Here is a 227225-nt window from a genome sequence, read left to right on the forward strand (position 1 = left end):
TTTGACTCACCAGTATAGATCTCTGGGTATTCATATCTCAGAAAAAATATTGCATGACTGTTGCCTCAGATACTGTGACTATTCCGCTTGCCTCTCTCTACCACCTCCCCACACCTTTTAGTCTGAGCCAACTGTGAATTTATTCAAGCAACTTGCTAATATATTGACATAGAGCACTCTGACGCACAGAGGCAGTTGCCTCAGCCTCACTTCATAATTAAATCGATGTCTGCATCTTAGTCCATAGGGCAGGATACCTCAGGGAGGACTCATAAATAATGTTAAGGGTGCCAAGACCAGTTTTTAAACGCAAGCTAGGTGGTTTTATGAATTTTATCAGCTATGCCAAACATCAAGCTATTTCCCGGTCTGGATCTTGAATAGCTTGAGACCAGTCATTCAAACTGCAATGCAATAAAATACAACAGAGGACACAGAAGAAAAAACACAATTAACACCAACACGAGCGGTTAATGTAATGGATGTGCCGTCTCTCATCTTCACAAACATGTCACCAGCTGAATGCAGACCATGGAGGTTATGGGCTCGTACTTCACTCTTCCGAATGTGGCTTGCCCTGTTTTAACGTTGCTTCTGATTGGCTATGGCAAATGCCACAATAACTGAACGCTACATATAGATGCAGGGAAAGAAGTTCCCCTAAAGATTAGGGTGGCCACATAGCGGTCACCTCCAGGCTTGATTATTGTAACTCGCTCTACGCGGGGCTGCCCTTGAGGCTGACCCAGATACTCCAGTGGGTGCAGAATGCCGCAGCAAGGCTCCTTAACGGGGTCCTTGCCATGGGATCACATTCATCCAGTGCTTTACCAACTGCACTGGCTCCCGGTGGAGTACAGGGTCAGATTTAAGGTGCTGGTTTTGACCTTTAAAGCCCTATGCGGCCTAGGACCCACGTACCTACGGGACCGCCTCTCCTAGTATGCCCCGCGGAGGATCTTAAGGTCCACAAATGACAACACTTTGGAGGTCCCAAGTTGCAAGGTGGTTAGATTGGTCTCAACTAGGGCCAGGGCCTTTTCAGTACTGGCCCCGACTTGGTGGAACGCTCTGTCACAAGAGACTAGGGCCCTGCGGGACTTGACATCTTTCCACAGGGCCTGCAAGACAGAGCTGTTCCACCTGGCCTTTGGCTTGGACTCAGTCTGACCCTTATGTTTCCCTCCCCTTATGGTTTTGATCTATGGGCCACTTTTGAAGTGAGGCTGCATTTTAAATTGTATTTTAACCTATATTTTAAATTGATGGTTCCCCCCCCCATTATGTTTTTATTGTACTTTTACTGGTGTTAGCCGCCCTGAGCCCGGCTCTGGCCAGGGAGGGTGGGGTATGAATATATATTTTTAAATTATTACTACTATTATTATTATTAGTATTATTATTATTATTACCCCCCCCAAAAAAAAGGAAATATGTCACTAAAAAAAAATAACACAACAGGACGCAGATTTGCATAGCATTTGCATATGATAATTCACGTGAAGTCTGGACGGTGGTAGCATGAGATAGGGCCTTTTTCGTAGTGGCTCCCTGTTTGTGGAATGCTCTCCCCAGGGATGTTTGCCAGGCGCCTTTATTATATAATTTTAGGTGCCAGGCGAAAACGTTCCTCTTCAACCATGGCTAATTAATAACCTACAACATTTTAATTACATCTGTGGGAAGGGGGTGTTTGTTGTTTTAGTTTAATTATTTACTATGTTTTATCTTGTATTTTATTCTTTGAACTGCCCTGAGATCTTTGAAAGGGCAGTATATGAATAAAATACACACACACACGCCACACACACACACATGTATTGTTGCAGATTCTGAAATTATTTTTACGATCTAACTAAAAATACGCACCTCACCATAGCGGGTGAGGTTGTGACCTTTGTGTGGCTGGCTCCAGTTGATGGGCAATGCCAAAACTCCTTCTATCCTCTTTTCTTATGGTTCTTCATTTCTAAAAGGACTCTGCTGCCCTTTAAAACAGAATACTGTACACTTTCAAACAGAGGACTGTCAGTTCTCTAAACAGAGGACTGATCTTTGTAAATTAGGACATGATCTACAATTAGATTAAATCATCTTTCTTGATAGTTGGTTTGCACCCCAGTAACATGTATCCCCTGTAGAAAGGTGCGCTTCCATATTGTTCTGTGTTCAGAAGAAGCCTGGAGCATGAGAACAAGATTAATAGGCATCAGATTTGGTTTCTAATACTCCCCCCCTTTTTAAGCCATGCAGAAGTTAAAACCATTTTATCCTTTAATATTTCCACTAGTATCACAGTTTGTAGTTGATGGCTTTACTCAGCTGGCAGTTACTCCTACATTGTAAATATTTCCAAACATATTTCTAATCTTATATATAGCCCTCATGCTAGTTCTTATATTAAACTTTGAGATCCAATAGTGTTAAATTGCTGTTCTAATTTCAGAGCAGCTTTCCTCTGTGGTGCAATGTGGGTTTTAACATCGTTCGCCTTGTTTTATGAATCTACTCTGAGCGCCTCATTGTTTCATCCATTTGCGTTGTCTAATCTAATCTAATAGTATGTTCTTGCCAAAACATTTTTTGTGTGATCTGCGTAACGTGAAAAGATGCCAGAATGCTACTTCTTTCCATTTAGCATGTGTGCATCTTTTTATAATAAATTAATCAATATTAAATTGTTATCCAACACATATTTGATATGTAGCCTCCCTAGAAATACATGTGGGCTGAGGTACAGGTATAAAAAAGGGAAAAGAAAAACAAAACCAAATAATAATACAGTGGTACCTCGGGTTAAGAACTTAATTCGTTCCGGAGGTCCGTTCTTAACCTGAAACTGTTCTTCACCTGAAGCACCACTTTAGCTAATGGGGCCTCCCGCTGCCCCAGCGCCGCCACTGCGCAATTTCCATTCTCATCCTGAAGCAAAGTTCTTAACCCGGGGTACTATTTCTGGGTTAGCAGAGTCTGTAACCTGAAGCGTCTGTAACCCAAGGTACCACTGTACAAATATACATAATACAAATCATAATACAACAGGCATATCCATGAAGCAACAGAAAAGGGGTGGAGCAACAGAATTGTTCTGGGACCAGGCCTTGGGTAGATGTAGCCAACTTTGTGGCGAAATTTAATAATAATCATAATACCCCACGCATCTGACTGGGTTTCCCCTGCCACTCTGGGTGGCTTCCAGCACATATAAAAAGATAATAAAATGTCAAAAATTAAAAACTTCCCAATACAGGGCTGCCTTCTTCTAAAAGTCAGTTAGTTGTTTATCTCCTTGACATCTGATAGGAGGGCGTTCCACAGTGAGGGTGCCACTACCGAGAAGGCCCTCTGCTTGGCTCCCTGTGAGGGAACTGCCAGAAGACCCTCAGAGGTGGACCTCAGTGTCTGGGCTGGAGACGCTCCTTCAGGTATACTGGGCTGAGGCCTAGATGGTATGGCTCCTCTAGGAGGGTCTCAGTGTGCTGTATGGTGCTAGAGGTCGTTAAAGGTAACCTAGCCATCTTTATTTTTCATGGATGCTGTCCAAGACTAGCAATATTTCCACCTAAATGTGAAGAGGAAACGATGAGGATGTCACATCTTTCCTCAGATTAGGGTTCCACATGAGCGAGGAGTCAAACAGAGCTCCTCCGGCACTGAAAATGTGTGAGGGAACGGCAGACTTACACAGTCCAGCAAGGAGCTTTATCAGAGTTCAAGCAAGACAGCATCACCCAAGAAAAAGCTAGAGATAAGTCTGGCCTGGGAAGAGTCCCAACTGGAGGACCAGATAGAGAGAACTAGAAGCCACATTCAGTTACCCCATCCCTGCCTGGCACAATTTTGTCTCTTATTTTGCTTCTCTCTCTCTCTCTTACCATCATCCTTCTGTGGCAAGCCAGAATGCCCGGTGTGTGTTGAGTCCAATTTAGTTGCAGATGGCGAGCTATTATTTATTATTTTTTAAAAATGGCAAATTGAACTGGATTCTCGTAGATTCGGATCTCCGTGTTACTTAACAATTTATTTCGACTCCCAAATGTTGAAGTCTGTACATGGAATGTTTATGCTCAAAGTAAGGTCCAAGGTGTTGCAGAAGTTTCTGGGGATTTTTTATTTTTTATTAAAGGAAAACTTTTTAATCTGGCTATTATTTCCTTTGATTGCTAATACGTTGACCCTTCGTGACACCTGCTGCTTGTTCCTGCTGAACTTTAATGCTGATCAGAGTAAAGAACACTATGGTTATTTGAAAAGGCAGGGTGTAATGCATTTCAGATTAACAGCGAAAGAAAAGCTATTCAAGAAGGCAGAGGTTCACTATGCCATAGCACACTCTGTGCTGCTTTTCTTATTACGAGTAGGGGGGAAAAAACCCGAAATGAGAATAGCACATCTTTTAATTTCCTTCCACTATTACCTCTTGATTTGCATTCAGGTCTCCCAGAAGAAATACCTCTGAATTCAGAAGAAGGCTATTTAAGCTGCATGGTGTTTAAAAAATTGCTGGAAGAGGTTAAGGTACCGTATATTATGCAGTTGACCTTACTAAGAAGCTATGTTAACAATTTAGAGTTATAATTTTCTCCAGTTACATTTTGTTAAAATATTTCTTTTTTTTCTCCTCATTTTATTTTTTCATAGCAAAACTCATTATCCCTTCTAGGTACCCCTGCAGGTTAAACCCTTCGATTTTTATCTTAACTTGTTTTGTTAGCTTTTTAAATGGCATTAAAAATTATATGAAAAGTTATTTGACTCGCAGAGAATTATCTGGTCCTTTTCCCTTTCAGCGGAGTGAATTATTTTGTTTTGTCTTTTCATCTCCTTTCATTGCAAGGACCTAGCAGCAGACAGCCTCCTCTAATACAGTAACGCAGTGTTTCCAGGGTTATTATTTTTTCTTCCTTTTTTTTTACTCTTAGGGACTGAGTAAAAGTGATTTTTGCCTCTCAGTTAAAAATAAAATAAAATGGGATACTATTAGAATGAACAAAAGGTGGGAGACTTAAACATCCGCCCGTTGCTACTGTCCCCTTCCTGAGCTAAGTGCTCAGGGGTATTGTGGCAATTCTTGCTCTGGTGTTTACAGTGGTACCTGCCTCGGTTTTTGAATGTAATCTGTTCTGGAAGACTGTTCGACTTCTGGGTTACTTCTGGGTTTTTGGTGTTCAAAAACTGAAATGTTCGACTTCCAAGATGTTCAGAAACCAAGGTACCACCATATAGTTACTTTCTCCTGGAATCATGCATTGAGGCTCAACAGTGCAGGAGTTGAAACTTGGTATGTTGTTAAAGCAGTTCCATGAACTTCAGAGCTTCAGACTCTTGATGCATGTCTTTCTGTTCCAGACAGATATACTGTCTGCTTTTGAACAAAGAGGAACAACGTTTGCAACCAGATCTTCCTCACTGCCCACAGCGGAAACCCAAAATTCAGCTTTCCCATTCTGCAGATTGCAATTGAAAGCCAAGGAATGCATGGGGGTCTGGATCCCAGCTATGGGCTAGTATCCTGTTTTCCACTTCAAATGTTTCCAAAAAAAACCACATCACTGAATGCAACTGATTCTTTCCAGATATGCAATGGATCTCTACGAGCTTCACTGTACCCTTGGTTGGCTCCGGGGGCTACACCACAACAAGGGGGGCTGCTGTGATGAGCCCTGAAGGGCATGGGAAGTGGGTGGAGCAACTGCGGGTGCAGATCTTGGTGGTGGTAGCAAACATTCAAATGAGAACTGAAGAAGGCTTCCATGTGAACATCGGTAGAATGTGGGTCAGTCAGTCCTAAGAGATAGGAAAATGCCGTTCTGAAGGGATGGGTGATTGCCTCTATTGCCGTTGGCCAATCAAAAGGGAGTTGGGTTCAGATCCCCGAATCCAGAGTGACAAAGACGGGCACCACCAGGAGGGTAAGACCCGAACCAATGTCTCAAGTTGTCAGAAAGGAGGTTCTGATTAAACATCAGAAAGAACTTACTGGCAGCAAGAACTGTTCGACCGTAGAATGGACTCCCTTGGTAATGATGATTATGAGTTTACGCTGTACAAATATAATTATGAACAATAAAGCATTAAAAAGAAAGAAAGGACTCCCTCGGAAGGTTGTGGATTCTCCTTCGTTGGACGTTTTTAAGCAGAGGGACACGGGTGGCGCTGTGGTCTAAACCACAGAGCCTAGGGCTTGCCGATCAGAAGGTTGATGGTTCGAATCCCTGCGATGGGGTGAGCTCCCATTGTTCAGTCCCAGCTCCTGCCACCTCGCAGTTCGAAAGCACGTCAAAGTGCAAGTAGATAAATAGGCACTGCTCCGGCAGGAATGTAAACGGTGTTTCCGTGCGCTCTGGTTTCCCTCACGGTGTCCCGTTGCGCCAGAAGCGGCTTAGTCATGCTCACCACATGACCCAGAAGCTGTCTGCGGACAAACGCCGGCTCCCTTGGCCTGAAAGCGAGATGAGCGCGCAACCCCAGAGTCATCTGCGACTGGACCCTAATGGTCAGGGGTACCTTTACCTTGGATGACCATCTGTCATGGATGCTTTCGCTAAGATTCCCGTATTGTAGGGGTGTGGACTAGATGTCCCTGTCTGTGCTACAAAAAGGATGTGGGGAGACAGTGAGGCACCAAGAATGTGGATACAAAACCCATGCTTAGATATTGAATGAAAAGCATGGCATCCATTTACCACAAGACGACCAGGCAACTGATTACAGCAAGATCGCTGTACCCTACAAAGGAGAAACACTTTGAATGCTCAAAAGGGCTTCAGTCTTCACTGTATCTTTCCTCTTTCTCTTGATATTCTTTCTCAAGCTCTGACTTCTAGCAACAACTCTCTCTCTCTCTCTCTCTCTCTCTCTCTCGTGTTAAAGGCATACTTAAAATTTGCTTTAAAAGATGCAAATTGTCTCATCTTTGATAGTGGATGTTGACATGAAATCTAATGAGGGAAGATATCAATTGTCATAAGCGTTAATTTAAGCTGTTTATTTTATCATCAACATGTAGCTCCTTTGAGACCATGGGGGGTGGCTTGAGTAGCACAAAGGAGAAGACTGTTGTTTTCAAAAGCAGCATTAGTTTGATCATTTATAAATTCCTGCACGCCAGCTGCGTGCCTAGATTATTCATGCTACTACAATTAATACCATTAAGGAGGAAACACAGGCGTCCTTGGGAGACTACTGCGGAAAGGTGTCAGATCTTAAACCAGGTTCTGTTGCTCCGCGTAATAAAATATAACCAGAAGTTGCTTCTGCGATGGCACTTTGCGATTGTATTTTAAACAGCTGTGATCCACCCTGGGCCCTTCACGTGAGGGGCAGAAAAAAGCCTAATTTAAAAGCAACAGCCACTGAAGCTCTGTCTCCACTAATGAAAAGCTAAGCGAAGCACCCATTTATGGGACAAGTATAAAGGAAGAATATGGTAAGGCTCATTTTAAAAGGGTGAAATGAGGAGGTTTATAAATGTGTCTTTACTCTTTCCAGGTTTGAAGAAGACTCTTCTTCACCCAAACCCAGCCCTACCACTCAGCAGAGTGAGGCAGCCACCTCAGGCAGGAAGCCGATTTGGGGTGTTGTGAAAAAGTACCAAAATGGTTAGTTATTTCAATTTTCCTTGTTTTTGGACTTTGGGGGAGGGGATGTATTTTATGTGGGATTTTCTGCCTCACGTGACAAAATAATTTGGATACTATGTAGAGAGGCATGAATATATATGAATATATTATATATACATATTTCAGCTTCTCATTTTTCCAACCGTAAGTTCAGTTCTCCACATCGCTACATCGGTTTGCAATTTTATTTTTTTTTAAGCCCTCACCAGAATTCACGAGCATTTTAGTGCGGATTTCTCAAAACACACTCATTTTTTTGATGTGATTTGTCCTTATATACAGACCTTTGTTGTTATTGTTGTTTAGTCGTGTCTGACTCTTCGTGACCCCATGGACCAGAGCACGCCAGGCACTCCTGTCTTCCACTGCCTCCCGCAGTTTGGTCAAACTCATGCTGGCGGCTTCGAGAACACTGTCCAACCATCTCAACCTCTGTCGTCCCCTTCTCCTTGTGCCCTCCATCTTTCCCAACATCAGGGTCTTTTCCAGGGAGTCTTCTCTTCTCATGAGGTGGCCAAAGTATTGGAGCCTCAGCTTCAGGATCTGTCCTTACAGTGAGCACTCAGGGCTGATTTCCTTCAGAATGGATAGGTTTGATCTTCTTGCAGTCCATGGGACTCTAAAGAGTCTCCTCCATACACACCTTTACTAAACAATTTTCACGAATATTTGCATTTATATGCACACTTTACCCTCGTGTATGCGTTTTTGAATACGCCAGTTGGAAAACTGCACTGCAAAATTTGGAGAAAGTCTGTTCCGGTTCTCATCTCGTTTCAGAAAATGTAAGTTAGGTAAGTTTACCTTAAAATGCAAACTGAATCAAATGCCCCTTCCCTGCCCCCTACGTACCTTGACTTGGGCTATGGGAAGGGTAGCAAAGTGTCTTGGGCCAGCCCTGAGACTGAGGAACACCACCCTTTGCACTAGCTCAGTGAAAATGTTGGTTTCTAAAAATCTGGAGGGAGCTTCCTTTCACAATCAAGAAACCTCAGCCTGTCAATTGTACACCCACCTTCCAATTTTATGCCAAGCTGATGACTAAATTCCAGAATTATTTCCTGGTATGTTAACGTGATTTTTAAAGGGTGGGGACATGCCCCAATCTGTCGTTTGAAGAGAGACAATCCCTGCCTGAGTTTAGGAGGCTTTTGAGAGCATTGTTTTCCTCTCTTGCCTATCCCAGCATGCTGCATTAAACCCTTTGGACTCACGTAACACATATGAGTAAGTTGCCCTTCACCGGGTTGCCTCTACTTGTCTCTGTTTGCTGGAGTTGAGAAAGCCATTTCTATGCAATGGTCCTTGAATTCTTCTCTGGGTCCTTTTCACCTTCAAAAAGGCAGACTGCTTGTTCGTCGAGCATTCATCCTGATCTGCTCGCACAAAGTGTACGCTGAGGTTGGATTATATCTGGTTCTTGTTGCGCATTCATCCCAATTTGCTTGCAGAGTGTTCAGATGCCTTCCTTTCGGCTGCTTGTTCATCCTACACCTTTCTGTGCATTTGCTGCAGACCACAAAGCACCCAATTCTTTTATGAAGTGGATTTGTCTTGCTAGGGCAACAGGGCCCTTGAACCCCACCTTTAACTGTGCAAACCTAAAGTTCCAATGTGCTTGAACGCCTTCAGTCTAGTGAAGCCCAAACTCATAGGAAGGCAAGCCAGACCAATGGTCCACCTAGCTCAGAAGTAGCTATGCTCATGGGCAGAAGCTTTCCAGTCCAACCTAGAGATACTACGGATTGAATCTGAAGCCTTCTGGCATGCAAAGTCTGCTCTACCATTTGCGCTATAGTCCAGCTATTTCAGTGTCAAATAGGAGGTTTGCTGAAAGGGAGAGAGGAGGGAAGTACTTACTGAATGCATAATAGCAAAGTTCAACTACTGTCTACGTTGGGCAAAGATAGTGTCTATAGTAATAGATCAAGGTGCAAATAACAGGCGCTACCATTTTTAATAAAGGATGGCAAACATGCTTTCATCGGCAGTTACGTTTAATGAAGACAGTGCATTTTATTTACATAAAACATACGACACACTCCTCGTAGCCATGAAATGTAGAGCGTGTACAGTACAAAGACCAAATTGTACTTCAATTACATGCTGAATAAAAGAAGATTAAAGTAATTTGTTGTGGCGCAACAACGAACACGTAAAGAAATAAATAATCCTCACAAAGATTTGACGTTTCTGTATACTGCCTACTTAAAAGTGCAAAACAGTTCCTGAAAATCGGAGGATATTTTGTAAAGTTTAAAATCCAGAAAAGACAAACCTAATCAGCCCAAAGGTGTAGCTGATTGTCGAAGGTTTCAGTGCCCAGGAAAAAAGAAACATTATTATTTTGAAAATATGTTGTGCATATTGTGCTCTTTCTGAAGAAGTTTTGTGGGTTGTTGTTTTTTGCAAGTTTTTAATGCTCCCCCCCTCCTCCAAACTATCATTACTTTTTTCCTGGCATTTTGTAAAATCCTGATTGGCAGTTTAAAGAAAAATCCCAAAGGAAATGAAATGTAAACAAATATGTACCTAAGTATTAGAGGCCCAGTCAATGCTCAGGTTAACTTAAGTGGCCACAATGCTCTACTGTAGTAAGGCAAATGTGGTTAAGAGCTGACTTAAAAAATATAATTCTCTTACAGGGAAAGGCTTTTTTTTTACTATTCTCTGAATACTAAAGCCATGGCAATTCGTAACTGTACCTTGTTTTCTGCCATTAGGTATTTTATTTTTAATTTTTCTTTTGCTACTGAAGCTCTTGAGAGCCAAACATGCAAAACGAAGGGCAGAAGTTAGCCTTCAATTTGATAATGTATTAGAAAATACTGCTACTGTATTTCTTTTATTAGATAAGAGAACCCACCTATACATTCACTGGAAACGGCAGAAGTTATAGGTTCAACTTTTCACCAGCTGTTATACCATTTTGTTTTTGGTGTCCTCTTTTTCTCTCCTCCTTTTTAATTTCTTAAATAAAGATTTATTTTATATACAAGACGTTTCGTGTGTTTCAAAACGAACCAGAAGTATATATAACACCAGTAATCTCCCAGCTACAGCTCACGACCTCTTCAAACAGCCTCTGTTATTTCTCAGGGAAGGCAGGTACCATTGTGCGTTAATTACCTAAGATGTTAGAATCTGTTGTTGCTTATATTTGCTGTGGCAGTGCAGTAGCACAGAAAGTCGAACAAATGACCTTGTACCGGAGGGAAAGGGGAAGGTGTAATCACTTGAAAGGTTTTAAGCACGTCGTGGTTCTAGCCGGTGTGACATCTGTGATAAAGTCCTCTGGTTGTCAATCACACTTAATTGCCGAACGTAACTCCGGACATCCTGATGGTTCTTATTCACCAGAGATGCGTCGGGATCTGATGAAACAGAAGTGATGTGCTATTGGTACGCTTAGTCAAATGCAAATCTGAGCAGAACAAGACAAGCCACACAGCCTTCCACCAGCAGAATAATATATAAACATGCAAAGCCAGAACGCCACATTCACAAAGCCCCGTCCTTCCGTCCCTTTCAAATTAACCTTGCTGCATTCATCTGTAATCCTCGTCCCACAAATTGGTGCTTCCTTTAGTTCTCCTTGGTTATTTTTCACAAAAACTGGAGGAACGGTGTGCATTATTTTATCGGCATAGGTAACCTGATTAAAACCCCAAAACCTTGATATCTCTAGTAAAATGACTCAGGAGGCACACCCTGATTTCAGTAGAATTAGATTGTGCCTTTAACATAGGCTGTAATTCCAGATTGTGTTCGCAGCCTATAAGCTTGTGACATGGAGGGAACAACTGTATCAGTAACAACACACATATTTTGATACTTACTGAAAGGCTGGCTGCGGCAGAATTTCACTGTCCTAACGGTTTTTGAAATCATACGCTGAAAGGAAAAAATAATAGCCAACCATATTAAAACCATCATCCTGTATGTGGCAAGCAAGCCTGTCAGAATTAAAAAGGGTTTAGTCTAGACTTCCTCCCCATTCCAGGAGCCCTGCTTTTCTATAGGCATGCCTCTTTTAACATGGGGGTGCATTTATAGATGGACTGCTCCACCTATGTTCAGAAATGATAAAATGCCCCACACGTGCTTTTCTGCAGTATCTGAACAAGCTCTCTGAGGCTTTTCCAGCAACAATGACAAAAAAAGTATATGTTTGTATGCAACCTAAGCAAATCACCATGTGGGATCAAACCAAGGCTCTATTTATAATTCAGCCTGGCGTCTTCCAGAAGCTTTGAAACAAAAAGACCATCAGCCCCAGCTAGTATAGCTAATTGTCAAGGATGATGGGAGTTGTAGTAAAAAAAAAACCCAAAACACCTGGAGGATACCAGCTTGAAGAAGGCTGATAGGACATGGAGACAATTTGCTTTCTTTTTTTTTCGCCCCCAGGTATCTGCTATTCAGAAACACACTGCTTGTGAACAAGGAGGCAAGATTCTGCTGTCCTATCTGTTGAATGAATTTGTTTAATCCTTCTTCTGTGCCGGTAAAATCTTTTCAGTGACCTCCTCCATGCTGAACAGGTGTTTATTTATGTTTCATTCTTACATTTACCTGGGAGTGTTTTAAAAAAACATGCAGTACCAAACATTTGGAAACAGCAGTGAACACAAACACAACATTCCCGTAGCCACATCTACCGAAAGGTACTATACCAAAGAGGAATGATTGCCAATGACTCTTTCGGACCAATACGACTCAGGAAAACATATAACTGTACAATGCATGGGCCCTTTGCATTTTTTTTTTTTAGTTTATGGTTATAAATCTGGTTCTTTTTATTATTTTTCATTTAGGAATCTGGCTTTGGAACTGGTTGTAAAGCTGGCCTTAGTAATGTTTCATAAGGGAAACAGTAGATCAGGGTTTCCCCAAATGTGGCTCTCCAGATGTTTTGGGACTACAAATCCCATCATCCCTGACCACTGGTCCTGCTAGCTAGGGATGATGGGAGTTGTAGTCCAAAAACAGCGGAGACCCACGTTTGGGAAACCCAGCAGCAGATTGTTGACTCTACTTACAAATTCAAACGTCTAAGGGATAACAAAGAGTTCAAAGTTCTGCAAAAAAAATACAGTCGTACCTCGGAAAAGTCGAATGGAATCCATTCCGGAAGTCCGCTCGACTTCCAAAACGTTCGGAAACCAAGGTGCAGCTTCCGATTGGCTGCAGGAAACTCCTGCAGCCAATTGGAACCCATAGAACCCGCATTGGACAAAGAACGTTTGCAAACCGGTTCAGGAGCCGCAACGTTCAACTCACAAGGTGTTCAGGATCCAAGGTGCGGCTGTAATAATAATAATCCCAACAACACTCACACACATGCAACCCCCACAATAAAACTGTTTGCTAACTTTGTATCCCCCACCCCCACCCCCAGAAAATAGTTTTAAGTTTTCCCAGTGTGGTTTGGAACTCCATTGCTGGAAGGTTATGCAGCACTAAATCTGGATCCCTCCAAAACAGAGCCAACCATACATTACAGTGAATTCTCCAGGCTCACCCCGTCATCTCGACACCCTCACCCTGCAGTTCCAATTCAGCTTGCAGGCAGCCTAGAATAGTGGCAGCAAGCCAGGACATTTTCTGCTAATCCATTCCTAGACCCAGGCTCCAATGTTGTTATAAATATTCATACCACACCACACAAAAACCACTAAGGGTTTAAGTCACATACTTCACTTTTTTTTGCATAATCTTTATGTTCCAAAAACGAAAGAATGCTTGCCCTCTCTTCCCCCGCCCCCCATAAGGATCAGTGCGTGGATTCCTTTTGTTCAGCTCCATAAAACCTGAAAACCAATATGCACAAATTCGCTAATCCTCATTTCACACCTCAAGGGTGAAGAGTCTCAGTAAAAAGAAGAACCAGTGGTTGGTGGCACTATTTTTGTACGGCCATGGATGGAGAAGCTTGTGTTGCAGAGGCGTCTTGCAATGCCCCTATGGGCTGCTTTTCAGCAAGTACCATGATAGCGATATTCTCGTGAAGCACATTAGATAAATGCCACCAGAAGCTCTTTTCCTGATGCAAGGAATTTGGGGAGGGGGGAGAGAGACAGGGACAACAGTGGAATCTGTTCTTGTGCATCTTGCTTTTCCATCAGGAAGGCATGTTCCTCTCATGGCCAACTCCAGGCATAAAGGCAAAACTCTCTAGCTAGGCCCCCAGCTATGCACCTGCAGTTCTTTGCATAGCTGTCAACTTACAGATTTGAAAATAAGGGACCAGCAGCCTCGAAAATAAGGGATCAGCAGCCAAAATAAGGGATTTTCCCAGCACAGGTATGTTCAACTTCTGAGCCCCTCCGAGCCAAAGGCAGAAAGCCCAGCCAGCAGCCAAACGAAGCCTCAAGCAGTGGTTCCCACAGCACAGCAACTCAGCAAATGGGATGCAGCAAGGAAAACCACTGTCACCTCTCCGCTGGGCAAAGGCGAGTCCCCAGGCAATGCAGCCGATTTGATCGGCACAAGGCATGCAAGCTCCACCCCCCAGTCATTCTTAGACTCCTTATTGGGTGAGCAACGCAGCCAAGCAACACAGTTGGAGCCTCCCTCTGCCCTGGCCGGCAGGGAGGGAGGGAAGGAGAGGAGCTGCTTCCTTTGAAACCCGGGAAATTTAAGGGACATCATCAATAAGGGACAGCAGCAGGAAATGGCGCTGGGATAAGGGACTGTCCCGCCAAATAAGGGGCGCTTGACAGCTATGGTTCTTCGTCTACCTTTACCTACAACAGAAGCCTTGATTTTTTTTCTTGGTCAGGTTAGGAGCCACAATTTTGCAGCTGCATTTTATCCCCATTGCCTGGATCAGGCAAAACAGGACTGGGAGAAGATGCTGTGTCGGTAAGTGACAGGTAGGTTAGTGAAGACTGGATTTAAAAAAAAACAAAAACCCTGACCAGGACTCCTGAGCCTTTCAGGAGTTGTGCAAAAAGGCAAATTTCAGCAGCTTTTGTCATTCCTGCATGAAAAGTGGCACCTGCCAGGACGCTTTCTTTAGCGCAGCTATTAAAGAGGCCTGTCCTTCTAGGCCTCTAGTCGTCCCCCCCCCCCCGACAGCACCGGTGCCAAATATTTGACTGCATAATTCGTCCTGGAGAACTCACTAGCCTGACAGGTGAATGGCAGCCTCACAGAATCAGGCAATTTGCAAAACTGGCTTCTTTTTTTTTTTTTTTTTTTTGGTGGTGGTGGTGGGGAATTAAAGCCACGCTGGGCTTGATTTTTGGCACAGATTAAGTCACAACTCTCCCAAACAGCAGACGAAGAGGCAAACCTTCATCTCTGGGATGTACTGAATGGTCTTTCGGGCAAAAACCAATGTTCCCTGCATGTAGAAAATGGGCATGTGAGGGGAAATCTAAGGCATTTATCTTCCTGACCTTTTTTTTTTAAAAAAATATTATTTACCTCATAAATAATTTCTCCAGACAACTACACTTTACTAATATTCAAAATATTTTGTTGCTATGGTTATTATTTTATTATTTGCACAGAAAACCATCCGTTCACAAGAGCTCCATTGGCATGCTTAAAGTTAGAGACCTGCAACATTAAAAAAACCCAGGCCTTTGTCGTACTATGGGGTGCTAACTCAAACAAAAAGGCCTCTGAATTTGTGGTCTAATGCAGGCAGTCTTTACGGGCTCCAGGGATGCCACTGCCTGCTCAACATGCTGTACCAAATCCATTAGGAAAATCGAAATAGTTGTAAAATAGGTAGGTTTTTTTAAATAATAATAAAAAATAGTACAGTGTTATTAACATGCCATTACACAATCCATTGACTTGGTATGTGAGAGGCTGCCCTCTAGAGGCTGATTTGGAGAACAGGTAGTCTGAGCGAGAAGTGAATGAAAAAAGAGAGAAAGAAAGGAAGCAGCAGAATTCTTTTAACTGATGTGTGTCAAGGAAGTCCGTTTCCTAAGGAAGTAGGAAATTCCAGGTAGATCAGAATATGCCTAACCAATGGCATCTGCCAGCAAAATTAGCTACTGAGAGAAATTAGGCAGATAAATAATGATTTTGGTAAGAGAACTTGCTGTGGCTTCTTTGGCAGTCTATAGATGAGCAACACTAACCTGCAAGGGGCAAGTAACTTTAAAATATGTTTTTTATGCTAGATCCATGGAATTAAATCCATGGTTCATTTATTTGCCAATCACTTTAAAGCATTTCCAAACTGCTTGGGATTTCAAAATCTCCAAGTGGTATACATAAAAGCAACAAAACAGTATACAGTCGTACCTTGGAAGTCAAACGGAATCCGTTCAACTTCCAAAATGTTTGGAAACCAAAGTGCGGCTTCTGATTGGCTGCAGGAAACTCCTGCAGCCAGTCGGAAGCCATGGAAGCCCCTTCAGATGTTCGGCTTCCAAAAATACTTTACAAACCGGAACAGTCACTTCCGGGTTTGCGGAAAATCTTGCTTTAGTAATATGCCCTACTTACCATTTTTTCGAAGTTCACTAGATTGTCGATGAAGGTCTTGTTCCCTTCATGGATAAATGTCATGTCTGCAATACAAATAAAGGCACCACCTGTGTAACTGGCAATAGTTAATCCGACATAGATAGATATCCAGACACTGAGAAGATAGACCAGATTTCTCACTCCCTACATGCTATTGCCCATTCAAAGCAATTACTGGTATTTGTAAAAAGGAAAAGAAAAAGAAAAAGAAAAAAGTAACATTTAGACAATAACGCTTAGATTTATGAAAGAACCTTTTTCTTTATTAGGACTTCTGCAAAATTGAGATCATCATCATCATCATCATCATTATTAATATTGCGTGCTCTTCACCCCCTTCAGATTGTTACCTTTTATGAGTAAAGGCATGAATGGAATAACGGGAGGTTGCAGTTTAGCTACCGTCAGTCTGTAGGCCCTGTGATTTCTTGATGGGTCCTGGGGGGGAAAGACACAGTCAGACCTGTGCAAGTATTTAGCAAAATACAAATACTTGTTAGTTAACAGTTTTTTTTTTTTTTAAATGTAACAATTTCATAACCTAATTTATGCTTCATTCATAATAAGGATAGTCTTCTTTCAACGCTTCTTTGGAAAGATAGCAATCATCCATTTCATTAGCTGCCTGTTCCTTATAAGTTACGTGCTGTCTGACGAGAGTGTAATTACTTAACAAAAGAGGTGTTTATTATCAAAAGGGAAAATACAGCTAGAGGTGTGGTTATTAAACAGTGTGCTTATCTGAAGAAGAGAACTGTTGCATGCTTCTCCTGTATGCATTTGCTGAGCCATCTCTATAAAGCTCTAAAACCATAAATCTGTAACAATAATGCAAGCTGGTTGGAATATAGAATCTAGCAGAAATATCAAGGGATGATAAAGTTTTCTAAATTTCCCAGGCCGACTTTAAGTAGGGCATACATTTTCTCATAATAGGCTCCCTGAGAGTATAATTTATTAGTCATACATGCTTGTTTTATCAGTGCTGTGGCGGGCTCATAAATTCCTTAAAGTCACACAAGGACACATAAAACGTTGGGAAATAGACAAATTCAGATCAGGTGTTCAGAAACCAGGGTGAATCCAGGTAGCACTTAAGCATTAAGCCAGTTACCATTAAGCTTTCAAACTCTGCATAGATCTTCTTGAACTTGCTCGGGAGTTTCTGTCAATGAAAGAGACAAGCACACATGTGGGAAGCCTGTAATCGAATCAAGATGGACGGAACTGTGTGTGCGGCGGACTCAATTTCCCCAACGCACAGTTCCTACAACACAGCCCCGAGATGGAAAAAGACTTGCTCTTTTGCCACAGGTTTACAACAATGCAGCTGCGGGGGGGGGGGAATACAGTAAGTCTCCTAGCAACCAGATTATAAATAGAGAGCCACGAAGCTTTTAGCCGTTTGGGATCCAAAATACACCCCACCCCACCCCCAATACCCTGGGAAATGCAAGAGAGATTTTCTCTTGGTTCGCAGAGGTTATGGAGCAGCAAAGCAGTCCACATGCCAGTGTGGATTTCCCAGCGTTCATCTGCAGGGTTTGTTTGGGGGTTTTTTTGTGGGGGGGATGAAGAAGACACATCTGTTTCAAGTTTCACGTTGGCCTCATCTTTAGTGCAGCGCATGTAAGAAATAAAAAATGACGTCCTTGGGAGCAGTGATCTGGCGAAATTATTTACATTAAAGGACAACAGACGTCTGAAATGTGTACACAGGCCAATCGTTCCTCAAGTGCGCACTTCCGGAAGGCGCTGTATAATATGAACTACCACATATAATCTGAGCTAGCTCTGGAACCAAAGGTCTCTCTCTCTCTCTCTCTCTCTCTCTCTCCTTTGTTATCATTACTGGAACACGTATGACTAAGGTCAGAATCCAACAAATGTATACACTAGTTCTCTGAGCTACAGGGGACTTTCAACTTCTTGTTTTTAAATGACCATCAGCTCCCTCACAGGAACATGGGAAGCTGCCTTATGCTGAGTTCATTGCCATTAGGTCCATTGAGCTCATTGGCATTCCCGTTGACTAGCCATGGCTATCCTGGGTTTCAGGCAGAGAATCTGGGCGGCTTCCAACCAAATATTAAAATACAGTAATACATCAAACATTAAAAGCTTCCCTAAACAGAGCTGCCTTTAGATGTCTTCTAAAAGTTTGGTAGTTGTTCTCTTTGACATCTGGTGGGAGGGTGTTCCACAGGGCGGGTGCCACTACCGAGAAGGCCCTCTGCCTCTGCCTGGTTCCCTGTAACTTGGCTTCTCACAGCAAGGGAACCGCCAGAAGGTCCTCGGCGCTGGACCTCAGTGTCTGGGTAGAACAATGGGGGTGGAGACGCTTCTTCAGATATACTGGACTGAGGCCATTTAGGGCTTCTCAACTAGTTGGGTCACTGGCCTGATCCAGCACAGCCCTTCTTATGTTTGGTTCCACTGAAACTGTAAACTATGGTAAATGGTTTACAGTGAATGCAGAGATCACTACTGCTTCACTCCTCCATTAGCACAAGCAATGGCACAGAACCACAATCCCAGGGCTTAGTGTGATGAAATCACTAGGAACCGTAACTTGTTTTGCTCTGAACAAACCATGAATGGTAAGAGAAAAGGAAATCTTAACTTCATCTTGTGGTCTGTGGTGCCTGGTTCAGACATAATGCTCAGCTAGGAATTGCGGTTCATTCTTCCCGATAGGGGAGGAGCAAATTGGGAGAAGTCTCTGCATTCGTGGTAAACTGTCAATGATGATTTACCACGATGTGCAAAAGCAGAAAAATCAAAGGAAGAAATGAAAGGCTTGGATTTACTCTGTACTCACCTCCCATGTCATTGTGAGGCGGCTTACCGCAACGTTGCTCAGTCCCATGATCAAAGCAAAAAAGGAATTCAAGTTTTTGTATTCCTTGCAACTAGAAAAGAAGAAGTTCACAGTTTGATTGGGCAGGGGGTGGGGGGTGGTGGGAACAAACTGAGAATCAGAAAGCCTGGCTTCTAGAGTGCTTCTATATTTTGGAAGTATTCATCCAGACAAGTCTTATTATCATGCTTGGAAGCATATCCTACTGTATTTATTTTAGACTAACTCCTTTGGTTGCAATTCTGAGCATATTTTCTCACAAGCAAACCATCTGAAGCACCCAGACTGACTTCCAAGTTAACCTCTTGAGGATTACATCAAATCACAAGCAATTGTGAAACGAGAAAGGTTTAATAATACACCCACAATGTCACCACTTAACGTCTTATTCTGATACTCCTTAAAAGTCCTCTTCATACCATTTTATTTTTGTTCTACGTATTTCTTAATTCTCTTCCACTCAATAAACACCATCCTCTGGGCATTTCCAAAAACAATGCTCACTTAGCTAGGTTTTGGGAGCCCCATTCAGCACAAATTCAGCTTCCAATTTACAGAAACAAAAGTAACATAACCTGCTAAGAGACAAAGGCCGAATTCAAACGTTGCTTCTGTTGGTGCAAGGGGACATTTCCCCATAAGATCCTATAGTGTTCTGGTAACCTACATGGTAATTTTTATCTCTGCTGTTGTTAGTTTTTAATGTTGTATTTGCATTTATGTTTTGATGTATGCCACCCAGAAAATTAACTATGGGGGAGCAAAAAACTATAGGGAAAAAAATAAGTTTTATACATCTGAATCATGCTCGGATGGGGGAAATCACATATGTATTCTCCGTGCCAAACTTTCCCCTTATCTGTGATGAAATTGTCACGGGTAATACCCCCAGAATGCTCAGCACCCCAGCACAGGACTAGTCAATGTTTAGAAGTTCTCGGACACCAAATCCCATCATGTCACTTGTCAGGCACGATGGGAGCTGCAGTTCAGTAAATATCTGGAGGTGGTTTGTGGGGAAGAGATATCTGGGCTAAACTGTTAGGTTCTCCGCTACTGGTTTAGGACAAGTCTAAGGAACCTTCCCCCCCCCCCCCATGAGGGTCCTTTAACTCATGGGGAAAGGCAAAAGTGGACCACATTTCATGGTGTAACAAGCAAGAAGCAAAAGTGGGTGGAGCAAATAAAATAAGGAGGAGCCATTCCGTATCTCTCCCTTTCTTTGGAAACCCAGACCACTATGGGCCACATGGTGCTTCCAGAGTTTTCTGGATCACAGCAAGTTCACATGGGTACAGCTTGAGGCAAGTCGTTCACAAACAATATCCACTCACATCCTTGAAATTCTCCTATTTTGAGCAAAACTACATTTGATCGACCTCATGATCCCATTACATTTTCCTGTTTCACTGTATAGTTAACACACACACACAAAAACATGTTGCCATAGTAGCGATTTTTTTTTACTGCGAAGAACAGCTCCACGAAACTGAAATAACAGAAATAAGATGTCATCGTTTTATATTAGGAATATCAAATCTGCCCAACTATTTGCATTCGATAAATAAAAAAGATCCCGAGAACTTTAGCTATTTCCAATTTACAGAGACGGGGGGGGGGGAGAGAGATATTGACATAAACAGGAGGTTGTCAAACGGGAATTAACATGAGGTTAATCCTGTAAGTAGTGATTCTGGGATATTAGTTATCTGCTTGCCTCAGGCAATGCTGATGTTTTCCCTGATATATTTTTTTCCATACTGAAAGTAAATGTTCATCAGTGTTTGTGCGCTTGGGGGGCGGGGGCTGTGTGTGTTTTAAAAATAGTGTATATAAGGAAATTGTTCAAATTATTTAGCTTAATGAAATTTATTCCTGTTTTCTGCTAATGAGTAGGAAAAGGAACCACATTTTGTTCTTATCTATATGTGCTACTGCCCTCTGCTGGACAGAATGCAGAACAGCTCTGTGCAAAAATGGCTAAAAATGGGGATTCGATTCTCTTTACACCGTTAACGCACTGCGAGTCTTTGAATGTGGCCTGCCACATTCTGTACCAGTATCATTGCATAGGATAATAATGGAAGCATAACCTATGCTACCTGCAGTGGTGATGCTGGGTGTCCTATGGAGAATTTGGACTTTACAAAATGGGGAAAACCCAGATTCTGGCAGACTGGCGCCATCACTAGCTGGTGTTAAGTAAAGGTAAAGGGACCCCTGACGATTAGGTCCAGTCGTGACCGACTCTGGGGTTGCGGTGCTCATCTTGCTTTATTGGCCGAGGGAGGTGGTGTACATCTTCCGGGTCACGTGGCCAGCATGACTAAGCCGCTTCTGGCAAACCAGAGCAGCGCACGGAAACGCCGTTTACCTTCCCACCGGAGCGTTACCTATTTATCTACTTGCACTTTGACGTGCTTTTGAACTGCTAGGTTGGCAGGAGCAGGGACCGAGCAAAAGGAGCTCACCCTGTCACGAGGATTCGAACCGCCGACCTTCTGATCAGCAAGTCCTAGGCTCTGTGGTTTAACCCACAGCGCCACCCGCATCCAACAGGCAGAAACACTCTCATTCACCCAAGCCTTTGGATCTTTATTTTAGTGGGGTGGAGTGGCATTAGATCTGATATATATATATATATATATATATATATATGTGTGTGTGTGTGTGTGTGTGTGTGTGTGTTTTAGGCTGTTTAATTATATGTTTTACGTTTGCTTTTAATGTTCTTTTTTTTTTTTTGGTAAGTTGCTTTGTGTCTCATTTTGGCGGTCGGGAAGCAACAAATAAGTATAATAAATAAGAATATAAAATCATGCAATGGACAGGCCGCTCCTGGACAATTCCTTTCTCACAGGCAGTCTGAGAGGCAATAAGAAATAACCATCTCTGATGCAGAACAAAATCTTCATACAAAAGAATTCTTACTCACCCCTCATCCTGCCAGAGACAGAAAACCGACCATGTGAAGTCTACAGCAGTGTGCCGTGGCTTCCAGCCCATGGCAGGTGTAATAGCCCAAATTAAGGACATATTTTACACCTCTCTTGCCATAGTGCAATCCTGTACCTTGGTTCTCAAACGCCTTGGTTCCCGGACACCAAAAACCCGGAAGTAAGTGTTCTGGTTTTCGAATGTTTTTCAGAAGCCAAAGGTCCGATGTGGCTATCGGCTACTGTTTCCGGGTTGCCTGCACCAATCAGAAGCTATGCCTTGGTTTTCGAACATTTCGGAAGTCAAACTGATTTCCGGAACAGATTAAGTTTGGTGCTTTTGTTTTTGCTATTTAATTTGCGTTTTTGCATTTGAGGCTTTTTCGGTTAATTTGTTTTTGTGACTGTGTGGAACCCAGTTCAGCTATTGATTGATTGATTGATTGATTGTGTGACTGTGGAAATGGATAAAAGCCCCCCATCCAAACAATGACTATCATCAGTGCAGGTAAGAAAAAATAATAATTTTAATTTGTATCATCTACAATACTGCCTTATTTATTTTATAGTACAGTACACTGATTATTGTTTTAATTTTATGGACCAATGATCTCATTAGATAGCCAAATTTATGTTCAATTGCTGTTTTAGAGGTTGTCTTAAAAAGTCTGGAACAGATTGATCCATTTTGCATTACTTTCTATGGGAAAGCGCACCTTGGTTTTGGAACGCTTTCCTTTGGAAAGGACGGATTAAGTTTGAGAACCAAGGAACCACTGTACATGCCTACTGAAAAGTAAGCCCCATTCAGTTCAATGGACTTCCTCTCGTTCCCAGGGAACTTTACAGGACTTGCAACGTTAAAGTCGTTGAGCTATACTTACTGGGCTGCAATCTTGATGAACTTCTTTAAGAGCTGGACACGTTTGCTGAGTTGGGAACAAAGACAAATCTCTGTGACTACCCAGAACTGGAGTTCATTGAACCTTCGCAAAAACAAATCCAGATTCGCTGTGGTCTTCTTAAAATTGTGTCTCCCAAATGTGTAGTAGACCAGTTCCAACTAGGGGAGGGGGAAAAGGAGGAGGGGAAGAATATCAGGGTTAGACAAATGATTTGTGCTTTTTTAAAAAGAAAAAAAAAGAACCGCCCTGGAACAAATCTCTAGTTACGTTTCCAAATAGTCTGAGGGTTGGATCTTGCTATGTAGCAAGTGTTCTCTGATCACATTTCTGTTCCTCCTCTCTTCCCAAAAGCTGACTAAATTCTCCTTCTAGTTGTTTGTACTAGACAAGAGTCTTGTCAACTTACGAATAAGTGCACTGGCCACACCTTTGCATAAGTTTGTAAACCAACCATTAACTTCCATTAACTACAGTTTCCCATTTTATTGTTACTTGGAAAATACGGCTGAAAGCTTTGGAATATGAAAGATATATGAAAGAGCCCAACATTACGTGCTGTTAACTAAGGTTGCATTCACAAAGCAGTTTATTCCATTTTCATGACTTTCCCTGTTAAGTTCCATATTATATTGGAACTATAGTGGAAAATGCTGCAAGTTTGCTACTCATTTCCATGTTAGTTGCTACAAAAGAAGCAGAGAGAGCTCTGTCTGCAAATAGTATGAAAATGAGTGCTAAACTTGCATTAACCTGTATTTCTGGACGCGGCTTTTAAATCATGTGAAGGGCCAAATATAAATAAAAAGTAAATAAAAGCAGAATAAACTGCCGTGTGAATGAAGCCTAAGTTAAAATTTTATAAGCAACAATGTAAGATTAGGTTTGATAAGAAAGTATTTGAACGTATTTCAATTTTTCCCAAATTGTGTAATATTTCTAGAAACAGAAACGTTTTCCTTCCACTTAAGAATTGGCAGAAATGTTGGAGCTCCCTGGTGTGCCAAATGGCATTCTGCACTTGCAGTCTGAAGTGATAAAACTCATTCTACCGCCTCTGGATTTAACCACCGAATTTTGCAGCCCAGAAGCACTCTATCCAGGGAGGTCAGAGCTGCAAGACTAAGTTCCTGGCAAATGCACTACTGCTGCTTACTGGGAGAGAGAGACGGGTGTGGGGGCAAAGGAATGAGAAGGCCAACATGGTGTAGATGCACTGGGAAGAGACCTAGTTCTGTCGCAACTCTGCCCCGCCATGTTACCAACTTCTGTCTCAGCCTACGATGGGACAAGCCCAAGAATTCTCCTCACCTCATGCACGCAGTTGAAAAGCTCCCACTCATAAATGGTCATTTGATACGCTAAGTCTTTGGAGCTCATGAGTTCAAACATTCCCACAGTCCCAGTCGATGGGCCTTCTTGTTCCTGCAGTGGAACCTGGGAAAAATAACAATGAAGCTCTCTGTAAACGTTCTTATCCACCTGATCTCTCACTCTGTTTTAACAGCTCTTTTTCTGTTTTGCTTCTTTGCACGCAGTGGCACTGGTACAGTGGTACCTCGGGTTAAGTAATTAATTCGTTCCGGAGCTCTGCTCTTAACCTGAAACTGCTCTTAACCTGAAGCACCACTTTAGCTAATGGGGCCTCCTGCTGCCGCCGCGCTGCTGGAGCACGATTTCTGTTCTCACCCTGAAGCAAAGTTCTTGACCTGAAGCACTATTTCTGGGTTAGCAGAGTCTATAACCTGAAGCGTATGTAACCTGAAGTACCACTGTATAAAACTGACTGTGTGAATATTGGTCACAGCACAAAACAAGAGTAATGGCTTCGAAGTTAAATGCACAACACGCACATTACTGCATAAATGCGTGCAGGGATGATTGTCGCTGTGAGCTAGGTAAGGGCAGGCGGGACTCATCAACCTGCAAAGGTAGCCCATCTAGGAGAAGGGAAACTATCATCCTAAACCTCTCCTGCCTTGTGAGATATCTTCCAGAGAAGAGAAGGCTAAGGAGTAAACCTTACACAAATCTGGAGTGCAGTCCCTAAGATAGTTGGATGGTGGTTTGCATGCCTCCTTCTGGTAACTCCTGCAGCCAAGCTGGTGCCAAACCTATTGCTCTGCTTTCCTTTCGACCACATCAGCGAGGCTGAGAGGGGAGGCTTGTTCTCTGGGTAGCTCAGGACCTCTATACACACTGCCCAGGCTTGCGCTCAGGGGAGGTCACTTTGATGCTGCCACACAGCAATTTGACTTCACCCCTGGAGGCTCTGTCCATTGTCTCTTGAGACAGGTGGATGCCAACAACGTGAGCTAAGTTTCACCTTTTTCCTCGCTGCAGGAAACAAATAATAATAATAATAATAATTTTTATTTATACCCCGCCCTCCCTAGCCAAGGCCGGGCTCAGGGCGGCTAACAAGCAATAATAAAAGCAAGTTGAATGAATACAACTTAAAATTAAAATACAACATTAAAATATTGAAACATTAAAATATTAAAAATGTAGCCTCATCGCAGGAGGAGAAAGGAAAAGAAAAAAGAAAGAGGGAGAGGGAATCAAATTGGCTCCAAGCCAAAGGCCAGGTGGAACAACTCTGTCTTACGGGCCCTGCGGAAAGAAATCAGATCCTGCAGGGCCCTGGTCTCATGAGGCAGAGCGTTCCACCAGACCGGAGCCAGAGTTGAAAAGGCCCTGGCTCTGGTTGAAGCCAATCTAACTTCCTTAGGGCCCGGGACCACTAGGGTGTTGCTATTTATGGACCTTGAGGCTCTCTGTGGGGCATACCGGGAGAGGCGGCCCCGTAGGTACGAGGGTCCTAGGCTGTGAAGGGCTTTAAAGGTCAAAACCAGCACCTTAAATCTGACCCTGAACTCCACCGGGAGGCAGTGCAGCTGGAAAAGCACTGGGTGAATATGCTCCCGTGGCAGAGACCCCGTGAGGAGCCTCGCTGCAGCATTCTGCACCTGCTGGAGTTTCTGGCACAGCTTCAAGGGCAGCCCCGCGTAGAGCGAATTACAGTAGTCAAGCCTGGAGGTGACCGTCGCATGGATCACTGTGGCCAGGTCGGGTCGAATAACTGAAATAAAGCAGCCTTAAAATACAATAACATAAATCTCTTTTTCTCTCATGTTTCATTCCTGCTGACTTGGAGGGGGGAAACATACAGGAGAAAGCTACCAGGAAAGTGAGGCCGGTGGTCTATCTAGCCCAGTATGCACTGACTGGAAGTGGCTTTCCATGCTTCCTAATAGAGGACACCCATTCCTTCCTGGAGTTGCGAGGGACTGAGCCAGTGTGGTGTAGTGGTTAAGAGCGGGAGACTCGTAATCTGGTGAACCAAGTTCGCTTCCCCGCTCCTCCACATGCAGCTGCTGGGTGACCTTGGGCCAGTCACACTTCTCTGAAGTCTCTCAACCCCACTCACCTCACAGAGTATTTGTTGTGGGGGAGGAAGGAAAAGGAGATTGTTAGCCGCTTTGAGACTCTTTAGGGTAGTGATAAAGCGGGATATCAAATCCAAACTCTTCTTCTTCTACTACTTTTGCACCCACTGTGTGTTTTCCCCAGTACAGCAAATATCACTTTGGGAAACAGGCCGGGGAGAAATCCTTGTGTGTTTACAAGCCATTTACAGCACATATCTCCAGACCTAGGAATCATCTGGAGAATCTTCTTTTGTTTACTTGACACCAGGGGCTTCTGACATAGGAAGAGTACACTCATGAATAAATATACCATTCATTATCTGCCATTTGTTTCCACATGACCTTCACTCACAATTATATTAATTACAGCTATATGCACATACAAAGTGTGGGCTAAATTAATCTTAATTGTTCCCATCTTTCATTAAAACAAACAAGAAACATCAAAACAGCGTTTTCCCGTGCCACATAACGCAAGGAATGAAGATGCCGCCTGGTGCGCGAATGGAAAGTTTGTATGTTGGATAGATGACCTAAAGAGAACTAATGCTGTGTTGTGATGAAGTTGTGAGCTGAAAATATTGGGTTGAAATTCTGCGCAGCCTTAGGTATGCTGCTGTTATGCTGGCCTCACCCTAACTCAGTAAGCAGAACGGGGACGATGTTAACCACTTAAAGCTACTGCGATAATCCATGCAAAATACTTCGGACTCTAAAGCACTCTATAAATGCCAAGTAATGTTAACACTGCATTAATCTATAGCCAACTGTTCCATCTGCTGAGAAATGGCATTTCTATCTCTCTCAGCTTGTGAGTGATGCAACGGCGAGTGGATTGTACGGGGCTCCTATGAGGATTCTTTTGACCTTGGGGAAACAGGGTTTAGAGACTAGACAGCATTTTGGTTGCCATTCATAGCTTGAATTGTAGCTGCAAAGGCAGAATCATGCAAGGTATGAGATGTTCCATTTTGAAGGATTTTAATTGATCAGAATCGGCTCCCCACTTGAATTTGTAAGCGGAGCTGATATCTACAGTCCTGCATTAAGAAGAATTAACTTAACACCGTTTGCATTCTAGTTACCAGTAATTTGAGCTGGCAGCCGCCCAACGATAGGTGAAGCTATTCTTCCTAGTTGCTTTTTACTCCACTAGAGGGCAGTGCAGTTCATTGACAACATTTCCCTTTCCAAATTGTTTCCATATTGCAACATGTTCCCTAAACATTAACATAAAACTGGAAGCTTTTGCCTGGCACTTTTAAGGCTATCCTAAACGCGAGCTTTCCTAAGGAGTAGAAGGAATAATGGTCGAAAGCACCAAAAAACGCAGGCACAGCCCAAGCCAAGTTAAGCACTTTTAAATTTTACTGATTCAGTAGAAGGCACTGATTTTTGTTGTTGTTGTTAAAATTAATGAGACAGTGCCTTTTACTATGATTACGAACCAGGACTTAGGGAGTTCTTTGGCTATCCTTCAACTACATTTGTATCTACTCTGAAGATCTCCCAATCTTTTAAACACAAAGGACTGCAAAGGAAGGCTCCCCACCCCTTCCCCCAAAGCGCTGCTGCTTAGTGCCAGGCAAATGCCAAAACTCCTGCCTACAGCTCTTTGCAACCTGCCTGCTGTGCCCAAAATACAGAAGGCTCTTTAAAATGATAAATGAAGGCTGCAAGCGTCGGCATGCCAGAAGCACACTACCGCCTAATCAAAATTTATATTCGCATTTAAATTTAGTTGCTTCCTTTATATTTTAAACAGTCGCGATCCAAAACAATCTTTGTATCTGAAGCGACGTCAAAGCTTCCATTTCACAGTTCCTATGAAATGGATTGAATCCTACAAAGTGTCTCATAGGGAGGGGACAAGAGCCAGGATCAAGGCTTGGAGCGAGGGACTTAATTCATGCTGGCCTGCCAACGAAAACTGCTCTGAATGAAAGGAGCAAAAAGCACTTTATAATAATAATCCAGGTCTCTAGAAGTGGACCCCTTGGGAGCATGGCGGGATTACTCTGCTGTTAGTACTCGCAAACATTTCGAATGTTTTAAGGAAAGCCAGACTTTCTAATGAGAACAGTGGTTTTAATTATAGAGCCCTGAGGAACGACTTGAAAGAGTTTATTCTGTGCCTCCATAATATGCCAGCCTATATATAATGCTTTTTTAAAAAATTACATGTACAGTGGTACCTCGGGTTACATATGCTTCAGGTTACATACGCTTCAGGTTACAGACTCCGCTAACCCAGAAATATTACCTTGGATTAAGAACTTTGCTTCAGAATGAGAACAGAAATTGTGCTCCGGCGGTGTGGCAGCTAAAGTGGTGCTTCAAGTTAAGAACAGTTTCAGGTTAAGAACAGACCTCCAGAACGAATTAAGTACTTAACCTGAGGTACCACTGTACACTTCTTTTTACTGCACTTAAAAAAAGGACAGAAATATGCTCTCACGCCACAAGTATAGGGAGTTTTATTCTCCTGTCCCTACAGGTTCACTGAAAATACCTGGCTCATCATTTGGGTAAGCAGGCGACTGCTCTTGGCACTTCCAGGACTAGGGGTCTTTAGCCAGATCTGCCATGGGTAATAAGCTGCCTGCCAGCAGGGCAACCCCACACATGGCAACACCAAAGGATATCATTGGGGTCACCCCAAGGCCATCACCACCTCAATACAGTCGTACCTTGGATCTCAAACGTCTTGTCTCCCAAACGAATCGGCTCCCGGATGATCGAAACCCAGAAGTGAGTGTTCCGGTTTCCGAACCTTCTTTTGGAAGCTGAACTTCCGACAGGGCTTCCGATTGGCTGCAGGAGCTTCCTGCAGCCAATCAGAAGCCGCGCTTTGGTTTCCGAATGTTCTGGAAGCCGAACGGACTTCAGGAACGGATTCCGTTCGACTTCCAAGGTACGGCTGTTCTGTATTTTTGCTGGTTCCTGCCATTGTTTTCCGTGAGGCCCCACTGCTATGTGGTTGATTTCTAGACCTCTCTAGGATGAGGGTGTGACACTAGGGTAGCTCTTGAGTGAAAGATGAGAGAAGCGGCTGGTACTCATATTGAAAATACGCACAGTATATAAATTTGTCTAAATAAATACATTTTAAAAACCTGGTCTGAATCAGGGAATGTCCTACTTAGAGAATGCTATCCAGTCCCATAGTATGGATCTTCCCCACACAACTCTTTGCAGCCCACTTGCCAAGCTTTGAAAATCTCCAGTGATAATAATAATAATAATAATAATAATAATAATAATTTGTACCCCACCCATCTGACTGGGTTGCCCAACATATATAAAAACATAACAAAACAGTAAACATTAAAACGTTTCCTTGTACTGGGCTGCCTTCAGGTGTCTTGTGGATAGTTATGTAGAAAGGCCGAGGATAAATTTTCAGGATGAGAAATGCGTATGTTATATAGCGTTCAAGTAAGGAGTACAAAGCACAGCCTCTGACCCGAAAGGCGTTCAGAGGCTTAGCATACTTACATACCAGTGAGTCAAACTGGTCTCGAGGGCAAGCAAAGAGGCGTCCGTTAACACTGAGCGTTGTAAACACCGAAACATCGTTTGGTTTTAGCACCACCTTTTCTGTGAACGTGAAAAGCAAGGGATATACTATAGAAAACGTACACCCATTCTCACAAGAAAAGTAAGTTGTCAAGACTTCTCATTGGAACAAAACAGAATGGATGCCTACGGTGGAATTTGAGAGAATCTCTTCCATTTGGAAGGGCAGCTTTTATAATTTGAGAGCCCACTCGACTGGATGACACATTCAAATATTTGTGTGTGGCACTCAAAGGTTAGATAAGTATTAGTAGCGGCTCAGTCGGCGGCATTACTTGTGATTTGGATATATAAAATTTGTTTTTTATTTGTTTGTGTTTTTACGCCAAACAATTTTTACGTACACAGTACAGAGACCACTGAGGCAGACATTCATTGTTTGTTTTCAATTGTCATTACACTCCGTAACACTCTTTCATATACCAAATTTATGAGTGTTAATTTTTTGATCCCAATGTTTTTCTAATCACGTCCGTAGTAGAACCACGTGACTCTTTTCTCCATTGCAATCAATCTATACTGCTCCTAGAAAAGCTGGCATCTTTAAGAAAAACAACAGGAAGTTAACAATAATTTAAAAAACAACAACAACAACAACAAAAACCAGCAACAACATTTTACTTGTATTCATAGTTCCAGGTCAGCTATGGGATTTGATCTTTGTCTTGTAAAGATCTTCAGGTGCCTGGACTGCAGTTATGATGCTCTCAGTTATGATGAGACCCTCTTCTGAAGCAGACCAGTGTCTACCATTAAACGGCGATGTCATTCTACTGGGACTCAAATCTCTAGCGACCTTACTTTTTAAACTGTCCCTGGCATGAAGTGTAAAGGAGATGGGTGAATTCTTCCCCGCTTTCCTCAGACTAACTTGGAGTCATCAAGAGTTCTTCAACAAAAAATTAGGAGGAACTTGGATCATTTCTCAAGCTCTTCTTGGCAGCAGCCTATGGAGAAATGCTTCCATTGCCCTTCCTTTTTTTTTGGGGGGGGGTGTTCTTTGAAGGATTGCATCTGGGAAAGCTGGGGATGGGGAAGCCCAATTCTTGGGCTAGCAGAGCACCCCTTGCCCTGTCAATCCTAAAGGCTGCCTTTAGGGTAAGATGGTGTAACGTTAACATATGAGAGTGCTGGAGGTGAAATAGTTAAACAGGTTACCCAATCAGAACCTGGGGGGTGGAGTCAGAGGGACTATAAAACCAGCTCTGGGAGGGGCGAAGGGAGGAGTTCATTGGGAGTTGGGTGGTTGGTTGGAGTGGGAGTGAATTGGGATAGAGTCTGTGGGTAGGTTGAGTTAGTGTAGAGAAATAAGCTGAGTCAGGAACAGTTAGGAACTAGGAAGACAAGTAAAAATCTGTGAGGTGGTTTAATGAGTGAGAGCAGGGAGCGGAAGTTATAGGTATGAATAGGCACCCCATGACTGTAATTGACTGAGACTGCAATAAATAAACAGAAGTTTATGTTCCAATTTAACCCTGACTGGACTCAGTATTGTACCAGGTAGGGCCTGGGTGGTGGCAGCGAGAAATAAAGTGGTGGCACAGGGATCAATAGACGGTGAAACGTCCGGGGACCCTGTGTGATCGCCACAGAAAAGTTCTCTATGAGAATTGACTTTTGGCTCCCAACCCCAGATTGTCTGGGGGACAACGTCTCTCGCACAACATCTCCCTTGCTAGAACTGCCCATAGGAAAAGTGATTTGAGAAAACCCACTCTGTGCTATTTGTCCTTGGTGTGATGGCAACTCTGCCAGCTGTCCTAGAGGAAGCTCTTCAAATCCTTCCAGCAAAGCAAGAGATTTCTCCACTGTGTTGCATGGGGCCTGCTTAGACCCTGGGGAAATCAGTGTGCGCGTGGTGGTAGGGAACTCTTCAAAGGATGTATCTGAGGCCTTCCTGTGTTCACCTGAGGTGAGCATTCCCAAGTACCTGAAGCTTGTTTCTGAGTCTGAGTTGGAAAGACTTCACTGGCGTCCTCTATAAATGGAAGAAGGTAAAGGTAAAGGGACCCCTGACCATCAGAGGTCCAATCGAGGACGACTCTGGGGTTGCTGCTCTCATCTCGCTTTATTGGCCGAGGGAGCAGGCGTCCAGCTTCCAGGTCATGTGGCCAACATGACTAAGCCACTTCTGGCGAACCAGAGCAGCACACGGAAACGCCATTTACCTTCCCGCTGGAGCGGTACCTATTTATCTACTTGCACTTTGATGCGCTTTTGAACTGCTAGGTTGGCAGGAGCAGGGACCAAGCAATGGGAGCTCATCCCGTCGTGGGGATTCAAACTGCTGACCTTCTGATCGGGAAGCCCTAGGCTCTGTGGTTTAATCCACAGCGCTGGAAGAAGGCTGATGACAAAAACACTGATGTTCCTGTTCAGGAAAATGGGTCTAAAGAGCTGTCAATGAGATTTATCACATTCAGATGAAGGTGGGGAAAGTTTTAACACAGCAACCTTAACATATAACATAATAATTCATTTCGGAATGTAATAGCAATGGTTGGGCTGGCTTTTTGGAAGAGATGCGTAAGATTGTGCTGTCAGTTATATTTAGCTCTCGCAATCCCATCAACAAAAGATACCTGCACGTCACGGATTGGTTCAGAAGGGCTAATTAACTGCCTTATAAATCTTTTTGTCCCAGCGTAGGTCCACCAGAATGCCTCCCACTCTGGTGAAAGAAATCCTATTGAAATTGCAGAATAGGGACACCCCTGGTATCAGTTCATTTGCGGAAAAAGAATTGTCCCCGACAACAGTTTCTATTTGCGTTCCAATGTAGCTTTAATTAACTCTGTCAGAATTCACAGCGCCGCACAAAATTGGAAGCAGCAGTCGTACCTCAACGCAGTGCTACCTTTCTTAAAGACTTCCCTTCAACTAATGGTCGGCCTTAAAGGTCAAATATTTAATCTTCCATCAAAACAAAGCTTTCGCCGTAGGACCCTCCCTCCCCTCTCCCAAAAACCCCACCCACCCTATATTTTACCAAATGAAAACATATAGGGCATGATCTCGTCCATCTTGAGCACACCACCCATGCAAGGAGGATTCCCATAGGATTTATAGAACGCTGTTCCCCCCACCTCAAGCCTTACCCACACATAAATACTAAGGAAAGAAGGTGGGTTGAATGGGGACATGAAATACATTCATAGGCCACCCAAAGGCAGCATGGCAGCTAGCATGGTGTAGTGGTTCAAATTTTGGACTTGAAGACTAAGGATCAAATCCCCACTCAGCCATGAGGCGCACTGGGTGACCTTGGGCCAATCACTTTTTTTTAGCCTAACCTACCTCACAGGGTAGGACGCGGGTGGCGTTGTGGGTTAAACCACAGAGCCTAGGGCTTGCCAATCAGAAGGTCAGCAGTTCGAATCCCCACAACGGGGTGAGCTCCCGTTGCTTGGTCCCTGCTCCTGCCAACCTAGCAGTTCGAAAGCACGTCAAAGTGCAAGTAGATAAATAGGTACCGCTCCAGCGGGAAGGTAAACGGCGTTTCCGTGCGCTGCTCTGGTTCGCCAGAAGTGGCTTAGTCATGCTGGCCATATGACCCAGAAGCTGTACGCCGGCTCCCTCAGCCAATAAAGCGAGATGAGCACCACAACCCCAGAGTCAGTCACGACTGGACCTAATGGTCAGGGGTCCCTTTACCTTTTTACCTCACAGGGTTGTTGTGAGGAGAAAACGGAAAGCAGGAGGACCATGTCAGCTAAGTGTAAATAGGGCTGCATCCTTATTTGTTAAATTTGTATCCTGTCTTTCCGCCAGACAGAGCTCATTTATTACCACAAAGCTGTTGTGCTATTATTATTATTATTTCAGTTTATATACCACCCTGTAACTACAGATCTCAGGGCAGTTCACCGATCCTAACACAGATATACTACTAAAAAAGCCTTTTTATTTAAAAATACCAGGGAAGATATACCTCAGCCAAATTACTGAATCAAGTTTAATGTCTGCCGACCAACTAGATAATTTTCAGCTGATTCATCGCCTGGCTTTTAAACCAATGAATCAATTAAGTTTAAACATACTTGCTTATTTCCGAAAACGTACAGGGTACATATGTGCCTTTTTTTTAATCTATTAAACGAACCGTGAGGTGATTTCCAGTTTAATGATTTTCATCATGGTGAGATGGAAAGAATATCTTTAATATTCTCTTCATCATTCTACACAACAGTGGAAAACCAGACACATGGGGCAGCCTTAAAAATAAACAGGTGAGCCGTTAATGCGCAGCCTCCCAAGTAATCAACTAAAGCTTTAGCTGATTAACGTACAACTAAACCAATCCATTGGATTAATCTATAATTAAAGGCTGAAAGCTTACATTCACACTCTGGCCATGGATCTAATTTGTGTAATGTGCTGCGGCTTCAGACTGAGGTTTCTGGCTGCAGATTTTGGGGTGGGACTGTGGGGAGGTTGATGACAGCCAAGGCGCAGAAATTTAGATTCCATTGCCCACAGCGAAAGGTGCAGTCCGGTTTGCCAGGTATTAAAAATGAAACACGAAAAGTATTTAAAGAAATCAGTGCGAGCTTTCCCCATTCCTTCATGGTCTGCTGCCCAAAAGGTAAATGAGGAGTGTTAAAGATTATGCAAATGCCCTTACCTCCTCCCGAGCTCATCTTTACTAATATCAAGCCATCTCCAGAGCCCAGCTTGTCAGCTACGGCACTGATAACTTCTTTTACGGAAGACAACACTGGAATGCGGATTGTAGTGTAGGTTTGGTCAATGCAGTACACCTTGAACAAAACTTCAGAAACAAGGCACATCATGAATAAGGGCTGTAAGAAGATGAAACAAGGTAGGATGCAGAATATGATGATGATGATGATGATGATGATGATGATAATAATAATAATGATAATTTATACCCCACCCATCTGGCTGGGTTTCCCTAGCCACTCTGGGCGGCTTCCAACAAAATATTAAAATACAATATATGAATTCAGTTATTATTATTATTATTATTATTATTATTATTATTATTATTATTATTGAATTTATATACTGACCTATACCCTGGGGTCTCAGGGCAGTTCACAGAATAAAATCAAGATATAAAACCACAAAATACCTAATAAAAATAAAAACAACAACCCAATAGCCCCTCCCCTCCCCACACAAAGAATACATTTTAAAAGGGCATAGGATGTAAATCGGATCAACCAAAGGCCTGGTTAAAAAGGAATGTTTTTGCCTGGCACCTAAAGGTGTATAATGAAGGTGCCAGGTGAACTTCCCTGGAAAGAGCATTCCACAGATGGGGAGCCACTACAGAGAAGGCCCTGTTCTCATGTTGCCACCCTCCGAACCTCTCGAGGAGGAGGCACACGAGTAGGTTCATATGGAAAGAGGTGGTCCTTGAGGTATTGCATTACAACTGTATGCAACTTAGCACTGCCCTATTTTATTTTATTTTGTTAAAGGGGAGGGTATTCTCAGTGGGCCCCATAGTTTCTTGCTTCTCCTAGGCCCAATCCTAAAGCAGAGATGGGGAAGTTGATGTTGCTCCCATCACCCCCGACCATTGTGGCTGGGGCGAAGGAGAGCTGGAGTCCAAGAACATCTGGAAAACCACAGGATCCCCATCTTTGTCCGAGAGGGAGGAGGCAAGAGCTGTGGAGGCTTGCTTCTGCTTCTCCTTGCTCCTCACACCTCTCACATGCTGTTGAGAGAGCAGGGCACCAACAGCAAGGAGGAGTAGGAGCTGAACCAGAAAGTCCCAGAGATTGGCAGTAGGCATGCATCTTTATCCTTGTTGATAATAATAATAATAATAATAATAATAATAATAATAATAAATATTTAGCTATACCCCGCCCTCCCCGGTTCAAAACCCAGGCTCAGAGCGGCTAACCACAAATTTAAAACACTTAATTGTAAAAGCAGCATAAAATACAGTATAAAAACATGAATAACAATAAAATTCAAAGTTCAGAAATCAATTTGGGGGAAATCCATCTAATAAGCATTAGACAGTCACCAGGGCTAGCTGGCGGAATTAGTCCAGGAGGAGGCCAGGGGAGAATTAGCTGTGGGGTCTCAGAGTGGGTAATCTTCATAAAAGGGGAGGGGGAGGGAAGAGAAGGGAAATAAAAGATCAGGCTGAATTCAAATTAAAGGCCAGGCAGAATAGCTCTGTCTTACAGGCCTGATGGAAGGAGGTTAAATCCTGAAGGGCCCTAGTCTCATGGGACAGAACATTCCACCAGGTCATCACTGAAAAGGCCCTGGCCCTGGTGGAGGATATTCTGACTTCCTTAGGGCCCAGGACCTCTAAACTATGGTTATTCATGGACCTTAAGGTCCACTGTGAGGCAGACCAGGAGAGGCGGTCGAGTAAATACCAGTCCTTGATGCTTGGCAGACTAAGAAAGGGCGGTGAGTTGCTAGGGGGGAGAAGATGGTTTAATCCTGACCACTCCTAACCCAGCTCAGGGGCCGTCTCAACATTAGAAGAAACCCTGGACAAAATTCCTGGTGGTCCTTTTCTTCTATCACCCAAGTCCTGTGATCATACTCAATGACTTACGTTCATCGCTTCCCCTTATGGGCTGCCGTTTTTGCGTTCTTTCGTCACTCGTGTTGAAGTGCTGCAAGAGAACTTTGTGCTGGGGAAACAAACCCGGCAAAATGCCATGACTGTAAATGCAAGCAGAAAACTTTTCCAGAAAGCTACTGCATATTACGTAAGAGTTGTCATGCCGGATCAGGCCCAAGACTCACCTAGTCCAGCTATCTGTTCTCACAATGACCAACCAGGTGCCCGTGACAGGGCATGAGCGCAACAGCACTCTCCTCGCTCTATTTTAATATATATATATATATATATATATATATATATATATATATACACACACACACACACACACACACACATACATATATATATATATATATATAATTTTTATTAGTTTTTTTAACATATCATTTTCAACACTAATTAAACATACTTTTACATCTTATTCAAATTTCTGACTTCCATCAATCCTCTCTGAAAATTTTCCAATCTAATCTCTCAGTATGCATTTCTTATCTTCCCTATTTCATTTCAAACTCATAACCAATATCTCTTTTTCTACTTTGTAACACTTCGTATATTTCTCCTTACAAAACTTCTTGTAGTCCTACTAGTGTAATTTGTTGATCACAGTTGCTCTTCAAATAATTCATATACTTCTTCCAATCTTCTGTAAATCTCTGGTCCCACAGGTTTCGAATCCTTCCTGTCATTTTGTCCAATTCTGCATAGTCCATTCATTTCGTCTGCCATTCTTCTTTCGTCGGAATTTCTTCTTGTTTCCATTTCTGGGCTAACAATACTCTTGCCACAGTTGTTGCATGTAAAAACAATTTAACATCTTGCCTATTAAGCACTCTCCTCGCTCTAGAGCACGAGACTCTTAATCTCAGGGTTGTGGGTTCGAGTCCTACGATGGGCAAAAGATTCCTGCATTGAATGGGGGTTGGACTAGATGACCCCTGTGGTCCCTTTCAACGGTTCTACGATTCTATGCCCTCCCCAGCAACTGGCATTCAGAGCAGAGGTGGCTGGTGCTCAATGGGACTAGTGGGGCAGAAGGCAGAAAGACCAACACTAGGTGGAGCCAGAGCCCCTATCAGAATCCTTTTGTCCCCATCCTCTTTCCTGCTGAGTTCTACAAGGTCTGAGGAAGCTGAGAAGACAGCGCCACCACCTGGACAGTTTATTGAGAAGGCAGGTGGGTGGGGGCTGGCCGAGAGCAACCTGAGGTTGGTGGGACAGTGGACCATTTGCCCTAAGGGAGCTGACCTCAGTGATTTGGAGACATACTGCCTTTGATACTGGAGGCTGTCTACACAAAGCCTTTGTGTGGCTAGCGGCTATTGGTCATGAGTTTGCCTAATCCCTTTCTGAAGCCATCCAAGTTGGCAGCCACCACTGTATGCTGTGGTGGTGAATCCCATCATTTAACTTTGTGATGTGTTATACAGCTGATGGTGTGCGTGGGAGAAAGAATAACAGAATACCCATAGATCTGATCGAATTTCATTGCGTGGACTTGCTTATTCTTTGGAGACTAAATTCTCAGGGCACCTTCACATCTTCTGTTTTAACCGCATGCATGTAACATTATGCGTACACACAAAACTATAGCACATCTGCACAACCAATGTGCTTTCCAAAGTATAAACGATACCGATGCGCCGGACAGGATACAATAGTAAAGATGTACTTGCCAATCCACAGGTGTGCACTTGCCTTTAGCGGTTGGGAAAATAACAGTTTAACATTTTATGTGGGCCGAGCAGTCAAAATAGTTACCTTTTTCTGTGGTGCTTTAGCATCCTCTGATCTGCAAAAAGAAAAATACAGCATATTTTTGGAGGGTGAAATTTGGAAGATTTTAGCAACAGTGGTTTGGTTCACACGTAACACTAAACCATGGTTTGGCACTATGTGCACAAGCAAAACGCAAGTGAAGCCTCAGGCTTGTGCATGCCACTCTCCTTCTCCCCATGAGGCTAGGAAAAGAACTCTTCTAGCATTTAATTAATCATTCAAAGAATCCTTGCTTTGCATTATGTATGAAAAAAGAGATCAAGTTGGTTTGTTTTTTGAAGCAAAGCTGTTTCAAGAGGAGGAACACAGTAACATAGGTTGCTGCATTTCCAGTGAGTCCATTAGTGGATTGTAGATTCCATTAATCTCAGTGTTCATCTTCTACACTGTCGGGCAACAGCTCTGTGGGGTTTCAGGCAGGGATTCTACCTGGAAAAGACAGGTATTGGCTTCTACGTGTAAAGCAGATCCTTTGCCACTGAGCTGTGGCCCTTCCCCAAAAATCTAGAGCAAAGAAGCAGTGGCAGGTGGAAGCTCCTTCACCCAAGAGTCTAATAATAATAATAATAATAATAATAATAATAATAATAATTTGTTATTTATACCCCGCCCATCTGGCTGGGCTTTCCCAGCCACTCTGGGCGGCTTCCCAAAAAATATTAAAATACTGTAATACATCAAACATTAAAAGCTTCCCTAAACAGGGCTGCCTTCAGATGTCTTCTAAAAGTCTGGTAGTTGTTGTTCTCTTTGACATCTAGTGGGAGGGCGTTCCACAGGGCGGGTGCCACTACCGAGAAGGCCCTCTGCCTGGTTCCCTGTAACTTGGCTTCTCGCAGTGAGGGAACCGCCAGAAGGCCCTCGGCGCTGGACCTCAGTGTCCAGGTAGAATGATGGGGGTGGAGATGCTCCTTCAGATATACTGGACCAAGGCCGTTTAGGGCTTTAAAGGTCAGCACCAACACTTTGAATTGTGCTCAGAAACGTACTGAATTCCTTTGCAGGATTCAAAATGCATGTTTGCAAACCGCAGTCCTCCTCTTCCTCTCTCATGTAACATCTAGAAACACAGATGTATGGTAGGATGCCATAGCACTTCAAGTTTCCCTACTCCACTTCGTTGGCCTGGCTTGGACATCATGCTAAACCGTGGTTGATTGCTCAATAGCACAATGACATTTCATAATACTATATGTCTTCCTACTCTTTTTGGTATACAAACTCTAAAAAAAGTTCTAGCTAAATTCTTTGCTGATGGGGAGATGGAATACAGTGAAGCTTTCTCTCTGGTTTCACACATTTGCAAAAGCTAGTATAGAGATGAACAAATTCAAGGTTATGCTTACATTTGTTTCATAGTCTTCTCTAGCTCTGGTAGTTGCTCTTTGAGGGCTGTAATCATCCTCGTATCATCTGATACACATACATAAAACTCCTATTAAATGAAAAAGAACACCCTTCAAACAATAATACAAAGAGACAGTCAACTTGTCAAGATATGTATTGCAGGTGGGCTGACTACAAAGAAAAACGGTTCAATAGGGGTTCCTGAAAAATACTGGAGAAACAAATGTCCGCATTGGAAAAGTTCAAAAGGATGGAAGATGCCCTCTGAATCTTACTCCACCTCTAATCCAATATTATCTCAAGAGATGGAGTTGGCAGAGTGAGATGGTCACCTCTAGCAACAGATCTTCCATGTCATTAAAGAGAGAGACAGTGTCAGTTATTTAAAAGGTAAAGGTAAAGGACCCCTGGGTGGTCAAGTCCAACTTAACTATTGGGTGCGGCTCAAATCATGCTTCAGGCCGAGGGAGCTGCCATTTGTCCACCGACAGCTTTCCGGGTCACGTGGCCAGCAGCCACTTCTGACACCACGACAAATGCCAGAGAGCACGGAAACACCGTTTACCTTCCTGCCACAGCGGTACCTATTTATCTACTCGTGTTGGTCAAACCTAGCCAGTTATTTATTATTATTTTATTTATTTATTATCATCATGTTTAAACATGGCAGTAAGATCTGCTCTTTTGATTTTCCATCTCATGGACTGAAACATTTGGGGAGAGCAGGGTAAACTCAAGCCCTACTTAGGATTGCAGGTAGAGGCTTACGTGAACGCATGGGTACACTGGCTCCACTCCTGCCACCTTCCACGAGTTCAAAGGGGGCTGTTTGCAGGGAGAAATCTCCTGTATTCACACGGGCTCCCGTGAAAAATCTGGGCTCCAAATTGCACCCCCCCCCAAGTACAGGAGTTTTCCATGCTGCAGGCAATCACTTTTGAACTTGCACCCAGCGCCATGAGGGCAGCAGAGATAGTGTGCTCACGAAAATTCCCTCTTCCTTGCAAGTTCATTTAAGCCTTGATATGGACACCTGAAAAGGGATTAGTCAAACAGTGATAGCGGCTATGGGGTCATTTGCGGTACTTGGCTTGCATTTGCATCGATGATGCCAAGGAGCTTTGCTTGACTACAGCTTATAGTTAGGGATTTTTAATAATAATAATAATAATTTATTATTTGTACCCCGCCCATCTGGCTGGGTTTCCCCAGCCACTCTGGGCGGCTTCCAACAAAGATGAAAAATACACTAAAATGTCACATTAAAAACTTCCCTGAACAGGGCTGCCTTCAGATGTCTTCTGAATGTCAGGTAGTTGTTTATCGCTTTGACATCTGATGGGAGGGCGTTCCACAGAGGGGGGCGCCACTACCGAGAAGGCCCTCTGCCTGGTTCCCTGTAACCTGGCCTCTCGCAGTGAGGGAACCGCCAGAAGGCCCTCGGAGCTGGACCTCAGTGTCCGGGCAGAACGATGGGGGAGGAGACGCTCCTTCAGATATACTGGACCGAGGCCATTTAGGGCTTTAAAGGTCAGCACCAACACTTTGAATTGTGCTCGGAAATGTACTGGGAGCCAATGTAGGTCTTTCAAGACTGGTGTTATATGGTCTCGGTGGCCGCTCCCAGTCACCAGTCTAGCTGCCACATTCTGGATTAGTTGTAGTTTCCGGGTCACCTTCAAAGGTAGCCCCACGTAGAGCGCATTGCAGTAGTCCAAGCGGGAGATAACCAGAGCATGCACCACTCTGGCGAGACAGCCTGCAGGCAGATAGGGTATCAGCCTACGTACCAGATGGAGCTGGTAAACAGTTGCCCTGGATACAGATTTGACCTGTGCCTCCATGGACAGCTGTGAGTCCAAAATGACTCCCAGGCTGCACACCTGGTCCTTCAGGGGCACAGTTACCCCATTCAGGGAATCCTCCACACCTGCCCGCCTCCTGTCCCCCCAAAACAGTACTTCTGTCTTGTCAGGATTCAACCTCAATCTGTTAGCCGCCATCCATCCTCCAACCACCTCCAGACACTCACACAGGACCTTCACCGCCTTCACTGGTTCTGATTTAAAAGAGAGGTAGAGCTGGGTATCATCCACATACTGATGAACACCCAGCCCAAACCTCCTGATGATCTCTCCCAGTGGCTGCATCTAAATGTTGAAAAGCATGGGGGAGAGGACAGAACCCTGAGGCACCCCACAAATGAGAGCCCAGGGGTCTGAACACTCATCCCCCCCCCACCACTTTCTGAACACGGCCCAGGAGGAAGGAGCAGAACCACTGTATGACAGTGCCCCCAGCTCCCAGCCCCTCAAGACGGTCCAGAAGGATGTTATGGTCGATGGTATCAAACGCCGCTGAGAGATCCAGCAGAACTAGGAAACAGCTCTCACCTTTGTCCCTAGCCCACCGGAGATCATCAACCAGTGCGACCAAGGCAGTTTCAGTCCCATGATGAGGCCTGAATCCCGACTGGAAGGGATCCAAATGGTCCGCTTCTTCCAGGCGTGCCTGGAGTTGTTCAGCAACCACTCGCTCAATCACCTTGCCCAAGAATGGAAGATTTGAGACTGGGCGATAATTGGCCATCGTGGTCGCATCTAAAGATGGTTTTTTAAGAAGCGGTTTAATAACCGCCTCTTTCAGTGGTCTGGGAAGGCTCCCTCACGGAGGGAAGCATTCACCACCCCACGAAGCCCATCGCCCAGTCCTTCCCGGCTAGCTTTTATAAGCCAGGATGGGCAAGGATCCAGGAGACAGGTGGTTAGTTTCACTCGTCTAAGCAGCCTGTCCACATCCTCGGAGGTAACAGATTGGAATCGATCCCACTCAACTTGACTAGACAGAACTCTAGCACTCTCCCGCCCCGGCACTGCTCCCACGGTGGAGTCTACTTCTTCCCGAATCTGAGCGATTTTATCTGCAAAAAACTTTGCAAAATCATTGCAGGAGAACATGTGGCCCGTACTGGGCCCCGATGTTGCAGGTGGTTCCGCTAAATTGTGAACCACCTGAAAAAGTCTCCTGCTGCTGTTTTCTGCAGATGCAATAGAGGCGGCGAAGAAAGTCTTCTTCGTCGTCGCTATCGCCACTTGGTAGGCTCGTTGTTGAGCTCTAACCTGTGTCCGGTCAGATTCGGAATGAGTTATCCGCCACCGGCGCTCTAGCCGTCTCAACGATTGTTTCATTGCCCTCAGATCCGTGGAAAACCACGGGGCTGTCCGGGCTCCATGCAATCGGAGAGGGCGCTTCGGAGCCAAACAGTCAATAGCCCTGGTTAACTCCACATTCCAACGGGCCACCAGGGAATCGGCTGAAAGGCCATCAACATGGGATAAAGCATCCCCTACCACTCTCTGGAAACCATTTGGAGCCATTAAGTGTATTTAAAAAATACACTGTACACATTTAATATTTTATTATTTCTGAAATAGCTTGGTTGGTGTTCCCAGGTAACGGCCATGGTTTTCCCGTGAAAAACGGAGGGGGGCAGTATGCTAATCAGAACATCATTTTGACTGCAATTCTATACAGAGTAAAAAAAGGTAAAGGACCCCTGGACAGTTAAGTCCAGTCAAAGGCGACTATGGGGTTGCGGCGCTCATCTTGCTCTCAGGCCAAGGGAGCTGGCGTTTGTCCACAGACAGCTTTCCGGGTCATGTGGCCAGCAGGACTAAACTGCTTCTGGCGCAATGCAACACCATGACAGAAACCAGAGCGCACAGAAACGCTGTTTACCTTCCTGCTGCAGCGGTACCTATTTATCTACTTGCACTGGCATGCTTTTGTCCTGCTAGGTTGGCATGAGCTGAGACAGAGCAATGGAAGCTCACTCCGTCACGGGGATTCGAACCGCCAACCGGATTCGCAAGCCCAAGAGGCTCAGTGGTTTAGACCACAGCGCCACCTAACACAGTACTGTTTACTGCCAAGTAGTATTACATGCATGGGATTGCACTGGAAACGTCTAGTTTCCATATTCTCACAATGTCCATTTCTTTCAATGTGATTGTTTCTGTATTAGAAAACAGACTGGTATCTCCACCCCCACTTTCCTCCCTGAAATTGCAGCCAGTGGCAACAAGGCATGATATTGTTTGCAGCAGCAATGCAAAAACCCCAAGAAGGACATCTATAGTTGATTGTGCTTGAATGTAACGTCCTTAGGAAGGAGAATTCTAAAGCTTGGGAAACAGTCTTGGCTCAGCTCTCCTGCCTCAGTAACTAGTTAATATTGATTCCAACAAAACAGCAGTACTAAGCAATTGCGCCCTACCTCCAGAAAGGCCATTGCCGCTTCGTCCTCTTGCAGGACATCTCCATACAAAGCAGCCCATTGCAGCACTAAACGAATGACTCGCCGTTTGTTGTTTAGGGCATAATCCATTTTTTCTTGCTCCGTACCCTGCGAAGGCTGAGCGTGGTAAGTGCCAAGATGTCAAGGAAAACGTTCACTCTGCTACTTCATCCACCCCCCTCAGAATTTCCCATCGCTTCCTCATAACAAAGCGCACTTTGTTATGGCGCCCACCCTGTGGAATGCCCTCCCATCAGATGTCAAAGCGATAAACAACTACCTGACATTCAGAAGACATCTGAAGGCAGCCCTGTTCAGGGAAGTTTTTAATATGTGACATTTTAGTGTATTTTTCATCTTTGTTGGAAGCCGCCCAGAGTGGCTGGGGAAACCCAGCCAGATGGGCGGGGTACAAATAATAAATTATTATTATTATTATTATTATTATTATTGATGCACACACAACTGCCCAGCAGGATTTTCTAGATCAATCACATTTTGTGCATTCTCCAGTTTATATACTTTCATGGCTTTTGATGTCTTAGCATGGCGGTGGTGGGCAGATGAACCCAATGGGCCTTGCCTTGTAAAGTACAATTGGCAAATGGTTCAAGGGACATGGACCCAATTTGTTACTTTCCCTGGACTGTGGATGCTCGTTGGTGGTGGAAGAGTGGGATCAAGGCAAGCCCTCTGGCCTTAAGGGAGATGCAGAAAGATGCACGATAGCCACTGTAGTAATAAACTGAACACAGTGTAGGTAGATATATTATTTCTATGGTTTTGTATTTGTGTAGGAGGCAGGTAGCAAAGCACATTTCTATAGTCCTGTTTTAGCTGATGTCGTTGTGCTCTTCAACTTTAACTTGTGGTTTTTGTCTCTGCAGAGAAATAATAATAATAATAATTTATTATTTATACCCCGCCCATCTGGCTGGGTTTCCCCAGCCACTCTGAGCGGCTCCCAACAGAATATTAAAAACACGCTAAAACATCAAACATCAAAAACTTCCCTAAACAGGGCTGTCTTCAGAAGTCTTCTAAAAGTCAGATAGTTGTTAATTTCTTTGACATCTGATGGGAGGGCGTTCCACAGGGCAGGTGCAAAAAACCGAGAAGGCCCTCTGCCTGGTTTCCTGTAACATCACTTCTCGCAGGGAGGGAACCACCAGAAGGCCCTCGGAGGAGGACCTCAGTGATTCTATTTGCAGGAGATGTACATGCTACAATTGTTGATTCTTCTTGCTGTGATTTGTTCACAAGTTCATTGCTTGTCAGCATGGGGCATATGAAAGTGTGTGTGTGTGTTTGTGTTTGTGTTTGTGTTTGTGTTTGTGTTTGTGTTTGTGTTTGTGTGTGTGTATGCACTGGGGGGAAAGCAAGGACCACTGGTTTTCCAGGCCACTGCTACAGATCAGGGGGGAGGGCATAGGGCTGCTTCTAGTTTCTATTGCCACTTCTAGCTTGCACTGTGGTGACATTAGCCTGGGACTCTGTGATGTGGTGGTACATTGCCTTCCTGTCAGTGGAGGTGAGGCATTTGCCTTCCCTAACATAATTCAGCCTGTCCTTTCATTAGGGAAGTAAGAAAGCAGCTATTTCTGTTCCAACCTATCTTTGTCACAACCAGCGCTGTTTCTCTTCTGCTGCAGTCCAGTTTCTGCCAAATATTATATTTCTCACTTTCCACTATTTAATGTAATATATGTAATTAGTTCGACAACATAATTAATGGCACAATTATTTCCACACCACTCGTTCTGATTTACAGGACACGTCAAACCAATGTTTTTAATAAAAATAAAAATAAAAAGGTCATTCATGATGTATCAGTTGCAGCCTTAAAAAACCAACCAACCCAAGAACCTTATGAGTGAGTACTAATCATATTCACTGGACTGATTTCCATTCCAGGTCTGGGATGAAACAATGAACATCAGCAATTGCTGCTTCCATTTATGATGGAATTTTCTGAAGCCCCAGCCTTTCACAGCCATCGCCCTTTGAAAATAAGACAAGCAGAGCATCTTTGCACATAGATACATTGCCTCATCAACCTTCTGCTCACACAGACCTTTGATATGTGTGCATTTGCAACCCAGAGTCCAGCATGACCAAGGGAAAGAGCACATTTTAAAAAAAATGTATATATGGTTATGTTAGCAATAATATAAATCTGTATCGTTAAACAAGTCAATGGAATCCATTAAAATTTCATTGTGATTCTTACTGTTTGCAAGCCAGCAATGAAGATGCAATGGAATGCTACCGTCACCAATGTCAGAAGCAGTTTTCTCTGCATCCTGGTTCCTTCCCATGCAGAACAGGTGCAGCAAACAGTATTTTGAAATGTACGCCTATGTTAGATTTTTGTTATTACAGGGCAACTCAGGTGTAAACTTCTCCCTTTTGGAAAGGGCAAGTTTTGACATTAAGATCAGAAATGGCGACTGCCCAGCACAACCTTGGTTTGAGGGACGTGCTTGTTCACAATGCATCTCTTATCAGTCCAGGGTCAGCAGAGATGAGTCTACAAGCACTACTGAAATTCTACTTAGTCCAGGCTGACTTGGGATCCAGTGACAGACAGATCTGACAGACAGCCGTATATAGCCAGATCCTCACGAAACAGGGAGGAAATTGAATATAATAGTATTTTGTGCATTCCATGTGGAATTAATGGCCCAGAATATTTTCTGCATATGACAGTTCTGACAAGCACAGGGCCGTTGTGAATGTAAGTCTTAAAATAAACTGTTTCTTTCAAATCAAAGCACGGGGGCTTTGACATGCAATCTCTGGGATGTCTCAAGAGACTGTGAGCTGATCAGAAGGGAAAACAAATGCATCAATAGAGCCTCTTGCACAATATATGCACAATATGACTAAAGCAGTAATTTAAGGGGGGGGGGATAGAAACTGGGTTTATTAAGCCATTTTTTTGTTTCCCTTAGACACTGCTACAGCTACTTAACAGCCTAGGACATGGGACATCCTACTGAAATCTAGGGTCATGGGGAAAAGAAAGTACACCCTCTTTGAATTCTGCGGTTTTACATATGAGGACAAAATAACAATCACCTGTTCCTTAGCATGTCTACGGAACATGGTGCAATATGTCATGACTGAAGGTTTTAACTGAACTTATAAAAATATATATATTTGGTTGAGATCAAAAAAGTCAGGCTACCTGGTGGAGGTGAGAGTAGACATTGCATTGCCTAGTTTGGTCCCTTTAACTGTTTGTAGGGACAGTTATAACATTTCATAAATCAAGTAGCATTTCACTGAGCTGTTCTCTCCCTGCAGCTTCTACCATGCAAGCCCTGTATTTATTTAATATCCTTCTATCTGCTTATTAAGTGACTCACCACAGGCACTAGTAATTTTTGCCGTTATTTTTCATTGCTCATCTACTTATTTTTAATTCTGCTAATAATTTCTCCCATGCAAATGTGATCGTGGGATGTGCGGGAGGGGGAGGGGGAAGCCTCCCTCCCCAAATGTTCACGCTGCATATCTATTAGAATAATAGCGTTATGTATAAATAAATGACAGAGAGGCTGTAATTTTGAAAGGTATTAATCAACAACGATGTTGTGACTGAATACCGATCTCAACAAGTTTCGTTGCTTTAAAATTGCAATAATTTTTTTATAGCCCGTTCCTCCCTCAATGCAAGCAGGGATCTAGTTCCTTTTCACGTGCATTGGAACCGGATGTTCGGTATTTATCACCATGAGAGAGTAGATGAATGGGATCAGATCATGTGTGTGTAACATGCTAACCTTTCTCTTAAAACAATACAGAAATAATAATATAATAATAATACAATAAGTGGTATTCAACTGTGTACCTCCACCACCCACAAATCTGGTCTGGAGGCTTGGTGGAAAACACAGAAGAGGTTTGGAGTGGGTGTTGGTGGAGAATCGTGCATTAAACTAGTAAGAGACTGACACCAAAGGCCAGAGGCAGGAGGCAGAAAAGGACTGAGAACAGGGCTGTGCACACACTTCTGAATCCAGTACGCTCCCAACATTGGTTTGGGAAGTGGTGCACACACGACGTTCGCCACACAACCCATATCTATCCTGTCGTTCCTTGGGAAATGCTGAGGTTTGAACCGTTTCCCCCAAAACGAACTTCATTTCGAACACAGAAAAACAACAACAACATCCCTGCCCGTCTGGACCTAGTTCTGTTTTAAGCCAGTAATGTGTACACAGTCTTAAGTCAACCCCTGGAGACCACGCAAGGCTACATTTAGGGAACAATAAGGAAGCTGAAATCCAAGAAAGGCCAGGTCCCAAGAAAAAAAAAAGGCAGGAGAATGTGAATTAAATCTAAGCTAGGTTCTGTGCTACGAAAACGGACTACATCCTGCACAACGTGACTGAAGCCAGGCAGGATTTCTGTACTTCCAACGTTTAGTTCATCTGTTTCTTTGGTGGGGAAAAAAAGATTTTGCTCCTGTCACACAAACACACACACACACACACACACACACACACACACAAATACCGTCAGCTGAGCTGTATTTATGTGGCTTTTGTTGCTTTCCTCAACACATGTCACAGGTTTTTAATTACTTTTGCTATTTGTGGCACCACAATAGCACTCAAACAGATCTGGTTTCCAGGGTGATTATGCAAGCCGATTTAGAAATTTGAAAATAGGTGGCCTCCAAAGAGCTTATTATTTTAAATGATATAGTATAACCTGCCGGTGGGTAAAGCCAGCACTTGGGAATGGAGGTGGAGGAGAAACAAGCAAGGGAAACAATAGGAGGCAGAGGTGCCGGGGGTCACAAGCGCTGTTGCACTCATGCCCTGGTTGCGGGATTCCCATAGGCATCTCGATGGCCACCTTGAGAACAGGGTTCAGGACTATATAAACCTTGGCTTGATCCAACAGGGCTTTCCTTAGGTTCTTATGAGCATGGGGAAAATGGCTTGCAAAATACTCGCAGTCATTCATAGCATTAGGCTTAAGGCAGATGTTCCATCCATACTGGTTAATCTTGCTCTAGGAATGAGACGGCTTGAGAGTTTAGTTCCACCATGAATGATGTGGCTGGGGAAACTCAGCCAGATGGGCGGGGTATAAATAATAAATTATTATTATTATTATTATTATTATTATTATTATTATTATTATTATTATTATTGTTATTGTTATTGTTATTGTTATTGTTATTATTCTGGAATGATTAATACAGGCTCCCATTTTATGTACTATGACCTGGGAGTAAGGGAAAGGACCCCTGGACAGTTAAGTCCAGTCAAATGCGACTAAGGGGTTGCGGCGCTCATCTCGCTTTCAGGTCAAGAGAGCCGGCATTTGTCCACAGACAGTTTTCTGGGTCATGTGGCCAGCATGACTAAACCACTTCTGGCACAACGAGACACCCTGGTAGAAACCAGAGCACATGGAAACGCCGGTTACCTTCCCGCTGCAGCGGTACCTATTTATTTACTTGCACTGCCATGCTTTCGAATTGCTAGGTTGGCAGGAGCAGGGACCGAGCAACGGGAGCTCACCCCGTCGTGGGGATTCGAACCACCGACCTTCCAATCAGCAAGCCCAAGAGGCTCAGGTGTTTAGACCACAGTGCCACCCGCATTCCTGACTTGGGAGTAAATCCTATTGAACACAGTGGGACTTAATCCTAAGAAACGCAGCACAGCATTGTAACAAAACGAATAAAGTGAGAAAGACCTAAAGCTCCCAAGAGTTGATTCTCCCTTCTTGACTTTCTTGCTTAACTTCCAGGGGTTTCTTGTCAGAGAGGGTTCACTGATGGATGTGGTACTTCAGCAGCTTCCAGACCACGCCAAGCATTGATGCCAGCCTTGCTTACCACCAAGTTAGGTGTCTAATATGTTTTCGTTGTTTTTTAAAAAATAATAATCAAAAAGGATATTGAGCCATCAAAGCCGGACAAAGCTGATTATTTGGCATGAATATGCAATGCATCATAACAAAATCAAGTACACCAGCATCTGTGAAAATCAAAAGTAACAGAACGTTATACTCCTGCATGCCAATATAATTTCCCACCGTTGCAAAATATATTGTTCCCTCCTCTGTTGTAAACAGCACAAAAAGAGTTAAACCAGATGTGTTTTGCACATTAAAAGCAATTAATTAACAGTGCGATCCTAGACAAGTCTTGTCAGAAGCAAGTCTCTTTGAGTTCAGTAGGACTTGCTCCCAGGTCCAATACGCAATGTACTTAAATCCCACTGAATATCGTGGGACTTATATCTGAATAGACATACAAAATTGCACTGTAAATTACAGTAATTTGTCTTGGATCCTAAGAACTGCAAGGATCATTCTGCTTGCAAAATGGGGCTTTCCTGTCTGCTCCCTTTTATCTGCACACAACAATTGTTTCCAAAAACCTTTCTTCCCTTTGCCTTTTTAAAGGCAACACAGGCCACAAGAAGATGCCAGGCAATTTTTTGAAATATTTATCCACCGGCTTTGCTGTTGCTATGCCATGGGTTGCTTGTAAGTATTTTACAGAGCTCTAGCTAAAGATGTCTCTGACTAGGAGCTGGGAGAAGAGGGCACAGGAATTAGGGGAATTAAACACAGACACAAGGTCCAGGGAGTGGATTGTGGAAGCAGAGGCTCATGAGACAGATGGATGGAGGAAGCAGAAGCAAATTAAGGGTGGCAGGGAAGAAAGTGGCAAGGAAATGAGGAACTTAGGAATAGGAGAAAGAGCTAAATGTATTAAGCAAGGAGGCTTGTATGTTGTTAGCAGGAAGTTGGGGAACAAGCAAAAGAACCTGGGATGATTGGATGTATGGGCTAGATATATGAAGGAGCAATATATAGTTCCAGTGTTTGGGAGTGACTTTCATATGTTTTTAACCAATCAGTCAAATCTTTCATGGAAAAAATTGACTCATTTTAATCCTGGATATTTTCCCTGAAATCAACTGGCTCAGATCAAATTTATGTGGTCCCCCAATGCCCTCTAACACAAAAGGAAATGTATTTCAGTGGAAAGCGTACAAAAAATGATGGCTGTTTGCCAGGGCATTGTTTTCACTGCTACTATGCAAACAAACTGATTAAACAAAACAAAAACAAATTCAAAGTAATGCAAAAGGTGGGGGGGGATCAGTGATTGCAGATGTTTGTGATCTGACAAGCAAAGAAAGAAACGTTGTGGTTCAAATTTCTAGTTGCCTGCTAACAAATGGAATACTGCCCCAAGATATTTTGGAAAAGGGCTGTTTCAAAATACTTTTCAAAAGTGAAGTTGTACTGGAAGATTTTGGAAAATAAAACAAAATGTCCCTAAGAGAAGCTGCAAACTTGATGCTAGCCCTCCCTTACTTTTTAGGGCACTACCGAAAGGTTGTTTCAAGGTTGTAGATCTTTCTAACACACACTGAATGCAACAGCGACACTCAGTACAAAAGCAAGACCGAGCTGCACTCTCGGCCAAAGAATCTGGGTGCTTAAGCCCCAGTTTAAACTGAATGACTGCAGTTTGGAAATGTCGGATTGCAACATTCACTTCTTACGTTGATCTACACCTGCACCAACATCTTTATTTCAACATTCTACCTGTTCCTTCGCTTAACGCTGATTCAAGACGCATTGTTTCGAGGAAGTGTTCTAGAATTTTCTCGGGCGTTCCTGACATCACGATATACCTGAGTAAAGGAAGAAAAGAAACAGTGACCTAAAAAACCACTCTGAGCTTGTTGGAAAGAGAAGGTAAATACGAGTGTAACAAAGCACACACGCACACATACACACATGTGTGCGTGTGTGTATGTGTATGTGTGTGTGTGTGTGTGTGTGTGTGTGTATAAAGCCTTAGCATAGGAAAGATACCCAGTGTAGAATATCTTTATTTAGTAGCTTCAATTTGAGAAAAAGGGGCAAAAAAAAAAAAAAGGCAAGTGAGTTGTTTCTACAGGAGATGGGAACAGAACAGCCAGCAGAGCAGTGGAAATATGGGACGCAATAGTGACACCCAAAAGCAAGCACCTGCCACTAGACAATTTGAGTGGCGGGCGTTCCCCGCTGGGGCTAGTAGGGTGGAAAGCAAGGAGCCCCACATTAGACGGAGGTGGAGCCAATGACAGACAGAGCTAACTCATTCTAGCTCTGTCCTCATCTTCCTCTTTCTACAAGAGGCAACAATGAGACTGAGGAGGAGGAGGAGGAGGAGGAGGAGGAAGCTGGCAGTCTGTGCTGTACCTTGGATGGGCAGCATGTTAAGGCAGGTAGTTGGATGAGGAGCAGATTGAGGCTGGTGGGCTGGTGACCCATTTGTTCTCAATAAGCCAGTCTCCCTCCACATGACAGTCTACAACAGTCAAGAAGAGAGCCAAAGCATGGTCAATATGGCCGCTGGGTCAGTTGGGGTGGGAAGCAGGCCCATTTAGGAACAGGGCCAGCTCCTTTGCTCTCTGGACTTAAAGGCAAGATGGCACACAAACGCGCGCGCACACACACACACACACACACACACACCAAGCACCATTCTACATACAGAAGCAGACCAGGCTGGCCACTGAATCTTACTGCGACACTGGCAACGGGACAGTGTCCTCCACCACTGTCAAGGGCTGCAGACAAACCTAGGGGTTGCAGAACTGGCCACACAGCACAGTTGTGTCCTCCAGCAGAAGTGCACAACTGGGGGTGGGATGGGGGAATCTCAGGAGGAATGACTGGGGGTGGGGGAGGCTCCCACAACTCATTCACGAACGGACACCCAGTATCCGACACCTGAGGCCGCCATCTCACTTTGCCTTATAGTCAAGCTAGCCTTGATCAGAACGAAGTTCCTGGTGATGTGCTGCTTTGGGATCCAAGCCATGACGTTTGCTTGAGATGCTTCATGTGTGGCCATCATCCTACGTTACGCATTTGTAAGCGTGTTTGATTTCTTTCTCTCTCTTTTCACCCCAATGCTCTGCGATGGCCAATGGCAACAGCTAAGATGCGATCCCAAAAGGGAGGAGGGGTGGGTCATGTATGGAGTTGCCTCTTGCCTCTTGTAGCGTTTGAATTATGAGGGGGAAGGTCCTTAACGAAATCTGTACCTTCTCCCCAAATTGAGCCAGCTGGCTCGTATCCCCAAGTAGCCCTCGAAAAACGGCAGCCATCAGGAAAGAAGCTAACAGGCCCCATTTGTCACTTCTCCGAGCATCAAACTATTGAGGTTCACTGAAAAATAGGAACTTACCTATTAAGCTTTCCTATTTCCTTCCGCAGTAAATGGGTTTCTTTTAGTGAACCTCTTGGTTCTTCTTACGACTATGCATCATTTTACCGCGCTCAAGTATAGGGGGAAATCTAGGAAACTTCCCCCCTAAAAAAAAAAGAAAAAAGCTCCTGCTGAGAAATAAGTAGTGGAGCTGAGCTCCTGGGAGCTTCTCCACACTTTGAGGACTGGCCATCATACGGTTCTTTTACCTGCCAGCCCTTTGGGAAGAGCTGCATTGATGTCCCAAGAATGCAAACCCCTTGTTAAGCCAAGTGCACAGAGAGATACTTGCAGAGATACTAACTGTGTGTCTTGGGGAGTGAAGCAGAGAAAGAGAGAGAGAGAGCTTGCTGTACTTTCAATATGAAAGTGGAAACGAAATTGTGGAAGTGGCTTGCGGTGCCTGGAGACTAGTTGGCAGCAGAACTCTGCAAGAGATCAGTCGGCAAAGAGAAGATGTGTTTGCCCGTAAAGGGAGAGGGGCATAGGGAGTGCTTCACAGTGGGCTCTGCTAGCAACATCCCTTTGAACACTGCAAGAGAGATGTAGCATTGAGGAACATGGAACAGACCCAAATTGCATCTCAGGTCATTTGTTCCCAATTCTTAAGCCTTTTTCAGCCTTTGCCATTTCCCAAATGAAAGAAGCCAGTTCTGGACACTGGTGCCTTGTGTACTGGGAACAATTATCCCAGAGACATGAAAACTGCTTATGATTACTCATAGGCACTTATAGGGTCTACTATATGCCAGGCATTGTATAGGGAACTGTAGTGATGTGCCCCAAAATGAGAGCCAGTGTGGTGTAGGGGTTAAGAGTGGTGGACTCGTAATCTGGTGAACTGGGTTCGCTTCCCTGCTCCTCCACATGCAGCTGCTGGGTGACCTTGGGCTAGTCACATTTCTCTGAAGTCTCTCAGCCCCACTCACCTCACAGAGTGTTTGTTGTGGGGGAGGAAGGGAAAGGAGAATGTTAGCCGCTTTGAGACTCCTTAAGGGGCGTGAAAGGCGGGATATTAAGTCCAAACTCCTCCTCCTCCTTCTTCCCTATTTTCCAGGGACAGTCCCAGATTTACAGAAGCTGTCCTGGTTTCTGATTTGATCCTGGAATGTCCCGCTTTTCCTTAGGACATTCCTATTTTCATTGGAGAAATGTTGGAGGGTATGGAGTTATGCAACCCCTAAGCCAAGGGGAGATAAGTACCTATGCAACCTTTAGAAGACCTCTGAAGGCAGTCCTTCAGTACATCCTCAATTCCTACCCTGCAGGAGTTGGGCCAAACAACTTGATGCAAGGGGACTAACGAGATAGATGTGCACTTTAGGAATTGGAAATAAAAATAATAAATTATGTTTTCTTAATAGCAAAACGAATGCGGTTTTAAAAGCTTTTTTATCAGTAATTGCTCTGCTCAGTAATAACATTCCTTATGGTCTGTGAACAGATTTTGCACGTGGGGACTATTTACAGCGAGACCTGCCTAGAGTTGATTTTTGACAGCTAAAGGGCCACAGCTAATGCGTTTGCAAGTTGATATATGTTGTGCGCGGCAGGGCATGTGAGCAGCTGGTGATATCTTTTCAAATGCGACATAATGCACTCTTTTCAAAGGCAGGAAGAAAAGACTATTGGCTAAATAAAACCATTTGGAAGCGTTAATCATAGTCTTGCATCAACACCGTGGAATTAAATCATACTTGGGCTGAGGAGGCTGCGAGTTTCCTTGATTAGGAGCCCTGTTTCCTGCTGGGATCTTCTCGAGTACCAAGACATCTTGGTCATGTTCCTTAAGTCTGACTGTGTTTGCTTCGACATCCTGAAAGATGATTTTTAATCATTAACACGCCAAATAGAAACAACTTGGTAAAAAGCCGTGCTGCAAATGAAAATTCAAAGGCCGTTGATATATGGTTTTATACTCCTAGAAAAAGTATGGGACCCCATCCTGGGAAAGACAGCTGTCCTTTAGTGTTATTGGCATCTGTGGGGCAAGTTGTATGAAACTTGCAACTAACTTAAGGTCTATGTATTTCCAGCACGGCTGAAGTCAGTGTGGTGTAATGGTTCAGAGTGTTGGACTATGACCAGGGTTCAAATCCCCACTCAGCCATCAAGCTCATTGGGTGACATTGGGCCAGTCACAATCTCTCAGCCTAACCTCCCTCACAAGGTTGTTGTGAGGCTTAAATGAGATGGGGGGAAACCATGTGTGCCACCTTGAGCTCTCTGGAGAAAAAGGCGGGATATAAATTCAATAAACAAACAAACTTCTCTTGGGTCATCAGGACTGTAGATCACAACATTGTGTTCAGTTAGGTCGAGATTTTGTCGGAAATCAAGCCCATATCAGGAGAAACTGGCAACAATCCCAGGCACCCGGCTTGATTCCCTGTTGACCTCCCTGGCTGCATTCCCCAGCAAGATCCAGGCTAGGTCGCGATAGGCGATTTTTCTCAAACGTGGGAAAAACACCCCCCCCTTTCCTGCCCCCCCTGGCAGGGGAAAGAGATAGCCAGAAACATATTTACATGCCTTTATTTCTGTCTTTGCAGCATTACAAAAACATGACTGCTCTCTTCAAGCTCCAGCAGTCTAGTGGCAAAAACTTCCTGCACTTCCTGTACAGCTCATATTACACTCTGAGTTAATTCCGGTGCTTCGCACTGTGAATTGACTGTCCCTCTGTTTTCCACGGGCAGTCCCAATATTCCCATCATGTTTTGTTTTCAAGCTAGCACTTTGCAGCTGCATTGCTTCTATATCGTAACAGATTTAACCAACCTAAGCTGCTTTCTCTACTTCCTTTATCTATCCATGAATCTTCCTGCATTACAGCTGAAGTGCTAAACACATTCTTTTCATCCAGACTCCATAGAAAATTCATTTCCCCAGATCTCTTTTCTCGTGGTTCAAAGGGAAGGCTTTGCCTTAGGTTCCTTACAATACTTCAGCTAAATCCTTCCCCCCCCCCCAGTACAAAACTGGATTCAGATACCTTACTAATGCTTAACCAATTATGAGTAGTACTATTAGCACTATACTCAGCGCCTAGGGCTTGCCGATCAAAAGGTCGGCGGTTCGAATCCCTGCGGCGGGGTGCGCTCCCGCTGCTCGGTCCCAGCGCCTGCCAACCTAGCAGTTCGAAAGCACCTCCGGGTGCAAGTAGATAAATAGGGACCGCTTACCAGCGGGAAGGTAAACGGCGTTTCCGTGTGCGGCTCTGGCTCGCCAGAGCAGCGATGTCACGCTGGCCACGTGACCCGGAAGTGTCTCCGGACAGCGCTGGCCCCTGGCCTCTTAAGTGAGATGGGCGCACAACCCCAGAGTCTGTCAAGACTGGCCCGTACGGGCAGGGGTACCTTTACCTTTACCTTACTATCACTACCACTACTACTACTAGTAGTAAGACTGACAGCCTATTTCAGTCATAATCATTCTCTTCACAGCCAAGTGTAAGCACAATGGTTTTTGCAAAGTTCAGCAGTGTGCTCCACAGCATACAACACCCTCTGTCACCACTGTTTTTACACCAGCAGTGGTGCAACAGCTGCCAACGATCGCTTATGTCTGTGCACAGATGAGCGAAGGGACCTCGGGCGTGCGGAGACCTGAAGGGAGAGTTGCGAAACGTTCACAAGAGCTCTACAGCAAGCTCTTAAAAGTTGGGCAAACTCTTAACTTACCCGAAGTATCCTATTAAAGTCTTCCTTGTCGACTCTCAAGAAGTGGCAGTTATCTTCTCGCAGAACAATGGAAGCAGCTCTAGGAGCATCGTTCACTAATGCTAGCTTGCCAAAATCATCGCCTTCGTGTAGGGTACATACCACGCCCTAAAAACAACAACAAGAAGAAGAAAAACACATTTACACAGAGAAACCGTAATTGGGGGGTTTGTCCCATTGACGCTCCATGTGCAAACACAGGATTTCTAAGCCAAATACTATAACAAATGTATCTGGCAGGAAATTTAACAGCCAAAATAGCAATGAGAAGACAATACATGGCAGCTGGTTATTACTAATGCTACAGAAAGGCAAGGGCAAAGAAAGAATGGGGTTTGTTCTCTGAAATTTGTTTCAGAGACAGACAGACTTCTGGCTCTGCTAATGGTGGCAACTTTCTTTTTATTTATTTTTTTATAAAGTCAAAATTTTTAAATCAAGTTTGTTGAACAATAGACTGCCAGTTTCTGATGTGTATTCTTGCCTGCTATCAGACTGCACTGTTAAGTCCCATTTGTTATAATGACAAGAAGAGTTTTTAATTGTATCTAGTTTTTCCTTAACACCAAAGAAAATATTGGGCTTATTTTATTAAAAAATCTCTTATGCCATTTTTTCCCTTAAATATGTCATCAGAGTGGCTTACAGCATGCAAATGGTAACATAAATTGCAGCATAACTTCAGGTTTAAAAGGAATGACAGTTGTTTGGGTTGGACGGATGAAGCTGCATTATGCTGACAAGAGACATGGATCTAAACCCAGATCCATCTATTCTGGCTACTAGGAATGGGGAATTCACTCACAGGCTTTTCTAGCTGTTGCGTACGTCCCCTAAATCCATTCTTGGGGTTCCCACAGAATAAGGGAGGGCGCAGAGATGCACAGGGAAAGAACAGGGAGGAGAAGTTATACTGGCTAAGCTGACATCCTTGTGCTAGTGGATATACCGTATTTTTCCATGTATAAGAAGCCCCCGTGTCCCTCTTTTTCGGGACTCCTAATTGAGAAAATGGGGGGGGGGAGATTGCCCAGACTTGTTGAGCTTTTTTTTTGGGGGGGGGGAGCCAAAAATCGCTCACCTGCAGGACCGCCACAACCAATCACATGCGCATTGACGAAGCCACCAATCATCCGCACACTCAACAAAAGCAACCACCAATCACCCGCAAAAGCACTGCTGACAATCTCCTGCTTGCGGCAGCCACCAATTGCCCATCCCAACTCTCCACTATCCATGTATGAGACGGCCCTCAATTTTTAGCATATTTTAAAAATAAAATAACCTCGTCTCATATACAGAAAAATACGGTATTTGGCTGGATACTGCCCATTGCTTCCACAGTAGAAAACAAACATTTTCACAACACACATATGACTGCATGCGCACATTCTCTTACACATACAAGCTGTGATTAATTTTAGGCACATCCAAATGACAACCATTTTATGCCGGCGTTCCATTCTGGGCATCACCTGTACATGAAATATGAGAAATACTAAGAAACTTAAAACAGTACCTTGCCATAAATGACTACATTTACTGATCCTTTCAGAATAATGTACCAAGAAGTTCCTTCTTCTCCCTGATTAAATACTGCAGAAGAGAGAGAGAGAATAATGTAAAGTGGCCAGGGAGGAGAGGCAGTAATGAGATTTCCCATTCAACACCTTAAAAGCGCAACAGGGGGTGGAATCCACAGAAGATTGAAGTACTGGGGTTCTGAGGTGGTAGAATGCAAAGCACAAACAAGATACAGTCATACCTCGGGTTACAGCCTCTTCAGGTTGTGTTTTTTTGGGTTACACACCCGCCAAAACCCGCAAGTACCAGAAGGGGTTACTTCCGGGTTTCGACGGTCGCGCATGTGCAGAAGCACTAAATCACGCTTTGTGCATGCACAGAAGCGCTGAATCGCAACCCGCGCGTGCGCAGATATGCCGCTGCGGGTTGCAAACATGCATCCCGCATGGATCCCGTTCGCAACCCAAGCGTCCACTGTACTTCTTCTGACAACAGCTGAGTATTCAATGTTCCAGTATGTAAAAGCTCTCTGGGAGAAGAAAACTATCTAATGTTTGATGTTTTCTTGTGTTCTTAATATTTTGTTGGGAGCTGCCCAGAGTGGCTGGGGCAACCCAGTCAGATGGGTGGCATATAAATATCATCATCATCATCTTCATCATCATCATCACACCAGGAAGTAGGTTCAGCTAGAACCTCTCTACCTGATTTTCCAAGACTTCTTCCTTGAAAGGACTTTTCTTTTTTGCATGGGGGAGCATTCAAAATCACCCCCCCATTTGAAGTCTGAAATGGTACGATCCATTCTGCTGCATGTGCAGTCCCAGCTTAACAATGCTATTTCCAAGCAAAATTATTTGGAAGTATGCACTATGAAGATCCCTATGACATACTACCAAATAAATATGGATGGAATAAGCATCCTGTTTTGAAAAGTGGGCATTTCCAATTCACTCTCACAGAGAACAAAAAGGGACTATTGACTCCTTCCCTGTGATTAACAAAGACCTGAGTCCTGTATAAATAAATTCATCCCATACATAATGGGATTTATCCTGGGCTTTTTTTTCAGGGGAACTCAAGAGAAACTCCATTCCAGCACCACTCTGGTGGATGCCATTGTCCTTTGTAAGAGAATGAGGGAAGCGTTCATGGTGAGTTCTGGCACCTCTTTTTCTAGGAAAAAAAACCAGCACTGGATTTTGTCCAAGGTTGAGCATGCAGAAGACAGCTCATGCAACAGATCTTTCCTTACCCTCTTCCCTACAGCCCCTCGTAACCCACCTCCAAACTCTATTCTGAGGGTTTTGAGGAGATCTGCCAAAGATTGTGGGCTGTGTTAAACAGAACTGCAATGGAAGTGGGGGGCAGGGGGTGGAATTGTCCAGAATCAGGTAAAAGACTCTTGTGCTCAGCCAATCAGGTTAACATGGGATACACAACCCCAGTACAAATGGCCCAGCAAATCCCTTAAGGTTTTGTGCTTCTTCTTCTTTTGCCCTTGGGTCCTGAGTTTTCAACTGCAGTGCCAAAAGCAATTAGGTCAATACAGTTAGCTCAGGTGTAAACCTGTGGTAAAATTAATTTCACTTACGGACGGTTCCTGCTTTGGGATGTGACTCAAACACTAGAACACCTGCTAGCTCCCGCTTTACCTTGAAGCAAGACAAACAACAAGCATTATAGTTTTGTTTTTACATCCTTGACTTGTGTAGTTATATATCAACTCATAGGAAGGGTGGGGGAGGGTTCGGAAGGGAACGGGTGCCAAAACAGTCACAGAAAGCAGCGTTGAGCATCCTCGTCAGTGTAGGGTCACTATTGCATCTGTTGTGGAATGCAAAGAGAGTATGAGAAGTCATGCAGAAAGTACATGACTCTCTAAATAATTTGATAGGATTTAGCAGAAAGTAGCAGACAGCAGTCTGACATAGTGCTATGGGATCAACATAATCAAACCCAAGAGCATACAAATTCCTTGTATAAATGCAATTATATGGAGGACACCACATGCCCACCCAGTCACTCTTATATATGGCTGGGTTTTGCTTTGTTTTTGAAGTATATTCTGCAACGTGTCATTGCAACAACAAGACAGTAATGGTGGATATTTACTAGCCTGTTCGCACCTAATTCCGCTTTATAAATTGTTCTGCAATCCTTCCCCAAGGGTTATTGCTGTTGGGACACTCTGGCACTATAATGCAACAAAACTCATACAACCCCAGAATATTTGTGATATATAAAAAGGGCTGGGGTTTCAACAGGTAGTAACGGGACATGAAACAATGGGAAATGATGTGGCAAGTCTGCCCTGAAACTTATTTTTCAGCTGCAAATAGTATTTAAAGTGTGATTGTGTGTAACTGCCCAGATACCATCATGAGCACAAATCATCATGAATGTGTAACAAAATGATTGGCTGGGACAGCGCTTGTCCTCACAATCCAATACTATGCCCCTTTTGTACCCATATAGAGGGAGGCAACGGTCAGCTACAATTCCATTTATTTATTTATTTGCCATTAAGGGTCACAAAATATAAAATGCTCACTGTTGTTGAAAGATGAGACAAAGCTTTAATGTGCAGAAGTTCTTCATATATAATTTCTAGGTCATCAGCAGTTCTCTGGCCAGGCCTATGATAAAGCATACACAAATATGACAAACTGAATAACAACAGAATATCATAAACTAAATTTAAGTGAACTGTTTGGCCATATGAGATCAAGGAGTTTGTTTGTGGTCTTATATTTATATTCTACCTTTATTTCGTCAAAGAACCCAAGGTGACATGCATGTGGCTGCAGGAAGTCAGCTGTCCAGACACTGATCAGATTTCGCCCTAATCAACTTCTGCAAGATGGCAGCTTTCTGGGCTTTCAGATCATACTACCTGACCATAGTTAACTGATTTAAAAACTAATTGCTTCCATACAAGAGCATTTTGCAGTCTTGCATATTCTTCAAACAGATTAATTGTACTGACACATTGTATTCACCAAAGCAAGGCAAAGGGTAAAGGGACGCGGGTGGCGCTGTGGTCTAAACCCAAGCCTCTTGGGCTTGCTGATCGGAAGGTCGATGGTTCGAATCCACATGACGGGGTGAGCTCCTGTTGCTCTGTCCCAGCTCCTGCCAACCTAGCAGTTCGAAAGCACACCAGTGCAAGTAGATAAATAGGTACTGCTGTGGCGGGAACGGAAACAGCATTTCTGTGTGCTCTGTTTCCGTCACAGTGTTCCGTTGTGCCAGAAGCAGTTTCATCATGCTGGCCACATGACCCGGAAAACTGTCTGTGGACAAACGCCGGCTCCCTTGGCCTGAAAGCGAAATGAGCGCCGCAACCCCATAGTCGCCTTTGACTGGACTGAACTGTCCAGGGGTCCTTTACCTGACCTCACCAAAGCATCCCCCAAAATGATCTCTACCTGGAATCAGATAGCTCCCACCTCTCCATAGCTAGGGTAAGGAATTTTGGGCTTGCTGCCTTGATGCGGAGAATACCTGTTGCTAAGGAACCACAGCAGGAGAGGACCATTGTGTTATGTCCTGGTTAAGGGCTTCACAGAGGCATCCGATTGGTCACTGTGGAGAAACAGGGTCCTGGACTAGATAGGTCTTTGGTCTGCTCTAGCGAGGTTCCTTTTACATTCTTACAGGGCGCTTTTCTCTCCATCTCTCTCTCTATTAACAAAAACTCTGCAAAATGGCTGACTTTGCTTTGAAATGCTTCAAAACTCAAAAGAAATTTTCTCATCGTCCTGGCCAGAAGAGTCACACTAAATAGAGGTGTATTTGCTGCCTGTGTGAAGTTCCCTTCTTTGCAACCGACCGTATAAATAATGTATGAGGGAGGAAGAGAGAGAGGGGGAGAGAGAAAGGTTTGTGTCACTACCCGGCAATCTTTTCACTCAGCAGTTACGGTATTTCATCTTTGCCAAAAAAGAAGTGGGCTGGAATTTCTCATTTAAATAGATGTAGCCCCGGAAAAGGTCATTTGGAATCTAAAGTGACTTTACCTCACAGATCTGTCAAGGAAGCTATTTTTCATCAAGTATGCCTATAACAGAGTTGCTAAACTTTTCTGGAGCCAGAATCTCAAAGCAGGTTTTTTTGGGGTGGCGGTTTCTAATTGGAATGTATTGAATGAAGAGTCGCTTTTAATTTCTGGCCGATGAATACCTTTTCGTGGTAGAAAAGTCTGCAAAAAAGTCAAGATCTCTCGGCTGAACTGCCGTGTTTGAAAAGCCCAGTTGACAATGATATCATGACACACAGGAAACTGCATTTTGTGTGTGAATGTGCGAGAGAGAAAGCATTACATTATGAGTGTCTTATGTTAGTCGATATAAAGCAAAAGCTGCTTTAGTACAGCTACAGGGAGATTTTGGTGGGGACGCGGGTGGCGCTGTGGTCTAAACCACTGAGCCTCTTGGGCTTGCCGATCAGAAGGTCGGCAGTCCGAATCCCTGTGACCGGGTGAGCTCCCATTGCTCTGTCCCAGCTCCTGCCAACCTAGCAATTAGAAAGCACACCAGTGCAAGTAAATAGATAGGTACTGCTGTGTTGGGAAAGTAAACAGCGTTTCCATGCGCTCTGGTTTCTGTCATGGTGTCCTGTCGCACCAGAAGTGGTTTAGTCCTGCTGGCCACATGACCCAAAAAGCTGTCTGTGGACAAATGCTGGCTTCCTCAGACTGAAGCGAAATGAGCACAGCAACCCCATAGTCGCCTTTGACTGGACTTGATTCTACACTATTCTGCCAAATAACTTGAATTCTATGCACACAGACTTGGAAGTATATACTATAGAAATCAGTGGAATTTTCTTCCAACTAAACATGGCGAGATTGGGTCTGCAAAATGTTTAAAATGCAGGCAAAACATTTACTAACTTGCAGTGGGACATGTTTGAAAAGTAGCACAGAATAACAGCAAAATGAAAAGACATATAAAACTGTACCTCTAGTTGAAACATCTTTTTTTGTTGTTATAATTTTCATCGGCAAAACAGACTATGGTTAGATTTTTCCATTAAAGGCATGTTTTATTATTCATTCATTTATTACGTTTGCAGTATAACATTAATAAATTCCACCATTAAAAATAAACAATCTACATAAAAGTCATAAAACTGTATAAAAAGCAGATCAGATGGCAGCCAGTTTAAAAACATAGTTAAATTTTAAAACAGAGATTAAACACAACGAAACAGGCAAAAGGAAAAATAGCCCTGTTTAAATAAAAAGGTTTTTTGCCACCTGCCAGAAACCGAGCAACAAGGAGGCTAAATGAACATCTTTGAAAATGAATTTTCAAAATCTGGATATAGCCACTAAAAAGGCCCTTTCTTGATTTCCCACCAAATCCACATCAGTTGTTGGTTGGACTGAGAAAAGGGCTGCTCTGGAAAGTCATATCTGGTGATAATTGCAAATGTGACTGCTACTTGGGCATATTTGAAGATTGGCAGGCTCAAGATCAAAACGCTGACTCTGTTTTCCCCCTTTCCATGTCATCATTACCTTTTAAAAGCAGCACCTCATTAGAAGTTTTTAATCGTATGGATATCATCTTTTTATTATTTGCTGGCAGTATTTCAACAGTGCAGTTGCAAATGTGCTTTTTATTTTATGTGTGAGCACGCTTGCATTTCTTTGGGGGTTTTTTTTATTGGTTTTGGTAAGCAGCCACGCAGGTATAAGCCCCTAAATTCCCACTGCATTAACGACCTGCTTTTTATCTGGTAGACATGCCGTTCTGATTCATATATACATTAAGCTTTCCTTTAACACGAGTGAAAATGTCACACGGTCTGTTGCAGAGGCACCTCAGACTTCTGCTTGTCCAGGTATGGGAAGATATTAAGCGGTGTGGTGCACCAATGATGTAGATTTCTTGGATCCTGCTGTGTGAAGACCTACTTTCTGCAGGAAACCCGTTGGGTGAGCTATGTCTTAGTTATACCCAAGATAAAGTAAATGGGAGGTTCTGGGAGAAGCAAACTACACATTAGTGGAAGGGAGAGCCTGGTTGAAATTACATGATCAATAAACACCGTTGGCTGCTTCAGTAGTCTATCAAGGTCACAGACACTGAATTTCTCTGTTGCTGCCGTGTAGACAAGAATGAAAATTGTATCTCGGTATATAAGCACTGCTGTGCCTCACAGTGCCTGCTTATCCCTGTTCTTACTGCAAACTTGAATAAACCTCTGTCCAAGAAGAAAAAAGATCAGGGTGAAGAGGACAAAGATGGCAGTCAATATAATTTTATTTAGGGTCTACCATATGCCAGGCATTGTATAGGGAATTGTAGTGATGTGATAAAACGCATCCATTCTTAAGGAAATTAGCCCTGAGTGCTCACTGGAAGGACAGACCGTGAAGCTGAGGCTCCAATACTTTGGCCACCTCATGAGAAGAGAAGACTCCCTGGAAAAGACCCTGATGTTGGGAAAGATTGAGGGCACAAGGAGAAAGGGACGACAGAGGACGAGATGGTTGGATAGTGTTCTCGAAGCTACCAACATGAGTCTGACTAAACTGCAGGAGACAGTGGAAGACAGAAGTGCCTTGCGTGCTCTGGTCCATGGGGTCACGAAGAGTCGGACACGACTAAACAACAACAACAACAGTGATGTGTCCCAAAATGAGAGCCAGTGTGGTGTAGTGGTTAAGAGCGGTAGACTCGTAATCTGGTGAACCAAGTCCGTGTCTCTGCTCCTCCACATGCAGCTGCTGGGTGACCTTGGGCTAGTCACACTTCTCTGAAGTCTCTCAGCCCCACTCACCTCACAGAGTGTTTGTTGTGGAGGAGGAAGGGAAAAGGAGATTGTTAGCCGCTTTGACACTCCTTAGGGTAGTGATAAAGCGGGATATCAAATCCAAACTCTTCTTTTAAAAAAAATATATAATTTTTTTATTACATTTTCATTACTTTAACTACAGTGGTACCTCGGGTTAAGTATTTAATTCGTTCCGGAGGTCTGTTCTTAACCTGAAACTGTTCTTAACTGGAAGCACCACTTTAGCTAATGTGGCCTCCTGCTGCTGCCGCACCACCGAAGCACGATTTCTGTTCTCAACCTGAAGCAAAGTTCTTAACCCGAGGTAATATTTCTGGGTTAGCGGAGTCTGTAACCTGAAGCGTATGTAACCCGAGGTGTTGTTGTTGTTTAGTCGTGTCCGACTCTTTGTGACCCCATGGACCAGAGCATGCGAGGCACTCCTGTCTTCCACAACCCGAGGTACCACTGTAATTAATTTCAAACTTCAAATATGTTATACATTTCTCTTATAACTTGACTTCCCACCTTCCTTTCCACACTGTTTTTATATGAACAGAACAGTGGTGACCCGGCTCCCTCATAACCAATTCCTGTGCCACCACTGGGTATGTCAGCCAACCAGCTAGATCAGGGGAGGTGTTTGGTGAGTGCAAAAGCACTGTGGCTTCCGCCATCCCTGATGGGCCGTGTTTGTGTGCAATATTCTGGGGGGTGAGCCAGCGGTAGAGCAAGCCAACCGGGCACCTGGGGTCGCGCATGTGGCCTGCGCCCAGGGGTGGGGCCAGCCGCCTGTGGATGCGGGGCCAGCCAGGGCAGGATGCTCCGAGGGGTCTGCCTGCCTCCTCCCACTCAGCTGCCCTACAGCTGAGGGGGAGGCAGCGGGCAGACCGTTTGGGGCAGCGCAGAGCCTGTGGGCATCCAAGCCACCACGTCACTCCCAGGAGAGACACGTGGCTTGGGCGTGCTGCGGGCCCTGCGGTGACTGCTTCCCGGCATTTTGTCACTCCCCTCAGTGGTGACACCCGGGTCAGACCGCCCCCACCGCACCCCCTTCCACTGGGCTGAGCAGGCAAGGGGATGCAGTGGGTCACAGCACTTGCCAATATGTATTGGGTGCTGATACTGGCCTGCTGTATGTCTTGACCTTAAGGGCTGATAGTAGGAAGGAGGGGAGGGATTTTAATGAGAAAAACAGTGCTGGAAAAAGAGTAAATCTGCTCCCCCCAGTGATCAAAATCGGGCTTTCCCATAACTGTTATTAGCATTTTTTAAGACTGCAAGAGATCTTGTAACATGCCCAGTACGGCATTTGGAAAACTGGGAAAAGTAGCAAGAAAGGATCCATAGCCTCGTCACACAGCAACTGCATATTAAAGTTAGCAATTTCCTTGTTAAATACTGGATTAGATTCATTGTTTTTAACTGCTTGAATTTGTGCAACCAGCTAGATACAGATTAGTAAATAAAAATTCAATGTCATTCCTGAATTGCAAAATAAAATTTTAAAAACATTAAGTCACAGCTTTCAAAAAATAAATTCCAGGCGCATAAACTATGGATTTCTACTCGCAGCTTTGTTGCTTGCACTGAAAAAGAAGCTAATTTTACATTTCTAGCAATGCATGTTTTTAACAAGGAATGTGGCGGGTGGCAGGGAGTGAAACAACCTTACCAATAGCAACAAGAGTCTGCCAGTTTCCCCCCCTTACAGCTTTCTTTTCTCCCTTCTTTTTTTTAAAAAACAACAACACTACAGGCTTTCTTTCATCAATTGACAGTTAAAACGTAGCAGTTAATGTAATAAATAGAGAATTTTTAAAGTTGCCTGTCAAAACAAGTGACACATTCTGCAAGTGAGTTTCAAATTGGAAACAATAGAAAGCACCTTTTAAAGCAACAGCGTCATTATACAATCAAATGCTCAAAGTGATCTTTTCAGCATGTTTTTTCTTTCTTTTTGAAATTGCATTATTTCTTTCACGGTAATTATGCGAGTTTTTTGCATCCTCTTGGAGAGTTGCATGTCAAAGGCAGCAGCTGTGCTGATATGCAAATGGGAAGTATTTTTTCAAGCCAATACAGAGCCAATATTCTATACCTCTTGTAAACTTTAATCGTACAGTATGGCCAAGATAACTTGTCAAAACTAGGGCAAGTTCCCACAGATTAGACAGTAAATCTGTGTCTGGACTGTACCACGGACTACAGATCAGGACTAACATTATAGGGACCATACTCATAGTGACTTCCCATGATAGGGACCATACTCAAACTTGGAGGAGGAGGAGGAGATTAGAACTTTTTCCCCTCATATATAGATTTACATATGTGGGGAACAGTGGAGTACAGTCGTACCTCGGAAGTCGAACGGAATCCTCGGAAGTCGAACGGAAGCTCCTACAGCCAATCGGAAGCTGCGGAACCTGTGTTGGACATTTGGGTTCCAAAATAACGTTTGCAAACCATAACACTCACTTCCGGGTTTGCGACGTTCGGGAGCCAAAACGTTCGACTTGCAAGGCGTTTTGACTTCCAAGGTATGACTTTATTCTCACGTGGACCCCCAGTGGCAGATGGAAGTGGTACAGTCCAGCCAATGGCTTATGCCCTTACTTGCTTCTTTCTAAGAACAAGGCCCATTAAGGTAACTCAAATCCTCTGCTGGGTCAGAGGTCTTGCCATACTCCAGCGAAAAAGAAAATGGACACCTGAGACCCAGGCTTTTTTTGGGGGGGGGGTACACAGGTAGATTATCCAATGCAGTGGTCGGCAATTTGGCTTGCGTCGCTTGCGATTGTTAGGGTTTGCCAGTTGGATGAGTGATATTTGGTTTGGCATTCCATCCCCCCCAAAAAAACCTGCTCCACAACCGTGGGCTCCCCCCCTAAAAAAGTTCAACAACTCTGGGTAATCCTCTGCAAGAAAAGCTCAACAACTTTGTGCCATCTCCCCCCATTTTCTTAAATTTGAGAGCGTCTTATACATGGGGGCATCTTATAGATGGAAAAGTACGGTAGTTTTATGTTAGGTAAAGGGACCCCCGTCCCATTTTGCTTTATTGGCCGAGGGAGCCGGCGTACAGCTTCCGGGTCATGTGGCCAGCATGACTAAGCCGCTTCTGGCGAACCAGAGCAGCGCACGGTAAACGCCGTTTACCTTCCCTACCTTACCTTATCTATCTATCTACTTGCACTTTGACGTGCTTTCGAACTGCTAGGTTGGCAGGGGCAGGGACTGAGCAACGGGAGCTCACCCTGTTGCGGGGATTTGAACCGCCGACCTTCTGATCAGCAAGTCCTAGGCTCTGTGGTTTAACCCACAGCGCCACCCGCGTCCCTGTTTTATGTTTCATGTTACCTGCATGCAAATACAAAAAGTCACATGAGGTAAATAGAAAGGAAAAGTTGGAGGTGGAAATTCTGTGGAACTTTTGGAATAATTTTTGGCTACCATTTTAGGTGTGCATTATTATTATTATTATTATTATTATTATTATTATTACCTTACTCTGGGCAGCTTCCAACAAAAGATTTAAAATACATTAGCTTATACTGAAGCAACCTATAGGATCAATTCTGAAGTGGCTAAAACAAACAGTGGTATACAGGTAATATTTGGAGATATTAGATCTATGGAGCTGATTATGAATGCAGTGGGACATAATCCCGTCCCCCCAAATATAATCAAACTATAGAGAGCTACAGTTCCTCTCAGATATTACTGTAACTACTCTGAAGAAAAGGAAGACATTCGACTCTGTTGTAGATATATTAAAGGGAAAGGATATCCCTATTTCATCTATTAATATAGCTCTACGTCCCACACATTGGCTTTCACAAACAGAGGGTGTAAGTGTGAAAACAATAGTGTACCCTCTTTTCTCTTCACACCACATACAAATAGCATAAATCTATTTGTATACATCAATGGAAGAAAGAGAATTAACAGAATGAATGTCTTCAAGGAGTTTCACAATTCTGGTGCCAAGATGGAAAGGCCTTGCCTCTTTGAGGCCTTCCAACATCCTGCAGACTGTGGAGAAAGGCAGAACTGGTCCTTTGAGAAAGATCTTAAGGTATTCATATACAACAGGGATACTGGAATAGATGCCTGCAACTTAAAATACAAAGGCTACATGACAGCATGACTCATACCCAGGATGATGAGGTGAGAAGGGAAGCCAAGGGGTATGGACAAGAAGGACCCAGAAAGCTGAAGGAATCTTTGTAAGCAACTTTCCTCAAGAGACTGCTGGAAGAAATCAACAAACTTATCCAAAACAGCTTCATACAGTGGTACCTCGGGTTTAGTACTTAATTCGTTCCAGAGGTCCGTTCTTAACCTGAAACTGTTTTTAACCTGAAGCACCACTTTAACTAATGGGGCCGCCGGAGCACAATTTCTGTTCTTATCCAGAAGCAAAATTCTTAACCTGAAGCACTATTTCTGGGTTAGTAGAGTGTGTAAACTGAAGCGTATGTAACCCGAGGTACCACTGTACTCTCTCTTACACTGACAGCCAAGCTCCAAGCTGCCTGCACCTCTCTTTTATTTTACCTTTGGCTTTTTAAATACAAAGAAAGGAAGAAACTAAAAAGCAACCTCAAATTATCCTATCCTTTCAAATCATCCTATCCTAAGTAGGTTTCTCACAGGAGAAAGGTGTCAGGCAAATGTTAGACTGTGGCCATAGAGTTCTTGAAGGGCAAGTGGCAACCTAGTTATCTAGCAATGGGAATAAGGCTCCAGGTTTGAAATGTATCAACCTGCTGTCAGAGACAAGTCAGTAATTGTTGATTATCTTACGGCTTTCTGAGGATCATCCTCATATGGGCGTCTGGTCCAATCTGCGAGAGGAGAAGCATGGTGTCTTGCAGTTCTTCATCGCATTCTTTCTTCTCTTCCTCAGTTGGCATCGGGGCATCTTCATGCTCGTCGTCCAAAAACCGATAAAACAAGTATTTGTCCTGGAAGTTTTGTTCCTGATCCACTGAAAACATCATCAATACGAATGTAACAATTAGGACAGGAAGGCATTATAGCTTAAACAAGGTCTCATGGCCCGGAAGCCTAGGTCTCCAATGGGAGAACTTCAAAGTCACTGTCTTCTGATCACTGCATCAGGGCAAGCATTTTGGCTTGCCAGAGAGAAAGATCCCCACCGCTCCATAGCTGTCAAGTGTCCCTTATTTGAAGGGACAGTCCCTTTTCCAGTGTCATGTCCCGCTGCTGTCCCTTATTGATGGCTGTCCCTTAAATGTCCCTTTAATGATGTCCCTTAAATTTCAAAGGAAGCAGCTCCTCTCCCTCCCTCCCTGCCGGCCAGGGAGGAGGGAGGCTCCAACTGTGTTGCTTGGCTGTGTTGCTCACCCAATAAGAAGTCTAAGAACGACTAGGGGGTGGAGCTTGCATGCCTTGTGTGCGGCTAGTTAATGCAAGCTGAGGGTTTTTTTTGAATGCTGGACACCATTTTGTTGCACGTGCTGCTGCAAAATTTGCAGTGCAAAGCCAGGCCGGGGAGCCATCTTAAGTTGAGGCTGCATAGGCCTTGTGGTGCATGTGATTCAGATTCTGTTCAGTTAAACCTCTGGTTACAAAGTTGGTTGGACAGTGTTCTCGAAGCTACCAGCATGAGTTTGACCAGACTGCAGGAGGACAGGAAGACTGGAGTGCCTGGAACAGGTGAGACTGCAGGTCCCTTATTTTGGCCGCTGGTCCCTTATTTTCAAGGCTGCTGGTCCCTTATTTTCAAATCTGTAAGTTGACAGCTATGCACCCCTCTCCTCCCCTCAAGCACTGTACTGGTGGTTTTCCCAACTCCCTGAAGCCAACTGGGTGTGTGGGCAGAGGTGGGCAGGGGGAAATCCCCATTATGCTAGCATAAATCCTTCTCATGTAGTACCTGCATATTTAAGACACACTTGCCTCTTCATGCATTCCGTCTGACCACAAAATGGGTGTACATGCTTATGAGCCTCCTTGCAATTGGCAATGCAAGCCCCTTCAGAGATAAGCACGCAATTTGGCAGTGGAGGAGTAGGGCTGGTACACAAAGGAATGTTGGGGGTTGGCGTGCTCTTTCTGCCCTTGCATAGTCAAGAGGAACATCTCCACCTCCATCGTTCAGTCCGGGACACTGAGGTCCAGCACCAAGGGCTTTCTGGCAGTTCCCTCATTGCAAGAAGTGAGGTTACAGGGAACCAGGCAGAGGGCCTTCTCAGTAGTGGCGCCTGCCCTGTGGAACACCCTCCCATCAGACTTTTAGAAGACATCTGAAGGCAGCCCGGTTTAGGTAAGTTTTTAATGTTTGATGTTTTATCATGTTTTTAATATTCTGATGGGAGCCGCCCAGAGTGGCTGGGGAAACCCAGCCAGATGGGCGGGGTATAAATAATAAATTACTATTATTATAAAAGGGCCATTATCTCACCAAACATTTCTATCTATCTATAAGCAAGTTCCTGAGTGCCATGACACTGTTAGCATTGCACAATCCTGAAGCATCACATAATCTAGAGTTACACAGATGTAAGTATGGGGCTATTTAATAAAAACCCTCCTTACTGCTATAAAACTCAATGGATGGTAGCCAACTGTTCAACAAAATCCCACCAGTTTACAAAAGAAATGGACATTAACCACCCTGAGATATTTTGATGAAAGGCGGTATAGAAAATAAATAAATAATTCTTTAAAATCAATTAATTAAGTTGAGGCAAAAGCATGCCAATCCCCTTCCCCACCATTTGAATTGCACAATCCAAATTTCCCAATATGTACTCAAATCCCTCCCGCAAAATACTGACATTCCAAAGACACTCCATAATATTATGTATTTTCAGAGGTGGTTATGCTCCTAAAAGAACTGTGATCCCTTTTGGGATTGCTAAGGAATCTATGCCATGGATCTAGTAAAGTGTTTTCCAAACTTGAGTCTCCAGCTGTTTTCAGGCTACAATTCCCATCATCCCTGACCACTGGGTCTTGTTGGCTAGGGATGATGGGAGTTGTAGTCCACACAAAAAAACAGCTGGAGACCCACGTTTGGGAAACACTGATCCGAGTGGGAGGAATTTCCTATAAAGCAAAAGAGCTTCTCTTACCATGATTGAGAACACCTTCCTCCAACAATACTTGCCACATGCCCACAGCCTGCGTCCGTAAATGAACGCACGAACTCTGCTGCATTATCCAGTCTACCAGTTCTGTTCCTACACAGCACTGTCTGAGGGAAGAAATAAATATTTTTTTTATTTAAAAAAATGTTTTACATCATCTGCTGGTTTTAAACATTTGATATATAATAACTATTTAGAAGTAAATGGAACCAGGTCAAGAAAGGGACTTTGAAAAAAATGGCAAGACACTAGATACAGGATTATGCATCACAGGTTTCCCCTTTAAGCCAGGCATAGGCAAACTTGGCCCTCCAGCTGTTTTGGGACTACAACTCCCATCAGCCCTAGCTAACAGGACCAGTTGTCAGAGATGACGGGAACTGTAGTCCCAAAACATCTGGAGGGCCAAGTATGCCTATGCCTGCTTTAAGGAATGAGGAAAACGGCCTGGAAAACATTTCCCCCCAATCCTGGGAAAACACGAGAGGCCTCCTTTATCCTTCCTGCCTCTCCCAAATTCTCCACACACCACAGAGAATTCAGAGGGAAGGCTCTCTCACTGAATGCCAGGTGGGAAAAACAGACTCTCCCTTGGTTCTCTCATTTTATACTGGGCTTTGCAGAGATTTGCAAACAATGGCACTCTCTCTTTTGTATCACAGCCTCTGGTGTCCGACTTCAAAGAGCGAAGTGGGGACAGTTCACTCATTTTGTTGTATGCTTTGAAGGCACTCGCTTTGCATCCTTCCCTCCAGCAGACTCGGAAGAAAGGCAACTAGTCTGCCCTCCCCAAGTCTCCTGGAACTTGATGAAGAGAGAGGGCCATTCAGTCTGTGTACTGTAAAGGCACAAGGGTAAAGTGAGTGTGTTTCAGAGCATGGAACCGAGTGATAAATAAGTCTCCCCGTGCCATCTTCTAAAGGCCCTCAGAAGCAGCAGAAGGGATTTTCACTGCTTTCAAGTACAGTGGTACCTTGGTTTATGAACAACTTGGATTAAGAACGCTGCAAACCCAGACATAGGTGTTTTGGTTTGTGAACTTTGCCTTGGAAGCAGAACATGTTTCGCTTCCTGTTGAGTGTGTTCCATTTGTAGACTGAGTTCCCCACTGCTATGGGAAAACACGTCTTGGTTTAAGAATGCTTTGGTTTAAGAATGGACTTCCGGAATGGATTAAGTTTGTAAACCAAGGTACCACTGTACAGTGGTACCTCTGGATACGGATGGGATCCGTTCCGGAGCCCTGTTCGCATCCTGAAGCGAACGCAACCCGTGTCTGCGCGTGTTGTGATTTGCCGCTTTCGTGCATGACGTCATTTTGACCTTCTGCACTTGCGCGAGTGGCGAAACCCGAAAGCGCTCAACCTGAAGCAACTTCAACCCGAGGTATGACTGTATCTGGAAAGCCTGGGACAAAATGAGAGGCTGGTCTCTCATCTTCCTCGAGTCTTCTGCATGTGCCAGGGAATTTAGGAGGAGGAGAGAGTTTGGATCAGACTACAGATAGTGGCCGGCTACCAAGGCCCATTGAAATCTGTGGACCACTGATTCAATAATAAAGGGTCAATTCCAACGGAGCTATATTCTGATAGGCTAGAGCAGGCATAGGCAAACTCAACTCTCCAAATGTTTTGGGACTACAATTCCCATCATTCCTGACCACTGGTCCTGTTAGCTAGGGATCATGGGAGTTGTAGTCCCAAAAACAGCTGGAGGGCTGAGTTTGCCTATGACTGGGCTAGAGCTATCGTTTCTTGAGTTTCACTGTGATGAAAACAAAAAAAGAAAACCTCATCTGTTCCTAGATGAAGGTTTGTTTTCCATTCTGATGAGGAGTTCTGTGTAATTCAAATGATTGCAAGTTGCATAAAATAAATCTTTGTAACCTATTTTGTTCCTAATATAGAAAAAACAATAAATCCCCAGCTCCTAACTTCCCACACATTTATACTATTAGCAAGAGAAAAGCTAAGCCCTCAAGAGTATTTAATTAAATTATTCAGTCCTCTTGAGAAGGTGCACCACATTACTATTACTATTAGTAGGGGGAAAGAAAGAAAGGTGGGTTAACTATCCTTAGTTTTAAATTTCTATTCAGGCAGAACTACACAGATAATTTAGTTTACCCAAGGCAGTGCTGCCACCAGCAGGATACACAGAAGCATGAGCGATAATAAACATAAACCTATATCTACTATAACAGAGGGAGGGAGAAAGAATTACAAGTACACTGAAGCCAAATCTAAGGGGGCAGGCCCAATTTAAGCATGCAATTGGACATTTAAAGAATGTTATTGTTCACGTGGCATTTTGGGCTGCAGGAGAAATTCAATTTGCCTATTAAAGGGCAAATCTACCTAATTTGCACTTCCTGAAACAGTATATGAAGAGGAACACAGGCATCCTTCAAAATCTGCACTTTCCCAAATTCTGCACTGCTATTCTCCAACCACTAATGCATTTACTATGTAAAGTGTGCAGATTAGGCAAAAGCAACATACAAAAATCTGCACATTAGGAGACATTCGCTCCGAAATGCTGACAAAATTTCACGAGGACTTTAAAAAACTGATCATCAAACTGATGTTGAAATGTAGAGACCTGAACTTAACAGTGAAAATGAGAAATTGACAGATTTGCCTAATGGTACCCCACCATATGGCTTTTGCCATCATCATCATAATTATTATTATTATTTATATACCACCATTCTCATCCAAGGAGCTCAAGGTGGTATGTACATGGTTCTCATTCTCCCCCAATTTCACCTTCACAATGACCCTGTGAGGTAGGTTAGGCTAAGAGATGGCAACTGGCCCAATGAGCTTAATGACTGAGTGGGAATTTGAACCTTGGTCTCCAAGATCATGGTCCAGCACACTATAATCATTACACCACACTGGCTCTTTGTCTGAACCCAATTGCCTAGCCTATGCATGCATCATTTCTTATATTTAACAGACTAGAATGAGACACACTTAGGGCTATCGTTTTCAATCTGTACTTGGTGGGTTGCCATCGTATCACAAGGTACAGTCATACCTTGGGTCCCAAAAGCCCTGGGACTTGAACGTTTTCACCCAAACATCACAAACCCAGAAATGAGTGTTCCGGTTTGCGAATGTTCTTTGGAAGACAAACATCCAAGAGGGCTTCCGTGGTCTCTGATTGCGTGCAGGAAGCTCCTGCAGCCAATCGGAAGCTGCGACTTAGTTGTCGAACGTTTTTGGAAATCGTACAGACTTCTGGAACGGATTCCGTTTGTCTGGAGGTGGTTGGAGGATGGATGGCGGCTAACAGATTGAGGTTCAATCCTGACAAGACAAGTTTTTTGGGACAGGAGACGGGTGGATGTGGAGGACTCCCTGGTCCTGAATGGGGCAACTGTGCCCCTGAAGGACCAGGTGCGCAGCCTGGGAGTCATTCTGGACTCACAGCTGTCCATAGAGGCGCAGGTCAATTCCGTGTCCAGGGCAGCTGTTTACCAACTCCATCTGGTACGCAGGCTGAGACCCTACCTGCCCGCAGACTGTCTCGCTAGAGTGGTGCATGCTCTGGTTATCTCTCGCTTGGACTACTGCAATGTGCTCTACGTGGGGCTACCTTTGAAGGTGACTCGGAAACTACAACTAATCCAGAATGCGGCAGCTAGACTGGTGACTGGGAGCGGCCGCTGAGACCATATAACACCGGTCTTGAAAGACCTACACTGGCTCCCAGTACGTTTCCGAGCACAATTCAAAGTGTTGGTGCTGACCTTTAAAGCGCTAAATCCAGTATACCTGAAGGAACGTCTCCACCTCTATCGTTCTGCCCGGACACTGAGGTCCAGCGCAGAGGGCCTTCTAGCGGTTCCCTCATTGCGAGAAGCCAAGTTACAGGGAACCAGGCAGAGGGCCTTCTCGGTAGTGGCACCCGCCCTGTGGAACGCCCTCCCACCAGATGTCAAAGAGGAAAATAACTACCAAACTTTTAGAAGACATTTGAAGGCAGCCCTGTTTAGGGAAGCTTTTAATGTTTAATTGGTTATTGTATTTTAGTGCTTTGTTGGAAGCCGCCCGGAGTGGCTGGGGAAACCCAGCCAGGTGGGAGGGGTATAAATAATAAATTATTATTATTATTATTATTATTATTATTATTATTATTATTACCAAGGTACGACTGTTTTTGAGAACCTCAAAAAGCAGCAAGCTACAATTAAAAGTCACTAGATGGTGCTTGCAATATGTAAGGGCCCCCAAACCATTATGCAATCAGCTGCTCACAAATACCTGTACGTCTTCAGGTGATATTTACGGTCTCTTATCATGTGAGGGGCTCGGGAGAGGATGGCGTTCCGTAATACTTTCCCAGCTTGAAGGATTCTTTCTGATGGAACCTGGAGGAGGAGGAGGAGGAGGAGGAGGAGGAGGAGGAGGAGGAGGAAGAAGAAGAAGAAGAAGAAGCAGGCAAGAAATATTTTAAGCTTTTCTGTTTTCCTGAAAAGACTTTTATGTAACAGTGGTATTTACAAATATGGGTTTTTTTTGACAATGCAATGAAGCTTATTAATCTAGGCTTTAATATCATAATGGGATGTGTACATTTGCCCCCATGTTTGTAGATCTTCTTGGATCTGCAGGATATAACCAATCCAGGGATCTATGCACCTCAGCTGCACACGGTGTGCACTTCCTAGTTTCTGCCAAGGAATTTGCACATGCAAGGACACTGAAATGAATCCGTCCTTTCGAGGTGTGTGTAATAGCAGGTCTATGTGTAATAATAATAATAATAATACATTTTTATTTATACCCCTCCCTCCCCAGCCGGGGCCGGGCCCAGGGCAACTAACACCAGTAAAATTACAATAAAAACATAATAGGAAAAAAAAAATACAGTTTAAAATGCAATTTAAAATGCAGCCTCATTTTAAAAGTAGCCCATAGATCAAAACCGTAAGGGGAGGGAAAAAATAAGGGACAGACTAAGTCCAAGCCAAAGGCCAGGCAGAACAGCTCTGTCTTGCAGGCCCTGCGGAAAGATGTCAAGTCCCGCAGGGCCCTAGTCTCTTGTGACAAAGCATTCCACCAAGTCGGGGCCAGTACTGAAAAGGCCCTGGCCCTAGTTGAGACCAATCTAACCACCTTAAGACTTGGGACCTCCAAAGTGTTGTCATTTGTGGACCTTAAGGTCCTTCGTGGGGCATACCAGGAGAGGCGGTCCCGTAGGTACGTGGGTCCTAGGCCGCATAGGGCTTTAAAGGTCAAAACCAGCACCTTAAACCTGACCCTGTACTCCACCTGGAGCCAGTGCAGTTGGTAAAGCACTGGATGAATGTGATCCCGCGGCAAGGACCCCGTTAAGGAGCCTCGCCGTGGCATTCTGCCCCCCCCCCCCTGGAGTTTCTGGGTCAGCTGCAAGGGCAGCCCCACGTAGAGCGAGTTACAATAATCAAGACTGGAGGTGACCGTCGCATGGATCACTGTGGCCAGATCAGGGCGAGAAAGGTAAGGGACCAACTGTTTAATACGGTGGAGATGGGAAAATGCTACCTTTGTTGTGTGTGTCTATCAGAGCACCTACACCTAAAGCAAACACAACAAAATTGTAGATCGGCTTGGTGCACTTTCTCACTTTTTTCTGTGTTCATTTCCAGTACAATTTCATCAAGTCTGATTTTTATGTTGTGATTTTATGTTGTGAACTGCCCTGAGATGAGGGAGCAGCCAGGAAAGCCAATTGCCTTAGCAGAAAGGAGTTCCCCCTGATATTTTATTGATCCAGCCAACTATGTTCTATCTGCAACCCCTAGTAATTCAGAGCAACCTATCAGTTATGTTGCATTGCAAGTAGCACGGCAACAACACTAACAGTGAGGTATTTATTAGATAGCACAGGTGAAAGGGACGTGGGTGGCACTGTGGGTTAAACCACAGAGCCTAGGACTCGCCGATCAGAAGGTCAGCGGTTCGAATCCCTGCGACGGGGTGAGTTCCTGTTGCTCAGTCCCTGCTCCTGCCAACCTAGCAGTTTGAAAGCACATCAAGTGCAAGTAGATAAATAGGTACTGCTCCGGTGGGAAGGTAAACGGCGTTTCTGTGTGCTGCTCTGGTTCGCCAGAAGCGGCTTAGTCATGCTGGCCACATGACCCGGAAGCCATATGCCGGCTTCCTCGGCCAGTAAAGCGAGATGAGTGCCGCAACCCCAGAGTAGTCTGTGACTGGACCTAATGGTCAGGGTCCCTTTACCTTTACAGGTTAAAAAGTAAGTTACATATACTGACAACTTCCCACTTACGAAGGGGTTATATTCTGGGCACTGACCTGTTGCAAAGTCCTCAGGCAAACACTTTACTCTAGAGTATTCACACTTAATGCAGTGAGACAGCATGAAGCTAATTTACTCAGATATATTACAGTCAAAGCATCATTGCAATGGCAGGGTGGGTAATTGGATAACCCCAAAGCACTTCAGTTTCTACAGCAACCCAGGACAGCTGTACATCTAACCTCTTTACCTCTACATTGGCTGTAGCTGGACGGATTGGGATGTGATGATCAATGAAAGGAGTCTGAAAAATAAAATTTAAGTGAAAGAAACAAAGGGGGCAGTGATAAAAGTAAACAAACATGGAAGTGGATTTTTCAAAAGAAAAATAAATAAATAAATGAACATACGAAAACTGAAAATGTTGGAAGTCTGAGAAGACGTGAAATATGCAATTTTCCACAGTATCATTTGTCGCAATCAAGAATAACTAGGTTCTACATTTAGATGAAAACAGAAAGATGCATAAACAGCTACTGAGTTAAAACATGGCGATGAGATGCAGATATCAGTAGCAAAAAAAGGGGGGGGAGGGAAGCCCTGTGTAATTGAAAATTCATATGCCGGTTTTATTGAATAGAAGTTCTGAGTCGCCTTTTCTCAGCCAACTTTGCGCATACACTAAAACTATTCACTAAAACTATCCTGTAACTGTTCAAAAGATTCAAATCTTCCCTCTACGCTTCATACTATGCGAGTGATCCATCTTTGTACAATTAAATCCCTAAATCGGTTTCTCCCTCCAGAGCAGATTTCACACCTTCAGGATGCAAAGCATGTGAGCTATGGGTGAAGTGGGCAAGGCAAGCTGCTTAACCCTTTCCCGTGCTATTTTTTCAGAACAAAACCACAACCCTCCCCAAAGCCCATCTTTTCACCCTTGGGAGGAAAGTTACCTTTTGTAAAATCTAATTTGACCCCTGCTTGACAGCTGAAATTGAAGAAATGCCTCATCTGAAGAGGAGTAATTCGAACAAAGCTTCTGCTTATCTCTAAAACTGCTAAAATGTGGACTTTTAAAATATTTTTGTGCAATCAGAGCAACCAACGTACGTTAGAATGATACACCAGGCATGCATTATTTAGCATTACATAGTGTGCTGCAACTATAAATGCCCTCCACTTTAAGACACATAAAATGGCCCAACCATTACCCAAAATGACACATCGCGGCCAGTGTCAAAAGGAAAGGAACGCTTAGGCGGAATACGGTCTGTGCACAAACACATGCATAAAGATTGGAACACAACTAATGATGTCTTATTTTCCTGTCATTTCCATGCTTCTCTGCTACAGCGTTAACAGCTGCTAAAACAGTTTTGCATGAATTGAACAAAGTGCTCCAAAGATGAAACTCCAGCATATGCTTAGTCCACAGACTGAGGCCCTATTTTTCATAGCCATTCTCAGTGGGAAGATGGAAATGGTTTGCTGAAAGTGTTTTAATTTAGGCAAGAATAATGGATCATCTTCCCTGTACACCAAATACAGCATGGGTACTTAAATGATTTGACTGCAGAAATCTGCCGAAGATAGGAAGTGGCCGCCTACCACAAAAAGTGTGATATTTGCCTTTTCCCTTTGAGGAGAGCTTTTTCTGTTTGTGCCCTTCAACCAAGGGAACTCCTTCCCTTAGTCAAAAGCCTGTCTTCCCTCAGCTTTTTATAATGGTACAACAGAGGTCTGACCCAAGACATCTTTCTACATGAGGCAAATACAGTCATACCTCATGTTACGTTCTTTCAGGTTACATCCCACGGCGACCCAGAAGTACCGGAAAGGATTACTTCTGGGTTTCACCACTTGTGCATGCGCAGAAGCACAAAATAACATCACATGTATGCGCAGAAGCGGCGAATCGCAACCCGCGCATGCGCAGACACGCCGCTGTAGGTTGCGCTCTTTTCATGTTGCGAACGGGCCTCCGGAACGGATCCCATTTGCAACCTGAGGTACCACTGTACAAGACAGTGCCCCTGCCATTCTACATACAGAAGCTGACCACTCTGGTACAGTAGAACCTCGGTTGTCGAACGTAATCCGTTCCAGAAGACTGTTCAACTTCCAAAACGTTCAACAACCAAGGCGCAATTGCCAGTCGGCAAATTCCTTTTAAAAAATTGAGAAACACACCTCGGAAGCCGTTCAACTTCTGGGGCGCATTTGAAAACGGAAGCATTTGCTTCCAGGTTGTCGGCGTTCGGGTTCCGAATTGTTCGGCTTCCAAAGTGTTCGACGACCGAGGTTCCACTGGACCTTGGAAGCAGGCTGGTTTATGGCTGCGCAGAACACACTGCTCTGTCCTCAGTGCTACTCATTCACTACTACATCACTTACAATCTGTGTAAGCAAATGGTGCCAGCATTCATCACACATACACAACGCCTGCTGGAATGCATGCCCTGGGATTCCCGCCTCTTTGCTTGGTCACACAATTGGCAGCTTCTCTCACAAATGTCCTGCGACACACTGGGAGAACGTGACCAGGCAAGGCAATCCCAGGCAGAAACAAATAAGCACCGCCGCTGTCAGGGCATGAGGAATGGCATGGCAGGATGTCAATGTTTTCCAAAATGTCTGTTGCCTAGTAGGGTCCATCCTCCTGGGACAAAAAAGACCTTTGTATTCTTCAGGGTTAAAGGGGGTGTTGGCGTCCTGTTGCTTGTATGTTGCTATTTAGCTTTTTTTATTTAAAAAGCTGCTTTGTCGTCTTTATTGATTTAATTGCAGAGTTGTTAAAAATACCCTACTTATTGTGTGTTTGTGTTGGAAACTGCCTTTGGAACGCTCTCAAGGACCATAAAGTGGTATATGCATTTTTTTAAAAAAAGAAATACATACACTTTTTTCCTCTTGTGGTTTTGATCCATGTCCCTGACCTATTCAGTAGAAAGGGGGTGTTAAGGAGAAGGTGGTTTGCACAGAATGTTCTGTGCTCCTAATTCCTCCTGGCTGTTACAAGAGGGTGTGTCTGTTTTCTGTGTTTTCTGCTTTCTTCCCAAAGCCTCCCTCCTCCTTTTATATAAATAATGAATAATGTAGAGTTGCAAAAGCTGTAAATCTCCACATGCTTGTGTGGCATTTTTGCATCAGTGTTGAAATAATGGGATAATAGCCTGCACACGCCTTGGAAATGCAATAGTTCCCACTCAGGAGCTACAATCCTCAAGTGTACTTACCTGGAAAGCGATACCTGCTAAAATCACTAGGGTTTGCTTCTTGAGCAAACATGATTAGGATCACGTTAAGAATCTGCTCCAAACAAATGTCAGGCAGACAATAAATCATTTTCTCGTTCCTTATTAATCACTGAAATCTTTGCCACCAATCTCCCTTTTCACACATCAAGAATGGCTGCCACAAATGCTGCATGCATTTATTGATTCTTTCAGTGGCTTCCTATCTTATTTTCACTCTGTAATTCCCAGTTTCCAGAATTACTTGTAGGACGGGTGCTCACAGCGCACATTTGTAAGATTCTGCGAGATCTTCCAAGTTTTTAAAATTTCCTTTTTTCAATTTTCCTGCTGAAGTTGAAAGAATAATTGCAAGATTTCGGGGTGGGGTGGGGAGGTGTTCATTTGACTGTTTCAAGCATAAGTGCAAAATGTGCTGCTCATATGCGCTCGACTTGTCAGAAGAACTGACCCTTGAAAAGGACGACCCTGTTTCTCATCGTAATTACTTTTTTTCCCGACTGCCCAACTGCAAAAACTAATGGAGCGTGTGTGCGTGTCTTTATAGACTGTGATGGAATCACACCGAACATGTGCAAAGGAGCTAGGGCACAAAGCGTATTTCAGACTGTATTTCATCTCATGCTGCAATCCTGTGCCCCGAAGTGATGCGGTCATTTCCTGTGTTCCTGTACTACTACTACTACTAATAATAATTTATTATTTATACCCCGCCCATCTGGCTGGGTTTCCCAAGCCACTCTGGGCGGCTTCCAACAAGAGATTAAAAATACATTAAAACATCAGCCATTAAAAACTTTCCTAAACAGGGCTGCCTTCAGATGTCTTCTAAATGTCAGATAGTTGTTAATTTCTTTGACACCTGGTGGGAGGGCGTTCCACAGGGCAGGCGCCACTACCGAGAAGGCCCTCTGCCTGGTTCCCTGTAACCTCACCTCGCAGTGAGGGAACCGCCAGAAGCCCCTCGGCGCTGGACCTCAGTGTCTGGGCTGAACGATGGGGGTGGAGATTAAATTATATCCATAATTTAGGCACGAAGTACCTGGTGCTTTGACGCAACCATCCTACGGAATGCCATATAGATCCAACAAACCAGAAGTCTGCCCACTCCTAGCTCTATGAGATAAATTTAGTAGATTTACACCTTGAAACCAGGAGCTGATCATTACAGAAATGCTGTATACTCCCACAAGATCTTCGGAGGTTTTACAGTCCTGTATCTTCCTTCCAACATCTTTTCCCCCATGGAAGCCTCTTTGCAATATCAGTAACTCTGAACTACTTGTGCTCGGAGAAGGGAGAGTTTGAAACAATATCGTCGCTGCTTACAGACTGGGCTTTCCAACCCCTCAACTTATATAAGAGCAGCTTATGCAAACCTCAATGTGCTTTTGTACTTTATCTTATGTAACTAGTGAACCGATGACAAGTGAAGACCTGCACACATGTCAAGACGGATTTATCATGAATGCATTTGTCACAGACTCCTCCGCACTTTTGTGCCTTGCGAGTTTCACTTTTGTTTTACTTTTCTTTCCTTGCATGTGACGCAACTTCAGACGTTCAGGATCATCTGCAACACTTTGGGCTATTTATTAATTGCTCCAAAAGGGGCAGAGATGGGAAAACAATCCGCTGGTAGTGATTTGGATAAATCATGAGACACCCTTCTAAATTCCTATCCGCGTGAGATTTGTGTGCTTGAGATAGATGCCTTTCAAGCCTTTGTAACCTAGAGGAGTGACTCCACAGCAAAGGCACTCCATGGAGCTGCATTTGAAGAATGCATGGAGGACAGCAGGCAGCATCTCACCTGTTGAGAGAGTGTTTGGATGTAGCCAAGATGCTGGGGGCACTTTAGGAAACAAAAGTGTCTTATCCTTCCTGTCAACATGCTTCTCTATTAGGACTAGGGACAGGCAAATCAAGTTCTCCTTTTTCTAGTCTTAATCTCCATTTTCCACATTCCTAAATTGGTTTGTGAATTTATATTTTAAATGCCCTCATCAGCATTCTAGCGCAAATTTCTCCTCATCTACCCTTTTTAAAAAATGCAATTTTGCCTAATATACTTTGCAAACCAACTTCACCTAATATAATGGAGTTTTTGTATGTCGTTTTCCACCACAAAACTATTCCCTTTATCCCGAGCGGCTGCCCTTTTCTCTCCATTCCTTCTTTAACTGATATACTAAATTATAATCTCAGGTGGTATTATATAAAAAAGTATACTTATAACACAATCCTAAATGCCCAGAGGCTCAGTGGAGTTTACTTTCGAGTAAGCTCACGTAGTAACCCCATCTTTTAGAGTGATAATTTTTATTGTTACTCGCCACAGTGAAAATTGCTATTGGTATGGCACATCTTATTATAAACTTCACCCAAACTGGTTTGTTTTCAAGCAGGGTAAGGATGGGACAGGAAATACCATGTAATAAGACAGGAGGAAAAGCAAATATACGCAGCAATGTCTCTAACATTATTAAAGGTTAAAAAGATGTGTTAAAAGATCAGTCTCTCTAAGGAAACAGGGCAGACGGACAGGCAGACAGGAAGTAGCGAACCTCAATAAAGAAAAAACAAAGTGTGGCTGTTTATGGAGCTGGTGAGTAAAGAGTGCCAAAAGTATTATTTCTTCTGATCAGATCAGACTACGTATTTATTTTAAGAATATGGATTATTTAACCTACAAGAAACAGGCAATAAATTCAACCATGCAGAAAAAAGCCTAGTCAACAAAAGGGAGAATGTAATAAAATAAAAATCCAAGCAACACAGATTAACTTGGTTGTTGTTCTATCCCTAGCTGGTAGGTTATACAGAAAAAGGCATTATCAATGTATTTGTGGCTATTTTATGGTGTTGGCTGAATGACTTCAGACTTTTGTCAATCCAAAATAAAAAAATGGGGCTTTATTCACAGGACATATGTTTCCCAGAGTGGGTGGGGTATAAATGTTGTTGTTGCTGCTGCTGTTGTAGCTGTACCACAACCACTTGATGTACTGAGCACTTTGCTAATGTCATGTTTTGCCATGCTTTACATCATTAATCACTTAGATACTGTGTAAATGTAACATTAAGTAAAGTTGAAGACTTTCCCCTGCAACATCCTGACTATTAAACAATGTTTGTGTGTGTGCGTGTGTGCGTGGTTAATTTGATTTCGATGATAGCTCATTGTTTTAGTTCCAATATATTTTGTATTCTATGTTGCAAACTACTCTGATACTTTTTACAAATGAAAAGTGGCACGTAAGTTTTTATTTTATAAGTTTTTATAAAATACAAATACATGGAACAGTGTAATGCTCGTGTGTTCTCATCCTCTGTCCCCACTCCACTCCAGACAACATCTGAAATTTCTTCTCACATACTTAGGCCAGATTATGTGGTAACATACAATCATGTGTCGCTTGCCATAGTAGGAGATGCATCAATAGTATGATACATAACCTGACAATATGCCATTTGGGCGGTCATTACAGCTATCACTGGGAGTGGTGTAGGAACCATTGTGGCATGGAAACAGCCGGGTTGCTCCATAAAGCTAAATGGAGCTTTATGCTTTTTCGGCAAAGAAGGGGATTTTGCATTGCTTATTTCTGTAGAATTTCATTTACTAGTTTCTGAACTTCCGAATAAAATAAATCTTATATTAATTCAATTTGTTTTTTTTCCACTTGCAAAATCTAAATGTCTTGGGGTGATATACTATTAGTGCCAAGTGTATAAGCAAATTGCCTGTCTTTCACAACCGTTTTCTTTGCTATCTTACTTTTTTCCTAACTTGTGGTGTATAAACTCAACAGAACTTTGCTAACAGAAATGGCCCAATGAACAATACTGGCAAACCGCTTCATTTTTAATATCAGTTGCAGTGACACTTTCTGCTGTGATTAGCCATCAGAGAAGCAATATAGAACCCAGTCTTAGTAAAGTATATTCAGTTTCATAAGCACCTACATTTTTTTTGACAACTGAAGCACCTGCGTTTTATTAATGTTTCCACACACAAAAGTTAATTTACACTTATTGTAAGGCCAGCTGAGGGGACTTATGCATCTAGCTTTTCCACCTGTGGTCGGGAGAATCCAAGCGTGTCAGTGGTGCGGTATTGGGGCAGGACTGATACAAAGCCTCTTTGTTCCACCAGCAAACCCAACAAAAATAGCTCAAGCCGTGTTATTTTCCTCTATTGCACCCAATGGAAGGGAAGAAGAAAAGACCCACCTTGGCCACTGAGAAACAGCTGGGCACAAAATGTGGCGGCCGTTCCCCCCCCCCAGCCTTGCTTGTGAAGAATTGCTTTGCCCATGTACCAATATGTTGGCATTTACAGGCAAAATGAAGAAGAAAAATTGTTTACCTTATTGCAGTTTTTAGAGATTGAGCACAGACTACTACTTGACATGTTATCCTTGTCAGGCATTCCTGTAAGAAAACAGTAGACACATCAGAACAATATGTCTGAGGATTAAATGTTGCTCTTCAAATGGGATGGTTCTTTACGCTTACATCAGTCACAGCAGACTTTGGTCTTTCAAATTTCAGCAGTGCTTGAGGGCAAAATCTGGCACACACACACCCCCACCTCCTATTCTGCTTGGCGCCAAGGCAGCGGAACCAGCCACGCTGCCCTAAAATTCACCTCTGACACCAGGGATCGCCTGACATAAAGACTGCCATTGTTCCCATTTTACAGATACTTTTGCTGAGGTACTTACTGTCATTGTTGGAGCCAGTTTCCATAACACCATAAGGAGGAGCCAGAAGTCCTGACATGTACTGTCGGTATTTCTGAGGGGAGGGGAAACGGTTGAAACGTCACTTTGCTAAAAGTTATCCATACCCAATTTTTAAAAATGAGATAAAGCCTAAAAATAAAATTCCTGGGGCTACACATGGAATGTAATTGTGCTTTAAAATCCTTCGGCAATATTATAGGATTCTTTCTCCCCCTGTATTTTCTTATGTTGTACACTGCCCTAAGCTCTATTTTGGGTGAGTAAAGTTCCACTCCCAGCCAGAACAGATTTTTTTCCATTTCTCTCCCAGAGCAAACAGCAAAAATCAGCGCATTGTGTCCTGAGGTGGATGTATGCTGGTGTACAGTGGTACCTTGGGTTACGAACTTAATTCATCTAGAGGTCCGTTCTTAACCGGAAACTGTTTTTAACCTGAGGTACCACTTTAGCTAATGGGGCCTCCTGCCCCCGCCGCATCCTGAAGCAAAGTTCTTAACCTGAGGTACTATTTCTGGATTAATGGAGTCTGTAATCTGAAGCGCCTGTAACCTGAAGCGCCTGTAACCCGAGGTACCACTGTATAACACTGGATATTCCTATGACACTGTTTATGTTACTTTAACCTGTTTGTGTGGCTGTCTGTGGCTGCGGGTGCCTGTTCTAAGTCTATCTGTACTTACTTGCAAGTGCTGGCTTCCATGTGTGTGTCCCTGGTATTTTATGTGCCTGGAAGTGTGTGTGTTTGTGTCTGCCTGTACGTGTGCCTGCAGTAGTGTATGAGAGAGTCTGCCCACATTCAACAACCTGTCATAACACCTGCTGGATTGCTGTTGCTGTTTAATCTTTCATGCTTGCAAAAAATGTTATGAAAACTCCATTCTATTTGTTTGTTCCTTTGCTTGGCCCTATTTTCGGCATCACAACCCACTTTTCTCTTCCTCCCTTTGCTTAGAACCTATGAAAACATCATGACATTCACATCCCAAGCAAATTGGAGCGGCACATACAGGTGTCACTTGTGGAATGCCTGCTTAAAATTAAACTGGTCATAACCTTAGGACTACAGGATGTGGGTAGTGCTGTGGGTTAAACCACAGAGCCTAGGACTTGCCGATTAGAAGATCGGCGGTTCGAATCCCTGCAACGGGGTGAGCTCCCGTTGCTCGGTCCCTGCTCCTGCCAACCTAGCAGTTCGAAAGCACGTCAAAGTGCAAATAGATAAATAGGTACCACTCCGGCGGGAAGGTAAACTGTGTTTTCGTCCGCTGCTCTGGTTCGCCAGAAGCGGCTTAGTCATGCTGGCCACATGACCCGGAAGCTGTACGCCAGCTCCCTCGGCCAATAAAGCGAGATGAGCGCCCCAACCCCAGAGTTGGCCACAACTGGACCTAATGGTCAGGGGTCCCTTTACCTTTACTTTAACCTTAGCAGAAGTCTGGTCATAGTGAACTCGTGCAAATGTGCAAAAGGATTGTCTAGACTGTGTAGGGTAGTCCCACCTCCGACATGATGCACTGTCGACTCCCCTGTGTTGTGGGATTAGCACAAATCGAAGGGCTCCCAACATGGGGGTGAGAACTCTAAGTAATCCAGATGCTGTTACCCAGAGTACTGGTTGAAATACATCGCATTTCCATTTGTTCATGTTTCCAAACAAAACGTACAGTCGTACCTTGGAAGTTGAACGGAATCCGTTCCAGAAGTCCGTTTGACTTCCAAAACGTTCAGAAACCAAAGCACGGCATCTGATTGGCTGCAGGAAGGTCCTGCAGCCAATCGGAAGCCCTGTCGGACGTTTGGGTTCCAAAGACCATTCACAAAGCGGAACAATCACTTCCGCCTTTGCTGTGTCTGGGAGCCAAAACGTCTGAGTACCAAGGCATTTGGGATCCAAGGTACGACTGTATTTGCTCAAGTTTGGGACATGATTTTCAACTCTTCCCGCTTCCCCACGGCTCATGATATAAACAGACAACTCAGTTAGCATCAGTATTTAGTGACACAGGCAGCTCATAGAAAAGCTTCTCAGAACTCAGTATTGATGTGATGTACAGTAAATCACAATCATTTGTAACTGGTATTCTCTCATTGATGCCCCATGCCACTGAAGGCAAATACAGTGTAGACATGATCAATAAACCATCAGGCTTATGTAACTTTCTGTCTAACATTTTAAGTGATATCCCAGTAACATGGGAAACAAAAAGCAGTGTGCAACAAAACCAACCAAGGTTCTATTTTAACATAAATCCATAGGCACTTACACCAAAGCATTGTGAGTCATATCTCCTTGTGGTAATATTGATGAGCTCACAATCTAATCCCGTTAGAATGGGTCCACAAGACATCTCTGTTAAAGAAGGATCTAGGAATCATTCTGTATTATTCTTTCCCCACACTCTACAAAGCGTTTTGCACTACATAGAGTTGTTTCTGGACCATTGGCTAATTGATATTCATGTCAACTTCAACATGCATGTTTCAGAATATCTCATTCATAACACCATTCTAATGAAAAACCATCATCCTCTGAACCTAATAGTTAATAATAATAATAATAATAATAATAATAATAATAATAATATTTTATTTATATGCCACCCATCTGACTGGGTTGCCCAAGCCACTCTGGGCGGCTCCCAACAAAATATTAAAAACACAGTAAAATATCAGCCATTAAAAACAGTTGTGTGTCTGTTTGACATCTGATGGGAGGGCGTTCCATAGGGCGGGTGCCACTACCGAGAAGGCCCTCTGCCTGGTTCCCTGTAGCTTCACATCTTGTAGTGAGGGAACCGCCAGAAGGCCCTCATTGTCCGGACTGAACAATGGGGGTGGAGACGCTCCTTCAGGTATACAGGGCTGAGGCCATTTAAGGCTTTAAAGGTCAACACCAACACTTTGAATTGTGCTCAGAAACATATAGTGGTACCTCGGGTTCAGTACTTAATTCATTCCGGAGGTCCGTTCTTAACCTGAAAATGTTCTTAACCTGAAGCACCACTTTACTTAATGGGGCCTCCTGCTGCTACTGCGCTGCCAGAGCACAATTTCTGTTCTCATCCTGAAGCAAAGTTCTTAACCTGAAGCACTATTTCTGGGTTAGCGAAGTCTGTAACCTGAAGCATATGTAACCTGAAGCGTATATAACCTGAGGTACCACTGTACTGGGAGCCCGTGTAAATCCTTTAGGATGCATGCAAACAAGCCACAATTGAGTGTCCCATGTGTGTGATGTCTTCAGTGCTAGAGTGAAAACCCCAGACATTTAACAACCCAGCTTGCAGAGATGATCCTGGCCCTGGTTTCAGAGATGGGAAAGCTCAGCAGCTGACTGCATATAATGTGCCCACCACTCGACTCTTGGAGCTCCCACATCTTCCATATTGGGGAGGACCACTTACTGTCAACTTTGCCTTCACTAGAAGAAGTGGTCAGGACTATTACTGGTCTCATTGTACATTATAGCATATGTATCCATGTTTGTTAATTGATGTGGTTAAACTTTTTTTTTAAAAAAAGTAAACTTAGACTGAGTTTTAGCACACAAGAAATACTTAAAACAAATGCTTATTTCTTGATGAATAGCCTTTGGACTATAGTGGTACCTCGGGTTAGGAACTTAATTCGTTCTGGAGGTCCATTCTTAACCTGAAACTGTTCTTAACCTGAGGTACCACTTTAGCTAATGGGGCCTCCCGCTGCCGTCGCGTGATTTCTGTTCTGATCCTGAGGTAAAGTTCTTAATCTGAAGTACTATTTCTGGGTTAGCCTGAGTCTGTAACCTGAAGCGTCTGTAACCTGAAGCATCTGTAACCCGAGTACCACTGTATAATGTAACTTAAACAGAAAGCTATCTTTAGAAAGATTTTTCCTCCAAAAGCATTTTATTTTTAAAAAAACTGATTTAAATTTTAGAAATCCGTTTTTTTAATTTAAAAAAATCATTGATTTTTATCCACCCTGGTTTTAGGCTTACTTGCTGATGCTCTCCCCAGCATAACATAGAATCATAGAGATGGAAGGGACCCTGAGGATCATTTAGTCCAAGCCCAGGAATATGCACCTGTCGCATGTGGCGATCAAACCTGCAACCTTGACATTATCAGCACCACACTCTAAGCAACTGACCTATCCAGGCTGTGATGTGACGCAATCTCTTTCCAAGTCAAACGCTGAACTGTACAGTGAAGCACTGCTTCTGTTTGCTGTTTGAACTTCTGCAGGAAGTTCATTTGGTCTCCTTGCTCTTCCCCCAACGCATCAGCAAAGTACATGAAGACTGAAGCACTTTCTGCCACTTTTCTAATAAACTTTTGCCTAACAGCAAAAGGAGGAGGAGGAGTGAGAGTATTCAAGGTTCGCTTTATTGATGCTATTTTTCCAAACTAAGACAGCTTACGCTGTTCCTATCACTGTAAATATCTTTTTAATGTTTTGACTGGGTTATAATTGATTTTACCTTATTGATCCAAACTGGAGTTCTGTAAAAACACCTAAATATTTTACAAGCTTACTATTCCATTTAACCCTCCAAAGTCCCGTTATAGCTTCTTTTTCATGATTAATCAAAATATATAAACTCTGCTTTGCCAGCATTAATTTCAAAGCTGAATGTCTGTCCAAACTCAGGCATAAACGCCTTTGGGTGAGGACCATGTTGGGGGGTGCAAACAATTAAAGTCCCTTCCCCTCATAATCCAGCTCCCCATCCCTAACCACTGGTTTAAGCAAAAAAACAAAGTATGCATTGACAAGCGTATCCCTCAGTAGCCCAGCTTGAATATGATATCCTCTGCATGAGGGGCAATTTTGACTCTTCCTCTGTCTTACAAAATGCCTAGGGACGAGCAACCTGTCAATTTTGGGTTCTCTTGCTTGCGCTTCAAGACCCCCAAGCCAGCCCCAGGTGAATAAGGACACAAGGACACAGAATTTTGGCTAATGTTAATGGGCAAAATTTAGGCCACAACTTTATTGGTTACAGAATGTGAGCGGTATTGGCTTAGGCATTGGCATCAAGACTGTATCTGACCCCTGCCTGCTTTGCAGGAAATCTGGAAGGGTCGGGGGAGCCCCGCCAATGCAGATCGACTCAAGCCCCCCTGGGTTCCCGCTGGGATCGTGGCATGGCCCTAGCCCCTCCGCGGGCTTCGGATGAGATCCACACCGCTGGATTCCTTTAACGGAATACCCTTACGCATGGAGGGACAGGGGATGGCCATCCCTCGCCCTCCCCCCACATCGCTATTCCAATGCCTAACCGCCACACGAGCACAAAGCTTGCCGCCAATACCCTCACACTTGCAACCCTCCTCTTATGCATTCGATATTATCGGGCAACCAAATATCATTTCCGTCGTCAGAAAGATGAACGCCATCTGCATGGTAGATGACAACACCTTGCGTGTCACAGCCCGATCCAAGAGTTTCCTGGCTTTGTTAGTGGCAGCTAACAAAGTTCTTAAACCGAGGTACCACTGTATGTGAAACTGCAAAGCTCTATGCACCGATGATGTTAAAGAAACTCACCCCAATGCTTTTTAAAGGATCTATCAATCACAGGGCTCTGTTACTTATCTGCTGATCTGAAATCCTATTCAGCATAACTATATTTCCTTCTACCACAGTAATGCAATTTCCAAAGACCGTTATATAACAGCTTTTAAAAGGAAGGCTGCCTATTTTTAGTGAAAAATAACCAGTCTCTCTCAATACAGCTACCTTCCAGCCTCCTGGATGCTGCAAGTATTCTTTTAACCAGATTCCAAAAGGACTTTGAGGCTTTTCATCCCACTTTGGCCATATAAAATAAATTAATATTTCAATACCTTCTTGTCAATACTGTGTCTCAGTTCAGATGCAATGGGAAACTGTGGTTTTGCACTACAAGCCTTATGCTTGTATGCTTCCTCCTCCTCTTTTGCATGCCAGTAAAGGAACAGCAGGAGCAACAGCTTACAGTTTCAATTAAAAAAACACAGCCTTATCATGGAGGGTTCTCACTAACCACAGTTTAAACAAACCACAGTTCCATGTTCAGATGTCACAAAGAACTGTGGCTTACTTAAAACCAGAAGCAGAAGTTTCTGAATTGCTTCTCATGGGCACAAAAGAGAAGAAGTGGGAAAAGTGAAGCATTAGTGTGCTGGGCAAATGTGTTCACTATGACTTAATGCAGTCATAACTGTTCACTATCCTACCTGTTGTTAGGCAGTTGGGAACATCCCAAAGGCTTTATTGCTTTTCCCTTATCTCCAGCATCAGAAAAAAAAATATGGGTAGCCACAAAAGGGGGAAAGTATATTTCTAGGTGGGCAAGAAAGAAAAACAACAACATATATTAATGAAAGGAGTTCAGCGATGGGGGGGGGGGGGTAAGTAGGGGGTGAGGTACTTGTTGGGGGTACTCCCCCCCCATGCTGCCTATGCTTGCCTTCTCCTGTGTGAAAATTCTTGTCATTCTCATTTTCTGAAATAATTATAATTACTCCCACATCTGTACTGCTGCTTTAACAAACCACGGATGGTTCCAAAGCTAAGTCTGCAATGGTTAGAAGGTCGTTAGCATTCACAAAACCAGCCCACCCCCCTCAAATGAAGAAAAAAAGGAATATCTGGACATGAGAGGGGAAATGGAAAGAACCAAAAAAGCTTACAGGATGCTCTGAACATCCTATCTATTTTTAGACTGGGGCTGTGTACACACTTTAGCCTTTGAAGTGCTCTGGTTTGGGGTGTTCTAAAAGCACAATGCTTTGCAAGTGCCCATACCTGCAAGCTATGCAGATGGAATGAGCAGCTGTTAAAGTATTGCCACTGGTACACATGGATGGCATGTACTCAGTGGCTAGCAGCCATTCATTTCTTTGTGAGCATTCTCCTTTCAACATCTACCCAGCAAGTTTACTGATATACAAGAAGTCCGGTACTAGAGGCTGTACAGGCACAGTAAGTTGAATTACACTCTGTATGCTCAGAAGCTGCCTGTTCTTGTGCCACGGATGGCTGTTTTATTGCAAGGCGGTGGGAAAAGTTTGTAGTGAGTCCAATGTTAATCAGGATTTTGATTAAGTGAAGGGATTACTTTTTTAAAAAAAGAAAAAAGCCATGCCCCTTTCCAATTGTCAATGAGTACAAAGAAACAGTTAATGGTAACCGTTTAAGAAGAAGAAGAAGAAGAAGAAGAAGAAGAAGAAGAAGAAGAAGAAGAAGTTCGGCTTCCAAAAAATGTTCGCAAACTGGAACACTCACTTCCGGGTTTGCGGCGTTCGGGAGCCAAAAAGTTCGATTCACAAGGCGTTTGTGAACCATGGTAAGACTGTATACAGTGGAACCTCAGGTTACATACGCTTCAGGTTACACATCCGCTAGCCCAGAAATAGTGCTTCAGGTTAAGAACTTTGCTTCAGGATGAGAACAGAAATCGTGCTCTGGCGGCGCGGCGGCAGAGGGAGGCCCCCATTAGCTAAAGTGGTGCTTCAGGTTAAGAACAGTTTCAGGTTAAGAACAGACCTCTAGAACGAATTAAGTACTTAACCAGAGGTATCACTGTACTGAAACCCATGGGAAGAATTATGTAAAACAACAATGCAGTCAAGAACAACAAATGGCTCAGGTATTTATCAGGTGAATCTCCACCAAAGATGGGCTGGCTACATAAATGTGGCTGGACAACATTGTAAGACTCTCCCCAGGCAGGCTCTCTCTGGTTTCCACAAAAGGCAAGAGGAGCTGCAGAACGCATTGTATATGTAAACTGGCTTATCACTGTTCCGTCAAAAAGCTCTTTCAGACTATCAAAATGAATGAAATACTAACAAAATGAAGATGACAATGTATGCACACTCAGCCAAAATGAAATGCATTTTGGGGAGGTAGCAAATGCACTTTCTAGCTGTGTGTACACATAGGGCAGCTTTTAAAAAATTGATTTAAACAATTTACATTCTGTTTAACTACACTTGTCTCTGAGCACTTTACAAGGATACAATACAAAAAAAAAAGGTAAAAAAATCAGGTAAATGGAATAAACGAAATCTCCAGTAGGTGTTAATGGTTCAGCAGGGAATAGGCCTCTCATACCTCAACTGGAAGCGCGTTCCATAAAATTGCTACTGGCCATATAAATGTCTTGCATATTTGTTTTATTAGTTATTAGTCATGTTATATCAAAAGAGCTGGACAGAATCTTGGCTCCCAGATTGTTTACTGCATCCACTTTCTGATATTTTGCAGCATCACTTGCAAATATTTTTGCACAGATCCACCAGAAATCTGCTGAAGGGCTCCTAATGCAGTTTCAGGAGTAAAACCAGCCAATGTATTTGCATTAATAAAATATTATGTTCCGAGATCTGCTGAGGAGTCGCTGGCATGGTTCTAATTTAAGATATTGCCTGCTCAGTGTATTAGAGTAATTAGTAAGCATTTCTCCAAGGCAAGTTCAAATAGTATGGGAGTGGTGAGGGGAAACACGCATGGCAGATCAATGCCACTTAACTGAATGTCATAAAAAGGACCTGCCTTGTGGCTATTTGTTATTGGATAGTAAATCCTAAACTAGACTTGCAGTTACAATGTTGTAGATACTATTGCAGTAACTGCATCAAATCTGAATGGGGCTATGCAAGTAATACTATAAACAACAAAGGCAAACTTGCTTAAAATGTTGCAGATTTGGTTTCTGAACTGTCCATATCAGGGTATCAGTAATTTTTTTATTTAAGTTACCTGACAATAGTGTTCTGAAACAAAATTAATTCCAGATCCTAATTCCTGGGTATTTAATGTGGGAATAAAGAGGCCTGCAAACAGGAACAAAACAGTAAAGGTAAAGGTAAAGGTACCCCTGCCCGTTTGGGCCAGTCTTGCCAGACTCTAGGGTTGTGCGCTCATCTCACTCTATAGGCCGGGAGCCAGCGCTGTCCGCAGACACTTCCGGGTCACGTGGCCAGCGTGACAAGCTGCATCTGGTGAGCCAGCGCAGCACACGGAACGCCGTTTACCTTCCCGCTGGTAAGCGGTCCCTATTTATCTACTTGCACCTGGAGGTGCTTTCGAACTGCTAGGTTGGCAGGCGCTGGGACCGAACGACGGGAGCGCACCCCGCCGCGGGGATTCGAACCTCCGACCATGCGATCGGCAAGTCCTAGGCACTGAGGTTTTACCCACAGCGCCACCCGCGTCCCATTAACAAAACAGTACCGGCTACTTAAACTATGATACTTAAAAAAAATTAAAACAGCTTACAGATGAATTTTGTCCTAAAATGTGTTCTACGTTTTTCATATATTTGTATACATCTGTTTATTTGCTTCTTATGCAAATTCAATAAAGAAGAAAAAGGGAAGAAAGCTGCAGATTTGTGGGAGGAATTGTTAGCCAATCACGCCAAATACAGTAGCCTGGATTGTAATGTGCTCTACAGCTAGGGGAAAAAACATTTTCTGCTCAAGGAAGGATTGTTGATGAAAAGCGTTGCATGAGCTATTTATTTTAAAGCCAAGTAATGAATCAGTGCTCTTTCAGAGGATCAATAAATACAGCAGCCGAATGCATGTAACGCTAAACTATGGGTTAGTGTTATATCTGAACCAGGTTAATGAGTATATAATTTTACGTTTCATTTATCATAGAATCAAATAATTTTAGAGTTGGAAGGAACCCTGAGGATCATCTAGTCCTACCCCCTGTAATGCAGGAATATGAAGCTGTCCCATACGGGAATCGAACCTTCAACCTTGGCATTACCAGCACCATGCTCTAACCCACTGGGCTCAGTTGTATGCAGTTACAGATGTCTTCAAAATTCTACCACTTTAGGAGGCACACTTCTGTGACAGCCATGGGGCATGGGAAATCCCAAGAGACAGTGCCATAACAATGGCTGTACCAACATCAGGGAACATCTTGCCTCATGACACTCATGTGGCCCCCTATCTGGCTCTTTTTCACATCTTTATTCTGGCAGAAATTTGCATGCTAAATACCTGTTGTTTTATCTATCGGAATTTTATCCGCGGTTTCCGCCTTGGTTGTATTTATGTTGCATTTTAATTCAACAACTTGCTTTTACAGTCGTACCTTGATTCTCGAACAATGCGTTCCGGGAGTCTGTTTGACTCCCAGAACTGTTTGAAAACCAAGGCGCAGCTTCCGATTGGCTGCAGGAGTGTCCTGCAGCCAATCGGAAGCCGCGCCGGACATTTGGCTTCCGAAAATCGTTTGAAAACCAGAGCACTCACTTCCGGTTTCCGATCGTTCGGGAGCCAAAACGTACAAGTTCCAAGGCGTTTGGCAACCAAGGTACAACTGTATATGATATAATATGCATTTTTATTTATTTTTAAAATATATGATACACTTTTAAATTGTTGTACGTCACCCAGGGTGGTGGCACACAAGGACGAGAAGGGCAGAAACTAGAAATGCAGGAAGAGACCAAAGTCAATGCAACTACTAGTATTCAACTTGCGTGATATTTCTCCCCTGCCCCCTGCTTTTGCCAAGGCCTGCCTTTCCTTTATAATACTTACTTCAATTAATCTTGTATGCTTGAAAAAACTTTGTGCACACAGCACACAATCTCCTTGGGCTTAAATCAGGAGGTGAAAATGTGCTCTGCTCAAATGATATTGTGCCAAGTTAAGAGATGGGTTTTTCTAGCGGATGTGTATGCTAAGGTAAGAGTGCATGGTCTGCAAACTCATCTCCAAGGAAACAAAATGCAGCAACAATGACCCAAACAACAGATTGCTTAGTACTATTCTGCTTCAGTTAATTTATGGACTGAAATCCCATACTGTAGTCTTCCAGTTCAAAATTCAGAAAGAGTGTAACTCAGTTTCCCAGACGAACCCACTCAGTAAATGCACTTAATGGCTGAGCGCTATTTATGTCCCAGAAGAGGACAGAAAAACATATAAATGGTTGGGGGGGGCCCATCTAGTCCCATTTATCTGTTTTCACGACAATGTTGGAAAATCATAGCTCAAGTCACTCACAAGACTCCAGATCAGCTCACCACCAGTCCTAGGATCTTTACACGCGGGTAAAGTCAGGAGAAAAAGTGACTATAAAAATAACATTAGGAAGATGCTGCCTTTTTGTTTTTCCTGAATGAGCTGCTGACTAAAAACACTCACTTTATAAATCAAATGATGAATTATCTAAGTGCCTAGGCCTGAAAACAGAACCTGAGAAGTCAAGCTGCGTCCTTTCTGCCTCTTCCATTATCTCTGTAGTAGAGATTCTGCAATCAGAACATAGCGGGAAATTGTAGGGATGATGTAAGCAGCATGAGAATATCCCTCTTCAAGCTCTAACAATTGCAAATCATCCTTCGCAGTGATGAAGTCAACAACATGGCTTGAAAACACACAGAAAGCCAAACTACTGAATCAGGCAGCGTCCCATTTTGCATAATCTCTGTGTGTTGAGAGTGCTTATAACCACACTTTAAGTTGTTTGGACATCACTTTCACAGCAGAACATATATTTCCATCTTCCAAACAATGAAAACATTAGCTGAGGCGATGTTTTTCACAAGAGGAGTTAGTTCCGGAAGATTTTTTTGTTCAACATACTTCACTCAAAACCCATTTCCCCTTTCCCAAAACACATATCATCTTCCAAAGTAACTCGTGATTGAGAAAATACCTTGTATTCTTATGTCATTACGTTTTCACTAGTAGTATAATTTTAAATGTGTTATGTTGTCTCTGGAAAGCCCATGCAACCCAAGGCCCCAGCCATAACTCTTAACGAGGCTCTAATTATTTCTATCTAATTAACACAGTCTGCTTCAGCTGCTTCTCATTTGTTCTAAAGAGCATCAAACTTAATCAGGCTTTTCTACTTTTTATGGACACAGGCTCCAAAAATACAGCTAATCCACCAACATTGCAAACGAGTAATGACTCAAGTTGGCCCAATAGAACGGTGTTATTGCATTTGCTTTATGTTTTCCATTTTGTGGGGCCAACTGGTCCAGCAGTTAGACATAGAGTGGTGGACTGGAAGTGCTACACAAAGGCTCCAATCAGCCGTGAAGCCTATTCTCCAATTATCCAAGACCCAATCCGAAGATTCAGTAAAACTTTGGAAACTGAACACATGGGGACAATTTGGGGGTCCCCATACTTAAAAAGACCTGGTAGATACAACTAAATGTGGGGATATGTGTGAAGACAAGGCTAGTTTTTGCCCAGTGGTCTGCCCCAGCCTCCATTCCTTGATGGGCTCTTCTCCCCAGAGCCTAAACATGGGTAACAGTCCCTTTGTGCATCTAGCTTATACTCACGTGGGCTTTGTGGATGACAGCTGATCCGCACATTGATTACCCCCCACATTTAGCTGCCTGCACAGGGCTTTAATCTGCTTTCCTCCCTAGCCTTTTGAACACTAAGATGGGAAGGTATAGCGTTGCAGGAGCAGCCAATTGTGGCGGTGATAATGCGGAAGACAATCTCCATATTTGTATGTGAGAGATGTGTATACATCTTTCAAAATTTAACTCAGGTATTCCAAACTTCCTGAAAGGGTATACAAGCAAACGATCCAGAGAAAAACAAAAACAAAAGGAATTATTAAATGTGACATATCTTATGCACTTAATTCCCTCATTTTCAGCCCTAAATCAATAAAAAACTATACAGTATATTGAGATATGTTGCTCTACTTCTGCTATATGCAATAAAAGCACACCTGGTTTTCATTATACAGTGGTACCTCGGGTTACATACGCTTCAGGTTACATACGCTTCAGGTTACACACTCCGCTAACCCAGAAATAGTGCTTCAGGTTAAGAACTTTGCTTCAGGATAAGACCAGAAATCGGGCTCCGGTGGCGCGGTGGCAGCAGGAGGCACCATTAGCTAAAGTGGTGCTTCAGGTTAAGAACAGTTTCAGGTTAAGAACAGACCTCCGGAACGAATTAAGTACTTAACCCGAGGTACCACTGTATTTAGCCTGTTTGTTAATATTGCCATATGAGTGCATTCTCATCATCTGTCTATCCAGTCCTTTTTTGCATAATGTACTCCAGCTACTATGATCATGTATGAAACTAGCTTTTTATGTACAGTCATACCTTGGGTTGAAGTTGAGCGTTTTTGGGTTGCGCTCCGCGGCGACCCAGAAGTAATGGAACGCGTTACTTCCGGGTTCCGCCACTCGTGCATGCGCAGACACTCAAAATGACGTCACGCGCATGCGCAGAAGCGCCAAACCGCAAACCGCGCATGCACAGACATGGGTTGCATTTGCTTCAGGATGCAAATGGGGCTCCAGAACAGATCCCGTTCGCATCCAGAGGTACCACTGTACTTGCTTAACAAACCCATTTATATAATTTAAGTTTTAAAAAGATTATGCATCCCTATTAATTGAGTTGTTATTATTATTAACAGTTTCCCTGTAATTTTCACTTTGCGGGACCGCCACCAATTATGTTAAAGGTCTCCTGCTGTTTCTGTTTCTAGCAGAATCTTAGGTAGGTCTTCTTTTTTTTTATTATTATTTTTTAAAGAAAATTTTTCTTTTACAAATTATTTAAACACAATCAAATTCCGTATGTTACAGGTTTTTGACTTCCCCCCGCTCCCCCCGCAATCCTCATACTTTTGTATTTATTCCGCATTTCCTTTATAATTATATTGCCAGTTTATAAATCTTTACAGCTCTTTTCCCTTTTACAACACCCTTTCTCATTCACAAAGCCTCTTTAAATCCAACTAGTGTTGTCTGCTCATCACAAATATTTTCCAGATAAATCGTAAACTTTCTCCAGTCCTGAGTGAACTTGTGGTCTTTCTGGTATCTAATTTTCCCTGTCAATTTGTCTAGTTCAGCAAAGTCCATCAGTTTCCGCCTCCATTCTTCCAGTGTCGGTAGGTCTTCTTTTATGTATCGGGGACACGGGTGGCATTGTGGTTTAAACCACTGAGCCCCTTGGGCTTGCCAACTGGAAGGTTGGCGGTTCTAATCCCGGCGATGGGGTGAGCTCCCATTGTTCTGTCCCAGCTCCTGCCAACCTAGCAGTTTGAAAGCACACCAGTGCAAGTAGATAAATAGGTACCGCTGCGGCAGGAAGGTAGACGGCATTTCCATGCGCTCTGGCACTCATCACGGTCCTCCGTGTGCCAGAAGTGGCTTAGTCATGCTGGCCACATGACATGGAAAACTGTCTGTGGACAAACGCCAGCTCCCTCGGCCTGAAAACGAGATGAGCGCCGCAACCCCATAGTCGCCTTTGACTGGACTTAACCATCCAGGGGCCCTTTACCTTTTACCTTCTTTTATGTATTATGACAGGGGGATATACTAACCCAGAATAACCTTACAGCAATTCTGCCCGATTGTTACACCTCATGAAAAAATATTATTTTTGTTTCAGAGACTCTCTCATATTGAATACATAGTGATCACACACATACCCTGAATATTTAGTAAAGGTAAAGGGACCCCTGACCATTAGGTCCAGTTGTGGACAACTCTGGGGTTCCGGCACTCATCTCGCTTTATTGGCCGAGGGAGCTGGTGTACAGCATGTGGCCAGCATGACTAAGCTGCTTCTGGCGAACCAGAGCAGCGCACAGAAACGCCGTTTACCCTCCCGCCGGAGCGGTACCTATTTATCTACTTGCACTTTGATGTGCTTTTGAACTGCTAGGTTGGCAGGAGCAGGGACCGAACAACAGGAGCTCACCCCATCGAGGGGATTCGAACCGCCGACCTTCTGATCGGCAAGTCCTAGGCTCTGTGGTTTAACCCACAGCGCCACCTTGCATCTGATGCTAGTCCTTCTCAGTGCCTTCAATCCTTCACTGTTATCGTTTCAAATTCCATACTTGCTTGCTTTTCCCATGATGTTCAGTTAAGTTTTCTAATGGAAAAATATTCACACTAAGGAGGGTTTCCTTTTCCCCTTTATTTACCTTGATTCCTCAAATGTTGGGGTGAAATTATTTTCTAGGAAGTATTAAAGGTTGAAATTTTATATATGACTATTGTAATCTTGAGTACACAAGTTTTTTGTTTTTTGTTTAAAAAAAACCTGTTTAGCCTTTTAAAGCCATCATGATCAGGAAGGAAATGAGGTATCTAACCAATTCTCTTTGAAACCGAGGGCAAATCCTGTGTTCATCAGGCCCAGGGCTGACCTTAGATGATACTTCTCAAAACAGCCTTTGCTGAAGAAACCCTGGATGCCTTTTTAATATTCAATCAGTCTTTTTGATTGCTAATCCCACAAAGGGAAGCCTGTTTCCATTATGATTAAATACAAGAGAAAGCCCTTTCTTTGGTTAATTTTGTATCAAAGAAGGCCTTTAATCCGTATATATTGCACTGGAAGCATGCTTTCTGGCCTTGTTTCAAAATTTATTTGATTATGTCATAAGCAACTGTCAGTGTGCATTTTGGTAGATATACATAGAGATCACAAATTCAGGAACTGGTAAACAGTCGGTCAGATTCTCCCAAATATTAAACACACTCAAGTTCTAATCATTTCAATGTAGTCTTGAACTCAGCTTAGCGTGCTGCTTTCCTAAGGCTCGTTCAAATCTATACGTTCATCATGCAGTGACTGAAACCAAGTGGTAGCTGGCTTTCATGTGTGAAACCCCCATCACAGATTGAACCACCACAGATGGAACCCCTACCGTATTTTTCGCTCTATAGGACACACCGGACCATAGGACGCACCTTGTTTTAGAGGGGGAGAACAGGGGAAAAAAATTCTCCCCCTCTCTGCTCAGTGCCCCTTCAGCGAAGCAGCAGGAGAAACCAAGCCCCTTCCATTTCTCCTCCCGCTTCGCTGAAGGGGTGCTGCGCAGAGAGGGAAAACTGTGCAGCGCCTCTCCAGAGAAGCGAAGCCTGGAGAGCAAGAGAGATCGATGTGCACTGACCCCTCTCGCTCTCCAGGCTTCAGGCGGCTATCCGCAAGCCTTTGGAGCACAGTGGGAACTCCTGCTGCGCTCTGAAGGCTTGCGGATAGCTGCCTGAAGCCTCCGGAGCGCAGCGGGAGTTCCCACTGCGCTCCAGGGGCTTCAGGCGGCTTCAGCGAAAGCAACGCGAAGCCTCCAAAGCGCAGAGGGAGCGCTTCGGAGGCTTCGCTTTGCTATCGCTGAAGCCAAGGAGCCTGCATTCGCTCCATAGGACGCACACACACTTCCCCTTAATTTTTGGAGGGGGAAAAGTGTGTCCTATAGAGCGAAAAATACGGTATATTCCCCTTACAGTATCTCAAGCACAATGAACCTAGTTAACATATCAAAAGTTTGGGGTTCTTGGGTGTATGTGCTGCAGAAGCTCAGTCAAGCAGTTAAGCTCACCACAAAAAACAGCCATTTTGCAGAGTTGTCTATACTTGGCCAACACCAACATAGACACTATTTACAGATGCTGCAAGCAAGTCTTCTCTCTCTGAGCCCAGAGAGGGTTCTTTGCTTCAAAGTCTTTGCTGTGTTAGAGTCCACAGCCAGTTCGGTTGCTTGCAAAGTCCTACAACTAATAGTGTTCTCCGAGTCTTGGTGCCTGGCAATTTTTCCAACTCCTTTCTCAGATGATCTCCTTTTAAAAAAAAGCGTTCACTCAAATCTGCACTTCCAACAGATTGCAGGAATTGTTGAAAGCTATCTCCTACCCACCCAGTTTGTTGCAACCTGAGCCCTTTTACACACAAGAGTTACTTGCCAAATCTACACAAGTAACAGAGATAAGAGAGTGACAAGGTGCCTGCAGGTGCATTGTGGGAAATGAGTAATTTCTGCTCATGCCCATTAACTGCATTTCTTAACAGACTACACATTACACCCCCTACAGAAATTGCCCAGGAATCGCACAAAAACTAGCAGTCCTGTAGTCATTTCTTCCCGTTCTTTCTAAAATGTTTGGAAGCACTAATGACTTAATGCTGCATCAGTATAAACAGTAGCAAATAACTAACTATATCTTAAGGGTGCAGGACAGAGTGCATTAAAAGTACTTACAAATGGTGCTGAAATGAACCAAGAATGGGTACCAAGCAAATGTCTCCAGAAAGGTTATTCCACACTCTGGGGGACCAACACCAAGAAGGCCCTGTTCCTGTAACCATTGTCTAACATCAGAAGGAAAAAGGTGACAAAAGCTTGGCATCTGATAATAATCTCAGTATATGGGCAGACTCATAATAGGATAAGGCGATCCTTTAGACTTCTTCCCTAAACCACTTGGGGTTTTATATGTCAACAAAGGACTAGACCAAACTAGAGCAAAAGCAAAGTAACTTAATAAAATACATGGATACAAGTAGAAAAGTTTATAATAATATACAGTGGTACCTTGGTCTGCAATCGTTTTGGATTACAACCGTTTTGGATGACAACCACGTCAAACCCGGAAGTGCGTGTCCCTTTTTTTGGATTACAACCCATTTTTTTTGGGAGGCCCCATTGGCGAAAGTGCGCCTTGGGTTACAACCTGTTTTGCTTTACAACCGGACTGCGGGAACATATTATGGTTGTAAATCAAGGTATCACTGTATATGACAGTAGACAAGATACAATGCTGGTTAACCCTGACACAATGGACAATTGTAACTAACCCCTCTTCATAATTGGTTTTAATGCTTCTTGTTCCTACACTTTGACACACTGTTGTGTAAAAGGTGACAAATAAATAAATAAGATTTATTTGTTTGTTTACTTCATAAAGTTTATATACTGCTTGACTATGAAAAAAAACCCCAAACAAACCCCACCTTCAAAGCAGTTTGTAAAAAAAGAAGAAGTAGAGATCTTGGGAAAATCAATGGTGGAACAGTATAGATCAATTAGCAGTGTCAAAAGCAACTAAAACTATGACCGATACTAAAAATCAGTGCACCTTAATTGTGTCCTAAAGAAGTAACCATAGGATTGCCTATTATCCTAAACAAACTGGTCTCAGAGTACAGATCTCAGTTCTAAATGAATTTTGTCACACAAAAGATGGTCTCCCCCATCACTTCTGCCAGCTGGTACTCAAAGGCTGGTGCTTCCCATTGCTGCAAAGCAGCTGGAAACTGCCTGTGTCACTCCTGGCTTCCTCTCTCCCTTTTTGTTTCAAACACTTTGTTCTCTGTGTGTAGAGGCAGAAGACAGTTCTCCTGTCCTTCTCTTCTCAGAAGAATATTTCCTTGTGGGAGGCTGCATGAGAGAATGGACAAATCATCTACACCAGGCATAGGCAAACTCGGCTCTCCAGATGTTTTGGGACTACATACCTGACCACTGGTCCTGTTAGCTAGGGGTGATGGGAGTTGCAGTCCCAAAACATCTGGAGGGCCGAGTTTCCCTATGCCTGGTCTAGACTCCCCCCCCCACAAAAAAAAAAAAAAATAGGAGGAGAGAGGAGCCTTTGGCAAGACACAAATGAAAGGAACGGAACTATCAAATGTAATTCCTTAGGGAACCATTGAGCCACGAGTCTGAGCACTGTGTATCTGAGAGTGGGTGCCAGGACACCTATTTCCATGAAGAAGAAGAGGAGGAGGAGAAGGAGGAGGAGGAGGAGCTTGGATTTGATATCCCGCTTTATTACTACCCTAAGGAGTCTCAAAGCGGCTAACAATCTCCTTTCCCTTCCTCCCCCACAACAAACACTCTGTGAGGTGACTGGGGCTGAGAGACTTCAGAGAAGTGTGACTAGCCCAAGGTCACCCAGCAGCTGCATGTGGAGGAGCGGGGAAGCGAACCCCGTTCACCAGATTACGAGTCTACCGCTCTTAACCACTACACCACCACTGGCTCTCACGAAAGAAGGAAGCGGACGGGATGCTTTTAGGAAGGGGAAAGTCACGGGAACATGGTCTGCACTGGCCTTGGGCCACTTGTTAGCGCCCTGCAGAAAGTGTTTCTAAAGTGGATCCGTTATTACAGTGATGGGGGAATGGAGCAAAGTTCCATACTTTTCTGTGTATAAGACTATTTTTCTTTCTTTTAAAATCATGCTAAAAAGTGGGGGTCGTCTTATACATGGGTAGTGCATAGGGTGGACGTTTGATTGGTTGCTGCCGAGGCTGACAGCGGCTGTTGTGTCTGTTATTGGTTGCTGCATCAATAGGTGGTGTTGATTGGCTGATGCTCCGGCAATTGGGTGGGCGATTGGCAGCTTCTGCCACCGATGGGACAGACGAGAGGCGGATTTAGCAACCCCCCCCCCCAAAAAAAGCTCAGCAACCCTGTGCCATCTCCCCTCATTTTCTTAAATTTAAGTCCCCAAAAATAGAGGGTGTCTTATACATGGGGGGCGTCTTATAGACGGAAAAGTACAGTATACAGTGGTGCCCCGCAAGACGAACGCCTCGCAAGACGGAAAACCCGCTAGACAAAAGGGTTTTCCGTTTTGGAGGCGCTTTGCAAAACGAATTTCCCTATGGGCTTGCTTCGCAAGACGAAAATGTCTTGTGAGTTCCTGAGGGTTTCCCCCCTTTTTCCCCCCTTTCCTAAGCCGTTAAGCCGCTTACCAGCTGATCCGCTGATAAGCCGCTTAACAGCTGATCGCTAAAAGCTGCTAAACCGCTAATAGCGCTAATCCGCTAAGCTGTCAATGGGCTTGCTTCGCAAGATGAAAAAAACGCTATACGAAGAGCCTCACGGAACGGATTAATTTTGTCTTGTGAGGCACCACTGTATTGGCTTTCTCTCGTGCTGTATTATATAATCCTCTAAACAAAATCCTTTCCCCTTGCTGCCTTACAGTGAGGGATTTTTTTTTGCTTCTCCCTGCAATCTGTCGGATTTGAAGCTATGGTGGTATAGTTAAGAGAAGCTGTGAAATGCATTAAGGAAAACCCCCCAAAAAAGTGCTTTTAAAACAGAGGAATCATAGAACAGCTGAAAACAGCAATTACGACGCAATTGTCTGTGGGAGAGAGAGCTAAACAACAGTTTATAGATTTGACCTACTGTATCTTACCTTTAAGAACACAAAGAGGAAAACATTGCTACACAGAGCAGTGTAGTGAGTTTGGCAGAACAGCAGTGGGGGCAATGCTGCCTCTGACTAGGACAGGGATGGGGCAGGGCAAGGTGAGGTGAGGTGGTGGCCATGTTCAAATGAAGATCATTGGGGGACCTTGGGCCAGTCACTGCCTCTTAGCCTAACCTACCTCACAGAGTTGTTGTTAGGATAAAATGGGCAGGAACCATGTGCACCACCTTGAGTTCCCTGGAGAGCAGGTGGGATATAGATCAAGTAAATCAGTATTAACTACAGTGGTACCTCGGGTTACATAAGCTTCAGGTTACAGACTCCGCTAACCCAGTAATAGTACCTCGGGTTAAGAACTTTGCTTCAGGATGAGAACAGAAATTGTGCTCCGGCGGCGCGGTGGCAGCGGGAGGCCCCATTAGCTAAAGTGGTGCTTCAGGTTAAGAACAGTTTCAGGTTAAGAATGGACCTCCAGAACAAATTAAGTACTTAACCCGAGGTACTACTGTAATGGGTTTTGATGCATCGTGTCTAAATATTGTTTAAAGGTTTTTTTAAAGGAACTCATGAAGCAAAACATGCTGAGTCATACGGAAAGAGTACTGGCTTTGTGTCTGCACACACGGGGAATCAAATGATCTACATGTGAGAAGTCGCATCAGCCTCTAAAGCTGAATCTCAATTATACAATGGCGTTTCTAAAGAAGCCTTAAGTTTAACTGTGGTTTTATTTAATGAAGCACATTTCCACATGCAAAAATATTGTGAAATTACATTGTTTTGATGGAGCGCTGACATTTGCTCAATTTTTTTTTATATTAAAGTACCGTACTGAAGAGAATATGTCCCTCTTGCCACTTGTGTGAATGATGCTTTTAGAACAGCATGGGTTGACTTAGGTGAAGCCGCTTTGATTCCATTTGATAAGAAGCAAGAGAGTGAGGAAAGAAATTATAGGACGATGCAAATGATAGCAAGCTTTCCTAGCTCATCGTGGAATAACCTGAGGTACCACTTTAGCTAATGGGGCCTCCTGCTGCCACCACGCCGCCACCACACAATTTCTGTTCTCATCCTGAAGCAAAGTTCTTAACCCGAGGTACTATTTCTGAGTTAGTGGAGTCTGTTACCTGAAGCGTCTGTAACCTGAAGAGTCTGTAACCCGAGGTACCACTGTAGATGATCTTCCGCGAACCTTCCGCTGTACAACTCCTTAAGCAGACAAAAGTCCTTCATTCTGTAAAACTTTGCATAGGTACATTCTAGAGCTTCCTAAAAACACCAGACAGCGCTTTCCGCCCGAGGAGTGCTGTTTTCTATGCAATGTGGCAAAAAAAACACCCCAACTATTTATTTAATAGCTTGTACACTCCTTTGCAGGGACGCAGGTGGCGCTGTGGGTTAAAACACAGAGCCTGGGACTTGCCTATCAGAAGGTCGGCGGTTCGAATCCCCGCGACGGGGTGAGCTCCCGTTGCTCGGTCCCTGCTCCTGCCAACCTAGCAGTTCAAAAGCACGTCAAAGTGCAAGTAGATAAATAGGTACCGCTCCAGCGGGAAGGTAAACGGTGTTTCCATGCGCTGCTCTGGTTCGCCAGAAGTGGCTTAGTCATGCTGGCCATATGACCCGGAAGCTGTACGCCGGCTCCCTCGGCCAGTAAAGCGAGATAAGCACCGCAACCCCAGAGTCGGCCACGACTGGACCTAATGGTCAGGGGTCCCTTTACCTTTACCCTCCTTTGCAAAATCAACATGGTGATATATAACATGGATGCGAAACCTGTCTCTTCCCCCCGCCACCCCCAATATTGTTGAACTCCAAGTTCCATCAGACTCAGCAAGCATGCCCAATAGTCAGGGATAAGGGAAACTGCAGTCCACCAACATTTGGAGGGCCACAGGTTCTCCATCCCTGGGCCATCCCTTGGGTTTTACATCATAAATAAGAGTATAGCCAAAAGTTCAGTTTCAAAAAACAATTACTCCTGTACAGTGGTGCCCCGCAAGACGAACGCCTCGCAAGATGGAAAACCCGCTAGGCGAAAGAGTTTTCCGTTTTGGAGGCGCTTCGCAAAACGAATTTCCCTATGGGCTTGCTTCGCAAGACGAAAATGTCTTGCGAGTTCCTGCGGGTTTTTTCCCCTTTTCCCCCCCTTTTCCTAAGCCGCTAAGCCGCTTATCAGCTGATCCGCTGATAAGCCGCTTAACAGCTGATCGCTAAAAGCCGCTAAGCCGCTAATAGCGCTAATCCGCTAAGCTGTCAATGGGCTTGCTTCGCAAGACGAAAAAACCGCTATACGAAGAGCCTCACGGAACGGATTAATTTCGTCTTGCGAGGCACCACTGTACTTCAAGAGAAGAAGATAAGGTGAAAAACAACAGGTCCTCAAGAATGTTGCAGACAGACCAAGAATGAAGAGGCACAAACCTCAAGATTTTGGAATTGACAGGATCACAACTAGATAAAGAGAAGATCTGTGAAGGGGTCCATGCGTCTCCACCCTCAGCGCTTAAGCCCAGACACTGAGGTCCTCCTCCGAGGGTCTTCTGCTTGTTCCCTCACTGTGAGAAGTGAAGTTACAGGGAACCAGGCAGAGGGCGTTCTCGGTAGTGGTGCCCTCCCTGTGGAACACCCTCCCGTCAGATGTCAAGGAGATAAAGAATTACACAACCTTTAGAAGACATCTGAAGGCAGCCCTGTATCGGGACGTTTTTAATGCTTGATGTTTTTATTATGTGTTTAGATATGCTGTAATCCGCCCAGAGTGGCTGGGGAAACCCAGCCAGATGGACAGGGTATAATTATAATCATTATTATTAGCCACACAAAATATTGGTGCACTACCTTACCTGCATCTGCAGAGCAGTTAGGTGGGCTCTTGTACTTTGCTTGGCTGCTTAGCCTAAACTGAGAAAACACCTTTGTTCAAATACACCTTTGAACATACCAAAAGTGAGGTATTCCATAAGAGCAGCAGAAATGTACACTGTGCATGTGAATTCACTGGAAAGAGCTATTCAGCGAACCATCTTAAATGTGTTTGAGCAGAACCACAGATCACCATGCAGTGCGTGCTCCATATTGCTACCATGCCTCCATTTTCACAGATGACTTCATACTCAGTCTCACATTCAGGAATTCTTTGTCAGTGTGGCTAATACCCCTCTGAAGGACCTGTCTAGCACATCTCTTGACACCTTGCCTCAAGGCAAGATTTGAATACCATACAGAACAACTGGGAGGGGATTTCATACGCTCTTCAACTTTCTTCCTTAAGGCTTTTCTACGCAATAAATTGCTCACCCTCTGGTTCAGAGCAAACTTAAAATTCTATCTATTTTGGATTTTTAAAAGTGCTCTATGGCGCTGACCACAGATTCTCTATTGGACATCCTGTAAAAGGCTAACACGTTTAACAAGGGAATTATATGACCATTTAAAATATATGATTCCTGTGCAGCTATAATGCCCATAATCAGCAATTCCATAAGACTGATCTGATGAACCTCACTTTCTTCTTCTTTGCAGTTTAAGCAAAGCTCCGGGGAGGGTGGTGTTATAGGAGCGAAGCCTGGCAAAAATGTCATTCCTTCATAATAGAAAGTGTCTGACAGCAGAAACCAGCATTTACTAAGACAACAGACTTCTGCATAAAATAAAGATCCATTTAAACCTGAGGAAAAAATATAAATCCCTGCCTGGAGAAGACTCCAATACACAATTCACTATGGGGTTAGCAACAGAGGGAGGAGAGGAAGATGTTGGAGGAGGTAACAGGGGAATAATATGTTTTCAGTTGAGCTGCACATACTTAGGCTTTGTTTCAGAAGATATAGCTGGCCAACGAACACAAAGTCAATTTTTGGCGTCTTATATAAATATCTGAACAGGAGGTGGGATGATTGGTTCCTTCAGCTGTTCCAAAATGCAGCACCCAGATTTCTGGATCGGTTTCCATTTAAGAACTCATATAACCCCCTTTTAAAACAGCTGCGGTGGTTCAATAGTTCGTTTTCAGGCCCATTTCAGTCAGTGTGTAGTAATGGTTAGAGTGTTGGACTAAGACTTGGGATCCCAGGGTTTAAATCCACACTCGGCCATGAAGCTCACTGGGTGAACTTGGGCCAGTCTCCTTTATATAATAATAATAATAATAATACCCCACCCATCTGGCTGGGTTTCCCCAGCCACTCTGGGCGGCTTCCAACAAAATATTAAAATACAATAGTCTGCTAAACATTAAAAGCTTCCCTAAACAGGGCTGCCTTCAGATGTCTTCTAAAAGTCTGGTAGTTGTTGTTCTCTTTGACATCTGGTGGGAGGGTGTTCCACAGGGCGGGTGCCACTACCGAGAAGGCCCTCTGCCTGGTTCCCTGTAACTTGGCTTCTCGCAGCAAGGGAACCGCCAGAAGGCCCTCGGCGCTGGACCTCAGTGTCTGGGCAGAACAATGGAGCTACTTGGAAGATGAAGTTGCTATATAAACGTAATATAACCAACCAAACAAACAAAGCCCTAAAGAACTGAAGCCCAAATACCAGAGAGCCTCTTAGGCATTAAGATCAAGAAAGGGTAGTTCCAATGCCCTCAGAAGTTTGGGGCGGTTGGCAGCCCAGGGGAGTACATTCACTGAGGGACATTCACTAAGTTGTGGAATTCCCTCCCCATAGTTTGATGAGGTGCTCCAAATTCTGTGAGAGAATCTTTGCTCTCTTCAGAGACCAATAGCTCCCATGATGCCCTGGGAGGGGGGTAAGGAATGACTACAAAGTCTGGCTGTCTTCAGGCATTCTGTTAACTATGCATAATAAACATACAATGGAGGGGAGCAAGGATGAGCACACCAGAACCACCCCCTCATTGTTGTTCTCGTTGCCCTCCACAAGTTGGGGTGGGGCTCTATGAAGCGGGGAGCCTCTTGTTCACTTAAGGGGATCTTATGTATTACAGGGGTCAGCAAACTTTTTCTTTTTTTCTTTCTTTTCTTTTTTCTAAATCATTTTTATTGAATGGTTTTATTTTACAAAAAACATTACAACCATACTACCACAAAATGTAATTGAGAAATAAAAATTACATACATCAATATTTTGTTTGTTATTTGTTATTTACCATCTTATTTCCTCCCAAACATTCCATACAAAACACACACCCCCACAAACACAAAAAAGGAAAAAAGAAAGAAAATGATAATAATAATAATAATAATAATATGGGTTAGCAAACTTTTTCAGCAGGGGGTCGGTTCACTGTCCCTCAGACCTTGTGGGGGCCAGACTATTTTTTTTGGGGGGGGGTGAACAAACTCCTGTGCGACACAAATAACCCAGAGATGCATTTTAAATAAAAGCACACATTCTACTCATGTAAAAACACACTGATTCCCGGACCATCCGCGGGCCGGATTTAGAAGGCGATTGGGCCAGATCCGGCCCCCGGGCCTTAGTTTGCCTACCCATGTTTCAGAACAAGAACAGGATCTCCCTGCTTCAGAAATCTGGCCCCCTCCCCAACTCATGGAAGATGACAAGAATGATGAGGACATCAGCGCTAGCACTAATTCCCACTGCCCGCTCTATTTACTATAGACAGTTGTTGAATACCAGCACGGGTTTAGTGATGCAGATAAGCCCATGACATCATTAAAAAAGCACATGACTAAGCCCTTCAAAATGGCTAGGAAGGCTTCCCATTTCTAACCCACCAGAAATGAGAAAGTTGCGAGAGATTTTTTTTTTTTTTTTTTGTCTAAACCAAATTTATGATGTGTGAACATTTCAAAAACAGATCAATGCTTCTGTACCCTTATAAATTTATTTATTTTTTCCCCTTTGGATCACTTAACAGTTACATCAATTTAACTTCGATATCATACTGTTTTGCCCAGCATATTTTATTATTTGTTTCAAGTTTGAATAACAACAACATCAATAATAATGCTGCAACAGGTATATGTTTCCTACCCAACATGTTACTTATATTGTTTATATTTAAAGTAGTTTATCATGCTTAAATATGTAAGAGGAACATTGAAAGCAGCTAATACAGAAGTATCTTCCAACAGATCACAGTATGAGAGAGAATCACATGTCATGCTAAGCGAAACCATGGCTGAGTTTGAATGTGTGGGCTTCTGGAGCGGAGTTCACAGCCTGTTTGCTCCTCCATGATCCTTTTCCCTGCTGTGCTGAACTCAGGGGTGTGCCTAGGGATTGGCTAAGTTGGCCCCCGCCAGGGCGCAGAACCAGGGGGGCTCAAAAATCACGTAGGAAGACAGCCAGATGGACCAACAGAGGAAGAGGAAGATGAGGAGGAGAGCCAGAGGGGAGCAGACACAACCCCAATGGCTGTGTCACTGGTGGAGCACACAAGGTGACGAAAAGCAAACTTTTTGAGTTTTTGATCCATGATCTCTCTCGGCACCAATTCAGCTCCTTGCCAAGGAGCCTAGTTATGCCTCTGGCTGAGCTAAGATTTGCCTGAGCATGATGTGCAAACCAGGTCATATGCACTATGGCTACACACAACAATATCTAGAACCAGTGACCACTTGGCAACAGTACAGAACCTACAAACAGAAACAAGATTTCATAGTTACAAGTGCTACAGGGTTTTTTCCTGCCAACTCAAACGGAAGAGGGGTGCGAGGTAGCTAACAACTCAAAAATGTTGCTCTATGTTTGACAAATCCTGCAGATACTCATTAGGAGACCTGAGAGGCCGTGATCTGGTTCCTTGCCTTAGGTGAAATGCCAGTCTCTGTTACATTTCAGGGACGCTGGCAAAAAAAAAAAAAAAAATGTAAGACTCCACTGCAACAGTCAGCCACCTGCTTCTGAAAAGCTAATTAAGGCAGTGACTCAGCAGCTATAGGATATTTGTGCCTTGTTGAAAAGCAGCTGTTGGCCAAGGTGGAAAAATGGGGGGAGAGATGATAAATGCTTTCAGTAGCTAGATGCTTTTCTTGTCCCACTGCCCTGCAACATTTCATCAAACATTGCAAAATTAAGTTCAGTGGGGAGATAAATAATAATAAGCACTGCATTCAGGAAGGAAAAACCAGATGCACCAATATAGGGTGGGTGGCACACAGGCAGAGAGTAGTACATGTGGGGGGGGGGAACTAAGGTTCTTAGTAGACCACTCACTTAAAATGAGTCAGCAGCATGATATCGTCAGTGTAAGACAGTTGGTGTAGTATAACTCTTCAAATGTTGGACTAGGCTCTCTGGCTTAAATAGGCAAGTCATTCTCTCTCTCCCTCTGCACAGGTTTGTTATTAGCAGTGCTTTTTTTGGGGGGGGGAACATACAGTGGTGCCTCACAAGACAAAATTAATCCGTTCCGCGAGTCTCTTCGTCTAGCGGTTTTTTCGTCTTGCGAAGCAAGCCCATTGACGGTTTAGCGGATTAGCGCTATTAGCGGTTTAGCGGCTTATCGGCTTAGCGGATAAGCAGATAAGCGGCTTAGCGGCTTAGAAAAAGGGGGGAAAGGAAAAAAAAACCTGCAGGAACTCACAAGACATTTTCGTCTTGCGAAGCAAGCCCATAGGATATTCGTTTTGCGAAGCACCTCCAAAACGGAAAACCCTTTTGTCTAGAGGGTTTTCCGTCTTGCGAGGCATTCGTCTTGCGGGGCACCACTGTACCCCTAAACATTTTGTGAATCTTAGTTTGGCCTCATTGAGGGGCACTATTTCAATAGGAGTAGAAAAATGAGAGTACCCCTAAACACTTTTTAAAGAAAAAAAAGCACTGGTTTTGAGGATAAAATGAGGCCACCTTGAGCTCTTTAGAAGACACTGAGGTATAAATGGAGTAATAGTAGTAATGCTGAAACAGCAAACACAGTTCTGGACAGCAACAATGGACATTTATAGAGACCAAATCATGAGAAATAATAGTGCCACCTTATTCTGCTTTAGTTGAATCTCACCCAGAGCGCTGTGTCCAATTGCTTTTTAATATGCACACATCATCTATATAAGATAATATTTTAGAGCAAAGCACATCAATGGAGACAAATCAATCACCTCACTTTCAGAGGAGAGATTTTTATTTGGTACATATAGCTTTGGCACCAAATATCTGCACAACACCCTATTTTAATAACCAAGCTGTGATGTTTACTCCCAAATCAAGGGCAATTCTGCTTTCGTAGATTTCTACCAACACCATAGACAGTCATTCCTCCTTTAATGCAGTAATGTATTACCTGCAATTCTGAAATCTGTGATGGAGTAGAAGTGAAAGTAAAGGTTAAGGAAACGTTGACTTCCTTGTCCATTTTTACTTTTCCATTAATTCTCCCCATCCACCCCAGTTCTCCACACACAGATATGAAGACATTCTGAACAAAATGTATATTTACATGAACAAGGTTTAGATCAATGTACACATGGAATCAGAGGCATGATTTTCTTGTGAAACCACAAAAAAGTAAAAACAAATCCAGCTACATAGATTTGCGATATATTTTGGCAGTTTTAGTTGATAAACGTGCCCCAATCAAAGGGACTCCAGTATTGCAAACACTTCTGCTGTGCAACTAAGATATGAAAGCATAAACTAATGCATCATTTCCCTATGTTCTGTTTCCACTATACTTTATAACTATTCCTGAATATTTTGGGTACAATACTATTATGTGTTTGCATTTTTAAGGATTACTTGTTTCTTCCACTTTCCAAGTGTTAGACCAATATTTGGGATGATGAGCAATATTAAGAATGCCTTGTTGATTTCACAGGGGAAAGGGGGGAGGGGAGGAAAAGAAGCGGAATGACAGGAGATATCATGGACTTATCGTGAAAGTTTCGCCATTCATTTAAAATGATGTGTGGGTTGTAGCTTTTGGTTGTGACTGTGATTGCACAGCAAATGACTGGATCATTAATCTCTCATTTTGAAAGCAAGGCTTCTAAAATGTTTCCAGAATGAAACTGTATAAATCCAGGAAAATATAATAGCAAGTTTCCCCACCCCTTGAACTCTACTACTCATGTTAAATATTGGGCCTGTGAGTTCACTGGAACCATCAATTCATATAAATACACAAATTACATTTTAATGTTGCTGCCATTTTTAATCACACACAGACTGACTCTCAAAGTGAAGGCGATTCAACTTTGACAATATCTGTAACAACTTTAACTTGGCATGCTGACATACTGAGTAACAAACATCACGGAGCAGTTGGTTTCAGTGGTTTCTTAAGTAAACGATACGCACAAGCGTCACAATTTACAAAACAGTACAATTTGCAGCAGCGGCGGCAGCAGAAGAAGCCAAAAGCACAACACAGTCAAATTTAAGGGGCAACAGCACAGAAAAACATAGGCCCATCCACCGGCAAAATCTCCTTCAGGCTATAGTGGCAGCAAAAGTTCAATGCCTCCTTGCACCAAGAGTCCCATGAGGAAATTTGCCTTGTTCTAATTTTGGAATCTGGAAAAAAACACACACCAGGAAGGATTTTTATATATATATTTAAAAATAATAATGATATGTATATATCTGAAAAAGAAAAATCTCTTCAAAGAAAAATATTTTCCCTCAGTGTGAAGCAAGAGAATTGCTAGTGACATATCAAAAGTACTGAAGCAAAGGTGTGGCTTTTAACATCAATATGAAGATTAAGGCTAGTTACCCTGTCCCTGTGATGTTTAGGCCATGTCATCACACTGCGACACACCGTGACACTTGCGTGCCCACATCATTTGCTGTCACTGGTGGAAAAAAGCACATAGCGAAGGCCTGACTAAACATGACAGGAAATTTCAAAAGCCTCCCCACCCCTCATTTTCTAAAACGGCAAACAGAGTTGGTTCAGCCCTAAAATCAATTCTGCGCTATGCCTGCAAATCTAGGAAAGCCTCATAAATAAATGCTGTGACTATTTCAAACTGACTGCTGGGATTCTCTTCCCTCAGGGCAATTCACATGACCAAACTGATATTGTTGAGAATGTGGGTTAAGTGGATCGATGTAGAATTTGGCACAGGATGAAGCAGGCAAAATGGTAGCATCATGTGGACTAGGCACATGATGAAGCAATCACAAGACCAAATCCCCCACAAACCTACTCTATATCTCCAAACTCGCCAACACAGTAATTTTAATTGGTCCTTATTCACGGAGAGAACTGCAACTATCAGCTAAGCAGAGTTGAAGGAAGCGAATAAAAAATTTAAATGTTATTCCGTCTGGCTGGGTCTTTGGGGAGATGGCCTAGGCAGGAAGCTGTCACGACAAATGAGCATGTACTGGCATACATCTTAGTAAATCAAACCACAGACACACAAAAAGAGTTAGCTGGAAGGCTGGTGGAAAACGCTGTTCAAAGCTGCACAATTTTAGATAACCTTGGCTTTTGAAACAGCCAAAGCACTGTTTTGCTGCTGAACAAGGCTGCAATGCTAGCATGTCTACTCAGAAGTAAGTCCCACTGAATTCAGGTAAGCAAGGCTAGGATTTGCAAGGGATTAGGACTTCGCTAATATCTTATACTAAGAAATAGCTCTAAGCAAACAACAAAGAGTCACTCTGAACTGGAGGCTCTCTATTTCATATTTCAGTAACATAAGCTGGAGTAATGCCAGGTGCTTTTGGCAAATCCTGCCCCACAAAATAAATCTCTTCTCTGCTTGCCTATCAAGGATACTCAAGTGAAAAATTACTGTACTGCTAGAACAACGCTTCTTGATGCTTAACAGCAACAAGGAAACCAGTTACTAATGGGGCCCAAAACTGGGAAGAAGTAGGGTGGCCTGCTTGCGGATGGGTGAATTGGTCGACTTGGGTTTCTTTCAGTTTTTCTGCTTTACAATTTTAAATTCAGTTCTCCAGATTCCTGCATTCTTTGTGCATACAGTGGTACCTCGGGTTAAGTACTTAATTCGTTCCAGAGGTCCGTACTTAACCTGAAACTGTTCTTAACCTGAAGCACCACTTTAGCTAATGGGGCCTCCTGCTGCCGCCGTGCCGCTGGAGCATGATTTCTGTTCTTATCCTGAAGCAAAGTTCTTAACCTGAAGCACTATTTTTAGGTTAGTGGAGTGTGTAACCTGAAGCATACGTAATCTGAAGCATATGTAACCCGAGGTACCACTGTATTATTTGGTTGCAGAACTGCACCACAAAATTAGAAGAGTGAATGTCAAAAAACAATGCAGGTTGCGTAGTGGTTTGCAAAATGTCAATTAGATCATCTCTCATTTAAACTTCATGAGACCCATTCTAATTCATTGTTTCTCTATCACATTTTAAAACATTTCTCTGCATACATGAAGGGTGGAAAAATGAACCTTGAGATTCTCAGGAGTCCAGTGGCAACCTAATAAGGTTTTTGCAACTGTGTGCTGCATGTAGGGCTTTGTGGCCCACCTTCAGTTCATTATTTGCTGAAACGTGACCACCACTAAAAAGCCTCTGCCACGTTTCAGAAATGTGCCATTTTGTTTCTACATGAAAATTTTTATCTGTCTTTCTGTACAGTGCAGAAATTCAGAAGTACTAGAGTGGTGTTGCTCTGTACAGGAGAAGGCATGCATGCCGGGTGTAGAATTAAAGCAAGCAGCAGATATCAAGGCACCCTACTGCTACAGCCAGGTGCAAAGTCAGCAGAGATGCTGGTGGCAATTCCAGATTATGTTTTGCCACGTTTGAAAGATTCCAAAAACCTGAATCTATACAGGCATCCCCAAAAGCATCTCACTCAGACAAGCAAAAAAAATCAGAGCATCCCCAGCTCTTATAGTCCCAGTACGGCATTAATACTGACATCGCTTAATGGCGACTGCACAGAGATAAGGAGGAAAGGTTAGGATGTGTCTGGCTGTAGATGTGTAATCTCAGCCCTCCTGAGGGAATGGTCCAAAACCTTTGACCTCCCCAGATGCAAGAGTAGTGCTGTTATCTTAGCTCTTCTGCAAAGGTCCCCCTTGCATTACATTTGCCTGTACAGACACCTGATATTCATGGATATCTGTTGCCCTATACTGGGCACAGCTGTGAAAATGCACAACCATAAAAGAAGCTATCAAGCATCATATGCAAGTACAATGATTTCATCAAATGGGCCAAAAGCCCCACAACCAGTATTAGGCACCAAATATTCCTTCCCTATCCCTACGAACCCAGCAAACTCAGTACACCAGCAGTTTCGTTCATGTATGCGGTTGCCAATAGCCCAGAAACGAAGCCCTGGTCTGCTGTTTCTCGTCTTCCTTTAAGAGAGATTTGATATGCAGGAACCCAAAGGGAAGGTTTTCAGGGATGGAACAAAACGTGGAGATTTGTTCATTGCTGCAGTTGAGGTTCTAGTTCAGAAGCTGGTAAGCCCATTAGAAATCCTATCACAGTGGCGGCTGCTTCTTCCAGGAGAGCCTAGAAATGTATTATCTGCAAAGCAAATCTTTGTTGTACATATTGTTTGCAGTTCTTTTGACATATGGTCATGGATACGTATGAACACTAGTTTTTTAAAAAAAGAAAAGCAATCATGACCATAGTAGCTATGGAGACACGATCCCAAACCCTTGAATCTTGATCTCAAATGACCCATAACGCATATAGACTGAACGTATCAATTTATACAGGCATTATGGTAAAATCCACTACCGACCTGTTTTTGTCTCATGCCCATCTGATAACAGTGACAACGACCTCTGCCTGGGGCTTTAGAAAGGATTAATGACTAACTGGCGTTAATAGCCTTTGGATGCATTTCAGCCATCAACTCTTCCAGCTCATCATTAATCCTAGGAGATGTGCTAGACACCATTCTGTCATTGTTATTAAAACTTCATTTTTAAAAAAAAGGAGGAAAAGAAATCCTCTGCACAGATGGGTGCAGCATAATTGGGAAAAGAATAATTGTCATTGTATATTGGGGGCAAGCGTTCGCTGGGAACACGAAGTCTCATTATCGAGAAAGGGAAAGAAGGCTTTGAATGCTGAACCAAAAAAAGTGTGTGTAAGGACACTAGTAAACCTTGGCTTAAATAGCCCTGGCTCAGATGCCTGCCTTGCTAGCTCATCTTTTAACTTGGTGGAAGAGCTGGTCGCCTCTCACGTGCAATAATATGCCATTATAAAGCAAGCCCTAGTTGTACTTGTGAAGATTCACAACATGAGATCCTTCCTTCTCTAGAAAAGAGGGGATATCCTATGAGTGGGGAACTTCTACTGAGTTCAAGATGGGCTTTCGGCTGCAGAAAATGGATTCTGGTGTTATGGAAGTGATTTCCACTGCTTGGTTTAAACTGTGATGAAAACATAGTTAATCATTACCCATTGATTTTATTGTATTTTACTGTTGTTAGCTTTTATTGTAGACTGCTGGTAAAAAAACCCTTTGGGTGAGTCATAAGTCAGTGGTGGTGGATCAAATGGGAAGAAGGAAACTTTGGAGGAGAGGGCAACATGCCTGCTCTTCGACCATGCAAAAGGATCAGCCAGCTGAATACTGAATATAGCATTGACACAGATCCTCTGACTTCAGTGTCATTTGTTAAAATGCAGATTGTGTATTTTCACACAGAGGCAAGCAGAACAAAATATGAATCTCCAGGGTATGGTCTGAAAGTCCATTAGCCCAGCATCTTGCTGAAGCTAGGCAAGTCTGGATCTGGTCAATAACCTGGCATTGGTGTGAGCTTAGGATGTCATTTCACTCATCAGATGATGTAGCCTCTAGTCCACAAAAGCTTGCGCCTTTTCAGGGTACGAGACTCCACAGATTTTCCATGTCAGGAGGAAACATCTGCCACCCCCAGCTGCACTATGTTCCTAAAGCCATTTTTGTGAAATGAAACTAAGCAGGCCAGACATTTTCTTTTGCCATACTGTCCCTGCCACCCCCAAGGCACAATGCGCTCGGCAACATACATGACAGTGACAGACTTGTCCTTCTGAATGCCCCATCACACATCAAAGCTGGGTGAGGGGTGCTCACCACTTCTCTCACCCTGGGGCCTCCATCCCAGGTCCTTTTCTCCCAATCTCACTTCAGCATGGAATCCTGGGGGCTAGAGGAGAATATCGGGGCTCTAAACTACAGGGCAGGGACGCAGGTGGCGCTATGGGTTAAAGCCTCAGCGCCTAGGGCTTGCCGATCGAAAGGTCGGTGGTTCGAATCCCTGCGGCGGGGTGCGCTCCCGCTGCTCGGTCCCAGCGCCTGCCAACCTAGCAGTTCGAAAGCACCTCCGGGTGCAAGTAGATAAATAGGGACCGCTTACCAGCGGGAAGGTAAACGGCGTTTCCGTGTGCGGCTCTGGCTCTGGCTCTGGCTCTGGCCAGAGCAGCGATGTCACACTGGCCACGTGACCCGGAAGTGTCTCCGGACAGCGCTGGCCCCTGGCCTCTTAAGTGAGATGGGCGCACAACCCCAGAGTCTGTCAAGACTGGCCCGTACGGGCAGGGGTACCTTTACCTTTAAACTACAGGGCTAGAGAGGGGTGTTACCCCTCCCCATGGATACATCCTTTTGTTCTTAACATCAGACTATCCTCCCAGCCATGCTTTCCTCATGGCAAGAGCAGACCTGCATTTCAGGAGGCAGGTCTGCAGCTGCCATGTCCAATTTGGGCCTGACAAACCAGGGCAGTTGGTCTTACACATGCAAATTGCCTTCGTCCCTGCCAAAAATAATCACACAACTGTTTAGAAAGTAAAGTTCTTCTCTGTCTCTAGATCAGAAAAAGGAGGTGGTCAAATTCATCCCAAACAGGAGTATGGTGCCTGAAGCCTACCAACGGCCTCCATTCTGAATTACATTGACAAATGTCCGTTTCCAGTTTTCCTGTTATATTTCACACAGGGTTGAGAAATGTATACCACACAAAAGGATTCTTCTGTCAACAGTCTTTATAGGATATGCTATACAGGCAGGATAACATTAACACATATAAATCTTTTCAGTAGCAGCTAGCCTTGAACTCAGAACCTTTTGGGCTGTAGCTAGGAATGCAACCCTGCTATTAAAACAGAATATTCTCCAAAAGACTTCCCCTCCCCGCAAAGATACAGCTGTACCTTGGAAGTCGAACAGAACCCGTTCCAGAAGTCTGTTCGACTTCCAAAATGTTCGGAAACCAAAGCGCCGCTTCTGATTGGCTGCAGGAAGCTCCTGCAGCCAATCGGAAGCTGCGGAAGCCCCATCGGATGTTCGGCTTCCCAAAATAGTTCACAAGCCAGAACACTCACTTCCAGGTTTGCGGTGTTCGGGAGCCAAAACGTCCAAGTACCAAGATGTTTGGGATCCAAGATATGACTGTACTTGAAAATCACCCAGGCTGGCTATGGGATCTTGTCTCAGCAAGAGACAATATTCTGCTACTGTTAATCCAATGTCAAGCCTCCTCTCTCCATTATCTCTGTCCTTGCTTAGTGCCTGTTTTTGTTCCTTGGCTTCTCCTGCTCACACTATCAGGCTTGCACATCTTTTCCAGACACCCAGCTTCCAATTCCCTGGATAGGATCTCTTGACCCTAACTTGAACTCCTGGCACCATCTGGCTTAACACTCTGAACTGCTGACCCACGTAGTTGATTTAACAGTCTTCAGTCAGTGCCTCTTGAACTTACGCAGGGTCACGATGCATAATACTGACAAATTTATGGCAACGCTGACAGAAGCAAACAGGAACACATCTGCGGTAGGTCTTATTATGGACCTCAGTGATAACATTCCATTAAAAAAAGGAGGAGGGACAGAAAACGAAAGCAGTACCCTCATTTTGTCAACCCAGTTCTGAAGAAAGACTTGAGAATGAACAAGTTTATTTAGTATTGTAAACGAAACGACAACGGTCCCCGCCATGTGGAACGCATTCGTAATTTTATGAATAACAAGCTAAATCGATGACTTTGTAACAGAATTGGCGTGACCAGTCAATTCAAATCATACAAGTGCTGCATCAAACCTCCCAAATTGAAGTAGACATTAATTGGGCTCAAGGAAGAGCCTGATGTCTCACATGACAGTGCAGTAAAACACTTATTACGTTTTGTAACCGTACATATGCCAGATTAGAACTTCTTGGGGGAAGTGGAGATTGAGTGGCTGTGGAAGTGTGTGTGTGTGTGTGTGTGTGTGTGTGTGCGCACACACATGCATGTGTGTGTGCATATTATTTATTATCATTTTTTTCATATCCCACCTTTTCCTCAAGCTCAAGCTGATCACATGCTTCTCCCCCCTAACACACATGCTTTATCATCACAACAACCCTGTGTAGTAGGCTAGTCTGAGTGACAGTGACTGGCCTAAGGTAGGGTTGCTATAAGTCTGGAATTTCCCAGACATACTCTGAACACTGCAGTCGGAAGCAGTGCCTGGGCGGAAATTGGCAAAAATGTCCGGGAAAATCCAGATGTATGGCAACCCATGTCGGCAGGGTCGTTTTTGCCGATTTTCCTTTTTAAAAAAGCTCAAAAACTTTGGGCAAAACTAAGAAAAGCTCAGCAACTTTGGCCAAAAATAGCTCAATAATCTCACTTTTTGAAATATGGCAACCCTACCTAAGATCACCCTTAGGTGACCTACTTCATGACTGAGTAGAGATTTGATCCTGGTCCCCCAGATGTTAGGCACTCTTATGGCAATGCAACATACGCTGTGGGTACAGAGAATATTTTTTGAATTCCTTTCCTTCCACTATTGTAGAAGATACTGGACCGAGATGACCTAATCAATCAGTGTCTCTAAGCACGCGGTCTCCTAGGAAACACTTAAGGTATGAGTGAGTATATTAATAAATATATGTAACGTGTGTTTTTTTTCAAGTTAGAGCTGTTACCTAAGACACAAGCTGATGGTTCTCGCAGGAAAAGGAGAGCAGCTCATCTTAAACTGAAAGACGCAATGCTTAGATGGAGAAACCAAAATCAGGAGTTACTCAAGGCCAGATGGAACCTTATTGGCTCCAAGAAACTCCCTGTCCACTTTCAGGGTGGCACTGCGGAGCAGTCAAAATCAAAGCAGCAGTTTCTTCTGCTTGTAAGCAAAAACTCAGTAGTACAAGGAATAAGGAAGCTGGGACCCCAACGACCACAACACACGCTTCCTGTTTAGTACTACATTTGTTAAATCAAACTGCCATGGGAGCTCCAAACTCTAGACACAGCCTGGGACAACCACTGAGGTGACAACCATTCATTCTTATAACAGCCCTGCAAATATAGAGATCATCTTTCATACTTTCCAGACTAGAAAACTGGAACCTGGGAAAATGCTAACACAGTCAGCCAGTGCATTCTTAAATGAGGTGAAATTAGAACCCACTTTATCCAAACAACACTTCATCCTATAAACTAACTGTTTTTCTCTTTCTTTCTTTCTTTCTTTCTTTCTTTCGGCGCATACTGTGACTAACAGTATCATAATGACTTTTCCTAATGCCATAAAGGACATGTGCTCTTTAGATTTCAGCATTTAAGGTTCAAAAATTGCATTTTTGAACTAAAATCACTACCTCTGAATCTCTACAGCAAAACTCCATTTGTTTCCTTTTGCACTAGGCACATCTATTATTAAATCATGTTCTTCTGTAAAGTAGCGTCAGGCTTAGTTTTTTAAACATCTATTGAGAGCAGTGTTTTAGCTTAACGCAGGATAATATATTTGAGGAGTTTCAAATGCATTTATTTGCTACATACTGTGCGGTGATTAAATATGATAATCTAATCTGGTTGCTTTGGAGGATAGGAACCAGCGTGAAATCAAATCTGTTCAAAAACTTCTTAAATGCAGATTTCATGTTGGCAATCAATAGTTCCTGTGCCATTTCCCTCCCTTCTCTCTTCTGTTGCAGATGTAAAAGTGATGTTAAATACAACTGCTCAGTTTTTTGGGGGGGAAATTATGGAAAATACCTATACTACATTTTCAGAACTTTTTTTTTTTTTTTTTACAGAAGAGCATCCTTTCATTAGCAAGCATTGCCAAGAATAAAACACTTATAACATTGGTGCACTAACATACACACACTGAGAAGCATTACTCTTGCTTCTCAAGTATTTCCCCCACTAATTTGCAGCATTAAAAAACTGAGAGTTAATGGGGGGTGGGGGAAAATATCCAAACTCTTCTGGCTAAGCACAAACAAATGTTAAAATGGAAAACTCTGATTCGTTAGTCAACCAATGCCAATTATATATCAAGAAGGCATGAGCTCAAATATAGCAAAAGTGAAAAGAACAAGATTCAATTAGAAAATAATGCTGAGCCTGCCGCTGCGCCCACCAATATGAAATTTCAAAAACTTACATTGTAGTGTTCTTATCAGTCCAACCCAGGAAGCAGCCTTAAAAGTGAATTTTAGATTTTGCATCCATGCTCCATTCTTAATGATGTGACTGTTCAGGCACATGGTCGAGTAGCACTCAGCTTCTCCCTTAGTGATGTACGAGAGGCGAGCTCTGCTGATTTATCTAGTCTTTCTGCTGCAGATTAGCACTAATGTTTCTGCCTCTGCATCCTACCTTTCTTTTAAGCGAGTGGCTCTGCATTACCATTGGCAATCCAAATTAGACAGCCAATGCAGCATAGATTTCTCTCTCTCTCCCTCTTTCTCCCCACCCAGCCCATCCCCTATGAAACAACTGATAGGCATACAAGAAATCACACTGTTTGGATGTATTGATTCTCACTTCCAATTTCCCTGCTGGGAAAGAAGTAGTCACCATAGGTGCCCTTCCCTTCCTGCAAAAGAAGGCTGCTGTGGTTCGAAGGTTTGCTTGCAATTTATTCTTCTGAAATATATTTAGCTTAGACAGATGGTCTCGGGCAAATAATTTGCATGCAGAAACTCAGGAATTTTGATATGTGTAACTCATTGATAATAGCCATACACGTTCAGATTTACTATTTGCTCAGTGTAATAGTGTTTTGGGGAAACCGGATACAAAGTGGGTCAGGCTTTAATGCATTTAACATCCATTAGCGGCCATGAGCTCGTGCTCATAAATAGGTTTTATTTAATTACACTGCACCGGATGCATAGGTTACACACTCACTCTCTTGCTCAAATCCATTCCTCTTGCCCTGCTCGCTTTGGAACATCTGACATTTTAAAGTGTGCTGCAAGTTGCTCTTCTTAAGAACTGTCCTCACGCCTGATGTTTTACACTGCGCCTCCGAAGATGCCAACAAGTTTACTACAGCAATTAGCAAAGGACACAGTGAATGAACCGCTGCTACGTTCTTCCAGGCTTTCGAGTAATCAAGGAGTGTCCTTGCAATAAGGGACCATATTTTATTCATGATGTTTTCAGGCGAAGACACCACAAGATTTTATATTTTTTTTTAGTTTAAAATTTTCATAAGTACTCTCAAACACTCAAGAAATAGAAAATGCCCCACAGCTTTTATTCATTTAAAAATCTGAACAGCCTGACAACTTTGCTCCCTGTCTAAATCAATTCATACCACGCTTCTGCCTAGTTTAATTGCTCTCCACCCCTCCTACTAGAAATCTGAAGCTGAAGGAAATAGACCTGCTCTGTGAATAACAGCAAATGTCCAGTTGACATGAGATGATCTTCAAGGCATCAGTGTTGTTGTATGAACTCTTGTTCGTACAGAGAGCTTGTGCAGTGCTGTGGTCAGAGTGTAGGACTAGGTAAAAGGTAAAGATAAAGGACCCCTGGACGGTTAAGTCCAGTCAAAGGCGACTATGGGGTTGCGGCACTCATCTCGCTTTCAGGCTGAGGGAGCTAGCGTTTGTCCACAGAAAGCTTTCTGGGTCATGTAGCCACCATGACTAAACAGCTTCTGGCGCAATGGAACACCGTGAAGGAAACCAGAGCGCACAGAAATGCCGTTTACCTTCCCGCCGCAGCGGTACCTATTTATCTACTTGCACTGGTGTGCTTTCCAACTGCTAGGTTGGCAGGAGCTGGGACAGAGCAACGGGAGCTCACCCCGTCACGGGGATTAGAACCACCGACCTTCTGATCAGCAAGCCCAAGAGGCTCAGGAGTTTAGACCACAGCGCCACCCGCGTCCCTGACCTGGGAGTAAACCCTGTTGAACACAGTGGGACTCAATCCTGAGAAACACAGCACAGCATTGTAATAAAGTGAGAAAGAGTTAAAGCTCCCAAGAATTGTTTCTCCCTTCTTGACTTTCTTGCTTAACTTCCAGGGTGCTCTTGTCAGAGAGAGTCCACTGATGGATGTGGTTTAGACCACAGTGCCACCCGCATCCCAGTGTAGGACTAAGGCTAGGGAAACTTCATTCAATTACCTTACTATGTGATTTCAGGCCAGGCTCTCTCAGCCAAAGCTACGTTGCAGGGCGATTGTTGCAATGATAAAACAACATATTCTGCCTCGAGCTCCTTGGAAATAAGGCAGGATGAAAATGTGTATTAAATAAATAAATAAATATACACTTAAGAGTTGAGAAGATCAGCGCTGCCTTGATTATTGGATGTAACAATCTTGCAAAAACAAAAAAATGCAGAGAATTACCAAAATGGTAGCTTTTCAAAATGCACCATGAACTGATGTTGTTGTTGTTAATCTTTCAACTTCCTCAAATAGTAACAATAAAAAGATTTAGCACCTTTTATCCCAACACTAGAAGTATCTTATGAATGTACAGAAGGATGTTCTCACTTCTGTCTTGAATTACAGCCTCTTGATTCTGCAGATTTCCAGCAACTGACAACAACTAGCAATGCTGCACAATTCTAGGGGCAGGAGATTTGGAGGAATACTGTAACCAACTGAGATTGCCGGGGACTGTGATTGCCGGGGAGATGTTAGCTTTGGCAGAGCAAGCTATGCAAACAGAAATTAGTTCTGGCCACGAGAGGGGAGTGGGAGGAGAGAAATAATTTCTGCTCTTGCAGCAAACGTGTCATGGGATCCGTAGTGGCTGGAAGCAAAGAAGATCTTCCCTGTTTTACAAACCCTTTGAAGATACCATTCAATAGCAGGAGTGGCAGAGCACATGCCTGCCCGCTGTTTCATGTGAGACCCACTTTCCCAACTTGCTTGTTAGTTGTTGGTTTTTTTCCAGCCCAGGCTTTCTTTAAAAAAGCCGAAGGAAGCTCAGCTTTTATGGGTCTGTTCTGTACCTAATTTGTTTACCAGGCATCAGGACGCACAAGATTTCCACATTGCATATGTGAACTCCCTTATCTAGACTGAAATGTAAGGTAGAAGACGGCAGGGGAGGCCGATGGGGCTTGTTGTTGTTGTTTAGTCGTTTAGTCGTGTCCGTCTCTTCGTGACCCCATGGACCAGAGCACGCCAGGCACTCCTGTCTTCCATTGCCTCCCGCAGTTTGGTCAAACTCATGCTGGTAGCTTCTGTCTTTTTTTTTTCTGGCACGGCACAGGAAGCTATTTGTAATTTGTTTCCTATTTATTTGTGACGTTTTTATCCAGGCCTTACTCCAGCAGGTGGTTCTTCTGTGGCCTTCCAGATGTTGCTGTCGGCTGGGGCTGGTGGAAGTTGTGGTCAAACAACATCTGGAGGGATACAGCTGAGCCACTGTTCCCTTACTCCAAGAAGCTTGGGGTACTAGATGTGGCATTTCACCTCCCTAGCAGGCTCCATGGATAAAGTGGGTTTGCCCAAGACAGCCAAGAAACTTTGAGGCTCAGCGGGGATTCGAACCTCTCTCTCCCAACACAACTGCCGCAGAGCACCTCAGCAGCTTTCACATCCATTTTTACAATAAAACTGAAGTGCCAAGCATTATAAGCTGCCGCATTATTTATTTAAAAGCAAAGCACCACTAGAAATATTAAGAGAAATTGCAATCACCTTAACTTTAACGTCGACAGCAACAACCGGAATATTTCTGTCCCTTGAGTCATTTGATTTGCTATTTGCTAAATTCATAATTAATTATTAAAACGTGTCATGGGTGGCTTTGATATTCTGGGGAAGTGCAGCACTGCCAGCATGGCATCCAGTTTGAAATGCAAACTGACTTCCATAAGCATTCAAAGAGGGCTAGGATAGGAGGGTATCCTATCCCCACTTGCTACAGAAGGAGCCTGCTCCCATTTGCTCAAGAGTTTTGTGTACATGCTGTGCAGATGTTTGGCACATCTGACATGGAAACGGGACATGCACACTTACCAAATGGGAAATTACTCAGGGCAACAGGTGGCAAAGTCAAACATGCTACCACACCTACTGTAACTACCGTATTTTTCCGCGTATAAGACTAGGTTTCCCCCCTAAAAAATAATGTCCAAAATTTGGGGGGCGTCTTATACAGGGATAGATCTCTCCCCATTTTCTTAAATCAAAGTCCCCCAAAATAGGGGGTGTCTTATACATGGGGGCATCTTATAGACGGAAAAAGGTATACCGTGGTACAGTGGCTCCATTCTGGAGGCCCGTTCGCAACATGAAAAGAACGCAACCCACAGCGGAGCGTCTGCGCAAGTGCAGGTTGCGATTCGCCGCTTCTGCGCATGCATGTGACATCATTTTGCTTCTGCGCATGTGCGAGCAGCACAACCCGGAAGTAACCCTTTCCAGTACTTCCAGGTCACCGCGGGACGTAACCTGAAAGAACGTTAACATGAAGCGGACGTAACATGAGGTATGACTGTATATATATTTTAACAAAGAATGACTTCTCTACCAACAGAATTGCACCCCACCAATAGAAGCAAGCAGCAGAAGCAAAACGATGGTAAATAGCCAAAACAAAGAAACAGTTAACAGAAAATAAAGAATACAGTGAATAAAGAATAATAAATAAAGAGTCTAAAACCTTGGAAAACTGGCATGCTATAGGGATTAAAAGGCTTGGGAAGACCAGGACTCAAATTCTTACTAAGCAAACAAGTTGCCTGGGTGTACCTCATCCAGAATCTGACCTGGCCCACATGTAATTCTAAGCCAAACCATGGGGCAAACATGCTGGTTCCTGGAGAGAAAATTGTGACTGCTTTTCCCCCTCCTCCAGTCCTACTACTGCTGTGCTGCTATAAGCTAAGCCATGGTTTGGCCTAGCATTACATCCAAACTCAGACTCCTTGGCTGGAGTGACATAAGCAATAAGTCTGGGTTTGGATGTAATGCTAAACCTAACCATGGCTTAGCTTCTAGCAGCGTGGCAACAGCAGGACTGGAGGAGGGACAAAGCAGCCACATTCTGTAGTCAAGATTTGTTCTATGGCTTACTGCTCATGGATTGCCTGGTTTATTTTGCCCCCAGACAACCCATGAGCTTGGTTTATCGGGTGGGGTTTAAAGAGTTTCCTTTGAATTCAGCGCACTGAAATAATGCTAAGGAAATTATGCTTCCTCTTTGCAGTTGGAGTAATTATATCATTTGCTCATTTATTTTATTTTTTAACTTGAATTTTAGTTAAAGATATTTCCAGGCACAACAGCAGCAAAAAAAAATAAAAAAAAATTAAAAGCATATGGGACAGCATATGGAAAGGAGAAAGCAAGGTAACTTAGGCTTGCAAGCTGTTGTGTGCAAGAGTTATGCACTTGCTTATGTTTTATTTAATCTTATTCCATCCCACCCACAGCTAAGAAAATGTACAGACTTGTGCACTTGCGAAGCAGGAAGGACTGGAGCATCATGCTTTGTAAGTTAGCAGGATGATTAAAAAAAGAAAAACAATCAGAAAGGATTGTGAGAGTCCTGGCCATTGCTGGACACTTTTTAGCTTTGTTATCACTGCTCATAAATAGGTGGAAATGGAGACCCACACCCAAGGGTTCCTGATCAGCTGCATAAATGATAAACTTGGGAAGCAGACAGAATTATCTTATGGGTCGCCAACTGGCTGTGACAGGTGAGGAGAACCCCTGTGGTAGTTTTTATCTCCTCCCATCCCAAATTCATATATTCAGATAACATACCTGCTATGCTAAGAACTGGACAAGTTTTAGTCTGTCTCAAAGCTTTACCAGCTGCTTTCCTGTTTGGGTCGCTGGTGGTATTTCTCTCAAGCTGTACACACCACCCTGACATCTGATACAATGAAGGGCAGTATAAAAATGCATGAGATTTTAAAAAGTCAATTATTCCCAATACCCTTTTTTCCAGTGATAACAGCACTTAACGTAACATGTGAAGTCTGCCACAGAGGTAGGGCCATCATTAAGGAAGAACAGAGATAGGATTCCTCTTGGCTTGACATGACAACATTGTCAACATATGAACAGACAGCTTATAGACTTTCTTTGGATAAATACAACAATATTTAGAATGAGTTTACACAGAATATATTAGGTTATTGATATTTATATGTGCATTAGGATAATAAGAATATTTTCATGTATGTGACAACAGCCGCGAGAGTTTTAGTAGCACAAGGATGGAAGACTCAAGAAACCCCAACTAAAGAATCATGGCAAGAAAAATTGATGGACTATGCAGAACTGGCAAAACTGACATATAAACTATGGGACAAGGATAACTGTGACTTTAAAGATGAATGGGAACACTTTACAAAGTATTTGAAGACACAACAAAGCGAACTGGACTCCTTGGCTGGTTTTGAATAAACATTCACAAACGTTTTATTGATAATTATTACTTAAATAGTTCGAGGATCTATACAAATGTGTAACATGCAGAAAACAGAATTTTTAGAGAAATCAAAGACTGGAACTGAGGGAAGTCGGGGGAGGGAGGAAAAATGGGGGAAATAAGGATGATATGTTTCTAGATAATATGTTTTGTTTTAAATTTGAATTAAAAAGTACCGTAATTTTTTTAAAAAAGGATAATAAGAATATACACACCTGTATATTAATATATGGTGCTGTAACCGTATTTATTTATTTCTTTTCAATCTCATTCACTTTTCTCACTCTCTTTTTATACATGGAATTGTTCTAATAAAATATTAATAAAAATAAAAAGTGGTACCTCCAGCAATAAACCAGTGGCATAGCACCCATTGTCCTTGGGCTGCGTTCTTACTTTTCATACATACGCATTTCATCCAAGAGCGTTAGCTCTTGAATTGGTGCAATGCATATCGAGGTGAACCCTCTTTTCTTAAGATGTTCTTGTTTGTTTGCATTCCATTAACAGTAATGGTGTAAGCATCATTTTATTTTCTCATCCTTCTCTGGAGGCAGCATGAGTCAAGGCTGAAGCGTGGAAAGCAGTGCAGACCTCCCTGTCACGACGCACTGTTGCATTTTATTTTGTTTTTTAATCGTAACTATGTAAACATCAGGGGGTTTTTGAAAGCGAATCATGGTCAGCCAATAGGCTCAACTGGATCAAGAGTGCTGTTTGGAGCTGGAGAACACATCATGGTTGCTAACGGAGATACTGTAAACATGAATGATGCTACAAAAAACAGAAGGTCAAGGCAGCAGGGTCTGGACTAGGAATTTTTAACAGAATTCTGACTGCTAAACTACAACTCCCACAATTCTCTGGGGAAGTCCTGGCAGTTATAGTGATATAGGTAACGGTAAAGGACCCCTGGAAGGTTAAGTCCAGTCAAAGCTGACTATGGGGTTGCGAAACTCATCTTGCTTTCAGACTGAGGAAGCCGGTGTTTGTCCACAGTCAGCTTTCCGGGTCATGTGGCCAGCAGGACTAAACTGTTTCTGGCGTAATGTAACACCATGGCGGAAACCAGAGCGCACAGAAATGCCGTCTGCCTTCCTGCCGGAGCGATACCTATTTATCTACTTGCACTGGCGTGCTTTCGAACTGCTAAGTGGGCAGGAGCTGGGACAGAGCAATGGGAGCTCACCACATCATGGGGCTTCGAATCGCCGATCTTCTGATCAGCAAGCCCAAGAGGCTCAATGGTTTAGACCACAGCGCCACCTGCATATACTCGCTTCCATACTTGCTTCCATTGCACTATAGATCTGACAATGGTCTCAGCAATTCCTATACGCCTCCATTTTGCTGACACAAGTATCAATCTTTTTTCAATTATGATGGGGCGCTGAGGTGGGGGGAGCCTAACGTTTCCTTGTGATATTTTTCAAATATCACAATCAATGATATCAACATCAAAATGCTGTTTGGCCTGTAAGTGGTGAGGAGAGAGAAAAATCCAGGCAGCACATGGGCAAGTGGCGTTGGAAACACTGTGGGGGTTTTATTTTGGCAAAGGAAAGGGAAGAAGCTTCCTACGCTTTTAAAATAAGTTCGGTGTGAGGGACAGCAGATTTGAGGGGCAGTTGGAACAGCACCCAGATAGGACTGCCCTGAGACGAGAGAAAGAATATGGAAGAATAAGGTGGTGACGAAGGACCACCAAGAGCCTGAACAACAACTGAGAATTTTGAGGCTATAAACTGAGAATTTCAAACTGATAACCTGTCAACATAGCTTCAGTTCATGGTGATTTCCCTCAAACAGAAACTCTGGAAATTGTTGTGGGCTTCAAACAGATGGAGAAATTGACCCATCTGAAAGAGGTGCAGAGAACAGAGTTTTATAATGAGCTAGAGACTTAAATAGTACCGAGAGAAGCCGAGAGGAGAACTATCTCTAGGGACAAATTAAGTGTAAAATTCTCGGCCAACCAAGCTCCCAAAAGAAATTTATTTCTCTATGACTAATTTAATTTCCCCTCTGTTCTGCCTGTAGTTTCAAACTAAGGATCTAAGCTATGTAGGTGATATGGGCGGGGGGGGGGGGAGTTCTCTACATGTACAAGTACTGTATAGGCTAGTCCTTTGACAAGTTTTTGTGGGCGGCAGCAGCAGCAGTAAGATGGAGCCTAAATGATGCAGTTTGGTTTTTCTGTCTGTTTCCTTATATCATCATCCACTCTGCAAGGATTTCCAGATAAATATTTTGTCAAAATTACAGCACCTGAAGCTCAAAAATCAGAACTAGAACAGAAGATTGCTTAGCCTCATCATGCTCTTTTTCCAATCATGCTATTTTCCAAGTGTATATTTTTTAATGCATCAAAATAGAAAGCAGAACGCTCCGGTCCCACGAACGCGGCTTCCCTCATTCTACACCTCTTAAACTGTCTTCCCGCTGCTGCCTATCACAGCTATAATGTGCCTGGCTTAGTTCAGACATCATACCAAACCATGCTTAAGGAAACTGTGGTCTCTGATCTGCCAGCAAACTAGAATTAGAAAACCACACACACAAAGAGATTTGCAATTCAAGCTTCATGATATCTATAGCCCTGCCCGGGGAGTCCCATCCCTCCCTCCCCCCACAACTAGGATTGCAGGAGGAGAGAGTGGATACATGCTTATCCTCCCCCCTCCTGTCGCTCAGCTTCAGCATCCCTCATGTGGGATGGAGGAACTTCTACATGAGAGATTCTGCTCACAGGTGCTCGCCAGAAAATTTAGAACCTTGTGTGTGGAGGGTGATAAAAATTGAGAGCTGGGAATATGCTTAAGGGGGCCTACAAACGTGTTATCTGCATATTGACTGGGACATGTGCACAATTCTCCCTCCATGGAAGGGTTATGTGCACATTATCTATGAGGCCTGGTGAATATGCACAATAACTGGTCGTTATGCACATTAATTGGTCAGTTTACATTCCCCTTAACATATATACCTTGGTTTTCGAACAGCTTAGTTCTTGAACGTTTTGGCTCCCGAATGCTGCAAACCCGGAAGTGACTGTTCCGGTTTGGAAACTATTTTTGGAAGCCGAATGTCTGACGGGGCTTCCGATTGGCTGCAGGAACTTCCTGCAGCCAATCAGAAGCCGTGCTTTGGTTTCCAAACGTTTTGGAAGTCAAACAGACTTCCGGAACGGATTCCGTTCGACTTCTGAGGTACCACTGTATATGTATATATAGTACACTTCCTAAACCAAGCATGAAATATTATAATAGCCACCATTATCAGTATATTTTTAAAAATATTTTCCATTTCAAAATGAAATAGTTACTTGAAACAAGACAAAACTATGCCGCTACAAGTACAGTACGTGCAGATTAATCTTTTGTGGTAGAAAGATTTGTTTGTTTGTTTGTTTTTAAAAAAGGCAAGGGGAGTGAGATGGGAACAGTAGCTGAGAGATTAGAAATTTCAGACCCTGAAATAACCTCAGTCGCATATGACCTTGAGAATTAGCGTGACTGGATGAACTGCAAATTCCAGCAATATAAGTGTAGGTTTTCACCAGTACTTTTTATACTATTCTCAGAAGAGCAGTCTATGTTCCTAATAGTCACATGTTAAAAACAACAACACAAAGTTTCGATCAAATCTAACAAATATTATAAAAATAAAAATGAGCATTTCTGACATAAATGCAAACATAATGTATTTTGCCACAATCTTTTCTCAGTCACGAAAAATCAATTATCAAAAAGCTAGAACTAATACAAAATATGCAATTTTTATGTTTTCAGCTGTGCTTTGCAAAATGTGTTTAAGAACAAAGTAAGGAGATGCCATATTTTAAAATGAGGATCCGCCATACTATCACCTATCTATCTATCTATCTATCTATCTATCTATCTACCTACCTACCTACCTATCTATCTATCATCTATCTATCTATCTATCTATCTACAGTGGTGCCCCACAAGACGAACGCCTCGCAAGACAGAAAACCCGCTAGACGAAAGGGTTTTCCGTTTTGGAGGCGCTTCGCAAAACGAATTTCCCTATGGGCTTGCTTCGCAAGACGAAAATGTCTTGCGAGTTCCTGCGGGGTTTTTTCCCTTTTTCCCCCACTTTTCCTAAGCCCTAAGCCGCTTATCAGCTGATCCGCTGATAAGCCGATCACTCACACACTCACACACATTTCTCCACCAGAGTCTGAAGCGGTACAATCCACCCTCACAATCTCTGGTGGAGAAATGTGTGTGAGTGTGTTTAAAAAAATTATGCTGTATGTGCAGACTATGCAGGATCGATTTAGCTACCAAAGGACTGAAGAGTCATGTGTTTAAACAGTTTATACTTCTTTTTTAAAAATTCAAGCTGCTAAAAATCCTTTCTTCAATCTTGCCCCACACAAATTTCCCCGGCGCGTACACTGTTAGACTTAAAATAACCAGGTTTAGCTTGTATATACCCCCGAGAGTCCTGAATTAGGATTTCTTTCCTGGAGTTCTCTCCCTAAGCTTTACGTTTTAATTAAAAACTCAGCATGGGGCGCGCCTCACAGAGCTCCGCATGATTAGTCAAAACCTAAATATCCCTATCAGATTAAACCGAACAGCTAAAAGAGAAGCCTACAGGATTGACTAGTTTACTCGCGGAGTTCCCTTGCCTTCTCCCTGACCCTCTTGCGGAGTTTTGGCGCTAAAGACTGGGCTACTGAGTGTGGTGTATTTTTGTTCTTATTGCTTACATTTCCTGACTGGGAAAGATTGCAGCTCAGTAGGAAAAGGTCCCAGATTTAATCCCGGCCATCTCTGGGTAGGGAGAGAATTCTACTCAAAACCCTGGAGAAACTGCTGTCAGTCAATGGAGATAGTCAATGAATTGAACCAATGGCCTGACTCACTATAAGGCAACTTCCTATTTCTCTTCCTTTTGTCTTGTGGGAGCTGTCCAATCTCATTGCGATGGCCTGGGATTTGGACTCGGATGCTGAACCTGAGGCATCCCAGCCTGCACAGGATTCCCCGCCTCCAGAAACAGCTGAGCCAGGGCTGGGGCATGAGCCTGACGGGTCCTCACCTGTGCTGGCTCCTCAGGTGCACGCACCAGCTGAGTCTGCTCTGGCTCCTGAGGTGATGGAGGACCCATTGCCTGCAGGTGCTCCACTCTCAGCCCCGTCAGGGGAAGCTGAGGTTGCCTCTGGGTCCGGTAACCCACCAGCCCCTCCTGAGCTGCAGAGGCTCAGGGAAGAGGGGGAGGGAACTAAGTTCCCGCAGGAGGAGTGCTCACCTCCAGGCTAGGAGAGGCAAGTCACCAGAGGATTGGGGCCGCCTTATGCCTCAGGGCAGATAAAAGCCAGTAGCCCCAGTCCCAGGCTGCGGGAGCAACATTGTTGGTTGCTAGTTCCTGCCTGAGCTCCTGACCTGCCCTGGCTCCCTGTTTGCATGCCTGTTCCTGACTTCACCCGACTCCCTGCCCTGCACCCAGCTTCAGCTACTACGGACTGCCTCCACGTTGCACCTTTGACCACGGACCGGACTTGGACCTCGCCTCTCGGGTAACCCACAGGGCCAGCACACTCATGATGTTAACATTTGTTAAGAGGCTGAAAAAGAGGCCTCCCTACTGTGATCAAACAAAGCATGTCCTCTGACCACACTTTATTTTTTTGGTGCAATACTCTTGAAAGCCCCAATCTAGCCATTTCCCTTTGTAATTTATGAGGTTAAAAAAAGGGAAGGGACCCCTGGATGGTTACGTCCAGTCAAAGGCGACTATGGGGTTGAAGAAGCTGTTGCCCTGCAGATGTTACTGGACTCCAGATCCCATCAGCCCAAAGCAGCACAGCCAATGGTCCAGGGATATTGTAGTTAGGGTTGCCATATTTCAAAAAGTGAAAGTTGTTGAGTTGTAGTGCAGCAACATCTGGAAGGCTTCAGGTTTCCAATTCCTGGTGTGTTAGGTGGAAATGTGTTGCTCACTGCTCATGAAATTGTGAATAATATCTAACAGGCTCCTATTCCTTCTGTGGAACTGCATTCTGCAGAGCAAATTGCCATAGATATACATTTCCTCTAGGTATTGCAGTTGGAGCGGTCACAAAATGCAATAACCACCAGAAGCACAACATTAAGAGTAGATCGATAAACCTTGTGTGCAACATTGTGCACTGAGATTGCATAAAATCTGATTACATCTAAAGGTCATTTCCTAAAACTAAAACATTAGAAATACTTAAAAGCATTCAGGGTTACACTACTTTGACGACGCCCTTTAAAAAATTGTCAGCAATAAATTGTAGACAGTGTGCCAGCTTCTAATTCCAGAGGAATGTAGATCCAACCAGCAGAGGAATACCTGCTAAGACTACAAACCTCTGAACAAAAAGCATGGAAAACAGAAGACGCGACAGAAATAATATGGCAGCCCAAGACCCCACATCATCTCACCATAGAAACGATGGATTAGCTGTAGATCTGTCTCAGGATAACTGAAATTGTGTCTTGTTGAAGTAATGAAAATCACAACAACTTCAGAATCATTTTTCATACTCCTCAAATCTATAGAACCTACAGAACCAGTTTTTTTTAGTTTTTTTTTTTAGAGGCTGCCCCAGGACAGAAAAAAAAGCGTATTCAAGTGCCGGGGGTGGCAATGGTACTATCAAACTGCCTCTATTTTTCTTTTTTTAAAAAAACCCAAACAAACCAAACTTGTGTCTGTCTTCAGCCTTAAAGTTACTAAAGACACCAGCCCGTTTTGTACAGTAATTCTCCATATCAATCAACACCGTGCCCCTCGGATGTCTGAGTAGTTCAGCTGTAGGTGTTACAAACCCTGTGCACATATAAATTGAATCTGCACGCAGAGTAGACACAGGCTGAATCTAGACATATATTTTAAAAAATGCTGTGAAAATGCTTTTTTTTAAAAAAAAAACTTTTAAAATATATATGGAATTTCCCATTAGTTCACCATTGCCATCTTGTGTCACATTTGCACAATGCACTTAAAACATTATATTTGCAGCTTTATAGCGGATTCCCCTGCTCACGCTTTTTTGGACCAAGATGAGGTTGTACGGATGAGGCTAGTGGGCATAATTCCACTTTCCCCTGCTACCAATTCAAACACAGCCCAAAAACGTTTTGCTGCCTGAGGCATAAGGCAAGATGCCTCCCAGCACCGTTTCCATGTACAGGAGCCAAGCAGGAAGGCAGTTAAATCCAGAAAATGGCATAGCATCATCCAACTAAGGGCAGCAGGCTAGCTTAAAGGATACAGGGTAGGCCGTGTGGCACAAACAACTGTGTCTCATCATTGTTTGCTCTCCCCCCATGCCCAACAGCTGCAGCCTAAGGTGGTTGCCTTGCTCTACTGCAGCGTTTCCCAACCTTGGGCCTCCAGCTGTTTTTGGACTACAACTCCCATCATCCTTAGCCAGCAAGACCAGTGGTCAAGGATGATGGGAATTGTAGTCCAAAAGCAGCTGGAAGCCCAAGGTTTGGAAACACTGCTCTACTGAACAGTAGGGCCGGCCTGCAGACCGATTCTATGTGAAATGGTGTGGAAAGGGTAAGTATGTCTCTGTTTGCTTAAATACAGTGTGTTTGGGTGTATTTCTTGCTACGAGAGTGACTGCTTCCCTCCTTTTTCTTTTGCAGTCTGTAGCAATCCTATTATAATATGGGAGCAACAGCAGCAGGTGAGCTGCTTAACTTTTGCTGAATGCAATCAGTTTTGTTGTGCTGCAACATCATGATCTCCCACCACCCGCTCTGCATTTAGAGAGAGGGAGAAAAAAAGGCATATTGGTGGAAAAGAGCCTGATGTTGGGAAAGATTGAGGACACAAGGAGAAGGGGACGACAGTGGACGAGATGGTTGGACAGTGTTCTCGAAGCTACTATGTTTCCGTAGTACGTTTCTGAGCACAATTCAAAGTGTTGGTGCTGACCTTTAAAGCCCTAAACGGCCTTGGTCCAGTATGTCTGAAGGAGCGTCTCCATCCTCACCATTCTACCCGGACACTGAGGTCCAGCGCCAAGGGCCTTCTGGCGGTTCCCTCACTGCGAGAAGCCAAGTTACAGGGAACCAGGCAGAGGGCCTTCTCGGTAGTAGCACCCGCCCTGTGGAACACCCTCCCACCAGATGTCAAAGAGAACAACAACTACCAGACTTTTAGAAGACATCTGAAGGCAGCCCTGTTTAGGGAAGCTTTTAATGTTTAGCAGACTATTGTATTTTAATATTTTGTTGAAAGCCGCCCAGAGTGGCTGGTGAAGCACAGCCAGATGGGTGGCGTATAAATATATTATTATTGTTGCTATTATTATTATTATTATTATTATTATTACTACTACTACTAACATGAGTTTGAAGAAGAAGAAGAAGAGGAGGAGGAGGAGTTTGGATTTGATATCCCGCTTTATCTCTACCCGAAGGAGTCTCAAAGCGGCTAACATTCTCCTTTCCCTTCCTCTCCCACAACAAACACTCTGTGAGGTGAGTGGGGCTGAGAGACTTCAGAGAAGTGTGACTGGCCCAAGGTCACCCAGCAGCTGCATGTGGAGGAGCGGGGAAGCGAACCCGGTTCACCAGATTACGAGACTACCGCTCTTAACCACTACACCACACTGAGTTTGACCAAACTGCAGGAGGCAGTGGAAGACAGGAGTGCCTGGTGTGCTCTGGTCCGTGGGGTCACGAAGAGTCGGACGTGACTAAACAACTAAACAACAACAACAAATAGATGAATCAGAGCAGTCTACACAGAGCGTGTCCGTTAAGTGTCTACAGAGCAGCTGCATGCTTCTTGGCTGTGTTTTTAGTGCTTCTGAGGGTCTCTAAACACTTTACTACTTGAAATCACATGATCATCCCATAAAACCCAATATTCCTCACTTTATTAACTCTCTGAGTTTTGTATCTGTACAGGGCTTGCCTAGGGAGAAATCACTAAATCCTAGCAAAGATCTCTGGAGTTGATTACTGTGTAATAAACTGACAAAACAGCACCCCATAAATCAACCCAGTAATTTCGAGTGGCTAGCCTTAGCATCAAAAGTTCCTCTTGAATTTTTACTGCAATTTTTCAGGTCTTATTTCAAGTTTAATCTCCTTCACAAATGAACTGTAAAACACTCGCTGACGTGCAACGCTTGAAAGGAAGAAGAAGAAGAAAAATAAGGGGGAAATATAAGTTATATTTTACTGACACAGCACTCCAATTGCTCCTCAAACCACAGCTACTGTTGTAAAGTAGCTACTTCTAGTTGTATTTAAATTGTAATTAGCACATACTATGTCCAATCTGCTAATGATCAAACAAATGGTCAAATGGTCAACAGTACTGTACATTTGAGTCATTCATTTCAAATATCCACAGGAACAGGAATTGCATCATTAAGCACACACAAACATCCCCTAGTACATTTCAAAACCAGCTGAAGTGCCTAGTACTGTTCAGACAAATATCCAAAATACATGACTGAAATTAGGCTTTATTTCGTATAGTTCTAAACCATTCCTCGTTGACACCAATCTCATGGCATGGTACAATACTATAAAATTCCAAATTTAAATATATACAAATAAAAGCAAAAAGTCCATTTCATCATCAGTACTACTGCAACACCGTAGCCATTAGACACCACCATAATATATCAGATTTTTTTGAAATGTGGAGTAGACTTCATCCTTCCAGTCACTAAGCTTATTACACTGTACAGTCTAATCTGCTTCCTGAGCTGCAAACAGAATTCTCATTAGTTTATATTAAAAAATGTAGGTATAATACTGGCATTCTCTTTAAAAGCTATGTACGTAAGGATATAGACTTCAGATGAGTGGTATATTTGAGTCAAGGCCTTTAATCGTATTTTGGTTTTAAGAAATCTTCCTGATCCTTTCAAAAAGCATTCGAATCTGATGTTATGTAACCGTGCAATTTGTATTTTTTTTATAAAAAAAAAGCCACACATTTCTACTATGGGTTGTTGTTGCTTTTAGGCTGGCTGAGGAAATTTAATTTTCAGATTTACGGCTTAGCAAGAGACACACACATAACAATCAAAAGAAAATGAGATATGGCATCACTTATCAAATCACTCAGTTCATTGCTACTATACCTAGCCAAAAGGAAGAGCCAAACCCCGCCGAAGTCCTGTCGTGATCTCTTTCCAAATACCCAAGGAAGAAAACTTGCTCTATCATTCCCTGGAAAACACTCTGGTAATGCCTTGTACACAGACTCTTATCCATGGATTCCAATTGTGCCAAACTATTATTTTTTTTATTCCACGTAAGAGAAAACGTGTTTGTTTTTTTCTGCTGTCACCTTGGGGAAGTTCCAAGCCATGCATGGCGATAGGGACGCTACGGAAAGTAAGCACTAAAAATAAGTAAATCTCTTAGTGGATTCACTCCCTTCCTGTCTGAGTTTATGTGACTGAACTGAAGGAAAATGAATGGGCGCAGAGTGAGCAGAGCGACTGCAACATCCTGCAATGTGTACAAATAAACTCATTTTCTGCCATCCTTTCTTCCCAAAAGCAAGCGGTCAAAAGCTCCTCTTTTATGTATATTGTGGTTGAGAGCTTTTAGACTGGTTGCTTGACTGCTTGTAATTTCTGGTTCTTTTTTGTTTTAGTACTTCGGGTTTTTTGATATTTTTTCCATGGCTTTTATACTGGTTATACATTTCATAGTCTATCATGAACCTCTAGACTGGAGGATGGAATCAAAATCTAAATGATAATAATAATAATAATAATAATACTGTGTTCGGATTTGTATTCCTTTGAAGCCAATTTCAAAGCCTGCAGAGAGCAGCCTGTCGTTCTAAACTTGGTGCAATTTAAAAATTAAAAGCCTAAGGATCATGAGCTCACCAGTTTTAGAGCTTCGTGGTTTGCAGATAAGGGATCGGGCATCTTAAAACCAAATGTTTCACTTTTTAACAAGCTGCTTCAACAGCTGCCATTGTAAAACTAGATGTCTCTGAGGAAGAATATGATCCATGGCTAAGCAGATGTTCATCGGCTGGGTGTTACTCAAACAGAAGTAGACAATGCGGGAGGAGACGGCTATTTTTGCTAATAATTGCTGCCATAAGGATAATATTGGTTGTTTTGATATAATGTTGAAAATTAATAGCAGGGAAACTATATATAAAAGATGGAACTATGGTTTGTTATTTCAAATGCAATGGCAAACTATGGTTTGCCAAAAAAGGACAAATGCCCTATGCAAAGACTCAGGAGGGAAAGGGGGCGCAGGATGAAGACACTACCAGGTCTGCTCCTGTCATATTTTATCAGTTACTTGAGCCACTTTGGGTACTCCTTTCAAAAGCCAAATACAAATAACAAATTAAATAAATAAGCCGGAAGTGACCAAGAGCATGGAAGCTCAAAGTTTATTCCAGTTCTCATAGTTCTGAACTGAACCACTATCCTCTACAACTGGTTAAGTTCCTCAAGCAGACACTGAGGGTTGTATTCAACTTAGCATTATGGTGAATGTTCTGCCTGTTCTCCTTGTGCAATGGAACATTCGCCCCCCTTTCTCAACCTCCTCCCAATGCCCTCTAAATTTGTTCTGGGGGTTCTTCAAGCCTTTGGAGCAGCTTTGGAGATGGTGCAGAATACATGCAGGGGTGGGGGAAAGAAATCCCGTTAACCTAGTGCACATATTTAGGTGAATACCACCTGCAATATTTGCAATTTCTACCCAGAGCATGGCAATACGGCATTTATAAAGGCAAATGTATAATTTGAGCTAAATAAAATGCAAAGAAACCAGTAGAGAGTGTTTGTTCTGATGCTGTCACATAGTCATACTGCATGGTGACCTTTGAAGAACAAGACGCAAGAATCAGGTGCTGTCCAAACATGCCTAGAGCCAAAAGGCCAAGTCTCTTTTCACAAACTGACATCAAATGTTGGCCTGGGAATTAGTGTCAAACTCTGATTCCTTGCACCTAGGGCTAAGATGCTATCGGGTACATGGCCTCAAGCACATTAAGTAACCTTTCCCAAAACTGAGCAACAATGGATTGATAATAGATTTTTGGTTCTGTATCGTATAGCCTGACAGGTAAAAAGTAGACTGTTATCACTTCTATGGAAGCCCATGTAAAGCCAGAGTCCCTTCTCAATGATGTAAAGGCCTACAGGCTATGCAGCTCTTAGTGAGACACAAATATCCCTTTCCCAGTACTTTTTAGGTCACATTTTAAAACCTTGAAAGTGTTTTCTCTGAAATGCCTGCCAGATTAGTACGTCAACACATGAATGATGCTTATTGAGCATGAAGACGTGACTAATTAAAAGCAGCAAGAGCTTCAACGGTTTCTCACCCATGTACTCTCAATTTCATAAATTTCATCTTCCTGCCAATTCTAAACTTCAACAAAGGTCTGACATCAGGATTCTCCCCTCAACATAAGAAACAGTTAGCGGCATCCATACATCTGGGGCAGCGCAACAGAAGAAAAGCAAAGTTTGCCAAATAAAAAGTCATGTTGCAGATAAAAGGCCATTTTAACACTACCTGTGTTTAATACAAAGCCATTTTCATTTCAGCAAATTAAGTATGGAAAGCTAGCTAATTGAAACGAAAAACTATGTCATGGAATGTTCATAAGAAACACCAGTTAGCAAACTAGGGTGCGTGGGTGGAGAGATAAAATAGCTACACCTCTGCAAAATTTCTTAAAACCACATAATTTCATCTTATTTGGCTACCTAACGTTACATATGCTTCCACTGCTCTCTATTAACGGCATTTTTGCATTTTAAATCCTGCTTATTGTAAAAAGCAACAAACAAATTCAAAATATTCTCCTCGTTATCATAAACTAAAGGAAAACTAGTATCAGTGGATTTAAAATAAATATTTGATTCATGGATGGCAGCAAAAATATGGTCCAGTTTGCACGCAACACTAAAAGCCAACCCATGGTTAAGCAAGGATGAGCAAGCATACAGGTACCCAGAGCAAAAGCCACGGCTGCTTTGTTCCTCTCCTGGTCCTGCTACCCCCGTGCTACCCAGAGTTAAGCCATTGTTCAGTTTATTGTTACGTAGGAAACCCAGGCCCATGGTTTGTTTCTCTCCCAATAAATCACAAGCTGTAATCAAAGTTTATTCTTGGCTTACAGTTCAAGGCTTGTTGGCGGGGGGAGGGGAGCCAATCTGCAAGCCATGGTTTAGATCAGGGGTCTGCAACCTTTAAGACAAAAAGAGCCACTTGGATCCGTTTCCGAAGAAAAAAAACTGGGAACCGCAAAACTCGTCATTATAAAAATAACTTTTTTGTCACTTTTTTATTATTTCTTTGTTTGACCCCTCAGAATTACTCCTCCTCATAGAAATAAACGTTAAATTAACAAGTTACCTTTTTTTGTGTGTGTGTGTGTGTTCTTCACTCCCCTTCAAAACAGTGACCAGCGTACATACCCCTTACAATGTAGCGGGCGGGCGGGTGGGAAGGTGACGTCGGGACGGTGCGTGACTAACGCACGCACCGCCCCCATGCGATGTCACAGCCAGTACAGCGCACGCTACAGTGGGGAGTGTCGGGGCGCACAATGCGCCTCCTCCCCTCGCTAGTATCCGCCCCGGAGCCGCGGCAAAGGTGTAAAAGAGCCACATGCGGCTCCGGAGCCGTGGGTTGCAGACCCCTGGTTTGGATGTAATGGTAAGCCAAACCATGGCTTAGCTCTGGGTAGCAAGTCAGGACCAAGGGACAAGCAGAGAGGCTGTGATTTCTGCCCTGGCTGTTCACACTTGCTAAGCCATGTTTTGGCTTAGAGGTGAGTGCAATTGAGGCCTGCATGGAGCAGGCGCTGATAAAACTACAAAAATTCAGTAATTTCTTAGGGCTCGAGAGAAAATGGGAGATTGCTTTAATGACCGAACCGATTTATTTTATGTGATGTTACAACAGTACACAAACAGACAACTATATGAAGAAATGGCCACTGGGGGTTGTTTTTTTAAGAAAGGGCAACCATATATATATATTTCCACATTATGAACTATTATGTTATGACTTGTTAAGTTTCATAACATTGGTACAAATATGTCACCTTCTTCTTTCAGCAATTACTTGTATGCATGTTATATATTCTTGTTTTATGTAACAAACACATACTTTCAGAGCCAGCCTAACAACTAATTTGACAGTGGTACCTTGGTTTACGAACTTACATCTGTTTCGGAACCAAAGCGTTCTTAAACCAAGGCGTGCTTTCCCATAGCAGCGGGGAACTCAATTTACAAATGGAACACACTCAACAGGAAGCGAAACATGTTCTTATTCCAAGGCAAAGTTCAGAAACCAAAACATCTACTTCCGGGTTTGCAGTGTTCTTAATCCAAGTTGTTCATAAACTAAGCTGTTCTTAAACCAAGGTACCACTGTATTAGTCAAGGTTCCCTGTGCATTCCACATACATCTAATAACACAGCTAGGCTCCTTAAGCGCCATGTCTTCTCCCCATGTTATAATTCATTGAGTAGTCTTTTGAGCTTACCTCCCAAAGTGCCTTGAAATCCTTCTGTTCAATCCGCAGCAGCTCGCTGTTCTCCCTTGTAACAATAGTGGCATGGCGAGGGGTGTTATCCAAAATTGACTCTCCGAAAGCTGTTCCTATTCCCAATGTGCATATTGTCACAGCATCCTGTGAAGTTCAAGAGACATGAACTTAGAAGCCTTTAGGTTCTGGGGGGTTTTACGCCACAGTCCTGTTAAAAAATTTGCAGCAGCCTTCGCTTGTAAACAAATATTCTAAGTCAGGCATAGGCACTCGGCCCTTCAGATGTTTTGGGACTACAACTCCCATCATCCCTAGCTAACAGGACCAGTGGTCAGGGATGATGGGAATTGTAATCTCAAAACATCTGGAGGGCCGAGTTTGCCTATGCCTATCCAAGTCATGCACAGCACAGTGGGGTTTTAGCAAAACTGTGTCTTAATTTGAACCAAAGCTCAGCATCAGAATGAATTTGTCTGCCCAATGCAAATCACAGAGATTTTTGCCTATGAGAGAATAGCTTTCTATCACCACTGCCCAGTGCTCAAATTAGAAGGGAGGACCGGGGGGGGGGGGCGGGTCTCATCCTGCTACCTTTTGTGATATCCACCATATGTGGCCAGGGAGGATAAAAATCAGTAATTTAAAAAATATTTTAAAACTCAGATTTTTTAAAATTTAAATCAGATTTTTTTTATTTAAATTGGATTTTTAAAATAAAATGCTTTTGGAGGAAAAATCTTTCTAGTTTTCTGTTTAAGTTACATTATAGTCCAAAGGCTATTCTTCAGGAAATAAGGATTTGTTTTAAGTTTTTCATGTGTGCTAAAACTCAGTCTAAAAAAAACACCATTTAACCACATCAGTTAACAAACATGGATGCATATGCTATAATGTTATTGTTTAATTTAATAAATTGTTTAAATTGTTATTAAGTAAATGGTTATTCTTCTCCTTCAAATAAAGTACAGCAGAAAAGTTATCCAAATATAAACAGCTGGCTTATTGAACCTCACAATAATTTCATAACTATCTGTCTATGTATTTCTAATAGCATAACCAAATCAGTAATTTTGATAGAACTGTAAAAACTACTCTGAAAATTTATTCTTCCAAAAATGAAACCTTCATCTGGTTGTAAATATTAAGATTATACCAGCAAAGATGAGTCTTTCTGTAAAATTAATTACTTAATTAAATCAAGTCTTACTGACTATCGATTTAAATTGTGAAATGAAATCCACCCTGATAGTGGCCCTTAGAAAGCTGAACACAATATGGCTAGCTCTTAGAAAGAGCTAAGAGCACCACAATATGGATAAACCTAGGGGGAAATCTCAAGAAGTGAAACTTAGGGATTTCACCCCACCTTTTCCTATCATAATTTAAGTTCTGCCATTGTCAGCCCTCAAATACTTTCATATTAGGCAGGCAGTGGGTGTTTCAGATCAGAGCGAACAGCTTATATGCATGTCCAAACCCCAGCTAGGTTTGCTGGCCACCCTTGTTGCTGTGCTATGAACAGCACCTGACATACAGAAATTAAGAATGAAAAGCACCTGGAAGACCCTTCCCTGCTTAAATTCCTGTATACCATAATGATGTTACAAGCTATAGCAGCAGAGTTAAGAGAAGGGGCAGCTGCTGCCAACCCTACGCCAGCACCTATATATAGCTTTTAACAATAGTCTTGATCTTTGCGGTCGAGAGCAGTTATAAAGCAACATACTCAGATAAGGTTTATTAAAAGAAATAACATTTACTGTCTATCCCTGATAGTATTCATCATAAGGGCTGACAACCAATTCTCTGCTTTTGTCTGAAGAGGGGAATTCACAGTTCAAAAACAAAGATAAATTAGATGTACAGGTTTCACTCAAGGTAGCCGAATTCAACATATCATCCATTTCAACTGAGGTAGGGATGTTCCTGCTCTCGACAACATCTAAGCTTTTTTTATTCTGCCTTCCTTCTTCCTGGAAAAAAGATGTAATAATCTCAAATTCTCTCTTCTCTAAGAAAACCTCTTTTTTTTAAAAAAGGAAACAGTAAACAACACAGGAAAGTCCGTAATTTCTTGTTATTTTACTATCCATGAACCTGGTGACATAAATCAAAGGTTCAATTTAGATAGTAACAGATCAGGATGGAGAAGTGGAGAGGGAGGAAACTGGGTTCATATATCAAAGAAAAAGAATCTGAGGTTTTAGGAAAGAAGGGGCTTAAAACAAAATCTGCTTCGGTCAGGAAGCAAGCCCATTCGACACCCTAGACTTCAGAGTCCTAATTTCTTTCTGTTCCCTGTTTCTACATCTACCATCCTTGGGAAAATGGGGCACCTGGGGCCTATTATAGGCTGGTTAACATGGCTCCCAAAGAACCCCCGCTGTTCCCATGGATTGGCTTTGAGAATGTAATCAGATGCCTTGCTCTATGCTTCCCCCTCCCCAACCGCCTGCAACCCCAGAAGCTGCAGGGGATCCCCATTCCTGGGTGCCACAGGATGGCTGGGTCAGCCACAGAACCGTCTAAAAAGAAGGCAAGCGTTTCTTAAACACACACACACACACTGAAAGGTGCGTTTGTTTTGCAACCCACAGATTTGCTATTCTGGCAAAGCGTGAAGTTCACATCACAAATCTCAAACCTGCATTACATAGCACACCTGAATGCCTCAAATCCTGCAGACACCTTTTGGTTTTAAAAGGTCAGTGTTGTGGTTTCAAGAGGAGACCAGATAGCCTTGAGCTCAAATAAATAAATAAAAACCACATCACCCAGTTTTGTAATGTTCATTTTGAAACACCTTGCAAAATTATTCAGAGCAGCAGGTAAGTGCAGTTACCGTATTTTTCGCTCTATAAGACGCACCAGACCACAAGACGCACCTAGTTTTTGGAGGAGGAAAACAAGAAAAAAAATATTCTGAATCTCAGAAGCCAGAACAGCAAGAGGGATCGCTGCGCAGTGAAAGCAGCAATCCCTCTTGCTGTTCTGGCTTCTGGGATAGGTGCGCAGCCTGAATTTGCTCCATAAGACGCACACACATTTCCCCGGGAAAAAGTGAGTCTTATAGCGCAAAAAATACGGTATTTTATGCTTATAAAGTCAGGTAGTTTTCTATTTGTTTCGTTGTCAGTGATCTTGCATGAGCTATCAGGTTCTGGCAAGCCCCCTGGATATGATCCTTACTGCAAACTCTAATATGAAAGTTGTAGGCTAACTTGTACAGTTTGTAGAATAGCATACAGTCGTACCTTGTTTGTCGAACACCTTGATACTCGTACGTTTCGGCTCCCAAACAATCAAAACCCGGAAGTGAGTGTTCTGGTTTTTGAACTTTTTTTGGAAGCCAAACGTCCGATGCGGCTTCTGCAGGGCCGGATTTAGGTTTGAAGAGAACCTAAGCTACTGAAGGTAATGGGGCCCTTTATATGTCCAGCTGTCCTTTGTCAACAACAAATTGTCACTGTTTTTTGTGTTGAATATATGCTATTTATGAGCCTAATAGGTATCTAAAGTCATTTGCACATAACAAAGTATGTATTTTATCAAAGTAATTGTTAAACTGAAATACAATTAAGAAGTAGTATATTAATAGTGAAATACAATTAAGAAGTAGTATATTGGGGAGGGGGGCAAGAGAGCAGGGCCCTAAGCTATACAGTAGTTTGTTTAGCTTATACGTGTATATCCAGCACTGGGCTTCTGCTATAGTTTCTGGCGCGCCTGTGCAATCAGAAGCTGCGCCTTGGTTTCTGAACATTTCAGAAGTTGAACGGACTTCCGGAACACATTCTGTTCGAAAACCAAGGTACGAGACTATTTGGTTTGTGCCTCAGAGGATGATCACAATGCTTTCATTGCATGTCATTTCAAACAGCTTGGGATGCAAGATTAAACCCCATGGAACCTCACATCGAAGGGTCCCCAGCAACACTTTCTGGAGTCAACTATCCAAACAGGATTGGAAGCACTGCAAAGCAATACTGCCCAGCCCCAACTTGGAGAGCCAATCCAAGCCATGAATAGAAGCCGCTTGAAACCTGCTTGGAAAGCGATTTACTGTAGAAATATTTAAAACTAGCAAATAAGGGAGCTGTGTATGTGCAATTTATGAAACTGGGGGAAATTAGACCCACCCACCCAATAAATGTGTCTTGCATGTGATGCTAAGCTTCTTACTTTCTAATTCATGGGTTTTGTCCAGCTAGAACTCAATGGATGACTAACAATGACAACCACCCTATATATTTTATTTATACCCTTTCCTACAGCAACCTGAGGGACACGGGTGGCGCTGTGGGTTATACCACAGAGCCTAGGACTTGCCAATCAGAAGGTCGGCGGTTTGAATCCCCGTGACGCGGTGAGCTCCCGTTGCTCGGTCCCTGCTCCTGCCCACCTAGCAGTTCAGAGCACGTCAAAGTGCAAGTAGATAAATAGGTACCGCTCCGGTGGGAAGGTAAATGGCGTTTCTGTGTGCTGCTCTGGTTCGCCAGAATACAATTAAGAAGTAGTATATTAATAGTGAAATACAATTAAGAAGAAGTATATGGGGGGGGGGCAAGAGAACGGGGCCCTAAGCTATACTGTAGCTTGTTTAGCTTATATGTATATCGGCACTGGGCTTCTGCTAGTTTCCAGAGTGCCTGCGCAACAGGAAGCCAATCCTGGCCATCTAGCAGTTCGGAAGCATGTCAAAGTGCAAGTAGATAAATAGGTACTGCTCCGGCGGGAAGGTAAACGGTGTTTCCATGTGCTGCTCTGGTTCGCCAGAAGCAGTTTAGTCCTGCTGGCCACATGACCTGGAAGCTGTATGCCGGCTCCCTCGGCCAATAAAGCGAGATGAGCACCGCAACCCCAGTCGGCCACGACTGGACCTAATGGTCAGGGGTCCCTTTACCTTTACAGCAACCTACAAAAACTTCTTATGGGAAATGTTTTTTTTAAAAGCTGTGGTCCGTCCTATACATACTTTCCAGGGAGTAAATTCAACTGAACTCAGTGAGGCTTACTTCTGAGTAGGCTTGTGTTGTTAAAAGCCATTTCTTTTACTGTACCACCAGGCAAATTTATTTCACACAGTGTATTCAACAAACTGCACCATAATCTAGAATGTCCAGCCTGTCCTAACTCATTTATTGTCTTCTCTGGGCCACAAAGGTTACAAATTGCTTGAAGTGGGAATGGGAGGTGGAGAAAAACTTCAAAAGCTGATATTCTATATCTTAGGGGGAAATACTTGAATGTTAGACCCCTTTGATCCCAATAAGCTATTGTCTGTTAACCAGCACATAAAGCCTATACAGTATCTTTACACTCAAAAGGTCTTAAAAAGCGCAACAATCATTCTTTTTTCTTTGGGGGGGGGGGAGTGGAGTAGGCAAGCAGAACGATTTGCCTCTTAGAAGCCCTTTCAGGTTTTTCTCCATCCTGAAAAAATGCTTAGCATTTATCCTTTACTTCTGGGGAGCCTGTGGTCCTCCTTATGTAACTCCCATCAACTCCAACCAGCATGAACAATTATCAAGAGTAACGTGAGCGGCAGTTTGGTAACATCTGGAAGGCCCACAGGTTCCTCCTCTCTGCTTTATCTGATACTTCTAAAATGCCTGTAACAAGATTCTGGGTGACCGACAGGTAGAATCGCAGGCATTCTACCTGCTGTCTATATGCTTCTGCTGCCTCTTCGCCCCCTGCCAGCTCCCAAACTTACAGTGGTACCTCGGTTTGAGAACAGTCCGGTTTAAGAACGATTTGGTTTACAAGCTCCGCAAAACCGGAAATAGTGTCTTGGTTTGAGAACTTTACCTCAGTCTAAGGACAGTGGAAGGGCACCGGCGGCGGGCAGCCTCATTAGGGAAAGCGCGCCTTGGTTTAAGAACGGTTTTGGTTTAAGAACGGACTTCTGGAAAGGATTAAGTTCGTAAACCGAGGTACCACTTCTTCTGCCAAGTGCAACGAAGGAGCTAGAAGTACAGGTGATGACCATTTCAGGTGGGGGTTCCATGTCCTGCCCCCAGCACCCCATTCTGCCCTCTTCTGGGTCCAAAAGGACACTCGCATCAATTGGACATGCCTAAAATGGTCTGCCACCTCTATCCCACACTGCACATGGCCAGAATGCCAACCATCTCCTTGCTTATGCCAACAGTGGCAAAATCAGACGGGCAGTTGTGGCTTCCTGTTTCCTCTGCTGCTTCTGTAACAATGAGTGGGGAGCTGGCATATGTGCAAGTGACTAAAATGTGTTGGGGAGGGGGGTTAATGGGCTGTCCTTGTTTTTGTTTTTATTGTGCATTTTGTGGTTTTATATTGAAATTTTAATGTTGTGAACTGCCCTGAGACCTGCGGGTATACAGTGGTATACAAGTTTAATAATAATAAAAATAATAAGATGACAAGAACAACAAGAAGAAGAAACTACTGTCACCCCTAATGTGGCCAAACCAGTACCCATGAACTGCCATCGCTATCCTACTTGGACAGCCATAGTATGCCCAGAGATTTAGGTAGGCTAGATTTTATTGCCTCGTAAACTTTGTAGGTTTGGTCCCATAAACAAGCACGAATTCCCATAGAAAGAAAAATGCTATAACTGCATGGGCACTTAAGCTGGCCTATTTTCATGCGATTAAAAAAAGAAAAGAAAAAAATCTTAATGCATTCTCGTACTGCCCTCTTGTGGCATGCCATCATTCTACAGATATTCATACAATCCAGTATTACACTTGCCTGTGAAATTCTGAGTTTATTATTTCCCTAAACCAACTGCTGGTACAGCGGTACCTCGGCTTTCGAACGCCTCCGTAGTCGGATGTTTTGGAACGCAAACGCCAAAAACCAGAAGTAAATACCTTGGTTTTCAAACGCTCCTCGGAAGTTGAACAGGAAACGCGGCTTCTGTTTTGAGTTTTTCTGTATTGAGGCTTCCATTTTGAGGCTTCCACCTTCAGTTTTCAAATGTTTCGGATCTCGAATGGACTTCCAGAATGGATTACATTCAAAAGCCGAAGTACCACAGTATATTTCATGTCTAAACTGGAGGGGGGTTGATTTCTAGTATACATATCCAGGTTGGGGCTTTTTGATTTTTAAGCAGGAACTGAGTTCCCTTACTTTAAACAATTACCGTATTTTTTGCTCTATAAGACTCACTTTTTCCCTTGTAAAAAGTAAGGGGAAATGTGTGTGTGTCTTATGGAGCGAATGCAGGCTGCACAGCTATCCCAGAAGCCAGAACAGCAAGAGGGATCGCTGCTTTCACTGCGCAGTGATCCCTCTTGCTGTTCTGGCTTCTGGGATTCAGAATTTTTTTCTTCTTGTTTTCCTCCTCCAAATACTAGGTACGTCTTATGGTCTGGTGTGTCTTATAGAGCGAAAAATATGGTAGTTGTTTTGTCGAGGGCGGGTAGGCTGGAATGGATACACACCCAACACCCAAGCAAAAAATCCACCTATATCTGTAATCAATAAGGTAAAGGGACCCCTGACAGTTAAGTCCAGTCGCGAACGACTCTGGGGTTGCGATGCTCATTTCACTTTACAGGCTGAGGGAGCCGGTGTTTGTCCACTTCTGCAGACAGTTTTTCTGGGTCATGTGGCCAGCATGACTAAGCCGCTTCTGGCAAGGCCAGAGCAGCACACAGAAACACCCTTTACCTTCCCGCCGGAGGGGTACCTATTTATCTACTTGCACTGCATGCTTTCGAACTGCTAGGTAGGCAGGAGCTGGGACTGAACAACGGGAGCTCATGCCATAGCGGGGCCTCGAACTGCCAACCTTCCGATCGGCAAGTCCAAGCAGCACAGTAGTTTAAACCACAGCACTACCAGCGTCCCCGTAAAGTGGTGGCCATTTCTAACCCAGATGGTGGTCTGCTTGAGTTTATGAATCACATCTTACATTTAGCCACTGCACGGGGAGGGAGGTGGTGCTGCCACTAGGCCCGCAATAAACAAACTTTGTGGCGAGTTCCCCCACCGTTTTTTCCAGGTGGGAAAAAGCTTAGATCCTTTGGTTTAAAACGTTAAACATATGAGATGCCACTGCATATGAGAAGCCAGAAGTTAGGAATGTAAGAAGAGCTAGTGGCCCATCTAGACCAGCTTCATGTTCTCAAGGTGGGCCACCAATGGCATGAGAAGCCCATAAGCATGACCTGAGCCCAAACAGCACTCTTCCCATGTGTGATTCCCAGTGGCTGAAATTCAGAAGCATCCAACCATCACTGAGACCTGTACAGGAAGAGCATGAAAATCCAAGAGGATTCCAACACTATACCAACATCTGCTGAGTTCCTCCCTTGCTGCTTCAACTTCTGTCCCCATAAAAATCAGCCATATAACATTAGACAGCTGTTTTCAGAGTCAAACAAAAGTGATGGGTTTTTTCCCCCACACTTTCAGTTCAGCTCCATCTTAATTGTCCAGCCCCCCACCACACAATATTTACTTGTATACATGGCATTTTGCAAATTATCATAAAAATACAGATCCCTTCATAGGAAGCTGTTTCGTACGGAGACAGATCATTGTTTTTTTCCAGCTCAAAATTGTCTACTCTGAGTGGCAGAGGCGCTCCAGGCCCTGCCTCCTCGCTGAAGAATGGAAATCCTTGAAGAGTCAACCCTCTGGTTTTTAGTAGAGGACTGGATCGCCTTCCTTTTTTTCTCTTTCGGGACATGTCTGTGGTAAGCAAGCATGATTTTCTTGGGAGGGGGAGGCAAGGCTCCGATTCCTTGTTAGGGTCCGACTCTGGGCTGCAATCTGCATATTTCAGAGTCAGGTGGTCCCTGGTTGCTAAACTCTGGCTTTTGAATCAGTGCCCAAGTCACAGATGGTTAGGATCATGACACAGACTCCCTCGCCCACAGTAGTAACGAAAAGAAATTGAGAAGCGCTCACAAAATATTTCACATCTGAAAGCAATTCACACTGCTACCGCAGACATTTGATATTTGACACCAGTGTCAATGTGTATGTGTGTGGTGAGGGGTGGGAGAAAGAGCACAATATCGACAAAACCCCTCAACAATTTTATCCAGTTGTAGGGTAGCATTTTCTTCAGACAATTGAAGCCATGTCAGAGATGTAATTTTACCTGATGGTTGCTCGTATCAGAAACTTTAACATCCAAAGAACCCGTCAGCACGGCATACCAATTTGTTCCAATATCACCTTGGCGAAATACTGTAAGAGAAAGAGAAAGAATGAAAGAAAAGAAAAGAAAAGAAAAGAAAAGAAAAGAAAAGAAAAGAAAAAGAAAAGGACTCAGGTTAAAAGGTATATTCAACCACCATTACTATACGACTGTGCAGGGACTGCATCTGTTTCTGAACAACTGATTCTTAACTTGTATGGTGACTAACCATAGCTGTTGACATACCATATAGTAACTATATGGTTGATGCTGACTAATGTGTGACAACTGCTTTCTAACAAGGGGCAAAGCTATATTAATATTACTTCTCTTTCCTTAAAAAACAAACAAACTATGGGTTCTACAGTACTATGGGTGGGGACAGGGAACCCCTAAAAGAATGTTTAGCACCCACATCAAACTACAACCCTCAGGATTACTTAAAGTTTGACAGTTAAACTGGTTTTTAAAAAGATTTATTTATTTTTTTAAAATGTAGACCCTCCCTTATTGCTTTCTACCGATATCCCATCATAAACAACAAAACACGCGGGGGGTGTGTGTGTTGCAGGTTAAACCATCAGTGCACAAAGTTTGCACAATGAACCATTTCACCCATTTTGATGTTCAGATCAGAAGTTATACTTTCAAGGAGACAGAACAGTTTCCAAAACCTCTATATTTGGGTTAAGTTTGCCTTTTTACTGCCCGTGTTTTCCCATCTCTACTGCTACTTTGGTACCTCCCCTCAACCACGCCTTTCTTATTCTTCTTTCTCAAACATGGCTTAGAGCAGGGGTCAGCAAACTTTTTCAGCAGGGGGCTGGTCCACTGTCCCTCAGACCTTGTGGGGGGCCAGACTATATTGGGGGGGGAGAGGGAGAACAAATTCCTATGCCCCACAAATAACCCAGAGATGCATTTTAAATAAAAGCACACATTCTGCTCCTGTAAAAACACCAGGCAGGCCCCACAAATAACCCAGAGATGCATTTTAAATAAAAGGGCACATTCTACTCATGTAAAAACATGCTGATTCCCAGACCGTGCGCGGGCTGGATTGAGAAGGCGACTGGACCAGATCCGGCCCCTGGGCCTTAGTTTGCCTACCTATGGCCTAGAGTGCATCATAAAGCCTACTCTGTAGTGGTGAAGGCAGAGAATAAATCTCTGGGTCTTTACATTCTTGTTTGTGTAGTTACTGGACTTTTGCATTTTGCCCCCACCCCTTCTTTGGAAAGGTTAGAGAATCTTTGGTAACTTGCCAAACTTTTCTTTTTTCAGATAGGTGCATTCGCAATGGCTCTGACCTTGATTCCACCACGGATGTTGAGTTAATAGCAGAGCCATTCTCTTCATGTTAATTTTGTGTTTGTTTTGGATGAGCGTCAGTTTCTGACACCCAATAATGTGGGCAGGGTATAGGGTTCAGTTCATGCCCGCAACATGTCTGTTCAACCCATGGTTCATCTTGTCTAGACCTGAAGATCCAGGAGACATGCCTGGCCTATTTGCATCATATAATCAATGTTTCCTTGGGACAGAGCACTGGGGGTGGATACAGCTAAAAAGAGACAGTACTCTCTCTTTTTAAAAAAGAGAACCACAGGCTAATCTTTTGTTTTTATTCATTCATTTAATTTCTATACTGCTCTTCATCCAAGAATCACAGGGTGATTTAAAATATTAAAATACAATAATACATAAGACAGTAACAAATGAAAGAACACCCCCTCCCCACAAACACACAGTTTAAAAGGTCATCAACTGTTTTATTAGCCAAAGGCCTTGGAGATGAGGAATGTATTTGCCTGGCGCCTAAAGATATGTAATGAAGAGGCCAGGCAAATCTTCCAGGGGAGAGAATTCCACAAATGGGGAGCCACCACAGAAAAGGCCCATTCTTGTGTTCCAGCCCTCTGGACCTCCCACAGAAACACATGAAGAAGCTACGTACCTGCCCCTTCAGAGGGATTATAACCCTCAAGAGCAGGCACCCTCCCATCTATCACTAGCAGCGCCTCAGTCTTATCTGGATTGAGCTTCAGTTTGTTAGCTTTTATCCAGTCCATTACTGAGGCAAGACAACAGTCCAGTATACACCTGCCACATCTGCAGACTTACAGGAGAAGAAGCAGAGCTGTGTGCCGTCAGCATATTGCTGACAATGCACGCCAGAACTCCGTTGTGGCCAAGGTGGATGGTGGCTGTGGAACTTCTTCGGTTCTTGCATGATGCAAGTTCAGTTTGGAGCTGTTTAATTTGGCATCCAGTCAGAGATGGCCTTGCTTGTCCCGACTAATTACCTTTACCAGGAGAGATATGGATTGGGGGGAGTAAGATCTTGCTGGTTCTTCTAGATCTCTTGGCAGCTTTTAGTAACCTTCAGGACACAACTGTGTGGGTTGAGCTTCTCTGCAATTATTCTACTCACTGCAGGATTCTATGACTGGCATAGGCAAACTCAGCCCTCCAGATGTTTTGGGACTACAACTCCCATCATCCCTGACCACCGGTCCTGTTAGCTAGGGATGATGGGAGTTGTAGTCACAAAAAATCTGGAGGGCCGAGTTTGCCTATGCCTGTTCTATGAAGTGGTAACTGGAGCTTGTTGTTGCTTCCTGTGGAATTCTACAGAGATCTATTCTGGTTTCCTGGGCTTTCAAAACATTTACATGAAACTGTACAGAGAGGTGATGTCAAATAACGATGCCATGTGATTGACAGGCGGGTGGCCCCAATGTTTCTTAAATTTACCCCATGGAGCCAAAAATTGGTTTTTCATTTCTGCGCTATGCCGATACAATCCCAGAAATAAATACAGCCTCCTTGATTGACTTTTCTTCCCTTGAAGAGGTGCAAAACTCATGCCTCGAGGGTAACAAAGGAAAGAGTACAGATGACCAAAACACCACAATGGGAGAAGAAGTCATGATAGAAGCTGTTTCCATTGAAAAGCATTGTGTCTGGAATGATGGGCAGGGGGTCTAGAGCAAGAGGTAGATTTAGGGGAGCACAATCAGTTCGTCCGCACTGGGTGCTGAGCCGAGAGGGCACCATAACAATAATGAACAACAGAAGGGGGGGGGAGACACACGAAATTTTGGCATTGCACAGGGGGCCACCAAAATTTTAAAGCCCAAAGTCTGCCACTGATGGAGCCGGGTTGTTAGGCCACATCCTGGAAAACTGTCATGTCCCACAAATGTGGAAGAGGATGAAGCCATGGCTTCTCTCACCTTGCTTCTGTTATGGTCCTGTTCTCACATTCATCTCCCATCTGCTGTGCAGCAAGGCAAGAATCCTTCTTGCTTCAGCAAACAGCAGAGGGGGAGGCAGGAAAACAGATGTGGGGTGGGTAGGACTGAGTCAGGAGAAACTGTGGTAGCATTATCTTTCAGAGCTGTGTGGCTTGTCTCTCCAGACGGCAACCTAGAAGCCATATGTGACTTTTCTGTCTATGGTGATGGATGAGCGATAGCTAGTTTACAAGTAGTCATCACTTGATATTTAAGCGGCATTCTAGTAATCTTAGCATTGTAACAGTTTTCTCCCTACTCCTTCTCCCTCCAGAGCCCTGCTCCTGGCCCTTCTGTCACTAAACACCTATTAGGAACCTCCCCTTGTACGCAAAGAACTGCTATACTGTACGATGCTGGCCACTTAAAAGAGATCACTTCAAAGGTCCATCTCGGAAAGGATGGTAATGGAAAGTTTGGGTTCCAGCTCTTCCTGAGCATCTAACGCATGGGTAGGCAAACTAAGGCCCGGGGGCCAGATCCGGCCCAATAGCCTTCTAAAGCCGGCCCACAGATGGGCCGGGAATCAGCGTGTTTTTACATGAGTAGAATGTGTGCTTTTATTTAAAATGCATCTCTGGGTTATTTGTGGGGCGTAGGAATTCGTTCATTTTTTCCTCCTTCAAAATATAGTCCGGCCCCTCACAAGGCCTGAGGGACAGTGGACCGGCCCCCTGCTGGAAAGGTTTGCTGACCCCTGACCTAACGCAACACAGAGGGGTTGTTAGAGCTGTCAAACGATCCTTTTGACAAGGTATGGTTCCTCTATACCAGATAAGTAAAGAGCAGTGGTGTTAATGCCAGACCTCCAGCCATTCACATTTCCTTATGACAAGACTACGCCACAGATAGCTGAAGCCTTGGTGATGCAATCAATGACTCAATAGTTTGACAGTGTCCCTGCTCAGTTTTATTTGTATGTGACAGAAGTATGTACATAATATTCTGCAGGTTTTGCTGTAGTTTATCAATGCTGCTTTTTAAGAAAACCAAGTGCAAAGAGGAGGTAAGAATACAGTGGTGCCCCGCAAGACGAACGCCTCGCAAGACGGAAAACCCACTAGACGAAAGGGTTTTCCGTTTTGGAGGCGCTTCGCAAAGCGAATTTCCCTATGAGCTTGCTTCGCTGATCCGCTGATAAGCCGCTTAACAGCTGATCGCTAAAAGCCGCTAAACCGCTAATAGCGCTAATCCGCTAAACTGTCAATGGGCTTGTTTCGCAAGACGAAAAAACCGCTATACGAAGAGCCTCACGGAACGGATTAATTTTGTCTTGCGAGGCACCACTGTATTTGGAAAGTCTCACAAGTATGCACAGATGTAGTACTGATGATGGGGCAATCTGTGTGTCCTCCCTGTCATTAGCCTTTATTGCTGTCAAGGCAGCATCTCAGCCAGAGTCTGGAAGTTTATTGTCAAGTGTTACCAGGCCCCTATGCAAAGATTTTGTAGACCAGAGTTTTCCCAAACTTGGGTCTCTGGCTGTTTTTGGACTACAACTCCCATCATCCCTAGCTAGCAAGACCAGTGGTCAAGGATGATGGGAATTGTAGTCCAAAAACAGCCGGAGACCCAAGTTTGCTGTAGACTATTCTACAATAGTCTAACCACTGCTACAAAGAATGTTCTATGCTACCAACATTCTAATAATTCAAAGACTTGTGATTTCTGGTTACTGCTAAGAGATTTTCTTATCCACAGAAAGAGAAAAAACATCTTACATGTAATTCCCTTTTCCAGATTTTCGTAATAGCCACAGAGACATATTTGCTGCAGAAGATTTGGATGAAACTTCTCAAAAGCTTTCACTTCTTTCAGCCGGGTGAATATAATATCCACATCTTCACCAGAGCGCTCCAAAGGCCTGCAAGGACAGAAATGAGATGTTTGCCTGTCTATCAAATAATGGTTTTTTTTCTTTATAGCTTACCTTTTCCCAAAGGCTATGGATTAATACGCACACACACGCACACGCACACCCTCAACCCTTCAGCAACAAATACCAACCTATCCTAGGCTATAAGTGTCAGTACAGAAAGGAGATGATTATATCTTCAACTAGGAACTTCAGGAAAGTGCTCCGACTTTGATGAGCCGCACAGAATTCTGCAATGCTTAAGTAGCTACTGAAAATATTTTTCTAGAGGTCTTTTCTAGAAGCTCCAGACTATCAGCGCTTTGCAGCAAGGATTCAAGCAAACAGTTGAATTTAGGTTTGCACAGTGGATTAAAGCACTCTGCCGTCCTAGTACAACAAACTCAATTCTTAAAAAGAAACTGAGATATTTATGGTTAGGAAGGTGATGGGAAAATGTGTTGAAAAGTAATGAACAAATAATGAATGGGGAGATTTAGAACAGCCCGCAAACAAATCAGGATGGATGGAGGATGAATACTTATTGTCTTACAACCTTCCCATAAATGAATCAGAATAAATATTAAATAAAGACTAGATGCAATGGAACAATCATGTAAGCTTTGTGCAAATAAGTCAGGATGAATGCTTAATAAAACAGGTAATCTAGAAGAACCCAAAGAGTACAGCTGATGCATTACTCCAACCTGCAAACATTGAAAAATGAGAACCACCATTTACTGGCCTGGTTCACAAATCACAGCAAAATTTTGCAATTTTGGTTCACTAGGATCACTCAACCATTCTGGCTCCCAGAGAGGCTCACATCCGTTTCTCATGGTTAAACTCCCTCCCCTTTAAGCACAATCTGTTGCCACTGCAGATCATAGTTAAGGAAGAGTGGCTTTCGCCCCAATCCCCAGTTTGGATGATAAGCCAAACCTTCCTGGGCAGCTCCTGGTGCTGGTATTATAAGGTTTTACATCAGCGCCAAGGGCATGGGAAGCTGTTTCCAAATGTTACGGCTTTCACAAAGAGCCCTTGTGGATGTCTTGGGTCCTCACTTGTCTAGGAAACAGCAGAAATTTACCCATCCCCGGAGCATTTCCATCAGCAAGAATTCCAAAAAGAGGAAGGATTTGAATGACTTGCCACATGTTGTTTCTTATTCAGCAAAGATGCATGAAGTAATAAACAGTGGGGCATGTACTTGGGACAGTGCTCAAATTTTATTATGGCAGGGAGAAAGCCATTCTTAATGGAATCTACACCCCACCCACCCTCCCTGTTTTTGCCAATTTACTCCCCTCCCCATAATAGCTTTCCATAAACAATAGCTAAGGAAACCTTCACAAAATATGAAGACTCTTTGGGATTATGTGCCAAAGACTCACAGAAAGGGCCTACAAGTATAGCACGTGTTTTCAACGAACACACTAAAACCAGTGCCGTTTTTATTTTTTTAATCTGCTAATCATTCCTGTCGGAACCGTGGGATGGAAAGCAGATGGACAGGCCCCAGCTGGAGCACCCCCCTTCTCAGCCTTGCCACTGCGGAGATCCATCAGTCGTCCTCCTCCGACGTGCGTCTGCGACTCATGCTGGCATGCATGAGCACACGTTACTCAGCAGAGTAAGCACACAACAGATCCGGCTCGAGGCATGGATACTAGGCTACGTTTATTGTACATAAATCAGGACAAAGAAAACATGGCTTCTCTCCTTGTCGTTCTTCTCGGAGAGAGACAACACAAAAGCAAGACAGAGCGGATGTTCCGCTCACAAGACTCCAACAATCTGTGCTGGAATGTAAACAGAGATGTGACATGTAACACTCCCACACATCCGCAGTGAAGGAGGAATGGAATTCCCAACAATTCCTTCTCATCTTGAAACCCCAAGGGGATGAGCCCTGCAGCCTTGTTGTTGTCGTTTAGTCGTATCCGACTCTTTGTGACCCCATGGACCAGAGCACGCCAGGCACTCCTGTCTTCCACTGCCTCCCGCAGTTTGGTCAAACTCATGCTGGTAGCTTCGAGAACACTGTCCAACCATCTCGTCCTCTGTCGTCCCCTTCTCCTTGTGCCCTCTATCTTTCCCAACATCAGGGTCTTTTCCAGGGACTCTTCTCTTCTCATGAGGTGGCCAAAGTATTGGAGCCTCAGCTTCAGGAACTGTCCTTCCAGTGAGCACTCAGGGCTGATTTCCTTCAGAATGGAGAGGTTTGATCTTCTTGCAGTCCACGGGACTCTCAAGAGGCTCCTCCAGCACCAGAATTCAAAAGCATCAATTCTTTGGCGATCAGCCTTCTTTATGGTCCAGCTCTCACTTCCATACATCACTACTGGGAAAGCCATAGCTTTAACTATACGGACCTTTGTTGGCAAGGTGATGTCTCTGCAGCCTTGAATGTGCCCAAATAATCGTGCTTCTTTGATCAGGGAAGGAGCTTCGAAATGATGATGTTTCGGAAGAGTCTTCCCTCTGCTACCATTTCATAAACATTTCTCTCTACCTCCAGCACCCTCCCGGAGAATTAGGCCAGGGAGACCGAAACGCTGCCTTGAGAAAAGAGCCGGGTTCTGTGATCTGTACAGAATATGCAAGCATGTTTGCTTTGTTTACTTGTATAAGCGCTTCTGCTGGTGGGGAACGGCGTACAGACTCTGCAGTGCGCGAGAAGCTTGTTCTCTTAACAAACGGCAACGCTACTCAATCTCACTTTGGTTTCTGAGGCTATGCATAAGTACATAGGAAGCTGCCTTATACCATTGACTACCAGCGGTTCCCCAGCATTTCAGTGAAGAGTCAGCCGCAGCCCAGTTTGCATAGGCAACGGATATCCAAGTCCTTCTTCATGCCAAGCAGGTGTTCTATTGCTGAGTTACAGCCCTTGCCTCTGGCGGCATCCCTGATATCTCAAGGACCTCCAGCTCTCACATGAACCTGACTTGACAATTAAGGTCATATCCAGATGTCCCCAACCTCAGAGGTTAGGCATGTGACAATCATCAATAAGGCCCTTTCCAGAGTGGTGCCAGGCTGTGGAATTCCCGCTCTAGAAATGTTAATCTGACACCAAACCTTTTTCTGTTTTAAGACTCTGTGTGTGTGTGTGTGTGTGTTTGTCCATGCTCTTAATAGGGAAGCTAAGATGCAGCAGAAGGGGAAAAACAACAAATGAGGTGGGAAGTCGACAAAAATAAGCACGATGTAATCGTGTTTTGACTGTGTATGCTAGAAATGCTGAAATGTACCGTATTTTTCGCTCTATAAGACACACCAGACCATAAGACGCACATAGTTTTTGGAGGAGGAGAACAAGAAAAAAATATTCTGAATCCCAGAAGCCAGAACCAGCAAGAGGGATTGCTGCGCAGCGATCCCTCTTGCTGTTCTGGCTTCTGGGATATCCCCGCGAAGCCTCTTCAGGGCAGGGGGAGCATTCTTCCCACTGCCCTGAAAAGGCTTTGTGTTGCTATCCCAAAAGCCAGAACAGCAAGAGGGATAGCTGTGCAGCCTGCATTTGCTCCATAAGACACACACATATTTCCCCTTACTTTTTAGGAGGGAAAAAGTGCATCTTATAGAGCGAAAAATACGGTAATAAAATATAATTGATGCCTTTTTAAAAAAGCCCCAGGGATGCTGATTTTATCTGATGTTGATTTTTTGCCTATTCAGGTGTTAATCTATGTATTCTTTATTGCTGAAAGCTGCCTATTGTGTATGTGTGTGTAAAATTAAAAGGTGGGGTCTTAAATAAATAAAATACCTACAAGCCTATCTTTCCAGATAGATTCTGGGTGGTTCTGTATGGATGGGTGAAGGTTCTTTGGCTACTGAATTCTGGCTCTGATAAGAAATTTTGCTCTTGATCAGTTGTAGCAGCAAGGCAACTGCATGGCCCCAGTAGCAATCTGCAATGTGTACCTGTGCGGGCTGCTCTAGTTGAAAAAGAACTCAATGCACATGAAAGAGACTGTATGAGATGAACTCTAAGATCCACCACAGATTCTTTAAGAGTCTGCCTGAACCAATGAAACTCTTTTTGCCTGACTGTTTTTGAACTGCCAATGGTTTGTCCAAGTTTTCAGACGAACAGCTGGAAGTTGTAATGGCAATTATTTAACTGCTAATTAAACAATAAACGGTCGGTTGATTATTTCTTTGCAGACCAGAAATTCAGGCTTCATCACTGTTTGTCTGCACAAGTTTTGTGCAGTGCCATCATCAAGCAATCAATGGTGGCAATCTGTTTATAGTATATGAACAGTGCCCCAACTGCAAGCTGCCTTAATAGGAGCAAGCATTAGTGCACCATGAAAAATTAGATTTATTGTATTTCTGAAATGTGGTCAGAACACCTGCAGCAGTGTGTCAGTGCTGACACAGGTGGAAAGGCAGGGAGTCCACTCGTTTCGGATGACAACTCCCATCATCGCTAGCTAGCAAGACCAGTGGTCAGGGATGATGGAAACTCTAGTCCAAAAGCAGCTGGAGACCACTGATTTAGACTCTCTTACAAACTCAAATGTGAAATCAAATTAAAATCCAGAGATTCCAAACAAAAAGAGCAAATTAAGAGTCCTGTGGTGCTTAAAATACTTGTGGGCATAAGCTTTTGTGGGACAGGAAAGCACTTAGCTACAAATCTAGTGATTACTACTCTGCTGAAACCTCATAAACCTTAAAAAAAAATTATTGCAGGCTGAAAATCTCAAGAGAAAATTGATTTATGGTCAAGCTGTTTTTATAAATGGTGTCAGAAGTCAGCTTGTGGGCTTAAAAAAAACCCCTGTAATTGGAATAATTTAAAACAAACTTACTGAGCCTAATTGAACCAGCAACAAATTAAATACTTGTAAGCATGCTTTTATACTTTATTACACCTACTTAACCTTTTGACTGAAATCAAAGGGACTTCAAGTATTTCAGTCTGATCAGAGTAGGCCCCAGATTAGTAACTACACTCTCTTCAGCCCCATTCATAAATTTTAGGTCAGCATCTGCTAAATGTTTTGTTGGGTTTCCCTAGGGGTTTTGCAATGGGAAGCTCAGAATTTTATTCTGCAAAGGGTACACAATTCTGCTCAGCAGACCTTTAATAGCAAGTATTCCTCCATCGCCCGCTGGTAACCATGACAAAACAACCCCCAGACTTCCTTCACAACGTGGGAACTGCGGAAGGGGAAATTAGGATTGGGTGTGCTTATGGCGCTCTGAGCATTTTGGACGCCTCGCGCATCAACAGGGATAGTGCCCGTCCTTGAGGTGCAAGCCAGAAAAGGAAAGCTGCCACTCATTTTGGCACTAGAATGCTGAGCCGCTCAGAGTGCCTCTGTAGCAGATCATAAAAAATCAGTTCCAGACAGGAATGCTAAGGCTTTCCATTTTGGCTAGGATGCTCAGAGAGTCCCAGAAGCTCAGTGCTGCAATAACGCACAGGCTTCCCTCTGAGGCTGCTGCAGGCAAGTGGGGGAAGAGAGCCTCACAGTTGTGCTAGGCAGCTGAGTCTCTCTGAAGACTTCCAAGCCCCAGCACAACTATGGCTTTTTCTTGCTACATGCTCAGAATACTGCAGTAACCTCTAATTCTGGATCCCTCCCCCTCCCCACCATTTTTTTAATAACATTTTTTTTATTAAATTTTTCTTTTACAAATAAATCCATACAACCATGTTTACAAATTTCCAATTTTTGAACTTCCACCAGCACCTCCATCAATCATCCATTTTCCCTATCTTCATGCATTTTCTATATATAATATTGCCAATTTAATATTATCCTTCCATCCCTATTTCTTTTTTACAATATACCTTATACTATCACAAAACCTCCTTAAAACCCACTAGCGTTATCTGTTCATCACACATAGTTTTCAGATAATCCATAAACTTTCCCCACCATTTTTAAACGCACCAGTCATGGCTCAAGGGCTTCCTACAAAGCCACTGTCCACCTCTGGTCATCCTGTTACCTTACCTCTTCAGACTATCATTTGCCATTTGTTGTTTTACAAATAATTTGTAAGGATTCACAAAGTCCTGAACAACTTGGGGCCAGGATACCTCAGGGATTGGCTGAACCCAAGTTCTTCAGAATGTTGCTGGTATTAGAATTCCTGCTCCATGATTGCAGTCATGGGATTGTTGTCTATCACATGACTCTATGTGTTTTGACTCCACAGAGTGGGAAGTGACGAAGACAGGATGTTTGTGTTACTGTGTTCCGCAAAGTGGGACTATTGTCCTTTGTTCTTTTTCTCTTTGCTGTCTGATGCTAGACAGAGAGGGAGCCATGTTGCAGTGCTCTGTGTGTGTTTATATGTAAATAAAGTAGATTAGCCAAAATGCTGAGTTGCTGAGGTCTGTCACGCGAAATACGCAAACTCTGCAGATCCCTAAGTGTGCCGGTGTCGGTTGGCATCAGTTGCTGTGATGTTCGGGCTGAAGAAAGCTTATGAAGTTCTCAAATGAAAGATCAGGAGGAAGCGAACATGCCAGTCGGGCATGTGTCTCTGCCAAAGTCCTACTTGAGTGTAGGCTGAACTCCTGACAGCTGGTCACACACACACACACACACCCCGTTGATGAGGCTCATCTACAACAACAAGAAACAGAGTCTTTAGCGTCATCAGTCAAGTCTCGTGGAATACTTTGCCAATAAAGACTCAGTGGGTGCCTTCTGTGCCAACTTTTTAACGCCTACTAAAAACTTTTCTATTCCACCAAGGCCTATGCAGGCAATTAAGTGAGCATCACCCACAATAGTCTATCGATATTTGTTTTTAATTTATTTTTTTGCTGTGGCCTTGTTTTAAACATTTTTTAATGTTATTGTCTGGCTTTACGTTTCTATATTGTTGCAAACTTGCTGTGATATATTTTCATAATACTGTGGTATATCAGTATTTTTTTATAAATAATAAATCTTCATTGGGATTAGTCAGGATTTTTTGTGGATCGGGGAAGCATCAGCCTGTATACCTTTTAAATTAATTAATAATGATGATCTTTCTTTTTTCTTAAGTGCAATATTAGGACAACGAAAAGAATTTATCACTACTAAGCAACATACCAAGAGTTAAGACAAAGCAACCAATGGCCAAGTGCCTCATGTTCTCTATTGGAAGATCTGCTAACCATTTGTCTAACCATTTTTAATTTGAAAAGCAAAACTCCCAAATCTAACCTGCAAGGCAGGAGGAGTGTGATTGGCGCACCCAGTTGCAAATACAACAAATGTGTGTCAGGTTTTCATTAAATCTGTATCAAGTTCAATTAAATCTGCTTAATTAAGACTTGGTGCAGCCTGGTTTGATCTGCTCTTACTTATTATCAGGCAAGTAGGTAAAGGTAAAGGACCCCTGGACGGTTAAGTCCAGTCAAAGGTGACTATGGGATTGCAGAGCTCATCTCACTCTCAGGCCGAGGAAGCTGGCATTTGTCCACAGACAGCTTTCCGGGTCACGTGGCCAGCATGACTAAACCGCTCCTGACGCAACGGAACGCCGTGACGGAAACCAGAGCGCATGGAAACGCTGTTTACCTTCCCACCGCAGTGGTACCTATTTATCTATTTGCACTGGCGTGCTTTCAAACTGATAGGTGGGCAGGAGCTGGGACCAAGCAACGGGAGCGCACTCCATCGCAGGGTTTCGAACTGCCAACCTTCTGTTTGGCAAGCCCAAGAGGCTCAGTGGTTTAGACCACAGCGCCACCCACATCCCTACACCAGGCAAATAATAATAACAATAATAATAATAATCAGGCAAATAATACAGATTGGCAACAATCCTGTCCAGCATTACCATTCCTCAAGTCTTGGAGTTGTCAGCATGTTGCCAATCGTTGCAATGGCATCCTTGAGGACTTCACCTAGCACCTGGAAAACCTCTGAAGCTTCCCCACAAACACACACATTTGTTGCTCTGGCTACCTTTTTCCTCCTTGAAAAGCACATAGAGCCTGCACATAATCACATGCATTTTGCATGCACCATCTGTTTGTTTTATCATTAATGCTGTACTTATATATTCATTTTCCAAAGGTACACTCAAACAAAGGTCACACTGCAAAGGACTAGCTCAGTTCACTGTGTCCTCAAAGCAACCCTCAATCTTTAAATAATTCACGAAAAGCCAAGCAAGGATCATAACATTATTGACACACCAGGACAGTGGCATTACATGGTTTCTTCTGTGATCAGCTCCTGTAGGCAAGCACAAGAGCTGGCAAAGGCACGGCAGGTTCTGAAAACTGCAAAGAGAGCCTAAGAATTAATATATACTTCATTGTATGGAACTGTATTCCTTGGGCTAACTGGTGTGATCTTTGAGCATCATCGTTCATTTGGAACATGCATCATCTTAAATTCTATAAAACAAAGATGTAAATGTGGCCGTTCTTTTTTAGACCACAGCAAGAAGTCTGGAAGACTTACTTTGCAATGAGGTGATGCTGTGCTCTTAACTTTGATCTTCTAAGCATTGAGTAAGAGTACTGAGACACAAGAGTACCTCACTACTTTTGGACACAAAGTTCCTAGCTTAGTAAACCATAGCCTAGCAAGCTGGGAATACATGTTGGGCTCACATATATCCAGTCTTCAACTATGATTTAAAGAGATTTCAATTCTGGTCTCTTAGAGTCATGGCTCCCAGTATCAGACCCTGCCTTCTTCAAGGGATGAGGGAATCAGCCTCAGGTGTACATAACCAACCAGAGGCTCTTGCACAAGAGCTGCAGTGCATTAGATGTGGTGATGCCCTCAAATACGACTGCTGAAGAATTCAGCTACAACAAATCCGTTGTGGGGAAATGGAGCCATATTACACATTGAAGAGTTACACCGACTGCTTATTCATCTCCAGGCCCAATTTGTCCTGGTGCTTTATAGCCCTAAACAACTTAGGGTCCAAATATCAGAACAGCTTTAGTTTCACCCCATTTGGATGACAGTAACATGGGCCACATGGGGCTACCTTTAGAAAGTGTTGGGCAAATTCAGGAGGTCCAAGATCCTGCAGTCAGATTGTTGACCAGAGCCAGTTACAAGAGGAACACAAACTCCTTGTTGTAACTGCTCCACTTGTCAGTTACCAGGCTCAATTCAAAGTGCTGGTTATGAGCTACAAAGCCCAACATGGCTTGGGTCCAGGGTATCCAAGCCTGCCCTGGTTTTGAGATCTTCTGAGGCGGCTTTTATTTATTTCAATTGGGATGCAGTAGCCCATCAGCTTTGCTCACTGTGCCACCATTTTGAATAAGGCTTTGACGGGCATACCTCAAGGTTCTAGTAAATTACGAAGCAGTTCCTACAAGACAGACATTTGCCCACCACTCTGGAGACAAGAGAGTTTACAACCTAGCAGCCTCCCTCTTTGAGACATGAAGGGCTGGGTGGAAAGGTGCCCATTCTTTTGGTACCAAACCGGGCTAAATTAGGTGTGGCTATAAGCAAGTCACTGTCAGCAAAAAATAACAGCTGTGCTGTTTAGCCTGGAAAGCAATTTCTTTAATAAGCTGCCTTTCTTCAACAGCGCTCATGCAGAACTCCCAAGGAGGTCTTCATCAGACTCATACCAGCTTAGCTTCTGTGAGGTTGCTATTATCATAGGCCTTCTTCACACCACAGCCTTGTCTCACATTATTTCTCCCTCTCTGGTATTTTCAGATCTGTACAGTATGAGGCACGACTCTGTAGGCTGCAATCCCATACGCTGCACAGGGCCTTAACTCTTAATGCCATACACAGAAGAAGAAGTAGTAGTAGTAGTAGAAGAAGAAGAAGAAGAAGAGTTTGGATTTGATATCCCGCTTTATCACTACCCGAAGGAGTCTCAAAGCGGCTAACATTCTCCTTTCCCTTCCTCCCCCACAACAAACACTCTGTGAGGTGAGTGAGGCTGAGAGACTTCAGAGAAGTGTGACTAGCCCAAGGTCACCCAGCAGCTGCAGGTGGAGGAGCGGAGACACAAACCTGGTTCACCAGATTACGAGTCTATCGCTCTTAACCACTACACTATACTGGCTCTCGGTATACACAGTATACACACTTACCTGGGAGTAAGCCCCACTGAAGGCTGCATAAACACCATGAACTGAAAGAAGCTATGTGCTCTAAATGCACTTTGCAGGCTGCATACACAAAGCGCATTTAGAGCAGTGCACATGGCTTCTTTCAAAGAATACTGGGAACTGCAGTTTATTCCCTCAAAGAGCCAATTCCCAGCACCTTTAAAAACTATACTTCCCAGGATACTTTAGGGGAAGCAAAGGCTTGGTGTGAATGCCATACACAGTGAAAGCCATACTCCTGAATAAGTATGCACCATTTACCTGAAAAACGCTCAACAATAAATTTAGGGAAACAGCTGAAGAGATATAACCTACTGAAATCAATTTTACAATCAGTATGATCAGCTAAGGTCATGAATGGTGCACACTGCAAGATGCCTATCATGTGATTGCCGGTGATAGGATGAGATCACACTAGTCCTTTTTTGCCATATCCAATCCCCAAGAATAATTCAGGTGCGTTTAGGAAAAATGTTGCTTTACTACTCTCTTTTCACCCATCAGTCAGTGTTAATGAACAGTGACTAACAACGTGTTGTTTATTGCCAAACCTACAATCAGATCCAATGTGAAATTACTCTACCTGCCAGCATCCGGGAACAATCACATTTGCGGCCCATGGTGATGAAGAAATCATTTAAGAAACTTTAAGGTGGGGAAGGGAATGAAGTGATGAGAGTCATTCTGTCACCAACTTGGCTCTTACTGACATGAGGTAGAGAGAGCTTTCACTTTCATGTGAAGGAGAAAGGATAAATCTCCAGGAATGTAGTCAGGTAAGAGGAGATGTTAACTCTCGGGATTTTTGAAAATGGGAATTCAAATCCCCAGAGAAAATGGAAGTGACAAGGGGAGAGTTGGCATACTTGTATTGATGGGTGCAGTAATAAAGGTATTCTCATCTGCACTAAGCCAGTGGTTCAAGGACTCCCACCACCGCCACCACCACGGACCACTTGCAAATTGCTGCAGGTCTTGGCAGATTTTTATACCTGTTGTAGTAATTGTAATGTGCAGTGCCAGATGCAGTCCTTTCAACGCTGTCTTTTTATTCCTTTCATTTCTTACAGGCTTCATTTTATTGTATAACATGCATTTGTCATAAAACAGCGTCAGGAATAAAAGCAGCGAAAAATATACAATTACAAATCAATATATTTAATACGATGACTGTGCCATCTCTTGACTTCAGCCACAAATTCACAGCCACGCTGAACTACCTGAATGAAGCAACGGCCCATGGGCTAGTGTTTGGGAACCCCCTGCTCTAAGCCAGAGGGCCAGTCACCTGGAACAAGTGACCCTGCCATGTCTGCTTGAAAACCGAGAACGGTTGCAGGTGGGCCTTGGAGACAAGACTCTCCTGCATAACTCCTCACACCACACCAATCTGCCAATTCCACCTCACTAACCACAGTTGTTGTGGATTGCGATGGTGAAATCCACCGTGGTGAGCAACAGGATCCATGTTGTGAGCAGCTACATGCATGCAGCTTGGTGCGTGGTCTTCAAGCATCTGAGATGCCAAGTGGCCTCCTTGTTTGACTGAATCATTTTTGGAATATACCACAAAGAGTATGTGTATATAGTATACCAGTATAACGCACTACACGGATACACCAGGGAGCCCAAGTTCATACAGAACCATCTCATTTCAGGGACCAAAAGGCCAGCTAAGTCCGTCTCGCCAATGCAGGTATGTCTTCACTTTCCTACGAAATCAAGCCACACAATAAAATCAACCCACACCAACACATTAAGAATATAGAGTCAGAATGTACATGAATATCACCTTTTTAGGGCTTCCCAAGGACAGCATCCCCCCCCCAACCCACAGGGTCAATCTGCCTGAAACCCCAGAGTGTCTCTCTGCCAGTCAGATTAGACATCCCTGGACAATCTGACCAGGCATAATGCAATGGCCTATGTCTTCACTGTGTCTCCCTCTCTCTTATACACTCGTACCATCCCACAACTGAAACATCATTCTGGAAAAGTTAGCGCATACAGTGGTACCTCAGGTTAAGTACTTAATTCGTTACGGAGGTCCGTTCTTAACCTGAAACTGTTCTTAACTCGAAGCACCACTTTAGCTAATGGGGCCTTCTGCTGCCGCCGCACCGCTGGAGCACAATTTCTGTTCTCATCCTGAAGCAAAGTTCTTAACCCGAGGTACTATTTCTGGGTTAGCGGAGTCTGTAACCTGAAGCGTATGTAACCTGAAGCGTATGTAACCCGAGGTACCACTGTATATATATAGAGAGAGAAAGAGAGAGAGAGTGTGCGCATCTTCTGCAGTGTAACATTTATACACACACACACACACATATATATATATGTGTGTGTGTGTGTGTGTTACGATGCAGAAGATGCTAAATAAATAATAACAATAACAATAATATAGATGGACACAGTGATCATATCTTCCACCAAGTTGCCTTCTGGGAAACCACCCCACCCACCCAAAGTCTTGTGACCCATCTCCAAGGTAGGTGCTTATGCACAGATGGATTATTGATCTCCCCGTTTCTCCCTTGCCAGCAATGCCTAAATGCACAGGCCTTGCAGCAAGAGCCCTCACAGGAGCCACCACCACCAGCAGCAGCGGGAGGCCGGGGAAGACACGAGGCGGACCCAGAAGCTCCTATGGGGTGCTTGGGGTGGGGGGAAACAACCCTTTCGTTTCCTATTCCTCGGGCACGTGCATTATCTCCCAGGCGAAACGCGTGGCCCCTCGGGGCTTGTTCTCACCTCTCCACAGACACACGGTAATACACCCGTGTGGAGAAAGCTCTCTCCCCCCCCCCCACTTACAAACACGGGGGTCCCCTGCAAACCCACTACCCCGCCCTCTTCCCGCGCAGGGATTTCGATATTCCCACCCAGCTGGGTTGACTGTATTCCTATATAGGCCACGACTGTAACGAAGGGATAAGGGGAGGAGAGGGGGACGACACCCATTCCCTCACCCCCACCCCAAAACAAAGGCGCCGCTGGTACCTTTTATCCAGGCAAGCGATCCACTCGGTGGAGGAGGAAGAATGGGAAGTGTGAGCAGCGACCATCTTTTCCCAGGGCACCGACCCAGGCGGCTACTGATGCTGCTGCCGCCGCCGCGGTGGGTGGCTGCTCGGCTCGGCTCGCTTCCTCCCCGCTGCCTGCTGCTCCTCGGCGCTGCCTCGCCGGCACCTTCCGCGCCTCCCTGCCCGCAGCCTGGAGGGGCTCCCGCCTGCAGCCGCCTCCCCGCGTCGCCCCGTCGCTGCGCAGTCGGCAAGCAGCGCCACCTGCCTGGTCCGTCTCTGTCACCTAGGCGCCCGCCTTCTCCCCCCTTCCCTGGGCTCGTGCGGCGGGTCTGTTCTGCGAGCGCTGCAGGCTCCCTTTGGACACAATGGGCTAAATATAAACCCCTGAAGTCAGCCTCGGCAATGAAGAAGAAGAAGAGGGGCCTCGGCTCTACGCTGCTTGGCGCAGAGGCCGGCGACGCTTGGGAGGGAGGAGGAGGAAGAGGGGCGCCTCACCTATCTTAACCCACCGGGCCGGGCCTTCCTCTCCTGGCCCTTAGCTGTAATGATAATATCACTGCGGCTGGAGACAAGGCCGCTGCCACCTGCCTCCAGAGAAATAAAAGAGAACAGAAGCTCTCGGTGCACATCTTTCCTGAGGAAAATCACCCCATTTCTCTCCCTACCGCCGTGCCAAAAAACACAAACCCTCTAGGACTCCAAAGTGCCGCACTCTGGTGGTCCCCTTGGCTTGCAGGGGATGCAAGCCACTCGCCAGTGTTATTTTTCTAGAAAAAGAGGTGCCGAAACTCTTCATGAACGCCTCCCGTTTTCTCTTCTTCTTTGGCGATCCCTTGAAGCTGAGTAAGATTGTCTTCCATGAACACGATCTTAACAGCGAGTCCGTAACTGTGGAGGCCAATTCTGGACTCCCACGTCCTTCCACGGTGGAGACATTGGTTTCCAGGCAAGAGTTGATCACAGTGAGGGGTTGCCAAACATGCCTTCCTCTTAGCACATTTCTCCCTTTCATCCTGAGTTCAAGCGTCTTCAAAGCTCACGACATCTTTGGTAAAGGCCGTTCTCCAATTGGAGCACTTGCAGGCCAGTTTTTCCCAGTTCTCTGTGTTTATACTACATTTTAAAAGATTTGCCTTGAGAGTGTCTTTAAACCTCCTTTGTTGACCACCAGCATTACGCTTTCTATATTTAAGTTCGGAATAGAGCAGCTTTGGAAGACGATAACCGGGCATCCACACAACATGACCATTTCAACGAAACTGATGTTGAAGAATCATTGCTTCTCTTATAATGGCAATAGCGCCCACCTGAGAGGTGCCAGAACTGGGTTCTAGTGAGCTCTGGCTGAAGAAAAGCCCTGCCTCTCACCATACAAACCATGTCCAAACAAACCAAACGTCCATTTAAGACATATCATGATTCCAATGCTATGGCCACAAACAATCCAAGGTTTCTCTCACAAGGTACAACACAACAAGCGGGAACTAACCAGATCCCTGGGATGCTTCCAATAACAGGAAGACTTGCGAAAGAGGCCTTATATATACTCTGGCCTTCTCAACTGCAGCCTAACCACAGCTGCTGGCAGTGAAGGACTATCAGTAATTGCTTATACACCTGTAAACCCCCTACTCATAGGTAGCGTACTGACTCTGGGGTTCCTAGATACTTTTCATCACTCTTCGGCCTGGACCCCGAGCTTCTGGCACCAGCACCCTCAAGGATTGGGGGATGGCACCACCTCCTCCTCTGACATGCCTTCAGGTATCAATTCAGAGAACCTGGAACTCAGTGGGCCCTGCCTGCTCTTCAAGGTCCTTGTCTTGTAAGGCGTCTAGTTCATCCTTGCATGCCTGGCACCCAGTCAGAGCTAGGCATGACACCAAGTCCTACATTCAGCATCATATATTGTTTGCCCCTAACAGCAAACCAGTTTGGAATTAACAGATCATCTGTCAGGGTCACTATTAAAGTGGAATGTTTCTCTTTCTGCTTCGCTTCCTTCAATACAAAGTTGTACACGCATAAGTGTAACATTTAGATCAGAGTTTCCCAAACTTGGGTCTTCATTTACAGTGGTACCTCGGGTTACAGGCGCTTCAGGTTACAGACTCCGCTAACCCAAAAATACTCGGGTTAAGAACTTTGCATCAGGATGAGAACAGAAATCGTGCAGCAGCAGCACGGGAGGCCTCATTAGCTAAAGTGGTATCTCAGGTTAAGAACAGTTTCAGGTTAAGAATAGATCTCCAGAACGAATTAAGTTCTTAACCTGAGGTCCTACTGTATTTTTTTGGACTGCAATTCCCATCATCTTTGACCACAGGTCCTGCTATCTAGGGATGATGGGAGTTGTAGTCCCAAAACAACCGGAGACCCAAGTTTGGGAAACCCCAATTTAGATAAATGTAAACTTTGTATGGTTCTTCAGTGCTGCCTTTGCCTTTACTTCAAAAGAGAAAGGTCTCCCTCAGGAGGTTGTGGACTCCCCTTCCTTCGAAGTTTTTAAGCAGAGGCTGGGTGGCCATCTGTCATGGATGCTTTAGCTGAGATTGCAGAGGGTTAGACTGGATGACCCTTGGGGTCCCTTCCTACTTTGCAGTTCTATGATTCTATGTGCAAAACAATCCAAAATGTAAGGAGTAAAAAGTACAATGGCGTAAAACTTTCCTAAGTTCTAGTTAACGGAAAGTATATATGCTCATGTAGGTAGCATTTCAATTTTAGGTTTCTTTACCATCTTTGAAATCTCATGGCGACCCTGCGAGAAGCACTTGTTCTGAAATCTCATTATCACAACATCCCATGGGAGAAGCAGGAAGCAATTACATTAAGGAGACAGTAGGGGAGCAGGGGGTTGATGTAATTTCATTATTGTGCCCTACTGAGACCACCAAGTGCTAGTGCGGTTTTTTGCTTCTGCATTTATGCATTTTTGGGTATATGTGTGCCTATGACTTGAAGGACAACCAACAGGGGCTGGGGCACAACTGCTTAGCTACACATCCCAACCTAGGGAGAGGGTTCATATCCAAAGTTGTATGCCTAACATTTGGTAACCCTTGGTTAGCTATGGTAGGAAAGGTTAGCATCTTCCAGTAAGAATAAATGGACTAATTAAGGTGAAAATCCTAATTACATTTGCTTAAAGCAAGTTACACCTATTTCCAAATCATTGTGCTTAGAGCGGAGACACATGACTTTAGTTTTGCACACAGTAACAAACAAACAAACAAACACTTCTGGTGGTTTAAATATACCCCATGTTTGGAAAAGCACTGTCTGATACATGTGGTAGCAGTGTCCCTTTGTAGCTACATTTTGTGACTCTGCTTTTGAGCATGTATGTAAAGTTACCGTATTTTTCGCCCTATAGGGCACACCGGCCCATAGGGCGCACCTAGTTTTTTTTTTTGGGGGGGGGGAATAAAGAAAAAAAAAATCCCCCCCAGGCGCGAGGCTGGGGCGGGGGAAGCCCGAGCTTCCCCCGACCCCAGCCCCCAGAACAGGCTGCTATCTGCAAGCCTTGGGAGCCCAGTGGGAACTCCTGCCAGTCTCCCCAGGCTTGCGGAGAGCTGCCCGAAGCCCGGGTGCACTCCGCTGTGCTCCCCGGGTTTTGGGCTGCAGGCTGCTGTCCGCAAGCCTGGGGAGCCCGGCGGGAACTCCCACCGGGCTCCCCAGGCTTGCGGATGTCTGCCCGAAGCCTGCATTCGCCCCATAGGACGCACACACATTTCCCGTTCATTTTTGGAGGGGGAAAAGTGCGTCCTATAGGGCGAAAAATACGGTACCTATCAGCAGGTCCCTAAATCTCCTTTGCTGCCATTGTTAAGTTCTATTTTTGTAAGTTCTAATCTAAACTAATGCATAACAAGCATCTGCTGTAATTTTTAGTAACTGCTAGGATGTCAGTTTCTAGAGGCTGGTAGAGCTCTAAAGAACTCTCGGGAACTGGAATAACCACGTCAGAAAATAGGGATGGAGCTTGCTGGAATTTTTAATTTGGTTGCACAAAATCAGCTCATTAAGTCATTCAGTTCACTAACCACCTTGTAATTTGAAACTGATGTAAGTGACTTTGACTGTCTTCTTAAAAAAAACCCAACCGTTTCACAATTGATTGAGCAACTTAGGTTTTACTAATGTTAATAATTTTTGGCTCCCAGCTCCCTGGGTGGTATTTTGCCCCGAAGGTCATATCATGTCCTTATTCTCAGCAAAACAAAGTTTTTTCTTCACCTTATGCTTCCTCTGTTAATCACACCTTCCTGCAATCTTTTTTCTCCTCCACCAAATATTAATTGAAAGGGCAGCTCAACCTTGTGGTCTTTTGAAACCTGAAATTTTCCAGAATTTGTTTTTTCCTTAAAAAAATTTTTTAATACATATTGTAAGTGGTGTTGTGTTGTCTGAATTGTTAAAGTAATTTTTAAATTGTATCATGCTTGTTATCCTCCTTAGTCATTTTGTTCTGACTTCTCCATTTTTTAATGTTACTCTCATGACTCCTTTTAATCACCAGCCATACCACCCACCTCCACAGTCCTTAAGGATGTGTCACAAGAGACATCAGTTTATGCACCAGGAGAATTCCAATTTGTGTCTGAGACTGAGTTGACACTGACAGGTAACCTGCAACATTTTCAGCCCAAGAGATGAGATGTCCCCCTAAAAGCAAAGCACAGAGACACTGTGAACATTCCCATTTTCACAGCGGCATTTTGCCCTGGCACTCCACACAAACCCAACGTAATCTTACAGCACAGTATTAGTGTGCCTTCATTTCTGTCATGCTGGGTTGCTTTTATATGTCTTTAAAGTTTCTGTTTCTCTAAGCTCCTGGTGGTGGCACCCTTAAAACAAAAATACTGAAACTGAGCAAATGGAACTAGAGAAACAGGCATAGTCATTTATAGCTGATTAGCTGGCACGCTGGTTGCATGACTCCTTGTAAAAGTAACTTTATACCCCAATATTTGCAGCCTTCTATCTAGAGTCTGAACTCATGTGCTCTTGATGCAAAACAGCTACAAGTTTATACATGAACATGACATTTCCATTTTATGGCCAAAACGAATTAGTAAGGAATGGAGCAAATGGAATACACAGACGGCTTAACTCTAGAAGAACACAACTCAGTGGAAAAGTGTTCCAGCAAGTGAAGAACAATGGAGAATGGCAGGACAAAGTATAAAAGAATCTCCCCTAGGTAAGAACTGTGTTTTTGCTGCTGGAAACAGAAGGTAGATAGTGATTGTAAACATTACCTAGAATGCTGTTGGGCCATAGAAAGCTCAACGACAGCAGCTGTGCAATAAACCTGTCATCTTCAGATGCTACTTTCCTGCAAAAACAAAAGGAGGAATTATGAAGTGAGTTATTTTTTAAAAAAGAAAAGGTATGCAGCACAACTGAAATTAGGGCAATTAATTCCCATGTTGGTACACAAAGGTATCTGTGTATAATTCCCACTAGAGTTTGAGGTAGATTAAAAAGATTCACAAGATTTACTTTGCAATAAATCTTGCATTTTCAGAATACTTTCCTTATCTCAAATGGTCTCAGATTTTCCGAGCAACACATTCCCACTGCTTTCTTCCTCAGAAAGGGTCATAACTGGTGATAAATGAAGCAGCGACCCAGCGGTATTCAAAATGTCCTTCTGAGTTAGCAACTTGAGGACAATTCCAAACACATTTATTTGGAACGTGGGTTTTGCTTTTATTTTTATCTTTTTAAGGGACAGATCCCGTTTGCACAATACTCGCTTGATGTGGCAGTTGTCAAAAATAATAATAAAAGATACAACTCCATGATCAGTCTTTCTTCTACACCGGGGGAGACAGAGGCTGGATCCGTATCTACTCATAGATCAGGAAGGATTTCTGACTTCCAATGGTGCAACAGTGATTCTTTCTCTGTATTTGGATGCTGAGCTTAAGAAAACTTTGGGGGGAAACCACGCATGGGAGCTGTCAAACTAAGGGCTCACATGTGGATGTTTCAAATAAACAGAAGAACCCAACTCTTACTGCTTCATTTTTGTTTTGGTCTTTTGCTTCACCACTTCTGTGCCTTCAGTACAACTCAACACAATCCAACTACTAGATTTGGGACTGACCGTAACAAAGTTCTTAACTATTCCTGAATCACATCCACCACCACCCATTTGTTATCATTAGTTGGAGGGGAGTTGCTTTTCTTTCTGGGCTCACTTCACTCAGCATATTTGGTCCACAACCGGTGATTAGACACACAGTACTGATGGAGAAACTATGGGAGGATCATTTCTTTGCCTGAACCATCAAAACAAAGTAGGTCAGAAGCAATCAGGAGCAAGCTTTCCTCCCTTACCATAGGAAGAATCCACCACTCCCAAAAGCTCTTTAAATAGGAGAAACCTAAACTATGTGTGTTTGAAGTATTCTTGACCGACAGGATATCCTACCCTTTCACCCAGTATGAATATTTCTGGAGTGAAGCAGTGTATTACTTATAACCTTGATGGATCACTTCAGTTACAAATTGAAAGCTGCACTCTTTCAACAGATCATTTTTTATTTATTTTTTGCAGCACTAATTTAAATCTATTTTTGCAGAAGTAAGCAATCAAATATTTGAACACGACAGCCTCTAGGAAAACATGACCTCAAACAGAACTCCCTGTTCATAGCCGGCTGCTCAGAGGAACTTGGCTAGTTGAAGTGAAGGTCACAAGGGCTCGTGTTTCCCTTCCATTTTGAGCCTCACAGTTCCTCATGAAATATTTTCTGTACATCCTCCATGTGTGTGTGTGTTTTAGCTATGTCATTAAGGTCCAAACTAGATATGCAGAGACTCATGTCTCTGGATCGAGTTGTTGCTGAAGCGCTATAAAAGCAGGAATGAGGTGGGGTGAAGTATAGTTCAGTAGCGGCTGGTCAACAAGGCAATGATGAATTGCCTACACTCTGAAACTGCCCCTTCCCATCTGGAAGAAAATCCACTGTTTTCAGGAGGCGGGAGTATAGAACCAAATCAAATCTTTATCACTACAGTCAATGACCAGTGTCAAGGAGACAAGATAAAAGACACATAAAACACATTGCCCAAATGTTCTAATATTGTTTAGTGCCCTTTTGCAACCCATCCTTACTAAGTTTTCAATCACTCCTTCCTTGTTTGAAAAGGAATTCGGCATGGCATGCATTGGATTGGACCACCACGATGTCCAGTTTATCCACAACAGGACAAGCAAACCTCTAGCAGTGGTAGCATAATGCGGTTGTCTACTAATGCAGTTTTGTTTCCTCTCAAATTTCAAAGCCCATCCACGTGAAATTAAAGTATTACATGTTGGCTTCTTATCAAGCAGAAAATGCCAAAATAAACTTTTGCCCGAAAGCAAAGAGTGAGTGAGGAAGGCAGGTTCCTCGAGATTGTTTTGAGGGAGAAGGATAGCTTTCCCCTCCATTTGCTGTGACTCCAGTCTTGTGTTTCGAACAGCATAGGCAATAGCTGCAAAAATGCTGAGCTTCTTGGGCTTGCCAATCAGAAGGTCGGCGGTTCTAATCCCGACAATGGGGTGAGCTCCCGTTGCTCTGTCCCAGCTCCTGCCAACCTAGCAGTTTGAAAGCACACCAGTGCAAGTAGATAAATAGGTACCGCTGTAGCGGGAAGGTAAACAGTGTTTCCGTGCGCTCTGATTTCTGTCACAGTGTTCTGATGTGCCAGAAGTGGTTTAGTCATGCTCGCCATATGACCCGGAAAGCTGTCTGTGGACAAACGCCAGCTCCCTCAGCCTAAAAGCGAGATGAGTGCCGCAACCCCACAGTCACCTTTGCCTGGACTTAACCATCCAGGGGTCCTTTACGTTTTATTACCTTATATAACCCAGAGGCCATTTCACTTCTGCTGTGCTTTCCCTACCACTCAGTGCAGAAAACCAGGGATTTCATCTACAATGCTCCCATGTCCCCCCATATTCTGCCAGATGCTGGTTTACTATTTGACAAATCAGTCCACCCCCTTTGTTGTATACAGCAGCAGATGAGCAAATTAGAATCGGGAGCTTCAGTGCAACTCCCAGGTCAATTTCTCTTTGGCAATATGCCCTGAGCGTGCCACCAAGGTTGATTGTTCGGCCTGCAGCTCCTGAGATGTAAAGAATCTATATTTGGAAAAGAGCATCTCTTGAAAGAGGAGTTTGGGGTAAGGGAATTTCCTCTCAGTTCATTGGGAAATTATTGGTGGTTTGCTCCAACACATATACTTCCATACCTTTCTCCATCACCTCGATATGCATATGTTGATGGCTTTCCCACACCTGTAAGGCATAAAAGGGCGTGCTATCACGTCATGTTGAATTTGTGTTCTGCATGCGGCTTTAGAGAAGGCTGCTAATTATATGGTATTTTATGCCCTGTGAAAAGAAAAGAAAAACGATTAAGTGAGATCATAATCTACTGTTCTGAACTACTCCAGAAAACACAGCTTAGAGAATGTTTGATTTCATAATACTTAAAAAAAACAAAAACCCTACCAGATGGAGGAGTTCTTAAATAGGATGAAAGCTTGTCTTTCTTGTATTTATGTACAAAATTGATATTATTGCAAGTTCAAGTTTTGTTGCAGGGTGTTCTAGGGGTCGGAAGAAGCATAGAGGGAGATTTGATGTTGGGTTTGTTGATGCAGCAACTTCTGTTGTGCTGCTGTAAGGACTTTGCCTACCTTTTCAGGCCAGCAGACACATTCTGAATTTCGAGAAAGTATGCAGTCATATGCCTCCCCTCTTTCTCCCTCCCTTGCATACATACATACATGTCCACAGGATTTTTTCCCAGGCTCTGGGGGGGTGGCAGCAAAGTAAAACACTGAAAGGATGAAGCAAGCTATATTCTCACACAGATGGAGTATTACGATGGCTGTACAGTTTGCCTCATATCTCAGCGGAAGGGTTAAGCACAATGACCTAATCTTCTTCATTCTTCCCTGTGTTAGTTACCCTTCCTCCAGCAACAGCATTACAAGTCAAACACAGATTGGGGACCCCATGTCTGCCCTGTAACATGAAGTTCCAGCCTTTGCACAATGGGAGAGTTCCCATCCAAGGGGAAATGTTACAAATCTGTAACGGCGTGGCCATCATCTCCAGAAATGTGCCTGGTGGTTTGCAGAACTAGCGCTCCGTTTGGAAGACTAATTATAATCTACACATTCCAACCAAAATAGCTTGTGACTTACTTGTAGAAGAACATAAGCCATGAAATAATACCATGGTGGAAAAAACAACAAGATTATACTACCATGAAAACATGATTGCTCTGTCTGTGTACATCGGGAAGTAGTGGCTTGGACCTAGCACTCTACAGGGCAAGGCTCCCAAATTCACATGAAGCTCTATGCAAACAGGAAGGATAGTTCCTCGTTCATCTCACTTCCGTATGGGGAAATACTTTGCAGGCGTACAATTGTGATAGCAGAGCATTCCTGTTGAAGCGACTGAGGCAGCTCCTGCTTAGACCAAGTGCTCTGTGTGCAGTACAGTGGTACCTCGGGTTACATACGCTTCAGGTTACAGACTCCGCTAACCCAGAAATAGTACCTCAGGTTAAGAACTTTGCTTCAGGATGAGAACAGAAATCATGCGGCGGCAGCGGGAGGCCCCATTAGCTAAAGTGGTACCTCAGGTTAAGAACAGTTTCAGGTTAAGAATGGACCTCCAGAAAGAATTAAATTCTTAACCTGAGGTACCACTGTACTGGATTTATGTATAAGCTAAGTAGGCTGAAGCCTAGGGCCTCTAAATCTAGGGGGCCTCGCCAGCCTGCCTGCGCCCCAGAGGGCAACATCCCCTCTCCCAAAACTGCAAATCCAAGACTTCATGTGAGGGCAGGGAAACTTGGGCCTCTAAATCTAAGGGGCCTTGCCAGCCTGCCATCTCCCCAGTGCCATAGTCTCCCTTCTCCCAAAATTGCAAACCCAAGACTTCATGCAAGGGCAGGGCAACTCAGGCCCAGCAACTATGAGGCTAATCAGTGGGGCCCAATTTGAAGAAGTGGGGCCCAACTTTAGTTTGTTTTTTTATAGGGCTCCAGTTCACAGCCAAAGTCTGCAAAATCTTATACAGTGGTACCGTGGGTTACATACGCTTCAGGTTACAGACTCTGCTAACCCAGAAATAGTACCTCGGGTTAAGAACTTTGCTTCAGGATGAGAACAGAAATCACGCGGTGGCAGCCCCATTAGCTAAAGTGGTGCTTCAGGTTAAGAACAGTTTCAGGTTAAGAACAGACCTCCAAAATGAATTAAATACTTAACCCGAGGTAGCACTATAGATATAAATAAAATCCATCTAGATTGCCCTGGTGCGGGGGCCCCCTTGGGAGCAGCCCACAGGCCCCAATTTGGCCAAATTGCTCCAATTGCCTTAAGGTCAGCCCTGGTGAGATTGTGCAGGGGTTGGACTGACAAGCTGTGCACCTTCTAGGTCCCTGGTGTCACTATTCAGAGTACAGATTCAAGGACTTGTTATGTTCCAATAAGGGCGGGCACTTATTGGAAATCAGTTTTGTCACCTTCCCCGCCCCCCAACCCCAGGACGATGAGCCCAGCCACCTTTTATTCACAATCACATAAGCACTACACTACAGCATGGCCATAAACCTGTACGTTCAATCACTGAAATACACACCCAATACAGTGGTGCCTCGCAAGACGAAAAGAATCCGTTCCACGAGTCTCTTCGTCTTGCGGTTTTTTCGTCTTGCGAAGCAAGCCCATTAGCGGCTTAGCGGATTAGCGGATTAGGGGTTTAGCAGATCAGCTGATAAGCAGCTCCTGAGATGTAAAGAATCTATATTTGGAAAAGAGCATCTCTTGAAAGAGGAGTTTGGGGTAAGGGAATTTCCTCTCAGTTCATAGGGAAATTATTGGTGGTTTGCTCCAACACATACACTTCCATACCTTTCTCCATCACCTCGATATGCATATGTTGATGGCTTTCCCACACCTGTAAGGCTATTAACAACCCTTCTAGTTGGTTAATTGATTTGGCAACTTCCATGCACATGATGTCTGATGCTAATCCCCCCCCAAAGAGTTAAATGATAACTCATTAGAGGCAGCTACAGTTGCAAATGGAAACAAAATATCTGTGAAAGGAAGAGGAGCAGGTTTGCTCAAGTGTGTTGCAGGTTGAAATACTGTTTGTAATGAAGTGATAGCAGTAGTTGCTCGAATTAATAAATAAGAAAGTTTTGAGAATTTAAACGCTAGATTAAAATTGATTATTTCATTGAGAAAGGGATTGTAAGAAAAAAAAACCAGAGGCCTAATTTGAATAATAGAGTGCCTGGTATCTGGTGGACAATCTCCTCCTTTATTTCCACGCTGTGGCTGCAGACCAAATCACCTGTCAGGAGAGCTATGAGATTCAGGTTGTCATTCCCAGCAGGTATATAACCGGAAGGCCTGTGGCCTGCCCAGGAAATTACAACTAAATTTTCCTAAGAAATAATGCTTATTCCACAGGCAAGTAACTGTGCAGGCTCAGCAGTAGACACAGGGCTCAAGAGTCCACGAACAAGGCAAGAAGTTTAGGACTGGATGGAAGCTGTGAAGACGTCCCAACATTTCCCCAAGTCCTGCCTGCCAAACTTTTGGAGACAAGGCATGGCACGCTCACTCACGAGGCTCACTTGCCCTGTGGGAATGCCAAGATTGCAAACATGCACTCCACTGGGGATGGTGAGTCTACTCCCATCGGCAAAGGTGGCCCCTGGTTCTAGGTGACAAGACCAAACTCCTGCTCAGTTGCCGCCACCTCCAGTTCTGCTTCCCCGTTCAGCTGCTCACAAGCTCCTCCCCAGCCTCCCCTGAGGCTCTCCCCTCTGCAGGGAGGCAGTGGCGTAGCGTGGGGGGGTGCAGGGGGGGCCGGCCGCACCGGGCGCAACATCTGTGGGGGGGCGCTCACACTCGCAGCTCTCTGCCCCCTGCTAAAATCCACAGGTTGGGGGTGCAAATAACTTGCCTTGCCCCGGGTGCTGACAACCCACACTACGCCACTGCAGGGAGGTTGTGTGGAGGGGGTGGGGGAGGAGATGGGTTCCCTGCTCCTCCCTCCAACACATCCTCCAATTCACATTCCCACCATTCAGTTCCCCGCTCTGTTTCTGGCTCCTCCTGCATCTCAGGGCCTGCCAATCAAAACCTGATTCCCACAATGCTGTGGGGCTCACAACAAATAGCACTGATATTGTCCCGGGACATTTCAATGCGTTTTTGCACTGCCCCCATCTACAAGCTGCATATAACACCTACAGGATGTGCTTGTCTGCTCAAACAGTACAAATGCTAGGCATCCGCATTGCTTGGAATGTATGTTTGATGGAAAAGTGACTCTTTCACAAGACCCATGTGAACTTTGGCCCTACCTCATTTAGTTGTTGTGACAGCAAGATGGAGGTTCACCTTCTACGTTGCTTCGAGCTACTTGGAAGAAGCTTGGGATAAAAACGCAATTAATGAAAGTGTGCCAGATGTGAGTTTGGAATCTGCGCTAACCCTCACAATCTGCTCATAGGCATGGCAGGGCACCCAGCCTCTGAACGTAATGATAGTCACATCAAGCATTTTTGGCTGGTAGATCCTACAGTACTCCAGGGGAATCTCATGCTTCCTGATATATTTATGGTGTCCCTTTCCGCGTCTTAAAATGCAATGCTGCATAACTTTCCCTTATGGCAGAGTTGGTTTAAATATTGTTTGCTGGATTTACTCCCTAATCTTTAGGCATTCTTGTGCAGAGGCAATACATTTGTTTTCAATTACATTATACTATAGCAGCCCTTCTGTCATGCCATAATCTACTTACCAAAGCTGATTAGTTACATTACATTTGATGCAGAGCCAAGCCTCACCCCCTGCTTTTCCATTAATGCTACAGCATTCCCCCCCCCCCGCCACCTCCGCTCTCTGATCAGGGCCTGCAAAGTTGAGTCAGAAAGGCATGCTGGAACACTGAGCCTTGGAATTGCCAGACCAGATCAGACATGCTGTGTGTATAGTCCAGCAACTTGTTTTGAGATTGCCTGCGATAAGTACATAAGTCAACCTTGCTCACCCCACTTCTTTGTAACTCTTTCTATCCCAGCTATATAAGGCAGCAGTTTGCAGTTGAGATCAACAACAAATAAAAGATAAATTTAAAGTGCATGTCAGACCACACCTGCAATACTGTGTCCGGTTCTGGACACCACAATTTCAGAAGGGTGTTGACAAGCTGGAACATGTGCACAGGAAGGCAGCAAAGATGATCAAGGGTTTGGAAACCAAGCCTTGATCGGAACGGTTGGAGGAGCTGGGTATGTTTAGCCTGGAAAAGAGGAGACTGAGAGATGATAGCCATCTTCAAATATCTTAAGGGCTGTCACATGGAAGAGGGAACCAGTTTGCTTTCTCCTGACCTGGAGAATAGGACTCAAATCAATGGCTTCAAGTTACAAGATTGTCGTTGGTTGTTTGTTTGTTTGTTTGTTTATACCCCACCCATCTGGTTGGGTTTCCCAACAGAATATTAAAAACACGACAAAACATCAAACGTTAAAAACTTCCCTAAACAGGGCTGCCTTCAGATGTTTTCTAAAAGTCAGGCAGTTGTTTATTTTCTTGACATCTGATGGGAGGGCATTCCACAGGACGGGCGCCACTACCTAGAAGGCCCTCTGCCTGGTTCCCTATAACCTCACTTCTCATAGTGAGGGAACCGCCAGAAGGCCCTTGGTGCTGGATCTCAGTGTCCGGGCTAAATAATGAGGGTGGAGATGCTTCTTCAGGTATACTGGGCTGAGGCTGTTTAGGGCTTTAAAGGTCAGCACCTGAGATTCCAGCTTATAAACATCAGGGAAAAAACTTTCTGACAGTAAGAGCTTGGGAGGTTGTAGACCCTCCTTCCTTGGAGGGTTTTAAGTGGAGATTGGATGGTAATCTGTCATGGATGCTTTAGCTGAGATTCCTGCATCAGGAAAGGTCAGCACCAACACTTTGAATTGTGCTTGGAAACGTACTGGGAGCCAATGCAGATCTCTGATAACCAGTGTTATCAGCGTGTAAACCACTGATAGGGGGTGCCCTGTAACTTACATCAGAGAGTGGCGCCCCGTGAAGTCCCCGTAGGGGCTGTGACATGGCCCTAGCCCACACCCAGGCTTCGGACAGTCTTCACACCCCGAATCCCTTTAACAAGACACCCTTACCGAGGAGGGGCAGGGGAAGGCACCAACCTCTCCTCCATCCATTACTGAAGCAACATATATTACGGAATCTCCAGTCTGAACCTTGCATGGCACTGTCCAGGATACCATTGAAGCCTTGCTTCTATACTGTTGAGGCCATTGCTCAGAATAAAAAGGGAGGGGTTAAAGGAAGAAGGAATCTAGGGTTAGATAAGGGCAAGAATTGGGGAACATCAAAGCGTGAGAATCAGGGAAGATGGGGAGAGAGAGTCCTTCATTCCAAAGTCCTGCTGATCTATCATATTTCATGGGCCCTTCCTTCATTGGTTATAAATCCAATGGTCAAGAGCCAGGGAAGAACGGCGCATCATTCGGGAAGCATGTGTTTTGTTTGGTTTGCAAAATGATTCACAAAATTATTCTCCATGCCTTCCAGTAATGTTTGGAGGATAGCAGCAATTTTATTTATTTTTTAAAAAAATAAGCAGCATGTCCTATTTTGAGTGCTTGGAGTACCCTAACATTTAAAAAACACAAAACCAAGAATACACATAAAATAACTACATAATATGTAAGATATCTGTTTAATTGCAGATTTTAAAAAGAAATGTTCCCAATGTCACTTTTTATTCTGGGCTGTGAATCAAACACTGGTTTTTAGTTGGGGGCAGGAGAAACACATGATGTCAAAATGCTATAAATTGTTCATATTTTACTATGTATGGTAAAAAAATGTAGTCTACAAATGGCACCAGTCCAATATATTTTAGAAACATCTTATTCAATGGTTAAACAGATCAAACCAAAAATGTTATTTTTTTAAAGAAGCACAGAAGTATTTACAGCTTAACAAATCTTATGGGCTGCAGTGTCTTTGGCATGAACTGAAATTCATGATATTGTTTTGCCCACGTTACAGGGATGAATGAGATCACAGAAAAGCAGATATTAGGAGCACAGAAACCAGCAAAATATCTCTCTCAATTTCTCTCTCTCTCTCTCTCTCTATATATATCAGTACTTTAAAAGACTGAACCCTATGTAGTTTCTTAACTTGAACCATTTTTTTGTGATTGCATAAGATACAAAGCTAGTGTGTCCTACTTTACAGAGCACAGTCCTCTCTTGGAAGGACTGTATGCCCTGAGACAATTTAAAGATCAGAAATCATAAGAAGAAAGAGCCGGGAGTCTGAAATATCCAATCAACAGTTAGCACCAGATATCACGTTGTGTGAACTCACAAATCACCTAGTGTTCACTGTCTTTCCCACTATAATGAGATATGTTGTATTTCTGTTTAAATTATACTAGCTGCTTCCAAATTTGTATCTATACATATAAATTAGGAGTCTCAATTTTTAGGTAAATCTGTCTCCTGGTTTTTTGGGTGATGGGTTTCCTCTTTTTGGACAATGCATAAGTACAAAACCAATGTTCCTACCGTGTGTACACACAGTTTACCACAGCAAATGTGAAGCTGTTGCTTGGGATTCTATCCAATGCTGTATGAGGAGAGTTCCATGGGATTTCCTTTCCCCATGTGCCCCCAAATCTTATTTGAAGGGTTCCCTAATCCTCTGGAGCCGATTTTGAGGGTCACGGGGAGAGAAGAAGGAGGTTCCATTGCATAAGATGTATGTTGTGTTAATGGAACAGCAGCGTAACCCTTGGCCTCTGGATGTCCTTTTTGCAAGTAAACATTTCCAATTTGAAGATACTGCATTTTTCTCAGAACTAAACCACAATGTTTTGTTCCTTGGTAGATGCAATCATTTTCCCGATTAGCATGACATTTGATATTATTTGGATTGCTCTTGGAAATGGAACAGTCAATTCCACAGTCATCTATAATGAGAACAAACCCTCAGCTCCTTTTATCAGCCTTCTTGTTGGCTATAATTGAGGGCAAGTTTTACACATGCAGAATAGTGAGGTGACACAGTGGCCTGTACCACTTCAGAAGGCAAGCATATTTGAATACTTCCCCCCAGTTATGGAGCAGTGGAAGGATCCAGTTGATTCAGCTCTGGCACAATATAAGGAGACAAAAGAAGGAAATAAAGCATGTGTGATATGTTATCCAGTTGTGAACCCAGCACATAATCCAATTAAAGAAAAAAAAATCCAACCAATTTTAATTTATCAGTTTAAATTCAAGAACCAGATTCACTAAAGAATGTTTCAGATTCGGTGTGTTCAATGATAGTTGGACATTACCATTTGCAGAATGCATTCTACAATACAGTACCTATAAAATAGCAAGGGGCACCATGTTTTCAATTTAGGGCTGCTAATACCATCAGCTCATTACCTTTTTTAATGAAAATCTGGGGGTGGGTGGGGGGAATGAGGTGCAATTAAATGGCTGGAATTCTATGCACATGTTTCATGTGAGCAGGTCCCAATGAACTGTTTCATTTACTTCTGAGTAAACAAGCACCAGAATTGGATGTCTAATAGATTGACAGGTATCTCCAAGGATGTGAAGGCTAGAAAGGTACTTGATTTTAAAAAGAAAAGAAAAGGTACATGTTAAATAATAGCTCATTACAGAATCAACTGGGTCGGTTTAATTAATCTCTTGATACATATTGCATGCAACCTGGGATAAAGATGTTTCCATTCATAGCATGCTCATGGTTGTGCTATCTATCAGTGTCCCTGTTGTTTTTCAACTATCGTCAGGGCAGAGTATTACTGTATTTTTTGCTCTATAAGACTCACTTTTTCCCTCCTAAAAAGTAAGGGGAAATGTGTGTACATCTTATGGAGCGAATGCAGGCTGCGCAGCTATCCCAGAAGCCAAAACAGCAAGAGGGATTGCTGCTTTCACTGCGCAGCGATCCCTCTTGCTGTTCTGGCTTCTGAGATTCAGAATATTTTTTTTCTTGTTTTCCTCCTCCAAAAACTAGGTGTGTCTTGTGGTCTGGTGCGTCTTATAGAGCAAAAAATACAGTATATTTATGTCAATGGTGCCACAATGAATTGACACAAGTATGTGCTAACAAAGCAGCAAAACATGAAGAAGAAACCAATAAATCAAATTTAGTTATCAATATGTCTTTATAATGGCAAAATGTTGTTGGTTTATAGAATGTTAAGGAAATTTTAAAAAACAACCCATTAACAATCCAGAAGGAATAGTCTGCATAGGCATTACACAGGTTGCAAGATTCCCTTTGGCAGCTCCCGCTCTAGGTTTTTCTCATCGGTGACAAATCCTCTATAATGTTAATCGCACACAGGGAAGTGTGGGCTTTCTAAGGCCAAGAAGAATGAAGGAAATATGTGGAAGAGGTGTGTATTCAGGACAGAAGTGATGCATCATTTGTGCCTTAAGAGGCAGTTTTAGCCTTCAAAAGTAGCAAGCGAAGAAAGATGGTCAGTACAAAGAAGGAAGATACTACAGGGCAATGGCAAGAATGCCAAAGTTATAGAGTCAACGGTATCAACACCTGAATGCATACCCTCAATTATTTCTCTGATTAAAATAGGGACATCCTATTCTAATATTTTATATTTATATTTATATTATTTATATTTATATTTATATTTATATTTATATTTAGATTTAGATTTAGATTTAGATTTAGATTTAGATTTAGATTTTTATACTCTGCCCATCTGACTGGGTTGCCCCAGCCACTCTGGGCAGCTCCCGACACATTTAAAATCCGGGACTGTCCCTGGAATACAGGGACACTTGGAAGGTCTATGAATGTAGTTACACAGAGAGGAAATCTAGGGATTTCTGGCATTGGAACGAGGAAAACCTCATAAGCAGCCTCAAAAATCTCTTCAAAGGCTGAAAAGGGGAATTTGAGTGCTCAGTATTTCATCCTGTACAACTGGCAGGCTGTGTTTGAATTTGTCAGTTCTTAGTATGGAGAGGCCGTTTTTCAGTCTGCTCTCTTCTAGCTTCTGCAATATTTCCAGGTTTGCAGAATTGACTCCAGTTGAAGCATTCCCCTCCACCAAGTGGCTTCAGTAACGCAAGTGTAGAGGACTCATCCTCTCTCTGATTGTAGGTGTGGAAGCCTATAGCCCAATGTATTTCCTTTAAGGCAGGCTATTTCCTGTCAAATTAATATTGTGGAAAGGTTGTTATCTAAACTTTCGAATCTGAAGTAAGAGATGTTCATACAAGAATGTCAGTTTCTTTTTGAGGTCAAAAGGTGTCTAGCGCATGAAGAGAAAGGCAGGATGAACGTGATCCTGATATAATCAAGGGAATTAAACCGAGTTGTAAAGTTTTAAATGTTATGGTGGATTCAAGATGTGAGAGAAATATGGCTTGAATAGTTAAAGTGAGGGGACAAACCAAAAGAGGAGGAGTCAGAATAAAATTCTAATATGCCAATAAGGCAGTTTAGATGGTAAACTGTTGATAAGAGATGGGTAAAGTTGGATTGTTGCCAAAGAAGAGAAAGAGCAATTTATCAATACCTCCCAGTCCATTTACATTTCCATAAAACGATCTATGTATGTTGATTTCTGACTGGATTTGGCACCAGTGAAAATCCTTTAAAATCTGATCATTTTTTGCTTTTAATTTTTTGCATTTTTGTATTTCTGTTTTTTATTGTTTTTTCTGTTATTATGTAATAATTTTGAAAACTTTAATAAATATTTTTTTAAAAAAATTGAACTGGAATATAAGAAAGGGTGGTATGAGGAGGTCTGGAAAGTAAGGTAAAAAAAAGTATGTAAATGGAATTTATACATGTTCTTTTCGTTTTTTTGTGTTTTTAAATTGCTTTTAATTTTTTGTATTTTTGTATTTCTGTTTTTTATTCTTTTTTCTGTTATTATGTAATAATTCTGAAAACTTTAATAAATATTTAAAAAAAAAAATCAAAAAAAAATCTGATCATTTCATTACTAAGACCGAAATCTGAAAGTAGGCATCTTCCTTGGAGTTCACGACGATGGGGGGTGGGGAATGATATAGTTTCTGCCGTTGGATAAAGTATTTGTGAAAACGGGTGGCATTCATAGCTTTTTCTGCCTTCTTGTTTGTAAAAGGCCTTCACGGTCGTATTCCACCTCCTTTTAACTGCATGTTTTATTTCTAATTGAGAAAGATCAAAGTGAATTCAGACTATGCTAAAAGAGTTCTCCCGGGAGATGTCCTGGGAGGAGCACTGAAGGAAAACGAGAGAGTGGGTGGGAGGAGAGGAGACAGCGCCAAAAGAGAGCTAGGAAAATAATAAAGAGAAGAGGCCTGGAGATCATCAAATAATCCTAAGAAAACTTACTATATTAAACAATTTCAAGGGCAGCAGGTTAAGTAGCATAACTAGGCCTTTTTACGGTAGTTGAGGGGAAAAGTCTACATCATTAGTACTTCCTCACTCCATTTCTAAATATATATATATTGACTCACTAACTTTTCATGGATATTTCTTGACAAATTAAGGCGCCCAACGCACAAGGCATCTTTTAACAGTAGCTACCCAATCCAAGTCTAAACGCAAGAAAACTTTTGTTTGAATGGGAGCGTCCAAACTACCCGACCTTGCTCCTAGCCTCCTTTGGATAGAAGGTTGAACTGGCTTGGCTTTGCCAATCTACTTGGCGCATTTGAAAGAAAGTCATGAAATGAAAGCGTCCATTTTAGACACCACGAAAACTAGGGAGATAAGAAAAGTTGAAGTTCTGAAAAGAACCCTTTTCACTGAGCCTGCTAATAAAGGCGGTCCATCTCTTCATTACCATCCTACACATCCACCTCAGTTAGACTGCACAAAAGCGGGGGGGAAAGCCGTCTTTATAGTTGTACATGATTATATTTTTCTTTTGTATTGAGTTCAAAGTCGTCTTCTTCTTTTTTTAAAGGCACGTGTAGATTGCTCACAATGTAATGGGCCATTCCCAGGAAATGTGGGGGGGAATGGCCTTCGCGTTTTATATTAATACAATAGGTTATGTATAAAACAGTTTTTAAAAAGTTAATGCATATTAGCTCCGAACAGCCATTTTCTAACACCGTGCGGCTCTTCCAGTAGAGCAGATGAATGGAGGTACAGAGGAAGAAGAAGAAAAAACCCACAATGACAAAGGGATAAAGGTTTAACTAAAAGGACATGGCTCTGTGTTTCAGGTAGCTCTTTACCTTCCATCAGGAAACGAGTTATTAGGAGTAATGAAATCAGAGATCGACAATACAAAAACTTTTCAGATCCTTCTGTATGAGGCGGCGACTCTGGCCTTTTACTTCTCCACTTTGTAATGATTTCCTTTGAGTTGCGGTTCTGAAAAAGCTGCGAGACATCTTCCTGTTACTTCTTTTTCATCTGTTCCAAACACTGGCCAATAATAACCCCAGTCCTATTCTTTCCGTGCTTTTTTTGAAACACATATTGAGTATAATGACTATAAATTACCTCGTCGATGTAGCAGGTTTGTGAAAGAGTTAGAGCTCCACTTTGCTGCTGCTAGGTGCCTGTGTAGAAGTTTGAAGAGATGGAGCAGGAACGTAGCGATTCATAGCGCCGTTCGCTTTTACAGCTACAACCCATTGTACCCAAGAACAGAATGTAAACGTTACGGTTGCTGGAAGGAAATGTGATCAACTGTTGTCCCTAGCAACTTAGTAGGCAATTCATTCACGGAGCGAATACTTTATTTTCAGTATGGAATTTCATGTAAGTATGAAAAACATGTTAGAATTGCTGGCGGAGGAGGAACCGCACCATATCCCAAGTGTCATGACATGTTAATCCCAAACTTAATAGAGTGAGTTGCAAATGGATAACCAAAACTAGGCAATGAAACGTCCACCAATAATTGCTAAGCTTTTTGGCTAGCTATAATGTAAGGTATTGTCATACTGGTCTGTTGGGCCATTCCACAACCCCAGCTCACAGAAGCTAGCCACATTTTGCCCAGGTTTCATTATGTGACTGTTTGGGAACTCATTAGTAAACCTTCTAATGGTGGCTGTCAAAAAGCTTTCCAACTCTCTCTTCCATTCTTCTCCAACCAATTTGCGAAGACCTCTAAGCCTGGTCCTCACTGATTTTCAGGGAATTAAAGGATCTCATTGAAACCTTGAATTCTAAATGCATGCCTTCATTGTCCATATTTATAGTCCAAATATTTTTCAAGTACCAACAAAATCCAGCAGTGATATTTCTGTTTTGATATTTCTCATTTAGCATTGTAGCTGGCCCCAAATACTGAAATCTGAATTGTTTGCCCATGAAGTGTGTTACAGCTGTCACTCAGCCAACACTCATCATCCATCTTGTATTACAGCTTCTTTATTGTTCATAATTCTAAATGCATTTGTCGACATATAGCAGCTGAGCTTCTATGTTGCATTATGGAGTCACATCATGCTTTTGTATAATGTTGTAGGCTTTCCCCAATGAACTGTTGTGAATGATACAGGGGCATACGTAATGCAACATTGCCTCGTGTATTCAAATCTGCCTTACTAAATGATATGTGAAAAAAGGAAATGGTGGACAAGTGTTTTGTTTTCAGCCAATGGCAGGCAAGATAATTTGCTGTCTCCGTTGGAACCCAATTTGTGCTTTCCCCACCCCTGCTAGAGCCAACCCTTTTTAAAAAATCCAGCAGTAATCAGACATTAATTGTTCATCTCTTTCCCCCTCGTGGTGCTCCCTGAAGTTAAGTCACTTCACCCTAATGTATGGCCAGGTTAGCCCTATGTTCAGGCCGCCATACTTCTGGAATTTCCCAGACATAGCCGGGATTCGGCCCTTGTAAACAGCATCTGGGCAGAAATCACTGGAATATGTCCAGGAAAATCCAGACGTATGGCAACTCATGTTGGAAGTGCAGATTTTGGGAAATTTTAAAAATAGCTTTTTAGAAGCTCAACAACTTTTTGTGTCTGGATTTTCACTTTTTGAAATATGGCAACCTTACCCTATGTCAGCTAAGCACCTTAGCTATTTCTGTGCTTGGAATGAACTAGTTCAATTTAATAAGCTTCACTAGATCAGAAATATTTGAACCATGCCTGAAAGTAGTTCTCATCATTGCCTAGTGTACTTAATGTGAATTAAATTGATTTTGGGTAGAACCTTGAACCATTTCAAGTTTGTTTAAATATCATAATTGTTGGGAGGGGGAGCAGAATTAGACCATTCAGACAGACCTTTTATGGGTCTTCTTAAATCTGTGTTATATTTCAGCATAGCAGCTTGTAACATTCTCAATTCTGAATTTATTCTGCTGAGGAGCATTTGGATAAACTTGCAGTGAACTGTAAACTGAACATGAGCCAAACTAGTTCGTTTTGTAAAGGGATGAGGGTAAATTGGAATTTAGTTCCTTTTTGAGCATATTGAACTTGAACCAGTTACTTTTTAAAATAAATTTCCCAAGCTCTGGTTACTGCTATTTTCAGTACATGATTTCAACTATTAGCAAGCCATGTTTCCGTTAACCTTGACCTAATTAGTAAAGTTTTCATGCCATGAATGGTTATAATCAGGATTCAGCAGGACAAAACATAATCAAACCCCTGGCAAGGATGCCTCGCTTTGTGTCAAATGTAAAACAAGGATTTTATTGCCAAAACACACAATCAAATGCCCCTCAAGCTTAGGGTCATCTCAGCTCCTTCTCAGTCATCATATTGTGAAAATTAATATTGTTCCTTTCAACAATTACCAGATATATTGTTCTACTCACTACTGTTTTTGTTTGATATATTGTGAGATGCCTTGAACAAAGTTTCTTTTGTGGAAAGGCAGCACATAAAGTCTAATCTAGTTGTTCGTGCTACTGAATGTCAGTATCATTCTCTCTTTCAACCATCTGTTTGTCAATATGTGAATTAAAAACTCCTACCAAGCTCTTGATATTCGGCCAAAGCACTGGCGTAATTCGATGGGATCTGTTTTGTTCAACTGGGAATAAAACAGCTCTTGATATCTTTATCGTACTAGTTGTGGAAGTCCCATAAACAATATTACATCAACATCAGAACAAAACTTCCAAATTTCTCAACTAAATACCACAACTCACTGTTACAATATTATCTGAAACAGATTGTAGCCAGCAGCGTATTTATATATAAATGTCTGACATTTGTAATGTAGTAAATTCATTTTGTTGCAAAATATTCATTCCCCGAGTGTACCATCTTCTGAACAGCGATGTTTTTGTAATTAAAACTACTGGGTTTCCCATCTCATCTCCAAAAAACAAACAAACCCTATGTTCTATCCTTTTATTTCCAGACACTTGCCAAAAAAGCACGCAATTTTTCTACATTCCGGTTTCTTCCTTATTTGAAGCATGTAGGAGGACTGTAGAGAAACAGTGATTTGACCAGAAACTGGTGAAATTGACCCAGTAATTTAAGGAGAAATGGTTTCAGCAAAGCGTACCCTTTCTAACTTTGTTTCCTCAAATCATTTCACTGAATCATCAGCATATTTATTTGCAAGTAAGTCCCATTAGACTTACACACCACACCGTTGATCTGTTGTTCTCTTAGCCCCCACACCCTGACCCCCCCCAATATAGTATGAGACACCTTTCAACCCTGTGGGCTTGCCTTTGAATAAAGAGTATCGGGCAGGGGGTTCCAAGGCAGTCTTACCTTTTAAAAAACAAATACACCCCAATACAAATACTGTATTTTTCTGTGTATAAAACGATTTCCCCCCTTATAAATAATAGGCCAAAATTGCAGTTTGTCTTATATACGGATAGTGGGGGGACGACGACTGGTGATTGGTGGCAGCAGCCAGCAGGAGATTGTCAGAAGCGTTTGGGCATGTGATTGGTTGCTGCAGCCAGGCTTGCTGACGATTGGCTGTGGCTGCAATTTTGAGGGCTATTTACGGCAGCGGCAAGGTGTGTGTGCAATCAGCTGTGGTTGCATTGAGTGTGCAGGTAGGCTTTTGGCGGCGAGCGTGCAAACGATTGGTGGCTGTGGCGAGCTGTGCTATTTGCATTTGCGGCTAGGCAGTAGAGCGATTGGCGGTGGTGCCCCCCACAAAAGCTGAACAACTCAGAGCGAAAAAAAGCTCAGCAATCCCCCCCCCCCCAAAAAATTGTTGCTGTCCCAAAAAATAGGGATCACCTTATACACGTGGCCCTGTTATACATGGAAAAATACAGTAGGTTTTTCCCTCGTATTTAAGGTTTTAAGTAAAGGTGGCATGGAATGGAACAATATATCTTCATTTTTTTTAATAAGCCGGCTTCAATCACTGCACTCTCTTTGAAGCTGTTTCACAGAGTACCCTCTTGAATGAAATGAACAGCTTTTGGAACAACCCACCAACTATATAAAAACAAACGCTTTTCTTTACCTTTTTAACTGCTGCCCGCTATAAAAGTAGTTCCCAAAAGAGGCAGACAGTTTGAACGCCTCAAAATTCGAAAAAGCACTTCAGAAGGGGGCTTGCTGGGGAAAACAAAATGGTGGCCGCTGCGATTCTGCAAACTTTCTGTCTTCACAAGCATATCTCCTTGCCAAGGGGGATGATTCCCCGCCCCTCTGGGGGTTTTCCAGATCTGCCCCCATCAAGCCAATTTCAGGGGTTACACGAGGAGGAATGGGGGAACTCCCATTTCACAAGCATTGCCCAGGGCTTCTGCTGATGGGATATGTTAGGTGAATCCCACCCTCTGTCTTCAGTCTTCATATCAACTACAGTGGTACCTTGGGTTAAGTACTTAATTCGTTCCGAAGGTCCGTTCTTAACCTGAAACTGTTCTTAACCTGAAGCACCACTTTAGCTAATGGGGCCTCCCGCTGCCACTGCGCCGCCAGAGCACGATTTCTGTTCTCATCCTGAAGCAAAGTTCTTAACCCGAGGTAATATTTCTGGGTTAGCAGAGTCTGTAACCTGAAGCGTATGTAACCTGAGGTACCACTGTATCTCTATCATCATCATATTTTAATAAGAAAGCACCTAAAATGACTGCATAAAATATAACAACAATTTTTAAGAATTGCAAAGCCAACCTTACAGGCTTACTATTTATCTTAAAAGTGCAAAATCCTGGACACATTTACTCCGATGTAAACCCCAATTACAACCAGAGAAGTGTGTACAGGAGAAACAGAATGAAATGTGTTCACTGTGTAGAGAAAATGAAGTAGAGGTGGCCCTGGCTAGAGTGCTTAAAATCTCAGAAATCTCTTGAATACTATGGACTTGAATAATAGCTTATATTGTGATATTATTGCCAAAACACACAATCAAATGCCCCTCAAAGGCCCAAAACTACATGTGACACTCAGATAGATTAAGTGACAGTTTTCATTATTGGACTACTGTTGCCAAAATTTAATGTCTAAGAAATATGGCGTCCAAAATTCCTTTCTAGGAGCAGGACAACTGGAACGACTAGACCTCTACAATGCGACATTTTCTCTCATCTGTGAATACTATTTGAAATGGTATACCCTCCAACATTTCTCTGATGAAAATAGGAACATCCAGAGCTATTTTTATAGAAAAAGCAGTGTCAGAACTCGCCATGAACACCTCCCTCATCTCTTAGAATAGCAATGGCACCCAACGGAGAGCCGCTGAGTTTTGGCTGGGTAAAAAGCCCTGGGGATGTCCTACCATAGCCTTGAAAATTTCTCCAATTAAAATAGGGGTTTCCTCAGCAAAAGCGGGACATTCCAGGATCAAATCAGAAGCCGGGATGGCTTCTGTAAATCTGGGACTGTCCCTGGAAAATAGGAACACTTTCAAGGGTCTGAAATAGCAACATGGATTGTGGCAAGAAGAATGAGTTGTGTTCCCCTCGCCACCCAACACAGTCCCATTCCTACTCCAGGTCATGGTGGCTATTTCTGTTTTTGAAATGCAGTGGTACCTCGGGTTAAGTACTTAATTCGTTCCAGAGGTCCGTTCTTAACCTGAAACTGTTCTTACCCTGAAGCACCACTTTAGCTAATGGGGCCTCCTGCTGCTGCCGCACCACTGGAGTCTGATTTCTGTTCTTATCCTGAAGCAAAGTTCTTAACCTGAGGTAATATTTCTTTCTGTAACCTGAAGCGTATGTAACCCGAGGTACCACTGTATGTACGATGAATGCCAGCACACATTTAACATCACATCTAGTAAGGCCCACACATGTGTAGGTTTGGGTTGGATGTTCCTTCTCTCCCTCCCCAATTAAAAAACAAAATGTGGATGGAGTACTGCAGAAAGGCAAGAAAGAAACAGTCTCTTGGGGGTGGGGGAAATCTCTTTTCTCACACTGTTTCAGCATTCCTCCAATGTACCAAGTGTCTTTTTATATTCTATTGTAGGGGTCAGCAGCTGTGCATTTACCGTACTTGAAATAGCTATATGCATCTGCAATGAATGAAGGAGAAATAAAACAAACAGTCCAACAGGATGCTGAAGAGCTCAGCCAAATAATACAAACTTCTAATCAAAACACCGGCTAAACTGGAAGCTCGGCAATGGTTTAAGTTTTAAATGCCCCTAGTTTGTTTGCAGGTTTGTTTTTAAGCAGCCACACATGATCAGATTTAGAAAGCAGCTTCAATCTGTGTGACAAGAACAGGGGAGGGACAGAGACCCAAAGATTGCAATAACCTATGTGGTGAATCTGTGATTCAAATACCAGTATTTGCATATGACTAGGATGGAACAAACATCATCTTGTGCACATAGAAAATGATTGTGATGGAAATGTTAATACCAGGGCTCGCGAAAGCACAATTTAAGTGTAAATTTAGTCAGTTTGCCATTCCAAAGATCTTGGGGCACGTGGATCAAGAGAAACTTCTGTTATGTACTGAGTTGAATAGGATCCAAAATGCAGCAGTCTGATTGGTCCTAGAACAATAGGATTCAGAATGCAGCAGTCTGATTGCTCCTAGAACAATAGGACCCAGGAGCCACCCAATCCAGCTCCAGGTGGAAGTGAATCCGCAACCTGATTGGCCTACAGTAGAATCCCGGAATCAGCCAATCACGTGGGGCTCATTGTGTAAATAATGTATATAAAGCAGACATTCTGGGGGAACTTCCATTCTTCCTCACCACTATGAGCTGAATAAAGAGCATGAAATCCACTCTTGACTCCGAGTATATTTCAACTTCAGAAGCTTAAAAATAGCATTTTTCACAACTTGTTTCTACACACTCCTCTATGGTGGGGTAGTCAGTAGTGGCAGTGGCTGAAGAAAGGGAAATCTCCATCACAGAAATGGGTGTGACTGCTTCTATGTAGTCTGTTCCCCTCAGTAACAGAAGATGTTAGTCGGTACCTCTGAAGATAAAAGATAGAGCAAATTAGACTCTTCATCTCAGAATCATGGCTTTGAGCCCCATGTTGGGTAAAAGATACCTCCATTTCAGGGAATTGGACTAGATGATTCTCATTGTCCCATCCAACTCTACAATTCTATGATTCTAAAATGTGGAAATGGAGGCCAATTAGTGCCTGGGTTGGGTTAGAGAAATGTCCTTCTGTTGGAATTAGGAAGATAGCTGGAGAATATTGATTTAACCTACTACCCATGCCTGTAAACCTGGCTGTGTGGTGTTCATCCTACATACAGTCAAACCTCGGTTGTCGAATGTAATCCATTCGGGAAGCCCATTCGGCTTCCGAAATGTTCGACAACCGAGGCGTGGCTTCCGATTGGCTGCAGGAGCTTCCTGCACTCAAGCTTCCTGCAAAACGTTTGAAAACCGGAACACTTCCGGGTTTTTGGAGTTCGGGAGCTGCAACGTTCCAAAACGGAGGAGTTTGGGAACCGAGGTATGACTGTAGTATCAAAGTCTCCCTATGCTAGTTACTTGCAGAGACGAGGTAGTGTTGGGAGGAACTGACGTTTCAGCTTTGACACTCACATGGAGAAATCAGATTTCCTTGATGCAACAATAATCAGTTGAATTCACTGTTGCGCTATGCAGAGGCGGAGCTAGCATGCTGTGCACTCGGGGGCGAGGCGAGCGTCCCAGGGGTGAGGTGCCCATGGGGGCAGAGCAAGCCGCCCCTGGTGGGCTGCTTCCTGGGGGGGGGGAGCCACGCCGCTTTGCCAAGCTCCTTTCTCCCTTCCCTCTTCCTTTTGACAGCTTGGGAAAGGCTCCCCCCCCCCCCAGAAGCAGCCCGGGAGTGGGGGGGCAATGGCGTGCCACCTGCCTGCAACTTCCAAGCCTCCTCCAAGCTGTCAAAACGAACGGGTAAGGGGGGAATGCAGCCAGCAAGGTGGCGCAGCTCCGCCTCTTCCCCTGACGGCTCGGGGTAGGCTTGGAGGTCGTGGGTGGGCAGTGTGCCTGTGATGGCCTGGGATTCGGACTCAGATGCTGAAGCTGAGGGATCCCAGCCTGCACAGGATTCCCCGCCTCCAGAACCAGCTGAGCCGGGGCTGGGGCTTGAGCCTGAAGGGTCCTCACCTGTGCTGGGTCCTCAGGTGCAGGCACCAGCTGAGTCTGCTCTGGCTCCTGAGGTGATGGAGGACCCATTGCCTGCAGGTGCTCCACTCTCAGCCCCGGCAGGGGAAGCTGAGGTTGCCTCTGGGTCCGGTAACCCTCCAGCCTCTCCTGAGCTGCAGAGGCTCAGGGCAGAGAGGCGGAGGGAACTAAGTTCCCGCAGGAGGAGTGCTCGCCTCCAGGCCAGGAGAGGCGAGTCACCAGAGGATCGGGGCTGCCCTGTGCCTCGGAGGAAATAAAAGCCGGCCAGCCCCAGTCCCAAGTTGCGGGAGCAACATTGTTGGTTGCTAGTTCCTGCCTGAGCTCCTGACCTGCCCTGGCTCCCTGCTTGCATACCTGTTTCTGATTTCACCTGACTCCCTGCCCTGCACCCAGCTTCAGCTACTACGGACTGCCTCCACGTTGCACCTTTGACCACGGACCGGACTTGGACCTCGCCTCTCAGGTAACCCACGGGGCCAGCACAGTGCTGAATGCCACCCCCCTCAGCGATGACACCCTTCCTTGCCCCTGGCGCTAGGGTCAAAGTTCCATCAACACTGGCACATTTAAGATAGAGCAATCCCCACTGCTGCACCCTGTGTACTGTTCTGGGATTCTCCAACACCCCCACAAGCCTATTTGGGGGGGGGGGCACAAGAGGGATGAAAGCCCCATTGCAGAAATGGAAGTCCTCATGTAGAGCTTTTGCTGACGGGCCTCATACACGACTCCATCCGCTTCCGCTTGGCAAATCAACAGCCATGCTGACGTTTTTCTTTGTTTAAAAATGTATTTGATGTTTACATCATAATGTCCCAATGAACCAACAACTTAAAATACTTTATTCTTGTTATTACAGTTAATTTAATAGTCAGTGGGTTTTAACCATATGTAAAAAAGTGATTTCACAGCTTTTGAGGATTTAAGGTTCCTTCTTTTCCATTAGCTGCGGTAATTCTAGTCTTCCCGCAAAACAACAAAAAGTTTTATCAAACAAAAAGCTTTTTACAGACATTATCTGTACTATACAGAATAATTTCAACTAGATCCATATTGCCATATGTATATTTAGAGATAGTCTAATGGCTTATGACCCTACAGTGTTAATAAAAAATCAAGAAGTGAAGTCGTAAAATATCTAAGCATTGACTCATAAATCCTCTTTGAACAGGATTTGTTAATGCAATGTTCCATTCTAGTGATTTATTGCACTGTAGATATTTTTTTGCTAAATTTAGCTTTTCCACAAGGGGCTCATAAACCAGAATCCAAGATGACATTAGACTCTGTTGTCTGTGATAAAAGTTAAGTAGTATGAATAAAGAGTGCATGTCTGCTTCTGAAATATATGCAGTTCAGCTGCAGCTCCAAACCATGATGTACTTAGAAATTATATTCTTTATTAATTATTATTAATAAATATTATTTTATTTTACTTCATCCTTAGGTCCCAGGACAGGTTACAAGTTAAAATACAACATTAAAAACTAGTCTCAGGCATTAAACATTAGTAGTCTCAGGCATCAGACTGCACTGATATAGTCAGGAGTGCTATTTTTCTAGAAAAAGAGGTGTCAGAACTCACCGTGAACGCCTTCCTTGTTCTCTTATAATGGCAATGGAGCCCACCTAAGGGGTGTCAGAACTGAGTTCCAGCAAGTTCTGGCTGAAAGAAAGCTGTTATGGATCCTAGAACTATAGGCAAGTAGGATCCTAGAATGCAACAACTGATTGGCTTGTAGGAAAAGACCAATCAGGCTCCAGGAGGAAGTTAATCAGCCTATTAGGATCATAGAATGCAGCAACTGATTGGCCTGCGGTAAAAGACCAATCAGGCTCCAGGAGGGAAGCAGAATCAGCCAATCAGATGGGACTCATTGTGTAAATAATGTATATAAAAGCCTGAGGTTTGGGGGGCAATTCAATCACTGTTTTATAAGCTGCAATGAAGAGCATGAAATCACTACAGGACTCTGAGTATATTTCAAAAGCCCTGGTTAGGATATCTATCACTGGAATGTTTACGTACATTCAAAGCAGGTTTTCTCTTCAATCTGGGACTTAATTGCAAACCATCCACCATGAACTTCTTGAGAACAATTCTGGATTCTCTTTGAGAGTCCATCACGAGGAGGACCACTTCTTAGACAACCATACTGTGCTTCCCTTCAACTTTAGTCGTGGCAAAGTCAATAGATGGCCAAGTGTAAATTGTAGCAGCGGGAAGGTTGCGTCTACATTAGAGCCCTTTAGCACTGCTGAGGTATCGGTTTTCCACAATTAGCTAGACTGAGATTTTAAATGAAGTTTGCACAGAAGCGCTCCCTGTGGTACTGTATTTGGCAGCGCTGTTCCTTGCGGCCATGAGCCTTCTGCACACATTAGTCTCATTCAGCAAAGATTCCCCGAAACATTAATTAAAAGTTTTCTCCTTGTAAATTCAGCCCATTTCAATTCTTCCTAGTGAGCTTATGAGGAGTAATATATGAGTTGCCCAATATTGCCCCAATGTCTGTTATTCATCCCGCGGTCATTGTGGTGAATTCAATTTCGATTTCCTCTATTTTTCATTGTTTTATAGCTCCCCGTTTATTTGAAGTCTTGTAGTTTGTACAGTCTAAACGCAACGTGACTCATATTTATCAGTACTTTCCACTCCATGCTGTAAATTTTGTGCAGAGGTAGCGAAGGGGGGAAAAACATGGAAAAAAGAAAACTTAAAATAGTGAGTGTTATTATTGAGACTAGCTTAACAGGAACACATTTTTAAAATCCTCCACCTTCTGTTTAGAGCTCAGGGACTGTTCTGTAATTTTTCTATTGTCAAATGTCACCATTCTGGTATAACTTAACTATCATTTCCTAGTGACACTGTAGTCCAGATTTTTGCAAAGTGCTATATCCTTTACAGAGGGAAAAAATAAACAGTAGCATAAAGTAATCATCTCTGCAAGAGCAGCTGGTGATGCTTATATAAAATGTCAGATAGCCTAATAGAGGAGACTATAAATATGTTTGCAAGTATTAGTATTTTTAAAAATATATATTCTATGGGCTAGACTATGCCTCAGAATGCCCAGCTTCTATTTGGGTGGTACGGCGAGAAATAAAACAGCCCTAACCAAAGAAATATTATTTTTTTCCAGTAGCAACTGTGTTAGGAAACACCTGATATATGGGAGATAGATGCTAGGGGTGGGGAGTTTATAACACTACAAATAGCTCAGGCCTATTTAGAGGGTCATAAAATGCTTCAAACTACAATTTTATTTATATGTCACTTGAGAAGAGATGCTGGCATGACCCAGAGATCTGAATCCCCATCCTCAGGGTAAGACACTTTTAATTCAGAGGACACCATGGACTGGAGAGAGAATGTGCCCTTTGAGGCGGCTTTTGAGACCCCGGTCTCCTCAGTAGTTCCACCCCAGAGGTGTCTATTTTGCCAGTACAGTGGTACCTCGGGTTACGTACTTAATTCGTTCTGGAGGTCCGTACTTAACCTGAAACTGTTCTTAACCTGAAGCACCACTTTAGCTAATGGGGCCTCCTGCTGCTGCCGTGCTGCCGGAGCACGATTTCTGTTCTCATCCTGAAGCAAAGTTCTTAACCTGAAGCACTATTTCTGGGTTAGCGGAGTCTGTAACCTGAAGCGTATGTAACCCAAGGTACCATGGCATTACCCTTTTCAGACTCCCAGGACTCCAACTTGGAGGCAATAATTCAGGAAGTAGCTATTTTTTTCCCCAGCCCAAGGGGCCACATTGAGGATTGGCGTTGTCTTCAAGGGCCATACGTCGTATCGTTGATATTTAACACCGACTAAAATTGCAAAAATGTACAAAACGAATTCAAATCAATGTTGGAAACGTAAAGGGAAGGAAGGTACTTTTTACCACATGTGGTGGGCATGTACACTGGTAAAGGCTTTCTGGGAGATGATCTATAATGAATCAAAGAAAAAGTTTAAAAACACATTTGTTAAAAAACCAGGAGCCTTTTGGTTAGGTATAATAGGTGAAGAGATACCAAGAGAAGGCAAAAGACTTTCTATGTATGCAGCTATGTCAGTGGGATGCTAGTAGCCCAGAAATGGAAGGAAGAAGTACCAACAAAAGAAGAATGGCAGATGAAACTGATGGCGTATGCAGAGATGGTGAAACTGATGGGGAAGATCCGAAACCAGGAAGATCAAGTTGTTAAAAAGTGGGTAGACATAGCAGATGACGCAGCAATTTCTCCAAAGCAGCTCTTTATTTGTAAGCTGGAACAGAACTGAAAAGCAAACAGCTCAGCCGGCCTGCTTTTATAGGCAGCCGGCTGTCAACATTGTAGCAACAACAATCCAGGGTTTCCCACCTAAAGTAACTGACGTGGACCTGAGTAAAAATTGTATACACGATACTCCTGGTGACCAGGTGAGAACTTCAATACATAACACAAGTATTTTCAAAGGATTGGAGTAAATTTTAAATTTATTTAAAAGACCACTGTAAACAGTTAAAATCATTGGCATTGGCAGGGATGTAATGACACTTGTAATGTGGAATTATTTATGATAATTATGGATATTTAACAGATGGATAATGGTAAAAGATCCAGCAAATTTAATCTTAAACATGGAACCCATGGAGGGAGGTCCAAAGGTTCAATAGAACCTTGTATTTTAAGGTCTGAAATGGTTAAGTTAAAATGTGGAAGAACCCAAAATACTTTGTTGTTTTTTTAAAAAAAGGGCTGCATGTCATTGTGTGCATGTCGTGTGTGTGTGTGTACACAACACAGCAAGAGTACCCATAAGCCAAGGAAGAGAGCACACAACTTCGGGGGGGGGTGTCAGGGACTGGCAAGACGAAGAGATGGGAGGCAGCAGCCGAGGAACCGCCAAGCGAAACCCAACCTCCAGCCTGCCATGGGAGTTGGGGGGTGATTCCCCTGCCAGTTTGTCCTGCACATTCTTCCATACTATTTTCTTCCCAGAAATTTACAGATTCTGCCACAGTCCAGGTGCTGCAAGTCAATGAACGATGCCGTTAGTTTATGCAGATTTGCATAAACAAAGAATGAGCACACCATCTGTGGCTACAGAATTTTGGATGCTTGGACCAAGTTCTGAAATCTCTCTACATTTCAAGAATCTGAATTCCTCCCCTACTTCTGCCCCTGCTTCGTGTGCAGATAAGTAAATGAGGCATTTTATGTCCAGCAATTAGCATGTACATTTTTAATTGCCAACCATGTTGTTATTGTGCGAAGTTTGGAATCGGTTTCCATGCTGAAAACAGCCAACTAGAAACCTGAGTGCATAGTTGAGTTTCAGCCAGCAAGAATTCCTGTCAAGTGAAGCATTAATCACCATGCCAAAAGAATGCGGTTTTCTCAGCTATGGGGTCTTGGTTAAACCTAACACCAGAGAGGACCAAGGGGCTTGAAATGAAACACAAAGTCCGTGATTCCATTTCATTGTTCCTCCTTCTGATCTCAGTCGATTAACCTTCAAAATGGCATTATCATCTGACAGTGTAGTGCCACAGCTTAGTGAATAGTGATTTAGCTGTTCTATGCCCTCCAACCTCAGAATACGCCCAGTGACTGCTTCCATTCTTCACTTCATTCTGCAGGCATTCAAGACATCCATTGCCAGCCCTGCTGAGGGGCTTGGTTCGCACAAACAGCTTGTCCTGCCTCCCGAAATCTTGCTGCATTTTTTAACTGAAACTTCATCCAGAACTAGATACAGTGGTACCTTGGGTTACATATGCTTAAGGTTACATACGCTTCAGGTTACAGACTCCGCTAAACCAGAAATAGTACCTCGGGTTAAAAACTTTGCTTCAGGATGAGAACAGAAATCGTGCTCCGGCGGTGCGGCGGCAGCAGGAGGTCCCATTAGCTAAAGTGGTGCTTCAGGTTAAGAACAGTTTCAGGTTAAGAACGGACCTCCGGAACGAATTAAGTACTTAACCCGAGGTACCACTGTATTATGGAAGATGCAGAGCTGCAGCCTCGCCTCTCCCTCTCTCTGCCAAAGCACCTAGTAATACAAATAAATTGTATTAGATGGTGATTACATTGCCACAAGTTTCCCCCCTCAGGGGTGGGGGTGTCTCTGAGGACAATGACATCAGCACTGGACCTGAAGGAACAGGTGACAAAATCGGCAAAGGAAAAGCCACACAAAGTGAGATTTGGATGTGCCTGAAATTGCAATACTTAAATATTAACATCACAATTCACAAAACTATTTGTGTGCTAGAACATATAGTTTTTTGCATTTGAGAAAGATAACCAAATGCGGTATGGTTGTATTACTTATTCTTGCAATTGAAAATAAATTTAGCAGTTTCAAGTTTTGTGCTTTTCATTTTCTCTACAAGACATCTGCTTTTGAAAACTGAAGTTAGCAATCTTTCGGGGGGGTTTGGGGGGGGGAGATTGCAAATAGTTAACCCAGGGCACAAAATAACTTGGTACCGACACTGATTAGAAGGCAGTTGTACATTGTAATTTTTTATTGGTATTGTTACTAATTTAACTGTCATGGCTTCCCCCCAAAAAATCCTGGGAAGTGGGAGGAGGGTGCCCATAAGTAAAAATAAGTTACCCACAGGCAGAGAAACAGCCACTATCTATTGGAGTCTGCAGACATTAGTTCTACTGGCACTTTGGTCAAACACCATGTTTTACAGTTGCATCGCAGTCGTCTTTTATTACCAACAATGTCCAAAAAGGCAATGCGATCATTTCCCTCCATTTCCCCCATGCTGAAAAAGACATTGAGATCATTTCCCCTGCCCACCTTGGATGGCCCACAAGCTGTTTGAAAATAGAACTGGCACAGATCCAGCTAGATTTGGCCATTAATGTACATGAGACATTGCAACACAGAGCTACCAACCCTTCCATAAGCTTGCCCAATAAAAGATACAGTTGGTAAAAAGAAGAAGGCAGCAGCTGGCTGAGAAAACAACAGAGATTTCACACCATTGGGGGTTTGGCACAAACGCTCCTGGGGCATAAAAGATAAAAGCATGGCATAACCATGTCTCAGTTGCCTGTTTGCAACTTGGCAGCCAATCCAGTTAACATATATATGTATATGCCAAGCCATAGCAGTAATATATTGTATGAATATATTGAATGATTCGTTTGCATTTTTTAAAGGAGTGTGACTTCTATCAAAAAGCGCCAGCTAAATTCTTGCCACTTAAATGCAGAATAAGATGTGTCGCTGGCATTTATGTTCAAAGGGAAGCTGTTTCAGAAGCTCTTTAACCTTTGAAGCCTAAACAGTGAGATCATTTTTCACGAGCGTTGCTAAAAATAAGCAAACCAAAAGAAAAGAGAGAAACCCTCCTCAGTCTGGATTGTGTCGCTTGTGAATATGGTACAGCCAGCAGGGAAAAAAGCACCACAAAATTGGATTTATGTTGCAATCGGTGTTGCTTTACGGTTAATGTACCATGCAGTAAATGCAATGTTGATTTGCTGCCCATTGCTAAGCAAGTTTACTCAGAAGCAAAACCCATTATGTTCAACGATGCTTACTGCAAGTACGTGTGTGTGTCGTATAATTGCATCAGTTGTGAAATGGGCATAATCCTACAGTCCTAAACTTTCTATTGAACTCAGCAGGTAACATGCATAGATAAGTCTGGGCTGCACATCTAGATACGTCTGTTTCCCAGAGTACATTCCCCACCCAACAGAATAAACACTGTTGAGTTATTCCAAACATGCACCTTAGTTTGACTCACAGCTGGAGGCCAAAGTCAGAGGGAGGTGGCTTGGGTTCTGTGTTTCAACCTCGCTGTTGTTTGCTTTCAGTTATGAAGCGGGGGCATATTGCGAATTATTCTGCAGATCCTCAGCCCAGGCGGCACTGTTAACCCCATGGCAAGTATTAACAAGCCACAGCTTTTTGCAAAGAGCCATTGGCTCCAGCTGTAGCCAGATCACAATGACATGACTGGGAGAAATTAAGTAATTTGGAACTTTGGAATTTACGTGTTGGATTTAAACCAGAAACCTGGAAAAGGAAACTATTTTGGAGCTCAAAGCAGACATTTCAGTATTTAAAGTGGGCAAAGTGCTTAGGATTGTTTGCTCCTGTTCAAGTCAAAAGAAAAGAGGCATGTAAGTTATCATATGGTCATATGCCAGCCCACTGGAAGACTGAACTGTACAAGGAAATCCCTTGTCTCCAACTGTTTAGCTTCCTGATTGGCTATAGGGAACTTCTTCTTTTAATCATTTTTATTTGATTTTACAAATACAGTGGTACCTCGGGTTAAGTACTTAATTCGTTCCGGAGGTCTGTTCTTAACCTGAAACTGTTCTTAACCTGAAGCACCACTTTAGCTAATGGGGCCTCCTGCTGCTGCCGTGCCACCGGGGCACGATTTCTGTTCTCATCCTGAAGCAAAGTTCTTAACCCAAGGTAATATTTCTGGGTTAGCGGAGTATATAACCTGAAGCGTATGTAACCCGAGGTACCACTGTATAACATTATAACAGTCCAAGTATCTATACATATATTGAGATCACTCTGAATCTCACAATTCCCCCCCCCCTCCACTGGGTCCTATTTTCAACATTTAGAATGGCATACTCTTCAATACTCTAAATTTTATAACAATCCATATTATCCATAGTATTTTTAACATTACAAGTAGAATTAAAATCCTGCTAATGTTTCCATCTGCTTGCAATGGTCTCCTAGCTCAGTTGTAATTTTCCCCTATTCTTTTAAAAAGTTTTTGTCCTCTTGGTTCCTGAGTTTTCCAGTCAGCTTTGCTGTTTCAGCATAGTCCATCTGCTTAGCTTGCCTTTCCTCTCTGGTGGGGACTTTGTCTTCTTCCATCTCGGGGCTAGCAGACTACAGGGAACTTCAAGTGCACTAAGCCATGCTCCCATGTAGAGGCCATAGAAGACTACCCATGTTGCATGAGAACTTCCTTCTCCTGTTTTGGTCCCCACCCTCTAGCTCAGAACCTGTGGCCCTCTAAAGGTAAAGGGACCCCTGACCATTAGGTCCAGTCGTGGCCGACTCTGGGGTTGCGGCGCTCATCTCGCTTTATTGGCCAAGGGAGCCAGCGTACAGCTTCCAGGTCATGTGGCCAGCAGGACTAAGCCGCTTCTGGCGAATCAGAGCAGCGCACGGAAACGCCGTTTACCTTCCCGCTGGAGCGGTACCTATTTATCTACTTGCACGTTGACGTGCTTTCGAACTGCTAGGTTGGCAGGAGCAGGGACCGAGCAACAGGAGCTCACCCTGTTGCGGGGATTCGAACTGCCAACCTTCTGATCAGCAAGTCCTAGGCTCTGTGGTTTAACCCACAGCGCCACCCACGTCCCAAAAATATGGAACGCTTCACGAATTTGCGTGTCATCCTTGCGCAGGGGCCATGCTAATCTTCTCTGTATCATTCCAATTTTAGTATATGTGCCAAACTACAACTCCCATCATTCCTGACCCTTGGGCATGTCTGCTGGAGCAGATGGGAGCTTTGTTTCAGCAACATCTTCAGAACCAATGGTTCCCCATCTCTCCTCTCGCCCAACCCTGCCTCCCACAAGGGGCAAGTGTTTTCTGTGTGCCAGAGACTGCTGAAGAACTTCTATGCGGGGTACAAAAGAGCTTTGAATTATTGCTGTTGAGTGGTGCATTGCACTCAAAATTGCAGTAGGGTTGAAAGCCTGTAGGAATTCCTTCTGCATGCACACAGACATATGTGTCAGAGGGAAAGAACTGTGCCCTCTGCCTATAATTTTCACATTATAATCTAAACTATTCTATAAATATTAACTTTGGGTAGATTCCAAAGTAAAGCTTCTTCCCTGATGACCTGTTTCTGACTTAGCAAAAGTACATTGCATGTTAAACGTGACCTCAAATCCAGAAGAATTTCTCCATTTGCACAAACTTGTGTAAAACTTTCCACTAGCTCGAGTGCAAAAGCTTAAAGAGAAACCCTAACACATTTTCTCTTTAGTTATTTGGACCCAAGTCTATGTGAGCAGGATGTGTATTCATGTTTTCTCTTATTTGTTTTTTTTTGCGTTTTTTGGGGTATAAAATCTACAAAAAACACAGCATTTAAAGTGCAATAACAGTCATCTTTTGCTAAAAGGGAGGAACTTACTTAGATATTGGAGAAAAGAGACTGTATACGACAAAATTTTGCTACTAATTCATATTTATACGTATCAGTTAATTTAAGCAGGTTACAGTACATATCTGTTCCACCAAGCAATGTCAACCTAATATCAAATGCATGAATGGAGCTAATAAAATTGTAAAATTTATTTCCATGCATCTGTCTCATTTCCTGGAAAGTGACCTCTCTTTTGTACTGAGCACTGTCGCTTGAAATAATCTACTTCCCTTCAGGTATATTATTAAAAAATGGGCTTTAGAAAACACATGCAGATGACTAGCTGATATCAGTTCATGGCTCATGATAATCTCCTTGAGTTTAATACGGGGGGCGGAGGCGGGGGCGGAGAGAGAGAGTTTTCTGTGCATGTATGTGTGTATATAACAGTGATGTAGAAAAGAGCTGATGGAACATATAACACAGCACAACAATCAGTGGGTGTATTTGGTAGCTCCTAAGGAAACCATAATACCACAAGAACTGCGGAAACCACAAACCACATGAATTTCTAGGCATGAAAGTGTCTTACTACATTTGTTTCCTCCTGGTGAGCATCGAAAAACATAATTCAATTTGTTGAATTGGCCAAAATGACGGCAGCTCTCAGAGGTCAAACAAATCAAAATTTTAAAGAATGGAGTTGTATGAATGAATATACGAGAAAACACTGCTCCGGTACAGAAATACTGATATGTAAAGAACAAAGTTTGTAAGGGGAAAAGGTTAGTAAAATTAGAATATTTGTCAAATACAATATAACAACACAACTGTAAAGATAAGTTATAGAATTAAGGTCAAGCAGCGATGGAAGGAAGTCAGATTTTAACTCACATTTCGAGTTATGTTGAACCAGTGGTGGTGGCGGTGGGGTGAGGTAGGTGGTGGGATGCTTTGTGTTACTAACATGTACATATATGTAAACTTTTCTTTTTTCTGTTATTTTGTAGAGATAAAAATTTCAATTAAAAAATTAGAAAAAGAAAAAGAAATCTGTGGCCCTCCAGGGGTTACTGGACTACAAAAAAGAAAAACATAAATGCAATTAGAATATATAGTTCCTATTTACAATACTGGTCTAGGGACATCATAATTGCCCAGTGGATCATGTGATGACGCCAAGTACCATATGGTGGCATGACTGTGTGACATGGGCTATTAAAGAGAAGTTAGCATCAACAGAGCTTTCTTATCATATAAAGGTAAAGGGGCCCCTGACCATTATGTCCAGTCGTGACCGACTCTGGGGTTGCTGCACTCATCTCACTTTACTTGCCGAGGGAGCCGGCGTACAGCTTCCGGGTCATGTGGCCAGCATGAGTAAGCTGCTTCTGGCGAACCAGAGCAGCGCACAGAAACGCCGTTTACCTTCCTGCCAGAGCGGTACCTATTTATCTACTTGCACTTTGTGCTTTTGAACTGCTAGGTTGGCAAGAGCAGAGACCGAGCAACGGGAGCTCACCCCGCCATGGGGATTCGAACCAACGACCTTCTGATCAGCAAGTCCTAGGCTCTTTGGTTTAACCCACAGCGCCACCCGCATCCTTCTTATCATATAGTCACCTTAAATTGTTTTGAACTGTTTTTAAAGTTGTGTCAGCTCCCATGAGAGGTGGTGGACTCTCCTTCCTTGGAGGTTTTTAAGCAGACGTTGGATGGCCATCTGTCATGGTTGCTTCAGTTGAGATTCCTGCATTGTAGGGGGTTGGACCAGATGTCCCTTCCAACTCTACAATTCTATGATTCTATGAATTTAGAGTGAAAACAATTAATCACTGAATACTGGGAACACTTCAAACTGATTAAGCAGCCACATTAAACCACCTCTTTAATCACGTGAGCCCTCTCATGTCCAAGTCACTTGTGCATTAAAAAAAAACTTGACTACAATGGTACCTCGGGTTACATACGCTTCAAGCTACATATGCTTCAGGTTACAGACTCCGCTAACCCAGAAATACTACCTCAGGTTAAGAACTTTGCTTCAGGATGAGAGCAGAAATCGTGCTCCGGCGGCACGGCGGCAGCAGGAGGCCCCATTAGCTAAAGTGGTGCTTCAGGTTAAGAACAGTTTTAGGTTAAGAACAGACCTCCAGAACAACTTAAGTTCTTAACCCGAGGTAGCACTGTAATTATGTACAACATTATACATAAAACTGTATGCAAAAAGCCTAAACACATACAGTATGTATAATAAATATTAAAGGCTTTATTTCTGCAACTTAATTTTGAAAGTATTAATAGGTAAGTATTTTTATACAGTCCTATGCATTGTGGTATCTTTTGGGGTGGGTGCAGTTACTTTTGGGAACATGGAGGGTTTACCTGTACAGTGGTACCTCGGGTTAAGTACTTAATTCGTTCCGGAGGTCCGTTCTTAACCTGAAACTGTTCTTAACCTGAAGCACCACTTTAGCTAATGGGGCCTCCTGCTGCCGCCGCGCGTTGTGCCGGAGCACAATTTCTGTTCTCATCCTGAAGCAAAGTTCTTAACCTGAAGCACTATTTCTGGGTTAGCGGAGTCTGTAACCTGAAGCGTATGTAACCTGAGGTACCACTGTATAGAATTTGGTAAAATAGTGAGAATAAAAAAACCTTGCAGGCTTCCCACAGGCATCTGGTTGGCCACAGTGAGACCAGGAAGCTCGACTGAATGAGCCTTTGCTCTGAGCCAGCAGGACTCTTCTCATGTTCCTAATAACTCACTTCTCATTAGGATCAAGGAGAGAGATGGAAATTAGAAAGCAAGAAAAATCTGTGCAGATAAGCTTGATGTTGAGATTTTTTCAGAAGAACCCATCACTAGATTTCAGCTGGATAATGGCTATGTCCCAGAGGACAAAAAGGAAGTTATACCCCGCTATTCAAGGCCAGTGTTCGCATCCAGAACACCTGTGCTTTAAAAGCATGACTACGTGGGTGGCGCTGTGGGTTAAACCACAGAGCCTAGGACTTGCCAATCAGAAGGTCGGTGGTTCGAATCCCCGCGACGGGGTGAGCTCCCGTTGCTCGGTCCCTGTTCCTGCCAACCTAGCAGTTCAAAAGCACGCCAAAGTGCAAGTAGATAAATAGGTACCGCTCCGGCGGGAAGGTAAACGGCGTTTCTGTGAGCTGCTCTGGTTCGCCAGAAGCGGCTTAGTCCTGCTGGCCACATGACCCGGAAGCTGTACGCCGGCTCCCTCGGCCAATAAAGCAAGATGAGCGCAGCAACCCCAGAGTAGGTCACGACTGGACCTAATGGTCAGGGGTCCCTTTACCTTTACAGTGGCCCTGATTCCTAGCCAGGATTCTCTTTTCTGCTCTTCTGAAGGATACATCATATGTGTAAGCAGTGGCATAGCATGGGTTGCCTGCACCCGGGACAACGTGGAGGAGTGAGTGGGAGGGAGGGAAACAGACAGAGCATGCATGAGTATTCAGCAGCCTAAGGTGTCCACATCAACCAAGAGATTGCAGCCGCAGAGAGAAGAAAAGAAGAATTGTTTTGTTGTCTGGAGAGGTCACTTCTTGGTTCTCATTGAGAAGCCGTTTTCAATGGAGCCCAGCGACGGAAGCACGTAGCTGTATTGAGGCAGCACCAGGTGTTGAAATGTTGCGCCCCTAACAAATTTTGTGCCCAGGGCTACTACCCCTGTGGCACCACCACCACATCACACCCTGTGTGTACATGTATTTCATGGGTTTGTCCTTTTTTGAAATAGCTGCCATTTGAGTGCTTATGATGGGGACTGGTCCCATGGCCTGTGGAAGGGTGGTTTGTTTGTTTGTTTGTTTAACTCTTTTTCTGTGACATAGGCCCAATGGAAATTCCTCCCCAAGCAGCTACTCACCTGGGAGGCGAAGCTGCCATTGTTGCCCAGAGTTTACCAGCCCTGTAGGCAGAAATTTTGTGGTGAGGTGGGGGCCACAGTGTAGTCCAGATAAACCAGAACATAAAATACAGGTGACTCAACATGATTAAGGTTATTTGAATGTCTTACTTCTTAGGGAGCCATTGAGTTAACTATTGCCTGCATGCTTTTCTTTCTACCTCCACAAGTAAAAGATCTATCTGTCTACAATATGAGCATTCAGGGACATGTTTAGAATATCTCTCAGGGGGTTCTGCTTTGCACAGGCACACACTGATAGCCACAGGGCCTTAACTGAAAACGGCAAAGCTGGAACAGACTGGAACTGACACTTCAGAAGGCAGGGAAACAGCTGCGAGTGGTAAACAGCACAGGGCTTCTGCAGCTTTTAACTTCCCAACCAACAATGTATTTCCTAGGCTCCATTGAAAACAACCAAGAACCGTTTCAGCGCTTGAAGCCTATAATGAATGTATTTAGCAGCCAGCTTTGTTCCAGCCTATAATAGGAAAGATTATTCGTAAGTTAGGTCATACATGGTTACTTAAATACAGAGGGAACACAGCACTCTCGACAAAGCATCAGCAAGGAACAGTGATTTATTTTCCCACTTACCCAGCTTCTTGACGATGCACAAAGCTACACAAAGAGATAGTCTGGTATTGTGACTATTATAATAAAACACTTCAACAACTTGTCGCTGGAAAGTGTGTTGTGAATGCCTGAAAGTCTCCCCAAAGCCTAAGCTGACCGAAGTGGTCTGAGATCTGATGTTGACAACCCCACGATGATCGGATCTGGGAAACTCCAATATTTTTGCTGAGGCTGCATTGCTGATCCATGGTGTCATCAGCCTGCCTGACCCATTTAACAAGATATACATTCAATCTGGTATTCCCATCTGGGCAAGAAGATGGTCATCTGAGAGTAGGGATCTCTCTGTTGAGTCACTTGTAATGGTCAGGTCAATTCCCAGTGAAGTTTAGGCTTATGACGATTATTCCTCTCTGCAAGGTGATGAACTAGCTAGAACGACAAATCCATAAAGGTTCCTGAGAGCCAACAGGGGTTTCCTGTGGACAGGCTGGTGTTCCTGTCAAAGCCCTGGCAACTTCCTTTCTGAGTCAAATTGCAGCTTTGGAGGGTTGTGTTGTTGTTTTTTAATTGCTTTTTGAAATCACAGCACAGGTGGAAAGAGATAATCCACTTCCCATAAACCTACACATGAATGTATTTGGGTGTGTGCATGTGCATACATTTATTTATTTAGATTTTTAAAAATTTGCCATTGTATGCATATCTTGTCCTGTCCACGGACGCTCAAGGTGGACACATTCCTGCAAAGAAATGAAGAAATATTTCTAAGCAATCAGTTTAGAACACCCATCCTGAAGTAGGTGGGTTCCCACGAGGCAAGACACAGTGATAACAGCAAGAAGCTTTATTGAACTAACAGAACTGGACAACAGGGACAAAGCAACTGCTTACATATATTTATGAAGGTCTGGGCCACTCTCACTCCCAACGTCATTGGCTGTCTAAACCTCCAAGCTGCGAATCATGACTCAGAGTTTAAGGGCCAATGGCAGAGGCCCAAATCCTGAACTGTTCTGTGATTGGAAATCATGTATCGAATCAGAACACAGGAGCTCAGAATCCTTAGTGACTATACTCAAGCTCAGGCAAACATAGACTACTGAATACATAACACCTCCCATCCTGGCAAATAGGTCTAAAAATGCCAGTAGGAAATACTAGGCCAGGACTTGGGCAAATCTCGGCAAGAGCCTGTATCTAAAATCACTCTGTAGTGTGCCCATGCAGTTCTAACTCATTGCAGCTTAAGAGTGTGCCCACACCAAAGTGTCAGGGTACGATAATCACTTGGGAACTTTACCATCTCCAAAAGCTGCACGAGACTCAGCTATTGTGCTTTATTTTTTTTTTTCAGCAGGAGATTGCACCTTTATTTGGAATAATATGTCACCATTAATTGCAACTATTCTTTCATGGGGGTGGGGGTAGAATGAAGCCCTTTCTATTTTTCTGCAATGATTCATCTGTCTGAGAAACAAACAAGAGGTTTCCTGTGGTTTCCTCTTTATGATTTACTTTTACCACTACAGTTTCCGAGTAGTGATTACCTGTGTTCAAGTATAATCCTTATTCATAAAGTCAAAGTAGGATGAATCAGATTTCATAGTGTCCACAAACCACACCTATTGAAGACCAGCCCTGGGCATTACTTAACAGTATCACCAGCTTAGTGAACAGAACGCCCAAATCCTCATACATTAACTTGGAAGTTCAATGCCATGAATTCCAAAGCCATTTGCTTCCAAATCAGGGTGCTTAGCTTCAGAGTTCCAGCCTCGCTTCTGTGTGTATTTAATGATTGAGCTTTTGAAAATGACCATTTACTACCTTCATTTCTCCAGTGCCAAAAATTGTCACCCTAGTTTACACTGTGTGTGTGTGTGTGGGGGGGGGGAAACATTATCATCCTTGGTGCTCTTTTTGAAAAAAACAAAAACAAAAAAACACAGCATGGTTTTCTTCTAATTTAGGTGTCTCTTCTTCTTCTTTGGCGATCACTCGTAGCTGAGTAAGATAGTCTTCCATGAACACGGTCTTAACAGTGGATCCGTAAGTGACTGTAGAGGCCAATTCTGGATCCACACATCCTTTCACAGTGTGGACATAGGTTTCCGGGCGGGAGTTGATCATGGTGAGAGTTTGCCAAGTGTGCCTTCCTCTAGCACATTTCTCCCTTTTGTCCTGAGTTCGAGCGTCTTCAAAGCCAGGGACACCTTTGGCTGTTCTCCAATTGGAGCGCTCTCAAGCCAGTGCTTCCCAGTTGTCAGTGTTTATACTAAAAAAAATTAGATTTGCCTTGAGAGAGTCTTTAAACCTCTTTTGTTGACCACCAGCATTATGCTTTCCATTTTTAAGTTTGGAATAGAGTAGTTGCTTTGGAAGATGATAATCAGGCATCCGCACAACATGACCAGTCCAACAAAGCTGATGTTGAAGAATCATTGCTTTGACACTGGTCATCTTTGCTTCTTCCAGTACGCTGGCATTAGTTTGCCTGTCTTCCAAAGTGATGTGTAAAAAAATTTTGGAGACACCGTTGATGGAATCTTTTGAGGAGTTGGAGATGGTGTTTGTAAGTGGTCCATGTTTCACAAGCATTCATAGAATCATAGAATCATAGAATCATAGAGTTGGAAGAGACCACAAGGGCCATCGAGTCCAACCCCCTGCCAAGCAGGAAACACCATCAGAGCACTCCTGACATATGGTTGTCAAGCCTCTGCTTAAAGACCTCCAAAGAAGGAGACTCCACCACACACCTTGGCAGCAAATTCCACTGTCGAACAGCTCTTACTGTCAGGAAGTTCTTCCTAATGTTTAGGTGGAATCTTTTTTCTTGTAGTTTGGAACCATTGCTCCGTGTCCGCTTCTCTGGAGCAGCAGAAAACAACCTTTCTCCCTCCTCTATGTGACATCCTTTTATATATTTGAACATGGCTATCATATCACCCCTTAACCTCCTCTTCTCCAGGCTAAACATGCCCAGCTCCCTTAGCCGTTCTTCATAAGGCATCGTTTCCAGGCCTTTGACCATTTTGGTTGCCCTCCTCTGGACACGTTCCAGTTTGTCAGTGTCCTTCTTGAACTGTGGTGCCCAGAACTGGACACAGTACTCCAGGTGAGGTCTGACCAGAGCAGAATACAGTGGCACTATTACTTCCCTTGATCTAGATGCAATACTCCTATTGATGCAGCCCAGAATTGCATTGGCTTTTTTAGCTGCCGCGTCACACTGTTGGCTCATGTCAAGTTTGTGGTCAACCAAGACTCCTAGATCCTTTTCACATGTACTGCTCTCAAGCCAGGTGTCACCCATCTTGTATTTGTGCCTCTCATTTTTTTTGCCCAAGTGCAATACTTTACATTTCTCCCTATTAAAATTCATCTTGTTTGTTTTGGCCCAGTTCTCTAATCTGTCAAGGTCGTTTTGAAGTGTGATCCTGTCCTCTGGGGTGTTAGCCACCCCTCCCAGTTTGGTGTCATCTGCAAATTTGATCAGGATGCCCTTGAGTCCATCATCCAAGTCGTTGATAAAGATGTTGAATAAGACTGGGCCCAAGACAGAACCCTGTGGCACCCCACTAGTCACTCTTCTCCAGGATGAGGAGGAACCATTGATGAGCACCCTTTGGGTTCGGTCAGTCAGCCTGTTACAAATCCACTGAGTGGTAGCATAGTCAAGACCGCATTTTACCAGCTTCTTTACAAGAATATCATGGGGCACCTTGTCAAATGCCTTGCTGAAATCAAGGTAGGCTACATCCACTGCGTTCCCTTCATCTACCAGGCTTGTAATTCTGTCAAAAAACGAGATCAGGTTAGTCTGACACGACTTATTTTTCAGAAATCCATGCTGACTATTGGTGATCACAGTATTCCTTTCTAGGTGCTCACAAACTGTTTGCTTAATGATCTGCTCCAGAATCTTCCCTGGTATTGATGTCAGACTGACTGGGCGGTAATTATTTGGGTCCTCTCTTTTCCCCTTTTTGAAAATAGGGACAACATTTGCCCTCATTCAGTAAGGTGTGGGGAATCTATGGCCCTCCAGATGGTACAAGCAGATGGGCTTAGGCAGCTACCTCAGGTGGAAGAAGCCAGCTTATGGGTGCCCCACCTCTGGAAGTGAGTTCCAGCAAGAAACCTGTCATCATTGTCCCTGCTTTGGAGGCACTGCCTCACAACCCAGGTAAGGGAGGCGTTGGGAGGTGGTAGGGCAGCACCTTCCTGTTTCACCTCAAGCTGGTTGCAGGCATGGCCAATGGTCATTGATGATGAGAGGTGTAGTTCAGCAACACTTGGAAGGTCCATTCTAACTGTAAGGGAATATATACCGTTCCCATTCACTACCTGCCTCACCTCATTTGGCAAGGCACAACTGGGGAAAAGACAGAGAAGTGTGGGGATGTTGAGGATAGTAGGAGAGGCTATATTGATTAATATATCCTCACTTCCTCACTCACGCTGGTGAGTCATCAGCAGAGTACATTACCCTTTTATATTGCAGGAAGCTGGTTGGTAGATTTGTTTGAATCTCTTGAGTTAAGCAATCCAATCTGGCTTGTCCAGCTTGGAATTTATTCCTGGTAAATCCCCTTTTGTTCAATCTTAAAAAGAATAAAGACACAGTCTTCTTCATAAGTAATGAGAAGTTTACTTACATTCAGTTCACAGTATGATCCCTGAAGGCAGGCTTTGGCTGGTAGTTACAGTTACAGAATGTGGCTTACACCCTTTGTGCAGATGGACCCATGTGCTGCTAGCTGAGAGCCAGCAGTGCAGTCCAAGAGGGGGAAAAATGGAAGAAGGGAAGGTGGCTTCGTGACCAGCCCTTTTATGGGGTCTCCCAGGGTCATGCCCATCTACCTGGTCACACGCAGGGGAAGGATGCTCCAGACAGGTGTGACAGGAAGTCCTCCTGGCTGGAGTAATATTCCCCTGCATGTCCACTCTAGGCAAATAGGAAATGTTGTATTTGACTGCTATAGTGATTACATTTCACAAGGAGGACTCAGCATGTGGGCAGGCTCCTGTGGAGGCCAGGCATTCCTTCAGGTACCAAGGCCATCAATAAGGCTTTAAAGGTTAGCCCTCACACTTTGAATAATATGCACCTGCAATGATAAAGTGCTTCAATAATTAAAAGAGAACTGAAAGACCCTTCGGTGCAACTATTCCTTGCCAGCAAATTCATTTCAGGATCCACTAGTGTAGAACAAAAGTGTGTTTGTTCATTAGTATCAGTGCTGGCTTGCAAATACAAACTTAGTAGGTGTGTGATTGCATTACTCATCTGGCTATGAGGTAGCGGGTAACTGAAACCTTCTCTGATACTTCTCTAGATTAGTGGTTCTAACAAATCATGACATTGTTTCAGTCTCCAGCATGACGGCAGCTGGAAAAGGTAATGTTTTTCCCTACATCACTAAGGACTTAGCTACATTCGTAAAGATAAAAGCGCTTTATATGCGTTTTAACACTGTGACATCAGATGGCGCTGTGGAGTCCTGTCTTTCGCCAATGGGATTTCCCTGTATGAAGTTTGCAACACCTTTAAATGAAATGCTTCTTTGATGAGTCTGGAGATCCAGCCTAAGTCGTCTGTTAGCATTTATTCAATTATATAGATTTATTAAGTGCTGTATTTTTCGCTCCATAAGACGCACTTTCTTCCTCCTAAAAGATAAGGGGAAATGTCTGTGCATCTTATGAAGCAAATGTGGAGGAGGGATGGACGGGAGCCTTTTTCCGCCCTAAAAAAAGCAAGCTCAACAACTTTGAGCTGAACCCCCCTCCCCCAAAAAGGAGGTAGATCACTGCCAGTTTTTAATTCTGAAAGTAGATCACAGTCTTTTGAGAGTCGCCCACCCCTGGAGTAGAGGATTGGTCTTCAACTGGTGGGTTAAGACCCAATACTGAGTCGCAACAGTAGTACAGCTACCATATAACTATATGGTTAAAAACTTAAGTACAGTGGTACCTCGGGTTACATACGCTTCAGGTTACATACGCTTCTTTGGTGATCACTCTTAGCCGAGTAAGATTGTCTTCCATAAACACGGTTTTAACAATGAGTCCATAAGTGACTGTGGAGGCCAATTCTGGATCCCCACGTCCTTCCACAGTGGAGACATTGGTTTCCGGGTGGGAGTTGATCACGGTGTGGATTTCCCAAGCGAGCCTTCCTCTTAGCACATTTCTCTATTGCGTCCTGAGTTCAAGTGTCTTCAAAGCCCATGTCACTTTTGGTAGAGGCTTTTCTCCAATTGGAGCGCTCACAGGCAAGTGTTTCCAAATTGTTGGCGTTTATACAGTGGTACCTCGGGTTACATACGCTTCAGGTTACATACGCTTCAGGTTACAAACTCCACTAACCCAGAAATAGTGCTTCAGGTTAAGAACTTTGCTTCAGAATGAGAACAGAAATTCTGCTCCGGTGGCGCGGCAGCAGCAGGAGGCCCCATTAGCTAAAGTGGTGCTTCAGGTTAAGAACAGTTTCAGGTTAAGTACAGACCTCCGGAACGAATTAAGTACTTAACCCGAGGTACCACTGTAGTAAGGGACGCAGGTGGCGCTGTGGGTTAAAGCCTCAGCGCCTAGGACTTGCCGATCGAAAGGTCGGCGGTTCGAATCCCTGCGGCGGGGTGCGCTCCCGCTGCTCGGTCCCAGCGCCTGCCAACCTAGCAGTTCGAAAGCACCTCCGGGTGCAAGTAGATAAATAGGGACCGCTTACCAGCGGGAAGGTAAACGGCGTTTCCGTGTGCGGCTCTGGCTCTGGCTCTGGCTCTGGCCAGAGCAGCGATGTCACGCTGGCCACGTGACCCGGAAGTGTCTCCGGACAGCGCTGGCCCCTGGCCTCTTAAGTGAGATGGGCGCACAACCCCAGAATCTGTCAAGACTGGCCCGTACGGGCAGGGGTACCTTTACCTTTACCTTACCTACATTTTTGAGGTGTCACAGAGTTCCAATGTTTGTTTGTTCTTTCAGAAGATTTAATAATAGTAGGCATAGGCATTCAGCTGAGCTAGAGTCATACTAAAATAAAATAAACAGTTAAACTTATGGCATCAGGATGATTTCACATTCTTGTCTAGACATACTAATGAAATAAATATGTATTGTGGAAAAAATGGGCAAATATGATAAGAATGATGATTCTAGATAAGAAAAGGTATAGCAGAAAAGCTTTACTAGCAGCAATTTAAAAAGAAAAATGCTTGTGAAAATGTTAATATGGTATTTTCATTTCTTTCTTTTTGGCTTTGTCATGAAACAATTTTAACTTTATGCTAAATAAAGATTCCATTAATCTACTCTTGGATACATGTCTTTAGCCAACTATGATCCTCTAATCATCATTGCGCACTTGAGTTACTTATAACTTCACAGTGCTGGTACAATTAGAACATTATTAAATACTGTCACAAAGACAGAAATTTGCCACTTCAGCTAAAGAAGAATTTTCATTGCCTCTTTATCATGTCTCTCCCCCCCCCCCATTTCTGCTTCTCACTAATAAGCCAAATATATTATGTACTTCTGCAGTAGCCAGATGGTTCCACTGAATATTAAATCTGTTGATCAGGTATTTATATCCAATTAAAACTATAATTAGGTATGCTTACTCTTTCCTCACTGGTAGCTTGCGTGTATCAAATCTGCATTGAGAAGCACCATTCCCCACCCACCCTGCTATTTTACAGGACAATCCAACCTGCTACCCCTTATGGTGAGCTATGAGGGCCTTGGATTGAGCAGAGTGGTCCTTCTAGTCAGCTCTGCTGAAAATGTGGGCAGGTGGTAGACCTACCGGTGGTATCCCTGCCAGAGTGAGAGGGGGCAAGAGAAAGCACTGAAGCCCAAACTGGTATCATAGCCATCACCAGCCATCACTGGGCCCGATCAAAACCCAGTTTCTGTGCCAGCCTGCAGCCTACACCCTGCAACCTTCTCCCTTCCGCCATGGCTACCATGCAGAGTTTGGCTTGATAACATAAGAAGACCCTTGCTGGGTCCGGCCAGTGTGGCTCATCTAATCCAACATCCTGCTGTCACAATAACCAGCCATTTGCCTAAGGGAAGTCTCTAAGGAGAGCTTAAAACAACAAGACAGTGGTACCTCGGATTACATACGCTTCAGGTTACATATGCTTCAGGTTACAGACTCCACTAACCCAGAAATATTACCTCGGGTTAAGAACTTTGCTTCAGGATGAGAACAGAAATTGTGCTCCGGCGGCACAGCAGCAGCGGGAGGCCGCATTAGCTAAAGTGGTGCTTCAGGTTAAGAACAGCTTCAGGTTAAGAACGGACCTCCAGAACGAATTAAGTGCTTAACCTGAGGTACCACTGTACTGTTAGTTTGCATTTCTTAGTGCAGAAAGTATCAATCTGATGTTTAGAGATCTTTCCTATTCTAATTAATTAATTAGAGGGTCCTGGAAGCTTCTGTGTGTGAAAGAAACAAGCAGAAAGTTCATCATGTTTGGGTTATTTCTTCAGAGAAGCTGAGTACAGCTGGCTTAAACTGGTTCTCTTATCTCTTTCTGTCACGGTCATGCTGACTATAAAAGTAGGGCCAGGAGCTTGGGTTTCACCTTCTCTATCTTTTTTCCTTCTGGTGTGGGATTCTGTACATAGTTTGCTTAGAGTTAAAGTTTTGATTTATAAGTTATTGTAAGTTTAAATTAAGTCTGCTGCAACTTGTTTTCTTATGGACAGTGCCAATCCTAAATGTATTGGATTTGTGACCATTATGCTCATTTGCCTTCAGTAGCCTCTATTTTTGGGGCGAATCCTGCAACGTGCTTAAGTTTTTACTCTGCTAACTATACACTGAGGTTCCCCTCTGGATCAATATTGAGTAGAATTCCATGACAAATACATATATTATTTCCAAAGCAAAAGAATTTGAACACAAACAATGATGTGATACTAACATTGGGAAATGACATCTTGATCACTTGAAGTTCAAGTAACTTCGGTAGTCCAAATGACCTGGACCTTCTATCAGTTTGAGACTTATATGTAAACTATGATCCCCTTCTTGTACAAAGATAGCCTAACTACACTTATCCATGTTGTTGTAAATTTGAGGCTGGATTACTACCATGCCCTTTATGTAGGGCTGCCTTTGAAGATTGTTTGTAAACTGAAGCTAGTCTAGAACATGGCCGCTGGGTTGCTATCAGGGATCTGGTGAAGAGAGCATGTATTGTCTGTATTGGAACAACTCCACCGGCTCCTTACGAGTTTGTCATCTCATTTCAAAGTCGTTTCTCTTTAAAGCGAAAGCTCACCAGTGTTGAAGCAATGATTCTTCGACATCAACTTCGTGGGACTGGTCATGTTGTGTGGATGCCTGATTATCGTCTTCCAAAGCAACTACCCTATTCCAGTCTTGAAAAAGGAAAGCATAATGCTGGTGGTCAACAAAAGAGGTTTAAAGACTGTCTCAACGCAATTTTTAAAAAATGTAGTATAAACACCAACAATTGGGAAACACTTGCCTGTGAGCACTCCAATTGGAGAACAGCCTTTACCAAAAGTGTCATGGGCCTTGAAGACACTTGAACTCAGGACGCAATGGAGAAATGTGCTAAGAGGAAGGCTTGCTTGGCAAATCCACACCATGATCAGCTCCAACCCGGAAACCAATGTCTCCACTGTGGAAGGACATGGGGATCCAGAATTGGTCTCCACAGTCACTTATGGACTCATTGTTAAAACCGTGTTTATGGAAGACAATCTTACTCGGCTACGAGTGATCGCCAGAGAAGAAGACCCAGATACTGGTATTTGTTGGATCACCTTCTCCTGTATCAATCTACTCATCCACTGAGATCATCATCTGAGATATTTCTCCAGGGAACTGCACCATCTGAAGCAGCAGTGGAATGTGTCTTCAAGGCACCCGGGACAGACACACCAGGGTAGTGGTGGTGCGGAGGGTGACATGAGGAGGATGCAGCAAGGCAGGCAGGTGCCCTTAAAATCGGTCTGACTGGGCTGATTGGAAGGGCACATGCCTGTTGGGTCCTCCTAATGCCCTGCCAGCTCCACGCTGCTTTGCTGGGATGAGGGATCGGACTCACAAAGCAGAGTGGGTCTGGCAGGGGCGGTGTGAGGAGCAAAATGTGGCCTCAAAAAAAGCTGTATCCGGGGCAACAGCCCCCTCGCCCACGCTATGCCTCTGATCTGAAGTTCAGTGGGTGATAGTGACTGGAGAGGCTTTTCTGTAGAATGCCCTCCCCAAAGAGGCCTGCCTATCATTTAAATGTCAGACAAAAACATTTCTGTTTTCCCAGTTGAAGAACTGTGAATCCAAGCATTCTTTAACTTAGAGCAGTTTGATTTTCCAATCTATTTCATTTCAAAAATGGTAGCTTTTGTTTCTTATGATTCTCTTTGCTGCCCTGAGAGCACAAACTCATACTGAATGTGTGGAATATAAATTAACTAACTAACTAACTAACTAACTAACTAACTAATGATGTCCCAAATTTAATCCCTGGCATCTCCAGATGGGGCACGGAAATATATTTGCCTGAAATCCACACAGTGGAGCAGCTGCCGCCACAGTGTGGACAATACTGAGCCAGCTGAACCAATGGTTTGACTTTGCATATGGCAGCTTATGCTTCCATATTTATCACCCACCATCTTCCAAACTTTTTATGGGACATACTTCCAGACTCCACAGAAGTTTGCACATGATCTGCTAGTTCACTACCACACTGTATATGTTAATAAATCTATTTTTCCTTTTTGAGTGTGTGTTTTGGACAACGGTTGGGAAATGCTTTTAAATAAATGCACATCCTGTTCTTGATACAATTGCGCTCAGCTGTTAAGAAGAGGCGGCGGTTGCCTCCTTTTCTTCCCTCTGTTTGAGTTTACTGTTTGTCTTTGCTTCATTCCATCCCATTAAAAGGACACATGACTACATTTTAAAGGTTTCTTTCTCATGCTTCTACTAAGTCCCCATGACAGGATTTTGTGTAACTTGAACTATAGTTGCTATGACAGTTTTAAATTATAACCTTCAGGCTTGACTAGAGTGTAATCTATAATTAGAGACCTAGTTTAAGCTTACAGAAATTGTGTTCT

The 227225-nt window shown here is 43.5% G+C and overlaps 1 protein-coding gene and 1 long non-coding RNA gene across 4 annotated transcripts; both read right to left on the reverse strand.

Annotated features, from left to right (window-relative positions):
• Positions 1 to 9601: 9601 nt before the first annotated feature.
• Positions 9602 to 173375, reverse strand: RAPGEF4 (Rap guanine nucleotide exchange factor 4). Of its 3 annotated transcripts, XM_079977050.1 has the most exons (31): positions 172884 to 173375; positions 159669 to 159811; positions 154610 to 154698; positions 145504 to 145650; positions 86457 to 86529; positions 86099 to 86163; positions 78720 to 78773; positions 76492 to 76598; positions 72206 to 72327; positions 69909 to 70092; positions 60865 to 60949; positions 59905 to 59965; positions 58306 to 58382; positions 56748 to 56894; positions 54762 to 54880; positions 51408 to 51496; positions 49741 to 49819; positions 43794 to 43944; positions 39517 to 39605; positions 38153 to 38183; positions 36380 to 36458; positions 34451 to 34597; positions 29750 to 29847; positions 24128 to 24253; positions 22799 to 22977; positions 18940 to 19030; positions 17233 to 17283; positions 16469 to 16556; positions 16098 to 16162; positions 11462 to 11516; positions 9602 to 10996 (listed from the first exon to the last, which is right to left on the reverse strand). In XM_079977050.1, exons 1-31 carry the CDS (start codon positions 172946 to 172948, stop codon positions 10869 to 10871), a joined length of 3084 nt encoding a protein of 1027 aa, XP_079833176.1. In that variant the 5' UTR covers positions 172949 to 173375; the 3' UTR covers positions 9602 to 10868. The 3 variants fall into 3 exon arrangements, with proteins under 3 accessions (XP_079833176.1, XP_079833177.1, XP_079833178.1); XM_079977051.1 differs by lacking the exon at positions 78720 to 78773; XM_079977052.1 differs by lacking the exons at positions 145504 to 145650; positions 154610 to 154698; positions 159669 to 159811; positions 172884 to 173375 and adding an exon at positions 124708 to 125007.
• Positions 114472 to 116298, reverse strand: LOC307220825. Its single transcript, XR_013841123.1, has 2 exons — positions 116087 to 116298; positions 114472 to 115884 (listed from the first exon to the last, which is right to left on the reverse strand). It is a non-coding gene; the product is annotated as an uncharacterized lncRNA (long non-coding RNA).
• Positions 173376 to 227225: the final 53850 nt, after the last annotated feature.

This window comes from Podarcis cretensis (assembly GCF_951804945.1).
Source record: "Podarcis cretensis genome assembly, chromosome: 1".
Taxonomy (NCBI): domain Eukaryota; kingdom Metazoa; phylum Chordata; class Lepidosauria; order Squamata; family Lacertidae; genus Podarcis; species Podarcis cretensis.

Excerpts from the sequence above, each read along its gene's own strand:
- RAPGEF4 (XM_079977050.1), bottom strand. The coding sequence starts at position 172,948 with ATGGTCGCTGCTCACACTTCCCATTCTTCCTCCTCCACCGAGTGGATC. Across the intron at positions 16,557-17,232 it reads CAGAGTTTGAAAGCTTAATG|GACCCATCAAGAAATCACAG; the intron begins GTAACTGGCTTA and ends TTTCCCCCCCAG. Across the intron at positions 16,163-16,468 it reads CATGCCTTTACTCATAAAAG|ACATGACATTTATCCATGAA; the intron begins GTAACAATCTGA and ends TTTGTATTGCAG.